Raw genomic sequence first — 255583 nt, forward strand, 5'->3', positions numbered from 1 at the left:
CTATTACTTATTCCTGCCTACTTCATGTAACAAATTGAAAGTGGGGTGACAAAGCCTTCTACAACTGTTCTGTTCATATCTTTTGCATTTATAAGTTTTTGCTTACATTTTAATACTACGCATTTAGAATGTAAAGAATTTAACTGTTATATTTTCACTGTGATATATTCCTTTTGTCAAATGTAGAACATTTGTTTCACATAAAAAGAGTATTTATGGGAATTCCCTGGTGGTGCAGTGGTTAGGCTCTGTGTTCTCACTGCTGAGAGCCTGGGTTCAATCTCTGGTCAGGGAACTAAAATCCCACAAGCCTCACGGCACGACAACAACAAAAAGTGTATTTATGACAATTATTGATGTATATCTTTTCATCTAACTTGTTTTCAGTTTTACTTCTAGTCCTTTCCACCTATGATTTCCTCATTCTTGTTCTAATTTTATTTCTCATTTTCCTGGCAAATGTCTTTAAATACCATATTCAGGGAGGTATCAGGTGTCAGGGTTTCCAAATCTTTGCCCATATATGAATGTTCCCTAATTCTTTCCAAGTTCAATGGCCTAGGAAAACACATCAGAGTCTCCAAACCTCAGGTCTCTCTGAAAATTCCAACATGAGGCTTTGGGGTCATGTTCCTCACCCCTCAGCTGAGCATCTCTGCTAAGGCAGTGCTGTGTGCCTACATGGTGCACACCCATCAGCTCTATCCCTGGTGTGCCTGGAACTGGTAAAGGTTTGAGAGCCAGTCTTTTAGAATTTAGTGTCCCTGACAAGTCTGAGGCTTACTAAGTTGTGCTTCTCTATGAGCAACCCGACCTTCTGTCCTGTGGTACCCGGAGGGCCTGGGCCAGGGCCATCCCTGTGGCTGGTGCCGGATGGCAATGGGATTGGCAGCCCCTCCAGAGAGAGCCACATGAGCTGGGAGAGGGAGTTCTCTAAACAAACAGCAGTGCTGTTTCTAGAAGTGGGGGCAGGGAGGCCAAGCAGCCAGAAGCCACACGAGTCCACCTCAGGCAAGCTGACAGGAAGGAGATTTCACGAAACCGAGTGTGGACCCTCTGTGGGATGTCTTCTCAGGATCCCAGCAAGAGTTTCTAGCTTCTGTGACTTAAATTTCATGGACTAAAATGAGGTAACTGTCTTGCTCTTGTGCCTCATTTCTCTTTCTAATGTGTACTATTTACTTAGCTTGGATAATATCTATCAGTTGTACGGAACATGGATGTGATATTCTTTTGCGAAAGGACTTGGGTAATTGGAACTGTAGAAGATTATATTCACTTATACATTCATGTTGTCACATGGAGCAGACTTTATCCTGAGGCTGGGGGTAGTGGGGAATTTGGAATTCCTTTAACATCTCTTGAGTGTCTTCTCATTGCTATTTTTGTCGTGGTCCGAGCGCAGGTTGGAAAAGAATTTCCAGACACAAGGCAGAATGTAAGGACGATAGAGTTTATTAAAGAGAAGAGTCACTGCAAGAACAGCAGGCTGACTTCCTGGTGGCCAGGGAAAGTCGACACTGAGCATGGGTTGCTTGTCTGTTTTTACAGCCAGGGAACCTGCAAGTCATCTGCTGACTGGGCAGAGTATGTATACTTTCAGTGTGCTGAGCGGGAGAAAAACGGGGCAAATGTCTTTCCTTATATGGGATGGGAAAGGGACAGGGCATGCTGCTTGGGAGGGCTCTGGGACATTGCAATGGTCACATTGTGACAGAGTGATAGAAGTCCTGTAACTCTTTGTTCAGGCAGTATTGGCCCTTTGAGTTTATCTTGTTATTTATCCTTGGAGCACACCACAATTTTCTTATTTTCACAATATGGAACAATTCATTTCATGTAAAAAAAAAATTTTCTTTAAGACAATTGTTTAGCTGTATATGCACTTCTTGCGCCGTAGACCGAGTTTAGCATGAACTGTAACTTCTTTATTTTGGAAGGGAAGGGGGCATTTACTGGTGGGCATTGCAGGGCTAACTGGAGAAGGGAAACAGAGTTAAAGAAAATAAAATTAAAATAAGGGAAAATTCTTACAACAACAAACGAATTTTTAAAATAGTATTAAAAAGATACCAATGGCAATAAAACAAGTAACTTCAACTGAAATCATAAATAATATCAACTAAAAAAAAATAAGTCCAACTAAACCAAATATGTTCAAATAGAACCCGTTATCGGCCCAGACGTGGATGACCAGCACACATTCCCTGCTCTGCTGGACTGACCATGCGAGCACAGGGCTCCCGAGGGAAGGCCAAAGCCAAGGTCCATACTCAGTTTTGGCGTCTTCAACTCAGAATGTCCTGAACCATAAGCCAGATGGATACCCTAAATCTTTTCCAAACTTATTGCTGACAAGTACATCTTTTCCCATTCTATACTGTTCAGGTGTTTCTATTCATAAACCAAGGACAGGGCTTTGTTTTTACCCCTAACAAAAGCTTAGTTTATTTTAGCCACTGCTCTCCAGAATCTGTTACAAAGTGCCTTCTTTACTTTACTCCAAGTCTCTGGCAATCTACAAATGTCACTTTCCATATCCTCCTCCAAACATCTGATAAAAATAAACAGGACACAACTTTTTAAACTGTAGTTTTAAAGTAATATATACATTTGCAATCATAAAAAAATGTCCATTTTTTCCAGTGTTTATAGAGAAAGGAAAACACTACATGACCCTATTTCTCTGATTTTTGTCGGGGTGTGTGTGTGGGGGATCTTTCAGCTGGAACTGGTGAGAAGAGCTCTTCTTGGGTGTATGGGAGGGAAGGCAGGGATGAGAGCACCCCCTCTGAGGGCAGGGCCGGAGCGTGAGGGCTTCTGCAAAGGGGTCCCTGAGGCTGTTGTCTACACTATGGTGAAGGGTGGGAAAGGCCTAGTCAGATACAAGAGGCCCTGACAAAGTCCCCAGCAAGGAGGCTTCCTCCTTATGTCGCTATTCATGCTGTTTTTCTTTTCAGCTACATATTAATATAAAGGACATGGAAAAAAATATTTGTTTTGCAACATCGTGGCCAAAAAAACCAAAAAACTGCAGCAAAAGCTTGATGATTTTATAACAAAAGACAGGCTCAGGCTGTCCACGTCCCAGAAAAAGAAAGAGCGGAAGCAAAGATGATCCTTCCTGCCTCACCACGCTCTGGAGAAAAGGTGAGCATGCCCCTCAGTAGACCACCTTGTTGGGACAAGTGGGAAGAACAAAGAAAAACATTCCAGAAGTTTCATCAACATACAACTGTCTGAGCCATAAAGAATGAAACCAAATACAATAAAGTTGAAAAATCAGCATTTCTAAACATTTCACTTTCATTCAGATGGAATTAACAAGTTACGTCACTCTTTTACTCTGCCACAAGAATTCTTTTTACTAAGGGCAAAAACAAAGACAGTCTCATTTTGGCTTTATTGAATAGTAACCCACATCCAATATTTACAGACGTAATTAAATGGAATTTATAAGCCTACCATGCAGAATATTTTTAAAAATTAATCTGAAATAACTCTTAATGGAAGTTATCAATTCATATGTGTGAATACAATACTTAATTCATCATTTTCCAGCCAATATCCAAGTCGGTTCATTTCATAAAAACTCTATTTTCAAGAAGAGGAAATATTTAAAAATTCAGAAAAATATTTCCGTATCTAGTCCTAATCTTCAGGTTTTTCTGTAAAAGAAGTCAATAACGATTATAGACACTCTGGCCACTGTGAATTAAATACAGATTTTCTCAACTGCATGACTACTTTCTTTAACACCATATGTAACTTTTAGCATAGAGGAGTTACTCTTCTTTTATCGTATTTTCATGAGAGGTCTAAATTTGTTCTTTTTAGGTTCAAAAAGAAATACATATCCAAATTTAAAACCAGCACCTAAAGATTACTTTAAAAATAGCAACAGGGGCTTCCCTGGTGGCGCAGTGGTTGAGAGTCCGCCTGCCGATGCAGGGGACACCGGTTCGTGCCCTGGTCCAGGAAGATCTCACATGCCATGGAGCAGCTGGGCCCGTGAGCCATGGCCGCTGAGCCTGCGCGTCCAGAGCCTGTGCTCTGCAACGGGACAGGCCACAGCAGTGAGAGGCCCACGTACTGCAAAAAAAAAAAAAAGCAACAAGGACACGGCCACAGAGTATTACCTTGTCTTTCCATTATGGATGGTCCATGCAAGGAACAAGATGGACATAAAAGTGAGGAAGTCCTCCAACCAGGCTTAAGTGAGACTGTAGAAGCTAGCTGCTCTCACAGACATTAAGAGGTCATCAGAAATACAGTGGTACCTCTGCATGTCTGAGAGAATACTGGGGCATGTAGACTAATGGCCCTACTAATGCCTATGACAATATCCTCAGAATAGAGGATAGAATAGAACCACAAAAAGGTGGGGATCATAGGTGGTGGACGGAGGGCATTATTTTCTCTACATGCCCAAATGTAAAGGTATATCTCTCTTTGGATTGAGGTGAGCTGGCTTTACTACCGATACACAGAATTCAAGAATCATAGTATTTCCTAATCTTTAAAAAGTATGGGCTATGTTATTATATAAAGCCTATTCTTCCCTTTCCTTTCAAAGATCATGGTTCTTCAAAATGTATTATTATTATTTTGGACAACCTAGATATTAAAATGTAAAGCACTTAATCCCTATCTACGCATTTTGAACCATTTCAAAAATGCCAAAGGTAAAATAAATCAGTGTATTGGTGATAGCATCTTCTATATTAAAGCCCTGAAAACTAACTTAACAGTCTTTAAACGGTATTCATTTTTGCTAGAATAACACTGCCAGAGGGACAGAAAAGCATGACCTAGAAAATCACAATGAATAAATGTCACTTACTAGCCATAATTTTAAAACATTCACCTGCCAAGAAAGGTTCTGGGAATGGTAGCGGTGCTGGATTTTTTTTTAAGTAACAGTTTCCCTTATACATAATAAATAGGTTTCCTGTTCAACAAATGTATCTTTCAAGATAACATGAAGGCAAGTTTCAGAACGCTATGGATCATCATATAGTTTAAATCACTGGCGTCCAATTTAACGGTGCCTGAAGGGCCATCTTTAAATAACAGAAATTAACCCTATTCATGAACGGTTTAAATTGCAGATAAAAATATATAGAAATGAGGATAAAGTTGGAACAACAGGGTAGGGTATATTTGCAATCATGGCAGACGGCATCTTCATCTAGTGATTATTCAATGTTAACATGTGCATGTATTTGTTTTATAGAAATCAGATAATGCATATGCTTGATATACTTCTATTAAATGTAAACATACTACTATAAATTCACATTTTTTTTTTCTGAAATCCACACTTTGTTCTGGAAGTTGCCATTTATGAAAAGACAACAACACACTGATGACGGTTGTTCCTTGATCAACAGGACGTTAATGTGAGGAACACTCAGTAGTTTTCTCAAAACGCAGGGCAGACTTACCTGTGGTCAATAGTTGATCATTTTTCGAAGGGCGTCATAGCACTTCCATTTGTCTGGGATGTAGAACGGCTCAAAAATGTGAGGGAACGGCGTGTCGTACCCACATACCCTCGATATAGGAGCCTCCAGGTTCAGGAAACATTCTTCCTGCAGAGAAGAATCCAGATGGTTAGCTTCAAAAATATTTTATTCACAGAAATGAAACATTTCACTTTCAAATACAATGGCATCCAGGGGCATTATAATTTTTTCACATTATAATAATATTATAATGTGAAACAAGCAGGTAACAAATAGCATGTTTGGCCTGATCCGAGTTTTACTTAAGATATGTTTTCATATATGTATATGCATTTTATGCCTACATACATATCTGTTGCTTAAGGCAAAGTGGAATTATACCAAACAGGCTGTGTACAAATGACAAAATCATGACAAATGTTCACAGTAAACTCTGCAGCTTGAAATTAGTGACAGTATATGTTTTCTCTTGTTTCTTGAATTTTTCAAATTTTATATAGGACAAACATGTATTACTTTCACAATAAATATTTATAATTACTCTATGTAACCAGACTGAACTACCAGTTACTTGCCTATGTTCAGGTCTCTCTCACAGCCAGGTTTTGCAGACACTGACAGTCCCCTGGCTACTCACACCCCAAGCCCACTACCACTCTTTGCCCAACTGATGTGCGAACATCTCTCACCTATCACCTTGGGAGTCACCTCCACCAGGAAGCCTTCCTTGACAGCACCTCCTCAACTCTGCACCACTGATGAGGGAGAGGCTTCTGCCCTGAACTCCCACAGCACTGAACTCAGCACAATCCATTGTTTTTGCCCAATTATCTATCTTCCCTGAGAGACTATGAACTCCAGGAGGCTAGAGATCTGGTTCAAAAAAATGTAAGATCCCTAAGAATATATACATATGTATAACTGAATCACTTTGCTGTAACCTAAAACTACTAACACTACATAGTAAATCAACTGTGCTTCAATAAAAAATTAATTAATTAAAAAAAGTAAGATCCTGACCACAGGAGACCCTGTAGAAAGTTATCTTCAGGAAAAAAAAAGAAATGTTATTCAAGTGACAAATTCAAATTTGAAAATAAAATTTTTAGAGAGTTAAAAGAAATCTCAAAAGAGAGATGTGATTAAACTATTCTTAGGAAAATGATATTACCATTCACAGCTATTACCTGAAATCACATCTTTGAGTTTACACATCCACTTTCTCCATTGCTTTGTGTCACAAATGCTCTGGAAAGGTCCACATTTTCTTACATATTTTACTAACTGTATTTTTGCATTTCATTTGAGCAGAAATTTTTAAAGGAATGCTGATGCTCAGTCCCTATCTTCTGTATATATTTCTCCCAGTGACAAGTGTATCAGGGCAGAACGGGCCTGGGAATAGAAGAGTCAGCGACAAAGGGAAGCAGCTGGCCATTTGCACACTCTTCCTGCCCCCAAAATAACTACTGCGACGTACAGTATCAAACACCAAGTAGTGCTGGTTTTCCCAGCAACAAGAAATCTTCATCAATAACTTGAGAACCTTGCAGACATAAGGTTTAAAGAGTCACCTAAAAAATTCCACTACTAATAAGCTCAAAAGAGATGACAGATTGGGTAGACTGTTTCTTGATTGAAACAAGTTATTTTGAAGGGATTTAAATTGTCAATTTAGGATTAACTCAGTTTTATTACTTTAGTTGACACGAGCTGTTTTTCCGCCTCCCTTGAATACTGCATCCTTCATACACAAACTTTCCACGGGCACTGCAAAATACAGAAAAGCCAGGGGAAAATATTTCCCTTAAATACCTTTGATTTTACACCTGGTATAAAATATTATTCTTTCAAACTAGTTCCCTGGAAAGCTGGCCTATGACAAAATGATGTTTCAGTGTTTGTGAAAATCACTCCTTTTAGCAGAATGACCAACATCACGAAACTAAAATTTATTTTTAAACAGCAATGTTTCTAATTTCTCAAGAATGTGAGAATCACCCTACAGGAATGCATCTACATGTTTGCAGGAGCATAGAAAAATGTCTGTGAGGTCACACTTGAACTGTCAACAGAGGCCACCCTTGGAGGCTGGGAGTGACAAGGAAGTGACAAACGACTCTACTTGTACCTTATATGTATTGTTGGAGCTTTTGTGACACAGTATTACTTTTGTAATTAATTGGCACTGATATAAAAGTAAAGAGTAAAAAGAAGAATCATCTTATGTGGATAAAAGTTCCTATTTTGTGTTAACACAAGTTTGTGATTTTATATATAGCATTTTCTTAATTTGAAAACAATTACTGTAAGGTATATGGAATTATATTATTATAAATTACTTTATATAAATATATAAAAAGTAATTCTAAAAATCATGGAAGATAATTCAAGAATATATGATTCAGTTTTATAAGGATATACCCTAACCTATGGAAACAGTCTGAAATTTTAACCCTTTGCTATCTAAAGTATATTAAAGAGACAAGTTATTCTTTCCACGGACTTGTGTTAAAACTTCTTTTAAAGCAGCTGGAAATAAGATGTTTGGGTCAAGCAGCTGTACAGAGTTACTTCCCACTGAACTGGTTCACATATGAATGATTTATGTGTGACTACATGTTTCTTTGGGCAACCATTAAAACTGGCATCCTTGTTCAAGCTCAGTTTTTTTCATATAGAAGCTGTACATACACACACACAGAAAAAGGAATATTTGAAACTCATTGGCAGATGTATAGATCAACGTACCAGAGTAATGCTGCACAAAGTATCTCTCTTCGTTATATACCACATTTTGACACCATAACTATAGCAACCATATGCCCTGAATTTTCAAAACAATCCAGATTCATCATATTCTTCTTTTCCATTGGTCACATAAGTACACTTATTTTTTTTAACTGGGATGATTTTTGATTCAGAAATATTAATCTGCATAAAATTTGGAATAAATAGTTACCTAACCCACAGGGTTGTCATGAGGATTGCAGGTAGTCTCCAGCACAGGGGCTAAGATGAGAAGTACCAGTTTCTGGTCTCTCTTCCTGGGGAGCTTGTACGTGGACGGGCTCAATCCACACGGAACAATGACAGATGGGACGGTGAGGTTAGAAAGCAAATCACAGTGGAACATGTAACCAGGGGCAACAGAAGAGAACCCAGCCAGGTGCCAGGAGAAACTTCCTTCCAGCTATTCATGGTCCAAAGTTTCACCTTGGATCCAATGAGAAGAACTGAAAGTAAACCTTAAACCAATCAGGTAGTAACACCTACATATACCGTGCTTGTGGTATAAATAATCAGATGCTTTGAGAAAAACAGATATTCCTTCCAAAAGACCCTTGCACGAAACTCTAATATAGGGTATTTGAATTTACTTCTGAATATGTCTTTTTGTAAGTATGAGAATTTTCTTTCCAAAATATGTTAATAATAATAATAGTAATCCGTACTTATGATGCAGCAGGTGTGGTGCTAAATGAATTGTATTTTATCTCATTTAAACATTTTAACGAATCTATGAGGTAGGTATTATATTCCAGTTCACAGATGAAGAAACCAGGGTGAAGGAACTTGCCCAAGGTTGACAAGCTACGTACAGAGCCAAGTTAAGACTCAAGCCTGACTACATTCATTCTGCAAATTTTGAAGCACAACTACTGAGAATAGCAATAACAAGAACAAATAAAAATAAAATGGAAGGCAAGCTGGGATTAAGGCTTTTACAACAGAGCCTCAAAAGGGTTAAATTCGGTCTAAGAAGCCTTTCCCATTGTATATAAGGAAGGTAGATGTTAAGACGTGGAAAAGCTGAAAGCACACACTTAAGCATGACGGTAACACATAGAGCAATAAACAGATGGTCCTGGGTATCAGGAAACTCCTAGGCTATCCTAAATAATTTAAAGAAGCATAACTCAAACTGTTTATGTATGAACCATCTGGGTTGCTATGCACGTTATAACCAGAAAAGGAAGCAAACAATGTGAAATGACAATTTCAAATCAAAAAATCATAGACCCGGGCGAAAGAAAAATTCTCTATTTGCTGATTTTCTGTAACAAAACAAAATAAAATTTTAAGTATCTTGGAGAAATTGCGGACGACAGAGATCCTGGAAATTTTCTAGCAGATGAAAATAAAAATAAATAAAACTTAATAAAATAGGATCCATGATTAAGACAAAATATTACTGATAGGCTTTAAAAGTTAAGTGTACTTAATATCAACTGAAGTTAATAACACTGTATTGCAAATTTGCGAGCTGCTAAGAGAGTAGATTGTAACAGTCTTCATCACACAAAAAACCAAGTATTGCATTTATCCGTATGTTTTGGTGAATGTAATACAGGTTATATGTTATTACATGTGTATGTAAATGTATATAAGTTAGGGCTTTCACGGGATCGCTCAAGACGTCTCAAAACTTAGCCTCATTTCCCCACGAAAGTTTTAAGGATGTCAGCCGTAAATTCTCCTGTCACCGTGTCAAAGGATTCACATCACTGAAATCAGCCTCCAGCATTCCGCAGTGTGGCTATGGTCACTCTCAACAAATCTTTTTCTTGTTTTTATGGCAAGGCTGTATAATATAATTGATACAGCATGGAATTTGGAATTCTATCTGAAAGGAATCTTTGTTCTACTAGGCTTTAACCTCTCCAAGGCTCTGTTTAGTCAACAGCAAAAGAGAAGTATTACAAGTTCTGTCCTTGTGCCTTTTCTCACCTTCTGAGATGGCCCACGCTCTGTCTGTGGAGTGTGTTTCTCTCTAAATAAATCCACTTCTAACCTATCTGTCCTTGTGATATTCTATTGTTCTGTGACTCTGTTGTTACCTTGCCTTTTTGCATCTCTAGCTTGGGCAGCAGCCTATGAGAAGTACCTGCTTTCATGCCTGACATACCACAGTGCTCAATAATTGCAGGGGTTTTTTTCTTCCAGTTTTACTGAGATGTAATTGACATACAGCACTGTATAAGTTTAAGGTGTACAGCATAAGGATTTGACTCACACACATCATAAAATGATTATCACCATAGGTTTAGTGAACATCTATCATCTCATATAGATACAAAATTAACAAAATAGAAAAATAATTTTTCCTTGTGAGGAGAACTTTCATACATAACAAATAGCAGTGTTAATTATATTTATCATGTTATACAGTGAATCCCTAGAACTATTTATTTTATAACTGGAAGTTTGTATATTTTGACCACCTTCATCCAATTCCCTCTCCCCCCAACCCCTGTCTCTGGTAACCACAAATCTGATCTCATTTTCTACGAGTTTGTTTGTTTGTTTTTGAAGTATAATTGACCTAATAATTGCTAGGTCTTTGTTTTCCTCTTAAGATTTTTCAGGTTCTAATAAACACAAGGTATCTGAAATGATAGCCCAAAACATCATTGAAGACAAGATCCTGGTATACAGAACAGTCCACACTGAGAAGTAATATCCATTGTAACACAGTGCCTGACAGCTACCATTTATTGGACAGTTACTGAGCCTTAAAAAATGCAAGAAAATACCAAAACAAGTTTAAGTGCTGTATGAGGAAGGAGGGTGGAGACCACTGAAGCTACTGAAGGAGCCAGGCTGCATCCAGTGAAAGGCAGGATCTGATGCTGCCCCCTGGTGAGAAGCAGGGAGCCTACACACTTACTGCCAGTTCCTGGGCCTAGAATGACAGGTTAATAAGTGTGGCCAGATCAGGAAGTCAGAAGCTCCAGAAATGGTTAAAAAATCCACCCCACCCCACCCCCATTCCCCCGGAAAGAACTTAATTTCCAAGCATTGCTACTATAGAAAAGTAGCCTGTCAGTCAGTTACAGGAAGATTCCAAGTAAAAGAGCCCAACAGATAACTGAACATAATCGAGGCACACACACTTCAAAAAAGTCAAGAATAAAGCCCATAAAATATCATTTGATTTATTTTTAAAGCAGTCGCTTGTTTTTTTAATTCAAGGCAATTTCAGACTCAGATTTCTTTCTAAGAACAATTTTGGAATAATTTTTTTCAGTCCTTCTAATGACAGAAAGTTGGATACAGCCCATTGCATAAGACTACATAGCACCCCGAGTTGGAAAATTGTGAAGCTTAAAGTGAGATAAGAAAATTTAGGTCCTTCATATATGTTCTTACTTTCTTATAGTTGATACAGGATGATGAATCCCTTTCACTTTCCTGAAAAACTATTCAACTAATTTTCCTAAACATTTAATGGAAAGTCAGAAATGCAGGTCACTGCAATGAGAAACACATCAAAGTCAAAATACATTGTCTATCGGATTATCTGATAAATCCAGATTTCATGTTCCTTCTTGGAATAATGAGAAACATCAATCCACAGCTTAATTTCAAAGTAGTAACTCAGAAAACTGTTTTTTAAATTACTTGGCAAACAAAAAGGTCCGGGTTATATCACATAATAATTATTACGCCACCATAATGCATTTAAACTAGGAGAATACATTTTGTTTCTAAGAGGGCGCTGGGAGTGAGGGTGAATTAAACTATAAATGTAACAAGCACTGAACAAGACACACAGATCACACAGTTATCATTTCTTCTCTAGGAAGAACATTAAGAAATAGCTTTAAGTGATTTGTGAAGTTTTAAACCTAAACTCCAATTCCATTTAGTCCTTGTTAGTTATTATTTAACAATAAACAACAGGTTTTGCTTCTGAATGCAATTTTTTGTCTAGGGATCTTAATGCGCAGAGCAAGAGTTAACCCAAAATATTATGAGAAAAACTAAATTAATATACCAAAATGATGCATGTTTGATAGCTTTAAAGTCCATGAACTTAGAGACTTACATTTTGATTTTAAGTTGATTAGCCCTAGTTATTTACGCAAGGTTAGACATCACCCAGTTTCCAAATATTATCAGAGAAAATTTGTATTAAATCTACCATGAACACTTACTTGCCCACAGCCAGAACATGCTTCAGCAGATGAGGAAAAAACGATGCTGGTGTCTTGAATGACAAATGAGTCACAGAAACCTGTGAAGGCACTGTGCCAGCAACTCTAAATTAATTTCATTGCTGAATTAAATAAATACAACTTTACTAATGTAAAATAAAAGGTTTCATTTAAGCTAATGGTTTAAACAGAATGTATCGTGGTTTTAAAACAGAGCTTAAAATATACATTTTACGTCTGTAGCAATTTTGTATACAGCACAGACCTATGAAATTTATTCTTCAGACAGCGGAGTCCCTAATCTACCTCCAAACTAACAGGATGCTTCCCCCATCATTACAGCTATGTTTTTTATTTTTCTAACACCATGCACATGAGATGCAAACACTTGTTGATATGAGGTCTCTCACTTTTAAGACACAGTTGAAACAACATAACTAAATAAGACAGTATATGAATAATATCATTTCATCCAGATTTGTATAGCACCTAAAACATTATAGTCAATCCCAATTATTTCAGCAAAGCTTTCATTTAAAATCATAATCTTGACTAAATTAAAAGCTAAGATCTCTATTACTTAACTTCACTAGAATATCTTCCATGGCTGCTGACTTAAAAGTAAAAAGTCCAATTCTTCCTCTTTAATGCAAATTACTGGCAATTTGGTACAATTTTTGTTTTCCAAGATTTCTTTCAGCTAGTTAAAGGATGGAACTGAATTCTCAGTTAGGATAGTCATTTAAATTCAAACTCCATTTTTAAAATGGAAGCCTCTTTTCTGAAGTTAGACAGAAATATTATTTCTGATCTAGATGGCTTTCCCTGGATACAGTCTAGCTACCTAACACAAAGTTGGAGAATGATATTAAAATACACATAGAAATGATTCATGGTTCAAATTCAACAGCGGTGTCAGAATATACAAAATCTTAATACAAAATTATCTATGAATCTCTATACATTAATTCTACAGTACTGTAGAAACTGAGGTAGAACAAATTTTAAAATCCAAATTTAACATTAAAGTCAATAATTTATTATATAAATAAATTTCACTATTTTAAAATCAGAAATAAGTGAAAGCAAGTGACAACTTCTTTCTATAATTTATAATCTTATCAGAAATCACTTTTTAAAAAAGTACACAGTGCTCATTTTGGCCCAGGGACTGTACTAAATATTTTACGAATATTAACTCATTTTAATTTTCCATAAACACTAAATTAGTAATCACAAAGTTAAAACTAGCACCCCATCCAAACCACTTTGGTTTGGTTCTGTTTTCAAACTTTCCCCCAGATACAGTCTTGGGCTATGACCTGAAGCAGCCTCACCATTTTCAACTGAAAGCCAAAAAAAAAACCATTTCTTTATTAAATCTTCCCATAACACATCCTGTTGATTTGCTGCTATCAGTCTCCAAAGATATCCTGAGGTTTAAAAAGTTAAAAGTCTAAATTCTTTTGAGATACACTATGTGTGAATTTGGACATTTAATATGTACTGTGGCTACAATGCTTTTGTTAAAACACTTTACATTCAATAGAGAGGAAAAAAAAAGGCAACGCTCTCAAATTTCCACAGATGCTGAAGCTGGTCAAATTTTATAGTTCAAAATTCTTTCTATAGAAGAAAGCATCCACACGGCAGCAAAGTTTGAAAGTGGAATTTCCGTAGAATGTGAATGCATAATGATAAACATAAGTGAGTAGCAGCACTTGGTCGTCTCATGAACAAATCGCTCTCTGTAAGGTAGGATTTTTGCTTTGCTTGGCACTAGGCAATTTAAAATGCTCCTGTAAAGCAACTTTTGATGATCCTACAAAGCATTCGATTTTTCTGCTTGTTCTGCAACAAAATTCTTTGTATAGTATTCTCGCAACACCAAATGGTGCTCAGAAGGCAGAAATCTATTCTAGCTAAAGCGACCTGATGATTCCTTTGTTTCATGGCATAGAAAATATATTCTTTTAGAGTCGGGGGGATTGAACCTGCACTCAGAAAACTTCTAGTAGGATTTGTCACTGTCCCAATTTTGCAACCTATTTTTTTAAGTTTCAAGACTGATTATAAAATGAAACTACTGGAATAGAGTGATTTCCCCCATCTGGCACCATCTTTCTAAAAAATTTAAGAAGCTGGATAAAAAGAAAAAAATTTAAAAAGAGGGCTAAAATATTTACTATTTTACAAATGATACTCTTTTGTTACAGTGTAATGGGTTTTTCTTTACTGTTTTCTCTTACTCTTTAAATATGTTAAATTTCTAGTTTATGTTTAAAAGAATGCTAAAACAACTTCCTAAATGTAAAATAAAAATCAAGGAAAAGGGAAAAATCAACTTTATTTTATCTACATAATGCCAAAAGAAATGTGTCAATGTTTTTACTGAAATTAAGCATACTTTTTTTTTTTAAGTTAATCTTGGGTGTCACAGCAACACAGCCTTTAAGCTTGGTTTTGCTGAATGAATCAATCAGACCAAGCTATTTTTCAGCAGTTTAATTCTGTTCACCAGATCACTGCAATTTTAATAAGAAAAGCACGGAAATAAATGTTTTAGCCTACCATCAACTATTAGGGAGGTTTATTCCCAAACTTGTTAAGTAGATCCCAGTAGTAGTAGCATTCTCAAAGTTTAATAATTGAACAAATTAACAAAGCAAACAAGCTTCTGGCAGGAAATCTCTGACTGAGTAAAGAAAAGACCTATAAGAGCTCTCATTATTTATTTGCAGATAACTTTTACTAATATGATGAGTTTAACCTATTCCTTAAAACAAATCTAGCCATTGTAATTATGGTCTGCATCCAAAAAAAATATAATACAGAATCCAAAATATATTTTCTTCTTTACTGTAGTTACATATGTATGTTTCTACCTTTACGGTTGGTTAATATTTCTTGCAAAGAAGCTTTTCAGGTTGAATGTCTATACATTCGCATACACACATTTTCATGTTGAAATTTCAAAAATCCAGATATTTGAGAATTAGGGGGATAATGCACATCCCCTTTTCTACTTCCAACTTTGTATAAACTGTAGGCCGATGAGATGAACCCAGTCCTGCACATATTCTCACAAGGTCTGTATCGTATGCTCAGTGTGGACAAATTTCTAATAAGCCTGATTAAACCACAGATACACTAATGAAGGTGTAGTTAGTAACTGAGACCTGGTTCTGGTTACTTTTATAGTTAAGTACAAAAATTTAATATTAGAAATGCCCAGAGATACTGTTCATTAATACATTTTGATGAACTACATTTATATAGTTTCTATAAAGAGGTGATGTTCACATATTTTATTTGAATGGACCAGAGCATTTACTTACTATTTTTTAATCTCCTTACTTGGAGCTGAACTATATAAAAATTTAATCAGGTCCCTCAATCAGGCACCAGGCTAAGACACATAGCACTGATCCCCCAAAGAGATCACATGAGATTCCCTATTTGTCATATATCACAGACAACGATGTGCACAAGCACACACGGACACAGAAGAATAATTTTGTCTTTAAGCAACGCGTGATGAATATCCTAAGAAACAACGCGGAAGCTACAGGAAAAAAAATGGGTTTGTCCTTATGCCTATAGGTTCAGGAAAAGGAGTATATACGTGTAGACAGAGAACAGAAAAGCCAGAGATTCACTAAATGGTAACCAAGAGATGTTCTTTTTTAATAATAAACAAGTATAATTATGTACATCATCTCACTTAATCCTTTCAGCTAGCCTAGGCGGTGGCAGCAAGTGAGGCGCCAAGGCTGACGAAGGTTAAGTGAGGTGACCGAGGTCACAGAGGTAGATGCAGCCCTGGCGGTATTTGAACCAGCCGGCCTGGTTGCCCTTGAGTGTGCTGCAAGACTTTCAAAGTGGGCAAAGAGTCTTGCTTGGGTACAAGGCAAAGCTTGTGTCCTGGGCTACCATTATACCCGGGAAAGAGAAACTGGTGAAACTGTCTGCTTGTTTACGTCAATTCCAACCAAGATTTTTTTTCTTCAATTTTAATAAGAAGCTTAGCGGTTTAGTGCCTTGGAGGGGGCGGGGAGGAATAGATAGGTCTGTTTAATTAGAGCTACAGGAGGTTAAGCTCGGATGGATATATTTTGCATCTTTTATGTACTCACTGGGGAGACACTGAGGGGAAGGTGTAGCAGACAAGATTGGAACTTGTTTCTGGTTAATTACCAGCAACTTGCTTGAGTGCAGAGCAGAAGCTGCCACTTGGGGGTTCTGAATTTTCAGGAAAAACTGGATGTTCAATCTATGGTAGGCTGTAGGTTTAAAGTTTCTTCTTCTAAAAGTTAAAAAAAAAAAATCATTCAAGTGCTTCACCAGGAAATTAAATTTGCTTGCTTTCATTTATTTCCCTATCGCTGATAACATCTAGATGAACTTAGGCGGCTAAGTCATTTGATAAAGAATGTGACGGCTTTTTGATAGATTAGAAAAATCGTTTCGATAAACATAGGTTACAGATTGTATCCTAGCCTTAACTTAAATTGGAATACGAAATGCAATCCTCTCCTCACAGTAAATATTTTATGGCTCTTCTCCACGATTAAGTCACTTTGCAGAATCCAAAGTACAGAAGAAAATTTCTGGAGCATTTAAAGAAATGCCTTTTGGGAAGAAAATTAAGTTCTTTTCCTGCAATGAAAACAACAGACGATACATTGCAATGAAGTTCACCTTAAAGTTAAAATGTAAATTTAAGTGTGGTATGAGGTCTGCCAACTTCAATTAGTGGTTACCGGCACAGCCTGCCCAGCTGGCCCTGGGGTGTCTATTAAATAGCCGTGAGCTCTCACTACAGGTGTAAAGCTCATTGCCCACACACACATGCCATCAAGTGGACTTGGCCGTGTGCAGAGGAGTCCATCCCTGTGCCTGGAAGCAGAGAGGTCCCGGTGGTCTGAGACAAGCATTTCGGTCATCCCTGGGAAAGTATCACTTTGACAGCTGGATTAAAAAATGATTTATGTAGATAATATATCTGGGTTATGAGGCATTAGAATTTCACCTTTTTCAATTTCCAGTCCTCTCAATAAGCGTGCTTCTATTTGACCTAACCAATCACCAACCCACAAGGATTTTCCTTAGGTTTCCTCAAATGCTAATGATGTAGCAAATCTAATTAAGTTCATATGATTCACCTCGGCAGTAGGTATTTCAGTGACTCCAGAACTGCCAAAAGGAAATCCGAAGCGTCTATTCTCTCTCCAAAACAATCATGCCGCGTGCCAAACTGATAACCATTAAACACAGCCGCAGAGCAAATGTAGTGGGGTTTTGGTCCTGTAAATACAGTGTTCACATGTCAATCTGCCCTGCGAGCAATTCTGGAGGCAGACCCACCGACTGCCGGTTTCTGTTACATGAGGATTAGATGAGAATATTAAGTCACTTGTTTCACTCGGCACAGCTTGAGCAGATTTCTACACGCCATGAGTTTCCTCCACCTAAGAACACTCACTGAATGCCCCGAATATTGATAAAAACCTTCGATCAGCATCTTGTTGAAATGGCTTTCAAGCTCTGTAGCTCACGTGAAAAAAGAATAAAGGTGGCTTTGGGTGTTTGAGAGCCTATTTAGGGAATAATGAACATGCAATAGATTGAACCTCATTCCTGAAGAAAATCCCATATACTGTGTTCATTATAAATGTTTTTTTCTTAAGGTTTGTAAAATAACATTTATTTCTTAAAAGTTAACATGTGCAAAACAAAAGAAGCAAAAAACAAAGTCATCCATAGTCACAAGCAGTTTACCGTTTGATGTGTCCTTCTAGGTCTCATTTGTGTATGTACACAACTAATAAATGCTTTGCTTTTCATTACAGTAAGTGTGCAACACGAACCTACGGACACATCTGAGCTACAGAAATTCAACTCTTTTTATTTCAGTAATTCGATTTCCATGAAAGGAAATTCTTTTCAGAGGGGCTCTCCAAACTGGGTGGGTTGCCGGATGCTTAAGGCCATGACCACATTCCCTCCAGAGGCTGTTAGGTTGCTATGGCAACTGCCCTTCCCCTATCAATAAGCAACAGCTCTGAACCCTACTATTCTGAAAAACAAACAAACAAAAAAAAAACGGTTTCCCTTTCTGTGGTGATAACAACATGAACTAGTTTCAAGACTGAAATGACCACTTTTTGTGCAAAACAAATATCTTTGCTGACTGAATTATTTCCCTAGAATGCAGCTTTGTAAATAAATGCAAAAAATAGTGAAATCAGCCATTGTACTCCAGTTCAGTTTCAAAACACAGTAAAATCTGTGGCATAAGTAATCTAAGGATGTTACAGCTGGAACACGTTATAGTGTGGGGGTCCAGGCAGAAGAAGAAAGTCAGGTTTCCAGAGAGCAAATGACATGTCGAAAGCAAAACTGACAGCAAGAATACAACAGAGGCTTCCATGCAGCTCTTGGAAGTTTCTTAAAAGAAGCACATATTTCAATAGTTCTGTTTCTTATCTGTGGTTGTCTCCAGATATGTAATTATTACTGTGCAAGGTAATGCATATATTGATTACATTTATTAAGTTACATACATCTCCCTCCTATTTAAGGAGGTAAGAAGTTGTCTTCACTGGCTCAGGCACCAATAGCTAAATCTTTAAGATGTGTCTCATTTTACCTTGGGAAAACCACCACTGAAAAGTATCCTGTACACCGGTTTTCACAGCCCACAGTATTAGAGGTACAATGCCTGACACAGGGTAGGCATCTGTAAATATCTGCTAACGCAACCATTCCAGTTTTTACTTCTATTCTCTTTCACTCTGGGGTGTCACGGAGCTTAGTCACTGATGAGGCAAAAAAATCAACAAGACAGGAAGTGGGGTGCAGAGAGTTTTACTCCTTGGCGATTAAAACTGAACCCTCTTACTCATGTACCAGACCCCACACTGCTGCCATTGTGATGAGGTCCCTCCCCTGGTTAGAAGCTTTTGCTGGCTCCCCAGAGCTTATACTTTATCACCATTTCCCTCCCAGCTCAGTAGAGACACACACAGGCCCACCTCCATTCCTAAACTTACTATTTTTTTTTTTTTTTCCCTTTTGGCTGCGCTGGGCAGCATGCAGGATGTGGGATCTTAGTTCTCGGCCCAGGGATGGAACTCATGCCCCCTGCAGTGGAAGTGCAGAGTCCTAGCCACTGGACAGTAGGGAAGTCCCAAAACTTACTATTTTATAACGCCACCTTCACACAAACCTCTCTCGTCGAAAACGCTCTGATTTTTCTATCCCCTGCTGTCTTCACATAGATCACTTTTTTTAAAATTAATTTTTATCGGGGTATAGTTGCTTTACAATGTAGTGTTAGTTTCTACTGTACATATACCCAGAGAAAACCATAATTCAAAAAGACATGCACCCCAATGTTCATAGCAGCACTATTTACAATAGCCAGGACATGGAAGCAACCTAAATGTCCATCAACAGAGGAATGGATAAAGAAGATACGGTACAGATATACAATGGAATATTACTCAGCCATAAAAAGGAATAAAATTGGGTCAGTTGTAGAGACGTGGATGGACCTAGAGAGTGTCACGCAAGGTGAAGTAAGTCAGAAAGAGAAAAACAAATATCGTATATTAACATACATATGTGGAATCTAGAAAAATGGTATAGATGATCTTATTTGCAAAGATCACTTTTCAAATTCAGCTCAAGTACCCATTTCCAAGAAGCCTTTGGGACCTAGAGATTGTCATAATGAGTGAAGTAAGTCAAACAGAGAAAAACAAATATCACATGATATCGCTTATATGTGGAATCTAAAAAAAAGCTACAAATGAACTTATCTACAAAACAGAAATAGAGTTACAGATGTAGAAAATAAACTTATGGTTACTAGGGGCAAGGAGGGCAGGGATAAACTGGGAGATTGGGATTGACACATACACACTACTATATACAAAAAACATAACTATTAAGGACCTACCGTATGGCACAGGGAACTCATTACTCTGCAATGGTCTATATGGGAAAAGAATCTAAAGAGTGGCTATATGTACGTGTATAACTGATTCACTTTGCTGTATGCCTGAAACTAATACAACATTGTAAATCAACTATATTCCAACAGAAATTTTAAAAATTCATGTATCCCATCATTCATCAATCAAATATTTCAGAGCCCAGTGTGTCCCCACCTCCAGAGAGTTTTATATTCTAGTGGGAGAAACAGGTATGAGGAAGTGTTAGAAAGGGAACAGGCAGAGGTCTGTGATAGACAGTAAGTTTCATGTGCTCAGGGAGGGGTTCCCTAAGGAGGCAGCATCTGAAAACCATGAGGGTCCAGGAGCATCCCTGGCAGGTCATACAACAAGCATGGAGGCAGGAAAGAGCTCGTGTGACCCAGAGACGGAGAGAAGGCCCCTGGGACCACGGCCTGGGGGTGGGGGAGTACACACGCAAAGAGGGACAACAGAGGAACGAGGAGGGAAGGGGGCACCAGATGGCCAACAGACCAGCCCTGGCAGGAAGACAGTGACAGATGGTTCCGATATTTTACGTATATGTAGCCTTCAGAGAACACACAAGAGTAGCCATGTAGAGTTACAAGATTCTCCAGGTAAACTCAGGGCTCATTTACAGGAAATAAGAAATAGCATTAGAGATGAAAGCTACAGTTGCTGATAATCTGAGTGAGACACAAAACACTACAGAGATGAGGGCAGTGATTCAAAGTACACAAAGAGAAACAGATCACTTTTTGTGTGTCATTTGGAGGAAATCGCCATTTCATTTGGTAGGAAAACTTTTTAAGGAGCCACACAGAACTGCCCACTTCTGAGGAAGTTAGGAAAATAAAAATAGGAGGTTTTAGAATTGAAAATATTTTACTGGAGTTTGTGGCTAAATGGAACGCTGTCTTGGCTAGGATTCAAACGTCTTTTCTAGTCACATACTTATTACCATATCCAGTGTCTTAATGACAATATCAATTTCCCATTTATTCACACTACTGATTTCCTCTCCCTATCTCGTATCTCTATATCTCTCTCAGTGGCTTTTTATGATTATGTACTGTAAAGAGAAAGGCTCCAAATTGAGTAACCTAGCAACGTGTACAGAGATCATACTTTGGACACAGTATCTACTGTTCCTTTGGCGAGAGAAGTAGGAATCCACTGCAGATAGAAACAGATTTTCATACACTTTATCTGGGGGCAGTCGAGAGAAACCTTTCCCCCTCATTCATGTCCCCCCTGGATTTTCTGTCACCAAAGCTGATTCCAATATAGCAAATTCTGAACTAGCCCCATAATAATTTTGCTAACTAGCAGCTTGTGGTGATTGTGAGATAATCTAAAAATGAAGGCAAAATATAACTAGAAAGTTTTCTGGGTATCCAATTAGCCAATGTTTAGAAGGGTATATTTGTTTTTCCTTAGCATTTATTTTAATTGATTGTTTAGAAATTCTATTATTTGGAATCTCTTAGAAAGTTTCAGTAAATTCTAATTAGCTATCTTTTTGTGTTGTGAAGAAAATGTTTTCCAATGACAAAACATCATGACTTCTTTGGGCTTTAGACTAATACTGTTCTGAAGAGTAGAAGACTTGGGTCCTTGTCCTGAATCTGGTACCAGCTAGGTAAGTGGCAAGCCAGTGTGGCTCTAGCTTTTCTCCTCCATCATTCACACTGCGGGTAGACATTGATCAGCAAGATGATAAAGGAAATCAAACTCCAGTTGCTGAAAGAACAAATGCCTTTCTTGAATCTTTTTAATAGAAATCATCCTAGCATGCAATGTCTGGCACATGGCAGGTACGCACTAATTAGAGGTTCACCTGAAAAATTCCGGTTTTCACTTATCTTCACATCTCTCCAGCTGGAGAAAGGCAAGGGCTTCAGAGCTGCTAGCCCTTCAATACTGATAACAGAGGCAGCAGATTTTGAGCAAAAATGACTTCTCCCTAAATTCTTGACAAAGCTTAGACTCAGTTGATTGTCTCCGATGACAATTTTGACACTTAAATGGCAAAAAGCGACAATAAAATACAGATGGCCACACAGCCAAAACAAAACAAAGAAGACAAAAGAAACCCCTAGGACCTTATGAAGTTACAAAATGTTTTTGTTTAAGGTATTATTCTGAATAAATACTGAAAGGAGCTAGCTTCACAGTAACAAAATCAAAAAGCACATGAGTGCTGGCCATACTGGTGAAAATAATCTCATCACCATAAACAAAATGGGTGAGGGGCTTCCCTGATGGCGCAGTGGTTGAGAGTCCGCCTGCCGATGCAGGGGACACGGGTTCGTGCCCCGGTCCGGGAAGATCCCACATGCCGCGGAGCGGCTGGGCCCGTGAGCCATGGCCGCTGAGCCTGCGCTCCGCAGCGGGAGAGGCCACAGCAGCGAGAGGCCCGTGAACCAAAAAATAAATGAAAAAGAAAAAGAAATGGTCCAATTTGAAAGTGGGCAAGTGACAGGAACAGCAGACATTTCATTAAAAAGGTAGATAGATAAATAAGTACATTAAAAGGTGCTCCACATATTAGCTATTGGGGAAATGAAAATTATAACCACAATGATGTATCACTACACACCTATTTGAACAGAAAAATAAAGACAGTGATAACGCCCAACACTAGTGAGGATGAGGAGATCTCGAATACACGGGTAGTGGGGATACAAAATGGTGCAGCCACTCTGGAAGACAGTTTGGCAGTTTTTATGAAACTAAACTTACCATCTGACCCAGCAGTGGCACCCTTGAGCCTTTATCCCACAGAAGTGAAAACTTATATCCACACGAAAAATGTGTACACAAATATTCACAACAGCTTTTTCACAGTGGCAAAAACTGAAAACAACTCAAGTGTCCTTCAGTGGAGGAATGGTTACAAAACTGTGGTAGAGTCAAAGCTACCATGAAAAACTACTCAGTAATAAATAGGAATGAACTATTGACAGATACAACAACAGGGATGGAGTTCAAGGGCATGATCCTAAACAAAAAAAGTCCGGTCTCAAAACATTCCACTTTTTATAAACCTTCTTGCAATGACCAAACTAGAGAGATGGAGAAAAGGTTGGTGGTTGCCAGTAAACTGGAGATGGGGGAGAGTGTAAATATAAAAGGGTATCATGATGGTGGTGTCTATCCAAGTCTATATATGGGGTAAAACTGCACAGAACTACATACACACACAGACACGCACACACACACAAGTATAGATATTTGTGTGGATAAATGGTGAAAAGTTCTAGTTAACACTCTAGTATTTTCTGTATGCCATTCAAAATGTCCCCATAAAAAGGTATCAATGGCGTTCATACGTAAAGTAATTCATCACACTGAATCCCTGTGACTTCTATGTACGCAGTGGGCAGTACTGGCTGTCTACCAGCACCCATTCCCATCTTTTCCTCTCCTCATAGTATCCAGATTCCCTTTACGGTTCCATTCTTCTTCCTCTAGTCTCCCATGAATTTGGAGGGAAGCTGACACTTCCCCCAGCTCAGGGTTGGGCCTCCACTGACTTAGCAAATGGGCATATTCTACTCCTCTGACTTCAGTCACTGGTTCAGGAAGGATGACCTCTATGGTCTAGTTGGGCTGAATCTAGAACTCTTGCTTGGAGCTGTTATAAATCTATGGCCACCGTGAGGGAAGTCAGCTCTGACATCAAGCAGCTGATACTCAGACCCCTCCCACTTGATTTACAAGGAAAAGGACAAGGGAGCCACATGTGGGAGGCGGGGAGAGAAGGATGGGGAGAAAAAGGAGGGGAATGCAGAAAGTACAGATGTATCAAAATCACCTAGAAGGTTTTGCAGACTACAGGTTCACCCCCAACCCCTAAATGGTTGATTCCCCACCCTAAGGGAGTGGCTGAGCCTCACTGCTATATATGCAAACACACACATGCTAGTTCCTGATATGTGGATGCTGTATTTATTGCTGGAGTTCCTTGAAGTACAGGCTCATCTCTCTTTTTCCCTTTCCCACCAAAACATATCAACGTGGCAGTCCACATTTCTTGTCTGATTTCCTCCCCACCACTTGTTCCTGCAATGACTCCAATCTACTCGGGCCTTACAGAACCCTCTCCTAGAGTAGGACTCACTTGGCCGCACATTAAAATCACTTGAAGAGCTTTATTTTATTTAAAAAAAATTTTTTTTTTTTTTTTTTTTTTTGGCTGTGTCGGGTCTTAGTTGCCACATGTGGGTTCTTTGTTGCGGTGTCCGGGCTTGTCTCTAGTTGTGGCATGTGGGTTCTCTCTCTAGTTGTGGCGTGCAGGCTCCAGAGCGTGCGGACTCTGTAGTTTGCAGCACGCGGGCTCTCTAGTTGAGGCAGGCGGACTCAGTAGTTGCCCTGCGGCTTGTGGGGTCTCATTTCCCCGACCAGGGATCAAACCCACATCCTCTGCACTAGAAGGCAGATTCTTTACCACTGGACCACCAGGGAAGTCCCTGAGAGCTTTAAAAATAGATGTCTCCGTCCCACTCCTGCCTGCAAAGCTCTGATTTAATTATTCTGGGATCAGGATTTTTTAAAACCCTAGGAGATTCCAATGTACAGCCAGGATTAAGAACCAGTACACTGCTAAACGGCTGCTACAAATGACCTCTGAATCATTGAAGTCAAGGCTTGTTTCTCGGCTGTCTCTACCTTAAGCTGAACAAGTAGGGAAAATAGTCACCAAATAGGAGAAATAGTATTTTTCTTAAAAACAATTCCATAGAGTTGGAAAAAGAGGATTAGCAAAATCAATGTGCAGGAAAGAACTCTAGGAATGTAGAAGTGAGAATGATGGCTAAAGTGTGAGAATTTAAAGGGAAAACAATACCATTTGAGAAAGTACACTTTAGGGGAATGCTGACAGGGAGAGAGGAGAATTCACTGCAGACAAAATTGTCGACAAATTTCTCTCTACTGCAAAACAGTTTGAAATGGGTCTCTATACTCGAGTGTAAACCCACTTGTTAAACTCTGATTGAGAAAAGCTCCTTAAGGTGTTTTAGTGTCTTAAAATTTGTTTGTGTTGGGAGGTAGTGTGTGTGTTAAAAGAAAATATGGGATAACAGAATTTATCATTTTTTTGTGCAGAGATAAAAGTGATCACTCTAAAAAAAAAAGGTCAATTTGTATTATGTGTTCACAAGTAATACGATAACTCAAGAGGCATTACTAGCAGAAAACAAATTAAGAAGCTGTTTTTCTGTAGCTGAAATAACACTAATAGTATTATTACAAATATTATGAGCACATACCCGGAGCTGGCTAAGCATGTGACCTGCATTACCTCATTAATCCTCAAGAACCCTATGAGTGGGAAGAAGCTTCATTATCCCCATTTTAGAGATGAGGAAACTGAGGTTTAGAAAGGCAGGTGAGTGGTCCAAGTTCGCAAGTGGCAGAAACAATATTTGAAATCAGCTCTGTCCAGTTCCAGAGCCTGCGTTCTTTTTTTTTTTTTAATTTAATTTAATTTATTTCTTTATACAGCAGGTTCTTATTACTCATCTATTTTATACACATCAGCGTATCCATGTCATTCCCAATCTCCCAATTCATCCCACCACCACCACCCCCGACCCCCGCTGCTTTCCCCACCTTGGTGTCCATACGTTTTTTTCTCTATTTCTGTGTCTCAATTTCTGCTCTGCAAACCGGTTCAGCTGTACCATTTTGTAGGTTCCACATATATGCGTTAATATACGATTTTTGTTTTTCTCTTTCTGACTTACTTCACTCTGTATGACAGTCTCTAGATGCATCCATGTCAGAGCCTGTGTTCTTAATTGTCATGCTCTTTTTATAAATTCTTATGGATTCACCAAAATTAGTTAAAAAAAATTTTTTAAACCCACAGTCACGCTAGGCTATATTTTTAAAAAGTCATCGGCAAATTAACAAAGAACATTTGGGGCAATTATGGGACAGCAAGAACAGAAGGCAAAGGCAAGTTTAACCTAAGATATAAAATCCGGAACCAGTCACTCTGGGGAGTCTCCATAAATGCTTACTGGTAATGATGAAGAAATTATGATTTTATACTATTCATGATTCATGCTATTTTTGCAATTTTAAAGTCCTCCGTTTGTGAATATACTTCCCAATAACTCTGCTTTTCATTTCCACACAACCACAAGTCACTAAGCCAGTCTTCTCTAGCTAAAGGTGGCTGGGCAGATCCCAATTCCTAATGGCTCCATTTCTGTTTAGAACACACACACCATGGACTGCCTCCCATGGACTTGAAAATGGTAGCTTTGTAGTAAATAAAGGAGAAATGATGGCGGTATTTTGCATAAGTACTCACCTCACAGCTGCTAAATAATGTACATATACCTGCTTTAGATAGTGGTGATCCAAACTGGAGCACCTCTTCTCTTAAATGAATGCTCCTCCAAGGCAGGTACCCTGTTCTATCCATCATTGCTTCTCTATTGCCCACCACACGTGGTCCACTCCATGTAAATATCTGCTGAGCTTATTTAAAGTTTGATGTTTACCAAAATACTACAATACATATATGAGGTGAGAAGACACATTTGATTTTACGATTGTACTTTTCCTACTGGAACTTCCAGGTGTAATTGTTTATATTTTACAAACTGTGATCAGTAGGAGAGAGGAACAGAAAATCAGGAGAGGAACGTTTTATGTTTTGATTACTAGTGAATATTTTACAGCTCTCAGGGACATTAGACATTAGTTTCCTATTTCACATCAGTTGAGATACATTAAAGATGATAATCCGTCAAGGTAAAGAACTATTCTTCATTTCAGTATAATTCCTTCTTTAAAATTTAGGCAAGCTGATTTCTCTGGAAGTTTCTCAGGATTCAGTAAATTATGGTCATGCTAATGAAACATATAAACATTTTTAGGTTTGAAAAGAGCATATTAGGAATCTAACATCATTCTCATGACCACATGGATGGCCACTCATTTATTTCCAGGTAGATTAAATTACCATGACCATTCATTCCCCAGGCGTCCTGTTCAGTGCATCTTCCTTGAGGAATGATATGACCACAGAAGCACGGTTTTCCAGGAAAGGTTATCCAACAGAATTGGGGAAAGATCCCAAGTTACAAATCAGAAGATTAGAGGGCAACAGTTCTCCACGGCCCTTCCCACACAGTCATTTAAAGATGGAAAACATGAGGGCTTCCCTGGTGGCGCAGTGGTTGAGAGTCCGCCTGCCGATGCAGGGGACACGGGTTCGTGCCCCGGTCCGGGAAGATCCCACATGCCGCGGAGCGGCTGGGCCCGTGAGCCACGGCCGCTGAGCCTGCGCGTCCGGAGCCTGTGCTCCGTAACGGGAGAGGCCACAACAGTGAGAGGCCCGCGTACCGCAAAAAAAAAAAAAAAAAACATGAGCCACTCCTCCTCCAGGGCCGACAGTCCACACCCGCAGTGCATGTCACTAACGGATGCTGGCGCCCATCTTCTCTGAGCCCAGGAGCCTTCTCAGCACACACTCTAGGTAGCTCCTACCAAGAGTGATGGGGATTGCACGTGTGGTGAAAGCTGCCTGACCTAGACTAACTATAGCTGACCCTTGAACAACAGGGGTGTGAACTGCGTGGGTCCACTTAGAAGCACATCGTTTTAAATAATAAATACGAGGTACTACACATCCCCAGATGTGGACCCACAGATACAGTTACGTGTGGAGGGTCAGCGCCCCTAAGCCCCACATCGTTCAAGGGTCAATACTGTCTAATTTTTTATCTGTTAAAAATGTCACCACTTTCATAATGTAAACTTGCTTTAGGTCAGGATATTTGTGTGCGTGCCTCGGTATTTTTATTAGATTTTTATTCATTACATACTTTTTTGGGGGACCATATCCCAGATACAGTGCGAAAATATCTCATTTTTGTGAGAGTATGGAAGGTTTAATTGAATCAGTGGCCAAAAAACTGTCTCTAAGAAGGTATTATTTTCTATTAACATTTCATGAACCATAAATACGAGAAAGGCTGGCCCATATCAAGAGATTTCTTCCATACGATTATGGCAGGTAAGTGAGGAGTAATTCAAGAGAGACCATGATGATAAATGGTGACATAAATACATTACAATGACATTATTGAATGTTTTCTGCATGCTGTATGCCATTCTGAAGCTTAACATTATTAACTCATTCAAATATGGCAATGTGGTGAGATGGGTACCACAAGAGGGAAAACAGGGAAAAAAATTGTGCAAGTCCACACTCTTGGCAAGGTGTCAGCCAGTATTCTGGTTACTACTGGTTCCCTTTAAAAACAAGGGGTGAGAGAGAGAAGAAAAATGCCGGTTGCAACTTGTAATTCTTTTCCACATTGACAATTCCACAAGCATAGCTCTTTCCGTAAAGACTGAGGGAAAGCAGAAGACTTCTCTTGTCAGGATGGTCCTGCTATCGGCTACCCAAACCCAGCGTCCTCTGAACAACGTTCCCTGAATCCCCCAGGGAGACCTGAGGTATTACCTTTCCTGAGCTCCTGTTATAACACACACACAAACACGTGTTACATATATATACACAAATGTACACACATCCATCCCGTACACAGCACATCTCTCTATTAGACTATTAGCTTCTTGAGGTCAGGGACCACACCTCTTACCCGATTACCCTTACACCCTGCACATTTGAATGATTAAATGATTAAATTTCTCATCTGGTTTTAGAAACCCTGAACTGCTCTTTAAAGAGCAAAGCTGCAGTGAGAAGGAGTAGGGGTTGGTTGAAAACCTGATGTAAAATGAGAAAAAAATAACCAGTTCATATCTGAGTTTCATTGAATACTTTGTCTCATAAGGATACAGAACTAGCATTACTTTTATAAACAAATTAAATTATTATGATTCAAGGAAACTCTAAGACAAGTATAGCTTAAGTTCTTAAGATGACTGGACTCAATTAAAAAAGAGCTCACTGAGGTTTGTAAATGTTTTAACATCTGTTTTATGATTTAACTGTCAAACTAAATTATCCTCAACTCAAGACTGTACTACCTAGAGAAGCCTACCAGTTACTTTCACTGTTTCAGAACCTTGAAATTACAGAATATGTAGGAAACCTTAGAAGTCACTCTAGTCCAGCAACTTGCCTGATGGGAGCGACATCCCAAACAGATATTTTCACTTTTTAAAAGGCTCCAATTACACTCTAAAGCAATTATACTCCAATAAAGATGTAAAAATTTAAAAAACAAAAAACATTAGTAGACTGCTGAGTCCAGATTGTAAGAAGCTTGGAAGCTGCCACTCCATTATAACAATAACTAAAAAGCTGAATAATTTTAATTATTGAGACATAATTGACATATAGTATTACATTAGTTTCAGGTGTACAACATAATGATTCAATATTTCTACGTATTGTGAATTATCACTGCATTAAATCTAGTTAACATCCATCCCCACACATAGTTATAATTTTTTTCTCTTGTAATGTGTGGAGCTACGTCTTTATGTTACCACATTTTTTCTTTTACACCTTTAATCTTTCAATAACTATTTAATCAATCACCTTCGTTAAATTATCATCATTAAAATAACAAAAACAAAAACAAAAATAAAAGGCTCCAATTGATAGAGGATTTTTCCATATAGACTCTTCTACAGACCAGCTGACAGTCAAACTTATGGTACAGATAGAAAGGAAAGAGAATGAAGTGGTCATTTCTTCTGGGCCTACGACATGTCAGATATTGGTACTTTACACATTTTTAAAGAATTTACTCTTCACATCATCCCAATGAAACACTATGAGCTACATCTTATAAATGAAAAAACGACAAGCTAAAATACAGGATACTACTACCTCCTCTCTAACTAAAAATAACTAAAAGTCAATGCTATACAACAAGTAAATATTTCAAAGCAAATAATTTCATAAAATTAATGAGGCTACAGAAGGTACATGACAAAAATAGTAGGTAAAATGCATTCTTGCTTTTCAGATTCAATGATCCATATTTTTAAGAGTAGACCAGAAAATAACCAATAGGTTTATTATAAAGGAATATTTTAACAAGTAATAAAATCATATTATGACAAATAATAGCAGGTACACAACAGATTATATTATTTACTTTGAGGAAAACCATAAAAGTCATGTGAGTGTGCATATGTGCATGTATAATACATATATGAATGGCAAGCTAAATTAGTAAATAACAAAATCTACCTATTTTTCTCATTTCATCTGAAGAGTACTGTTTAACAATTATAAGGTGTTGAACCTTATTACTGAAATATAATGTAATGATCAAATTTAGTAAACTCTGGTGTATATAGTAGAAAATATATTTGAATACACTCTATGTTCAAAATCAACATTAGTGAAATTTTGCTCTTTCATTTCTGCTGAGGCTTGAAGTGGTGAATAGACAAACTAAATGGTCAACAATAGAAGGTTTAAACTTCTCTTACATAATGGAATACTTGATAGCCATTAAATAATATTTTTGAACATAATTAAGGATATAGGACATCATGATATAATGCCAAATGAAAACAAAACAGGAAACAAAAGACACACACATACACACACACACACACACACACGACACTGCCAAGAGTGTAAAAACAAAACAATATATACACGTGTATTTAGGTACACAGAGACAAATATGATAAGGAATAGTCACTGCTTCGTGGACCTTAAGAGTTCAGTGTAATCTTTTCTGTTTCTCCAAGTTTGCTCATTTTATTCTATTCTATATTATAATTAATTTGTATGTTTTATTTCTCATTAGACTGTAAGCTTTTGGGGGCCAAGGACCATCCCTTAATTGCAATTGTAAAGACATTTGCAGGTTTTTTTTTTTTTTCTTTTTTGCGGTACACGGGTCTCTCACTGCTGCGGCCTCTCCAGACGCGCAGGCCCAGCGGCCATGGCTCACGGGCCCAGCCGCTCCGCGACACGCGGGATCCTCCCGGACCCGGTCACGAACCTGCGTCGGCAGGCGGACTCTCAACCACTGCGCCACCAGAGAAGCCCTGCAGTATTTTGTATTCACAACATTTTGCTGAATTAAACTGAATGAAGAGTAAGGTAGTCTATGGTTTTACTTTAAGAAGAGTTTCTATATCTTTTAAAGTTTCTTTTATTTGAAGACACATTTACAGCAGTAAGTAGTCCAAAGCACATCTGGACACAATTCCATCTGAATGGATTATCTTCTGAATAATCTACAATCTCAGTAAATTTTTTCTCTTTAAATGGGTTTATATCCTAATTAAAAAAAAAATTTCTCCTTCATTGGGGTGTGTGAAATTCACATTCTGCTAAAAAGAATGAGACATGAATTAATCAATGTCAATTTTAGACATTTAGGTCATGCTCCATATTAAAATTAAATATGACTAAAGTGAACACAAATAACATACATTTTCTAAAATGTCTATATATCTTGCAGTTTGTTACCCTTTTAGTGTGATATTAATATTTTTCACTATAAGGTATTCTTGTAGTCTTTACTAGACACCTCTGGAGGCTTTTAAAAGTTTCAATTTACTGAAATTTTTTTTTTTTTATTTTGCGGTACGCAGGCCTCTCACTGCTGTGGCCACTCCCGTCGCCGAGCACAGGCTCCGGACGCGCAGGCTCAGCGGCCATGGCTCACGGGCCCAGCCGCTCCGCGGCATGTGGGATCTTCCCAGACCGGGGCACGAACCCGTGTCCCCTGCATCGGCAGGCGGACTCTCAACCACTGCACCACCAGGGAAGCCCAATTTACTGAAATTTTAAAAGCGAGGCATACTTTCACAGGGGATGTGTGTGCAAAAAATGTAACAGAAAAATCACTAGCACTGTAAAGCACAGAAAACTGACAGGGGCTGGGGGAGACATTTAAAAGTTGTTACAGTCCAATCTTAGAATATGGAAAAAAGAGAAAGTATAAACAACTTACTGTGTTCCTATGATGTATTTGGCAATGCACTTTGCATACATTATCTCATGTCATCCCTGTATGTTGGATTGATCATCCCCATTTCTCAGATAAGAAAACTGAGATTTAGAAAAGAAAATAACTTTCTATTGTGAGGTAGATTCTAACCCGAGTCAGTCTAATTAAATAAAGCCTTTTTCTCTGATGTCATTATACCCCTCTGGAAGGATAAGTTGGTGATGAAGACCAGCTGAAGGGATGAGCAGCAAGTTGCAGATAAGCTGCTGGTTACGTCACTTAAATGACAGGAGAGGCCTGAGGACCAAGGTTCTGCTTCAAGAGTAGAGAAGGAGTTTCATGAACAGATCTAGATGGACTGGCGCTTGGCCTGATGGGGAATGCTTCTTGAAAGTGACCTTCACCTCACTCAGCCTCACAGTAAACAGTCAGAAACGTGCTGTGGTTTACCAGTGCCAGCCACTAGCTCTCAGGTAGCAGGCCAACCTGGAGCCGGTTTCCAGAAGAATCTCCCGGAGGCAGGGAGCCAACTCCCAGGAGGAAGCTGGGGTCAGGAGGAAGGCAAAGGGGGTCTGTGTCAATCCACAGTGGCACGACTCCAGGGGAAAATGCAAAGCCATACCTCCAAGTGAGAGCATGCCATGTCATCAGCTGACTCATTCGTTTCCTTAAGTCCCTCTATCATTTTCCATTAATGAAACTAAATTCTTTACCTGTGTCTGATGGTGTCTTTCCATCAACACACATCCTGTTGCCCCAACCTTGTAAAGGTCATTAAACACCTACTTCCTATGAATGGAATTCTGGTCATATCCACCCCAGCTTATCTGCTTACATGCCCAGGACAATTTCCCTCATTGTTCAAATCTCAGAGAAAATCCTACATTCTTCAGGACTGATTTTCTTAGGTTCCTTCAGGCACCTTTTCTCTGTATTTAGGTTGTATTGTGTACACATTCCCATTGTCCTGGTGTCTCACTGACAAATGTCTCTCCCCACTAAACTGATCTTTGGCCTGACAGTTTTTTAAACCCCAGCTTTTAAAGAAGGTTTTGTATTCATTTGTTAAACCCACTAGTCATTGTTTTTAATTGCTTAAGGAACATATTGTTTGAACACCGGCAATCTAACATTGAATTAAACCTAGCAAAATAGTGTCAAAAGATGACAAACTGACGAAAGCATTTTGAGAAAAAGAATAACAGTGTAAAGAAATAAAAACAGTAATAGCTAATACTTCCTGAGTACCGTGTACCAGATAATGTTCTGCTAGTTTTACCGCATTCGTTCACTTACTCTTTACAGTGACATTATGCAAGAAGTTCTGTTATTTCCCCCATTTTCCAGATGAGAAAACTGAAGCAGAGGAAGATTAAATAACCATCAGATCATACAGCAAATAGGGGGTGGAGCTGGGATTTGAATCCAGGCAGTCTGGCTCTGGAGTCCTTGCTCTGAACCACTGACAGTCAAAGCCCTCCCTGTTGGTGATTTATAGATTCCTTTCCATTTAATCCCTGGAAGCAGTCTGTAAGATGGGAGGAACATGCTAGGAGGAGAAGTCAAGTGGAACCTACTTGATATAGTCCCATGGCTCTGCAGGTGAGTGGCAGGGCAGGTGCCATCAGGGCTGTGTGTCTGAGCGCCTTGTGAGCAACACAGACATGAATGGTGCCGACATTATCCACAGATGGGCTGTTCCTTCACATCAATAGGTAGCAGATATTATCCCTCGCCTAGTTCTACCTGTTTGGAGTATTGGGGGCTCTAATTCTTCCATGATATTTTAGAATCAACTTGTCAAGTTTCGAGGAAAAAACCTACTTGGATTTTGTTTGAAGTTGGACTGAACCTATAGATCAATTAGACAATAACTTACTGTTATAATGAATCTCCCTATCTGTGAACACAATCTTTTAAAAAAAATCATTTGCAATTGTTCTTCTGAGTTTAAGTTTTATAATTATTCCATAAAGGTCTCAACTGATTTTTTAAAGATTATTCCTACACATCTATAATTACTACCGTAGATACTGATGTTTGTGTTTGATGTTTACCTGTAACAACATGTTCAACTCTCCAATTCATTCTAATAAGTGATATACAGATTAAATTTGGGTTTTCTATGTAGAAAATCATACCCTTTGTTAATAAATGACATTTTTCTTTCTCTTCTCCTGTTCTTACAAATTTTTAATTCTTATTCTCATCTTACTGCACTGGCTCGGACACCCAGTACAACAATAAACATAATTAGTCACAGTGGGTTTCCTGGTTTCCAACACAAAAGTAATGCTTCCAGCACTTAGCATTAAATACAATGTTTGTGACAGGTGTTTTGGGTAGATAACCCTTATCAGGTAAAGGAAGTTATTAATTTGCTAAGAATTTTATTTTCTTCTTTCCATTATTATCAGGTGCTAAAAAATTTTGAAGATGAGATTCACTGAGATGATTATGTAGTTTTTCTTCTTTTAGTCAGCTAGTGTAATGAATTATATTAATAGATTGTGTACTGTTAAACCAATCTGCCATTCCTGGAATAAATTCAACTTGGTCTTGAATATTTCTGGCTTCAGTTTGCTATAAAAACTTTTCATCTAAGTTTATGAGTAAGAATGGTCTACAGTTTTCTCCTGTTGAATTGTCCTTGTCTGGCTTTAAAGTTATACTAACTTCATAAGATGAGAGGGATCAGGTTCTTTCTTCTATTAAATATTTTCTCAAAGAGTTTGTCTATAAAACTGAACTCTGGTAGAACTTACCTATAAAATCAATTGGGCCTGACGCTATCTTTAAGGGAAGATGAACTATTGGCTCAATCTCTTTCATACTACAAGAATATATGAGTTTTCTTTTTCTTCTTAGGTCAATTTTGATAATTTCTACTTTTCTAGGAAAATCAGAAGTACACAATTAATTGACATTCACAAACATCAAATTCAGAAGTTTTGGGGGGCATTAGAGAACAAATTAAAATGTATAGCAAATTCACTAAATCAGATCCCCAAATCCAAAATCCAAAATGCAGCGATGGTGAAAGATGATCAACTGACCTCTACCCCACCAAAGATAACAGTGACAATCAGATCTGCCAAAAGCCCCTCATAAGTAAAGAACCAATGAAAGTACCAAAACATTGATAACGTGTCTATTTTCTTATACTTTTTTGACATTTTCACAAATGTATTTAGAGTGCTTGATCTTTGGAGGGTAACGACTTTTGAATTAATCACTTATTGTTACCATAGCCTTCCTTATCTTCAGCAAATTATAGATTAACTTCTAAACTTTGTTTTTTTTCAACATTCCTTTCTGTTTATAGGAAACAATCTTCAGTTTGGTTCCATTTTTTTACTTTTGTCCCATTAAATTAGTAGCCCAACTTCAGGAAGATGTTGGTCAAATTGCATAAAACTATGACAGCAAGTAAAGTCATGCCTCACTCTTAACTAAAATCAAACATTAGGTTTTCATGTATGTCGATCAGAAAAAAAAGATTATAAATCCATATATGTATGTGACAGATGTGCTTCGGCAACCTATCTTTTCTTCCTTTGAATTTCTGAAAAGAGAGGTGAGGTAGAGCAAATAGATTAAGGAACTTGTAAGTTAAAAATTTACACAGGGGACTTCCCTCGTGGTCCAGTGGGTAAGACTCCACACTCCCCATGCAGGGGGCCTGGGTTCGATCCCTGGTCGGGGAACTAGATCCCGCATGCATACTGCAACTAAGAGTCCACATGCCGCAACTAAGAGTCTGCATGCTGCAACTAAGACCCGGCACAGCCTAAATAAATAAATATTTTTTAAAAAAATGTACACAGCATCGCTTCATGACACCTCCAATTAACTCCCCCTCCAGTCAAAGCCTCACACTAGAGAACTGTTGTTACTTTAAGGAGTACTTTAAAATCTTGGAAGAAAAAAATTACTGCCTGCTACATTTTCTAAAACACCATAAGGGATCTGGAATATAAAAGTTATATTTTCTACAAGCCTTCTAAAAAGTACTCAAGTTAACATTTTCAGACAACAATAGCTGTCTTAAGAGAAGTGACACCTGTTTGTCTTCAAGACCAAGATAAATTCAATCAGTAGTCACACTGAGCTCCCAAACTGCTACCAAGCAACTCAATAATCAACTGAAAGGAATTTTCAACGTCAACTAAGAAGCCCCCAGAAGGACACTTAAATGGCCTATAAAATATTTTTTTAAGGCATATGAAAGAAAGAGTAAATGTCAAGAAGGTGTAATGTGAGGAAAGTACTGTTTAGAAAGAGAGTGAGAAAGGAAGTGGGGGAGGAATTCATTAATTGAGAAGAACAAGGAGGAATACTAAAGAAAGAATATGTGACAGTCTCAAAAGCATTCACAGATGGTTTTCAACTGCATCCAATTTTCCCTGAGCTGTTAAGAGGTCATGTCCAATTTTTTCACTCTGACATTTTACAAGTTCCTGCAACCTCCATCATCATGGCATCGGTAGAAACAGAGTTAGCCAATTTCCCTAAAATATCAGCCCAGGCAAACAAACTAATCTAAGAACCACTATGTCTACCATTTCTTCTCCCCACTGAAATAGACACATTTAACAGAAAATATAAAGATGGTACAATAAGGAGAAGGTTAGGACAACAGGAAGTTGAAAACAAAGCTGAGTAAAAACAGACCTGAAGTAAGGAGCTCACTCCCTTCTCCCTTGCCTAGAGGGAAACTTATAGCTTAAGGATGTAACAGCATCCGATCCTGAGGCCTGAGTTATAAGCCCTGCTTAACCGGCAAACAACGCACCATCTCAAAGTGCTCCGAACACAGTAAGATACAATTTTCCTCAAGGTTTTGTGAATACTTCAAATGTTTAAATACTTCAAATCACATAATGAGTCCAAGGAAACCAGTTAGTGGGGATTTCCCTGGTGGCCCAGTGGTAAAGAATCCGCCTTCCAATGCAGGGGACGCGGGTTCGATCCCTGGTGGGGCACTAAGAGCCCACATGCCGCAGAGCAACTAAGCCAGTGTGCCACAACTAAGACCCGATGCAGCCAAATAAATAAATAAATAAATAAATAAAATAAAGAAACCAGTTAGGGACTAGAAAGTACTTGGCACAGAATAGTCAGTTGTGCTTTCTTCATGCTGTTATTTTTAACTGAGTACTTTTAATTGAGTCAACTACGTGACAAAAATTTAAAAAACCTATACTCTGTTCCAAAGTATATCATCACAATGAATCTTAATTATCTAGTAGCTTTCTGTTCACGTTTGTTGAGAATGTAAAAGCAATTTTTTTTAAAAAAGAGACAGTATACAATGAACTTGCTATATATTTCACTCCTTTTATAGTTAGTGTTAATTTAAAAATTATTGCTTTTCCATTCTTCCAGAACATAGCAAAATAAAAGATTTAAAGGATATTAAAAATAGAAGAGATTCCTTGAGTTTCGCTTCTATGTTTTAGGTGAGGATCTGGTTATCTTACAGAAGAAGATTATTAACCAATGCTAAGAAATAACATTACAAGGTGAACATGAAATTAATGATCAAACTCTTCATACTCAGAACTCACAGCATACAGATATACCATCTAACAATTAGTTATCTATACTGCCTTTGAAGGACTGGAAACTAGGCCAGAAAGTCTGCTAGCCAAATTTCTCCTATCAGTAATACGGAAGTTTATTGGTATTTGAAAACTTAGATTACCTACAGCCTTTTAAAAAGATAATGAAATCTTCTAGTTCTTAAAGGAAAAAAATATATATATCACAAACATGATGCTATAAATAATGCCTACTTGTGTAAAAAAAAACTGGCCAAAATTTATGATGATATCAGCTGTTGTATAATTTGATAATTTTATAATGCTTACCCACAAAAAGGATTATTAAACTAGGAATTCTTTATAATATTTTTTCTATCAATAAAACTTCTATCAGTCACATATTAAAACAGACTAAAAAGTCATTGTACAACTAATTCCAGGGGTCCAAATTCTTCATAAACATGCTCACGAATATTTAATATAAGTGCTTTTCAACTTTTAGCAAAGATACAGCACCTGGTTTTCTGTCAGAGACAGATTTTAGGGAAGTTTAGCAATATGGAATCAGGTGGCCAATGTTCAACGCTACCCACTCGCTGTGCAATCTTGATCAAGCAGCTAAACTTCTCTGTGTCTCAGTCCCTTCATCTGTAAAAATGGAAACGACAGTGGTTCCTATTTTATAGCGTTGGTTTTTGTTATAGTTTTGGGTTAATAGTATTGTAAATGAAATAACCCAGGTGCAGAGTTTAGAATAGCGCCTGGCATAATAAATGTTGGCCAAACATCCTTTGCTACATTTTCACTTTTCATGGTTCCCATTTTCCCTAAACAGACTACCCTACCAGCAACTCAACAATAAATGGTTTAAAATGAACTACAGGGAAAAAAAAAAAAAACCCTTTAGAAAAAAAGTGTATCTCTTTCAAATTAATTACCTAGTTTGGACTTCAATGGCCCAATATTACCTGTAATTGAATTCTTATGACTTAGCTCCAACATTTTTAAAAACTTGAAATGTGTAAGATTTTTAAAAAATTACTAAAAATCTTGAACATTCCTGGAACACTCCTTTTAGGACAGGCTGTTCCTGTTAATTATTTTCTTGGAGAGTCACCTAAGTGGACCTCTTAGTTGTGTAATAAAAAGCAAAGACAAAATAGAGACATAGCTATAATGAGCTAAAATGTCTGCATGATAATGAAAAAATTGGTCTATAGCACTATTTTATGAATTGACACAATTTCCTAAACAAAAACAAAGAAAGAAATGGGCAATGGACATCTCATTGAATTGTTGACAAAGACATGAAAACAAAAGCCAATTAACGTCATCAACTGATAAGAGAAAAATGTATGTAACACAAATAAAAGATGAACGAAATCACAGGATGAAGAACTGACCTTCCAAAGGAAGCATGTGGATATCTGAAGAGTTTTTATTTCCATAAGAGAGAGGAGGAGGTACGGCGGGCGGGGTGGGGGGGCAGAGGGAGGGGGAAGGGGAGACAGAGACAACACTCTGATTGTTCTTGTTTATCACGGACTAGTTTTTTGAAAGAGCGATCTTGGCACAGGCAGAGTTGACTCTCTGTAGATTCTCCTCCTAACTTGCTCTAGACCTGAAGACCCTTCCTGATTTTTATGCAGATGCCTGTCTGTCCCACATGTACTTTTCTGGAGGCAGACTTATGGGCATGCAAAGAAATTACAAGGGGATCAAGAGAGATCAGAGCAGAGGTGGGAAGTTGAGTTGGACATTCTCTAAGATTTTTTTTTTTATTTCATATGTTCTACCCTAATTATTAGTTACAACTCATAAGTGGATTTAGCCAGTTTTGAAAAATACTTTCTTTTCTCCATGATTTATTACAGTAGCCCTACCTCAACACTAGAGGATCTTGACATAGGATTATGTAAATCTCACTAACTGAAGCCATAAGATACAAGAGAATTATCCTTTGAGTTCAGGTAATAGCATAGTGAAGACTTTTCCCTGTATGATTTTATTTTACTTCCTAGTTTTAGTAAAATAAAGTCCTATCCCCACTGGAAATTCTGCCCTCTTTTTTTTTTTCTTCCAATTTTATTTAGATGTAATTGACATATATCACTGTATAAGTTTAAGGTGTACAGCATAACGATTTGACTTACATACATCGTGAAACGATTATCATAAGTTTAGTAAACATCATCTCAAATAAATACAAAATTAAAGAAACAAAAAATTGTTTTCCTTGTGATAAGAACTCTTAGGATTTACTCTCTTAACTTTCATATATAACATACAGCACTGTTAATTATATTTATCATGTTGTACATTACATCCCTAGCAATTATCTTTTAACTGGAAGTTTGTACCTTTCGACTACCTTCATCCAATTCCCCTCCCCACGACGTCTCTAGTAACCACCAACATGATCTCTTTTTCTATATTTGTTTGTTTTTGAAGTATAATTGATCTACAACACTATGTTAGTTCCTGTTACACAACACAGTGATTTGTACTACTATACATTTCAAAATAATCACCATGATAAATCCAGTTAACGATATGTTACATATTATATGTATAGATATTATACAGATACAGATATTATATAGTTATTGACTATACTCCCCACACTGTATATTTCATACCTGTGTCTCATTTATTTTGCAACTGGAAGTTTACACCTCTTAATCTCTTTCACCATTTCTTTCTTCCACCCATACCCCTCCCCTCCGGCAACTGCCTGCTTGTTCTCTGTATCTCTAACTCTGTTTCTGTTTTATGTTTGTTCATTTGTTTTGTTTTTTTAGATTCCACATGTAAGTGAAACCATACAGTATTTGCATTTCTCTGTCTGACTTATTTCACTTGGCCTAATACCCTCTAGGTCCATCCATGTTGTCGCAGATGGCAAGATTTCATTCTTTGTTATGGCTGGGTAATATTTCATTGTACATATGTACCACATCTTCTTAATCCATTCATCTATTGATAGGCACTTGGGTTACTTCCATATCTTAACTATTGTGAATAATGCTGCAATAAACATAGGGTGCATGTATCTTTTCTAATTAGTATTTTTGTTTTCTTCGGATAAATACCTGGGAGTGGAATTGCAGAATCATAGTTCTATTTTTAATTTTTTGAGGAATCTCCATACTGTTTTTTTTATAGTGGCTGCACCAATTTATATTCCCACCAACAGTGCTTGAAGGTTCCTTTTTCTCCACATTCTGCCCTCTTTTCCTTTTAAAGCATCATCATCTCATTTAAGCTAGTGCTGCTATTTGTGAATCTCAAACATAAGTAGAGCTGTCACATCACAGATCTGAGTTTTCCAATAAATGCTGCTTCATTCCATATGTTCACACTGCAATGTTTGTTTCACAGCAGAGCTCATATTTCACTTTGTTTCAGAATTTTGTTTCAGCACAACTGCATGTAATATTTTTCCTTTTCCCTTTAAAATGTAACAAGAAAACAACGAACCCAAAATATAGTTTAGAGCGAAACAAAAATAAAAGTGCAGTTAATGGTAGAACTGGTGGTTGTTTTCAAAGGCTGACCAGCTAGAAAATTCAAATTCCTTTGGATTACACTGACACATAACAAGCATACCTTGAGCTAGCTGTATCAAAAAATGCTTCTATCACGTACTTGACAACATACGGCTTTGCCAGAAAAGTTGGCATTTCACACACCCAGTCCTCCAATATGTTTCACACTGATTATATCAAGATCACAGAACTATACGTTTTGCAAAATCAAAAGGTGTGTAATATGCTTTTGGCATTCACACAAGAGATCATTTACAAAACTCGTAAGAAACGCTATGGTTTGTTCTAAAAAATAATTTGGTATAATAGTTTTAATTATGTAATTAACATGAAATATATTTCAATACATGCAAAGATACTTTTCTCCTAGAGTTTTCAACATGAGCTCCACATGCATTTCTGAGATGGATCACTGAACCACTATTAATTCATCTCCTAATAAATGCTTCAATACTATAAGCTTAATCAGACCGTAAAAGAATACCTACAAAAATGTGTTCCATTTTTCCTTTCATTATTTTAAAATATGCCTCCAAATATTTTGCATTCTACTTGCCAGATTCAATGGGGAAAAGAGCCATTAAAAAAGAGCCTCCTTTTTCTAATATATCAGATAAAAAAGAGTTGCAAACAGCTTAATTGCCATTTTCTGATGACAGTTCCTAGAAGAAAACAAAAGAAAATCTATTTTTCAGAGTGCTATTACTCCTCCGTTATAAGATGAACATTTAAATTACTAAAATGATGTTCACGTCCATGCTGCGAGGTGAGGGCTGAGGGGGCACTTTCATTTTTACGGCAAAAGAAAAGTTTTCCTAACATTCAATTTATTTTGTAACAACCTTCAGCTTAATTTAAATGGATTTTATTGCACAAATAGAGAAAATGGGTGTTGAGAATCCTAAACTTGACCAATTATATTTTGGATTAAATAAATAAACAAGAAGAAACAACATGGTCATCCGAAATCTGAGTAACACCCCACACAGGAAATCCAGTTTCATGTGCCCCCTTAGCTTTGTACTTCGTTTCCTGAGATTAACTATTGCTATATTCACAACACATTAAAGGAGTCAAGGGAGCTTATGGGCCCTGGAGACAGATGTGCTGTGGTTTCCCGTTCCTTCGCTTGCCTGCTATCTAGGCTTGGGCAAAATAAGTCACCTTCTTGAGCCTAAATCTAATCTGTAAAAAAGAGGATAACAGATACTTCATTAAAAGGGTGAGAGGATTAAATAAAAGAAGGCGTGTAAATTCCCCACAGAGCAACGAGCACATAGTAGGTGCTGGAAGAGTTATCTCTCCTACCCCACCCCTCCCAAGCTCTGCTCCTAGGCCTTCCACCACTGTTAGAGCACCCAGGCAAAGGAATGTCCAGTACATAAAGTCAACCGATTTTGGATTCCCTCACATCTCCTAGATGCTTATTAGGTCTGTAATGATACTCCTACTTTCATTCCTGATACTGGTGATTTTTGTTTTCTCTCTCCTTTTGTTGATCAGTCTTTCTACGGGGTTATCAACTTTATTAATCTTTCCTAAAAACCAATTTTCTCTTTCTTTTTTCTTTGGTTTTTTAATTCCTCCGTTGTTTTTTTTTTTTTTTTTTTTTTCGCGGTACGCGGGCCTCTCACTGCTCTGGCCTCTCCCGTTGCGGAGCACAGGATCCGGACGCGCAGGCTCAGCGGCCATGGTTCACGGGCCCAGCCGCTCCGCGGCATGTGGGATCTTCTCAGACCGGGGCACGAACCCATGTCCCCTGCATCGGCAGGCAGACTCTCAACCACTGAGCCACCAGGGAAGCCCTGTTGTCTTTTTTCTATTCTATTGATTTCTGTTCTTATCTTTATTATTTTCTTCCTTCTACTTACTATAGGTACATTTTGCTTTTCTTTCCTTACCTGAAGGTGGAAACTTTGCACATTGCTTTAAGGTTTTTTTTTTTCTTCTTTCTAATATGAGCATTTATAGTTATGCATCTTCCTCTAAGCACTGTTTTAGCTGCTCTGCACAAATTTTATTTTGTGTGTTGACTATTATTCATTTCACAAGATTTTATAATTTCTCGTTATTTCTTCTTTGACCTATCATTACTTAGAATTGTATTTCTAATTTCCAAATATTTGTTTATTTTCTAGGTCTTTCATGCTACTAACGTCTAATTTAATTTCGTTGTGGTCAGACAACATATTATGAACAATTTGAAATGCTTAAATCTTATTAAAAGCTGTTTATGGCACAACATATGGTCTACCTTGGCAAACATTCTATGTGCACTAAAAGAATGTATATTCGACAGTTTTTAGTTATAGATTTGAGCTACCATCTGGTAGTGTTCCTTTCAACCCGAAGAATTTCCTTTAGTATTTCTTGCAGAACAGATCTGACAGCAGTGAATTCTCTCATTTTTAGTTTATCTGAAAATTTTTTATTTTTCCTCTATTTTGAAGGATAGTTTGACTGAATACAGGTTTCCAGGCTGTTAGCGTTTTTTTTTTTTTTTAACATAATGTACTCCTTTTTATTTTATTTTATTTATTTTTGGCTGTGTTGGGTCTTTATTGCTGCATGTGGGCTTGCTCTGGTTGCAGCAAGCAGGGGCTACTCTTCGTTGCAGTGCATGGGCTTCTCGTTGTAGTGGCTTCTCTTTTGTGGAGCATGGGGTCTAGGCGCGCAGGCTTCCGTAGTTGCAGCACGCAGGCTCAGTAGTTGTGGCTCACGGGCTCTAGAGCACAGGCTCAGTAGTTGAGGGCACACGGGCTTAGTTGCTCTGTGGCATGTGGGATCTTCCCGGACCAGGGCTCAAACCTGTGTCCCCTGCACTGGCAGGTGGATTCTCAACCACTGCACCACCAGGGAAGCCCTGTTAGGTTTTTTTTTTTAATTCCAGTCCTTTAAAAATGTCATTCATTGGCTTTCATTGTTTCTGATTAGAAATAAGTCACCATTTGTAGTGTAATCCCCTGTATGTGATGTTTTAGTGTTTTTCTCTGGCTGTACTGTCTTTATCTATAGATTGTATCTATGTCTTTGGATTTCCTAGCTTTCTCCTCTCCTTCAATTACAACATAACCTTTGCAACGGTATTAATATAATGTAATTGAGGACCACTCTCATCATCATTTGAAAGAGATAAAAGCCAATATAGAACAATTAAAAAGAAAATCATATACTGAATTTCTGTTGAATGATTACTGAGTTAGTTATTAAAATTACAGGAAAATTTTAATCATATGCCACCAAATGTAACAGTTATCTATGAAACTAAAAGAGAATTTTTTCCTAGCTACTTTCATAATTACATAAATCAGCGTAGCTATATTTATATCACAAGTTCTAAATGTTATTCAAATATGATATTAAGAGGAAGATAAAAAAAATAACACCACCACCATAAGGAACTGCAGTCACTTATCCAGGGCATTTTTGTCCTATCTGGACCAATTTTTCTATTTTTGTTTGCTCTGTAAGATATTCTGAAGCTATGGTCAGAAGTACATGATTTTAGCCTCATGTTTTTTTGACCACAATTACATTCATTCAAGGAACAAGAAGGTCCCTGAGGATAGAGAAGAATGAAGGGGGCAAAGAGGGTTAGAAAATAAGGAGTTAGGGTTTCACTGTAAGGATGACGGGACACCATGGGGACAAGGAATTGCCATGATCTCATCTGCACTATGAAAAGGCCATTCCAGCTACTCTGTAGGAAGCACTTATGAAAGGAAAGTGATAGTTCAGAGAAGAAAGGTGGTGGTTTTGACTGAGGTAGCAGAGGTACCAAGTTAAATGGTCGGGTCAGAGACTTGTTTTTAGAGTCGTGCTCCTCCTGGTGTAATGAATACAGGGTGTAAGAGAAAGTCAGGCATTTATGAGGCTTCCCAGGCTTTTGTCCTGAGGTAGGGAACACTGAGAAAACAGTAGTGGGTTTGAACTTTTTTTTTTTCCCCTCTGAGACACTTACTCGACAGCCCGATTGAGATGGGAAGTAAGCAGTTGGAAATTTTGGAAAATGGAGAAAAGGATAAAGGAGAAAATGAAAATCAGTCATAATATATTCCCTCTACCAGAAATAAAAAAACATCTGTTAATATTTTAGAATATTTCTTTTGAACCTTACTAAATGGATTTGAAACGTAACCTTCTTTAAATGACTTTACCAAAGAGTGACTATAAAAAGCAAATATATATACACTACTATGTATAAAATAGATAGCTAATGAGAACCTACCGTTCTTCCTTGAGTAGCACAAGGAAGTCTACTCAATGCTCTGTGGTGACCTAAATGGGAAGGAAACCCAAAAAGGAGGGGATATATGTATACGTATAGCTGATTCATTTTGCTGTACAGTATAAACTAACACAACATTGTAAAGCAACTATACTCCAATAAAAAAATAGGCAAATATAATTACAGTGTACAGCAGAAGTCCCTTTTGATGATAGTTATTTAGCATCCAATGGTTTCCCTGAAAAATCCCAAAAGAATTATCCATCAATAAAAGTAGTAATATGTGGAATAGTATGCCATCCCTAAAAATAGTCAGGTAATCTTTCTACTACAGCAAAACAAGATGCTGTATGAACTGACCAACTATACCAAGTGACAAATTATTTGTTAGCTATTTATCACTTAAGATTACAAATGATCACTATTTGACAAAACTTATTATTATCACCATGTTTTGTTCACTCCTTGATCTTTCTTGCAATTAATCAGTGCAATTTGATGATCACTTCACCTGCTGATATAACGGCAGGCTTACCTTTTTAACGAAGGGACAAATTCAACATTGTACTGTATACAACCCTTAAAGGGCTGTATGGAATCAATGAAAAGATGACTGTTTTCAGCTAATATTTTAGACTACACAATGAAATTTAAAATGCAACCATATTATTTAAAATGCCTTACTAGAGTCATTAAGAAAAACAAAACAACACTCCAAGAAACTCCCCTCCCTCACAAAAAAAAAAAAGGGAGGGGGTTTGAAAATTTTAGAAATATACATATCGGCCATTCAATAATTCCTTAGCAACGAGGATTTATACCTAGTTTATGCCTTCTGTCCAAGTTAGGAAGATAAAGTGTATGACCATCTTTTTTCCACTACCACCTCAAGTCTTCTCTGTTTCTATGACAAGCTTCCTATCCAGACAATAGGAAGTGAGAATTGGTGGAAATGAGAACAACTATTTTAACAGTTGGGCTATTAGACCAACAGGCGTGGGTCTAATTTCCCATCTCCCTACCAGTTCACCTCTCCTTAGCCTGACATGGAAGCTGGAACTCTATGGTCACTTACTGTACATACTGAACATTTCTTTAGATAAACGTACCCTAATACAAACATCTGCTCTATTTGATGTACAGGTGACCAAGGGCTTCATGAAAACCAGTGGAAATATGAAATCGCACTTAAAATGCTTGACTCGCATACAGCATGAAAAGGTCAATATTATTACGGGTGATAATACTCCACTCCTGTGACACCAAAAAACACAATAAACTTTCACTAATAAAAGCCTTCACTAATAACAAAGGACTTTAGATTTTATCTATGAAACAGTTATCAATTTAAAATGTTATAGACAACAGAAAGACTGTTGGCTTCACATCTGTTAGGCAAAGGACTTTCAACAAACTAGTAGTCACCTGATAAGCCCACCAAGCCTTCCCAGTATCTCAAGGGAAGCATCTCTATTTGTATAACATGGAATTCTATCCTCTCAGAAAACATTGTTTTAAGGCTGTTTGTCCCCGAGGAAAACATATTCATTAGCCAGGTAGCAAGTGAGCCAAGCCATCCTTCTAAAAGAACCTTTTTAATAGCAGTAACACAATGATGTTAGTAATAACTCTGCTTTACATTCTTAGTTAAAAGGTGCTACATCGGTGAACAGCAAAGTTTTGTCCTAATTTTCAGCAACAAGGCAAGCAGCAAGAAAAGTCATACTACATGAACTTTTCAAGTACTTAGCAAATTTCTTCAAATGGCATAATCAACATTTCAAGATGGGATTTTTTTTTTCCCCCTCAGGACATTTGTTCTGAAGGAAAAAAATGAAAACCCGGCTTATTCTTAGGAGAAATCATTTTAAAATGTTTTATGGACCCCACTTGTTTTTTTTCTTCACTTGATATTTGGAAAAGAATGTCTTTCTTAATTATGTGTCAAAATGATCCCCCTCATTTCAACTTTAGCAAATTATCCTCTAACAGCATCATTAAAACTACTGTTAGCTATGCTATCCTTGGAGGAAATTAACAACATAGGCAGAAGTTTCATATATAACACCCTATTCCATGATACCGTTTTAAAAAACCATTGGTAGAAAAGTTAATTCATATATCCTTTGGTGAGACGCCCACACGCAATTTGTACTGATAGATGATCCACTTTAAAAATGCTTTTCAAAGGGTATTAAGTAATTCCATAATTTTAAAAAATATCACTTTTGATCAACCATGTGAAAAGAAAATATATGCCTACATCCAACCTTATTCTTTCACCTTCTTCCAGTATTACAGGGTACTTCTGATTCTTGCCGACTAGGATGGAGAAGGCTTTCGTAAGCACACACTACCTAGAACGATGCTTAGTTAGCCCCTGGTGAGAGCAGAATCATAGCTTTGCTGCAAAGATCGATGGGTTTGGCGAGACCAGCATGGAGAATACTAGAGAATACTATCAGGAAAAGCAAATAGGAAGAAAGAAAGGGAGGGAGGGAGGCAAGAAGGAAGGAAAGGAGAGAAAAAAGATTCTGTGGTTCTCTGAAGGGCTAAGAAGGCATCCAGGTGGCATCCTCACCAACAGGAGGATTTAGCTTCACCTGTGGCTTCCATGACTCAATGTCAATCAACACCCTAGTTTTGTAAAGTACATGGGTTTTATTAAAATGAATACTGTATTTAACTTATTAGGTAAATTGACAGCTGCATACATAATAAAACATTCCATCATATTAAAAGACTATTTTATCAACATTTGTATAGTACTTCATTATTTCTAAGGTGCCTGAACTATGTTTTTGGAACTGCCACAGGAAAGCTGGTTTTAATAAAGCATAGGACTGTGTGATGTTGGAATATTATTCACAAAATACATTCAGCTGGGTCTGCTGCGCACACTTCGGTAGAAATCTATGCCCAGAAAAGTTCATGGTTAAAAAAATGAAGCATAAATTTATTATCAGAGTGCAGAGGCTGGAGATTCTTCCATAATGAGCTGTAAAGGTAAGACTACATTTCAATTTTCTTAACTGCTAATATAGAAATAACCATTGGTACTATTTTTAAAAGACAAGCAGAATAAAGGAGAAAAATGGTGCTAGAACATTTAAAAATACAAGCCATCTCAGGGAGAACTGAGATTGACTGGTCCAGAAAGCATTCAATAATACAGGCATAGCAAGTATTTTATACTATCTGTATTCTAAGCTCTGAATGTAAAATTGGACCAGGACAGAAATGCAGAAATGTAGTTATTATGAGGTTAAACTAATCCTATCAAAAGAGAAAATAATCAGAACTTGTTTTAAACAATAGTACATTGTGGATGTTATAAACATGAATTGTGAAATGTTAGTCATCTCAATGCACTTCTTAAAACACAAATATTTAGATGCTCCTAAAAGTATACTCATGAATTATCATTTTCGCCTAATAATTTTGATAAAGACAAATTGATTCTTGGTGCCATCTGCAATATAAAACTATGATCCTTTCAAGGATTAAAAACAGAAAGGTATGCCTCTTCAAACGGATCAAGAATTAAAAATAAAGTCCCTTCTTCAACATGACTTTAAAGAAAATAATTAAATATTCAACACTTCCCCAATCAAATGCAGTTTTTTCAGACATTTCTGCAAATTAAAACAACCTCTTGAACACTTTCATTAACAATGATAGATTTTTAGAATCAAAACGTTTTAAACTAGATGATTTCTGCTTATAGCTTTCATTTTCAACTGCTTGTTTGGGTGGTTAAGTGCTGATTGTAACTTGTCTTAATTTTCACAAGTGTTTAGATTCAAATTGAGCAGAAAATTCATAAGCAGTAGTTAATTTCTATTTTCATGTCTATTTTCAACTCAACTGTGTTTTGGCGAGCTATGAACTCATTCATGGAAAGAGGTGATGGGCCTTTTAACAGCACGTACACTAACTGGAGCTATAAATTTAATTACTTGAGATTACCAAAATAAAATGAGTTTTCAACAGCAGCAACTTTACTGTACACCAAGAGGCACGACAAAGTAGCTGAGAAATTTAGTTCTATCTCCAGGAGGCCAACCAGCCCCTTATTGATAGTGAACACAATGCTGATAAAACCTGCCTAAAATTTCTTGCCTGACTTAATATGCTTCTCCATATTTGCCTAGGACGTTGTACAAGGTGGCCAAAAGGACTGGCCACATCATGGATACAGGCTCTGCTGTCTCTCATTTACAAAATTTTAAATAACCTTATTGTAGTTTGAAAAATATTAAGACAAGGTCGTACATTACAAAATGATTTTTTTAAATACGAGAAACTGTTTCACACCAAATAAGGAAATGAAATATTTTAAATCAATTATAATTTTCTTTGGGAATACAACCAGATATTAAAGAATTACTGCTTCAAAAGGCAACTACAACTCTTTAGGTGCTGAAACACAATTTAAAGGTACCATATCATAGAAATCACTAACTTTAAAAAAAAATTTTTATTTTATATTGGAGTATAGTTGAGTAACAATGTTATGTTAGTTTCAGGTGTACAGCAAAGTGTTTCAGCTATACATATACATGTATCTGTTCCTTTTCAAATTCTTTTCCCATTTAGGTTATTATGGAGTATTGAGCAGAGTTCCCTGTGCTATACAGTAGGTCCTTGTTGGTTATCTATTTTAAATATAGTAGTGTGTACATGTCAATCCCCAAACTAACTTTTAAAAGAAAGTAATGCTTTCCTTCTGAGAACCTATTTTACTTGTTGAACAGTCTGTTCATGCCATGAAACTTCATTGGTAACTATTTAAATGTAAATGTCTTCTATAGCCTCACTAGACAATTATGGGGAGGAAAAAAGCAACACTAGATTATTCAAAAGAAATAACACTTTGCCGAAAGGACGCGAAATAGAAATTTGAAAGACAAAGGCACATAATATCAGTGCTCCTTTCGGAGGTTAACTCAACAAATACAAAGCAAATTATTCTGGTGGGGTTCGGGGACAACAAATTGGAGTGGTGATATACAAAAGGCCAACAGTCCAGTCTAGCAGGTTTTGTAACTAGGAAATTCTGTATACAACGTAAGGCAGCAAGAAGGTCACTCTTCAAAGAAACTGCTAACAACAGTGATGCCTGGGGGCAAACAATTCATTTAAATTATTTATCAAGTGCCGGCTTAGTGCCAGGCAGGGATCTTAGGCACCAGGCTTACAGGAGCGGACATGAAGCTTGCCTTCTATCGAGGCAAGAAGGACACTAAATAAATCAAGGAGAAACCTGCAGACATTTCAAGGGCTATGAGGACAGGAAGACAAAATAATGTGATGGAGGAAACCTCTGCATTATGGAGCTACTGCAGATGCAGCATCGGGGACCCTCGGTGGAGGGGCTATTTCCAAACTGAGGTTACTGGAGAACCCACATACTCCTTTAAATAACATCTACCTCGTGACTTAGGACTACACTTTTATAACATAACCTTTCAGTTGAGCACATTTACTTTTAAACATTCCAGCAGAGTTAATTTTTTCCATCCAACTGGCAGATCCGTTGGTCTTAAGAGGGATGGACAGGAGTGATCTTGGGACACCACCAAAAGGACACAACAAAACACTAACCAGAGGTTACAAAACAGGGAGAAAAAAGTGCAGGAGGTCTGGTATGAATGCACCTTTGAATTCAAAGGGGACTACTTCTGACTGGAAAAATAATGACTGTGTGAGAGAAACTGAGCACTTTATCATTACCCAAAGAGATGGAATGCAGTTGATCTTTTTTCTGACTAGCTTATGTCCAGAAAGATTTCAAAAGGAATGATAACGATCCATCGTAAAGCTAATACCAAAAGGAGGGAAGAAAAATAAGCAGGGGACCCAATGTTAGTATCATGACATACTAGTAACGTTAGTCTCAGTATCATTGACCGTTTAACACAGCAAAATGAAATAATCTGAATATCCCAACATTATGGTGCTTTCACTTTTATAATGAGAGCAATGAATCAAATACACCATGCACGTGGGGATAGAACTAACCTGCAGAACTGCCCAATCTATGCAGTGGGGTTTCTCTGGTTTTAAAACTATCCCACATCAGGAACCTGAGTATTACCACTATGAATGACAATGCCCAAAACTCAAACGTCCATGATTAAGAAACACGCCAACGTGAAATATGAAATTTTAAAAAAGGAACTCAATGAGCAAAATGAGCTTTCTTATTTAAAACAATTTAGGAAGAACTCGAAGACTTACCATGCCATGTGGGGGAGACATCTAACTGTAAGAAAGCTCTTAATTACTATAAATTATGATATACGTACGTAGGAAATAAGAAATTATGAGGAAGAAAATCAACAGAAGTCTTGTTTTGAAGATTTTTTTCCTATGCCTATATATCAATGTATAATTTTTTTTTCTTTTCACACAGTTGGGCAAGTAAAACACCTGCAGGCTTGCCTAGTGAGTTTTTCATTTAGTATTACATCCATGCAAATGTTACAATGTTGTTAACTATTCTTTTAATGATTTTAACAAATCCACAATGTTCATTGTAATTTATTCAACTATATTCCTGTTGTAACTGATATTGCTTCCAATATTTTATTAATCAATTGAATGGCACGGAGGAGAATGCCCTTATCCATTCTTGTAACTCCAAAGTGAGTAACTCCAAAAGCAGAGCTTTGATACACATTACCAAACTGATTTTCTGGGAAGATGAATCAATTTCCACATTTATCCTGCACCATCTCCACACTAAAATTTTTAAGCAGTGCGACTCTTATGAGTAACAAAGAAGACTGATATCCCATTCTGAAATTTGCATTTTTAAAACTATTTTAATTTTAAAATAGTTTTAAAACTAAACATGAAACTTGAATAGTTTTATGTTTACTAGCCATTAATAGTTCTAAAAACAATCCGCCTCTGACCTTTAAATACAGGGGCTACTAATTTCCTTATTGACATTTAGGAATGTTTAATACAGGACACATATCAATTTTTTGTCACATGTTCCAACACTTTCCCAGTTGTCATTCTCCTTTCAGTTGTGCCTGTTTTTTGTCACACAAATATTTTTCACTTTAGGCAAATACATTAATCTGTGATAATATGATTGATCCTGTTGCTTTTTAATTTTTTGCTCAAAAATTGCTTGCCCATCTCAATATCAGTTATTGTCTACATTTTTCCTTTAGATTTTGTGGTTTGGTTTTCTTTTCTTTTTCTTTTCTTCTTTTTTTTTTCTGGTTCATTTAGAGTTTATTAGGGGAATAGAAAGCAAAGGGCAGATCTGAGAGAGACTGAAAACCTGATTGCTAGATGGGATGGAGGTGGAAGGGAGAGGATGGGCACGGGGGGAGGAGGTGAAGGGAGCGGGGGAGTTAAGGAGACTGCCAGAGAGGGCTTCAAACTGAGAAAGTGGCATTTCAAGCTGAGCAAATAACACTGAGAGATTGAGCCCATTTCCAACTACTTTATTCTCCTCTCCCTTTCGTTAAAAGTCACGTTTCTTGAAATAGTGGTCTACGTTTCTTGCTTTAGTTCTTCGCCATTCACTCACCAGCCCCAATATAACGGGGGCCGCATTTGCTTTCACCAAAGTCACCAGTGTCTTCCGGTTGCTATACTCAAGGTACAACCATCAGTCTAGCTGACAAACGTGGATGCATTTAATATTGTTGGCCACCTATTCCATGGTAAAAGTCTCCCTGCTAGTCTTCTGTAATGGCTCTCTCTTCCTCCCTTCCTTCTCTCTGGACATTCCAACTCACCCTCCTTTATAGCTCTCCCTCTCAATGTGGGTGAGGACTCCTTCTTCAGCAAGTTCCCTTCTTAAGACTATCCTTTTCCTGTGTGATCACACCCATATCCATGACCTCAGCCATCACTATAAGATGATGATTCCTTAATCTTTTCCTATACCTTAGAATCTCCCCGGAGCTGCAGAGACACATTTTCCATCCCCACCTCAAATTCTACAAGTCTAAAATTAATTCATCATCTTCCATAGACGATGTGCTTAAACCCGTTTTCCAATGATAGTCCCCAACTCAGTGAAAGGGTACCTCCATTCAAAATTCACCCAACCTAGAAATCAAGCTAAGCCTTCCCTGCCCGACTCCTACTTAATCAGTCAGCAAGTCTTTCTTTCATACTCTTTCTTCTCTCTCTAAAATTCACCTTTCTCTCCAACCCCACTCCTGTGTCCTTGGCTCAGAAGACCCTTAAATTACTCAAATAGTTTCTTAATTAATCTCTGTGACTTCCTGCCTCACCCCTCCCAATGCATCCTTAACATAAATGCCAGAGGTCTTTCTAAATTGTAAATCTTTCTATGTTAATCTCCTGCTTAAAATCCTTTAGTTACACCCCTTTGCCTTAAATAATGATAATTGTGACCATCGTTTTTTGAGTTCGTATTACTACCTTTTTACTAGGAAGTTTGTAAGGTGTATTTTAAATACATAAATAATGTATTTAAACTGGAATTTATATCTATGCGAGCTGGCTTTACCCTGTCCTGTCAGTTTCCTCTACACAAAAATGAATTACTTGCTATTACATGTAAGATTCTTTAGAATCGAATTCTCACCTACCTGTTGATGCTTACCTCATGCTACAAACCTCACATACTACTCTTCAACCATACCAAATCCATTGTAACCCCTAGAATATCATATATTTTTTTCTGCCTCCTTATTTATATTGTTCCCTCTGCCTGAATCCTCACCCACCTTCACTCCTCCAAGAGTTAACTCAACCATCACATCTGAGTTAGGTGATCAGGTATTTAATAATCCCATAGTCTTCTGAATATTTCTCTATCCTAGTATGTACCACAGTATAACTATCTGTTTAGCATCTATTTCTTCTACTGAACTCTTAAGTGTCTATGAAACAAGAGCTCTATTTCTTGAATGAAAGGCCCAAATTAAGGCTATGCCCAGAGTATTCAATAAAGGCTGGCGGTACAAATTAATTATCATTCAGGAAATGTCTAGTAGGCCAGTGTGATCGCTGTGATACTAGAATCATAAAAGGATCTGAAAAATACATTGGAAACATCGGTTTGGGCAGCTGAGGATCTTGACCTAAAGATCTTATTACTCCAGAGAAGATCTATTGGAGGTTTTCGAACAGATGATGGACAACATTTGATGTGTCCTGTAAGAAAATAATGGATAGTAAAGTGGTAAGACGTTAGAGGCCAAGAAAAGAAGACAATTTAAGAAGCCCAGAAAGATGTGAGGAGAAACAGAATTCATTTTGAGATAAGCTGATTTCCAGAAACTGGCAGATATCCAGGTGCTGATGTCTACCTTTTCTCCCCGTTTCATGTTAAAATCCTTCCACATAAACCATTTTATTATACAAATTTCTTTTTTTTTAAGGATATAGAGTTACAGTTTTATTATTTTTATTTATTTATTTAATTTTTGGCTGCGTTGGGTCTTCATTGTTGCATGTGGGCTTTCTCTAGTTGCGGCGAGTGGGGGCTACTCTTTGTTGTGGTGCGTGGGCTTAGTTGCTCTGCGGCATGTGGGATCTTCCCGAACGAACCATGGCTTGAACCTGCCATTGGCAGGCAGATTCTTAACCACTGTGCCCCCAGCGAAGTCCACAAATTTCTTATCCTTACCAAAACTAGCATGAAATTGGAATCCTGAGTCTGAGGCCCAACAGGCAGAGCCAATCTTGAAGGTTTCAGATTTGAAGACTAGCCGGGCAAATGGTTGAGACTGCCCAGGAGAGAATGGGGAGAGGAAGAAGAGTGCTGATGGGAGAAGCCTGGCCACCTGTACACTAGTGAGCAAAGGAGAGAGAGACATTGAGGGAGACACGGTGGGGTCAGGGCAAGGGGGAGGACCCACAGAGTGAAACATGGGCTTAACCACAAACAGTGATACAGCACATCTATCCATGATGCATCCCCGGAAAGATTTAGTCTTCGGTTCATATTTATGGCCATGGAAGCTGTTTACTGAACACTTGACAGGCTTCAGGGCAAAATTCCATTTTAAAAAGGTCATCGTGTATCTGAATGCTCTATGTTGAACTGCTTTTCTGATGCTTTGGCTCCATCTAGATAGATGATAGTACACAAGTATGCATTTCCTGATTGCTATTTTCGTTGTTGGCAAATGCTTTGAATCACTAGTAAAATTTAAAAAAAATTTTTAAATAGTAATAATATTATTAAATTGCAGTAAACTATTCACCAAATTACTGCCCTTATAGCTTCCTCTGATGACTCTTACTTTATCAACATGGTAATTTTATTTAAACATATTTTCCACAGTGTAAAAATCTCAAGACAATTTAGGACCTTATCCCTCTTCTTCAGATTGACGTTTGTAAACAGAGTGCTGGTAAATTTGGTGGTAATAATAAGTTTATAAGAAAAAAATCCTTCTGCATAGTCCTTTCTAACATGAAAGAGTGAGAAAAGCAAAATTCCTTTACTTGAAAATTAGGAAAGTTTCCTTTTACGCGATGATTAATGTAAACCCTATAAAACCCACTCAAACTTTTAGAATATGATTACCTTAAAAATATATGTCTGTATGCACAATTTCTGAGTTCTTATCCTAGGAATAGAGACTGCACAGAAAGGATGGAACAATGGTATGGAAATTTACCATACTCTCCAATTGGACTCTTTATTGCAGACTTATTGCTTCCATGTGTTAAAAAAAAAAAAAAAAATTCAAACCTTTAAGCCAACCCCAATCCCTAAAATTTTTGGCACTCTTATTAAGCACTGAATCCAGAAAGGAAAAAAAAAAAACAACAAACATTTTTTGTATTATTATCCCAAGCTTATCAGAGTCAAGATTTAGTTCATCATTATGGGAATGTATTAGAAATTAAAAATAAAGATTGGTTTCTACAAGGCTTAAAGAAAGTACACTGATTAAAGTTACTAAAATGCCAGGAATTATTTGGTCTTAATATTCATAAATAATGCTTATTTTGAATACTTCATTGGAGAATATATAATATAAATTAATTTGGGCAAAATATTTAAATGGATGAGGTTAACATATTCTCTTTTGCACAGTAAAATTTTTGTTTTTTTTTTAAGCTATGGTTACATAAAGCTGAGGAATACAAACATCACATCAAACTAAGTCATATAATTTTCCAAAACAACGAAATCTTTGCTCAAACTCCACAGTGAGGTCAATGAATTAGCTAAACTCTGTTGTCTCTGCACTTTTCCACAAATCAAGTTCTTCTCCAAGTTTCGGTATGTGTCAAAGGAAAGAAGGAAAAAGTTCCCTCACCCCAAAGTGAGAACAGATGGGAATGTAAAATTAGATGGGAAGAGACAAGTGAAGCTTTGGATGACTGACCAAGAAATCTTCCCCAGAGGAGAGCCAGATACAACAGACCTCACTCAGCTTGTTCCACCTCCCAGTTTGCTTCCAAATTAATCCAATAGGAATGCAAAGCAGTTCTCAGATTCAGTGGATTGGTTTTGATTTTTCTAAGCACTTTATATAAATTTTATGAAGAAGCTATTGATCAATATAAGTTTACAATGTTATGTGTAATTAATATAAAATAGTCTCCTAATCACTTTTGTGATTTTCACTTACTTCAAACTGAGACTAACAATAATATTTTTTGAAATAATAAAATAAATGGCTTTATGAAAAAGAGGCAACGGGCATGAAAATACTTGTGTACACTGAACTCCTTTTATGACAGAAGAGCCATCTGCTATAAATTGAAAAGTTATATAAATAAAATATGAACATATTTTATATTCATTCTTCTCATATTTTATCTGTCTAACTAAAATTAATAAATAGTAAAGCCAGCAATACTTCCCATAGCTAGCAAAAAAAAAAAGTTCCTTTACTTGATATTCATTTTATAGAGCATGATATAATTTTTCTATCTAAAAATATCAATTATAAACTTAAAGAAATACTGTCTAAAATGCTGTATTCTCTTCAGGATTTTTAATATGGGAAATAATTTAAAATTTGAGCAAAACAGAAAATGGTACTCTCAGTTTTTAATGTATTAAAACAGCAGTTTTATTGTTAATAATCATTCTCTTAAAATATTGTAATATTAAGAGCAATGTTGTAAGATTAACCATGAGCTTTCAAAGAGCTATCAAATACCTTCCACAAAACGATGGTTTTGGAGCAGATTGTTTTTGCGTGTGCTTACTTTCACATAAAATTTACATTTGTTGATACAATGAGAGTAACTCAGCATTTTAATCCATAGTGCTCAAACGTATAGATCATTCTCACCCCTAATTTCAAACTTCTTTAGGACAACAATGAAAAGTTCTCTATGCACCATTTCCCTGCCCTTCCAGAAAACTGCTTTCAAAATCTTAACCCTGCTTTATCTTTTTCAACGTTACAAAGTATACACAACCAAAAAGAATTACAGAAACATGAACCGTTCCAAGTGGTGAAAGCAGCTGCACCTCACACTTAAGTGATTTCAGTTTAAAGAAGCCCAGGCACTTGGATAATTTGATACAGGCTTCACTTACAATAGGGAATGAGGCCTTCCGTAAAGAAGGTGCTCAATACAGTATGCTGCATTTATTGGAATATGTGCATGAAACAATTACTGAAAAGTAGATTGCATTATTCAGATTACCCTATATTGTATGCAAACATTATCACCAAAAAAGCAAACAAACCAACCAAAAACACAAAACAAAACACAAACAAGGTGTCTAGCTTTTTTTTTCCTTCCTTGTCAATACATAAAAGCCACACAGGCAAACATTTGGAAATCCAATGTTGATGATATTTTGTTAAAATTCATTTTCCACACTTTCCATTTGTACAAGTAAAATCAGAATTAAGCAAAATCAACTGTGAGCATTTTGTAATTCTTCCTCAGATGAATAAATCTAAATTCTAATTCCTCAAAATATCAAACTAAGACCTCTCTACAAATTTTATATTATTTCCTTAATTTATTTTGTGGATAGTTGGTTGAAAGATTTAAACATGGAAAACAGAGAACATCTTATAACGAATCCAACTTCTATCTTCCTCATGGGGTGGGGGTACTTTGAATAAAGAATGCATATGTACATACTCAACATTTACTCAAGACTCCTGTCCTAGTCCCAAATCTTCCACTTAATTTTAAAATGAGGTCAACCACAAGCACTTTGAATGAGAAACACTCATCTGTTAAAGGAATCCAGTTGGTTTGGGTCAGGATTTCTCAGACCTCAGACACCCAGGATCAGTGGGCATATTTTGGGAGTCTGAGTATTATAAGATGTGGTCTTTGTTTTGGTGTCTTCATATTATGAAAAAAAAATGACCATATTCTGTATAATCTCTTTCACAACCTTAACCACTGATTACTATCATATAATTTCAGGATCTGCTTTTGATACAGTGTTTATGATCTTGATGGTGTAAGCTTTTTATTGTGACTATATTTAACTCGTGATATGACGTTCCTCAAACTGGAATTCACAAATGTATTCTTGGAGCCCGAGAGACAATTTTCCTTTGACACGAATCCACATATTATTCAAGACAAGTAGACACTAGGCTAGATAATCTTTCTAATTCTTTTCCAAGCCAAAAAATATGTTACATTCTATGCAGCTTATAGTAATCAATGGAATTCAAATTTTAAAAGCATGTCTAGAGAAAGTGGACTTTAGTTATAATTTCTAATTCCATGTTTATTTATTTTCCTTTTACATTTAAATGCAAGTGAAAGTTTTGAGATAACAGTAAGATGACATTCAGTGGGCAAAATGAAACAAAGCCGTCAGATAAAGTTCCATTAGCAACAGCCAGATGGGTTTAGTGGACCACATATTAACTAGGAATCAGAAAATCCCAGTTTCTCTTTACAGTTTGCCTTTGACTTGAAATACCATCTTGGTGTTAGTGATTCATTCTTGCAAGCCCCCCCTTTTTTTTCTTTACAGGGATACTACATTAGGCTACTCAATGAATAAAATGCACGGTAAATACCAGGTATTTATGTTACACAATGATAAGCAATAATGTTTCAAATTGTAGTCTCTATAATAAGGAAGACAACAAATCTACAAAACTCAAGTATTTTCTTAATTTTGTCAGTGAAAAATGTATACCACATGTAAAAATAACAGCATAATTTTTTATCATAATTACGAATTCTTTTGATCTAGTTTTTTAAATATTTATGTTTAAATTTGATTCATCTAATTTTAAAATATTTATAACATTGTCAGTTCATACTTAAAGATATTTTATTGGTAGAAATCATTAGTGCTCATATATCATAATTTTATATCAAGTTTTTAACCATATACTCTTAAAGGAATTTTCAATTTATATGTATCTTAACAATAAAATCATCTCACCACCAGTAAAGAGGAGTAAAATGTTTGCTAGCTGCAAAGATACTCTGAATTTAAAATACATACAAACTTTCCATTTAAAATATAGTTATTTAATTTTTAATTTAAAAAGTTGGGAAAAATGAAACATTTAAGTCATCTTATTCCCATCTATGATATAAATGTGAATGAAAGTTTTAAGTAAAAATCCTCCATAAAGAGGTTTGTAGAATTTTTTCCTGATATGCAGCATCTTAACTGAACCCTTTTTTAAAAGAAATGATTTTAAACCATTCCTAAAGTGTTGCCAATAGCACATGATTAATCAGATTAATGCATTAAATTATTGATTGTGAAATTTGTTACTGAATTTAAATTACTGACTTTTGACAGATTCATTTTTTCTAAGGTGAAGGCTGTTAAAATCAATTTTATAAATCAAACGTTTCATGACAAGATTCATCATGATAAGTTTTATTAAAAGAGAAATATCCCATTCAAATTTAAGAGTTTTCTTTTCCGCTTATCCTAGCAAACATAACTGACATTAGTTTACTAAGATTATTTCAAACTTCCTTCTTCCTATTAAGGAATTTTCAGCTTTTAAGATTTCTTTTCTAGAAGATGTAATTAGACCATTATCTAAAGGACAGTGAGGTGGAGCCAGATGGGAAAATGTACTTTTCTAAACAGTGCATGCTTTTATATATTGTGATAAGTAATTTTGTTCTTGGAGTAGACACATGTAGATGCACAAACGCATAGACACATGCAAATGCACAAACGCTCACATCAGTGCCAAAAAGTTACTCTACCTGAACCGTCGAGCTGATCTCAGAGGCAAAGCCGCCCGTCAAGGGAGCCTCGTGACTAACTAGCAGCCGCCCTGTTTTGATCACAGACTGAAAGAGAAAAGGAAAGTCTGATGTTGAAGAGAATACATATTTTCAAGTATATGATGGTAGTTTTGATTAAGTAATAAAAATAAATTATTTAAATCCAATAAATAATTAAAAATTAGCAATTCAATTTTATGCCAAATAAGTTGTAACTCCCTTTCAGCTGGACTGTTCTTTGATTTTTGCACTGTTAAAAAAGTTTTCAGTAGCTAATCCTAGTGCAAAAGAAAAATGAGATTTGTAATTCTATGTATGTCATTAAAAATGCCTTCTATTATATTTTTGTGTTATAAACTGAATGTATTTCACATTTTTGTATCTGAATATCATTTTTTTCCTCATATAGCTCTAAGAATGAAAGTGCCTTTTTGTTCCTTTGGGAGTATATTTGCATATAGATAAATAGTCTTAGGACATTTTTTGCGTGGAGAAGGAAAACACAAAAATAGAGTGTAAAAACTGTAGCAAAGGAAAAGCTCAAGCCACTAGACATTCAAGGAAACCGAGCGTGAAGAAATCACCGGGAAAGTAAAAGGGTTACAACTCTCTTCGTTCAAGTGTATTAAAATATGGTTAACGACTACAACTCCATTTTAAACTAGAAAATGTCACAGAAAATAAGGATGTATTCTCGACACTGGCTTGGTGTGGTTGTTCCCACTGTGCCTGACACACTCTGTACAATAATAAATCAAAAAGTATAGCTATGATATCATAGCAGGATGCCAGTGTGGAGGAAGGTAAAAAATATTAAAACCAACAGCAAGTTACTGCTTAAAATATGTTACCCAGTTACCATATTATTACAAAGGAGAAGTCGTAATTTCTCCTCTACATTTCTAATAATTTTGTATCACCTCCCTTAAATTCTACATTACTCTTTTAGGAAAATGAAATTAAAATCTTCCAAACAGAAAACTTACAGGCAGACCTGGTTTTACTGCCCTTCACTTTACTGTGCTTTGCACATAACTGCAGTTTTTACAAACTGAAGCCTGCATTGTAAGATGATGGTTAGCATTTTTTTAGCAATAAAGTATTTTTTAAATTAAGATATGTACATTTTTTTAGACATAATGCTATTACACAGACCACAGTATAGTATAAGCATAACTTTCATATGCACTCGGAAGCCAAAAAATTTGTGTGACTCACTTTATTGCAATATTCACTTTATTTTGGAGGTCTGGAACCGAACCCTCAATATTTCCAAGGTATGCCTGTATATAAATTAAAATATTGCTTTCATTCTAGGCAATTAGGGTTTAGAATTTCAAAAGCGTGTAGTAGTTTCAGCCATCAGATGTTACACTCCAAGATATGGCCAGTAGCCATGACAAAAATAAGTTACCGTATCTACAAAGTAAATAGTGACTTAAGAATATGAAATTTTATGAACACCTTAATGAATGCCATCCCCGCCAATGAAATATTAACCTTGGAATATGTTGGTATTTGAATTTATGACTGTGGTTAATTATGCCAATGTGAAAGTCACAAATTAAATTTCAGTGCACCTGGTTAGAAATATAAAGAGACAAAAATATTCTACAATCATGAAAAAAACAAATGTATTCTCAAAGTATTCCCTAAAAAGATGTCCTGACTTTAAGGACTGCCGATTAAAGAAACAGATTTGACAATCAGAACTTTCTTATAGCTCTGAATCCCAGAACTCTGCCAACATAAGAGCATCTAGGAATGATATAGCCAAAATCCATCCCAGCTAGACGGTACAACCCAGCTAGAAGGGAGAAATGAGAAACAGCTATAAAAATGCTGCTGTTCCCCTCAAACCCCACACAACAGAGTTGGTGCTTTTTATCTGAACTGAGGCCAATCCAAGATCAAATGACAATCCAATAAGCAACCAAGGCAAATGTTCTAGGCTTCCTCTAGCCTGCAGAATGTAGTGGGGAAACTAAGCACAGATGTACCCAGGACAAAAGCTACCAACCCCTGGAGTCCATGCAACATGATGTGTAAGCAGATAAAATCTGTCAGCAGGAGAAAAGCTAAATAAACCAAGATACATCAATACAGCAGAGTATTATACAGCCATGAAAAAGACCGAGGCCATGGAACAGTGCCCATGACAAGTTAATTAGTAAATTAAGCAAATTGCAGAATAATATGATCTCATTTTTGTGAAAAACGGACACCAGTAAACATAGCTATATATATTGAGCCAACATGTGTAAATAATCTGGAAGGATTCATTCCAAACTATTAAAACTTGCTTCTCCTGAAGATTGACAGTGAAGGAATTGTAGGGAAAGAACTTTTGGTTTTGTTTTACTTTAAATGAAAAGTATTTTTATATTATTGAAAATATTCTCAATAAGTCTAAAATAAATAAAAATAAAGGGAAAGCCCTTTTAAGTTAATGCTGAAGGTAACAAATGCATGTGACATTGCAGTCATAATCTCAAAAAATGTAATTTTTTTATGGTATCTTAGGACTAGCTTCAGATACAAGGGAACCCTGAGGTCCCAAACCCCAGCAGCAAAGAGGCACAGTGAAAACATAGGGAATCAGCCACCCCCCCATGCCAGGCTCTGTATGACAGCTGTATGTCGAGATCATATCCAGCTCATCTCTTGACCTTCAAGCTGTTGGACCCCAGACAAAATGGGAAATCAGCTATTGGTATCAAAGAAGGGCAAGTTCTTCAACAGCTCTGCAAGTGTGTTAGGTAAACATGCGAGTTCTTGGATCAGGAACTGTATGCTGACAGTTCTGGAAGGAATTCTGGAAATTTCTAAAATACCAAGAGCTGAAGGGCAGACACAAGATGAGAAGTAATAATGCTATGAGGCTCTAGAAACTGTCAAAGCAAGCAAACCAGTGAGAGAGAGAGGGGACAGCAACACAAGAGGAGACAGAAATAATGATCAAAATCATAAACAACTGCATGTCACAGGAGCTGCTGTGTGTTAGGCTCTGAGTATTTTACTTTACTTCACTGAATTGTGAAAGCACCTAAATCTCATTTCTGCTTCTTAAAATCATCTCGTACCTGAAAAGTATTAAACTATATAAAATAAAATTACAGCAAAATTCTGAAAAATGCCTATAGACATAACACTGACAGTTTCAAAGAATTAGCATACATCGTGAAAGGCTGAGACTATGATAGAATCCCATGATTTTGTAAGGTATAATACAAATTCAACTTGGTATGTGCTTTTTATCATTCACAATTTCAGTTTACTAAAATTTCTGAAGATAGCTTCTTTTCTATTTTGGAAATTGTTCACACTTTGTTAATATTATGATAATGAGATCACTGCAAATATACACAGTTGAGGAGAGTGTTACCCTTTCCATGCTTTGTGATTCAACTAGACATTCTGATTAATCTACGTCTTTTGTCAACTTTAACAGGCATTTCATTTTCATACATTCAGGCACAATCACGTCCAACTGCCGGGAAATTTTTCTAGCCAAATTTAGCATTTTGACCTCCTTAGAGAGTAAAAATATGGTGCCTTTCAATGGAGATAGCCATTAACCTTTTAAAAATAAATCACTACAGATATAAACGCTAATAAGGGTTTAAAATTCCTTTTCTTTAGAAAAAAAGTGATATATCAAGTTTCAAGTTTTCTTCTGCGATAAATGTAATTCACCACTTGAAAAAAAATTTTAAGAGTTTAAACAACTTTTCAATATGAAAGCTAAACCTATCACAGCCAGGAAAGATCACATAAGGCTGGATTTTCCAGTATCTGCCTCTTCAACTTCTTGCCACTAAGATCTGCTCCAGGATTCTGGACTTACCCAGAGGGAGTAGCGGTGAGTTAGAGCAGCTAATGGCACCAGGGAAAGCTGAACCAGTTCAAGATGAGGACCCATCTCTGAAACAAAACAGCTTTGTTCCCTACAAGGCCTTGAGAAATTTGTCAAGAAAACTTAAAAAACAATTCTGAAAGGCAAGGAGTGAAACAGCCTACGGCTGTTAAGCTGGTGAGCACTGGTCTGCCCTGGATTTCTCCCAGAGAGTCTCACTTTCTCACTCTTTCTGTCATCCCCTCCCCAAGGGCATCAGCAACACCTGATTCAAGAGGAGGCATCAAATCTTAATGCTGAACACACGATGACATTGCCAACAACCAACAGATTGCGACACCCCCGTTCGGATGGAAACTTTTAAGATACCTTGTTCCTGCTCTGGCCACTCATGACTTTTCCCCTTAGTCCGTCTTCTGCCCAGACTTCATTACTAATGGCCATAACATCAAGTTATCTATGAGGGATACCTAGCCCAATGCTCAGACCATGGTAGCCACTCAAGAAAAGTTAACTAGATAAAAATCTATTAATATAATTTAACTATATTAAACACGCCCTTCTTTAATGTCCTGAAGCTACTACTTTCTTAGCAAAGTCCTTTTTTTTAATTGAAGTATAGTTGATATACAATGTTGTGTTAGTTTCAGGTGTACAGCAGAGTGGTTCAGTTATATATACATATATTCAGTTATATATATGTATGTGTGTGTGTGTGTGTGTGTGTATATATATAAATTCTTTTTCAGATTCTTTTCCCTTAGATGTTATTAAAAAACACTGTGCAAAATCCATTTTTAAACATAGTGCAAAAGCGTACTTCAGCGCATCCCAGAACAATGTAAATATGAAATAACAGACTCCAAATTAAGGACATTTTAATGGGGCTTTAGCAATAAGATATCTGTGGTAATAGCAGAGTTGCTAAGTTAAACTCCATCAAAACGATTGCACAGATTTTGGCTGCCCAAACATGGGACACATGTTTTAGTGAATGTAGCCTCTAAAGATTTTAACACAATCCAACCAGGAAAACTGTTAAGTTGTCATTCCAGGAGAAAATGATACGGAAAGGCAGACCATTAAGCTGGCATATGCCTGAAAGTGCAACACATTCAAAAAGCAGAAGCGTAGTTTTTATCGCTTACTCAAAACCTATGGCAAGATTTTCTTCCTACAAAGTAATTCAACCTGACCAACACCAAGTTCAGTGGCCTATCCTGATGGCTGATAAGATAAAGTAGGAAAGGCAACACTTTGGATAGGCAATTTACAGCCCTTTTAACATTTTCTATCTGAATAAAAGCTAATGAAAAGCAAAAGAAACATCAAAGCTGGCCTTTACCAGTTCCTTTTGAAATCCAATCTGCTTATAAATACATATGAGCGGAAGTAATAGTAAAGTCGTACACCTTTGTTTCATCAATCAAGAGCGTGTTCATAACAATTATATAATGTAGAAGCATTAAGGACATGATTTTAATTAGCCTCAAATATTTCTGCAGATAAATTAAGTTTCTGAAATGTTCTCTTGTTTAGTAGCCAAATGCATTTGACACGTTAGCTAGAAAAACTTCACAATTAACCACAAGCTAACAATGTGTTAGAATGTGCCTAGCAACTATGATTAGTCAGCATGAGCGTCACACACAATCAGGTCACTGGCTGATATTCCTCTGGAGAAACACCAACGCTAAAAGAGAAGGAAGAGTCATGAACCCCACAGATGGTTCGGAAAAGTCCATTTTGGCAAGGCTCTTAGTGATGGGGTTACAAAGAGTTTGGTACCGTAGGAAATTGGTGTAAATGGAGAAAGAGTAAATCCTCAGAGCTTTCTCACCCACGTGGAAAAAGTAGTTAAGGGAGCAAGCAGAACATAAAGAGAACTGAATAAAGTCAACAGAAGAAGAACGAGCAAATCACTCTAACAAAAGCATGAAGTGTTTGGGAAAATTTCAGACATCCTCCCTGGTTCCCTCTTGACTGAATTATTGGTATAATCAGAGCTGACGAGCCTAGGAAAAACCGCTTTTGCAAAAACTAAAAGCAGACATCTTTCTGAAAGCTACTTCAAAACATGTCAGACAGGGGCTTCTCTGGTGGCGCAGTGGTTGAGAGTCCGCCTGCCGATGCAGGGGACACGGGTTCGTGCCCCGGTCCGGGAAGATCCCACATGCCGCGGAGCGGCTGGGCCCGTGAGCCATGGCCGCTGGGCCTGCGCGTCCGGAGCCTGTGCTCTGCAACGGGAGAGGCCACAACAGTGAGAGGCCCACGTACCGCTAAAAAAAAAAAAAAAAAGCATCTAGACACAGTGATTTAAATGAATCACTAACAAGCTTCCAATTTTCTGATGCCTTGAAGCTGTTAGGAGGGACCAATCATGCTATAAAAAGGGAGTCCTATAAACTAAGCTCTAATCATCATTCTAGTTCTAACAGAGGACTACCCTGGGCCAGCTCTTTCCATCTATTTATCCTACTCTAGATTGATTTTAGAATAAGAAGTTAGCAGTACTAAACATGTTTCTGTTTTTATGTAGATCTTTTGTAAATGCATGGCTGTAATAAACACACAGAACATTTCCTTTCCTTGGTACTGAACATAAATTTCCTTTCCTTTTGACAAGAGTTCATGTTGCCATGGTAATAAAGGTATTGTACTGGTAGATGTTTATTAGATATGTAGTGAAACATGGGAAAATATGTAAATAAATATGTCTTAAAAGTTTTTCATTTTCCGCATTAGCTTAAACATCATGCAAAGCATAACCACCTACAGGAATCAACATTATTTTTCTGTGTGCCAAAGCAGATTCTCAAAGATTGAGGTAGCCATTTCCCAAGTTGTTTTCTGATCTTCATTTTTACCACTGCCCTACCATTTCTCAGCAGGACTTAAAATATTTCCATTAACTTGTCTCCACTTCAACTCTTACCCATTTCTTTTTATGAAAAGGAGAAATTATAACATGTCATTTGGATATTAATATTATTGACTTCCATGTTGTAGAATTTTATAAAATTGTTGACAAGGACAATTAAAAAGCCAAGCTGTACTTTTGACAATCAGGGTGGTGTATCTCCTACAGCTTCTATTCTTAGAACCATCCTGAGCTCTTCCAGGCTTCTTCTCTGAAGTTTGCAACAGCAGGAAACATTCAGAAGTACCACGTAATTTAACCTTACTATAAATATGCTTATATTTCTATAATAAATGAGAAAGTGGTAGTACAACTGCTACACACTACTTGGCAAATCTAGAACTTGACCTAGTAGTAAAGACCCTTGGCGGGGCCATTTCACTACATTTATTATTTATTGATTTAGGCAGCTTACCTTCATTCAAGTATTATTCTTTTGTTACCATGATACTATATATATATTGCATGTTGTGGGAAGAGGCTGATAATTCACAGATAACTCATGTACCTAGTTTAGCACCTAGGTTACAATTATGGGCTGAATGAAAATGCCATATACAGAATTTTAGTTGTTTCACCATTTTAATCATTTTTAACTACAGTTCTGTGGCATTAAGCACATTGACATGGTAGTATGACCATCACCACCATACAATGCCAGCACTTTTTCATCTTCCCCAACGGAAACTCTGTACCTGTTCAACAGTAACTCCCCATTCTTCCCCTCCCCCAGGGCCTGGCAATCACTATTCTACTTCCGTCTCCATGAATTTGTCTCTATCGTAGGAACCTCATCTAAGCACAATCACACAATACTGTCCTTTTGTGACTGGCTTATTTCACTTAGCATAATGCCTGGGTCATCCGTGTTATAACGTGTTAAAATTTCCCTCCTTAAAGCTGAATACTATCCCACTGTATTTATAAACCATACTTTATCTATTCAGGCTCTCGGGCACTTGGATTATTTCTGTCTTTCGGCTATTGGGAATAATGCTCCTATGAACACGGGTGTACAAATACCTGTTTGAGTCACTGCTTTCATTTATTTTAGGTGTGTGTGTATATATATATATATATATATATATATATATATACACCCAGAAGTGGAACTGCTGATCACACTGTAATACTATGTTTAATTTTTTAAGGAATGGCCATACTAGTTTTCATAGCAGTTGTACCATTTTACATTCCCACAACCAATGCACAGGGGTTCCAATTTCTCTACATCCTCATCAACACTTGTTTTTTCAAGTTTTTTTGATAGTAGCCATCCTAATGGGTATGGGGTGTTATCTCATTGTGGTTTTGATTTACATTTCCCTAATGATTAGTGGTGTTTATCACTAATTTATAAAATCTTTTCCTTTTTAATTTTTTTAATCAGGCTGTTTGGTTTTTATTGTTGATACAAATAGTGTTTTCAAAGTGCTTAATGCATCGGATTCCTTAAATTGGTCCCTCTGGGGACCGGAAATAAAATCTTCTCAGAATATGATATACCCTATGAAAAAATATATCATCAAACTCAACTGTTCACTATGTCTTCTTTTCTGAAAAAGCATTACATCTGGTTTCTTCACCATCCTCCATTTTGAAACAGACACAAGGACATTTTTTTCTAAGATGACTTATGTCACATAGATCCTTTGCCCAACTGATTATGCAAGACAGCACTCCTCTATCAAAAAATCTTCAATGGTAAATCAGCTAATTGGAATCACAAAGATAACTTGTAATCAGTAACAGCACCAGTAATCCACCGTCCAAAGGAACAACCGAATCTATTTACATACTATAGAACCTTGGAGTCATCTCTTTGCTCCATACTCTGCCAATAACTAGAAGATAGACTAATGCCAACTAAGACAGTTTGAAACATTGGTACAAACCAGACAATCACCATCATCATCTTATTTGAGTATTACATGCAATTTCTCAATTAGCTTTTAATCTTATATAAGTTCCAAAGGTCACTGGTTCACGTCAAAAACGATTTACTGAGCCACTCACATGTGCCAATACTGGGGAAACACAGATGAGTTAACCCAGGTACCTAAAGGACTGTAATATGGGTTGCCACAATGTCCTAGGGCAAGACATACTCAAGAAAGAAAGAAATTAATTTAAAGATTGCTAAGGCAGAATACGGGAATTTAAAATCAAGTTATATTTGGTAAAAACAATTTTTTTATTTTAAATTTCAACACCTAAGGTCTTCTTAAAAATAACATTGAAAAACTGAATTTTTATCTCTTAGAAGAAACAATTACTAATACTCTTTCCCATTCTATTCATAAGTCTCCATTTGGCAAATTTTTCTCAAGTGTTGACGACAGAGGAAAATACTATGTTTGGCCATCATAAGAGTCTTAAGGGTACAAACTGACATCATCTCCTGTGTTCCCAGAATACCGTGAATAAAAAAGTGACCCCAACCAAAACCAAGACTGTCAGCCAGTTACATTTTAAACTGCTGTTTTAAGCATGTATCTGGGGTACGATTTTCTCTGAGGCCAGATGGTTGTCTACCAAGGCAACACTTCTCTAAGGAATGATCAAAAGCATAAACACTGCTACACTTCTGCATCACCATGGATAAATGCTTTTATTTTCTAAAACCTGGTCCAAATCTGTTGGAGTTAATGGAGTTTTAATTCATTACAAAACAAAAATCATGTGTAGTTCATAATACGTGTAGTTCATAATAACCAAAGCTTAAAATCTTCTGGTACTTTTTTATGACTCAAAAAAGTGGTAAAGTAGGGCTTCCCTGGTGGTGCAGTGGTTGACAGTCCGCCTGCCGATGCAGGGGACACGGGTTCGTGCCCCGGTCCGGGAAGATCCCACATGCCGCGGAGCAGCTGGGCCCGTGAGCCTTGGCCGCTAGGCCTGCGCGTCCGGAGCCTGTGCTCCGCAACGGGAGAGGCCACAACAGTGAGAGGCCCGCGTACCAGGAAAAAAAAAAAAAAAAAAAGTGGTAGAGTAAAACTCATAGGATGTTTCAGCAAAAGTTACACATATATTTTTCAGTATATATAACTAAGATGGTGCAGACAGACATAAAGTACATAAATGTCATACTTCCATTAAAACCAAGATGATGGGGAGAAATTGTTTATATGACAGGTGGATTCAGGAAAAGAATTCCTTTAGCTGAAATAATATTTGTCTATAAAACATTCATTGATTACTTGATAGAATAGGAGAGAGGCAGAAAGGCATAGAAATCTCTGGGTCAAGAATTATAGTATCAAACTTCATTACTAATGGAATATTCATGAGAAGTTAAGATGCAATAATAATAGTTACCCAGAAATATAATTCAATATTTAAAAATTAATTTAAACTTAATTTTTTTTCAGGGAAAAAACTTTGAAAGTTTCTTTACTTGTAAACTACAAAAATATTAAGAATCCACTCCTGTTTGATTTACAATTTTCTATTCTGCAACTTTTTTATTGACAAGAACTCATAAAACAGAGTAAGATGATCATGGCCATTATACCACAGATAGTGAGACATACCTATAATAACCTAGGTTGTAAATGATAAGAGCATTTTTTTGAAGAGTAATCCGAGAAGATTTTATGCTTGTTGACTTACTTTACCGTAAACTGGTCATTTTGCTATATCCTCCAACATCGCTAATCACCAGGGAAATGTAAATCAAAACCACAATGAGATATCACCCACACCTGTCAGAATGACTATCGTCAAAAAGAACACAAATAACAAATGTTGAGGAGGATGTGGGAATGTAAAGTGGTGCAGTCACTGTGGAAAACAGTATGCAGGTTTCTCAAAAAGCTAAAAATAGAACTATCATATGACCCAGCAATTTCACTCTTGGATATATATCCAAAAAACACTAATTTGAAAAGATACATGCACCCCAATGTTCATAGCAGCACTATTTACAATTGCCAAGGTATGGATGCAACCTAAGTGTCCATGAACAGATAAATGGATTTAAAAAGCTGTTTTATACATAAACACACACACACACACACACACACACACACACACACATGTACATACACATATACATACTATGGAATACTACTCAGCCATAAAAAAGAACAAAATTTTGTCGTTTGCAGCAGCATGGATGAACTTGGAGAGCATTTTGCTAAGTGAAGTAAGTCAGACAAAGACAAACACTGTAAGATATCACTTATACGTGGAATCTAAAAATACAACAAACTGGTGAATATAACAAAAAAGAAGAAGACTTGCAGATATAGAGAGCAAATTAGTGGTTAGCAAGCAGGAGGGGGGCAATATAGGGACAGGGGAAGGAGGTACAAACTACTGGTTGTAAGATAGGCTACAAGGATGTATTGCACAACATGGGGAATATAGCTAATATTTTGTAATAACTTTATATGGACTGCAACCTTTAAAAATTATATATAAAAAATAGCAAATAAAAGATCAAAAGAAAAAAGAAAAATATTGAAACACTATGTTGTACACCTGAAACTAATACTGTAAATCAACTATACTTCAATTAAAAAAACTGTAGTATACCCATATAATTAAATACTACTCTACAATAAAAAAGAACTATTGAGTTACACAATAACTTGACTGAATCTCAAAGGCATTAGGCTAAATGAAAGAAACTAATCTCAAAATATTACATAATGTATGATTCCTTTTATATGACGTTCTCAGGAACTCAAAGTTACAGTGACCATGAACAGGTTGGTGGTTTCCACAGATTAGTAGTAGATGTGGCTACAAATTGATAGTCCAAGGACATTTTCTGAAGTGATGGAACTGTTCTGTATCATAAAAATATTGGTGATTACAGGAATCAATACATGTGCTAAAATTCATAAAACTATGCACTAAGACTATATTCACAAAATGGTTACATAATTAAAAATAAAAGTAAAAAGGAACCAAAGAGCAACAAAGATTATTATAAAAGAGAATATCATTACTAACCAATGAAAATGTTCCAGTGTTCTAATAATTTTTTAAAATAAGTTTAAAAATAAAAATAAAATGGCACCTCATCCATTAAAGTCACAAAATAATTTAAATTTTAATTCTGGCAAGGCTATAGTAAAATCTTTCTTACATTGCCTGGCATAAACCTTTTGAGGGACATTTTGGGAATACATTTATCAAAAGCTAATAATTGTTCAGATTCCTAGAATAAGCAATGTCAGCTCTAGATTTATCTTCAAAAAAGAATACAAAAGATGTAAAATACTGGACATCTGGTTTAAAATGATCATGTGTACAGCCAGTAGACAAGAAAAAGAAATAAAAGAAATCCAATATGCAAAGAAAGTAGTAAAACTGTTGCAATTTGCAGATGACGTGGCACTGTATATGGAAAATCCCAAAGATGCCACCAAAAAACTATTAGAACGAAAAAAAAAAAAAAACTATCAGAACTAATAAATGGATTCAGTAAAATTGTAGGATACTAAAGTAAAATATAGAAATCTGTTGTGTTTTTATACACTAACAATAAACTACCAGAAAGAGAAACTAAAAGAATCTGATTTACAACTACATCAAAAAGAATAAAATATCTAGGAATAAATCTAACCAAGGAGGAAAAAGAACTGTACTCAGAAAACTATAAGAACTGATGAAGGAAACTGAAGACAGCACAAACAAAGGGAAAGATATACATGCTCATGGATTGGAAGAAGTAATATTGTTAAAATGACCATATTACCCAGGGCAAGCTACAGAGTCAATGCAATCCCTATCAAAATACCAATGGCATTTTTCACAGACCTAAAACAAAGAATTTAAAATTTGTATAGAAACACAAATGACCCTGAATAGACAAAACAATCTTGAGAAAAAATAACAAAGCCAGAAGTATCACAATCCCTGATTTCAAATTATACCACAAAACTCCACTAATCAAAACAGCATAGTACTGGCACAAAAACAGACACACAGATAAATGAAACAGAATAGAGAGCCCAGAAATAAACCCGTATTATAGATTAATATATAGTCAATTCATCTATGAAAAAGGAGGCAAGAATATTCAATGGAGAAAAGACAGTCTCTTCAGTAAGTGGTACTGGGAAAACTGGACATCTACATGTAAAAGAAACTGGACTACTCTCTCACGCCATATACAAAAATAAACTCAATACGTAAAACTCCTAGAAGAAAATATAGGTAGTATGCTCTTTGACACTGGTCCTAGCAATATTTTTTTGGATATGTCTTCTCAGGCAAGAGAAACAAAAAGCAAAGATCAACAAAATGGTACTACCTCAAACTAAAAAGCTTTTGCACAGCAAAGGAAACTATCAACAGAACAAAAATGCAGCCTACTGAACAGAAGAAGAAACTGGCAAACAATATATCTGATAAGGAGTTGATATTTAAAATAGACAAAGAAAACATATACAACTCAACATCAAAAAAAACAAACAACCCAATTTAAGAATGGGACTTGAATAGACATTTTTCCAAACAAGACATACAGATGACCAACAGGCACATGAAAAGAGGCTTAACATCACTAATCATCAGAGAAATGCAAATCAAAAATCACAATGAGATATCACTTCACACCTGTCAGAATCACTGTTATGTCAAAAAGACAAGACATAAGTGTTGGCAAGGGTGTGGAGGAAAGGTAATTCTCTTGCAGTGTTGGTGGGAATATAAATCTGTACAGCCACTATGGAACAATATGGAGGTTCCTCAAAAAATTTAAAATGTCAATATCATATGACCCAGTAATTCCACTTCTGGGTATTTTTCCAAAGAAAACAAAAACATTAATTCAAAAATATATATGCCTTCCTACGTCTGTTGCACTATTATTTACAATAGCCAAGATATAGAAGCAACCCAAGTGTCCATCAATAGATGAATGGACAAAGAAGACATGATTAGATAGATAGATAGATAAAATGAAATATTATGCAGCCGTAAGAAAAGAATAAAATCTTGCCACCTGTGACAACATGGGTGGACCTGGAGACGTTATGCTAAGTGAAAAAGTCAGACAGAGAAAGAGCAGGATTTCACTTATATGTGGAATCTATAAAACAAAACAAATGAGCAAACATAACAACACAGAATCAGACTCATAGATACAGAGAATAAACAAGTGGCTGCCAGAGAGGAGGGGGTGGGGGCAGCTGAGTGAAATAGGTGAGGGAGATTAAGATGTACAAACTTCCAGTTACAAAATAAATGAGTCGTGAGGATTTGAAATGTACACCATGGGGAATATAGTCAACAATATTGTAATAACTTTGTATGGTGACAGATGGTAACTAGAGTTATGGTGATTATTTTGAAAAGTACAGAAATATCAAATCACCATGTTGTATACCTGGAACTAACATAGTGTGGTAGGTCAATTGTACTTCGATAAAAAATTAACAGATAGATACATACATAAATAAATAAAAAATTAAAATAAACCTAAAAAAAAAAACAAACTGGAAACAACCCAAATGTCCATCAACAGGTGAATGAATTAGCAAATTACAGTCCATCCATATAATGGACTACTACTCAGCAACAAAGAAGAATGAAGTGTATGTTGATACATAAAATAAAATGAATATCTAAATAATTATATTGAGTTTAAAAAGCCAGAAAAAATAAATAAGAGTACCTGGTGCATGATTTCATTTATACAAAATTCTAGAAAATGCAAACTCATCTATAGTGACACAAACAGGTTGCCTGGAGATTGGGGGGTGAAAGGGAAGAGTGATGCACATGCTCACTATCTTGATTGTGGTGATGGTTTCACAGATGTCTACCTGTCAAAACTTATCAGACTGCACACCTTAACACGTGCCATTCCTCCTATGCCAATTATCCTTCAGTAAAGCTGTGAGTAAAAAAGAAAACCAAAATGTGAAATAAAATTAAATTTTAAAATATTAAGTAAATACAAACTAAAATAAAAGATAATCTTGTGTATTGTTTGTATGTACTGGGTCAAAAAAGTTACTTCTGTTTAAAAGGGCAAAGCACTTCAGAAATATTCCATTTAAATGCCTTCCACAGCTATTATACAGTGCATACTGTCTAAAACCAGGGACTTCAATAATTTTGTTTCATCTGCCTAACTTCTTCAGGCCCCTGAGTTGATGGCCCCTAGTTCGGAGCGGCAGGGAAGCAGGTAGAGGGCTGACAGCGTAGGAGAAGCTCTTCCCCGTAAGCAGAGCTCCGGTCCTGAAAGACCAGGCTGGGAGCTGCCACGGCCTGCCCTTCGGCTTGGAAATTTGAGAAAGGGAATCTCCCAGGGAACAGAGAACAGAATCATCGGAGTGAAGCCCCACATTCTGCTTATTGGCAAAGGAGTCTGGACAAAATGAATATCACCCTATTCAAAGATGAATAAAGGAAGCAAAACATAGAGTAAACCATAGAGCCTATTGGAAAAAAAAAGTTGGAAATTATCCTGATCATTCAAAGGAAAAGCATGCCTCTGAAAATGATCTACTTGAGATCCAGAAGAACATGTTAACTATTGTGCATTCAAGAGAACACAGACCTAAAGGAAAGGGGATATATGTATACGTATAACTGATTCACTCTTCTGTATGTCTGAAACTAACACAACACTGTAAATCGCCTATGTTCCAATTAAAAAAAAAAGAGAGAGACTACCAGATCTAACCTCCAAGAGACAGGAATAAAAATTCTGAGGAGAGCATAAGGCTACAGATGAGACCTGAATGTCTCACATGGGAACTAAAACCACACTAGTAAAACTAAAGCATGCAGGGGTGGTAGATCTGGGTACCTGGGTATCTGCCCTCTGCTAGCCCGATATAGTGTTCCCCCACTCAGTGGAATTCAAAACTACCTGTGGAATGAATGAGTATGGATAAACTGGCCTCCTGAAAGTGTCAAAAAAAAAAAATACAGGGGCAAGAGGTAAGCAGACAGGATGGCAAGGTAACAGGGGTTGTCTATGTCTCCTTTCCTGGCCTTGGCACAGAAGTGAGGAACCTTCCCTGGGTTCCCCGCATCCCCTCGAACACATGAGGACCACAGCTGAAGAAGCCGGGACAGGCCTTCTGCCCCTCCTCCCTCCATTCCCCAGTTCCTCGAAGAGTCTGCTTTTGCCTGAACTGGAGCCAAGAGGAGCAGGGAACAGGAAGCGGAAGGGAGGATCCTCTTCCCAGTCTGACCACAACTTAAAGGGTAAATCAGAGACTGACTACAAAGAGCTTTCCTTTAGCAAGTGACACAGAACCAGCGTCTCAGGACCCTGGGAAGTGAGGTGAATATCGGAGTCAGTAACAAGTAGCGGGTAGTGTGGACAACCAGAGAACACCGTCTCTGGCTTAGATGGTTGAGCTCTTTTTTTTTTTTCCAACACATGAAAGCCAAGCAAAATATGTCTCCAAGCCGGATTCTGCCCAAGCATTTGCAACCTATACTTAAAGGAAACATCTTTCCGGCGAAACGACCCTTCTTTTCAAACGCCAGGATGTACTCTCTGCCATGTTATCTTTACCCACAAAATTATACACTGAATTAGGCAGCCTTCCATTCTGGCCTTCCCAAACATTTTGCGGATACTGACCCATGTAAACATCCATTTCGTTGAACGTGACATTTAGCAGAGCAGACCCAGTGTTTCAAAAGAAGGCCATTTGAGCCCTTTCTTCATCACATGTTTCCAAAACCCAGAAAAACAATAAGCTATCCAAGATAATGTGTAAGTTTAAGCTTTCAGGAGTCCTCCTGTATGTTCCAAAATGACATCGTAAGTGGACAATTACAGCATCTGAAATTTTCAATCTGCAGGAAAAAAGTACCTACAGCTCTGAAACTCTTCCCCACAATGCACTTGGTAACCTTGCACCTGAAGCATTTATAGCATCCTTCAAGGCCTTATCAGGGGACCTCCAGTGTGTGTACATGCTAGTGAAAGAATAAAGTCAGTTTGCTCACTAATTTTCATCCCTAAAGGACTAATTTTAGTCCTTTTAGGAGAAATACTGCACCAAGAATGTCTACAACAGGTGAGATGCATTTTTGTTTATTAAGTTTTAATAATTCTATCAAAATATAGTTTTCTAGAAAATTTTATTACAGAAAAGGGAATCTATACAATTCTTTTGTATTACCCCCACCTACACACATACCCACCACCACCACCACCAGAACCGGTCTTTTAAAACGTAAATTGCTAAACTTGGCCATCAGTATTGGGAGCTGGGCCAGGTTAACAGCAATGAGATGAAGACCGGAGCTGGTATGTGTGTCTCAGCCACAAGGAACAGGTATGAAGAGGAAGCACAGACGCCATGGCCAACATTTTAAAGTAATGGAAGAGAATGAAGGGGCCACCATGAAAATAATCAGATTTATTCAAGACCCACACAGGAAAAGGACTGGAAAATCCAAAGATCAAAATGATGAGGATAAGATTATGGGTTCTCCTCAGAGGGTCATGATGTGGGCTCAGGATCACAGGTTTTTATCACTTCAGCATCACGGCCGCCCACTATTCTCCCGGAGGTTACCAACCCCCTACCTGGCACATCTTAACTAGACTCAAAAACAATGCTCAGATTGGATCTTGGCCTTTACTAATCATAAATTCATTTCTTAAGTAGCTAAACTGACGTTTCTGAATCTGTGAGACACTGCTCCTTCAGTTCTGACAGTGATTCACGTTATGATTACTTCCAATAAATTAAGGGAAACATACGAGTGTTTTGTTATTCTTGTGACTATCCACAGTCCTAAAGAACTTAAATCACTTCTAAATCTCTGTCTTAAAGAAAAATAATCATTTCTCACATCTACTGTAGAAAAAAAAATGTATGACATATAAAATATGTGTGTTTGTATTTACATATGCACACCTTTTTTCACATTTTTTTATCTACACAATTTGAAGTTCACATATTTTAAACCTCAGCCCTAGTGGAACCAGGAAAACTCCATGACGATGGCATATTAGTGTAACCTTCTGCTCCCTGATCCTACAGTTTCATGATGCTGGGGTGGATCACTTTACACCAGGACAGACAACCATCATTCTGAAATCAGAACATAGCTGGCTCTGAATGACTGACACTGCAACCATAATATTGAAGCTGGCCTGCAGCAGTGAGTTATCCCTGCTCATTGAGCAAGGCAGTGGGGCTGGGAGAAGACATTCGAGACATAAATCTGCAAATTCTCAATAAGCTGCATTGATTAAGAGCCAGTATCCAATCTGAAAAAAATGTCAAAGGCCATTTCTCTGAATCAAATTAAGTGGTGAGATTGGTAATATTAATAAACATGTACGTACTACCTTCGATACTAAACTGTTTTGGCGCTACTTTTTCAAACCACAGGATAAGAAGGCAACCAGAAAACAAGAAAAGGGAGCTGGCGTCTAGTCTGAATTCATCATTTTTATTTTTAATTTATTTATTTTATTTATTTTATTTTTGGCTGCTTTGGGTCTTTGTTGCTGTGTGCGGGCTTTCTCTAGTTGCAGCGAGCTGGGGCCACTCTTCCTTGCAGTGCGCGGGCCTCTCATTGCAGTGGCTTCTCTTGTTGTGGAGCACAGGCTCTAGGTGCGCGGGTTTCAGTAGTTGTGGCACGTGGGCTCAGTAGTTGTGGCTCGCAGACTCTAGAGCGCAGGCTCAGTAGCTGTGGCACACGGGCTTAGTTGCTCTGCAGGATGTGGGATCTTCCCAGACCAGGGCTTGAACCCGCGTCCCCTGCGTTGGCAGGCGGATTCTTAACCACTGGGCCACCAAGGAAGTCCCTGAAATCATCATTTTTAAACAAAGAACTCTAAAGAGAGGTGCCATTCTCAAATAGCAGTCCCTAGCATACATCCCCATCTTTTAAAAAACGTACATTTAGTTTTGAAATATAGACAATAAAAACAGTGAAATGTACATTGGCAGGAAGGGATGGGGGCAGAAAGACTGGATTTACAAATAAAATCTAGCTTCTCTATTTACTAACTGTGTGGCTTAAGGTAAGTAAATTCACTTCTCTGAGCCTTAGTTTTCATCTGTAAAATGGGGATGGTACTGCCTACTTCCAAGAGTGCTGTGAAACCAATAATTCCATACATGACATGCCTGGCATGCAGAAGACACTCACTATATGGTAGCTGTTGACATTATTATCATTATTACGATCATCATCACCACCAAATTATCCTATTATAAACTTAAAGATTGGGAAATTGGTCTTAAAAGGATGGCCTTAGCAATACAAACGTTGAGAGTCAAATAAAAATTATTATGCCAAATCAAATTTGAACCTCATTTGAATTAAGTGATTTCTAAGGTGACCTTTGGGCTCTAGTAGGTTCCAAGCCCTCACTGAATGCAGAGGGTATAACTGCAGAACCCAATTCATAATTGTCTCTATCCTAGGAACCTCATCTAAGTGCAATCACACAATACTGTCCTTTTGTGACTGGCTTATTTCACTTAGCATAATGCCTGCAACAGTCTACCAGAGAGAGGAGAGTTTGCTTCCCCAGGGCCGATCCTCCAAGCCAATACTGTGCAACCTGCACTCACAGAGGCCCTGGTCCAACATTTCTCAACTTGAATAAAGTTCTGATAAAACACCCCTCTAGAAGAAAACTTTTCGAAACTAATTTATAAATTTAAATTACTCTTACAAAACATAAATGTGCACAAAATAAAAATATGAACTCCTTATGCCAACAGCTCTTATAAAACCCTAAAGGAAATTTCAAACAACATATTTAAAAAAGCAATAAAATGTATAACAATAATATTAACTTAATGCCACATCCTGAGTCTTAGTCCCTGAGGTACACTCAAAACAAGGAGGTAATGGCAGAACGACTTTGCTTTGGGACCTCCCTGGTGGCGCAGTGGTTAAGAATCTGCCTGCCAATGCAGGGTACACGGGTTTGAGCCCTGGTCCAGGAAGATCCCACATGCTGCAGAACAACTAAGTCCACGTGCCACAACACTGAGGCTGCGCTCTAGAGCCTGCGAGCCACAACTACTGAGCCCGAGTGCCACAACGACTGAAGCCCTCGTGCCAAGAGCCCATGCTCTGCAACAAGAGAAGACACTGCAATGAGAAGCCCACGCCCCGCAATGAAGAGTAGCCCCCACTCGGCGCAACTAGAGAAAGCCTGCGTGCAGCAATGAAGACCCAATGCAGCCAAAAATAAATACATAAATTATTTTTTTAAAAAAGAACTACATTGCTTTAACTACTGTGTTTTCATATACACAGTATATGAATCATATTCTTTATGCTCAAGAGGCCACGAGAGAAAGGCTGTCAAGAACATGGACAGGATCTGACCTAAAAGAAGTTAAAGATCTTGGTCCACATAATAACACGAGGCATTCTCCATTCCTAGAGCCCCAGGCATAGGATCCCACCCCCTAGGACTTCTTACAGTAATGGCCCTCTATTGAGAAAAACACACATGCAAATAACGTAAACCATAATTAGAGGCATAAAGACATCCACTCTAATTAGCTCCAGCTTGGGAGAAAGTTCTAGGGAGGAGATTGGGAGAGCATTACAAACCAAAGACTTCCAGTATAAATGTGAAGCACGTGGCTTATGCTTTTGTGTGTTAACTTGAGCTTCAGTCATAGAAATGTACTGTGGCTGCTAAACTTGTTGCTTTTTCTGCTGATTTTGTCTTCATGGAATACATGCTCACACTACCCTGCATTGTCTATTCTTGTCAGGATCACTGGGGAGGAGACAGCCTCCAGACCAGGAACCTTGGGCTGGGAAAAGGCAGTTCCTTACTCTCCTGGTGCTTGGGTGAGACTCAGAGCCATATAGGTAGCTATCCTCTTTTTTTTTTAACTTTTTATTATTATTATATAAGTCTCAGGTGTGCAGTATTATCATTCAACATCTGTACACAGTACAGAGTGATCACGACCAACAGTTGACCCCCTTCAACCACCACCCCCCATCCCTTCCCCTCTAGTAACTACTAAATTGTTCTCTGTATCTCTGAGGGGTTTTTTTGTTTTAGATTCCACACATGAGTGAAATCATAAGGTATTTGTCTTTCCCCATCTGATTTATTTCACTTAGCATAATACATTCAAGGTCCATCCAGATTGTTCCAAATGGCAGGATTTCATTCTTTTTCAAATTATTTATTTTTACTTTGTATTTTTAAATTTTCATTTTTTTTGAATTTTTGAATTTATTTTTCTACACAGCAGGTTCTTATTAGTCATCAATTTTATACACATCGGTGTTCACATGTCAATCCCAATCTCCCAATTCATCACACCACCACCACCACCCTCCACCGCTTTCCCCCCTTGGTGTCCATATGTTTGTTCTCTATATCTGTGTCTCAATTTCTGCCCTGCAAACCAGTTCATCTGTACCATTTTTCTAGGTTCCACATATATGCATTAATACACGATATTTTTCTCTTTCTGACTTACTTCACTGTGTGACAGTCTCTAGATCCATCCACGCCTTTACAAATGACCCAATTTCCTTCCACTTTATGGCTAATATTCCATTGTATATATATACCACATCTTCTTTATCCATTCATCTATTGATGGGCATTTAGATTGCTTCCATTACCTGTCTATTGTAAATAGTGCTGCAATGAATATTGGGGTGCATGTGCCTTTTTAAATTACGGTTTTCTCTGGGTATATGCCCAGTAGTGGGATTGCTGGGTCATATGGAAATTCTATTTTTAGTTTTTTAAGGAACCTCCATACTGTTCTCCATAGTGGCTGTATCAATGTATATTCCCACCAACAGTGCAAGAGGGTTCCCTTTTCTCCATACCCTCTCCAGCATTGGTTGTTTGTAGATTTTCTAAAGATGCCCATTCTAACTGGTGTGAGGTGATAGCTCATTATAGTTTTGATTTGCATTTCTCTAATAATTAGTGATGTTGAGCAGCTTTTCATCTGCTTCTTGGCCATCTGTATGTCTTCTTTGAAGAAATGTCTATTTAGGTCTGCCCATTTTCGGATTAGTTTTTTTTTTAATATTGAGCTGCATCAGCTGTTTATATATTTTGGAGATTAATCCTTTGTCCACTGATGCACTTGCAAATATTTTCTAAAACTCTGAGGGCTGTCTTTTAATCTTGTTTATGGTTTCTTTTGCTGTGCAAAAGCTTTGAAGTTTCATTAGGTCCCATTTGTTTATTTTTGTTTTTATTTCCATTACTCTAGGAGGTGGATCAAAACAGATCTTGATCTGTTTTGCTGTGATCTTGATCTTGATCTTGCTGTGATTTATGTCAGAGTGTTCTTCCTATGTTTTCCTTTAAGAGTTTTATAGTACCTGGTCTTACATTTAGGTCTCTAATCCATTTTGAGTTTATTTTTGTGTATGGTGTTAGGGAGTGTTCTAATTTCACTCTTTTACATGTAGCTGTCCAGTTTTCCCAGCACCACTTATTGAAGAGACTGTCTTTTCTCCATTGTATATCCTTGCCTACTCTGTCACAGGTTAGTTGACCATAGGTGTGTGGGTTTATCTCTGGGCTATCTATCTTATTCCATTAAAATATATTTCTGTTTTTGTGCCAGTACCATATTGTCTTGATTACTGTAGCTTTGTAGTATAGTCTGAAGTCAGGTACTCTGATTCCTCCAGCTCCATTTTTTTCCCTCAAGACTGTTTGGCTATTCGGGGTCTTTTTGTGTGGTCTTTTGTGTGGCTATTTGTGTCTCCATACATATTTTAAGATTTTTTGTTCTAGTTCTGTAAGAAATGCCGCTGGTAATTTGATAGAGATTGCATTGAATCTGTAGATTGCTTTGGGTAGTATAGTCATTTTCACAATATTGATTCTTCCAGTCCAAGAATATGGTATATCTCTCCATCTGTTGGTATCATCTTTAATTTCTTTCATCAGTGTCTTATAGCTTTCTGCATACAGGTCTTTTATCTTGCTAGGTAGGTTTATTCCTAGGTATTTTATTCTTTATGTTGCAGTAGTAAATGGGAGTGTTTCCTTAATTACTCTTTCAGATTTTTGATCATTAGTGTATAGGAATGCAAGAGATTTCTGTGCATTAATTTTGTATCCTCTAACTTTACCAAAATCATTGATTAGCTCTAGTAGTTTTCTGCTGGCATCTTTAGGATTCTCTATGTATAGTATAATGTAATCTGCAAACAGTGACAGTCTTATTTCTTTTCCAATTTGTGCTCCTTTTATTTCTTTTTCTTCTCTGATTGCTGTGGCTAGGACTTCAAATACTATGTTGAATTATAGTGGAGAGAGTGGACATCCTTGTCTTGTTCCTGATCTTAGAGGAAATTCTTTCAGCTTTTCACCATTGAGAATGATGTTTGCTGTGGGTTTGTCATATACGGCCTTTATTACGTTGAGGTAGGTTCCCTCTATGCCCGCTTTCGGGAGAGTTTTTATCACAAATGGGTGTTGAATTTTGTCTAAAGCTTTTTATGCATCTATTAAGATGATCATATGGTTTCTATTCTTCATTTTGTTAATATGGTGTATCACATTGATTGATTTGCGCATATTAAAGAATCTTTGCATCTCTGGGATAAATCCCACTTGATCATGGTGTATGATCCTTTTAATGCGTTGTTGGATTCTGTTTGCTAGTATTTTGTTGAGGATTTTTGCATCTATATCTATCAGTGATATTGGTCTGTAGTTTTCTTTTTTTGTAGTATCTTTGTCTGGCTTTGGTATCAGGGTGATGGTGGCCTCGTAGCATTAGTTTGGGAGTGTTCCTTCCTCTGCAATTTTTTGGAAGAGTTTGAGAAGGATGGGTGTTAGCTCTTCTCTAAATGTTTGATAGAATTCATCTGTGAAGCCATCTGGTCCTGAACTTTTGTTTGTTGGAAGATTTTTAATCACAGTTTTAATTTCATTACTTCAGATTGGTCTGTTCATATTTCTATTTCTTCCTGGCTCAGTCTTGGAAGGTTATACTTTTCTAAGCATTTGTCCATTTCTTCCAGGTTGTCCATTTTATTGGCATAGAGTTGCTTGTAGTAGTCTCTTAGCATGCATTGTATTTCTGCGGTGTCTGTTGTAACTTCTCCTTTTTCATTTCTAATTTTATTGATTTGAGTGCTCTCCCTCTTTTTCTTGATGAGTCTGGCTAATGGTTTATCAATTTTGTTTATTTCTCAAAGAACCAGCTTTTAGTTTTACTGAGCTTTGCTATTCTTTTCTTTGTTTCTATTTCATTTATTTCTGCTGTGATCTTTATGATTTCCTTCCTTCTAACTGGGTTTTGTTTGTTCTTCCTTCTCTAGTTCCTTTAGGTGCAAGGTTAGATTGTTTATTTGAGATTTTTCTTGTTTCTTGAGGTAGGCTTGTATAGCTATAAACTTCCCTCTTAGAACTGCTTTTGCTGCATCCCATAGGTTTTGGATCGTTGTGTTTTCATTGTCATTTGTCTCTAGGTATTCTCTGATTTCCTCTTTGATTTCTTCAGTGATCTCTTGGTTATTTAGTAACTTATTGTTTAGTCTCCGTGTGTTTGTGTTTTTTTCCCTGTAATTGATTTCTCATCTCATAGCATTGTGGTCAAAAATGATACTTGATATGATTTCAATTTTCTTAAATTTACCGAGGCTTTATTTATGACCCAAGATGTGATCTATCCTGGAGAATGTTCTATGCACACTTGAGAAGAAAGTGTAATCTGCTGTTTTCGGATGCAATGTCCCATAAATATCAATTAAATCTATCTGGTCTATTGTGTCATTTAAAACTTGTTTTCCTTATTAATTTTCTGTTTGGATGATCTATCCATTAGTGTAAGTGAGGAGTTATAAAGTCCCCCACTATTATTGTGTTACTGTCAATTTCCTCTCTTAGAGCTGTTAGCAGTTGCCTTATGTATTGAGGTGCTCCTATGTTGGGTGCATATATATTCATAATTGTTATATCTTCTTCTTGGATTGATCCCTTGATCATTATGTAGTGTCCTTCCTTGTCTCTTGTAACATTCTTTATTTTTAAGTCTATTTTATCTGATATGAGTATTGGTACTCCAGCTTTCTTTTGATTTCCATTTGCATGGAATATCTTATTCCATCCCCTCACTTTCAGTCTGTTTGTGTCTCTAGGTCTGAAGTGGGTCTCTTGTAGACAGCATGTATATGGGTCTTGTTTTTGTATCCATTCAGCAAGCCTATGTCTTTTGGTTGGAGCATTTAATCCATTCACGTTTAAGGTAATCATTGGTATGTATGTTCCTATGACCATTTTCTTAATTGTTTTCGGTTTGTTTTTGTAGGTCCTTTTCTTCTCTTGTGTTTCCCACTTAGAGAAGTTCCTTTAGCATTTGTTGTAGAGCTGGTTTGGTGGTGCTGAATTCTCTTAGCTTTTGCTTGTCTGTAAAGCTTTTGATTTCTCCATTGAATCTGAATGAGATCCTTGCTGGGTAGAGTAATCTTGGATGTAGGTTCTTCCCTTTCATCACTTTAAGTATGTCATGCCACTCCCTTCTGGCTTGTAGAGTTTCTGCTGAGAAATCAGCTGTTAACCTTATGGGAGTTCCTTTGTATGTTATTTGTCATTTTTCCCTTGCTGCTTTCAGTAATTTTTCTTTGTCTTTAATTTTTGCCAGTTTGATTACTATGTGTCTCGGCGTGTTTCTCCTTGAGTTTATCGTGTATGGGACTCTCTGCGCTTCCTGGACTTGGGTGGCTATCTCCTTTCCCATGTTAGGGAAGTTTTCGACTATAATCTCTTCAAAATTTTTCTTGCGTCCTTTCTCTTTCTCTTCTCTTTCTGGGACCCCTATAATGTGAATGTTGCTGTGTTTAATGCTGTCCCAGAGGTCTCTTAGGCTGTCTTCTTTTCTTTTCATTCTTTTTTCTTTATTCTATTCCACAGCAGTGAATTCCACCATTCTGTCTTCCAGGTCACTTATCCATTCTTCCGCCTCAGTTATTCTATTGATTCCATGTAGTGTAGTTTTCATTTCAGTTATTGTATTGTTCATCTCTGTTTGTTTCTTCTTTAATTCTTCTAGGTCTTTGTTAGACATTTCTTGCATCTTCTCGATCTTTGCCCCCTTTATTTTTCCGAGGTCCTGGATCATCTTCACTATCATTATTCTGAATTCTTTTTCTGGACGGTTGCCTATCTCCATTTCATTTAGTTGTTTTTCTGGGATTTTATCTTGTTCCTTCATCTGGTACATAGCCCTCTGCCTTTTCATGTTGTCTTTCTTTTTGTGAATGTGTTTTTTGCCACATTCTTCTGTCTGCCCTCTGGTGGATGAGCCTATCTAAGAGGCTTGTACAAGTTTCTTGATGGGAGGGACTGGTGGTGGGTAGAGCTGGGTGTTGCTCTGGTGGGCAGAGCTCAGTAAAACTTTAATCCACTTGTCTGCTGATGGGTGGGGCTGGTTTCCCTCCCTGTTGGTTGTTTGGCCTGAGGTGACCCAACACTGGAGCCTACTTGGGCTCTTTGGTGGGGCTAATGGTGGAATCTGGGAGGGCTCACACCAAGGAGTGCTTCCTAGAACTTCTGCTGCCAGTGTCCTTGTCCTCATGGTGAGACACAGCCACCCCCTGCCTCTGCAGGAGACCCTCCAACACTAGCAGGTAGGTCTGGTTCAGTCCCCCCTGGGGTCACTGCTCCTTCCCCTTGGTCCCGATGCACACACTACTTTGTGTGTGCCCTCCAAGAGTGGAGTCTCTGTTTCCCCCAGTCCTGTTGAAGTCCTGCAATCAAATCCCGCTAGCCTTCAAAGTCTGATTCTCTAGGAATTCCTCCTCCCGTTGCTGGGCACCCAGGCTAGGAAACCTGACATGGGGCTCAGAACCTTCAGTCCAGTAGGTGGACTTCTGTGGTATAAGTGTTCTCCAGTCTGTGAGTCACCCACCCAGCAGTTATGGGATTTGATTTTACTGTGCTTCCGCCCCTCCTACCATCTCATTATGGCTTCTCCCTTGTCTTTGGATGTGGGGTGTCTTTTTTGGTGAGTTCCAGGGTCTTCCCGTCAATGACTGTTCAACAGTTAGTTGTGATTCCGGTGTTCTCGCAGGAGGGAGTGAGAGCACGTCCTTCTACTCCACCATCTTGAACCAAGCCTCATTCTTTTTTAAGGCTGAGTAATAATCCATTGTGTGTGTGTGTGTGTGTGTGTGTGTGTGTGTGTGTACACACCATGTCTTGTTTATCCATTCATCCATCAATGGACACAGGTTGCTTTCCTATCTTGGCTATTGTAGATAAAGCTGCAATGAACATAGGGGTGCATATATTTTTTTAATCTTTATTGGAGCATAGTTTGATTTACAATATTGTGTTAGTTTCAGGTGTACAGCAAAGCAATCTGCTATAGATATACATGTATCCACTCTTTTAGATTTTTTTCCCATATAGGCTATCTCAGAGTATTGAGTGGATTTCCCTGTGACACATATCTTTTTGAATTAGTGTTTTCATGTTCCTCAGGTAAATACCCAGAAGTGGAATACCTGGATCATATTGTAGTTCGATTTTTAATTTTTCAGGGAACCTCCATACTGTTGTCCATAGTGGCTGCACCAATTTACATTCCCACCAACAGTGTAGGAGGGTTTCCTTTCTCCACATCCTTAGCAACAACTTATTATTTCTTGGCTTTTCAGTAATAGCCATTCCAACAGGTGTAAAGTGATATCTGATTGTGGTTTTGCTTTGCAATTCCCTAGTAATCAGTGATGTTGAACATCTTTTCACATGCCTGTTGGCTATGTGTATGTCTTCTTTGGAAAAATGTCTATTCAGATCCTCTGCCCATTTTTTAATCAGTTGTCTGGTTTTCTGTTGTTGAGTTGTAGGAGTTCTTTATATCTTGGATATTAACCCCTTATCAGATATATCATTTGCAAATATCTTCTCCCATTTAATAGGTTGCCTTTTTGTTTTGATGATGGTTTCCTTCATTGTGCAGAAGCTTTTTAGTTTGATGTAGTCCTATTTGTTCATTTTTGCTTTTGTTTCCCTTGCCTTTGGAGTCAGATCCACCAAAACATCACTAAGACTGATGTCAATGAGGTTACTGCCTGTGCTTAGCCTGCCCCTTCTTTTTAAGCCCAATGCATCAATTCTACCACAAGAGCAAAGTAGAACAAGTTACAACACGCACAAAAGGCAGGAAAGGGAGGGTCAGCAGTCATTGTTTGCGGCTTCAGAATTCCATAGGACTATAGGCTAGTGATGAAAAGATAAAAGATGTTTACAAGGTTGAATTTTTTTAAGTAAAGATAAAATTTGTTGAAGATTTTCTCTGGTATCCTTCTAAACAAAGAAAGGGGTATCTTAACCCACTGCCATGTCCTCTATTTATGATCAGAGTTCTACCTGATTTTTCTGAGTGAGATTAAACAACTGTCAAAGTCCCTTCAAGATCCAAAAGCCCCTGAAAACATGAATCCTTAGCTCAGTTTGGTGACTTTTTCTCCTTATGCACGTACACTATGAAAAACTGACCAGAAGCTGGGGAAAACAGAACCTGTCCCTGATCTTTGAACATCCTGGACTTTTAGACAGAAACAGTACAACTTCACCAGTCACTATGTTTTGCTTTGTTTCAGTCAAACAAGGAAAAGGACAAAGTCTGTAAACAAATTCATGTGGAAGACAGACATATTACAGAGCCAGAACATTAAGTAGAAAATTTGGGATACAAAACAGGGAATATTTAAAGGCAGAATTCAAATTCTTAAAGTATGTATTATAGTTATACATAATTAATTCCCTGATTTCTAGGTTTTAATACAAAAACAGAAAAATAAATGTATGGGTTGCCCCACACAGGATATTTACACGGTTACATTATATACTGTCACATATAATGTAACAGTATATATATGTACATAGATAGTATCATATGTATAATGCATGCATATGTATGTATATATTGGGGGGATGGGTATGCAGGTGTGGGTGGACAGAGAGAGAGTGACATTAAGACAAGAAAAACTAGGATTTTACATCAAAAGGAGTCAACCAGCGCAATGTAAGTATATAAGCCCCATGACAGAAGGGACTTTGTTTTTTTACTGCCAGGCCTTGAAGCCTCAGTACATAGTAGCTGCTCAATAAACTCATTTGTTAAAGGACTAAACATTATTATTTTTTTCCTTTTAAAAAGTTGTCTCATTAATAACATTGAAGAAATTATAACTATAACCCTCCTACACTGTTGGTGGGAGTGTAAATTGGTGCAGCAACTATGAAAAACAGTATGGAAGTTCCTTAAAGAACTAAAGTTTGAGCTACCGTATGATCCAGCAATCCCACTCCTGGGCATATATCTGAAAAAGATGAAAACTCTAATTCAGAAAGACACATGTACCCCAATGTTCACAGCAGCACTATGTACAATAGCCAAGATATGGAAGCAACCCAAGTGTCCATCAACAGATGATTGGTTTAAGAAATGTGAGTGTGTGTGTGTGTGTGTGTGTGTAATGGAATATTACTCAGCCATAAAATAATTAATTAATTATCGCCATTTGCAGCAACATGGATGGACCTAGAGAATACCATACTAAGTGAAGTAAGTCAGACAAAGACAAATATTATATACCACTTATATGTGGAATCTAAAAAATAATACAAATGAATCTACTACAAAACAGAACAGACTCAGAGACATAGAAGAACTTATGGTTACCGAAGTGGAAAGGGAGAAGGAAGGGATAAATTAGGAGGTTAGAATTAACAGATACACACTACTATACATAAAATAGATAATCAACAAGGATGTATACACAGGAAACTATATTCAGTACCTTGTAATAACCTACAGTGGAAAGTAATCTGAAAAAATATATATATGTAATACTGAATCACTATTCTATACACCAGAAACTCACACAATATTGTAAATCAACTATTCTTCAATTTAAACAAAAGAAAAAAAAAAGAAACTATAACACTAATGGATAGACGTTATTTTTCCCCCAGCTTTCTTGAGATATAGTTGATATATAACACTGTTTAAGATGTGCAAAATCATGATGAGATATATATCTCAAAATGTTGCAAAGCAATTACCACAATTAGTTTTAGTTAACACATCCATCACCTCACATAGTTACAATTGTGTGTGTGTGTGTGTGTGTGTGTGTGGTGAGAACCTTGAAGATCTACTCTCTTAGCAACTTTCAAGTATACAATATGGTTTATTAACTACAGTCACCATGCTGCACACTACATCCCTAGAATTTATTCATCTTTTAACTAGAGGTTTGTACCCTTTGACCACCTTCACCTATTTCCCCAAACCCCTACTTCCTTCCACCGCAACAACCATCAGCCTGTTCTCTTTCCATGAGTTTGGGCTTTTTTAGATTCCCATACAAGTAAGATCATATGGTGTTTGTCTTTCTCTATATGAAATTTATTCTTAATAATGTAGGTATTCACATTTGTAAGCAACTTTAGAAATTATAAAATTACATCAGGAAACTACTAGATTTTAGAGTAAAACCATCCACCACCAGGACACAAATTTGAAAACATCCTCTCCTGTTACCCAATAATTGTCTAATTACAAGTCTCTGTTTTGAATCATATTGTTGTCCCCAAAAAATGTACTATGAGAAAACTACATTTATCATGACTAAATATTATTAACAATTTTATCTCTTGCCTGCAAAGCTAAGCCATCAGAAGGTGTCAATCACAGTGTATTTAATTTATAAAGTGTGGCTGAAGCCTAAAATAAGGGGCTAGCTGATTTCACCAGCACAGAGGAAAGTGCTATTCAGCTGAACCTAGGAAGAACTACCATGAAACTGTTGTCTTTCCAAATAAAAACTAAACTGTAAAAAGCTTTATAAAAGTTGGTGCCTTGCAGCACTATTTACAATAGCCAGGTCATGGAAGCAACCTAAACGCCCATCGACAGACAAATGGATAAAGAAGATGTGGCACATATGTACAATGGAATGTTACTCAGCCATACAAAGGAACGAAATTGGGTCATTTGTAGAGATGTGGATGGACCTAGAGACTGTCATATAGAGTGAAGAAAGTCAGAAGGAGAAAAACAAATATCATATATTAACGTATATATGTGGAATCTAGAAAAATGGTACAGGTGAACCGGTCTGCAAGGCAGAAACAGACACAGATGTAGAGAACAAACGTATGGACACCATGGGGGGAAAGTGGGGGGATGGGGGTGAGATGAACTGGGAGATTGGGACTGACATGTATACACTAATTTGTATAAAATAACTAATAAGAACCTGCTGTATAAAAAATAAATTAATTTAAATGAAATGGTGCCTTTGTGAATTTAAATCAAAGTTTCCTTAGATAATCATACAACTTTACATATATACAACTCACACTCATATATATAAGTACATATACACACATATATACATACACACATGCATATACATAGATTATATTAAAACATAAAAATGTGACATTAAAGGAAGAGGAAGTTAAATAATGGGCCATTTTTGCCAACTTTGAATTTTCTTGACTTAAACTTATTATTTGTTGCCAACCTAGAGACCCAAAGAGAAATGAATGGCTTCTCAATTCAAAGACAAGCATATTATAGAACTTCCAACCTTTGGGGGTGTGAATTTTTAGCATTTCTACAGACAACAGAAAATATATATTGGTCTCTGCCCCCAGTTCCTGGCACAGAGTTCCTGAAACCCTGTAATTTTCTAGGGGATAGGAGTGTCTTTTTTTCTAATGAGGCAACCCTGGGTGGCCTCTGTTTGGTTACTGGATAGGGGCTGGTCACCTCAAAAACTAGGACATGATTAGAAGCTTGGAATTTTCAACCCCGGCTGCCCACTCTCTTGAGAAGGGAGAAGGGCTGAAAATGGAGTTAATGATCGATCACGCCAATGTGGTGAAGCCTCCATAAGAGTCCCAGGAGTATGGGGTTCTGAGAGCTTCCAGGTGGGAGAACACATCCGTGTACTAGGAGGGTGACACTCCAACTCCACAGAGACAGAGGCTCCTGAGCTCAGGACACCCCCAGACCTCTCCCTACGTATGTCTTCATCTGGCTCTTTGTTCATCTGTATCCCTCATCACATCCTTTAATAAACTGGTAAACCTAAGTGAGTGTTTCTCTGAGCTCTGTGAGCTGCTCTAGCAAATTAATGGCACCCAAGGAAGGGGTTGTGGGAACCTCCTATTTATAGCCAAGTCAGACAAAAGCTGTAGGTAACCTGGAGACCTGCTACTCGCAGTTGGCATCTGAAGTGGGGTGAAAGCAGTCATGTGGGACTGGTCCCTTATTCTATGGGATCTTACACTATTTCCAGGTAGACAGTATCAGAATTGAGTTAAATTTTAGGACACCCATCTGGTGTCAAGGAATTGCTTGGTGTCAGGAAATAACCCCACACATTCGGTGACCGGAAGTGTCAGAAGTGTTGTGAATGTGGTAGTAGTGAGAAAGTAAAGGAGACACCCAGGGGAAGGAAAGACTGAGGCTTTTCTAATACGGGGGAAATGAACAGAGGCACATAGCATCAGGGTACAGATACACTTCCCTGATGGCAGAGTCATGCTACCAAAACCCCAAAGTCAAATCTCTGCATCTGGCTTATTGTCTTATCAGTTGTCCATAAATAAATTTAGTGAGTGACTAGGATAATATATTTAAGATTTTTATATCCTTTACATTTTCTCTAATAAGAATAAGAAACGTCACACACAGTAAATGAGGCATAGTCTTTATGCTCTGGAGGCTAAGACATATTCCATGGAAAATTACACAACACAATTCGATTTGGAAAACTAAATTTCCATTGTTCTCTAATCACATGGAGCCAAACCCATTCCTTGCATCACTATACACTGAAAGACGGTGGTAAAATCCTTCTAGTTTTATGATCCTATAACATGGAAAACTGTTTTCTCCATATTCAGTTTCTCCTTGCTACATGCTATACAGTAATGTCAGGTTCCTTAGTGATAAACTGTGGTGATCTGAATTTTTATCCTTCTATTTTTTGTAAATCAAAGTATTTGAGAAATTAATACCATAGCAGTTTTTAAATACAGAAAAACAGAGGCCACTATTAGTGGAGAGAAAGGAACGGTATATGAAAACTCTCATGTGGAAGATTCACGTTGGGAAAACTGTAGAAGGATGGCTATTTTTAATTGAACTTGAAAAAAATTATAATGACTACTGTGTTATAATTCTCACAAAGGATTATATATGGCACTTATCTCTTTTCCATACTGCAGTTTGTAGAGTGCAATGTGCAATCAACAAAAATCAATAAAGTACAAAATCAAAACAAATAACCCTTGGGCTTGGCCTTCAAGGAGCTGACAATCTAGAAGTTTGTTGAATACATTTTTTTTAAGTATATAGAAAAAGCAAGTATAACCTGTAATGATAATATAATCAGACTCATTTTTAAACAAACAATGAATACTGTTCTTCAAAATACTTACCCAAAGACACTGCTATTCTAACCATAAAGCTTTTGCAGAATATTTTGGAACTTTTCTTTCAGAATTATCTTTAAAATTTGTTTATGAACAATTAAAAAGATCACTAACATTACTTTACAATCATACTTCATAATGCAGAAGTTGGAGAGGAAAACCACATCTCAAAAAGAATCCGATGAAAAAAATATGACATGTGAGGAAAAAACAACAGGTACACTAAAAGAGAGGGGGACAGAGTTAGGATAAAACAGTAGCAGACATGAAGTACTAATACTATATTAGGATACTAAGAAATCAGAGGAGAAATTATTGCCTTTTTAGATTTGATTATGAAAAGGGAAAAGGTGGTTCTATGGCCCATCCTGCTGACCCTACACGCACAGTGCATAAGTCTGAATCAAACGTAGCTACTATCATTGATACAACATCCCAGGCAGTTATTTTGTAATAATAAAGTAATGGCCATGATCATTTCAGCAAAGAAATAATTACTTATGAAATGCTGCCTAAAGACAATTTAAGTCAAATTCTGAAGATTTTTTAAAACATAGTTCCATTTTCATAATAATTAAATTTTAGAACCTTGACAGGAATTAGTGATCTATAAAAGCTAAAATGACCTCTACCTTCTCTTTTAGAATTAAAAACAAGTTATGGTTGAAAATCTTCTTTCTCCAAGATTTACTGTGAAAACCACATAATATTCAGAAAACACTATATATGTCGCCATGAATTTTGGGCCAAATATCATCTGTGATTAACATATTAAGAGAAATATTATTTTTACGCACGATAAAGTGATATGGCACAACATGACATGTTACTATTTTCTCTGACTACCATTCATGTCCTCTCTCCTTTAGGTGACGTTCCTTTTGGAAGTTTATCCCCCTCCATAAGATGACATATTGGAAGGGCTATCAACCAAAGCACCCAACATTCTCTGGACCAAGGAATGGACGCATGGCCCCAAAGTAAGGTTCTTTCCTGGAAGCCGACTGTATGAGTAAACAGCATGTTTGCACAAGGATCAAAATCTCATTGACCCCAAAGGTCAAAACCTGAAAAGACCATCCACTACCTTCCTTCAATCTTCCTTCATTTCTAGATCTGCTCTGTCTTCTGTTCTAAGATACTTTCCAGCCATTTTTAAGTCTTAGCATACGTAAAAATTTAACATCTACATGGCACACTGGGATGAGAGGGCTAGACTGCTCACAGGCTAGAAGTTAACGGTCCCAGGACCCAGCCAGCTGACCTTAGACTGAGGAACCAATATCTACTCTCTCACCTGTAGCCCATTCCAAGCACATCCGTGTGCCCTGGCTCCAAGCTCCAAGGGACTTGATTCTTCAGCTTGTACTCAAACTACAAATTACAAGATATCCTTCCAAATAGACTGCTCCTTTGATTAATTAAGCCTGAGTGGGATTCTGTTGCTTGCAATTTAAGTACTGATATAGATATTAGGAGGCAATTGATGGAGAGGATGGTGATAGAGATGATGGCAATGATCAAGATCACGATACTGATAAGAGGAAAGGGTGGAGAAAGAGAAGGAAGAGCAAGAAAGTTTACAACGTAAGGGACTTTACAAACAAGTGTATTTAAATGGCTTTGGTTTAAATTGTGTGACAATAGGCTTTAGCTGTCTAATTACTTTTTTAATGCCTAATATATATCTGTTACTTTTAGTATCTGTTATTCTTTTAGTATCTCTTAGATTTATATATAATCATTCTTTGCAGAAATTTCAATGTTAAGAAATTAGATTTAGATTGCTTTAAATATTAGACATTATATTTTCATGGATAAGTAACCATCTAAGATGGTGGCCACAGAGCACCCTAGTTTTATCCAGAGTACATCACTTTATTGTTTTCAGTTCATTTGATGCTTTTGAAAAACAATTTTAGGAAATTCCCTGGCGGTCCAGTGGTTAAGGCTCGGCGCTTTCACTACCGTGGGCCCAGTTCAATCTCTGGTCGGGGAATGAAGATCCCACAAGCTGCGCACTGCGGCCAGAAAAAAAAAACTATTTTAAAAGTTTCTCAGTTTCTACTAACTTCAGAAAATCTAAGTTTGGAAAGTCTGTTAAAATAACTTGCGACCAATAATCTTGTCAAATTGTGGTTTTACAACTGAGATGCCAGTGAGTGGAGGACTAAGGTACTTTCCTAATTCGTCTATAACCATGTCTAGTTCATGACACAGTCTTATTTATCAAATGCTAGTGACAAAAATAATCTGAATGACCTCAGCAATAACATTGTTTGGACTTGAATTTCTCCAGAAATCACTCAATTTGCCACTTCATTTGATATAAACAAAAATAAGTCTCAGGGTTGGATGAGGGAAATTTGGGAAATTGGATCTTAAAAACAACTTCATCACGGGCTTTGGACTTGGACAGCTTGGATCAACCCTCAGCCCTATTGCTCACTAGTTGTGTGAACATGGGCAAGTTTCTTAACCCGAGTCTCAGTTTCTTGGTCTATAAAATGGATGGGATATTAACACCTACCTAGAAGCACTGTCGGGATGCTTAAAGCTCTTAACGCAATGCCTGCAACCACAGTAATCATTCTATAATGTGAGCTATTATGAGGGCGTAAAATTGAGTTTTTGTTCTGTGTCAATTCATATTCTCTTTGTCTATGTTAGGTTTTAAATACTTACATGATAAAGTCCCCACTTTTATTTAGTAGCAGCAAAGTCCAATAAGCTAATACCTCAATCAAAAATCTGCATACAGCTAACGCTGAAAGTATTTTTGTGGGTTAGATTTGAGGCTTAATAACTTAACTCCCTATCATTATCTTTAAAAATATTATATATGAGGGAATCCACCATCTGTTGATGTTGCTTGCTGCACACACTATAACAAACAGAAATACATAAAAGAAAAAGCTGGTCTTTAAGACCCTAAGAGTAGTTTTCCGTGAGAAGAGAGAGTATGAGAGATACTTGAAAACTGAGGCCTGGAGTGAGAGTTGTTGTCTCCTAACGATACGTACTCTCCTTGGTTTATACAATAAACATATGTCAGACAGAGAAAAAAATCTAAACGCAGAAGAAGGACACATAACCCCCTACCCTACCCCCGCTGCAGCCACAGATGGCTTGGAAATGAAAAGCATTTGGTTACATATATCAATCACTTCATAGAATTTTGCCTTTGTCACATATTCCTGTGATAGGCTGAGTGTTCTGGAGACATTTTAAATAAGTTTATATCATCCTCTAACCTTAAAAAGGATCCTTTAATACATAATTAAGTGGTAAAATACCAGTTAAGCAATTTGTTCTGTTTGTATATACTTATCTAGAAAAATGATAAGTTTATTTGTAAAAGGCTTAACAATTGCCATGGCTACTTAACCTAGCAGGTGAGTCAAACTCCAATTAGTTAATAGATGTATTTTTTTAACAAAAAGAGGTCTAGGTTTTTAAAGAGCAAAACAAAATAAAATTTCAGAGCTTAGAAAATGAAAGGTCATCAATTTATTTATTTTTTTTATTTTTTTTGGCCTTGCCGCACAGCTTGCGGGATCTTAGTCCCCCCCCCCGAAGGTGGATGGATCCCAGGTCCCCTCCCGCAGTGAGAGCACCGAGTCCTAACCACTGGACTGGAAAGGTCATCAATTTTTACAGTTTTGAATACTACAAGAAATGCAGGGTCCACAAAATTAAATGATTTAGCCAAGGATACTACCTAGTTAGTGGTGAAGCCAAAATAAGAATCCAAATCTTGAACAATCAGAGAACAATTCTTAAACAGTTATCACATAATTCCTGAGCAAATAAACTAAATATGCACCATCTAGACTATAAAAACTGCTGCTACAACTACTAAGTGCTTTACACAATGACTACATTAAATCCTCACAACCCTGAGTGGGCTTTACAGATCAGGAGTCAGGACCAGAGACATTAAGTAACTTGACCAAGTACACACAGGGAGTTAGGATAAGCACGCTCTCTCCACGGCACCATGTAGCCTCTCCTGCGATAAGACTCTTGGTTACCATACTATCTTCACTCCATCTTCCTTGTACTGTATAAGACTAGATGAGCCCAAATCCAATTCCACCTTAAACAATTAAAATATAGCTGCTGGTTCCAACGTGGCCTTAGTCATTCCAATCAAATGACAGCAGAAGTAGCACAGAGAAAAGGCCCCCACCTTCCCCAGCTGTCCTACTCTTCCCATCTTTAAGATGAAAAGCAGTAGGAAGACCTCCAAATTCTGGTATTCCCTCCCTTTGCCCCCTTCCCTCCTACTTCTACCAATCAAGGGATGTGATCAAATGTTGAGAGGGTAGGTATGGGTCTCTGAGTGCGGGCTCAGTACATGTTGCGAAGGCTAGAACCCATTTTATTCTTTCTTCCTCTATTTGGTAGAAGAAGATTAAGATGGGAGCTAGAAGTCTATAGCCACAATCCTATGAGGCATATAAGATGCTCAGCAGCTACCATTTTATGTGAGCCTAGGAAGAAATGCTGGAAGATCTGTGAGAAGAGGTGATGTACCATGATCTAAACCCCTTCCCTCAGCTCCTTCCCCAAACGGAGTGTCAGGAACACCAGGCTGTGAGGCAGGGGGCAGGGGGCAGGGAAGAAACAGAGCCAAACAAGATGCTAGCCGTTCTCAGAGGCTGCCAAGCAGTACCATTTCCGAGCAACACATATACAGGCACGTGCTTGCAATCAATGTACCCTATCAATGTTTCTGTAAACTTGAGTAACTTTAGGAGGAGGGTTTCAAGCTATAAGTTAATTCAGCTACCAAGACAGGTAATTTACTAAGTGACTTTCTTATATTCTTTTTCTTGATGAACTACAAAAGAACGTAAGTTTAAAAAGATTAAGTTCTAGTCCTTGTGTTTAAATTTTTTTACATTCAAATTATTAGAACAAGGTTTGCTTCACTTGAACCCCAAACCCTCTTACCTCCATCCCCAAGAGAACTCTCTAGTAACCCTTTTAGACGGTCTGCCTTAAAATCCTTGATAATAAGAAACTGACAGCAAGTCCTGTGAAACGGTTGCGTCATCACCACAAGCTATTTCACTGTTTAGAATACAGCATCTCCTTCATTTCTATATTGATACACACATACAGAAAAACAGGATTTGATTTGAAACTAACACTATCAGTGCTTTTCTGTGCAGGAGATGATTTAAAAACAAAAACAAAAAAACCCTATACAATGACTTAATTCATCCTCCAGGATGAGTAAGCTGTTTCCTAATGGGGTCAGAATAATTGCAGAAGTGAACTCATTTTTCAGCTTTTTTGGAACAGAAGAGCTAATGGAGCTTCTCCCAAAATTCTTGACGTAAACTCAGAGAAGAACCTGCTGAGGTGGCATCATCTAGCCCGTGGGACGGTTAGCAATGTCTGCAGACAGTTCTGGTTGTCACAGCTGGGGGTGGGAGGGGCAGGAAATGGAATGCCACCACCACCCAGGGGGTCGAGACCAGGGATGCTGCGAAGCACCCTACAGTGTACACCACGGCCCCGTACAACAAGGAATTATCTGAAACACCACGCAAACAGGGCCAAGGCTGAGAAGCTCTGTCCTAAGGTTGTCCTGGATTTTCAAAACTGTAGTTTCCAGAAAGCCTGTCAATGACACCCAGCACATAAATACCTCAACATCGCTCTAGCTATTTTGAGGGGTTCTCCCCTACCAGGATATCTGCTTACGGAAGAATAACCATGGCAAGTCTGGTAGTTATTCAACAGGGAATTCATTTTCTTTCATTCATTCCCTTGGCTTCAAGCACAGTCTTGATGCTAATAACTCCCAGCTCTGCCACTTGGAGTCAAAGCCTTTCCCACGTTTCACACACTGGACACCTCCAGCTTCCCCCATATCCAAAGCTAACAGCGCTGTCTCTCTACTCCCACCACCCCCCCACACACCCTGACTGTGCCCCAAGCCTCCCCTCCTTCTCCGCTTCACCTCTGTATTCCCAGGCTTAGCAAGCAGCACCACTCCTGGCCGAGGGGAAAGCCTGGGCCCCCAGGCTCACCCCCCTCCCCAGAACAATCACAACACTTTGCACATACTTGGCATTTGACCCGCATGTTGAATATGAATTAATCTTTCAAACCAGTTGGTAAGTGATAAGCCCAAAGACTGGAGAAAAAATAAATAAAACAAAACCAGGCAGCCGAGAATGGAGTTCAGCATAAAACAGCAGCACATTTGGAAATGTATCCCATGCTCAAAACACACAGCATCACAGACCCGAAAAGAACCAAAGAGGTCCCAGGGCATGGCTCAAAAGGTGGAAAAGATACAGATGACACTGACCAGCTAGGGTGCTGACTCTGAAAGAAGGCGACTTTCTTTAAAATTCAAGCTTAATAGGCATGACTATCCCAAAGCATTGAAAAGAAAGAGGAATAGATGAAGGGAAAAAAGAATACAGTAGTAGAGTTAGTAAAAATAATAACAATCACCTAACACTTGCACAAAGTTGAAGTTTGCAATGTTCACATATATTATGTTATTCTTTGAAAAACTCTGAGGCAAGCAGGTCTTATAATTACTGGGCAGTGAGACTTAAGACCCTGAGGTTTTGAATAGCAATTTAGAAAGAACCATGGATCATTCTGAATGTTAAGTAGTAGAAAGTATCAAACCACCCTGACACAGTCAGTGTTCAAGTGGTCCTTATCACCCCAGAGACTTCCGGTAAAAGCCATCAGCAGCAGTTCACAATGGTGATTATCCAAGGAGCTGCTATTTCAGGAACTACACGGGGGTCATTTCAAGAACCATTTCTACTCATGTTACGTCTCTGATAATAGAATTTGGTTGGTTGGTGACAGCCTTCCATCATCTCCAGAAGTACCAACAGTACGCTTTATCATCGTAAGTGAGTCATTATGTCTCTTTTAGAGATAAGATTCCAGACGGTTTCAATAAATTGTAAAGACATCCAAGTGAATCAGAGAGGAGAATTTAAACTTTGACCAACAGTTTCCCCTCTGTATCTAACATTAGCTCATCTGTAATACATCATGACAAACTAACACTTGGGTTTATAAATATGCATGGATTGCAGCCTGACTCATCATCACAAAGTTAGGGCTATAAATGATTGAGTATTCCCCTCGTGTGGGATAACAATTCAGAGGGAGGCAATAAGATTTAACAGGTGAGGTGGGTTTGGTTTTTTGGGTTTCTTTTAATATCATCTGATTTGTTTTTCATTCTTACTGATTTTGTTGTTCTACCCAGTAAAGCTGAGACAGCTTCAGCTTAGAGGGACAGGCACATACAGCCAAGAACAAAGACATAGTTGTTCAATTCTAACTTTCAAGATAGAATTATTTAAATGAGATCAGCAAAAGCAACTGTCTTGAACCCACACTTTCTACTGTGAGAGCTTGAAAGAAAAGTGGTACGTTTGATGTTCCAAAAGCATTTGGCTTGGAACATGGAGAACTGAGAGTTCATATGAAAGATACCGAAAGAGCATGGCAATAGCACAACACGGTATTAGAGCAGTTTTCCTGGCTCTAGGAAAAGGGACAAAAGTTTGATGGGCTGGCAGTCTCTAACTGAAGTTTAAACACCATCAAGGTCCTCAAAGGTGTGTGTATGCAAGTGTGTGTCTTGCAGGGGGCTGAACAGGAGATGGGGTGGTAAGATGGTAAAAAAAATTCAGATTGACTGAGGGTATCCACAAACATCAGAGGCTTTGCCCAGCTTCCTATCTGAATCCCTTTGGGGGAACAATTTTTTTTTTTTTTTTTCCGTACGCAGGTCTCTCACTGCTGTGGCCTCTCCCGCTGCGGAGCACAGGCTCCGGACGCGCAGGCCCAGTGGTCATGGCTCACGGGCCCAGCCGCTCCGCGGCATGTGGGATCTTCCCGGACCGGGGCACGAACCCGCGTCCCCTGCATCGGCAGGCGGACTCTCAACCACTGCGCCACCAGGGGAGCCCTGGGGGAACAATTGTGATGCATCCTCCCACTCAGTGTTGGTAAGATACGTCACAGCAGCAATGGTGGCGAAGTATAGCAGGGCAGGATGGGATTGAGAGCTCTAAGTCTCCCTGTCTTACTGGCTGCAGTGGACTGTCAGAGATCCAGAATCATTCCCAAGGCCCCTTCAAGGGAGGCCTGGCAGAGCTTTTGCTGCAGCACTCGGGGTAGGGAGTGAGGATTCTGAGCATGGAGAACCATGGAGTCGGCCAATGAATCAGCAAGCAGTCATCATGGTTTTATCTTAACCTAAAAATCAACCGGAAGATGCCCCAGCTTCTGACATAGCAACAGGGAATAACATGAAGACAAAGGCCAAAGGCCAAGCACGATGAGACACACAACAAAGGCCATGGGACCATGGATTGGATGGACACCTTCCTCCCCCCAGTGCTTCCCTGCCACTAAGACTCCATCTGGAGTTTGCTGCAGTTGGGGTGAAGGCGGGGGTGGGAGAAGAATGGGAACAGCAGCCCTAAGAATGACTGAGAATTTTGCAGACTGCATCACATCTTAAATTTGACTGAATAGTTACCCCCAAGGGCATTATAAAGAGATACCAACTTGAAGCCGCAATATTACATGTTTTCCCACTAATGGCAGAAAAAGAGCTTCCAGAACTACATTGGGTGCAGTTACAGAGAAATATTTCCCATTTCTGCACATCCACAAATGTGCAAAAACTTTACACTGCTGAACAGCTCACCGTTTTCACAGGTTAGAGAATCACAAATTATTACAACACCCAGACTATCCTAAAGCATCACTCCCACACATTGGTCTTAAAAACGTCTTCCTCTCTCTCTTTTCTTTTTCACAATACTCACCTCTCTTCTTCTTCGTTCATTAGAGCTGACACAGAGTAGAAGAGAAGATCCATGACATAAAAATGCTCGTCATTCTTCATGGCGTTATTCTAACCCAACCCAGAAGTCAGTAATTACCCAGCAGTCCAGAGAACCAGGCTGAGGATGGTTATTTGTTATTCCAGTTATCACAGTGCCATTACACTCAAGTAGACTCTAAGAGCGCAAATGAACTTAGAACTTAAAACCGTCTCCGTCATGGTTCTACCAAGTGTCTACACAGTGGCCAGAGGCAGCGATGGGCCCAGCAAGGAAGGAAGTTCAAAAAGCTGCGAACGAATGATTCTCAGCCTACGGTTTCGTCTACTTTTTGTTTCTGGGACTTTTCGGAGGAATTTTTTTTTCCTTCCCTACAGAAAATCTGTCTTGAGTTTCACTCCAGAAAACTATTCCCCTAAGCCTGCTGTTTGTTCCACCTCAGGGCCCACAGCAGCTTTTGACAAATGTTTTCTTGTCTCCATCAGAAAATGCTGAAATTGTGGGGTCGCTTACCTGGCTTACCTGTCTCTCTCACAAAGACAGTGCGAGTATCTTTAAATTCCCAGTCTCTAATTCAGTTGACTTTGTGTGTCAAAGCGGCAAGCACAGGTCTGAATACTTTATACATAATCAAAATTCAGTTCCTCGTCAAAATAATTATAGAAGGTAAGTACTACTCTTATCCTCTCGATTTTACAGATGAGGAAATGGCTGCACAGAGAGGTAGAATAATAAAGTCGAGAATCAAACTCAGGCTGTCTGGCTCCAGAGTGGACGCTCAATAAAAGTTTGTTGAATTCTATTAAACCCAAACTGGAAAAACTGATTTAGAAATCCAAAGTTCCTTTCTTCCAGATAGTGCCTTTGGTCAGCATATTTTAAACCAATAGGCCATGAGAATCCAATTAAAGAAACACTGTATCTTTTGTTTCAATAATTTGTCTGTTGCATTACAGATGTCTTTCTTTCATTGCCACACTCCTTCACTTTTTCCAAGTTATCATTATTTTCTTGAGCCAAAAATCATAATAATGACTTTTGTCAGCTTCCACAAGGCTAGCGTTTTGGTAGAGAAGAAAGTAAGTCTTCCCATGAGTTGTAAAAAGACATTATCTGCTACTCTACGGTAGACGCACACATACAAAAGTACAAACCTCACAAACAAAACACCTGTTACCCATTTTTCCCTCGAAACAAAGACATTTCTCTATCTAGATAATAACAACAAGATAAAAAGATGTATGCCTAATTCTTTCAATGGTAATTTTAACAGAGCTAATTTTTTTTATAATTATCTTGGAACCCCTCAAGATTTGACTTAGAAGCCATGCCTTTCAGCATTTCTACGGGATATTACCTCAAAAGGACACTTAATTTTCCAACAGGTTTCTTTAAACCACCCTTTGCCTAGCTATTAGTTCTACCACAACACATACCTCTAGTTATGCTATTTTATGGTTCCAGAAACACACACAGAATAATCTCAAAACTTCCCTCTCCACACCTCACCAGCCCTCACCTCCGTCTGTCACCAGACACTTCAGCCCTCTCCAAATATCACTACTTAACATGTGTTTCCCAATTACAGTTTCCCAGCATAAAAGCCCAGTAGCTTCTGTCATTTTATAAACTCATGTTTACAGGACGAGGCATCAGGAAATAGTGTTGTTGTTTCTTTCATAGACACTTTGTTTATATTTAGAGCTTGTGACACTGTCAGAGTTGACCGAAAGAAAAAGTGAGCTGTTCATTCATCATTATATAAATTTATTAAAATAGGCAGATATAAACATAGCCTCCATAATTCTAAGGCCCTATACTTACACGGAAACCGATCCAAAGTGGGATTTTTTCAAATATAGATAACTTGAGGACTTTTCTCAGTAATTCTTAGCTGCTGTCAAACAATGTTTAATTTAATTTGGTTTTATCCAGATATGAGTTTAGAATTCTATCCACCCAGAATCTTCCTATACCAGATATATACTTATTTCAGCTCACCAAGGAGCAAAGTTTATCAAAAAGCATGGGGCTCCCTACTCCCTATTCTTTTCCCCAGATTGGGATACTCCTACCTTTGGATTTATACTCACCGACATTCCAGTCTTCAAGTTGGTGCTGAAGAATAAATCATAATAAGTAAGCTATTATGTATGGAATGGATAAACAACAAGGTCCTACTGTATAGCAGAGCACTATATTTAGTATCTTATGATAAACCATAATGGAAAAGAATATTTAAAAAATTGTGCCTGTGTGTGTATGAAACTGAATCACTTTGCTGTACAGGAGAAATTAACACAACATTTTAAATCAACTATACTTCGAATTAATTAATTAATTAATCCAGCATAATAAGCTTTTGCCTGGGAATAAGCCCGCTCAGTATAATTTTCCTAATATACCTGTACTTGAGTCTCACTGCTAGGTCATGCTCCCTTTTGCTTTGTCACTTCATAGCTAAATTTGATCCTGTTGTCCAGTCTTTTAGTGACTAGATCCTGCCCAGTGAGTCTGTGACTGGAATATGGTACCAGAGCCGTGATGTTCCATGCCTGAGTCCTGTCCCCTTAACCCTTGATCCAGAGAAAAATCCCTCTGCCTGATAAAGACGTGCCAGTTTCAACCACCTGTCAAACCATTCTCTCTTCTGACCCCCATCTGAATACTCAGACTATGGATCTACCTTTACCTCTGCTAGATTTAGGTCTCTGGACACCTATCTACATGCCGTACTCTATCTGCTCCCTTCCATTAGCATGAGACCCTATCCCCAGTGGAGTGTCTCTGGACACCTCACAGATTCTTCAAGGCTACCATTACTATACCCTACACGGAGCAGAGATGTTACTCAGTACCACCCTCCCCAGCCTAGTTACCAATCAGCACCACACTCCTGTCCCACAATTCCTGCTTTCGGAATAAGTAGTCATGTTGTACAGCTCCAGAGACTAATGAGTAGTATAACCAAATAATGTACTGTCCAAACCAAGACAGTTTTGAAGGTGTTATGAATAACTGTTCTGTATATAAAATAGATAACCAACAAGGACCTACTCTACAGCACAAGGAACTATACTCTATATTTTGTAATAACCTATAAGGGAAAAGTATCTGAAAAAACTAGTTATATATGTATGTAGAACTGAATCACAGAAGCTAACACAACATTGTAAATCAACTATACTTCAATTTTAAAACACTGAGAAAAAAATAATAATTGCTCTGGAACAATAATTATGCTGGGCAAACTGGGATGTGCAGTCATCCTACAAAGGACTAAACCAATGGTGAGCACTAGACCAAAAACAAACAAACAAACCGAAGGAAAAACAGCCAATCTGTGGGCTAGCCAGCAACCTGGGAGGCTGGTTACAAAGATGATTGGGCCAACATCACAGTTTGCAATTTAAAATAAGATGTGTAGGAAAATTGCCAGTTGGTGGGTGTTGGCATTGAAAGGTTGAATCAGAGCTGAAGAAGCCAGGATGATGAAGAAGCTGGTACATGGAAAGTGGAGAATCAAATGAACATCAGTAAGAATCAAAACCCACCTGACAAAGACACCTAAGATCCAGATGGATTGCCAGTTCCTGCAGCTGGACTCATCCCAGGCACCCCTTTGACCCACACAGTGCTGTCCGTACTGTTCCTAAACTAACACTCATGAATTCTAGTTTTTACAATCAAAGGGGCTTGACTCAAATGAACTTTCAACTATCCCTCTTCAAAACTTCCTCTTATGCACCCAATCTCATTCAGCATTCGCTTATTATCATGTCCCCCAGTCTCTATTCCTTCACTTTCCCCAGTCACCTGGCTTGCCTGCCTCAGACAGCTATGGAACCCTCTTCTCCATTCTCACTGATGCTATGTGGTTCATACCTCAGTATGGTCTCTCCATTCTAGGAGCCACTGCCTCCTCCAAATCGCCCTTTCCATAACTAATCCACTCAAGACCCATATAACTCAGGATTCAATGATAAATAATGTTCCTCTGGACCAGTAGTAGGAAAAGAGAATGTAATAGGAACAATAGATCATATTCATCACAACAATTAAATCTCTAAGGTATCCAGAAATAAATCTAACCAAACATGAGCAAGAAGTGTGTGGGGAAATATACAAAAGATTGAAAGGCTTGAATGAATGGAGAAATAAAACATATTCATAGAAAGGAAGAATCAATTTTATCAAAATGTCATATTCCCCAAATTATCTATAAATAAATGCAATTCTCATCAAAATTCCAACAGGTTGTGTGTGGGGGGTGGGGGGAGCTTGACAAATTAATCTTCAAATTTCTATAAAAAACACAAGGACCAAAACTAGCCAAGAAAAAGTAGGAAGAGCAGGTTGGAGAAACTTGCTCTACCAGATACCTAGATTTATTACAAAGCTATATTATTAAGACAGTGACGTGTTGGTGGAAGGCTCTAAAAAGAAGCAAAGAAACACACCAGAGATCCCACAAACAAACCCATGCATACGTGACAATTAGTTACTGGCAGAAGATGCATCACATATCATGGAAAAGGACAGACTAGTCAATAAATAGGGGGAGTCCAAAACAAAACAGGATTCCTACCTTAAACCACACTGAAAACATCAAGTGTGATTAAAAGTGATCAAAGACCTAAGTTTGAAAGGTAAAACTTTACAACTATTCAAAGAAATATAAAAGAATATTTTTATAATCTTGGGATGAGGAAGGATTTAAGTAAGACAGAAGAAGCTCAAACTATAGATGGAAAGATAATAAATGTGACTACAACAAAACATAAAACTTCTGTACATCAAAAGATAACCTTAAAAGAGTAAAAATGCAAGCCACAGACTGAAAAAAATACATAGGGATAGATAGACAGGTAGATAGATACATAGATAGAGATGTGGATATAGATATAGATATATATCATCACATGTAGAAAATATAAAGAACTCCACAAATCATTAAGAAAAATTTTTCCCAGTAGAAAAATAGGACAGAATTTATATTGAGGAACCAGAATGGCCAATACACTTAAAAAAAGACATTCAACCTCACAGTAGTTACAGAAATGCAGAACTGAGCCCAGCAGGTTACCATTTTCACACAACTGGATTTATCACAACAAAACATCTCATATATCGCTGGTGAGCATGTAAATGGTACAACCACACTGTAGAACACTTTGACAACATCTACTAAAGTTGAAAATACAGATAAAGTATGACCTAGAAGTTCCATTTTCAGGTATTTACAAGAGAGAAATATTGCATACACATACAAGAAAACATAAAAATATTCCCTAAAGCATTATATACAATAGAGAAAACCAGAAAACAACTTAAATCTCCATTAAGGAGAGAAAAGATAAATCAATGTTAAGATATTCATACAAAAGAACACTAGCAGAATAAATTAGAAAAAATGTAGGCATATATATAATAACTCAAAACTGTGCTCTTACTGGATCATTCCCATCATGTTCTTATTTATCCCACCTCTTTAAAATAAAGAAAATAACAACATTCTCTTGCGCCTACTTCCGTCATCCTATACCATCCTCCTTTGCTTCCCCTTCTGCCAAAAAACTCCTTGACAATTTTCTGCATTAGCAGTTTTCAATTCCTCTCTTTTTATTTGTCTTAAACACACAGCAGTTAGATTTTTTTCCCTAACAGTTCACCAAAATTGTTCTCAACCACTGGATTGAATGAGCATGAGTTCCACTAGCAATCACTTACATAGAACTTTTCTAGGTTGGTGAGGTGTGTAATAAGAGTAAAGTAATAAAGCAGAATCCCTTCTGTCTACGTTGTTAGAATCACTGAATTTCAGGTTTAGAAGGAACTTCATATCTGGTCACCAAGTACAATTATTCAATCAGCCAAATGCTTGATTATTCTCAGTGGAGTCCCTGTTTCCATCCTATTTTTGATCATTCTGGTAAGACAAAGCTCATTATTTTCTAAGTCAGTCCATCCATGCAGAAGGTTCCACCTTATACTGAGCAAAAAGCTGTTTCTCTAAAGCATCTACCAAGTGGTCCTAAATTTCTCTGCCCAAACTATAAAGAACTGAGCTAAACTCTCCACCAACTGCTACCTTTACATATTTGAAAGACACTTTCAATTCCTTTATAAAACAGTCTTAAAATGAAATCTCGACAATGTTTCCTATGATAACGTGACTTGAATTTCCTTACTCTTCTGTTGGTTCCCTTCCAAACTCATTCCAAGTCATCTAAATTCCTCTTAAAGAAAATCTACATGAAAAACAATTATTTTACTTCCTGTTAAAAGTTGACCTTAGGAAAACAGAGTTTTTTCTGCAAAATATTATATATTTTCCAGAAAGTGATAACGCAGTCCATTACAAAATATCAAAGAACATCTCTTTCAATCTCTTTCTCTTTCTGGATATAGACTTACATACACACATGCACCATATACAAATCAATGAGGCAGCATAGAGCACTGGTTAAGAGCACAGACTCTGGAGCTGTACTGCCCAGTCTCAAATCCTAGCTCAAGCCTTGTTGGTATGTGGCTTGGGCTAAGTCACTTGACTTCTCCATACCTCAGTATTTTCACTGCAGCCACCTCATGCTGAGGTGGTAAGAAATAAATCAGTTACTATATGTAAAATGCTTGAAACAGCCATAGAGTGATGGCTTTAACCTTTTTTCCATATAAATAATAGAGAGCCTGGGGCTATATATGGAAATATATGACCATAAGACCTAAAATTACATTTATATTCATAGATAAAATTTTCATTTTTCCAGCTAAACTGACACCTGTAGTTTGGGTTAAATTTAAGCAAATGCGTATGTACATCCTGAACAACAAAGACAAAACACTGACATTGACTTTACCATTCAAATCGGTTCAACGCTAACTCATCACCTAAAAGTCTGTCACCTGTTAGAGCACAAAACTGTATAAGACAGCCCTTTTTCAAACAGTCCTCGGCAAAGCTGGGAATATGCATGTAAACAAATTACCATAATATGGATAACGCATTAGTTGTATGGATAAAGTACTGGGGGAATACAACAAGACAACAATAAAAGTATGAGACAACAATTAATTCATGGCCTTATATTTTATTTAAAAATAACAGAACATCTAAATGGCTGGAGAAGAACAAGTGTTTTTGAATCATATTTTGAATAAACTAGTATTAATAAATTAGCTTTATATTTCACATCTAAACCTGAAGGGGTACAAAACCAACCCATCCACATGCCTGGCTGACAACAGCAGCCTCATCTTACTGGCAATTGGCCACTGAGGCTCAGGTTCCATAGCTAAACAGTCATTCCCATCAACATGGCATGACTAAGCAGTGGTTCCCAATGCCAGGGCTCACAGAAGCATCAATTTCCAACACTGTTTCTCTGTGCCTTAGAGGAATCAGACTGACTGCTGTTCTGTCGCCATCTGATGCTATATTAAGCTCAAAGGTAACATGATAAGACTTTTCAAGAAGCAGGATGTGACCCTAAGTTATCCTATCCCCTACTCTACAAGGAAGTAAAAGGAGAATTGACAGGACCTAACTTTTTTATTCCATATAATTATTTCCACAGAATCTACTAACTGCCGTTGGCCTTTGGGCAGAATTAATGTGGCAATCAAATGAGAAGAAACAGACCTTGAAGATCAACAACATACACAGGCTTTGGTATCAAGTCTCAGCTCAGACACTAATTCAAAAATAATCTCTTCTACTTGGTAGAAGAAATAGCTTTTGTATTTTCAACAATTAACCAAAGGTCAGTTACTCAACTCATCTAAGCATCTGTTCCTCAAAAGTAAAAAGGAAATGAGGAAAAAATATATATATACATATATAAAACATATATATATAAAGGAATCACTGTGCTGTACACCTGAAACTAATACAATATTGTAAATCAACTATACTTCAATAAATAAATTAATAAATACATTGTTTTAAAAAAGGAAATGATAACAGCATCTATCCCTTTAAGGTTGGAAGGATTAAAACAGGAGTGAGTGTAATGTGCTCAGCCAATGCCCAACACTGGAAGTATTAGCTATTGTTATTGCTGTTGCCAAAATCTGTTCTGAAAACTAAAGAACAATAAAATTTTAAGATATTATTTATTATCAAGCTACTAATCTACTCAAAACCTTCCCCGGAACACTGAATTTACGTACACATATAAACTCCTGCCCCTCCAGCTGAAGCACACGATTCCATCTCTGATCACAGCCAACAATATCCAACTAAATAGCCACAATGCTCTTTTTTGTTTTGTTTTTTTTTTTGCGGTACGCGGGCCTCTCACTGTTGTGGCCTCTCCCGTTGCGGAGCACAGGCTCCGGACGCGCAGGCTGAGCGGCCATGGCTCACGGGCCCAGCCGCTCCGCGGCACGTGGGATCCTCCCGGGCCGGGACACGAACCCGTGTCCCCTGCATCGGCAGGCGGACTCTCAACCACTGCGCCACCAGAGAAGCCCCACAATGCACTTTTAAAACTATTTTCTTGGTTTCTTCGTGGAATAATAAAAAAGGCGCAAGGTGGTGGTGACTGACTCTATGTGCTCTATACAACTGTTGCTTTTTATGTTCTGCTTGACTTACTGGAGTTTAGAATTTCAGTAAATACAAGGTATAACCTCTTTTAGAGGCCTCTGAATAAAACCTGATGCACATTCAGAATATCAAGAAAGAGGAGGAGGTCTAATGAGAAACCAAATATTGAAAAGTGTACTGGAAGAAGGCAGTGTACTGTATGTCTGTTTTTAGAATATTCTGCATCAAGATAGTGATTCCTAAATGTAGAATGTTTCAGCATCACATAAAAACACGTCAAAGGATTTTTGCCCTACCATTTTACAAAACTGAAGTCATACTTTCTATATTTCTCTAAAACCTGCATTTCTCCTACACAATACATCATAAAACACTTTCTAAACTTATATGGATATCATTTAAAATAGTTATTTTAAATAACTTCATAAAATTCCATAGTAAGGATACATAATTTATTGTAAAAATCTATAATGGAACAGAATCTGAAATCTGAATCACTTTGCGGTATAACCTGAAGCTAACACAATATTGTAAATTAACTATACTTCAGTTAATTTCCATTAGTTTGTTTACAGCTATTCCCAACTACAGACAAAACAGCATAACTATCCTTTATCAGCAATCCTTGCCTACTTGTGCTTTTATTTCTACAGGGTAACACACTAACATTTGTGGAGCACATCTTATGTGCCAAGCACTTTAATACCTTATTTGTATTATTTGATTGAATCCTTCAAACAATACTATAAGGCAGGTACTATAATTATCCCATTTTACAGCTTCTAGTGACGACTGAGCATCTTTTCCTGTAGCCACTGGCCACTAGTTTTCTTTTCAAGAACTGCCCCCTTTACACTTTTTTTTTTTTTTTTTACTGAGTTAATTGTAGAGGCACTTTGCATGTTATGGACATTAGCCCTTTTCTTCACATGTGTTACAAATATTTTTCATAGGCTGCCATTTTATTTCTTTGTTTATAGATTATATGTTATCATATTTTGTTTATAAGTCAAATTTTATAACTTTGCCACAAACAAAATTTCATTTATATGTAGTCAAATGTTTCTCTCCTTTCTTTACAGCTTCTCTATTTGCTGACTTGTTTAAAAATACAACCTCCAGTCCCAGATCATACAATATTCTCTTACATTTTCTTATATCCTTTTTTGCTTTTGCGGTACGCAGGCCTCTCACTGTTGCGGCCTCTCCCACTGCGGAGCACAGGCTCCGGACGCGCAGGCCCAGCGGCCATGGCTCACGGGCCCAGCCGCTCCGCGGCACGCGGGATCTTCCCAGACCGGGGCACGAACCCGTGTCCCTTGCATCGGCAGGCGGACCCCCAACCACTGCGCCACCAGGGAAGCCCCTTATATCCTTTTATTGTTTAGTTTTTATATTTAAATCTTTATATACCAAGAATTTATTTTTACATTTTAGGAATTTAAGTTTAGTTTTTTCAGATTAATATAAACTTTGTCAGCACCACTTACTAAACAAACTCTCTTTTCCAAATGACTTGTAAATATCACCTTTGTCACATATTTTGCTATCTGCTTGTGAGCACTACTTTGTTGTAAGATCTATATCACGAATTGGCAAACCGCAGTTTGAAAACTAAATCCAGTCACACCCATATAACTGCTTTCATGCTATAAAGGCAGAGCTGAGCTAGACAAGAGACTACATGGCCCACAAAGTTAAAAATATTTGCTATTTGGCCCTTTACAGAAAAAGTTTGCTAACCCCTGACCTATCTGTTAATTACTAGCCATAGATTGTTCACATGGCTTTGCAGTTAGTTTTAATTTCAGCTAATAGAAAATCCCCTTTGCTCTTCTTTCTTAGCTATTTTGGGGCATTTATTCTTCTATATAAAGTTTCATATAATTTTAGGCAGTTTTTAAAAAAAACTAAAAAATTCCATTAGGATTGGAATTGGGGTTGTATTAAATGGTGTTTATTAATTTGCCATCCAAGAACATAGTACGTTCAAGTCTTGTTTTAAGACCTCTCCTAAGATTTTATTATTATTTTCTACATACATTCACCAGCTCTTTTGTAAAATGTATTCACACTATAGTTTGTTTTTGTTATGAATAGGGTCTTTTGGCCATTTTTCCGTTTCTAGCTATTGATCCCAAATTTTCCTGTAGAAGGTCACTTTAAATTTATTCCTCTCCTTTTGAAGATTACATCTGGCTGGGGAAAACGTCTTACATACTTCCGTTATTATAAGTTATTTGGAAGGCTTTTGCTGTTTGTTCAGAGAGTACCTCAATGTCATTCCGAACAGCCTGATCACCACATATGGTGGTTGGAAAAAGCAACCACTCTGTCATGCCACAACCCTAAGAAAGAATATTTCCAACCCCCTACAGTGGGTTCTTTCTATGGTTCACGGAAAAGAAAAAGCCAGGGAACTACAGTGAGTCACAGACTCTCATTAGTTGACAGTTCTACCGTTTGTAGAGTGCTTTATAACTTTCAAAACCTTCTCACATCAGACATTAGCCTCACTGTTACCTCAAGTACAACAGTTTTAGATCCACAAACAGAGGAGTCTCATTAAGGAGCTTTATGATCATAAACCTCAGAGCAGACTGCAGCTTAGGTTACTGAAGTCTATAGGTCCACAGGGCACCCAATTATAAGAAATGGAGTGTTAATGAGCTAATAGGACCATAAAGGCAAAACAGACTTCTGGGATACAAAAACTGGAATTAAGTTTATCCTTTTCCAGGCTAAGCATGAGTCATTTATTTTTAAACAGATCAAAATTAAATTAAAAAGTGAGAGCCCTAAAGAGATATAATAATCCTGCTGCAATTTTAAAATTTGGTTAACTAGATGATTTTGGAGGGTCCACATGAATCAACTGGACTCCCTGAAGGGACTTTAAGGCTTTTTTTTTTTTTTTTTTTGCGGTACGCAGGCCTCTCACTGTTGTGGCCTCTCCCGTTGCGGAGCAACAGGCTCCAGACGCGCAGGCTCGGCGACCACGGCTCACGTGCACAGCCGCTCCGTGGCATGTGGGATCTTCCCGGACCGGGGCACGAACCCATGTCCCCTGCATCGGCAGGCAGACCTCAACCACTGCGCCACCAGGGAAGTCCGGGACTTTAAGGCTTTAAGTGACTAAACAATCCTTCAGTGTCCCCTGAAGTTCTTCAATGTTCTAATATAACTTACATGGACAACATAAGTAACTACATTGCTTTTTCTCGTAAAGAGACTGAAATGGTTTCTACAAATTAGACCAGACTCACACTTTTTATTTAACATAGACAATCTGGAATATATATTGAACCCATTTGGGGCATTTTGTTTAACTTATTCTAGTAATCTGAAAAGTCACCCTATCTATATATAGCTAAAGTATCCAGATTGATGTTAACTCACTCAAGAAACTTATCTTTTATTTAGTTATTGTAAACATTTTTTTTAAGAGTAGGAGAAAAAGAAAGTCTTAATTTTATAAATTAGGAGAGGAAATAGAGCAGAGGTTGATTCACTTGCCCAAGGTCATCAGCAACTAGGGCCTGAGTTCCTTCTCGCATGAGAAGAGCCCAAAGCTCTGTGAACTACCCAGACAGTGCAGCCGGCCTTACAGCTTGGGGGACCTACAGAAACCAAGATGGGATACTTCACGGTAGCAAAAAAAAAAAAACAGAAAAAAAAGAAAAGGAGGAGGGTATCAGATTATCCTCACAAAAGGCTAAAGCAGGGGCCTGCTGTAGAAAAATACTGATAGATCAAGCTGGAAGCCCCTTTTCACCCATTCTCCAAAAAAAGTTAAGTGATCCAAGCAAATCCAACTTCTTACTGTACATTTCTGGGGAGTGACTTTGAGGAGACTGTTGGTAAAACCAAGAAATGGGAAATCTTCATGACACACACCTGCATTTACTTGTCAAAGGACCCAATATGCCATCCATGTACTCCTACCATCTTCACTTTGATTAATGGGCCCAAAAGGGATGCAAATTAACCCTACTTTCATAGCCCTGGCTTGGTAAGATGGCTAGAGGATTCAGTCCAACCAGACCATGTATGCTCTCTCTCAAGATTAGCAGTCATGGAAGTTTCAAGGAGCCTCCCTTTCCTGAGGGTGGAACTGTTATAGACCACAGTTTGCTTGAGAGATTTTGGGTTTTCAACATCCTCGCCTTGTAACACAAGAGCCCTCTCACTGAGTGTCCTTATATGCAACATTATTGGACTAAATATCTCACAACAGCCACACATTTAAAAAACTACATGGTAAAAAGATAAGACCCTATACACTACAGGGTAATGTTGTTAACAGAGTCACTAAAGAATTACTTATCTCAAAAGAGACACCACAAAAACTCTCACTGCAATAATTTGGCAAAATCTATCAGCTACACAGTCACAAATTTATAGTAAGGTCAATACATATTTCAATAATTTGACTTTAGAATTAAGAGTAAACAATATTCCATTTACAAAAATGTCACTGATAAATGGTTCAGATCATCTAACAAAGCACAGTTAACATTATCCTCGAAAAAGAAATGGGTGAATAGTTGGTAATAAACAAAACAATGCTAATAACAATGTTGATTAAGGGTTTTTTTTAAGATTGTAACAACCTATTTGTATTGCCCTAAATGCTGACTCTATAAAGAACTAAGTAAAACAATGTGGGCAAATGTGGACAAAACTAAAGCGCTATATGTTGACAGGAAGGGAAAATATCAATGAAATTTTTGTGAACTAAAGGTTTTTTGACAAAAGATGCTGCCTTTCACAGGTGCAAAATATCCCTCCAAGTTGATTCGGTGATTGGTCAAAGAACAAAAGCATCTAAGTGATATAATATTATCACTTCTAAGAGAAGAATATTTCCAAGTATTATTCCCAATATTATGCACTCTAATATGCCCCCTTTTTTTTTTTTTGGTGGAAAAAGAAAAGTGCTTTATTCAGGAAGGCTGCAACCTGGGAAGATGGTAGACTAGCAACCCCCAAACCATCTCCTAACATGCCCTATATTTTAGAGTTGGTATTTCATAAAGGTGTTTTTAAAAATAGACATTTTAAATTATTTTTTCAAGGACACTACACTCTGAACATGCTTTCTCTTTGTTCTTATCTATAACTTCCCTGACATCACATGTATCTGCTTAACATATCCAATGACATGGAACTCACTTCTTTTCAGGTATTCCAAAACAGAAACATAAAAATCAGGGCTTCCCTGGTGGCACAGTGGTTGAGAGTCCGCCTGCCGATGCAAGGGACACGGGTTCGTGCCCCGGTCCGGGAGGATCACACATGCCGCGGAGCGGCTGGGCCCATGCGCCATGGCCACTGAGCCTGCGCGTCCAGAGCCTGTGCTCCACAACGGGAGAGTCCACAACAGTGAGAGGCCCGCGTACCGCAAAAAAAAAAAAAAAAAAAAAAAAAAAATCATAAGTCTCCCTCTAGGTTATGATAGAGGTCAGGTCTCAGGAGAAAATAAGTCCTTCTAGGCATTCAGCTAGACAGACAATATCTCAAGTATCATCTGTAAGCCACCTTAAGTTAAAAGGGTCATAGGACACTGAGAGTATGTCCAGAGAAGAGCAGTCAGTACTGTGAGGAATCTGGAAACCAAAAGGTGGAAATAATGGTGGAATGGGATGGACAGAACATTTAGTCTAGAGATGAGAAGACTATGAGGAGGCTTGGAAGTTGCCCAAATATTCAAAGACAAGTCGTGTAGAAGTAGGTGCACACATGGTCTTATGAGAGAGATGAATAAGAGTCAATAGGTGATACAATGGAATATGACTCAGCCATAAAAAGAAACAAAATGGAGTTATTTGTAGTGAGGTGGATGGACCTAGAGTCTGTCATACAGATTGAAGTAAGTCAGAAAGAGAAAAACAATTACCGTATGCTAACACCTATGTATGGAATCTAAAAAAAAAATGGTTCTGAAGAACCTAGGGGCAGGACAGGAATAAAGACATAGAGAATGGACTTGAGGACACGGGGAGGGGGAAGGGTAAGCTGGGACAAAGTGAGAGAGTGGCATGGACATATATACACTACCAAATGTAAAATAGACAGCTAGTGGGAAGCAGCTGCATAGCACAGGGAGATCAGCTCGGTGCTTTGTGACCCCCCCTAGAGAGGTGGGATAGGGAGAGTGGGAGGCAGACGCAAGAGGGTGGGAATATGGGGATATAAGTATACATATAGCTGATTCACTTTATTATACAGCAGAAACTAACACAACATTGTAAAATAATTATACTCCAATAAAGATGTTAAAAAAAAAAGTCAATAGGTGGAAGTTAGAGAAAAGCAAATTTCAGCTGAAGTCTTTCTAACAAAGAGAGCTGTGGGACAAGAAAACTGGTCACCTCATTTTTATGGGAAGAGTCTAGAAGGAGCTTGAGGACCGTCATCAGGGTGTTAGTTTGCACAGTGAGCCAGGCTGTTAACTTTTGGCTACTTCTCTATTTTCCTCCAGCATCTTAGGCAAAACAACCAATCTCTCTACCTCTCAAGTTGTAAAACTGTGGTAATGCGGAAGATAATTTTACGGTGGTATATATAAGAGAGGAGGAAAATACCTTTCTCGTAGAGATGATGAAGCACTAGACAGCTCTGTGCCTGTGGGAGACATCAGCTGACCTGATATAATGCATAAATACGGGATGCAGTAGTGAAGACCTTTATAATGCATGTGATGAGAGCCCTGTGAGAGTCTTCGGAATCGTTGGGGAGGCAGGAGCATGAAAGTCCCAAGGGATTAACATACACACACCACTATACATAGAATAGATAACCAACAAGGACCTACTGTACAGCACAGGGAACTCTGCTCAATACTCTAATAACCTATATGGGTAAAGAACCTGAAAAAGAATGAATCTATGTATATGTATAATGAATCACTTTGCTGTACACCTGAAACTAATACAACACTGTAAATCAACTCTACTCCAATAAAAATTGTTTTAAATGTCCCAAGGGAACCGCTGTAAACCCAGAGCAGAGGGACAGGTTCTGCGTGAGTCTCACTCCCAGTGGAAAGTCCGGCTCTTCCTCCTACTTGTGAAAGCTTTTTCAGCTGCCAAAATGTTTCAGTCACATGGAAATTGGGGTTGTCAGGCTTCCTTAAAATTCCAGTCTTCAAAAATAAGCCTCTCATCCCTAGAGAGACTAATTAAAAACAAAATAAAATCCATATTTCCAACCATCAACCCTTTTGGTCAGAAATACTAATGAGAAACTAGACTCTCAGATAAAAGGCTACTTAACAGATTAGCCAACCTGCCTCCGCCCTTTGGCACCACCAGCCCAGCCTCCCCTGGAGGAGTTTAACCACACCAGGAGACAGAAGAATCATGCCTCAAGTGAGTCACGCCAAGGAGATGAATAGCCCCAAGCCCCAGCACAGGGACTTGCAGTACTATTACTGCACATGGTACCTGTCACACATCAATATCTCAATCTACAAACATGAAGATTTAATCTCCCCCTTCTTTCTTCCCCACCAATCCAGTCAAAGCAAAGTCTGGAAAATGTTGGAGGAAATTAATACAAATAGTATCAAAATTAATAACATACTGAGGTTTCTGCCATCAAAAATTCATAAGCAGTTCCATGATTGAAAGAACTAAAAAAAAAAAAGAAAAGAAGAGCCAAGAGAAAGGGGTCATTTTATTATTTTCCAAGTGTGACATGAGAAATCAGAAACTAATAGAAAAATGCCCTAACAGAAGATCGCTACATAACATTACTAGTAATGTGATTATAACCAAAGGGAAATGAATGATTAGAAGCAAAGCACCAGTCACCCTGCAGCGTTTAGAAGGAAACTCAGCAAGAACTCATTTATCCAGCGCTGTAGGGAGCTGAGTTATTCAACATATTTGAGAGTTCACCCCACTCATACCTTTAAGCAATAAGATTGTATTTCAAACAAAGTGTGGAGAGCAGCAATTAATCTCTTCATCATGGCAGGTAGAATTTGGAACATCAAATATAATACATTGCAATCAAGGCAGATGTCTACCTTGTCTCTACATTAAAAAACTACAAACTACTATGACTTTTTTTTCAATATTCTACGTACTTTTAATTGTTTTTTTTCTTTTCCCATAGAGTGCCTTGTTTTCAGGCTACTAGTATGTCGGCTTTAGTCTTGTCAACATCCTTACCTTTGTCAACGTAACTTTTCCCCACCTTCGAATGTGTTGCTTCTACATCTTCTAATATGTTGCTTCTAATCTAATGTGAGCTACGACACTAAGTAAACAAGTTTGTTAGAATTCTATGTAAAGTAAAAGTTGAAGGGATATGATTAAGGACCTCATAGAATCAGTGTGTGTGTGCTTTTATGCATAGGTTTTATGGCAACCGACCATAAGCTACTTAGAATTCTTTTTCTACCTACTTAGCCACATCATGGAAAAAAGATTCTAAGAAACCTAACCTCTGGATAAGTGGAGAGTTCATATATCATGGGACAAGAGATGAACTTTGATTTCACACCTGCTATATGATGCCACTCATAGCAATAGCTGTGAAAGATAGATAAAATGCAGAGTCTAATGGGAATGAGATGAGGACATTAAAAACAACACAAAGGGGGCTTTCCTGGTGGCGCAGTGGTTGAGAGTCCGCCTGCTGATGCAGGGGACACGGGTTCATGCCCCAGTCCAGGAAGATCCCACATGCCGCGGAGCGGCTAGGCCCGTGAGCCATGGCCGCTGAGCCTGCGCGTCCGGAGCCTGTGCTCCACAACGGGAGAGGCCACAACAGTGAGAGGCCTGTGTACTGAAAGAAGAAAAAACACAAAGGGAAACCTGCTCTCAGAGATGGAAGGAAAGACTTAAAGGACAATGAGAAAACAGGTCCAGAAAAGCTTCCTGGAGGAGAAAACATGTAAACTGAGTGCTGAAAGGCTCATCAGACCTCAGATCCATCTAGGGAAGGAGATGCAGAGGAAACAACAGGTGCTAATGGGCTGCAGCCACAAAGAGCAGGATGTTTTCAGGGAACTATAGTCAACTTGGTAGAGCTAGGCTATCACACGTGTGTGCAGAAAACAGCAGAAGATGATATAAGATAGCACACCAGGGACAGAGAATGGAGGAGCCATATGTCATAATACGTTGTCGTGAAGGCGATCCCAAACCACTGACAGAACTGAACTACAGGAGTAGGGATTCATGCGGTTTTTCAGTTTAGAAAACTTACCCTGGCCAAAAGTGTGAGCTTTAAAGGAGCAAGACGACACTATGTCCTAGAGAAAAATCATGATGGCTTGAGTAAGGCACTGAGAACGGAAGGAACAAACAGTTCAAGAGATACTGCAGGTGGGCTTCCCTGGTGGAGCAGTGGTTAAGAATCCGGCTGCCAGCGCAGGGGGACACGGGTTCCATCCCTGGTCCGGGAAGATCCCACATGTCGCAGAGCAACTAAGCCCATGCACCACAACTACTGAGCCTGCGCTCTAGACCCCGCGAGCTACAACTACTGAGGCCCATGTGCCACAACTACTGAAACCCGTGCACCTAGCGCCTGTGCCTCGCAACAAGAGAAGCCACCGCAATGAGAAGCCCGCGCACCTCAACAAAGAGTAGCTGCTGCTGTCAGCAAGTAGAGAAAACCCGCATGCAGCAGCAAAGACCCAATGTAGCCAAAAATTAAATAAATTAATAAATAAATTTATTTTAAAAAAAAGAGATACTGCAGGTGGTCCAGTCTAAGTCAAAGTGGGTTACCCTGGGGGGAGAGGGGGAGTGAGGTGGTGGGGGGAAAGCAGCTGTGGAAAGTTAAAAAGGCAACTGCCAGAGATTTATAATAAAATCACTATAAAACTTGGTGAGTGGATCTCAGTTCCACTCAGAACTGGAGAAATAACTGACCACTCGATTATGGTAAAAAGACGATAACGTTAGCAACAGAAAAGTCTAAGGGGGACTTCCCTGGCGGTCCAGTGGTTAGGACTCCACGCTTCCACTGCAGGGGGCACTGGTTTGATCCCCGGTTGGGGAACTAAGATCCCGCATGCCACACGGTGCGGCCACAACAAAATTAATTAAAATAAAATGACATGAAATCATTTTTTGAAAAAAGGAAAGTCTAAGGACACAAGGCATTTTACTAGAAATGAGAGAAATCCTGTCTAAAACATAAAAGGTAAATGGAGAACTTCTTATAATATCTGTATTATTTTATTGCATTACTTAATACTGAGATATTGGGCTGGCCAAAAAGTTCGTTCGTTTTTTCTGTCTGCTGCTACAGGAAACCTGAACGAACTTTTTGGCCAACCCAATATTTTTTATATTCAAAAATGCTAAAGGATGGTTCTTCATTTCACACAACACTCCCCAATTCTTCTCTTAACGTTTCTGCCAGATGATCATCAAGTTTCTCCCATCAATGAGGGTCTCACAACCACAAGGGGCACTCGTTTTGACAGTTCCAAATGATTTATAGTCCCTTTACGGATAAAAGTGATACACAGTCTCTTCGACATAAAACTGCTTCCCCACAACTTCCTCCTGGCATTTCCAAATACTATACTCTGGATTTTCACATCATGAATCGGTTTTAATATCTACAAGGCAATTCCTAAAGCACCTTTAAAAAATAAAAATAAATCAAGCAGTTAATTTCTTCTACATGATAACCCAAAACCAGATCTTTTTGTCCTTGCAATGACCCACTGTTTAGCTGTCAATCAGGGAGGCCATACTTATTACATGTCGGCATCTCTCCAGTTATGGTTGTTTCACTAGGTCTTTATTGGCTTTGGGGAAGAAGATCCATTATAGCTGCTAGTTAATCTTATTTTGCTTGATTTACTGTCAAGAAATAATATTCATTTTGCTGCCCAATGATGATTTACCACCTTTGTCATCTAAAATTTGCTAAACCCTATTGGAAGGATTATTTTAGAAAGCTAACTTTCCCTTCTTTCCCATCGCCAATTTTGCAATTGGGGTTATTGGCAAAAGAAGTATAAGAGGTACTCAGGCTGTAAATGCCAAATCCATTAAATGCCAAATCCATTCACTCAAAAACACTACCTGTGCGGGAGATTTCTGATACCTTCTCAGTAAGCCAGAAATCTATATAATGAAGATACTCTCATGGTCTACTTAACGATTCAATCCATTCAAGATCAGGCTTTAGAAACATCACGTTCAACGTGCGCCATCATGGCTGACATTCCACATTGTTCAGCAGTTCTGGCCAAATGAGAAAAAAATGAGTATATAGACTAAAAAAGAGGAGACAAAATTGGTCTTACTTGCAGGATAAGATTACCAACCAAGAAAATCAGACAAAATCAACTAAGAAACTATTGAAATGAGTAAGATTTTGGTGAAATTATATATAGACTAAGACAGACAAATCATCGGGGTTTCTGTTAAAAAATGATAAAAAAAAAAAACATAATAGAGAAGCTTTCCAACCCAAGATGACTGACTGAATGTACGCTTTTGTCTTCCTTCTCTCCTAAGGCAGGAAATGAACACAAAGGGGGAAAAAACCTGTAACAGCCAAAACAACAAAGTGGGGGAGCGGTAGTGATAATTAGGCAAAGGAGACTGAAACAAGTCTCTGGTGGATGTGGGATGGAATGTAGACTAAGGGCAGAGGAAGCTAAAGCCCAGACCCATGGGGGTGCAGAGGGGGTGGACAGGAGCAGAGGAAGTTAAGGTCCCCAGAGACCCCAGATGGGCTCATGAGCAGGTCTGGAAGGTGGGTGTAAGAATTGGGAATGAAAACAGGGGAATCATATAAAGCAGCTGTACCAGCTGCCCCATATCCCCAATAAAACACATCTCTCCAACCCCGGCCCCAGAGACAATCCCGGCAAAGAAGCCAGTCTCTCACAAAACCATTCAAATTGCCTGCAAAGACAGGCCTCTAATGGAAGGGTTGATGTCCAAGAGTTAATCCTAGCTCTACTGTACAACTAGAGGCATGCCGTCCTGCCCATTCACTCACCCTAAATAGCAAAGTCTCACCCTTGTGCACTCTCTCCATGGAAGAGACACCTGCTGAGGAGAGAGACTTATGGGAAAACTGTACCAGTCTGCTCTCCAGAACAATCGACAGGGAGAAAAAAATACATATTACCAGAAAAACCAAAACTACTGAAGAAACAGAGATAATGTATAGAACAGAACTGTAAAAACTATTGTTATTTTATAATATATATAAATGGAATTTATATTATATTCGTATACCCAGAACAAGAGAAGAAGATATGGCATAAAACAACACAAACGGCATGCTTCAAAAAGAACCGAGCATAAGGAAAAAAATTCTGATTGCTGAAATTAAAATAGGCAAAGTAAGAATTAAAAGATAAATAGAGGAAATGTCCCAAATACTGCAAGAACATAATGGGACAAAAACTAGGACAGAGAAGACGAGAGACACAGAGAATCAATCGAGAAGGTCTAGTCACCAACTGGTAAGAGATTTTTGAAAAGCAAATGTACAAAAGATATAATTATTTTTAAATAAGTAATAAATCCCCAGAGGAAAGTCATGAGAGGCAAAACAAGATGAACGGAACAGACATGCATTTAGAAACAGACCTATGGTATTTCAGTATAAAAGTACAAAAAAAAAATCTTAAACGTTTCCAGAAAAACAAACACACAGAGAGATCATTTACAAAAGAATGAAAATCAGGCAGGCATGAAACTTTTTTACCCCAATAGGATACAAGTATATAATGAAGCACCCTCAAAGTCCTAAGTGAAAGTTTTTGTGAACACAGAATTCTACACACACAATTTGCACAGTCAAGTATCAATCAAGTGTGAGTCCAAAATAAATACAAGTCTCCCTTGTCCATACACTTTTTGCTTGAAGAAGTTAATTATGTACTTCCCTCAGCAAAATGAGGGAGAAAACCGCGGAAGAAGAAAGACCCATAAAACAATGTCTGTAAGAGTGAAATGGATAAACATCTCCAAAGACTGTCGTGTAGCAGATTTAGAGAATGGCAGTCAAGCCTAGAACTGGAGACCAGAGGACTCCCTGGAGAAGCAGAAAGTAGAGTAGATTCCAAGACACAGTATTGCTCTGCAAGATATAGGCTAGTTACGCCTTCTCAAGAAGAAAAGGAAAGGTAATTCGAAACTCTAAAAAATCCAAAATGATCTTAAAGAATGCCAATGGCCCAAATACGAAGCATCTAAAATGTAGCAAGATTTTGTATAATTTATGCACTCTAAGTAAAGGCAAACCATTTGATCTGGACGCCAAGAACATCTCCTTTGAGGGGCCCGAGGGCAGAGAACACTTGGCCTGATGTAAAAAAACAGAATCTTATTCCCTTGGTCAACTCAGTGGTGAAAAACATTTATGTTACCATAATAATATCAAGAGTATTATTTGCTGGTTTTTAACTTTTAGAATCAATGTATAGACAAAGATTGGAAGATTTAATTGCAGTTACAGAACAGAATTTAATGTTATCCGTCTTGGCAACATAAAAATAAATAGCTGATAGAAAGTGGAAACTGGAAGGGAAGAAAGAGGTGGAGAGGTGAGACAGAGGACATTAATGTCACCTTCTTACACAGTAAAAGGTCAACAGATAATGAGAAGAGTTAATAGAACACAAAAATAGAGATTTAAAGAAATAATTGAAAATCAAAAGGCAAACAGTAGAAGAAATAAAATGCTATAACTCAAAACTGCAGAGATGATGAGGTGAAGCTAGAGGTAATGCAAGCACACTGCATCTTCATGTGTCAGAGTGGGGAAAAATAACGTTTAAAATTGATGAATGAAGATCTAAGTTCATGGATATACATGTGTGTGAATATACATATGCACGTATGTGTGTGTTGGACCTTATACCTGATAACCCAAAACTTTTGAACACACTCTCCACTTTTGACAGTTTCCCTAACTATTACTCCCACTTTCTCAAGGTAGAATGTAAGAAACTAATTTCCAGTCACCATCACAGCTAAGATAAAGATGTGACCTAGGCTCTGTCAACCAAGTCTAATTCATCAGTGAGCCACATGAGGGACGGGGCAAGGGGAGTCCAATTTTCAGGCACAAGGCGTGGAACATGTTTTGGGGCCAGAGGCAGCAGCAACTAACCTAGGCATGCTGGCACACATGAAATTTGCCCCAGCACATTAATGTTTCATGCCACTAAGAAACACGGTAAAAGGCAAAGCATAACCACAGAGCTGAGAGCCTCAGAGAAAGACAGGTCCATACACAATGGCTCTTGGCTCAGGCTGGCCCATCTGCTCTGTTTCAGAAGTGTTTACCTCATGGTTTTCCCTGACTTCAATGCATTTTGCCCTTAACTCCATAATTCAGCAGGTTCAATCTTTCCTGCCTCTAGTTACAAACCTTTCCTTGCTCCAGTTACAAAGTGACAGGTTTTAAGTGGTCTGCCCAACCTATTTTTTCCATTAATCCTGTTATTTTTAGTGAGTACTTCTGTAGAAATGTACAATGTATTACTTAGAGATATGGAAGTAGCCATCAGAAGAACAAAACAGAGAAATGGTTAAAAGTGGCTGTGTTTACAATCCCACTCCTGGGCATATATCCAGACAAATCTCTAATTCAAAAAGATACATGCACCCCTATGTTCATAGCAGCACTATTCACAACAGCCAAAACATGGAAACAACCTGAATGTCCATCAACAGATGAATGGATAAAGAAGATGTGGTACATATATAAATGGAATATTACTACACAAAGAAGAATGAAATAATGCCATTTACAGCAACATGGATGCAACTTGAGATTATCATACTAAGTGAAATAAGCCAGACAGAAAAAGACAAATACCATATGATATCACTTATATGTGGAATCTAAAATATGACACAAATGAATCTATCTATGAAACAGAAACAGACTCATAGACATAGAGAACAGACTTGTGCTTACCAAGGGGGAGGGGCTTGGGGGAGAGTTGGAGTGGGAGGCTGGGATTAGCAGGTGCAAGCTATCGTATATGGAATGGATAAACTACAAGGTCCTATTGTACAGCACAGAGAACTATATTCAGTAGCCTATGATAAACCATAATGGAAAAGAATATAGAAAAAGAATGTATATATATGTATAACTGAATCACTTTGCTGTACAGCAGAAACTAAAACATTGTAAATCAACTATACTTCAATAATAAAAAAAACAAAGTGGCTGTGTTTGGGGGGGTGGGTCTAGGGACAGGGATGGAAAACACTGTTTTGCGTAACAAGCTCTGTTGTACTGTATGTTTGGTTACCATGTTAATGTATTACTTTATCTTAATCTCTTCTACTGTCACACTCAAAAAAAAAAGGGAGGGTGAAAAAGGGAAAACTGTAATAATGGTGATACTATTCATAATATCAACAGAAATAAAATACTAAAAAATAAACTTAAGGGACTTCCCTGGCAATCCAGTGGTTAAGACTCCACGTTTCCACTGCAGGGGGCGTGGGCTCGATCCCTGGTCAGGGAACTAAGATCTTACATGCTGCATGGCATGGTCAATAAATAAATAAATAAATAAATAAATTTTAAAAATAAAATAAACAAAATGTGGAACAGCTATGTAAGAAACTATATAGCTTAATTAAAGATATAAAAGAAAATATAAACAAGTAGAGAGAAAAACCAAGCTCCTGGAAGAAAAATCAAGAGAAGTGTATGACAGGAAGTGTAGGTGTGTGGAAGGGTTGACTGCCCATGATTGATAATAGCAGCTTCCATTCTGAAGTAGATAAATTAAACAGGGAAGTGGCATACATCCTAATTTTATTTTTTAAAACCTTTATAGACCATAGTTTCAATAATTTTTAAGTTAAATTTTAACTGCAAAACTGGGGTGTTTAGAAAGGCAAGAAAATCTTACAGATTATAGCATAAATACTATAATTTCATCAAGTGTTAAGTACCAGTTTAATGGGAAAGTAAGTTAAACGGACATCAAAGAGAAAAACAGAAAGTCAACAAATGTAGATTTTTTTTTTTACGTTACACCTCAAATGTTAAACTCAGAACCCAATGTACCTATGATCTTTGTTCACCAGGAAATGAGGTGATGAATTTCTTTCTTTTCATGCTGTTCTTAAAAGCAAAAGCAGATAGTTTAAATGAAGTGAAAATCTTGAGTGGAACTCAAATAATTTAAGTGTACAGGCATACCTCAGAGATATTGTGGGTTGGGTTCCAGACCACTGCAAGAAAGTGAGTATCACAATAAAGTGATTCACAAGAAAGTGTTTGGTTTCCCAGTGCATATAAAAGTTATCCTTATACTATACTGTAGTCTACTAAGTGTGCAATAGCATTATGTCTAAAAATACAATGTAAAGAAACAATGTACATGGGCTTCCCTGGTGGTTCAGTGGTTAAGAACCCGCCTGCCAATGCAGGGGACACGGGTTCAAGTCCCGGTCTGGGAAGATTCCACATGCCGCGGAGCAACTAACCCCATGCGCCACAACTACTGAGACTGCGCTCTAGAGCCCGCGAGCCACAACTACTGAAGCCCACGTGCCTAGAGCGTGTGCTCCGCAACAAGAGAAGCCACTGCAATGAGAAGCCCGCGCACTGCAACGAAGAGTAGACCCTGCCCGCCGCAACTAGAGAAAGCCCACGCGCAGCAACAAAGACCCAACGCAGCCAAAAATAATAAATTAAAATAATAAATTTTTAAAAATGTACAGACCTTAATTTTAAAAGACTTTATTGTTCAAAAAATGGTAACCATCATCTGAGCCTTCATCAAGTCATTATCTTTTTGCTGGTGGAGGGTCCTGCCTCAGTGCTGATGGCTGCTGACTTGATCAGGGTGGTGTTTGCCGAAGGCTGGGCTGGTTGCGGCAGTTTCTTAAAATAAGACAATGAAGTTTGCCAATTCAATTGACTCTTCCTTTCACAAATGATTTCTCTGTAGCATGCAGTGCTGTCTGATGGCATTTTACCCATAGAACTTCTTTCAAAATTGGAGTCAACCTTCTCAAACCCTGCTGCTGCTTTATCAAGTTTATCCCATATTATAAATCTTTTGTTGTCATGTCAACAATCTTCACAGCATCCTCACCAGGAGTAGATTCCATCTCAAGAAACCACTTTTTTTTTTTTTTTTGCGGTACGCGGGCCTCTCACTGTTGTGGCCTCTCCCGTTGTGGAGCACAGGTTCCGGACGCGCAGGCGCAGTGGCCATGGCTCACGGGCGCAGCCGCTCCGCGGCATGTGGGATCTTCCCGGACCGGGGCACAAACCCGCGTCCCCTGAATCGGCAGGCGGACTCCCAACCACTGCGCCACCAGGGAAGCCCAAGAAACCACTTTCTTTGCTCAGCCGTAAGAGCAATTCCTCATCCATTTAAGTTTCATCATCAAGTTGCAGCAATTCAGTCACATCTTCAGGCTCCATTCTGAATTCTAGTTCTCTTGCTAAGTCCACCACACATGCAATTACTTCCTCCACTGAAGTCTTGAACCCCTCAAAGTCATCCATGAGGGTTGAAATCAACTTCTTCCAAACTCGTGTTAATGTTAATATTCTGACCTCTTTCCATGAATCACAAATGCTCCAATGGCATCTAGAATGGTGAAACCTTTCGAGAAGGCTTTCAACTGACTTTGCCCAGATCCATAAGAGGAATCACTGTCTATGGCAGCTGTAGCCTTATGAACTGTGTTTCTTAAAGACTTAAAAGTCAAAATTACTCCTTGGTCCGTGGGCTGAAGAATGGATGTTATATTAGCAGGCATGAATACATCATTAACCTTATTGTACATCTCCACCAGAGCTCTTGGGTGACCAGGTGCATTGTCAATGAGCAGTAATATTTTGAAGAAAATCTTTTTTTTTTTGAGCAGTGTATCTGAACAGTGGGCTAAAATTACTCAGTAAACCATGTTGTCAACAGATGTGCTGTCATCCAGGCATTGCTGCTCCGTTTACAGAGCACAGGCAGAGTAGACCCAGCATAAGTCTTCAGGACCCTGGGATTTTCAGAATGATAAATGAGCATTGTCTTCAACTTCAAGTCACCAGCTGCACTGGCCCCTAACAAGAGAGTCAATCTCTCCTTTGAAGCCAGGTGTTGACTTCTCTCTAGCTATAAGAGCCCTAGAAGCATCTTCTTACAACAGAAGGCTGTTTTGTCTACATTGAAAATCTGTCATTTGGTGTAGCCACCTTCATTAATTTTCTCATCTAGATCTTCTGGATAACTTGCTGTAGCTCCTACACCAGCACTTGCTGCTTTATCTTCCACTTTGATGTTATGGAAATAGCTTTTTTTAAAACCTCACACACCAACCTCTGCTAGATTCAAACTTTTCTCTGCAGCTTCCCCACCTCTCTCAGCCTTCACAGAATTGAAGAGAGTTACGGTCTTGCTCTGGATTAGGCTTTGGCTTAAGGGAATGTTGTGGCTGGTTTGATCTTCTATCCAGACCACAAAAACTTTCTCCATATCAGCAATAAGGCTGCTTTGCTTTCTTATCACTCATGTGTTTACTAGACTAGCTCTTTTATTAATCTCCTTCAAGAACTTCTCTTCTGCGGGAATTCCCTGGCAGTCCAGTGGTTAGGTCTCTGCGCTTTCACTGCCGAGGGCCCAGGATTGGGGAACTAAGATCCTGCAAGCCACGCAGCCAAGGAAAAAATTTAAAAAAGAACTCCTCTGCCTTCGCAACTTGGCTGTTTGGCACAGGAGGGCTAGCTTTCCTGTCTCAGCTTTGGACGTGCCCTCCGCACTAAGCTACATCATTTCTAGCATTTCTGAAGTGAGAGACGTGCGACACTTCCTCTCACTTGAACACTCAGAGGTCACTGTAAGATTATTAATGGGCCTAATTTCAATATTGCTGTGTCTCAGGGAAGAGAGAGGCCTGAGAAGAGGGTGAGAGACAGGAAGAGCTGGTCAGTGGAGCAATCAGGACACACACATTTGTGGATTAGGTTCACCAGCTATATGGGCTCAGGTCCTCATGTCCCAAAACGATCACAATAATAACATCAGAGATCACTGGTCACAGACCATCAGATCAAATATAACAATAATGAAAAAGTTTGAAATACTGCAAGAATTACCAAAATGTGACAGTGAGACACAAAGTGAGCAAATGTTGCTGGAAAAATGGCATCAGGAGACTTGCTTGATGCAGGGTTGCCACAAACCTTCAATCTTTAAAAACACCATATAGTGGGAAGCACAATGACGTGAGGGATGCCTGTATAAGAGGACACGTCAAAAAGGATTAGAAATAGAAAAATATAATTATGTAGTTTAATCTTGCTCTCTCTCCAGTTCCGTATAGAAGGAGAAAAACAATGCCAAACAAAATGAAATATGATAGTATGATTTACAAGGTTTATACGGTATGTAAAAATGTCATATTTTTAAAAGCATTATACAGGTGGGCAAATGTAAAAGAAAATTAGAGATGTTGCATGCTCAAATGTAGAAGCCTTTCATCAGCAAAACTCAAATGATACTTTTTAAAGTATGAAGTTAGTTAACTGTAAAATAACTACTCTAACAGGAGGCACTGTTTTACTACAAAACAGGGTTCAAGAATTTAAGACCTCTGGGAATTCCCTGGCAGTCCAGTGGTTAGGACTCCATGGCTTTCACTGCCGAGGTTGTGGATTCAATCCCACATCGGGGAACTAAGATCCCACAAGCCACGCAGCACGGCCAAAAAAAAAATCCCTGTTTTGTAGAGTAAAGGGAACCCTCCTACACTGTTAGTGGGAATGTAAGTTAGTGCAGCCACTATGGAGAACAGTATGGGGGTTCCTCAGAAAACTAAAAACAGAATTCCCATAGGATCCAGCAATCCTACTCCTGGGAATATACCCAGACAAAAGGCACAAATGAACCTATCTACAAAATAGAAACAGACTCACAGACATAGAGAACAGACTTGTGGTTGCCAAAGGGAAGGAGGAAGGGAGAGGGATGGACTGGGAGTTTGGGGTTGGTAGATGCGAACTGTTATCTATAGAATGGATAAACAACATGATCCTACTGTATAGCACAGGGAACTATGTCCAATATCCTGGGATAAACCATAATAGAAAAGAATATAAAAAAGAATGTCTGTATGCCATAACTGAGTCACTTTGCTGTACAGCAGAGATCGCCACAACATTGGAAATCAACTATACTTCAATTAAAAAAAAAAAAAAAAGAATTTAAGACCTGAGATTGAACTGTAGTTCTGCCACTTATTAGCAGAAAGGCTAAGGGACGTTTCTAATCTGAGACTCAGTTTTCTCATCTCTAAAATGAGAGTGATAATTCTTAGCATATAGGACAACTGAAAGGATTAAATCAGATTACACAGAGTCCTGACAGAAAGCCCACATGAAATAAACATGGGCGAAAAAGTACTACCCCTCTCCGGAAATACATTTCTATTGCCAGTATCTTTTATACTTCCAAGTTACGTCACAAATCACAGTTATTTCATCACATCTTGAAAAATATTTATAAAATTCTGCTCAAACTCTGTTTGAAAAGCTGCATGCTGTTAAAAAGAAAAAAAACAAGAAAAGAAAAAAAGGGAAAGGCCCTTGAGTCCAGCAACGTGGGTGGAGCCCCAACTCTGCCCTTCATCAGCTGTGTTGGCTGGAGCAGGTTCATCTACCTTTTCTGAACCTCAGTTTCCTCACCTGTAAAATAATGACCCTCATGCCTAATTAGAAGAACTGTTATGAATACTAAAGGAGACATGGTAAAACACATCATTTTAACTTCCTTTATTTACCAATTACCAGACACTATGTTAAGACTCATTATATAAACTATATAACACAAAATTAGATCAGAGATCATTTTTTATTTTAATCTTCTTCAAAACATAAGTCATACCAAAAATTTGCCAGGTGGCAGGAGTGATACTCTCCACATACCTTTTCCTACAGGAATTACAAGTTTCTCCTTTAACTGCTTTCACTGAATAACCGAATTATTATTACACATTACATGTCATTTTTTGCAATTCAATATGATCATTCAAGAAAAATTGACTGCAGATCTTTTATATACTAGACACTCTTCAAGATCCTTAGGGATACAGCAATAAGCAAAATACACAAAACTCCCTGCCCTCATGGAACTCAGAGTAATTGGCCAAAGGCCACCACACAGGGAGATAAATATATTAGTCACATCCCAAATATAGCATCCAACAACCTAGAACTTGTTCTGTTCAGTACAACAACTAACTAGTCGTGGTCACAACAAAGAAAATCCAACAGGAACAAGAACTCAGAAGGTGGAACTAAGTTCCAAACTGTCAGCCTCTCTATTTTGGAACAGAACAACCATTCTCATCAGACAAGATGACCTTGCCCTGCCTGCCTGCTTTCTCGGTGAGGTCAACCTACACCCAGAATAATTCCAAACTAAAAGCTGAGAATATCTGTATTACTCTTAAAGGAATTTAAGAGTAATACAGATTAAATTAAAGGAATTTAATTTTACCACAGATAATATTAAGTCTAAAAAAGATTTTTGAATCATTTCTTTAGGAGGTTTTTGATATTAGAAGCTGCTTATACTCACAAAAGAAATACATGTAATTTTTAGCATATAACTTAAAATAACCTTATAGTCTACCAACAGAAAACTATAAACGCTCTCAGTGATTAAACTCATGTTAATTAAATCAGTAATAATCTTAAACCTAAATAGCCTTGCACCGCCGGGGAGACATATAATTTTCATCTGGCCATATTCTTTGATTACATGTTGTCACTAAAAAGCTTATTTAGAGACTGAAAGTGAAGAGCAGAGAAACATTCCTAATTTGTTTTCAATCTAATAGATCATAGTTGTTCTAATATATACTTTATAGAAACCACTTGGGCTGCATTATAATATATGCTCTAGAATAAAAGTACTGTCATACTACTTATGTAGAACGATAACATAAAATATGCTTAATTTACAACGACAGAGCCAGGCCCCACTATGAAAACCTGGTGCTATTAACCATGAAATTTGGTTTAAGAGGGGCCTCTAGTGGTGATGGAAGGTACTAGCTCCCCTTCCCACCCACCCCCAACCCCACCCTTGGTAACGTCTTGTTCTCATTCATTCTCATATTCTCCCCTCTCCCTCACAAATGTAAAGCCTCAAGCAAAACAGCTAGTATTCAATCACCGAACTACTCAATCAAGTCCAAGAAATCAACTAAAAAGATGTACATAACTGGTAGTATTGCACCGTTGTGATTTCTCTAAGGGCAAATTCTCCAACTTTCCCATAAAACCAATTTAGAGCCATTCAGTGCAGAGTATAGACCTTAACATTACCTTGCTCGTGTTAGCCATCTTAATAAAAATGAAATCTATGGTAGTCTAAACCAACCTCATGACGATGAAAACAAACAAACACAGAATTAAGTAAGAATTAAAGTCATAAAATATACATTTTATGTTTATCTTCAGTGGTACTATGGATCTTCTAAACGTTTTGCACTATTCACAGTTACACTAATTAACGCCAGGTGCATACAAAGACTAAGCAAACTTGGTTCTTTATATATAAATTACTCACGTCCAAGTGACCAACATTTAACTCCTTCCCAGTTTCACTCCTACAATATCCCTTTCCTTTTTTATGGAAGGACCCTCTGCTCCCAAAACCCCTCCACACCCACTCCTCCCTGCCAGCCTTCCTACTGCCTTACCTTAATGAAGGGTCCCAATGAAGTCTTTTGAAGTAAGAATGGAAACAGTTAGGGTGAAAGGGTAGGAGGAAAGGATGGTAAATCTAGGGACCCTGAGCCCTCCCTCCTAACTATGGTCCCTCCCTCGTGCCCCAGCCGAATTACTTCTAGCTTCTATCTCACATTGTAGTAACACTGAGGCCCTGCCCTGCTCCTATGATAGCCTAACCCCCAAATACTCTGAGACTACAATTGCCTCAATATGTAGCCTAAGAACAACCATTTGTATCTCTGGGCACATCATCATCTTTTGCTACGTAATTTAGGTTTAAAAGAGAAAGGAGGGGGCTTCCCTGGTGGCGCAGTGGTTGAGAGTCCACCTACCGATGCAGGGGACACGGGTTCGTGCCCCGGTCCAGGAGGATCCCACGTGCCGTGGAGCAGCTGGGCCCGTGAGCCATGGCCACTGAGCCTGCGCGTCTGGAGCCTGTGCTCCGCAACAGGAGAGGCCACAACAGTAAGAGGCCCGCGTACCGCAAAAAAAAAAAAGAGAGAGAGAGAGAAAGGAGGGGTGAAAGCAAAAGAGAGAGAGGTGGAGAAAAGAGTGGAAGGGGTAGAGAAGAAGATTCTTTTTATATCAGGTCCTAACTTTGTTAAAAAAATTTTTTTTTAATTAAAAAAAAAGAACACCTCCCAAATAGATTATACTCAAAAAATTAGGTTATACTTGGGGGTAAGGGGAAGGCTTTGAGACACTTTCTTGTACCACAGTGCGTTTGAACAGAGAAAACTCCTGATCAGAAGCTGTGCCTAAGAGCTGGATGCAGAAGTCACAGGTCACTCCTGGGACCAGCAGGAAGGCCAAAGGGAACAGGCCCAGAATGACCTCTTCCAGCTCTAAATTCCATGACCATGACCCACCTGCAATGCGGACAAGGAAATGAGAAGAGAAGGCTTCTAGAAGAGCCCAAATTGATATCATAAGGTTTGAAGAGTGAAGCATGTGTTCTCAATTCATGAGAAAACTTTACAGGCCTTCCCTGGCCAATGTACATGTCTCGGTTACAAAGTCTGGTCATCTGGATCCCATGCACAGCTGCTGATAATGTGACAGCAAAAAATAGGATAAAAGAAAACTTAAATTTAAAAACCATAAAAATTAAGCACAAAAACATATCAATGAAATAAATAGCTAAATACCTCAATAAATGTAAATGTCAATATAGTATGACATCCAAGTTAAACTGGACTAAGTTTTTGTTTTGTTTTGTTTTCGTTTTCAGCTTTAATATTTTTTTAATTGAAGTATAGTTGATTTACACTGCTGTGTTAATTTCTGCTGTACAGCAAAGTGATTCAGTTATACATATATATATATATATATATATACATTCTTTTTTATATTCTTTTCCATTATGGTTTATTACAGGGTATTGAATATAGTTCCCTGTGCTCTACAGTAGGACCTTGTTGTTTATCCATTCTATATATACTAGCTTGCATCTGCTGACCCCAAACTCCCAATTCATCCCTCCCCCACTCCCTCCCCCTTGGCAACCACCAGTCTGTTCTCTATTGGACTAAGCTATTTTTAAAAGATGAAATTATATACATTATACTTTCCTTGAGAAAATATAAGTGAAAAAGCTTTAGAAATTTTGACATCCAAAAGGTTAAGAAGTTTTAAAAATGGCTACACAGAATAGTTTTCACCTATGTAGAAAAATTAATTACTGTAAGGACTCATTTCTCGGACACTACAGACGGCTGACGTTTACTGTAGTCAATTTCACTTTGACTTTTAGAATAGGTATATTGGTCCTACTTTAATAGAATTCAAATGAGTAATTTCTGTACACCATCAGGAAAAAAATTTATTAAAAAAATAAAACACAAGGTCAAACTAAAACTTAAGACTTAAAACAATGTTTCAACTTAGAATAAATTTGTGGATTTATTCATAGAGCAATACTCTAGGGTCACTTTTGAACTTTCGTATAAAGCATCAAGAGTAAGAAAAAGGCACCAAATTCAAAACATTTCAATATTACAACCATTTTCACAGCATATTGTCAAACTTTCTCTTGCTGATATTCCTAATAATTTTTCAACAAATTTTTATCGAACACCAAGCCTCCAGCTAGGCATTGTTTCAGGGACTAAGAATTCAACAGATAAAATCCCTGCCCTCACAAAATTTACCTTCTAATGGGGGAAGATCAACAATACAAAAATTACATAATATGTTAGATCGTGTTCATCTTTTTAGAGAAAAAGAAAGAAGAGGTGAAAAGGAGTCTTGGCAGGAAGGATGGGACTCAGTATTTATTATATAAGCTGGTCAGGGGAAGCCTTCAGGAGAAAATGATACTTGAGTGGTGACCTAACAGAATCACTTGGTTGAGAGTCAGCCAGGAGCATTTCCTGAAGGCTGGATGGGCAGAGGGGTGTGGAATGTGGTGAGATCCGGTGAATGCCTGTAGACCTTGGTTAGAAATTTGACTTTTCCACTGAGTTGAATGGGAAGCCATTGAGGCCTTTTGAGACTAGAAGGGATATTATGTGACTCATGTTTCAAAGGATCATCTCTGCCTATGGCAAGGATAGGACAGAAGCAGAGACAGTGGTTAGGAGGCTACAGCCAAAACCCAGGTGAGAAAGGCTAGTGGTTTGGACCAGGATCAAGGGTAATAGCAGTAGAAGTGGTGGTCAAATTTTGGACATATTGTGTAGACAAAGCCAGGAGGATCTGCTTTGGAATTGAATGTGGGAAAGCGGAGCAGGAGAGAGAGAGAAATCAAAGCCGCCAGGATGTAAAGGCAAAGAGCAAAGCCTTACTTATTTCAATAATTAGCATAATTTAATCTTCAATTAAAGTGTAAGAATGTCAAAATTAGGTGTCAATTTTCTCTTCTCTATCACCCACACCTTGTAAATGGTCGTTTCTTTCTTTTTTGCAGTGTTGAACGTAGCGTTCTAAGTTGAATGACAATATGATTCTTGAAATCTCGAGTTTCCTGCAAAGCCTGTCATTCTCTGGCCAAAATCAAGTTTTGTTTTGTTTTTTGTGGGCAGCTTCTCTGAATTTCCACTCATTAAAAAAGAATCTTCATCTCAAGCTGGACAGCAGCTCAAGGACTGTGCCTGGCCACTGCTTTGTTAGCTTGCAGTTCACTTCTAAATGCATTTTGAATGTGGTCTGTATCTCAGCAGGAAAGACCGTTCAAACCCACAACACTTAACCACTGTTCTTACCCCTGGGAAGGCTTGGGAAGAGCAGCTCTACCGCTCTTGGGATGAGAGGCCCTGCTTCTCCTCAGTGTGACAGCTGAGCTTTGTTAGGACAGCCCTGAATAACAAAAGAAACTCCCCCCCGGCCAGAGCTCACCAAGGCTCTCTCCCTGAGTCTACAGAAAGGTCCATTACAATACAAATTCAAGAAACTAATCAATGGGAACACAGTGCTTTTTTTTGTTATTTCATTCTTTTCTTTTTTTACTTTCTGTTGAAGATTAACATACACAAAAAAGCACACAAAATGAGTGTTCTGTTCAGTTTTCAAAAATTGAATCTGTATAACCAGCACTCAGAACAAGGAACTGTTACCAGCATCCCATACCCTTCAGGCCCCCTTCCAATTTATTAACCACCATATGACAATCACCTGACTCCTAACACCACAGATGGGTTTTGTCTATCTTTGTATGTTATATAAATAGAATCATACAGTATGTACTCGTTCGGGCCTAGCTTTTTTAAGTCACATTGTTTGTGAGGTGAATACACAGTGTTCCATTCAATTTGTAAGTCATTTATTGTCATTGCTGAAAATATCCTTATTATGTTTCATCCTCTGGCTGGTGTACATTTAGGTAGTTTACAGTGTGAGGCTATTAGAAATAGTGCTTCTATGAACATTCTTGAACTTATCTTTTGTACATTTCTGTTGGGTATATACACAGGAGTGGATTGCTGGGTAATAGGGTTCAGCCAGATAATGTCAAACAATTTTTTTTAATGGTTGTACCAATTTATATTCCCAATAGTAGTATATGAGAGATGGATTGTTCCACATCCTTGGCAACACTTGGTTCTGAGGGATATTTTTCATTTTAGCCAGAATGCTGTGTCTTTAGTGGTATCTCATTGTGGGAGATTTTTTTTTTTTTTTTTGCATGTCCTGATGTCTAAAGAAATTGAATAATTTGCCATATGTTTATCAGTCATTTGGATATATTCTTTCATGAAGTGCCTTTTCAGGACTTTTGCCCATATTTCTATTGGATGTCTGTTTTTTCCTTTTGATTGTAACAGTACTTTATATTTCTGAATACAAATTTCCATGAGTTTCTCCACATGTGTCGATTTAGTCTCTTACTGAGGCATTTTGTTGAGTAAATTCTTATTTTAATGAAGTCCAGTTTTATCAGGTTTTTTTTTAATGTTAACATTTCTGAGTTTTTGTTTTGTTTTTTCTAATTAAGAAATCTTTGACTGCACAGGATCATAAAGATATTCACCTATTCTCCTAAGAGCTTTTTCATTTTCTCTCTTACAATTAGATCTGCAATCCTCCTGGAACTGACATGTGTTTTACGGGTTAACATTATTTTCTGTGGTACCCAACTAAAACAGCATCATTTATGGAAAAGTCCATCTTGTCGTCTCTGAATTACAAAGTCACCTTTGTCCTGAATCAAATGACCAACAGATATATTTCTGTACTTTTTATTCTGCTCCATTGGTCTATATGTCCATTTTTATACCAATACAATGTTCTAATTCCTACAGCCCTGTGACACATCTTGCCTGTAACACATGTGATAATTAAGTCCTCTAGCTTTATTCATCTTCAAGACTGTAAGGCCAAGAAGAGCCAAGGCAATCAATTAACATGGTATGTGCTTCTATTTGTTTGGATCTTCTTTAATTTCTCTAAATATTTTGTTATTTTTCTGAATAAAGTTTCTCAACACACATCACTCCATTTCTTCCTAGGTGTTTGATTTTTTTGATGCTTTTTAAAATATTAACAATTTCTGAATTAATAATATTTCAAATATTATTTCCATTATTATCAATTTCAATTATTATCAATTTCTGTGGCTGGTATATAAAAATACAGTTGATTATTGTATACTGACCTTGTTTCCAGGGGCCTTGGTAAACTCATTTAATTCTAATAATCTGCCTGTAGATTCTACTGATCTTTCTTATATACACGTCATGCTATCTACGGATAAGTTTATTTCTTCCTTTTGAATCCATATGATTGTCATGTCTCTTGCCTTTAAGTATGAGAGCATCCTGGAGACTTCCCTGGTGGTCCAGTGGGTAAGACTCTGCACTTCCAAGGCAGGGGGCAGGGGTTCCATCCCTGGTTGGGGAACTAAGATCCCACATGCCGCACAGCACAGCCCAAAAAATTTTAAAAAAAACAAAAGCAGTCCTGATCTCAAGGGGAAAACTGTCAAAATTTCACTGGGAAATATTTCAGCCACAGGCTTTCTGTAGCTACTCAGAACTACAAGATAACCTATTCTTTATCAGATTAAATCTTGTTTATAAAACAAGATAAACGTACTCTTTATCAAGTTAATAGAATTCCCTTTCATTTCTAGGTTGCTAAGAAATTTTAACCATGAACGGATACTGACTTTTAACAAACGTTTTTATTAAAATAATAAGATAAGATTGCTTTTGCCATTTTCTGTTCAAGTAGGGAATTGTAGCAACCCCTTTGTGAACGTTTGTGATCATCGAACACCCCTTGCATATTTGGAATAAACCCTCATGTTGGCCTTTTCATATTGCTGGGTTTGACTTTCCAATATTTTGTTTCTGATTCTCCCATCTTTGTTCATAAGAAAAATGTGTCTATAATTTTGCTTTATGTACAATCCTAAACGGGTATGATATGAAGATTATGCTGGCCATATAAAAAGAATTTAGAAGTTTTCCCTCTGGTTCTACTGTCTGTGAAAGTTTGCTTAAGAATTGTGTTTTACAACATTGTAAATCAACTATACTTCAATCAAAAAACAAAAACAAAAAAAAACCGTGTTTAAAGAATTCATTAGTAAAGCCATATGGGCCTAGGGCTTGCCCCATACATGCTTGATAAAAATGGATTAAATTTCTTTGATCGCTGACAACTCTGGTTTCCGAATTCCTCTTTTAATAATTTTGAAAAATTTGTATTTTCCTAGGAATTTGTCCATTTCACCCAAAACTTAATTGTAAAATTATTCATAATGCCCTCTTATTACCTTTCTAATGTCTGTACACTCTGCTGTGATTTCCCCTTCTTTAGGGGGATAATTGTCATTTGTGTTTGACCTATTTTTTTCATTAGTCTTGTTAAAGATTTACCAAATGTATTACTCAAATAGTCTTGTTAAAAGTTTATCAAGTATGTTAATCTTTTCAAAGATCTAAAATTTACTTTATTAAATATCTCTATTACATATTTTCTGTTCACTGATTTCCACTCTTTATTACTTCATTTCTTTTATTTTTCTCTAGGTTTGATCTTCTTTCTGGAGATGGAAACTCAGATTGTTAATTTTTTTGTTATTATTTTTGTTTCCTAAATAAATGTATTTACAGCTATAAAGTTCCCTCTAAGCGTGACTTTAGCTAAATCCTTACACTTTATTTTTTTTAATCCTTACACTTTTTTTTTTTTTTAGAATATTTATTTATTTATTTATGGCTGTGTTGGGTCTTCATTTCTGTGCAAGGGCTTTCTCCAGTTGTGGCAAGCGGGGGCCACTCTTCATCGCGGTGGGCGGGCCTCTGACTATTGCGGCCTCTCTTGTTGTGGAGCACAGGCTCCAGACGCACAGGCTCACTAGTTGTGGCTCACGGGCCTAGTTGCTCCGCGGCATGTGGGATCTTCCCAGACCAGGCTCGAACCTGTGTCCCTTGCATTGGCAGGCAGATTCTCAATCACTGCGCCACCTGGGAAGCCCTAATCCTTACACTTTTCATAGGTAGTATCTTCATAACTATTCAGTTCAGTATCTTCTCTAATTTCTGTTGCAATTTCTTTTACAACCCATGGTTATTTAAACACAAATTATTTGGTTTGTAGGAAATTGGGGCTTTTCTGGTTGTCTTTTTTTTTTTTTTTTCCCTCAATTTCTAACTGAATTCTACTGTTGTCAGAGAACACTCTCTAAATGATTTCAAACTCTGAAATTTGTTAAGGTTATATTTATGTCCCAGCATCTGGTCAATTTTGACAAATGTTCTATATTCAAATGAAAAGAATGATTTCTTGAATAGCTGGGTGTACAGTCAGCACAAGTTTACTGACTCTTCGGATGTTGTCTTCTTGCTTGATCAGTCTTTAAGAGGGGTGTCAAAGTCTCCCACTCTGATTGTGGATATGTGTATCTCCTTTAAGTTTTGTGTTTTGCTTGTTTTGCTTTATGCATTTTGAAGATATGCTATTAAGGACATACAGATTTAAGGTTGTGACATCTTCATGATAGACTAATCCCTTTAGCATTATGAAATGTTTCTCTTTATTTCTAGTAATGCTCCTTGCCTTAAAGCTGTATTTGAAATTACTGATAGTATAACTATACCAACTTTATTTTTCCACCCCTTTCTAACTTTTCCGTGTCCTTATATTTAAAGTATGTCTCTTTTAATCTGCATGTTTGTCAGTATCATTTTTTAATGAAGTCTGACAATCTTAGGCTTTTACTAGGATTATTTAATTAACCTGTATTCAATCTAATTACATATATACCTGGATTTTTATCTGTCATCTCACTATCTGTTTTCTACTGACACACCTGTTTTTTGTACATACTTTTCTTTCTTTCTTTTGGTCTAACCAAATATTTCTATTAATCTACAGTTCCCTTTTTAACTTGCTAGATATATACTTTCACTATTATTTCAGCTGTCACTCTAGAGATTAGAACATGCATCCTTGACTTATTATAATCTAATACAAACTTTACACTAACAATCCTAGAACAACAGAATGTTTTAACTCCATGTAAGCCTATCCTGACTTTCTCCTAGGATCATTTTCCCCTCTGCGTAAAGAATTCCCTTGTAGTATTTCTTTTAGTGAAAATACATTGGTGGTAAATTCTCTCAATTTCCATTTGCCTAAAGTATTTACTTCACTTTAATTTTAAAAGGATGTCTTCTCTAGGTATAGAATTCTAGGTTGGCATCTCCGGCAATTTAAGATGCCATTCCATTGTGTGCGTAGGTGTGGTTTTCTTTGAATATATCCTTCTCAGAGGTCCACAAAGCATTCTGAATATAAGAGTTGGTTCTGAAATTTTCATGAGAAATATTTTTAGATATTGTTTCTGACCAATTCATTCTTTCTCCTCCTTCTATATTCAAATCGTATATAGGACAGCTCCTTTGACCAGATCCCAAATGTTTTTCATGCTCTTTTCTGTTTTAGTCTATTTTTTTCTTCCTTGTGCTTCAGTTTGGACATATTAACTTGCCTTCTAGTTCATTAATCATATCATCTACTAAGGCTAATATGTTTTTAAAAACAGCCATTGAGTTCTTATTGTAAAAAAAATGTTTGCTTCCACGTTTGATACACACACACACACACACACACACACACACTCCAATTCTCTAGAATAATTCTCCACCTTCTTACCACTTTTGTCCCTTTTTTCTCTATGTTCCTAAACATAATAATCTTAAAGTCCTTGTCTGCTAACTCCGATATCTGGATCACCTGAGTTTCTGCTTTCATTGGTTTGTTTTCTCTTGTTTTTGGTCAAATGGTCCTGTCTCTTTATATACTTAGTAACTTTTTTACTGAATGCTGATTGATAAGAGGTTCCTTGCCCTGCTGGTTGGATAGAGCAGAAGGTAAATTACATTAATTCCATAAGGAACTGAGAGGGGTAGAGGCTGCATGTGGGTTTGGGAAGATGTAATCTATTCTGATTTGCCTCTAATCAAAGACCTGACTCCACAGATCTCAACTGAGAGTATGATTGGGCTTTGTCATTTCAGCCTCAAGTGATGGCTTGGCTTTTCAGATATGTTCTGCTTAGCTCCCATCATACACAGCTTTAGAATTTGGCAAATATTGATATTTTGAGAGAGAGAGACCAACTGTGTGTTTAAGACCCTTCAAGTTTCCAATTCTGTGCTTCCAGCCCCATGAAACCAGGGTTCTATACACCTGGATTCTCAGCTTCTAGTGGAGACTCACTGGTGTCCCCAAGTAAAGAGTAGCTGCAGGTAAGTGTAAATTTACCACTCATTTCAGGCCTTTCCACTCTCATCACTGGTGTTCTTAAGCCACTCCACCCCTACCCACACCCCCAGGCCCCAGGGTAGTTCTCTGTCTCCTAAGCACCTTAAAACTCGAGAATTTCTGTTCTACTTTCCAGTGGCTTCCAGCCAGCTTAGGTCTTTAATATCGGGTTCAGAACTGAGTAGATAAACTGACTACGGGTTTTAGGCCCGTAGGTCTCCAATTTTGTAGCTCCCCTGAGCAATGATCAAAAACCCTGCTGCTTGGATGGACATGGATGGTATTATACTTAGTGAAATAAATCAGATAGAGAAAGACAAATACTGTATGGTATCACTTACATGTGGAATCTAGAAAATACAACAAACTAGTGAATATAACAAAAAAGAAACAGATTCACAGATATAGAGAACAAACTAGTGGTTACCAACAGGGAGAGGGAAGGAGGGAAGGGCAAGATAGGGGTGAAGGATTAAGAAGTACAAACTACTATGTATAAAATAAATAAGCTACAAGGATATATTGTACAGCACAGGGAATATAGCCAATATTTTATAACTTTAAATGGTATATGAACAATAAAATTTTGAATCACTGTGTTGTATACCTGCAACTAATATAATATTGTAAATCAACTATACCTCAATAAAAAAATAATTGGAATAAAAACCACTGCTGCTCTCTCTGTCCCCAAGCAACTGTTCAGGCTTATAACTTTCAAACAATGCTTCAAAGCTTAAGAAAAAGTACGACTATATTCCACAGTCCTTTTACTATGCACAGTATGCTAATACATATGTTAAATAAATTATTTTTAACTTTTTTTTTTTAAGAAGATGTTGGGGGTAGGAGTTTATTTATTTATTTATGCTGTGTTGGGTCTTCATTTCTGTGCGAGGGCTTTCTCTAGTTGTGGCAAGCGGGGGCCACTCTTCATCGCGGTGCGTGGGCCTCTCACTATCGCGGCCTCTCTTGTTGCGGAACACAGGCTCCAGACGCGCACGGGCCTAGTTGCTCCGCGGCATGTGGGATCCTCCCAGGCCAGGGCCCGAACCCGTGTCCCCTGCATTAGCAGGCAGATTCTCAACCACTGCACCACCAGGGAAGCCCTATTTTTACCTTTAATAGGCTTTTCATGATTAGGTATTCCAAAAGATGCATTTTGGTGTTGAGTTTAACATGTAATGAATAAAGCTGAGGGATCTAATTTTGTCATAAGACAAAAATAACCAATAAAACACAGCACTAACTGAAAGAGATAATAAACATAAATCTTGAATACTATAGAATTCAAGAAGATAAAGAAAAGCTGAATCATAGTTAAACAAACAAACAAAAAATCCCATTTTTAATATCAGTGTTTGCCTATAGGGCCCTAGAAGATGCCAAGTATCAAAAATGTTCTCTTTTGATACATGAAAAGAAAACCAAAGATGTACCATGATCAACAATGAAGAGAGGCACAAATATACCCAAAGTAATCAAGAAATGACAAACTGGCTTTCACTGACATAACTGGAGGGTCATCAGCTAGAAAAATAACATGATGAAAGCACCCCAACAGGAAACTAAACTAGTGATGCAAACAAGTCAGAGGTTTGCTGCATCACTTTCTCATTCAGGAGAGGCTTTTGGTCTCCTCTTTCATCTTCACCAGTCATACAGAGCCCTAAGGAACAGGGTCTACATTCCAGGATCATATAAAGATGCTACCAGTAGATTTAATAAAGGGTGAGGGCAGGCAGGTGCCCATAGAAACAAACTGATATAAATACAAGTAATTTCCCACTTCCTTCTTCCTCTACTTCTCCTCACTTTACTTTCATGGTTACCAACTGCAGTATTATTATATTTGTGTTTTACCATAAGCTGCTACAAATTTTTTTGAATGTATAATGTATATAAATACGAGTACTTGTCCTGACCATACATCAGTACCCTCCACTGCACCATGACAAAGCATCGTATCCTCACGCAAAAGCACAATTCACATTATGAATACGAACCCCAAGTAGGGGAGACATGGTGCAGACAAGAAACCTGCTCTGGGGCAAAGGCTATCAGTCCCAGTTTAACCATAATTTGGAACATCTGGCTATTGGAAAGGAAACGCAATGTCTGACTTGATTTGAAAATGCCTGCAAAAAGCGTTATTTCATGCAGTTATAAATAGTTCAACCTGAAACACTGCTCTTAATTATGGAAACTACGAACATAAGGACTTAGAATATTGTTGAAACCATTTGTAACCATCTCAAGCGTTTAGACAGTGTCCAGTAAGTCTACAGAACATTTACTATAACAAATCTTAAATCTTCCTCTAAATTATGAGGATCTTTACCTAAAACACCCTATGCTACACAGCAGAAACTGCAGGTTATTTTTATGTAATAACCTAAGAAACAGCCTGTAAAAGCTACAAAAATGCCAAAGCTCTTGAAGATAATAAATGTGCAATACTCTAGGTCTTATGGCTCATTTGCTGTAAAAATAGATCAAGGAAAAGTACATGCAATGTTACCTAAACTTTAGTAGATAAGACCATCACATACACAAAAAAGAACTTAACTTTCCTTATGTACCAATTTGGTAATAGATGCACTTCAATTTACCTAGACACTAATATGAAAGGTATCAGCTATAGCCAAGTAAATGAGAACTAAACTATATTCTTGAGAGGGGACTATGTGAATCCTATTAATAGTAAGAAAAAGACCAATCTAAACAGGCCAAAGTTCAAGAGACGATTTAGATAGAAAACTGTAAATCAGAGCAGCCAGAATCCCCCAACGTAACATGAAACTGTGATTCACAGTATTTTTAAAAAAACAATCCATCTCCATCTCTTTTGGAGAAGGGACAAATGAGAATTCAGCCTAATTATTTAGCTGGCTATATTCAACCTAGCTTATTGAACCATAACCAATAAGAAGTTTAAAAACACAGGTGATTTCAACATCCCTGATATACTCTCATCTCCACTGGTGCATTATTCACACAAGTCAACGTGAGCTGGCTGCATGAAGGACAGAGAGTTGTAATATTTTAAACAGAGAACTATGGGAGGAAAAAAACCTGAAGTGATTTGTTTCCTTGAGCATTAAGCTCATACATTTCTTTCAGGGTGTAAATTTTAAAGTTTTAATATCAGTGGAAAAGCCTAATGAAGCTCACAATCTTATAACAATTCTTTGCAAAGAGCCAACAAATTTGGCCCCAGATTTTGAGGAAGTGACACTATCAACACTATATTCATACCTTGCAAACTGTATCCACATCCCAAGGTATTATAGTCCTCAGATCAATGACCTCACAAGACACTCCAAGCTTCTCGTGAGCCATGGAAGCCACCTCTCGGATCACATGAACCTGAAATAAAAAGGGAAATATGCAGAGGATGACTAAAGAAAAAAAGTTAGTTGAATTCTGACATCCTTAATAGAGACGGTGTTTAAAGTTAGAGGAACTGATTTGCAAGAAGAATTTCTTTTAGACATGTTGAACACCATATTCCAACCAAATAATCAAATATAGATGTCTAGAAAACAGCTGGAAAGAGGTTCTTTGAGAAAAGGAGAGCAGTCATTGCCAGAGATACTGATTCCAAAGATATCAACACATAGAAGGTTAATAAAGTCACAGGAGTAGGTTGAGTTTCTAGAAAAAGTATACAGAAGGAGAAGTAAAGGGCAAAAATCTTGGGACCCTGTACATGACCAACATTTAAGAGGAAAGTAGAGGAAGAGGAGCTGAAGAAAAAGAGGAAGAGGGAGAGAAGGAGGAGGAAGAGGAAGAGAGAGAAGGAGAAGGAGTAGGAGGGAGGGGTAGGGTGAGGCGGGAGGAGAAGAAGAGGAGGAAGGGGAAGAAGAAGAAGGAGGAGAAGAAGAAGAAGCAGAAGAAGGAGAAGAAGAAGGAGAAGGAGAAGAAGAAGAAGAAGAAGAGGAGGAGGAAGAGGAAGAAGAAGGAGGAGGAGGAGGAGAAGAAGAAGAGGAAGAGGAAGAGGAAGAAGAAGGAGAAGAAGAGGAGGAAGAGGAAGGAAAAGGAGAAGAAGAAGAAGAAGAGGAAGAGGAAGAAGAAGGAGAAGAATAAAAGGAAGAAGAGGAGGAAGAAGAAGATGAAGAAGAAGGAGAAGGAAAAGGAGAAGAAGAGGAATAGGAAGAGGAAGAAGAAGAAGAGGAAGAAGAAGGAGGAGAAGAAGAAGAAGGAGAAGGAGAACAGTTAAAAGAAACAGAAAGAAAATCAGAAGACAATATATCCAGAAGCTAAAGAAAGGTTTCATAGAGATAGTAGCCAGCCAGTGTCACATACCATAACAATATGAGGTAAGGACTGGATTTAGCAATTAGAAGGTTAGCAATGTTAGCAGAAATAGTTTTAACTACTGGGAACAGAACTCATAAGGTAAATGAGTTAAAAAAATAATAATAATAACATAAGGAAGTGAAGGAATTAAATACAGGTAGTAGGAAATAGTTGTTTAAGTTTAGTGATAAAAGAAAGGAGGGAGATACACTTATTTAAGGGGAAAGTAGGATAGAGAAAAGGTATTTTTAAAATAGATAAGAGAGACACACTTTTTTATTTTATTTTTTTAACATCTTTATTGGAATATAATTGCTTTACAATGTTATGTTAGTTTCTGCTGTATAACAAAGTGAATCAGCTATATGTATACATACATTGCCATATCCCCTCCCTGTTGTGTCTCCCTCCCACCCTCCCTATCCCAGCCCTCTAGGTGGTCGGTCACAAAGCACCGAGCTGATCTCCCTGTGTGAAGCAGCTGCTTCCCACTAGCTATCTATTTTACATTTGGTAGGACACACTTTTTTAAATAAGTAAGAGGGACATGGAAAGGAGAAACTGTAGATGCAGGAGAGAGGGACCAGCTAATGAATCACAGTCCTGGAGAAGAAGAAATGGAATACATTCTGAAACAGATTTGGAGAAGTAACTGTGAATAACAGACACTTCTTGGAAGACAAAAGGGCTAGAGGCAAGGATTGGCAGCAGAAGTGGTAAGTGTGAAGGAAAAGCGAGCTGGGGGAATTAGTGTCTAATACACTCTAACTTCCCTATTAAAAAGGAAGACAAGGACACATGCTGAGAGTGGGACACATGCTGAGCCTTTTTTTTCTTCCTTTAAAAATTTTTATTGGAATATAGTTTATTTGAGAGTGGGCTTTTTAAAAGGGACTCAAGGAGAGCAGAAAAGTTTTGCAAAAACCACCGTGGGCACCATCATCGGATGTGACTCTCCAGGCAGTATGATTATCCCACTGGAGGTGAGAAACTGCAAAGACTACAGATCTCCAAGCCAAAAATCAAATGGAGAAGAGTGTAGGAGGTTGTGGGATTGCAAATGATTTTCATTATCTTCTTTATATTATGTGGTGTTAAATTTTCTAAAATAAGCAAGTATTTCTTTTACACAGAAAAAAGAAAAACTGACCATTTCTTTAAAAGAAGGAGAGATAGAAGTCTATGGCTAGAGAAAGAGTCCTGAGCTTAAAAGTCTGAAAGCAGAGTGATATGATAATAAGCTCTGGGGAAAACTGAAATAGATCTTCAGTTCAATTGATAAGATAAAGGTATGGAATAGTGAGGCTAGACCACTGGTGGGTCCATGTAGCCAGCAAAGTAATCATGAGAGATGGCAGCAGAGGGGATGAAAAACATCATTAATCATTGGGGAAATGCAAATCAAAACCACAGTGAGATACTACCTCACACCTGTCAGCATGGCTATCACCAAAAAGAGCACAAATAACAAATGTTGGCAAGGATGTGGAGAAAAGGAATCCTCCTACACTGTTGGTGGGAGTGTAAATAGGTGCAGCCACTGTGGAAAACAATATGGAGGCTTTGTAAAAGACTAAAAATAGAGCTACCACATGACCCAGCAATTCCACTCCTGGGTATATGTCCAAAAACAGAAACAAAAACACTAACTGGAAAAGATACATGCACCCCAACGTTCATAGCAGCATTATTTACAAGTGCCAAGGTATGGAAGCAAACTAAGTGTCCATCAACAGATGAATGGATAAAGAATATGTGGTGTATACATACACACACACACACACACACACACACACACACACACACACACACACAATGGAATACTACTCAGCCATAAAAAAGAATGAAACTTTGCCATGTGCAGCAACATGGATAGACTTGGAGGGCATTGTGCAAAGTGAAATAAGTCAGACAGAAAAAGACAAATACTGTAGGATATCACGTATATGTGGAATCTAAAAAATACAACAAACCAGTGAACAAAACAAAAAGGAAGAAGACTCACAGATACAGAGAACAAACTAGTGGTTACCAGTGGGGAAAGGGAAGGGAAGAGGGGCAATAAAAGGATGGGGGATAAATAAAGGAGGGGTTATAATGGGATTATATGAAATCATGTGTGTGAAAGTTTTGTAAACTGTAAAAGCACTACAGAATGTAAAGAATCTTCCATTCAGTAAAACAATAACAATGGCAAAAAAAAAAAATAAGAAGATGGTATGTCAAAAGCAGCAACAAGTAGTGAGAATACGTAATGTGTGCTTCAAAAGAACGTGTCCTTAATACGTTTTTGTAAACTCTCTACATATTTTTAATGGCTTCACCATATGCATGGAAATTTTAATACGACTGAAAAGGCATCTCAACTTCAGTCAGAAATCAGTACCAGATACAGATGTAGCATCAAACAAGACTTAAATTCGAGATATAAGGAAGACATTTTCTATGCTTCATAGAATCAGAATTAAAACTGAGGGCTTCCAAACACAAGATGGACATTACCAGTTGCTATAACGGTTACTGACCTGAGTGCCCCAGGCAACTAGAGTGACATCACTCCCTTCTTGGATGACTTCGGCCTGGGACAGTGGGATGTTGTATGGTTCTATGGGAACCTGCTCCACTGAATACAAAACAAGGAAAAAAATGCAAGGTTAATTATTTTTTCACATGTGACATTTGTGCATAAAAGAATATAAGAACCTCATTGTGGCAAAGCTTTATTGTGTTTATTCTTCCCCCAAATTCCATAAGTTATTTTTAAAAGAAATAGCATTCATTATATGACATTACTACACAGATGAAAAACTACCATCAAATCAGCTATCTTGGAACAGAAAAAGGACTTCAGGAAAAAACTAAGAAAATCTTAATAATCTTGGGCATTAGACAATAATAATGTAACAACACTGGTTCATTAACTGTAACAAGTGTACCATACTAACATAAGACGTTAATAAAAGAGGTTCTTATAGTACCATAGTATTTACTATCGAAGAAAACTGGGGTATAATGGACCTGTGCAATTCAAACATAGACATATGTAAATCTTGTTTTCTTTCCACAAACATAATCACGCTGCACACATTATTTAGAACCTTCTATAATCTCCTTTCTCCACTTAGCAATACATCTTGGTCATGTTTTCATATCAAAAGTATAGTTTTTTAAACCATATTTGTAAGTAAAAACTATCACATTTAATGGTGCTGTTATCAGTGATATGGTAGAAAATTTTATTCCTTGTATTTTTGTGTATTTCCAATCCAATGACCTTTCTATAACCAGTGCCAGCGGGAGATGAATAAGCTTTAAGTCATGTATATGTTTAAATAAAATAAAATTAATTAAGTAACAAAATGGTAAAACCTATAAAACTACTTTTGTGGGTAAACCTAAACACAGATGACAATTAAGCCAAGAAACCTGACACATAGCTGTTAGAAAACATATAAGGGGCTTCCCTGGTGGTCCAGTGGAAACAACAACAAAAACAAAAATGTACAGTCTAACCTCAAGAAAACATTAAAAGCATTTTTTTTAAGTTTTTTCGTGCAGCACACAAACTATGTTGACTCAGATACTTCCAACTATCTAAACCAGGAGTGGGCAAGTCAACTTTTGTAAACAATGTTTTATTGGCATACAACCTCATCCATTCATTTACATATTATCTGTGGCTGTCCTTGCCCTTCAACAGCAGAGCTGAGTAGTTGTAAGAGACAGCATAGCCTATAAACCTAAAATATTTACTATCTGTCCCTTTACAGAAAATGTTTCCCAACCTCAATTCTAAACAGTGCATTCAGAGGTTAATTCCAGCCCGTTCACTGATGGCTGAAATCCAGTATTAGATGGATGGATGGATGGACCAATAGATATATGGATGGATGGACAAAGGAACTGACAAATAGGAAGACAGACATATTCAACTGGAATAACACATTTTACTTAGCAGTTCTCAGCTGCTAAACCAAAGTGATGGTCAAGAACAACGCTGATAGCAAGCATGCCAAATGTAGCACGCATGCTCTTTGCAAGTCTTTCTCCAAGCAGCAAGATCTGCACACTGAAAGACAAGGCTTGAAGCCGGTACACACTCCGCCTTGCTTGTGAGTCAGTGGCCACCATTCAGGAGGCTTGTCGTTCCTGCCTTGTGTTATAAATCAGTTGCCAGCTGGTAATTAGCAAACCCCTGGAACACATCGCTCTAAGGGCTGGCGCACCAAAAGAAATGGCTTGGCATCTTGGCCCACATCCTTTGAAAAACTGTCAGTGAGTGAGTAACTGCTTCATTGTATTCAATAAATTACCCAGAATAAGAAGACGTCACTACCTTAATAATTAATTAAGGGACAACATGGCCAACAAAGCTAGTCCTCCACAAAAAAAAAAAAAAAAAAAAAAAAGCATGCCAAGAACGAGATTCAAGAAGAGTCTTATATTTAAACGAAACCAAAAAATCACCCCGTAGCTTTGCATAAATTTAATCCTGAGAGGAGGAAAATAAAAGTACCATTTTATGGATTAACGACCTAAACGTAAGACTGGAAAACATAAAGCTTCCAGAAGAGAACATAGGCCAAACACTCTTTGACATAAATCAGAATATTTTCTTGGATCTGTCTCCTCAGGCAAAAGAAATAAAAGCAAAAATAAACAGATGAGACCTAATTAAATTAAAAGCTTTTGCACAGCAGAGGAAACCACTGACAAAATGAAAAGAAAATTTACTAAATGGAAGAAAATATTTGCAAATAATATGACCAATAAGGGGTTAATATCCAAAATATATAAACAGCTCATACAACTCAATAACAAAAGAAAACCAACTGATTAAAAAATGGGCAGAAGACCTGAATAGACATGTTTCCAAAGAAGATATACAGATGGGCAACAGGCACATGAAAAGATGCCCAACATTGCTAATCATCAGGGATATACAAGTCAAAACCACAATGAGATATCACCACACACCTGTCAGAATAGCTATCGTCAAAAAGAACACAAATAACAAATACTGGCAAGGATGTGGAGAGAAGGGAACCCTTCTACACTGTTGGTGGGAATGTAAACTGGTACAGCCACTATGGAAAACAGTATGGAGGTTTTGCAAAAGACTAAAAATAGAACTACCATATGACCCAGCAATTCCACTCCTGGGTCTATATCCAAAAACACCCAAACAAACAAAAACACTAATTTGAAAAGACAGAAGAGATACATGCACCCCAATGTTCATAGCAGAATTATTTATAATTGCCAAGATATGGAAGTAACTTAAGACTTCATCAACAGATGAATGGATAAAAAATACTATGGTATATATATACACAATGGAATACTACTCAGCCATAAAAAATAATGAAATTTTGCCATTTGTAGCAACATGGATAGACTTGGAGGGCATTGTGCTAAGTGAAATAAGTCAGACAGAGAAAGGCAAATACTGTAGGATATTACTTATATGTGGAATCTAAAAAATACAATAAACTAGTGGATAAAAAAAAAGAAGCAGACTCACCAATAGAGGACAAACTAGTGGTTATCAGGGGGGAGAGGGGCAATACGGGGGAAGGGGAAAAAGGGTTATTATGGGATTATATGAAATCGTGTGTGTGAAACTTCTGAAATGTGTAAAGCATTACAGAATTTAAAATAACTTTCATTCAGTTAAAAAAGTTTAAATAAAAGTCTACAAATAACAAATGCTGGTGAGGGTGTGGAGAAAAGGGAACCCTTGTGCAGTGTTGGTGGGAACGTAAATTAGTGCAGCCACTATGGAAAACAGTACAGAGGCTCCTCAAAAAACTAAAAACAGAACTACCATATAATCCAGCAATTCCATTCCTGGGTTTATATTCAAAGAAAATGAAAAGACTAATTTGGAAAGATACATGCACCCCTATGTTCAGAGCAGCATTTTAATATATGCATTTATTTAAACTTGGCAAACAGGCCACCTAGGGAGCAAGCTCTAATTCCCAGGTACATTTTTGTTTTGTTAACTTAAAAGATATTTATTCCAAGAGCAGCTTATTATCAAATAGTCATTCCTACATCATGTATAATGTTTTATGAAAGAGAGCAGGTAAAAGGAGTTACATAATGAAACTTCAGGAGCTGAAGGGCCTCTGTGCAGTCATAGTACGGATTCCTGTTTTCACAGCAGTGGGGCTCACTGAGCCACTCCATTTTACCACATGCTGATTACATTCTAATCTTAGCACTAATGAGCATCCCATAGAGAAACTCTTCAGCATCAGCGACGTTGAAAAAAATGTGTGGCTTTAAAGAGAGAGAGCTTTCCAAGGCCAAAATAAAAAAGATGTAATTTTTTGCTCAAAAATCAGACAAGATAGATTTTTAAATATATATATTGTAAGTTCCACAGATATGCTTCCTTTGTAATTGCAAGTGCACTTATATTCATATTACATAGACACTGACAGACTCATGGCATGAATTAGCTCATGCTTGGCCCCTTTTATTTCCCATTCTCTTCCTCTTTTTCCTTCCAATTCTCTTCTAATTTGTTGTACTGCTTACAAGTCATCTGAAACACATTTTGAAAATACAGCAGAGTGTATAAATTATATATATTTATAATATCAATATATATGTATAATATGTACTATGTATAATATATATTATTCATTTAATAGTCACTGTGTACCCGGCATATGCAGACATCATGCAAGAGGCTAGACTATGAAATGAAAAAGGCAGTTCCTGCCCTTAAGAAGCACACACTCAACTGGGAGTTAAAAAGATGGAAAGATGATCAGCAAACAAATAAAAACATGATGTAGCAGTGAGGACGAACCGTTCTAGGAAAGACAGAGGGAAGCAACAACCTGACTGTAAGATCGAGATGTCTTCACCACCAACAAGGGAACAACTGGTAGGGGTCTTAGAGATGAAGAAGTACTTAACACAAGAGAAAATAAAGGAGGTCTTTCATGTAGAAAGAAGAGGTGTGTACAAAGAAATGGGGGTGTGAAATTTGTGTGTGTGTGTGTATGTATCTGTGTGTACACATCTATAAACATGTGTAAACACAGATCTATATGATGTTTCAGGTCAAGGTGAATACTGAAACCTTTGAATTATATTCCCAAGCCCCTTGAAAGAACTTTCCAATGCCTTCTGATTTAATATACTAGTAACTGGTGTAGAAAGAATCAGCTAGAGAATAACAACTCACTCTTGATGATTTAAGTTTCCCTGTGAGGCACAGTACTACCGTTACAGAGATAATAGGGTCATTTCTCTGCCCTGGCACTAATCCAAAGTAATGCTCGTTTCCTCATAGATGTCAAGCTCAGTAGGGCTTTATCATGTTTCATTATACATGATGCTGTGATAAAGCATAAATGTTCTTTTTAAAAAGAAAGTGTATTTCTAAATTACTTCACGCTGCTTTATTACTAAGAGCAGATTCCACACCTGAGGAAGCCTTGCTCATTGGCCAGAATTTACAGTCTAATGGGGCGGGGTGGGCAAATTCACCCACGGAAGAGCCCAGTCCCAGCCCTGTCTCTGCATCTAATTTGCTGATCTCCGACATCATATTACTTCTGTGCCCCAGGCTCCCACTTGTAAACTGTGGAAAGCAGCCTGTGTCTACCTGCCAAATTACAGGAGCAGACGGAGGACACATTAAGTTCATTGCTATAGATGTTCTTTCAGTCCTTAGGAAGAAAACAGGTTTACAGTTTAAAATAATTCAATGGTTCAGTCATTAAGACTATAAATGTTCACTTCAGGAACATTCTTATTCCTATTACCATTTCCTGTATTTAACCATAAATTAATCTCTATGTTACAATGGTTATTTTACTGAATACTCCTTTCAACTTTGAAGGTACTAACTATGGTCATACTTTTGGGTAATTTTCACTTCTATGCTAACAATTACTTTTAACACTGATGTTAGAGATAAGAATATATGAACAAGAAAACTTAATGCAGTTTCTTCTAGAAATCACTTTAAAATTACTCGCCAAGGAGAGCTTCAAGATGGCGGAAGAGTAAGACATGGATATCGTCTTCCTCCCCACAGATACACCAGAAATACAACTACACGTGGAACAACTCCTACAGAACACCTACTGAACGCTGGCAGAAGACCTCAGACCTCCCAAAAGGCAAGAAACCCCCCCACGTACCTGGGTAGGGCAAAAGAAAAAAGAATAAACAGAGACAAAAGAATAGGGACCGTACCTGCACCAGTGGGAGGGAGCCGTAAAGGAGGAAAGGTTTCCACACGCTAGGAAGCCCCTTCGAGGGCGGAGACTGCGGGTGGCGGAGGGGGCAAGCTTCGGGGCGGCGGCGGAGAGCACAGCAACAGCGGTGCGGAGGGAAAAGCAGAGAGATTGCTGCACAGAGGATCGGTGCCGACCGGCACTCACCAGCCCGAGAGGCTTGTCTGCTCACCCGCCGGGGCGGGCGGGGCTGGGAGCTGAGGCTCAGGCTTCGGTCAGAGCGCAGGGAGAGGACTGGGGTTGGCGGCGTGAACACAGCCTGAAGGGAGTTAGTGCACCACGGCTGGCCGGGAGGGAGTCCAGGGAAAAGTCTGGACCTGCCAAAGAGGCAAGAGACTTTTTCTTCCCTCTTTGTTTCCTGGTGCGCGAGGAGAGGGGATTAAGAACGCTGCTTAAAGGAGTTCCAGAGACGGGCGCGAGCCGCGGCTAAAAGCGCGGACCCCAGAGACGGGCACGAGACGCTAAGGCTGCTGCTGCCGCCGCCAAGAAGCCTGTGTGCGAGCACAGGTCACTATCCACACCTCCCCTCCCGGGAGCCTGTGCAGCCCGCCACTGCCAGGGTCCCGGGATCCAGGGACAACTTCCCCGGGAGAACGCACGACGTGCCTCAGGCTGGTGCAACGTCACGCTGGCCTCTGCCGCCGCAGGCCCGCCCCGCACGCCGTGCCCCTCCCTCCCCCCGGACTGACTGAGCCAGAGCCCCCGAATCAGCGGCTCCTTTAGCCCCGTTCTGTCTGAGTGGGGAACAGATGCCCTCAGGTGACCTACACTCAAAGGCGGGGCCAAATCCAAAGCTGAACCCCGGGAGCTGTGCGAACAATGAAGAGAAAGGGAAATCACTCCCAGCAGCCTCAGGAGCAGCGGATTAAAGCTCCACAATCAACTTGATGTACCCTGCATCTGTGGAATACCTGAATAGACAACAAATCATCCCAAATTGAGGAGTGGACTTTGGGAGCAATGCTATATATTTTTTTTTCCTTTTTCTCTTTTTGTGAGTGTGTATGTGTATGCTTCTGTGTGTGATTTTGTCTGTATAGCTTTGCTTTTAATTTGTCCTAGGGTTCTCTCTGTCCGTTTTCTTTTTATTCAAAAAATTTTTTTCTTAATAATTTTTATTTTTTATTTTAATAACTTTATTTTCTTTTATTTTCTTTTGTTTTATTTTATCTTATCTTTTGCTTTCTTTCTTTCTCTTTTTCTCCCTTTTATTCTGAGCTGTGTGGATGAAAGGCTCTTGGTGCTCCAGCCAGGCGTCAGGGCTGTGCCACTGAGGTGGGAAGGCAAGTTTACGACACCGGACCACAAGAGACCTCCCAGCTCCACGTAATATCAAACAGTGAAAATCTCCCAGAGATCTCCATCTCAACACCAAGACCCAGCTTCACTCAACGACCAGCAAGCTACAGTGCGGGACACCCTATGCCAAACAACTAGCAAGACAGGAACAAAAGCCCATCCATTACCACAGAGGCTGCCTAAAATCATAAGGCCACAGACAACCCAAAACAGACCACCAGACATGGACCTGCCCAACAGAAAGACAAGATCCAGCCTCATCCCCCAGAACACAGGCACTAGTCCCCTCCACTAGGAAGCCTACACAACCCACTGAACCAACCTTAGTCACTGGGGACAGACACCCAAAACAACGGAAACTACAAACCTGCAGCCTGCGAAAAGGAGACCCAAACACAGTAAGTTAAGCAAAATGAGAAGACAGAGAAACACACAGCAGATGAAGGAGAAAGATAAAAACCCACCAGACTTAACAAATGAAGAGGAAACAGGCAGTCTACCTGAAAAAGAATTCAAAATAATGATCCAAAATCTTGGACATAGAATGGAGAAAATACAAGAAACGTTTAAGGACCTAGAAGAACTAAAGAGCAAACAAACAACGATGAACAACACAATAAATGAAATTTTAAATTCTCTAGAAGGGATCAATAGCAGAATAACTGAGGCAGAAGAACTTGGAACTGGAAGATAAAATAGTGGAAATAACTACTGCAGAGCAGAATAAAGAAAAAAGAATGAAAAGAATTGAGGACAGTCTCAGAGACGCCTGGCACAACATTAAACACACCAACATTCGAATTATAGGGGTCCCAGAAGAAGAAGAGAAAAAGAAAGGGACTGAGAAAATATTTGAAGACTTTATAGTTGAAAACTTACCTAATATGGGAAAGGAAATAGTTAATCAAGTCCAGGAAGCACAGAGAGATCCATACAGGATAAATCCAAGGAGAAACATGCCAAGACACACATTAATCAAACTATCAAAAATTAAATACAAAGAACAAATGTTAAAAGCAGCAAGGGAAAAACAAATAACACACAAGGGAATCCCCATAAGGTTAACAGCTGATCTTTCAGCAGAAACTCTGCAAGCCAGAAGGGACTGGCAGGATATATTTTAACTGATTAAGGAGAAAAATCTACAACCAAGCTTACACTACCCAGCAAGGATCTCATTCAGATTTGACAGAGAAATTAAAATATTTACAGACAAGCAAAAGCTAAGAGAATTCAGCACCACCAAACCAGCTTTACAACAAATGTAAAGGAACTTCTCTAGGCAGGAAACACAAGAGAAGGAAAAGACCTACAATAATAAACCCAAAACAATTAAGAAAATGGTAATAGGAACATACATATTGATAATTAATGTAAATGGATTAAATGCTCCAACCGAAAGACATAGATTGGCTGAATGGATACAAAAACAAGACCTGTATATATGTTGTCTACAAGCGACCCACTTCAGACCTAGGGACACATACAGATTGAAAGTGAGGGGATGGAAAAAGATATTTCATGCAAATGGAAATCAAAAGAAAGGTGGAGTAGCAATTCTCATATCAGACAAAACAGACTTTAAAACAAAGACTATTACAAGAGACAAAGAAGGACACTACATAATGATCAAGGGATCAATCCAAGAAGAAGATACAATCGTAAATATTTATGCACCCAACATACGAGCGCCTCAATACATAAGGCAAATACTAACAGCCATAAAAGGGGAAATCGACAGTAACACAATCATAGTAGGGGGCTTTAACACCCCACTTTCACCAATGGACAGATCATCCAAAATGAAAATAAATAAGGAAACACAAGCTTTAAATGATACATTAAACAACATGGACTTAATTGATATTTATAGGACATTCCATCCAAAAAGAACAGAATACACATTCTTCTCAAGTGCTCATGAAACCTTCTCCAGGATAGATCATATATTCGGTCACAAATCAAGCCTTGGTAAATTTAAGAAAGTTGAAATTGTATCAAGTATCTTTTCTGACCACAACGCTATGAGACTAGATATCAATTACAGGAAAAAATTGTAAGAAATACAAACACACGGAGGCTAAACAACACACTACTTAATAACCAAGAGATCACTGAAGAAATCAAAGAGGAAATCAAAAAATACCTAGAAACAAATGACAATGAAAACACGACAACCCAAAACCTATGGGATGCAGCAAAAGCAGTTCTAAGAGCGAAGTTTATAGCAATACAATCCTACCTTAAGAAACAAGAAACATTTTAAATAAACAACATAACCTTACACCTAAAGCAATTAGAGAAAGAAGAACCAAAAGAAAACCCAAAGTTAGCAGAAGGAAAGAAATCATAAAGATCAGATCAGAAATAAATGAAAAAGAAATGAAGGAAACGATAGCAAAGATCAATAAAACTAAAAGCTGGTTCTTTGAGAAGATACAAAAAATTGATACACCATTAGCCAGAGTTATCAAGAAAAAAAGGGAGAAGACTCAAATCAATAGAATTAGAAATGGAAAAGTAACAACTGACACTGCAAAAATACAAAGGATCATGAGAGATTACTACAAGCAACTGTATGCCGATAAAATGGACAACCTGGAAGAAATGGACAAATTCTTAGAAATGCACAACCTTCCGTGACTGAACCAGGAAGAAATAGAAAATATGAACAGACCAATCACAATCACTAAAATTGAAACTGTGATTTAAAATCTTCCAAAAAAAAAAAAAAAAAAAATCTTCCAACAAACAACAGCCCAGGACCAGACGGCTTCACAGGCGAACTCTATGAAACATTTAGAGAAGAGCTAACACCTATCCTTCTCAAACTCTTCCAAAATATAGCAGAGGAAGGAACACTCCCAAACTCATTCTATGAGGCCACCATCACTCTGATACCAAAACCAGACAAAGATGTCACAAAGAAAAAAACTACAGGCCAATATCACTGATGAACATAGACGCAAAAATCCTCAACAAAATACTAGCAAACAGAATCCGACAGCACATTAAAAGGATCATACACCATGATCAAGTGGGATTTATCCCAGGAGTGCAAGGATTCTTCAATATACGCAAATCAATCAACGCGATATACCATATTAACAAATTGAAGGAGAAAAACCATATGATCATCTCAATAGATGCAGAGAAAGCTTTCAACAAAATTCAACACCCATTTATGGTAAAACCCTCCAGAAAGTAGGCACAGAGGGAACTTTCCTCAAGATAATAAAGGCCATATATGACAAACCCACAGCCAACATCATCCTCAATGGTGAAAAACTGAAACTACCTGCACTAAGATCAGGAACAAGACAAGGTTGCCCACTCTCACCACTCTTATTCAACATAGGTTTGGAAGTTTTAGCCACAGCAATCAGAGAAGAAAAAGAAATAAAAGGAATCCAAAATGGAAAAGAAGAAGTAAAGCTGTCACTGTTTGCAGATGACATGATACTATACATAAAGAATCCTAAAGATGCTACCAGAAAACTACTAGAGGTAATCAATGAATTTGGTAAAGTAGCAGGATACAAAATTAATGCACAGAAATCTCTTGCATTCCTATACACTAATGATGAAAAATCTGAAAGTGAAATTAAGAAAATACTCCCATTTACCATTGCAACAAAAAGAATAAAATATATAGGAATAAACCTACCTAAGGAGACAAAAGGCCTGTATGCAGAAAACTATAACACGCTGATGAAAGAAATTAAAGATGATACAAATAGATGGAGAGATATACCATGTGCTTGATTGGAAGAATCAACATTGTGAAAATGACTCTACTACCCAAAGCAATCTACAGATTCAATGCAATCCCTATGAAACTACCAATGGCATTTTTCACAGAACTAGAACAAATCATTTCACAATTTGTATGGAAACACAAAAGACCCAGAATAGCCAAAGCAATCTTGAGAAAGAAAAACAAAGCTGGAGGAATCAGACTCCCTTCAGACTATACTACAAAGCTACAGTAATCAAGACAGTATGGTACTGTCACAGAAACAGAAATATAGATCAATGGAACAGGATAGAAAGCCCAGAGATAAACCATGCACATGCTCACCTTATGTTTGATAAAGGAGGCAAGAATATACAATGGAGAAAAGACAGCCTCTTCAATAAGTGGTGCTGCGAAAACTGGACAGCTACATGTAAAAGAATGAAATTAGAACACTCCCTAACACCATACACAAAAATAAACTCAAAATGGATTAAAGACCTAAATGTAAGGGCAGATACCATCAAACTCTTAGAGGAAAACATAGGCAGAACACTCTATGACATAAATCACAGCAAGATCCTTTTTGACCCACCTCCTAGAGAAACAGAAATAAAAACAAAAATAAATAAATGGGACCTAATGAAACTTCAAAGCTTTTTCACAGCAAAGGAAACCATAAACAAGGCACAGAGACAACCTTCAGAATTGGAGAAAATATTTGCAAATGAAGCAACTGACAAAGGATTAATCTGCAAAATTTACAAGCAGCTCATGCAGCTCAACATTAAAAAAACAAACAACCCAATCCAAAAATGGGCAGAAGACCTAAATAGACATTTCTCCAAAGAAGATATACAGATTGCTAACAGACACATGAAAGAATGCTCAACATCATTTATCATTAGAGAAATGCAAATCAAAACTACAATAAGATATCATCTCACACTGGTCAGAATGGCCATCATCAAAAAATCTAGAAACAATAAATGCTGGAGAGGGTGTGGAGAAAAGGGAACCCTCTTGCACTGTTGGGGGGAATGTAAATTGATACAGCCACTATGGAGAACAGTATGGATGTTCCTTAAAAAACTAAAAATAGAACTACCATACGACCCAGCAATCCCACTACTGGGCATATATCCTGAGAAAACCATAATTCAGAAAGAGTCACGTACCAAAATGTTTATTGCAGCTCTATTTATAATAGCCAGGACATGGAAGCAACCAAAGTGTCCATCAACAGATGAATGGATAAAGAAGATGTGGCACATATATACAATGGAATATTACTCGGCCATAAAAAGGAACAAAACTGAGTTATTTGTAGTGAGGTAGATGGACCTAGAGACTGTCATACAGAGTGAAGTAAGTCAGAAAGAGAAAAACAAATACCATATGCTAACACATATATATGGAATCTTAAAAAAAAAAAAAAGTTCATGAAGAACCTAGGGGCAAGATGGGAATAAAGATGCAGACCTACTAGAGAATGGACTTGAGGATACAGGGAGGGGGAAGGGTAAGCTGGGACAAAGTGAGAGAGTGGCATGGACATATATACACTTCCAAACGTAAAATAGATAGCTAGCGGGAAGCAGCCGCATAGCACAGGGAGAGCAGCTCGGTGCTTTGTGACCACCTAGAGGGGTGGGATAGGGAGGGTGGGAGGGAGGGAGACGCAAGAGGGAAGACATATGGGAACATATGTATATGTATAACTGATTCACTTTGTTATAAAGCAGAAACTAACACACCATTGTAAAACAATTATACTCTAATAAAGATGTTTAAAAAAATTAAAAAATACGATTACTCGTTAAATACTGTTGTACCCAACCTTCCCCTGACCTCTGCCCCTCAAATTACTGAAGATCTAAAGATTAACAGTCTACATTATAAAGTCAATATACTATTATAATATTGGTTTATAATATTTGTCTATATTTGTCAATATATTTGTTATAATATTAATATAATATTACTATCTAAGTAGAAGATAAAATTAACTTTCCATAAATAAAATTAGGTGCTAAACTTTGATATTATTGAAGCCATGGTTATTATTGGGAGCATGTGTGGACAGCATAAATGGGTATAATAAGTCCCAATACCACAAGGGAGTAATCAGAGAGGTGTCCTGGGAGCCACAGTGGTTGAAGGTCACAGACAGATGATAACCTCGGCCTTAAGGCAAAAAGGATTGCAGAAAAGTGAGAAAGCAGATGAACTGGAGCAAATAGAGAAAACCACAAGAAAAGGTAGGTCCTGAAAAATGAATTTAATTAGATGCACAGAGGCAAAAAGTTGGCATTCTAAGCAGTGGTGTACCATGTATGACTGATGGAAAAGTCAACACGAGTAAGCAAAGAACACCATGTGCACTGAGGAGGCACTGAGAGGGCACAGCATCACTTGTATGGATTCCTGACAAAATACCGGCATAACCTGAATTTAATCATGGAGAAAGACACTCTACAAGAGTGTGAACTAAATATAGAGATCATGACAGACAAAAAGAGAAAGTATCTGTCCCAAAATAAAGGAGACTAGGGAAAGGTAACAATAAGTGGAGATTCTGTATGGGTCCCTGATCCATAAAATAACATAAGTAGGGACTTCCCTGCTGGTCCAGTGGTTAAGACTCTATGCTTCCACTGCAGGGGGTGCGGGTTCAATCCCTGGTCGGAGGACTAAGGTCCCGCATGCCATGTGGTGCGACCAGACCAAAAAAAAAGAAAAGAAAAACAATGTAAGTGGGACTATTAATGAAATTTGAATTATGTGTGTAGCAGAGTTAACAGTATTGTATCTGCTAATTTCCTAGTTTTGACCATTACTGCTGTGGTTACGCATGAGGTTAATAACCAGGGAAGCTGAGAGAGGGGTACATAGGAATTCTTTGTACAATTTCTGCAACCTTTCTACTTGGACATATTTCAAAATGAAACATTTAATGAAATTTTTAATATTAAATTTGTTAAAAGGAGCTGGCCCACCTTAGCAAGCCTCACATAGATTTGGGGAAATTAAAGCGTGATACGTTGGACAGGTACACCAAATTAGAAACGTCCCTGAAAACCAACTATGGGAAACTGAGCTTATACAAGCCATAATAGAGGCACTGTAGATTGACAGTGCCTTGTAAAACAAGCTGTGTGTGTGGAAATGTTAGTACAAATAGAGAAAATGAGGATATTAATAAAGCTATACAGCTATAAAAGAAGTGCAGCTGCATTTGGTGTTGTTTTTGTGACCTCCTGATCTATCTGGATGAATTGAAGCGAGTTCTGACTATCCAATGACATGAAGATGTGAAGACACAAATTTAGTATCTGTGTTTGCATGCCCATCAGCTTTTTGCTAGAGACTCTTAACCACTGAATAAAAACCAATAACGCATCAAACTATCTAAATATAAATACACCATCAAGTTAGAATCAGCAAATATCTTACATGTGTCCCGGAGACTTCTCACACTAACTTTTACAGATAAGATATGATTTTAAGATGTCAAATGTTTTTATAAGTGTAATTGTTTCAGATCGTGTTGTCTTATCACTGAAAAGTAAAAAAAAAAAAAAAAATTTAACCAATATTTTTAAGTGAATAGCTATACTAGGGTGATACAAAAATTCCTGGACCCATTGCAACTCAAATGCATGCTAATTCTTTTTCTTTGATAATTAGTTATTTTAAAAATCCCACATTTCCAGTACTTGGACACAATGAGACAAATTAGATTTCTTCTCAAAATCATTTGCAAACATATAGCACAAAAGCAAAGACATGATAAAGCAACCATCATATTCCTTACACCAGGGGTCCCCAACCCCTGGGCCACGGACCAGTACCAGTCCATGGCCTGTTATGAACCAGGCTGCACAGCAGGAGGTGAGCGGCAGGCAAGTGAGCAAAGCATTGCTCGCATTACCTCCTGAACCATCTCCATCCTCCTCCACCCCCACGCCCCCCCACCCCCGGTCCGTGGAAAAACTGTCTTCCACGAAACTGGTCCCTGGTACCAAAAAGGTTGGGGACTACTGCCTTACACAATTTCGATGTTAGCCTCATTACATTTTCCTGTCTCATTTAATGTAACAGAAAATCTTTTAGGAGATGGGTATCATTTCACAATGTGCATCAGTATACTTAGTGTATATGCTAAAATTCAACCACACTTGTAACATACCTTGTGTAATCTCTGCAATTACTCTTCAGGGTTATTTTTCCTCATGTACTCTCTACTGTGCAGCATTGACTTAGCAAAAGTTCTCCCATCAACCATTTCACTAGCAATTGTCCATTTTTCATGTTTAAGATACTAGAATTCCTTTAGTAAATAGTTTCCAATAGATTTTCTATATGGCAAGGAGACACGAATGAACTTCATTTATATAGATTCTAACAAGATAAACTGGCAAAATGGCAAAGAAATAATGGAATGCTTAGTTAAGGGGCATTATTTTAAAGCCGTTCTCCATCAGCATGTCGAGAATTTAAAAGAGGAAAAAAAGAATCACCCAACAAAAACAATTATGTGTAAGTAGAAAAAGAACATATTAGTTTTCACAGTCAACTGTAAAATCACCATTATTTTATGAACCACTGAGAAAGAAAAAACTGCCAATTAAACTGACAGAACATTTAGAACTTTTATTTCATTCTTATTGAAAGAAAAATTTTAGATTTAATCAGATGTGGATATTATATATCACCTTTATATATACATTATAACAAAATGTAAGCAAAATTAGTTAAGCAATTCCTCAAACTCTTTTACTTTCAGCATCTAATTCTGCCCGCTCACTTTTTGACTTAAAATTATCAGTGTACATGTTCTCTACAGAATATCATTTTCCGTGTCACCAAGCACATCAGTGATGCAGCACTTTTTCAATGAATCCATTAAGAAATTAAAAGATAGGTATGGGCTTTCAAGCTACCTTGATATTGATTTAATAGCTCCTCACGGGTAACACTGTATCTATGGAAACTGAGGGACTAAAGATACAAAAATGTGATGTAGAAAATACCTATAATAATACTTTAATGTTTTAAAGTCACTGACTCAATATAAGGTACTGTATTTCATTGATTCTAATACGTCCTCTACCCCTCACATTTTAACATCTCTGAAACTGGAATGTGGCTTAAAAATCAATAGCATCTTACAATCATCTTATCCAGTGGCCACTATTACCTACTCATGCACAAATCTCCAAATAGTCAACTAGTACCAGTACCTACAGAATGGATATTCACAGCTTAGAATAAAATTTCAGAGATGCCAGAGAACTACTCTTTTAACAATTAGGTTCTAAGTGGTTGTGTTTGGGTAGAAGGGTGGAGAAAGTGGAGAATCATAATTCAGTGATCTTTTAGAAGCAGGAATCAAAAACAGGCTGCTTTAAATACTGAGTTAGCTCATTCACAGCAGCACTATTTATAATAGCCAAGACATGGAAGCAACCTAAATGTCCATCAGCAGATGAATGGATAAAAAAACTATGGTATATATATACAATGGAATATTCCTCAGTCACAAAAAAGAATGAAATAATGTCATTTGCAGCAGCTTGGATAGACCTAGAGATTATCAAACTAAGTGAAGTAAGCTAGACAGAGATAAATATCATATGATATTGCTTATATGAGGAATCTAATCAAAACAAAAAGATACAAATGAACTTATTTCCAAAACAGAAAGAGACTCACAGACATAGAAAACAGACTTATGGTTACCAAAGTGAAAAGGGGAGTGGGGGGAGGGATAAATTAGGAGTTTGGGATTAACATGTACACACTACTATATATAAAATAGATAACCAACAAGGACCTACTGTATAGCACAGGAAACTATACTCAATATTTTGTAATAACCTATAAGGGAAGCGAATCTGAAGAATATATATTTATATACACTTAATATAACGTAATATAATATATAAAACTGAATCACTGTGCTGTACACCTGAAACTACCATGATATTGTAAATTAACTATACGTCAATAAATAAATAAATAAATATCAATACAATTCCCAAACATTAGCTCGTATCCACTGACTTCCTAAATGCAAAGAATGGACAGAAAAAAAATCACTGGAACACACCAACAGAAAACAATACTTCTAAGAATAAGAAAGACACATTGGAACTATGTGATACATCTATCAGACTGCAAGATTCACCCTTGCGTATGTAACGCTGAAGAGTAGCTACTGACTTTGAACCACGATCCAATCAGGAAAACAAACTTATTTAGAGGAATTTAATTCAGGGACTCTGTTAGGAAGATGTTGGAAATGCTGCTGTAGCAAATGGTGAAATAATGCAACTCAGAGATCAGGAAACAGATACCACCTCTGGGCTGGACCCAGTCACCCACAAGAGCCACTAACGGTGCTGGAACCACCCTGTGCTGCTGCTGAGCAGGACAGTCCCCACAAAAGGCCCGTCAAGGCTGCCGACATCAAGGCTGCAGAACGGGAACAGAGTCTCGTCAATGCCACGACTGGAGACGCCTCCAAAACTACAATGGCCTCCTTCCTCTCCACCTTCATCCCACCTTCTAAACAAGCGCACGTACTGTCCATTGACAGACTCTCGCTGAAACTCAGATCGCCAGGACGTCAAGAAAATACAGTTTACTAATTTCCAACCCCTTTCCAAGTACTACAGAGGAGAACAGAGAAGGACGAGTATGGAGATGAGAGCCATCTGATAAATATGCAACAGACTTACCTTATAAATAGTATTAAGAGAAGAAAAAGTCACCTTTGATAAGAAATAAAGGAAACCACAATATAGTAATAACAACCAAAACAGCTACTATTTATCAAGCCCTTTCTACAAACCAGACACTGTTTCAAGCATCTTTTTTTTGGCTGCAACATGCGACATGCGGAATCGAACCATGCCCCCTGCAGTGGAAGCACGGAGTCTTAACCACTGGACCACCAGGGAAGTCCCTGTTTCAAGCATCTTAAATGTATCATCTCCTTTCATCCTCACAATCAACATGATTGATATTAGATTTATCCCAATTCTACAGATAAGAAAACTGAGGCACAGAGATATTAAGTAACTTGGTAAAGTTATAAAATAATAAGTGGTAACTTTGGGACCCAAGCTGACAACCACTATGTTACACTGTGCGGAAATCTGCCCAAAGTGGATTTCCATAGAAATACTAAATTTGAACACGTATCAAGCTTGAGCTTCACCATAAGCCTTAAAAATCATAGCAACAACTACATATTTTAAGAAAGAGGATGTTATGTTTGCCATATTTTTCAAAAATTGACAATGAAATCCTAAGAATAAATAAATGCTGTTTTTCCTGAGACCAATCAACTATTAAATCTAGAATTCTCTCACTCACCTGCAGCAAATCACTCCCATTTTCTCAAATTTATACACTAACTGGGCTTTTTATTCGATAAATCAAATATTCTTTAAAATCTCCACATACATATCAACCCAGTACCTGCCTCTGTGAATGACTGTATGTCACCCCTCTGTTAGAAATCTATATTTTTCTTTTACATAAATTCCTTTATATCAAATCATGGATTAAAACTACCAAATTACTAAGGATGCTGGGCATACATACTTATACAGGCGGAAACTATGATTTGTAGTCCAGCGATTTAAGAAAGACAAATATCATTTATTTAATAATCATTTCATACCCCAAGACATACTCCGTGCTTGACATAAAGATAAATTAGGTAGAATCCATAAATTCAAGCACAACACTGAAAGATGCTGAAAGAATAAAGAAAATATTAATGGATGTTTCAAATTGAGAAAAATTCCCCAACTGTAACTTTTACAAACCTGACAACTCTATTTCTATCTGTGAAAAGTGAATATATACAAAAATTCCTAAATAACCTAATGGCCTTAAGAGTTTAACGTTTCCTACTTATCTAACCTATTAGCATGGGCAGACCTCAGTTTACACAGCTTCAACTTTTGCTCAACACACACTTATATATATTGAAAATGAAAAACCTGGGAATTCCCTGGTGGTCCAGTGGTTAGGACTCTGTACTTTCACTGCCGAGGGCCCGGGTTCAATCCCCTGGTCGGAGAACTAAGACCTCATAAGCCACGTGGCGTGGCCAAAAAAAAAGAAAAATGAAAAACCCAGAAGGGCTTTTTGTGTGCCTTTAACTCCAAATTTGAAATTCTGTAGATCAACTATGAAAACGTCAGCTCAAAACATCCCTATATGTTAGTCAATAGTTTTGACAATGTTAATAATATCATTAATAATATCGTGACAGTGGATAGCAATGTTTCTATACTACTATTATATTTGCCCTCAATATTTTGTAAGTCAAAAACAGAAAGACAAACACATTGATGCCACTGATGCACATTGTGAAATGATATCCACCTCCTAAAAGAAAATACTGTAAAACCGAGATCAACAAAGAAATCATTTGGTACACTGCACACACATTTTTCACCTCGCTTGGATGCTTGATGCATTTAAGTCACCTGAATTGTTCAATTCAGAAAGAAAAAAAAACTGAAAGAGACATATATATAATGCTGGTAACTATGTCACTGACAGCTATATCTAAAAGGTGAGGTTCAAACTGGAATTTTTATATTTCCTCTCTGATAAAGAACTCTATTAAATGCAAGTCAATCTTTGACTTTCAGACATCTGATTTGGTTCACATTTTGAGAAACACATTAGGAACTACCTGTAATTAAGAAGTAGAGGACTCTGGCTTGGTTTAACATGATACGATGTGCATCCAAATATGCTGGGATATGTTATAAATCCTAAATAATCTTTGTAAGAATCCCTGACAGGCTAAAAACATTCCACAGTGGCCCTCAGGTTACCATGTACCTAGCAACTATTCCTTCTCACCTTCTTATAAAATCTGAATTGTCCAACCAACAGATACAAAAATCACAAGAATGATTCCTCTCCCTTCTGGAAACCATTTTGGACCAATTATTCCTGAAACTGGTTGCTCGTTGGCTGCCCTCTCTTGCTAAATCTCTAAGAAATCCTATACCCCACTCTCTCTCCTGAATTAGAACACTCTTTCTGAGTGTGCTCGTGGCTCAACATTCTAAATAAAGGCTTAGGCTTATGGTGTTCATATTAAAATAAATTATTGAAGCTTTATAAATAATAACTATAGAAACATCTCTTCATATGCTACTATCATTTATTAAGCATTTGTTATGTGTCAGGCATTATTCTAAATATTTTATAGGTTTTTAAATATTTAATCAAATGATACTGCAAAGAAAAGTTTATGCTACTAAATTTGAAAATCCAGAGAGAATATATGATATTACAAAAAGATACAGATGACCAATATTTACTCAAGAATAGAATAGATAGTAGACCAACAACCAGAAACGATACTGAAAAGGAAGTAAAAGATGTCCCACACCAGAAACAGACAGTTTTATAAGCAAATTATCTTAAACCTTATAAAACAGATAATATCTAGTTATTCAATCTGGTCTGAAGCACAGAAAATAAAGCAGCCCAGTTCATTCTACAAGGAAGGATAAACTACAGACCAATATTACATATAAATATATATTCATGTTCACACATACAAGAAAGAAAACTATCGTCTAACTTTATTTATGAACATAAAGGTCTTTTTTAGAATCTTCTAATTGAATCCAGCAATAAGTTGAAAGAGTAATGCATCATGATCAAGTAGAATTTATCCCAGGAATACAAGAATTACTCAACATTAGGAAATATGTTAAAGAAATTCACATCATCAAGACATGAAAGAAGAAAGATCACATAATCCTCTCATCAGACAGCTAAAAAGAATTTGATAAAATTTAACACCTTGGGAGAAATGGAAGGAAGGGGCCCGTGACTTAGAAATAAAGAGTACCGAATGGGTTCCAAGTTAAGAAAGGATGAGACATTTAAGAAGTACAAACTATTATGTATAAAATAAGCTGCAAGGATATATTGCACGGCACAGGGAATATAGCCAATATTTTATAACTTTAAATGGAGTATAACCTTTAGACTGTGAATCACTATACTGTACATCTGTAACTTATATAATATTGTATATCAACTATACTTCAATAAAATTTTTTAAAAGGATGAGACAGTTCTAATAAAGAAAAAAGAAATGTCTCATCAATTATTGGGAAAAAAAAGAACTATAACTATCATTAGCTATAGAGGATAAGATTTTCTGCCTAGAACATCTAAGATAACTAACTGAAATATCATTAGAGAATTGAGTAAGGTCTCCAAATGCCAATACTAACATACAAAATCAATAGCTTTCTATATACCAGTAATAACCAATTAGAAATATGTAATGGAAAAATATCCTATCCGTAATAGCAAAAAAAAAAAAAAAATATATATATATATATATATATATATATATGAAAAACCTAGTAATAACCCTAACAACAAAATGTGCCAAACCTAATGGAAATATCTACACAATTTATTCATGAACATAAAAAGTGTGAATAAATGGAGACAACCATGTTCTTGGAAAAGAAGAATCATTAGAGTTAAGATGTAAAGAATAGGGAAAAAATGTTCTAATGTTTTCTGCCCACTTAAGAAAAAAAAACTTTAGGGACTTCCCTGGTGGCACAGTGGTTAGGGATCCGCCTACCAATGCAGGGGACCTGGGTTCGAGCCCTGGTCTGGGAAGATCCCAGATGCCGCAGAGCAGCTAAGCCCATGCGCCACAACTACTGAGCCTGTGCACTAGAGCACTAGAGGCCGTTCTCTGCAACAAGAGAAGCCACCGCAATGAGAAGCCTGTGCACCACAACTAAGAGTTGTCCCCACTCGCCACAACTACAAAAAGCCCACACAGCAATGAAGACCCAACACAGCCAAAAATAAATAAATTTATTTTAAAAAATTTTTTAAACTATGTATATTTTTCCAAATAATTTATCTTTGGAAACAAACATAAATATTTCCAAATAAGAGGATAAATGCTGCTCTCAATGACAACCAGCCTATGGGTATAGATGTAATTGTGACATTTACCAAAAGGTAACATTAAACTGTTGAGATCCAGTTCTTTCAAGGGGGGCTTCTAATAAACAGACTAAAAAGACATTTTTTATAACAGAATACAGAAAATAAGTTTGAAAAATATAAGAATAGGCAAAATTCTGATACACAAGAGAATAAAAATGCAAGGCTTTTATTCTTAGTATCCCCAACTTAAATGTCTTACAAAAATTTCAGCTTTCAGGCTATAAATAGTTATATATTGAATCTTGTCTCCCCACAATATCTGTGTCAGTAATACTCGATCCTTCTAATTTTTCACTAGCTGCCATTTGGAGACTTGCAGTGTCTGCCTTAATCAATTATTTATCACTTGGAGCTTAATCAAAGAATATAAGAGGCTTACAGAAAATCAGAATAAAATTAAGAAATATAGGTTTTAAAGTTTATACTACAAAAAACAGAGGCTTATAATTTTCTCCTTCCACATGCCCAAATATATATATATAGGGATGTTTACCTCAACACTGTTTAGAATGGGCAGAAATTTAGAGACAACTTGACAATCCATAGTAGGAAAAAAAATAAATTATGGTACACCCCAAGAAACTTTATAAGGTAAAAATCAGCTAAATTTTTGTGAACTGACACTGAAAATGTATCCAAAATAAATTGGTAAGAAAAGCAAGTTACAGAATGGTTATAACATGCTTATTTTTATTATTTGTGTATATATGTTCGGTATATCCACATATTTGTATAAATGTAAATGCATGGAAAAAGATTTGCAAAGTTGCAGAACAATGTTTATAGTATGATCTTACATAACTCTGTTTATATGTAAGTGTGTTCTATACATTCACATATATATAAAGATAAATGCATAGAAAAAGGTCTGAGGAAGGGAGTTGGGTAGTTGGGTAGGGAAAAAGGAACTTTCACTTTTTATTCTATACACATTCTATAGCTTTGTGATAATTGAACTTTTTACAAAGAGTGCATGATTCATGATATTAAATTTTATTAAACACAACCAAAAAAATACATCACTCTTTATCATGTAGTATAAACTCAGGCATTAAGAATATATCCAGTTGGACTAAGCCAATGATGAAAAATAGACATCTGTTTAATGTCCAAAATTATCCTGAAAAGTGAATGAACAGGGCTTCCCTAGTGGCGCAGTCGTTAACAATCTGCCTGTCAATGCAGGGGACACAGGTTCGAGCCCTGGTCCAGGAAGATCCCACATGCCACGGAGCAACTAAGCCCGTGCGCCGCAACTACTGAGCCTGTGCTCTAGAGCCCGCGAGCCACAACTACTGAACCCGTGTGCCACAACTACTGAAGCCCACGTGCCTAGAGCCTGTGCTCCACAACAAGAGAAGCCACCGCAATGATAAGCCTGTGCACCTCAATGAAGAGTAGCCCCCGCTTGCTGCAATTAGAGAAAGCCCATGCGCAGCAACGAAGACCCAACACAACCAAAAATAAATAAATTAAATAAATAAATTTTAAAAAAGAAGTGAATTAACAATATAAAGAATGTGCCAAAGTATAAGAAAATTCCATAGGGTTCTATTCCATGAATATTTCAACTTATCAGGTCAATCACAGAAGATACATAAACAAATTCAAAGGTAATCTTGCACTTCAAGTTGCAAACCTTCTGATTCTTCCTGCTACTCAATACTAGATCAAGGCCTTCTCACCACAAAATAGAATAATAATCTATTCACTGCATTCCATGCTCATTTTAAATTTACAATAAGTGCTGCTCCAGAAGGTTAAGACTGAAGTCTATGTGAACAATTCATACAGTAGAAACAAATATGAAATTAAAAAACATGAAAGGTAAAAGGTCACTTATAATCAAATAAATGAAAACTGAAATAAATTGACAGTAATAAAATGTTTAAACTTGTAGATTAAAGTCTAGCAGTATGTAAAACAAAAAGTCAACAGGAGTCAGGGGATGGATTTATGAGCTCCTTCCATCATCGCTTTTGTACTTTTCAGGAGTTTCAACAAACACATATGAAAGCTTGAAAAATAGCCATAATCCTTTAACCTGTATCCACACCCTTTGCACTGTGACTTTGCAGTTGTTCCCATGAAGAGATGGAATCTCTTTGCCCTCCTTCTGAACTTGGGCTGGTGTTGTGACTTGCTTCAGCCAACACACTCTAGCAGAAGAGGCTGTGTGCCAGCTCCTAGCCTATGACTCAAGAGCCTCACATGCTTGTGCTTGGTCCCTTGTGACATGTGCTTCTACCGTGTGAACAAGTCCAAGCTAACCTGCTGGAGGATGAGAGACAGGAAGACCAAAGATCACCCACCACAGCTCCAGATACATGAGATAGCCCAACTAAGAGCAGCAAATCCAACCCACACTTGACTTGCAACTCATGGCAGACCTATGATGGAGCCCAGGTGAAACCTGAACTATCCAGGTGAGTTCAGCCTGTATCACTGGCCTGTACGTGAGCTGTACAGAAAGTTGATTTAAGCCAGTAAGTGGCTTGTTATGCATCAAAGCTTGCCAGTAGAGCATGCAATACCTTTATAATGAGAAAAATTAATCTTTTTTAAGAAAGTAATGTGAGGCATTGCTAACCACTTAACTATAATGTTGTTTACACTGAAATATTAAAATATCTTATTTTCAATAGGTATATATCTTTTTAATTGAAAAAAAAGAAGAAAACTAAAGTACCTCAACAGGGTAATTAAATTCCTTTTTTTCAATAGGTGTATATCTTTTTAATTGAAAAAAAAAGAAAACTAAAGTACCTCAACAGGGTAATTAAATTCCTTTGGAGTTCCAAGTTGCATTTAGCAAACCTTAATGCTGCCGTCATATATACAGTTAAATAGCTGATATAAAAATAGATATTTTCATCACATGTTAAAGAAATGATAGAACTAAGTTATCCTTGGAAGGCACATCAACCACCAGGAGCACTGACTGAGAACTTTCACTGTGCCAGTATCGTTACATCTACTCATTTCATCTTTAAGTCAACTTGATAAGATAGGTATTATCATTCTCATTGTACAGCTGAGAAAACTAAAACAGAGAGGTTGAGCAGCTTGCCAAAAGTCACCTAACTAGTAAGTAGTGGAGTCAGTACTTCAAACTCAGTCAGACTGCTTCCAAAATCTACAATCTTAACCACTTTAATTGACGGCCCCAAGAGTCGACAGTCTGGGAAAAAGAGAAACCAGACTGACCACCTAATGTGTCTGAACATAAAGAAAACACAAGATTACGTTGAGGAGATTAAGAACTATATTAGTAACGGAAACATGAGCAATCAAGCAAATGAAAAGAGAAGGAAGAGAAAAAAAGCATTTCAGAGAAAACAGAGTTGTATACCAAAGTGGAAATAAAAGAATGCATTTTTTTTGGCTCAGTTGTGAATCACACCAATGGAACCGCTAAGTAACGATCTGACCCAAAATTACACTATAACTCTATAGAGATATTTTTTAAAGTTTGGATATTGTGAGAGGAGGAATGGCACATGCTGGGGGAAAGAAGTTTAATTAAAAATAGCTAAATTCTAGTAAGAAGTTAAAATAATAATGCCTAAAATTGTAAAAAGCAGTGTAAGCAAATTAGTTATAAATATGATGATATATTATAAGAAACTACTAGAAATGATTGCCTGTGGGGAGAGAAGCATGAATTTGGTAAAGGCTGAGGTACGGAACTATTATTTTTGGTTACATTATTTGCTTTTTCAGGTTCTGTGTATCATTTTAATTTAAAAGCTAGCAAATCTAACATGAATTTTTTCTCCTTACTGGATGGAACTTAATTCTCATCAGTGAGCATGCCGTTCTAGCTCGCACAAAAATAATGCATTAATGATGCCCACCCAAAAAAATTTAAAATAGAAAATACGAAATCGTTTTCTGTGTACACTGATATTTGGCAAAAATATTTTTAAAGTCTTCTACCACTCAAAAACTACTTAAAGCAATTTTCTTCTCTTCAGAATGTATGAATTCATATATAATTCATGTATTTGCTAAAAAAAATAAAACAGAACGAAAAAACCCTCAATATCCTTATGACCTATTTTTGCCTAAAAGAGTAGAGTAAATTCAGGAAATAAGGCAGCAAAGGCTTTTAGTCTTACTTCTCACTAGAAGAACCACAGATGAAAGCCATATTTACTTCAGTATCACTGAAGTCCTGAATCATTCAATTATAAAATCAAAAAGTTCAAAAGACATACAGGAACAGCTTCTCCACAAGACGCCTACATCTGATAATGTCACTGACTCATTCTTTTTGAATCATAACTAGTTTGTACATTTTTGACACTGTCTAGATTGCTCTTCCTTATCTACCTTTTCTAAATATCCCTCTGCCACTTTTAAAAAGTTTAATTGCATTTACTTATTTATTTATTTTTATATTTTATTTATTTTTGGCTGCATTGGGTCTTCGCCGCTGTGCGGGCTTTCTCTAGTCGCAGCTAGTGGGGGCTACTCTTCACTGCTGTGCGCAGGCCTCTCACTGCAGTGGCCTCTCCCGTTGCGAAGCACGGGCTCTAGGCACACGGGCCTCAGTAGTTGTGGCACGCGGGCTCGGTAGTTGTGGCTCGCGGGTTCCAGAGCGCAGGCTCAGCAGCTGTGGCACACGGGCCCAGTCGCTCCACAGCATGTGGGATCCTCCTGGACCAGGGCTCGAACCCGTGTCCTCTGCATTGGCAGGCGGATTCCCAACCACTGAGCCACCAGGGAAGTCCCTAATTGCATTTAAATGTCATCATTAGAATAAGCGATCCAGAAGTAGTATTTAGTTACTTTATCTTTCTAAATTTAGAAGGTACAAGTTATATATCTATTGTATATTTGAGGTAAGCAGAAACGAAATTTGAGAAAATTGCTGTGTAAAGAATGGATGATTGACCTCTTTTTACTTTCATCTTTGTAGTTTGTAAAGTGAATGGCTGAACTGAAGAAATCCTTTCTAAATGTTGTAGACTAGACAAAGAGGAGAGTGCCCACAGCACAGATATTTGAACATAGAACAGTATATGGGGACCAGGTCCAAAAATGAGGGGTCAGATAGGTCGAGAAGAGCTGTGACAGGGACAAATGATTTCACCCTCTCTCTCTGAAATGCAGATAGACTACATTTCTCAGCTGCCGTTGCCTCTAGCTGGGGACATAAGACTAAGTCCCTTAATGATAGCACAGAGCAAAGGCTCCCAAACCCCACCTGTGGCCACAATGTACTGTGTCATGTGGTTTTTATACCTTTCTAAGAAGAAAATTAATCCTATGCCAATGGAGAAGTTAACGCAGTCAGTACATGGTCAAACTTTGGACTATATACTACAGGAGGGATTCACTGCCTTAATGAATGGCTATTGATAGCATGTATTTCCACTCAATTACAAAATGGATCATTTTAATTCTGCAGGATTTTTTTTTTTAAGTAGCATATTTCTTGGCATGAAACTAGGACACTGGAGCAAATTGTTTCATTGATGCCCTCCACTCAACAGTGTTTAAATAGGATGCAAAATAGGGTAACCTTAGAAAGAAGGCTGCCTCTGGGGTCAGAACATCTTGGTTTAAAACCTAACTCTATCACTCATTCCTCTGTGAGCACGTTTCTTAAACTGTCTCAACTTCAGTTTCAGGATAATACCACCTGGCAGAGGTTTTGTGACAATTAAATGGAACCACCTGTGCCATACATACCCAATACCTGACTCTAGACTGTCTGGGTTTGAATCCTGTTTGTGTGGATTTGGGCAAGTTGTTTAACTTCTCTAATCCTCAGGTTCCTCATGGATAAAGTAGCGATAGTAACAGAATTCCTGGCAAGGCTGTTGTATTGAATGAAATAGTCCATTGGCCTATACAATATAGTGCTGTGTCTAGTACAGAAGCGTTAAAAAAAAGTGCAAGGCTTCCCTGGTGGCTCAGTGGTTGAGAGTCTGCCTGCTGATGCTGGGGACACGGGTTCGTGCCCCGGTCCGGGAAGATCCCACATGAGCCATGGCCGCTGAGCCTGCGCGTCCGGAGCCTGTGCTCCGAAACGGGAGAGGCCACAACAGTGAGAGGCCCGATCATACCGCAAAAAAAAAAAAAAATGTGCATGAACACTAGGCAAATACACACATGGATTATCTCACTTAATCCTCTCAACTTTATGAAGTAATAAGTACTATTATAAACACATGGGCATCCTGCTTTAGCATTAGGACAAAAGTAGCATTTATATCAAGCTACGAAAGGCTGCCATTTATTTTGCTAATCCAACAGGGGAACAAGATGACAGATTAGATTCGTCAAGGTTACCTGTTTTATCAGCGAAAGACAGAAGACTGAAACACAAAGGAGGTTCAACTTATAATGAGATTAAAGAGAAGGACCTGGGGGAAACTCCTTAGTCAAATTAAGATTCAAGAAATAAGGAACCGGGCTTCCCTGGTGGCACAGTGGTTAAGAATCCGCCTGCTAATGCAGGGGACACAGGCTTGAGACCTGGTCCGGGAAGATCCCACACGCCGCGGAGCAACTAAGCCCATGCGCCACAACTACTGAGCCTGCGTGACACAACTACTGAAGCCCATGTGCCTAGAGCCTGTGCTCCGCAACAAGAGAAGCCACCGCAATGAGAAGCCTGCCCACCACGAGGAAGAGTAGCCCCTGCTGGCCACAACTAGAGAAATCCCACACGCAACAACAAAGAGCCAACGCAGCCAAAAATAAATAAAAGAAATAAAAAAAAAAAAAAAAGAAAGAAAGAAGGAACCCAGAGAACCTTAGGAACTAAGGTTAGGAACTAAGAATGGGAATGGCGAGGATTTCCACTTTGGGTGTCTATTTCTCTCCTTTCCTCTCGTCCACAGCGAACATGTATGCTTGACCTTGCAGCTAGCGGGGGCTACTTCTCTTCTACTAGAGACCATCGTTTACCAAGTGGCAGGGGACGTGGCTGCAGTCCCATGTCACCCCAGACAAACCGCCCGCAGAAAGTGCAGCCTTGTCTCCACATAGAAAGTCCCAGAAAAGAAGTCAGAATAGCTGGGCTGGAGCCACAGAGCCGTTCCCCGAGATGATGGAGGTCAGATAAGACAGCTGGCAGCCCCTTCAGAACCAAATGGAGTGGACTCAGAACAGTGCCCATGGGAGGACTGTGCCCCACAAAGAAAATAAAGGACTTATAGTAGATGCTGAAAAATTAACTACTGGGAGAGAGCTGTGCACACAACCTCAAGCTAAAGCCTTGGGTAACTGTGACTATAACGGAACCAGTCTTGAACAGGATTTAGTGATATAAACGATATAGGTAAAAATTATACGTTAGGAGAAAATTCACCTTTGAGTTAGCAAGTTACCTTTTTTTGGATGCCTAATACTTTAGCTTCCTAAGGAACTCCTTACCTAGTATCCTTTAAATACTTTACTGCAGGAATCAAGGAGAGAATACAATTCCAGACTTGGGAAAATACCATCTTAATGAGGTTGCTGGAGGGGAAAATAGGTAATAGCTGAGGCTTCCCTGAAATATTTCCAACTGCATCAATCTAGTTCTGATTGTAAAGAGTGGCAACTGCTAGGGAATTACTTTTCTGTCAGTAAAATTCTATTAAGGAGCATTATTAGGAATCGAGCTCAACTCTGTTCCTTAGATATATTTACACTTTCTCACTGTCCCTTCATACTGAACATCTTTCCTATTTTCCTACTCTTCGTTTCTCTAGACTACATTCTGGTAAATTTTTTTGACCTTGTCTTCTAGTTTACCAGTTCTTCCTTTCTCTGTTTATAATTTCTGGTTAAACCAGAGATTTTTTTTCTTTCATTTATTATTTCTCTTTACTAAACACTCCATTCTGTTCTTCAGGTTTGCTTGTCTACTGCTTATATTCTCAAGCGCCTCCTTTTTTGATGTGACGCCTACTTTTCTGCAGTGTCTATATGCTGGTTCTAATATCCGAAGTCTTGAGGGGCCTGTATCTTCCTTTCCTTGTCCTTACTCAAGGGGACTCTATCTTTTTTGTGGAACTCTACCTGTAGGACTATTCTGAGGCCTGACTTGAAGTGACTCCAGAGAGGATTTTGTTACCTCCTGACAGCTCTCTTGGGCTCCAACAACCTGGAACCACTTAAATTAAATTACCTGCTTAAGAGTTTTCACACCACACTTATGGCCACATATTGAAATTGTAATCCTGTGTAAGGGTCATATTGTGATCGGAATTCTTAGAGATTTCTTCTTTTCTCTCCACCAGCATAAAGTCAAGACAGGTAATATTTCTTCCTGCCACTTCTGTACTTCACACCGTGGATGTGACACGTGGAGTCCCACCTTTAAGCAAGGGCTCCTAGTACATTCTCTACCTAAAGTAGGTCCTGGACTTTGTCTCCTGTCCCCACTGTTCCATGGAGTCATCAGAGCAAAAGCTCAATGTTTCCAGGACCAGGCAAATACCTTTTGGAAGATTTGGGCATTCACTTCTATCCCAGGGTTCTGAGGTTCACTTATTTCAAGACTCCAGAGTCCTAACTTCCAAGCCAGCTCCATACACATTTAAAATAAACAAACAGGGGTGGGATGAATTAGGAGATGGGAATTGACATATATACACTACTATGTATAAAAGAGATAACTAATGAGAACCTACTGTATAGCACAGAGAACTCTACTCAATGTTCTGTGGTGACCTAAATGGGAAGGAAACACGAAAAAGAGGGTCTATATGTATACGTAGAGCTGATTCACTTTGCTGTACAGCAGAAAGTAACACAACATTGTAAAGCAACTATACTCCAATAAAAATTAATAAACACACACACACACACACACACACACACACACACACACACACGTACACACCTTTTATTGCAGGGTATCTACCACTCCTCCATTACTACCAGACAAAGAAATCTTACTCTACACTTACTCTTGACCCCTCCCTCTTCTTTCCCCTTCTTAAATTTACTTAGACATAAATATTTCATACAATCTAACAAATTTCTAACCCATCTTTGTCTGCTAATTAAGCCCCCACCATTTCTTGGACAGGCTGTTCAAACAGCCTCCTAGCTGTTTGAAGCATCTCCTATCAAAGCAATCTTTTTCTCACACTAAGCCTTGGCGGTGGTGAGAGATGGACGGAAGTTCCAGACTGCCCCCTGGGCTCTAATCCATCCAAGCAGGTTCTAGTTTGTCCTGGCTCTACCTTGCTTCATGTCCATCTTCCCTTCCCAACAGTCTGTCCTGCAAACTTCAAGACACAGCACCAAACACAGAAACAACAACCTTTCATGGACTATTTAGCTTCTACAACTGCATATATTGTATATAAATATAATACCTTCTAGTGTTTTGCTTCTGATCAAACCCTGACTGACAGAGCAGTATACAGAGATCTGTCTCACTTCTTTAAAGACCTGCAGCGTAATCCATCAAAAGAATGTAGTTTAATTTACTCAACCAAGCCCAAATCCCCTAGTGATGGACGAATGGGTTATTTCCAGTCCTTGTTCTTAAAAACAGTGCCATAATGAACAGTAACATTTTCTCAGACTTTTTTCAGTGTATCTCTGAAATAGATTCCTAGAAGTAGACTATGAGCCAAACCATATTATTCCTAAGAGTTCTATCCCCTCCTTAAAATGTGTAACTTCTGGGCTTCCCTGGTGGCGCAGTGGTTGAGAGTCCGCCTGCCGATGCAGGGGACGCGGGTTCGTGCCCTGGTCCGGGAAGATCCCACATGCCGCCGAGCGGTTGGGCCCGTGAGCCATGGTTGCTGAACCTGCACGTCCGGAGCCTGTGCTCCGCAACGGGAGAGGCCACAACAGTGAGAGGCCTGCGTACCTCAAAAAAAACATAAAATAATTTAAAAAATAAAAAATATATAAAAATTTTAAAATGTGTAACTTCTTTTGGAAACCACGCAAGCAACTGTGACAGAGATTGGTAGTTGTCAATATGTGTCTCCCATCACTGTGTAACAATAAAATTTTTAGTCTTTAGCCTAGTACCCAACTACTTTTTTTTTTTTTTTTAAGATGTTGGAGGTAGGAGTTTTACTAATTTTTTATTTTTGCTGTGTTGGGTCTTCGTTTCTGTGTGAGGGCTTTCTCTAGTTGTGGCAAGCGGGGGCCACTCTTCATTGCGTTGCGCGGGCCTCTCACTATCGCGGCCTCACTTGTTGTGGAGCACAGGCTCCAGACGCGCAGGCTCGGTAGCTGTGGCTCACGGGCCTAGTTGCTCCGCAGCATGTGGGATCCTCCCAGACCAGGGCTCAAACCTGTGTCCCCTGCATTAGCAGGCAGATTCTCAACCACTGCGCCACCAGGGAAGCCCCCAACTACTTTTTCAGCCTCCCTTGTGGCGAGGTGTGGCCCTGTGATTAAGTTCTGGCCAATGAGATGTAAGTAGATTTAATATGTGCAACTTCCAAGTCATTCTTTAAAGAGAAGATGACTCCCTTTCCCCTTCCACCTCCCTTTCCCCTTCCACCTCCCTCACCCCTTCCTGGTGGCTGGAATGTATATGTGATGTTGGGAGTGGAGCATCCATCTGGGACCATGTTGAAGACAACAGAGAAACCAGACAGAAGGTCCCTGGTACCTTAATGACTAAGGCACCACTGCATTGCCAACCAGGATGTTTATGTGAGAGAAAGATAAATTTCCATTGCACTTAAGGTCTTATAATGGGTTTTATTGTTAGCCTAGTTTTTTGAAATTGGATAACTCATGACTATATCTATGTATTTAAGATACTATTCCATAAATAAAATGAGGACTTAAATGCATAGATTTTATAAACATTGCCTTAGGCTACTTAAAAGTTAGCTTTTATGGCCTTCCTTATACTTGACCATGTTGCATTTAGTTAAGATTACTGGATAATTAACCTAAATGAGCTATTATGCAATAAACACAACTCCCATTTTTACAAGTAATTATCAGCATCGTGTTTGTAATATAAGAATATACATCTATATTTATTACTCTGTGAATTTTCCCAACATGAACTTTTAAAAAAAAATTTAAATGTAAAGGTTCACATCTTTAGTCTCCTCTGTTTTGACTATTCCCAAATGTATGCTAGAAATTCAAGATGAATGAATGTCAGAAAAAAAGTCAGTCTATTTGAATGGATAAAGAAAATGTGGTACATATACACAATGTAATATTACGCAGCCATAAAAAGGAACGAAATTGGGTCATTTGTAGAGACGTGGATGGACCTAGAGACTGTTACACAGAGTGAAGTAAGTCACAAAGAGAAAAAGCAAATAACGTTCATTAATGCATATATGTGGAATCTAGAAAAATGATACAGATGAACCGGTTTGCAAGGCAGAAATAGAGACACAGATGTAGAGAACACATGTATGGACAGCAAGGGGGAAAGGGGGGCATGGGATGAATTGGGATTGACATATATACACTAATATGTATAAAATAGATAACTAATGAGAACCTGCTGTATAGCACAGGGAACTCCACTTCACTGTACAATAGAAACTAACACAACATTGTAAAACAACTATACCCCAATTAAAAAAAATTAAAGTCAGTCTGTTAAGTTAGTGTTTATGGATACAAGTCTTCCTATTATTACCACTTAGAAATTATCAGGCTACTCCGATCTTTTAAATGAATCTAAAGCACCTTCTTTTATTTATTGGACTCTGTCAATACAGAAACGTCTTCCACAAAGCACAATAATCCAGATTATTGAATCAAAATACGCCGTTCCATTTTACATCATTCCAAACAACTTTAATTTTGGAGTTTCCTCCACCAGTGCAAAGCAGATCTGAGAGATGAACAGACAGAGCTAGAGAAAAGGGGGCTGCATGTAGGCAGCAACTAACTGCAGAATCAGCGTGAGGACGTTCAGAGCCCCTGTTCACATCCCCGTCCCCACAAAAGAGCAGAAACCAAAATATGGTCAGCTGCAAGATACGGATTTGAACCAGAGGCCAAGGCTACGAAAACTATGGGTTAAAAGAAGATGTGGCACATATATACAATGGAATATGACTCAGCCATAAAAAGAAACGAAATTGAGCTATTTGTAATGAGGTGGATAGACCTAGAGTCTGTCATACAGAGTGAAGCAAGTCAGAAAGAGAAAGACAGATACCGTATGCTAACACATATATATGGAATTTAAGAAAATAAAATGTCATGAAGAACCTACGGGTGAGACAGGAATAAAGACACAGACCTACCAGAGAATGGACTTGAGGATATGGAGAGGGGGAAGGGTAAGCTGTGACAAAGTGAGTGGCATGGACATACCTACGCTACCAGATGTAAAATAGATAGCTAGTGGGAAGCAGCCGCATAGCACAGGTAGATCAGCTCGGTGCTTTGTGACCGCTTGGAGGAGTGGGATGGAAGGGTGAGAGGGAGGGAGAGGCAAGAGGGAAGAGATATGGGAACATATGTATAACTGATTCACTTTGTTATAAAGCAGAAACTAACATACCATTGTATAGCAATTATGCTCCAATAAAAAAAAAAAAGCATCCTGAATTCTACATAAGAACCAAGAATTATAAAAAATAAATGGAGATAGTTATTGCTTTAGAACTGACGTTATGCACTGGTTCTCAAAAGTTAGTATGAGTCAGAAGCACCTGGAAGGCTGTGAAGACAGAATGAGCTGAGCCGTCCCCAGGGGTTCTGATTCAGTAGGTCTTGAACTGACTGAGGCCTGACAGCCTGCATTTCTCATAAGCTCCCACAGTGCTTCTGCTGCTGGCACAGGGATCAAGCTTGATAACCACCTGGAGAACACTCCTATAAAGATTTCAGTGGCTAACTCTTTTCCAAGCCTACTTTCTTCGGCAGAGAAATTCTCTAGCTATGAAATAAACTCTTTTTTAGTCTTTACTGGGACAAGAAAAGATTCAGTTAAGAATCCCTGAAATGACACATAAACAATCACAGGGAAAAAGCTGAAAAACTTTTGAGCCTCGATCCTCATCAGGGTCTTTCATAATCTCTCCCAGGGTCAAACCTACAACAAATTTCTCAAGCTCATTCTCTTAGCAGGAATTCTATAACATTAAACATTTCCCTCACTAATCCTGATATCAAAATCCAGAGCAAAGTGAATAGTACTTTTCCAAATGTTACTTAGTCTCCATTTATTAAAAGCTGGGGGAAAAAAAAAAACTGTATTAATTGATTAGCTTGAATTGGTTGGCCTTACAAAGATAATACTTATAGGGTATTCATAGTAATTAGAAATCAAATAGCTACTCAGTATATAACATTGGTGTTTTCCTTTTCACCTCAAGATTATAAATTCTTTTGTTATTTTTTATTCCATAATGGGATATAGATAACTATAGAGTTCCCCCAAAACGTAGAGATTCAATTTAAAGTATGCTTAAATGAAGAGCAACTGGAACTCTGATAAATTTCCCGCAGAAATGCAAAATGGCGTAACCACTTAGAAAAAGTGTTCAGTAGATTCTTATAACATTCAATCTGCTCTGACACATCACTTCTATTCCTGGATGTTTATCGCCAAAAAAAAAAAGAAAGAAAGAAAGAAACAGTATGTTCACAAAAACACTCGTGTAAGAATGTCTCTAGCAGCCTTGTACAAAATAGGCAAAAACTGAAAACAATGATGATCATTTGTCCATCAACAGGGAAAGGGATAAACTGTGATATATTCACACAATGGAAATGCTACTCAGCAATGAAAAAGGAATAAACCACTGATACAAGCAACAATATGAATGAATCTTAAAACCATTAGGCTGAGCAAAAGAAGGCAAACACAAAAGAATATATACAGCGCTGTATGACTTATATGAGGGCCCAAAGCATATGCAACTACTCCATGCTGAAAGCAATCAGAAAGTGGCTAAGTTTGGGGGAGGAAGAATGGATTGGCAGAGAAGAGGCAGGAAGGAGCTTCCTGGAGCAATGAAAGTTTTCCAGTCTTGTTTTACATAGTAGTTACGTGGATGTAGAGGACTGTCAAATCTATCCAACTGAACACTTACAATCTCTGCATATGTATTTAAATGTACGTAATTCACATCACAATAAAACAAAATGTTTTAAGCCTAACTATTCGAGGAAAAGAATGGTTTGCCAAAGCACCCTGAATTTGAAATAAAATACACTTTAGGCAGAATAAACAGTTTGATGTTTAAAAGACCATTATGGCTGATAAAGAAGCAATGATAGATGAGTGTTTACAGAATTATGATTCTGAGCTAGAAAGAGGGTGATCAAACATTTCAGTTTGCCTTAGACACTCATCCCAGTGTAGACCTGATGTTACAAAACTAATAGTGCTCCCTTCACTATCAAAGGAATCCTAATTTAGATGAAGACCTACAAGGACACTTTAGCTAAAAGGACATTTGATATTATTTAGTACCTTTTCCACTCAACCCACATCTACTTAGCATCTACTATGTAGCCAAACATAATCCCTACTTTCTTGCTACCACTCACATTGCTTCCCTGTTTCCAAAATTAAAATTTAAATAGCTAGATGGATTTTCTCTAAAGTTAACTTAAAATATACAGCTGAGGACAAACTAAATATAGAAGACAACAGAATTTTTTTTTCTACAGGGAAATATAAATCAAGCTTATGAAAGAAAAATTACAATTTTGAGCTATGCAAAACAAAATGTATAAAGATGTTCATAAATATAAAATAAAGGAAAAATTTACCTGCTGCCCTGTAAAGTATTTTAGGTTCAAAAAATATACAAGGATTTTTATCCTCTATGCATGACAAAAGAAGTCCCTTGGCCTGGAAAGGGCTTCTGGGTATAACCACCTGCAAAAACAGATTTTTTTTTAAGACAAGTTCAGTGAAAATGAATCCCAGTAAACTCACATATAAGGGTTGATACTTAAATAACCAATTGTTACTAATTAAATATAGAAATCTTGTATTTTTAGACTAATTACCATTTGTCATAAAATTCACATATTGTCCAAAATGATCCCATTTGTTCCACAAACATTTATCAGATGCCCACCATATTCTGGTAATTAAGATACTGCTATTCTCTCAAGGAGTTAAACTGGCATATACATAAAAAATAAAAGGAAACCACAAAGAGCACTCATCGAAACAAAAAAGTAAATTTGTCAATATCTTCCTGTATTTACTTATAAAGAAATCTTTTCTACTAATATCCAACTGGTACTTTTCAAAGGCACGCAACTCTCTTCTCCAATTTTAAGATGCCAAAATCTCCTCCTTTCCCATGAAAAAATCTGGCCTTCATTTTCTAAGTGGAAAAATAATCCACTGAACTTTATGATCCAGGTAATATAATGTGCAGTTACTGCAAAGCTAAAAGAAAAGTGTGGACGTTGCACATTTCCAGTTGGGGAAAGGGCTCAGGACCTTCTTGAGAATGAGACTGATAATGAGGAAGATGATGGTAATAACAGCAGGTAGCATACGTGTTAACTGTTGATTAATCCACTATGTGGATTAATTCATGTTCATAGCAACCCCACGAAGTAGCAATTATTATTTTCCCCAATTTAGAACTAGAGACTGAGGCTTAAAGAGAGACAAGCAGCCTGCCCAAGGTTACCTCGATTGCTAAAGCAAGGATTCTTGCCTGTTCTGACTGACCAAGCTCTTAATTTCTACACCATTTTGCCTCAAATCACAAACTCTTGTCCAGTTTAATGACTGTTAAATAACTACATAAAGATGTTATTACATAGGAAGAGTTATCATTAAAATAAACCTGAATGTATCACAAAGACTCAAATAAGATTCCTTGAAGCAAACTATATTTGGCTTTCAAAATCATTTTTATACCATTTTATTGAAGAAGTTTTATTTAAAAAATAAAATAACACAAATCTCACTATTTTCCGAAAAGAGACTGTTAAATACATTGCTCATCACAGCACACAATGTCTTTATCTTATGTTCCTATTTTAGATTTTATTCATCTGCTTTCTTCATGTATTTATTTTTAGCCTTTTGTACTATATGTATATTCTCATTTGGGATAAAATAAAAGAGAAAGCATGGGGGGAGAGAGGTAGGGGTGAGAGAAAAGAACTGCTCTTAAAAATACTGGGTAACATCATAAATATTAAATGTGAATCAATCTTCAGCTCAAGCACAAAAATAACTTGCCTCAAATGTGGTTTTTGTCCCAACCTACCATTTCTAGCTTACATTGAAAAATTATGCAACTACTTAACTACAAAATTTTACAACTTTGATCTGGTAGAAAAAACAATAAAACATAGACATATTTACAAATGACTCATGTTATCAAAAACCAGACATAAAGCTCTGGGTAGAAATATCTATGAGTTTTTATATTGATTCCCTGGAAGGCTCTTCAGAAAATAGAAAAGAAGATAATGTAAAAAATTAAGACATAAAATAAGCAAAAAATATATATTTTTTAAATCAAAAGATCCAAGCTGTTGTGGAAGACCTAAGATTATTGTGGAAGGCTGCAAAAGGGAGATGCTTCAAAATGAATTGCTTGAGCAAGTATTACGTTACCCTGGACTGGAAAACATACCTAGGTAACCAAGTCTTCTGTCGGTCTATTTAAAAGTAAGAAATAGACTAAAAGCAAAATTTTATTCCTGTGACTTTGAGGTAAATATGCACTAAGCAGTAGATTTATTAAAATTACTCCAGAATCAACTGTTAAGTGAGAAAGCCCCATGAGAAAGAAACCAAGCTTCCTGCTCAAATGGAATTTGCAAGTAAGGCCTTTTTGCTGAACAAATCTGTGAAACTTGCCAAAGACTGATAGGAATGTATAACTTGACAAATGTAGGAATGTATAACTTGATTGATAGGAATGTATAACTGTCAGTTTCATTTTTCATGTCTTGGTAATATATGTTATTTTGATAAATAAAGATGATTTCTATCACAAAAAAAAAAAACAAAAAGAAAGAAAGAAGGAGAGCTTTGAAAGAGATGGAAGATAAACTATGTTCTCGGTTTTATTATTTGAAGTCTATGAAATTCACATTGGGGTAAAGCCAGTGCTGCTTCAAGGAAAATATTCTATAAACCTGGATGTTGGCTGCTTAATCTAAATGAAATAAAAGCTCTCTTTCTTAAAAACAATTAAGTTCACATAAATTCCAAAAATCCTGATTGCTTTTCTCTAGATAACCATATGAGTTAATATTAATCGAATGAACCAAAACAGAAACATCAAATGGAGAGCAAATAAAGTACATAAGTGAGAATACCTTGATTCCTGGGCAGTGGGCAAAAAAAGCTTCAGGACTCTGGGAATGGTAGAGAGCCCCATGGCCGACACAGCCCCAAGGGGACCGGATGGTGAGGCTTCCACAATTAAAAAGATCCCCAGAGCGATAGCGATACTTAGCGGCTTCATTAACAATCTGAGGGGGAAAGAGAGAACGGACATGTCACAATGAGTCCCTTTTTCCCATCCATTTTCATAAGTCATTTTATTTGATCTTTAAATATATGTCCATAACAAAATAGCTCAAAGGTAACAAAAAGTTCCTAAGATAGGGGTTGGGAGAGTGGAGATAATTCTTTAATACTTCATTGACTTCCCTTAGAAAGGCTCGATTATGGTAAAATGCAATCTTCTTACCTGATCAAAAGCAGGGAAAATATAATCTGCAAACTGAATTTCCGCAATGGCGGTAGCACCAGTGACTGCAATTCCAATTCCAAATCCAACAATTCCTTGTTCACACAATGGGGTGTTAAAAACTCTATCTTTACCTACAAAAGAAATGAAAGTCATCTTAATGTGACAAAAGAGAGTAATGTAATGCACAATACAACTGAAAATTCACTGAGTTAATAATGGTGAAGTAGAAGAAAAAAGCATAGAATATATGGATGAAACAGAAAAGAAATAGTACGATGGTTGGTTTCAATGCAAACATAGTAATTATATTAACTCTAAATAATCTAAATATCCTAATTAAAAGAAAGATTGTAACACTGGGATACAAGAAACCAAAACCTAACTACTGAAAAAAAAAGAAAAAACACTCAAAAGATAAATGTAAAGAAAAGGAAGGAAAAAACACACAATGGAAAACCTAACCAAAAGAAGTTGATGTCACTACGTTAATAGCAGACAAAGTAGACTTTAAGGGAAAAGGCATTACCAGAGATAAAGAGGGAAAATTCATACTGTTAAAGGGTTCAATTCATAAGGAGGATATAATTCCAAATTTATAGTCATCTAATAACACAAGCTCCAAATAAAGAGAAAAAATTAACAGAATTAAGAGGATAAATAGATAAAATTCCCAATATAGTAGGAGATTTTCATGTACCAGTCTCACTGACAGGAAAAGCACACCAAAATAAAAAGTTAAGGGCTTCCCTGGTGGCGCAGTGGTTGAGAGTCCGCCTGCCGTTACAGGGGACACGGGTTCGTGCCCCGGTCCAGGAGGATCCCACGTGCCGTGGAGCGGCTGGGCCCGTGAGCCATGGCCGCTAAGCCTGCGCGGCCGGAGCCTGTGCTCCGCAACAGGAGAGGCCACAGCAGTGAGAGGCCCGTGTACCGCAAAAGATAAATAAATAAATAAATAAAAAGTTTAAAACTATTGAACATTTGAACATGATTAACAAACATAACCTAATTGACATACTACACCCAAGAACTAAGAATACAAATTCTTTTCAAGTAAACAGAGAACACTGACACTAATGACCACAGAGTGGGCTATACATCCAACCAACAACTTCCAAACGATTAAAATCCTACATAGTATATTCCCAGACCATGGTGGAATTAAGCTAGAAATCAATAGTAAAGTTTTAAAAAAATATCTGCACCCCCACGTTCACTGCAGCATTATTTACAACAGCCAAGATATGGAGGAAGCAACTTGAGTGTCCATCAATGGATGAATGGATAAAGAAGATGTGATAGATACATGGATAGATAGAGAGAGAGATAGACACACATACACACACACACACACACACACACACACACACACACACACACACACACAAAATGGAATATTACTCAGCCATAACAAAGAATGAAATCTTGCCATTTGCAACATGGATGGACCTAAAGGGTATTATGCTAGGTGAAATAAGTCAGACAGAGAAAGACAAATACCGTGTGATTTTACTCATATGTATAATCTGAAAAAAAAAAAGAAAGAAATAAAACCAAAACACCAGGCTCATAGGTACGGAGAACAGGTTGCTGGTTGCCAGAAGTGGGTAGGAGGGTTGGGGAATGAGTGAAGGTGGTCAAAAGCTACAAACTTCCAGTTATAAAACAAATCAGTCATGTAATGTACAGCATGGTGGCTATGGTTAATAATACTGTATTGCATAGTTGAAAGTTTCTAAGAGAGTAGATCTGAAAAGTTCTCATCACAAGAAAAAATTTTTTAACTACGTGAGGTGACAGAGGTTAACTAGACTTATAGTGGTGATCATTTCACAAAGTATATAAATACCCACTTATGTTGTACACCTAAAACTAATATGTCAGTTATGCCTCAAAAAAATTGTTTTAAGCCTTGTGTTAGGAAAGAAAACTTTAAATATACGTCTAAGTAACCCATGTCTCAGAGAAGAAATTATAATGGAAATTAGAAAGTATCTTGCACTGAATGATAATGAAAAAACTATGTGTCACAACTTATTGAAGTTCCCATTTCAGTAATGGCAGAGTAGCTTTTGTCACACTAGCCCTCCCACATCTAATGATTACAAATCTGGACAGAATATAACAACTACTTAAAGGTGTCAGAGAACCGAAAAGCAGGTCTGAACAGAAGGAGACTTGACCCTTGAAAGAAAGGAAGCACATGCAGGACGGGCCCCACCTTTATTAGGCTTGTTCCCAGTGGGGGACTCCCCAGGCTGACATGAGACAGCTAGAACTCAGACACACAGACTCAGTCCTGTTGACCTGAGGTGTCAGGGAATGGAGTCTGGGGCTGCCAGTGGCTGGAACCTGAGACACTAAGTCCCTCAAAACAGGGCACTCCATGGGGGCCCCCCAAAACCTGTGCATACACTCTGCTCAAACCCTCGGCTGACCCCGTGCCTGCCGCAGATGACAAGAGCTGGGACCCACCGGGCTGATCAGAGATGTCAGCCGTACCCACTGAAGACTTTTAGACACTCTTCCAATGAAAGCGTCTTGATAAACACCTTAGGTTTTCCATTAATTCGCAGGATATGTTATTAGCATACAACTCAATTCTCACTTGAAATTTTACCACCTCTCAACCAGTATCAGCATTTCATGAAAAATTCTCATTTCAGGGAGCTGGATGGACACAAGCAGTGGCCACAGTCTGGCCAGGGGATGAAAAGTATGGGGACCAATCAGGATTCGTGTTTAGTTTGTCATCATGATCTGGGACTACCTTCTGAAATTGTGACCCCCATCCCTCATCGGTTTCCTATCTGACTGCAAGTAGCTTGATAACTGCTGAAGATCTACACTTCCATTAGACCAAGAACAATTCACTGGTAGAAAATGAACACAGATTCCAGCTGCCACCTGTGGAATCCACATCCCTGAATACCGCAAGCACCGTAACCAGATGAGCAGGGTTCCTATCTATTCTTTGCTACATCAAGTGCCCGGATTCAGATATTTTTCATCTCAATAAACATAGCCTTTTTTGCTGCTAGAAGGCAAAAGTTGAGTTTCTCAGAACTCTTACTCCAAAACAATAAAAATCTGTTTCTTAAAAAAATTAAAACAAATAAAAAAACAAAAAGAAGAAAAGCAAGTATAAAATTTTTTAAAATCTGTTTCTATTTTCTCCCAAACAGGTCATGATTGAGGGTAAGAGTACAAATAAAATGCACAATACTGATAACTTCCTTTACTTTAGAATGCAATTAACCTAACATAAAGTTCATACACATAGTATCCCAATGGGTGGATAAATACATACAGGGATTACGCTATGAGTTAAGACAGATCTGGGTTTAAGTGCTATCACCTCAAGTTACTAAACTCCCTGTGGCTCAGTTTCATATCTGTAACAGACCAATCATGATACTGAAAAGACAAAAATAATTCATACATGTATTCAAATGTTTACAAAGTACCTAATATTGCCTAGATGCTATTCTAGATGCAGAGGATACAGCAGCAAAGAAAGCCCAAAAAAATCCTATCCTCATGGAACTTAGATTCTGGTCGGGGAAAACAGACAATAAAAACAAAATAAATGAGTAAAATACATAGCGTATTAGATGATGACAAGAGCTGCAGAGAACAGTAACACAGGGAGTAAGTGATCAGGGGAGAGGAAGTGGAACTCCTGTGGCTTTAAACAGGGAGATAGGGGAGGCACCACTGAGAGGTGACATTTAAAGGAAAAGTTGAAGGAAGTGAGGAAATGTACCGTGAGTACATCCCAGGGCATCAGTGTTCTGGACAGAGGGACCAGCAAGTGCAAAAGTCCTGGGGTATAAATATGTTTAGCACTTCAGAGGAAAGGTACAAAGACCAGAGTGCCTGGTATGGAGTAAGAGAAATAGTGGTAAGAGATGAAGCTGAAGAGTTAAAAGGATGGGCTGGGGCAGTGGCACAGGTCAGACGAGGCCTCGGGGGGATCACTGTAAACAGTCTGACTTTGACTGTGAGAATGAGTGAGTCAGTAAGTAGGTGAGTGAGACAGGAAGCCATGGAGCAAAGTCACACCATCCTCCAAGCTGCATTTCAGCAGGATCCCTCTGGCTGGTATTTGGTGAACAGCCTGTAAATAGGCAAATGTGGACACAGCAAGACTGATGACAGGATGCTGCAATCATCCCAGTAAGAGATGTTAAGAGCCTCCAGATATAGTCTAAAGATAGCGTCAGAAGGATTTACCGAGGAAAGGGAAAGGGATGTGGAGTATGAGTCAGAGAAACGCTAAGGATGATTCAGTGGCTTTTGGCTTGAGTAGCCTGAGGAGAGAGTTACCACTGCCCAAGGAAGGGAAAACTAGGAAGCAGCATGTTGGAATGAGAAACCAGGAGCCCGGTTGTGGAGATGTTACATTTGAGATGCCTTCAGACATTAAGGTAAAGCCACTCATTAGACTGTTGGATATATGAGTTGAAAGTCTTCAGCATGAAGATTGCATTAAAAAAACGTGATTGGATGAGATTCCCAAGTACATTTAAGTGGGTACCTAGAGAAAGGAGAGACCCAGTGTTAAAAAGACATGAAAGATAATCAGCAAAGTTGAGAACGAAAAAAAGCCAGAGTTCGGAGGAAAAATAGTAGAATGTGCTGGCCTAGAAGTCAAATGAAGCAAGTGATTCTAAGACCAACCTGTTCCCATTGAAAGTGAGATGAGGCCTGAGGGTTTTCTAACTGGTGACCCAGACATAACAGTGTCTGCCAAGTGGGAGAGAGGGAGAAAACAAATGCTTAATTCAAGAGGGATGGGAGAAGAGAAATTGGAGACAAGAAATAATGACAATTACTTGGAGAAATTTAGCTGTAAAGGAAAGAAGAGAAAAGGAACAACAACTAGCTGGAGAGGAATATGGAATAGAGGGATTATTTTAAGATGGAAGAAATAACAGGATATTGGCAGGCTGATAGAAATGATCAATAGAGAGGGGGACACTGATGATTGAGAAGATTAATGAAATGGAGAGAAGGAAGAACGATTGGAACCATGTGTTTGCGATGATGACAGAGGCAGGGGTCTGGTATGGAGAGGTGACAAGAACCCTGACGTTCATTCAGAGTGCAGGAGGAAAGCATTTGCGGGCACTGATGCTGGTACACAGAAAGATGCAGTGGAAAGAGCCTGCCAAAGTTCTATGTTCACTGCATCTATCTTAGTAAAATCTGAAACTAGATTATTAGCTAAGAGTAAGGACAGGGGAGCAGTGTTGAGAAAAGAGTGTATGAAATAGTCATCTGGGAAAATGGAAGAGTGAATGCAACAGGAACACGCAGCATGAGTGGGCTGTGGAGATCACTAGTCTTGAATGGAAAGTGAGGTCAGTTGGCAAGATGACATGTTTTGTTCCAGCAATATTCAGCCCAGGATTTAGGATTTAGACAGAGATGGATTTAACTGGCATTGGATTTTGCCAAGCAAATCATGGCATGGAATTTAAACTGGGTGTAAAGAGAAGAAAAGTCATCGGGGGAGTAAGAGTCAGTGACAGGGTGGTGGGATTCGTGGATTTTAAGAATCAATAAGGTCAAAGGACCGTTGGAGTCAAAGCACTAGAGGCAGTGAGCTGGGCAGGTTCAAGGTAGACATCAGAGCTGGGGAGGCTTCCAACTGAGATGATGGTGGGACTGCAGTTACTAAAAGTTCTTCAATGACCAACAGCGTTGACTGGGTCAGAAAAGAATAAATAACACCTGAATTACTTCTTTCTGAATTTAAGACAACTGAGTAAAATTAACATTTCAGATAAACTTATGGCTATTGATAATACAGATAATAAGAATAGGAGATATTCATTTGCAGCAACATGGATGGACCTAGAGATTATCATACTAAGTGAGGTAAGTCAGAAAGAGAAAGACAAATACTATATGATATCATTTATATGTGGAATCTAAACTAAGACACAAATGAACTTAACTACAAAACAGAAACAGACTCACAGACATAGAGAACAGACTTGTGGTTGCCAAGTGGGGGGAGGGGGAGGGTTGGATTCAGAATTTGGGCTTAGCAGATACAAACTATTATATAGAGAATGGAGAAGCAACAAGGTCCTACTGTATAGCACAGGGAACTATATTCAATATCCTGTAATAAATCATAATGGAAAAGAATATATATATACATGTAACTGAATCACTTTGACCTACACTAGAAACCAACACAACTTTGTAAATCAACTATACTTCAATTTAAAAAATAAAAAAGTTTTAATAATAAAAATAAAAGATATTCATAGAAGATGCCACTTTCTTATATTTTGGTAACTTTCCTTAACTTTTGGGCTAATATCTTTGTGTAACTCCATGATCCCCTGAGTCAATAAAAATATGTGTAGAATGCACAAGTGTAGATGGCTGATCATTTAAATAGCTGACTCCAACTTCTCATTTGTTGAAGATTAAGTATAAAGTCATACCACCACTTTCTAGCAGCTTTTCTTTTGTAAAGGGAACGTGATAAGAAGTTTGACACCAAAGATGCTACCAGAAAACTACTAGAGCTAATCAATGAATTTGGTAAAGTAGCAGGATACAAAATTAATGCACAGAAATCTCTGGCATTCCTATATACTAATGATGAAAAATCTGAAAGTGAAATCAAGAAAACACTCCCATTTACCATTGCAACAAAAAGAATAAAATATCTAGGAATAAACCTACCTAAGGATACGAAAGACCTGTATGCAGAAAATTATAAGACACTGATGAAAGAAATTAAAGGTGATACAAATAGATGGAGAGATATACCATGTTCTTGGATGGGAAGAATCAACATTGTGAAAGTGACTCTACTACCCAAAGCAATCTACAGATTCAATGCAATCCCTATCAAACTATCACTGGCATTTTTCACAGAACTAGAACAAATAATTTCGCAATTTGTATGGAAACACAAAGGACCCCGAATAGCCAAAGCAATCTTGAGAACGAAAAAAGGAGCTGGAGGAATCAGGCTCCCTGACTTCAGACTATACTACAAAGCTACAGTAATCAAGACAGTATGGTACTGGCACAAAAACAGAAAGATAGATCAATGGAACAGGATAGAAAGCCCAGAGATAAACCCACGCACATATGGACACCTTATCTTTGATAAAGGAGGCAGGAATGTACAGTGGAGAAAGGACAGCCTCTTCAATAAATGGTGCTGGGAAAACTGGACAGGTACATGTAAAAGTATGAGATTAGATCACTCCCTAACACCATACACAAAAATAAGCTCAAAATGGATTAAAGACCTAAATGTAAGGCCAGAAACTATCAAACTCTTAGAGGAAAACATAGGAAGAACACTCTATGACATAAATCACAGCAAGATCCTTTCTGACCCACCTTCCTAGAGTAATGGAAATAAAAACAAAAATAAACAAATGGGACCTAATGAAACTTCAAAGCTTTTGCACAGCAAAGGAAACCATAATCAAGACCAAAAGACAACCCTCAGAATGGGAGAAAATATTTGCAAATGAAGCAACTGACAAAGGATTAATCTCCAAAATTTACAAGCAGCACATGCAGCTCAATAACAAAAAAACAAACAACCCCATCCAAAAATGGGCAGAAGACCTAAATAGACATTTCTCCAAAGAAGATATACAGACTGCCAACAAACACATGAAAGAATGCTCAACATCATTAATCATTAGAGAAATGCAAATCAAAACTACAATGAGATATCATCTCACACCAGTCAGAATGGCCATCATCAAAAAATCTACAAACAATAAATGCTGGAGAGGGTGTGGAGAAAAGGGAACACTCTTGCACTGCTGGTGGGAATGTGAATTGGTTCAGCCACTATGGAGAACAGTATGGAGGTTCCTTAAAAAACTACAAATAGAATTACCATATGACCCAGCAATCCCACTACTGGGCATATACCCTGAGAAAACCAAAATTCAAAAAGAGTCATGTACCAAAATGTTCATTGCAGCTCTATTTACAATAGCCCGGAGATGGAAACAACCTAAGCGCCCATCATCGGATGAATGGATAAAGAAGATGTGGCACATATACACAATGGAATATTACTCAGCCTTAAAAAGAAATGAAATTGAGCTATTTGTAATGAGATGGATAGACCTACAGTCTGTCATACACAGTGAAGTAAGTCAGAAAGAGAAAGACAAATACCATATGCTAACACATATATATGGAATTTAAGGGAAAAAAAATGTCATGAAGAACCTAGGGGTAAGACAGGAATAAAGACGCAGACCTACTGGAGAACGGACTTGAGGATATGGGGAGGGGGAAGGGTGAGCTTTGACAGGGCGAGAGAGAGAGTCATGGACATATACACACTAACAAACGTAGTAAGGTAGATAGCTAGGGGGAAGCAGCCGCAAGGCACAGGGATATTAGCTCGGTGCTTTGTGACAGCCTGGAGGGGTGGGATAGGGAGAGTGGGAGGGAGGGAGACGCAAGAGGGAAGACATATGGGAACATATGTATATGTATAACTGATTCACTTTGTTATAAAGCAGAAACTAACACACCATTGTAAAGCAATTATACCCCAATAAAGATGTTTAAAAAAAAAAAAAAGAAGTTTGACAGCACTGGCAGTGTACTATCTGTTAAAGTTATCATCCACTAAATGATGCCAAACATCACCAGCAGTTGACTTCTCTGGCCAAAGAATCACAGATGGGCAAACTGAATCCACCAGTGAACCCCGTTCCCTATGACAACATCTAGGCCACAACTGTGGACCAGAAACAGTAAAAAGAGTGCAAAGAAACAACACTTAGGAAAAAGCGGCAGCATGGCTTAAGGTGACAACCAATTACCTCCTGGTAGGTTAAGAAAATTGAAGATCTCAGTATCTTTAATGCCTAGACATTGTTTGGAACGCATAGCGAGTTTTAAATCAGAGTTTTTCTTGTGAATAAAGTGGTCCTGTAAGTTATTAAATCCACCTAGGGTAAAATTAAGTTTTTCCCAATAAAAAATTCTGAAAAGGCAGCTCTAAAACTGGCCACCTCTATCTAAGGAACTAGGATTTCCTTAGGACACAAATCTGAATAGGTCAGAACATCCTTCCAGAAAAAAGATCAACTCCATCAGAGAAAGCGCTCAAGTCCCAGATTCCTTGAGCAGAAAGATAAACAAGGACGTAAACATTTGTGACTAAGATACAAAACACGGGAAATAAATGTCATTATAGACACAATTTTAACAGGGCAGGTAATATATCCCAGTAGTTTTAGTCACACACTTTCTGGAATATGTTGTGATATAAAGTTTGCTGGTGAAGAATTTAATAAAGATGAAAAGCATTTGTTTGAGGGTCAAATAAAGCAAAAATACAAAGTTAATCCAGATCACTTCTATTCTTAAAATAAGAGGTAGAAAAGAACAGAACATTGCATTCATTAGATAAACAGGCCAGATAGACATTTAGAAGATAAACATGCAAATAAATGTTTCTAAACATACTAGGTAAGACGAGCATACAAGTTATCTTCCAAACTGAAATATGTCTGGGAGTACTGGGATACCAAAAATAATTAACAGATGTTAGCTGATCAACAGGCCTAAACCGAGCAGTCCCAGGGAAACAGGACTGTCCTCAGTAAACCAAGACTTATTATTGGAGGTAAGGAATGTTAATACTTAGGTGGAAAGTATATAAAGTGTATAACGTAATAGGGGAAATATAAACCACCTTGGCCATAACTAATCTGCCATATGCTAGCATACTAAATTTGGCTACTCATGACCCATAACTGGAAAAACGAAAAAGTGAGTTGAATAGGCACTCCTACCATCAAGGTAGCGGTCATGGTCTACTGCCTGCGGTGGGCACTGATGCATGCAGCCCAGCTCCCCAGTCCATGAAGAACTGGTAGCCCCAGTTGCTGAGAGTACTCTCAGCCTCAACTACACTGACCTCCAAGCTCAGGGTCATGCTTGGCGGCCAACATCCAATGATTAGTCAGCGTGAGAGTATAAAGGCCTGGTCATTTCAGCCCACCTACGGACAACTCAAAAGGGTCTGCAGACTGCAGACATCCCACAGGTTGGCCAAGGCCATCCTTGGACCTGCATCACTCTGGACAGTCTGATTAATTAATCCTGTAAATTAACAGTAAAATGGGAATATCGATGATTAATAATCAGCCCCTATCTTCTGATTAACCCTGCTTTCCCTGGAAAGCAGCACTATATTTATGGTTCCAGAAGATGCCAGTTCCAAGGCCTCCAGATTGAGTAAGTTTACCTCTGCTTACAATGAGCTTACAGTAACATTCTCCAAACTGTAGCCTCCGGCAACAATAGCTAGAAAGTGCTGTTTGTGAGTTTGTGAGTTTTGTTCTATAGATTCTACATTTATTATTCTGAATACTCCTAGGAAAGAGATCTGGGTTATTAAAATAGATAAGACAGAAAAATTAAAAAGGATAAAAATCAACCAGGAGCAAATGTGCTTAGTAAATGTTTATTGAATGAATGGATAGATGAAATGCAGAAGGTCCCACTGTAACCAATGAGCCTACAACTCTAGGTGCAGAACCAACAATGTCCAGATCCAGCAAAGCCCAAATCAGTTCCGAGGATTCAATGACCGGATTAGAATTTGTGAGCTCCTCTACTGAGAATACAGATTATTATCTCACTCATCTTTGAACACTCAATAGTACCTAGCACAATGTCTTGAATTTAGTGGGCATTCAATAGTTTTACTTGAATGAACAGGCTTAAAAGGCCCATCAAGCTTGGGCTGAAAAGGCACTTAGTCTATGACAATCAGGATGTAGTAATGTCCCACCAAGTGCTCAAAACATATAGATATGACAGCAAGGCAGATAGTAGTTTACTTGAAAATGTAGTAATACATACATGACATTTTTCATTTAAAGAATGGGAAAATGTGACAGTGAAGAGAGACCAGGCATAGAGAGGGGAATTATCTTCAATCATCTCTAGTGCCTTAAATAGTCCTTGACATACAATATTTTTTAAATATCTGTTCAACAGATGAATGAATGAAAAAAACAAATGACCAAAATAACATTAAAGTAAGAAATGATAGCCAAAATCAGAGGAAATTATAAAATCATCTAATAGAAACTGAAATAGGAAACATCTGGTTGGGGTTAGCCACTATAATTATGATACAATAATGTTCAATATCATAGACCAGGACTTCTCAAACCAAGTATTAGATGGACAACTTTTAAAGGAAAAATATACTCTGCATTCCTAATGTCAACTTAAATCAATTTTAATATATTTTAATTTATACAAAATTAAACTCCGCATTTATTACCCTGATAAGAAGATAAAGGCAAAGCAAACTTTTAAATACGAAAAAAAATACTGCATAACGAATTCAACTCAAGTTAACAGCAAAAATGGAGTATAACAGATAATGGTTTTCTGCTGTAGCAACGTAGCTTCAGACAGGATTCTATCTATAATCTTTCTGATTTTTTTTTTACTTAATCATTCTAATGAAAAAAAAATGCCTTTTCACTTAAATTCACTGCACAAAATAGTATACGTAACCTCATGGCTTTCTTTGACAATTGAGGAAAATCAGACCTCACACTAAAAAAAATACCCATGGCATTCCTTGAATGCTAATTTTAAGGAAGTTACTTCCAGATAAAGTTGGTATCACAACCATGTTGAAATCCTCATTAAATGTGTATCTATTCAATTATCGCTGGAATCAGGTATAGAAAATTCTTCAGTGTGTACTTACGGATATACTGACTATTAATGAATGGTTGAAAGTTAAATGGAATCTATTAAATTCATCTGTCTGTAACTTGAACATGTTATTGCTATAATGCTGGTTCCTCTGGGTATGGCATGCAGGGATGCTATTAGAACAGTTATTTGAAGTTCAGTGAATGCTTCATATACTTCAGACACTGTGAAGTAGCTGGCCTTCACACAGCACAAACACCCATTTATCACATGGCAATATTTGATTACATGGCAAGTGATCCAGATGATATGCTTATATTATTTTTTTAAGATTATCACTGATATTAAAACCCTCAAATTTTAAATCTCACTGAAAATGTGAAAACTCCCAGAATAGTTAGCTCACACAAGTTAGAGAAAGAATATCCTAGGAAGGGACTTCCCTGGTGGTCCAGTGGTAAAGAATCTACCTTACAGTGCAGGGGACGCGGGTTCGATCCCTGGTCAGGGAACTAAGATCCCACATGCTGTGGGGTGGCTGGGCCCATGTGCCACGACTACTGAGTTTGCACGCCTCAACTAGAGCCCGCCTGCCGCAAACTACACGCTCTGGAACCCACACACCACAACTGCAGAGGCCATGTGCCCTGGAGCCTGTGCACCACAACTAGAGAGAGAAAACCCACATGCTGCAACGAGAGAGAAGCCCGCACACCACGACGAAGAGCCAGCGTGCCTCAGCGAAGATCCCCCACGTGCCGCAACTAAGACCCGATGCAGCCAAAAATAAAAATAAAATAGATAAATAAATAATCTTAAAATCTTAAAAAAAAATCTTAGGAAAATATCAAATAAAATAATTCCGCTGTTCAATTTTAGAAGAACAATTCTACTTAGGAATACATTGAAAAAAACGATGGTTTTTAAAATAAATTACCCAAGGAGAGTACGGCAATTGTTTAAAAGCACTATCATTAGAAAACAACTTATCATGGGGTAAATTAATCTTTAATTTAGAAATCTTCATTTAAATGGAAGGGCATATAGGAACACTCCTATTATCTACTGGAGGAAAAAAGTTCAAAGTTATACCTATAAGGGATTCCACAGGGGGAAAATATGTTCTTTAAATCAAAAGGGAAAACTAGGTGGAGAATCTGTGAAATAACTTAAGGATCATGTAACAATTATGGTTGGGTATGAAAGGACAGCAAGCAGAAAAACAAATTACAGAAGCACAAAATCCTAGTACTACTGAAGATCTTCCCACCAGCCCCACATCTTCAAATAAGGAAACTGAGTTTTGATTTGAGTGTGGCCTTGTCTCCTTTATCAAGACTTGCTCCATTCTATTGGAGAAGTTTCTTTCCTAAATTGACTACTGCAAACTACTCAACTCATCAATGCTAAAATATATCTAATTAGACCTTAATTATCTGGCAACACAGTCACGGATGCAAAATAATTCTGAACATTTAATCTGAATGTAAAAATCTTTATGAACAGTGTCCTGAAATTCCCTCAGATATTTCTCCAAAAACTAAAGCAAATAAGATGGTTGGTTTAAGCCTTCACAGTATATAATCTACTTACCAACAACAAAGTAAAATTAGAAGCATCTTTAAAACAGTGATTTTAAAAATGGTCAAGAAAACACTTGAGAATTTCCTTAAAAGAACTTTTAAAAGAGGTGCTTCAGGGACTTCCCTGGCAGTCCAGTGGTTAAGACTTAGCCTTCCAATGCAGGGGGCAAGGGTTCGATCCCTGGTCCGGGAGGTAAGATCCCACATGCCTCTCCGCCAAAAAACCAAAACATAGAACAGAAGCAATATTGTAACTAATTCAATAAAGACTTTAAAAATGGTTCACATCAAAAAAAAATCTTAAAAAAAAAAGTGCTTCAAACGTTGATTCAATAATTAATTCCATTGCAGTATAGTACTATTACTCTGCATAAATGTATACATGTTTCTATCCTGAAAAGGCAGTATAAAATCTCCAAACTTGTGCATAAAACTAAGATGTTACTAATAGTAAAGTGTCAAGTAGTCTTTACATCATCCATCTTATAGGAAAAGGGGTGGAGAGAAAGGGAAGCTATTAGATATAAGGGAAATTTCGAGTAAAGTCCTCACATCAGTTCAGATTCAACCGAGTATCTCCAAATGACTATCTCAACTTCACAGTTCACATGATCATAATTATGATAGAGTTATTCAAAAAAATTCAATATTTCCTGCTTGCTACACTCTTAGAAGTTGGGCATAAATTTTAAAGAGATTTTTTTTACTTTTAATGAATTATAAAGAAATCTTAAAGGGTAAAATAAAATTACTTGGGAACTTAGAAGTTGGATCTTCTTTTGTTTGCCAAGAAATGCAATTACTCTTAGCAATTATCAGATTGAAGGTTACTAAAAATATGAAACATTGGAATGAGATGTTAAGATAAACCATAATGGAAAAGAATATTTTAAAAAAGAATATATATATATGTGTGTGTGTGTGTAACAATCACTTTGCTGTACAGCAGTAATTAACACAACATTGTAAATCAACTATACTTCAATTAAAAAAAATTTTTTAAAAGATAAATGAAGTGCTCAATTTGTTGCCACTTAGATAAGATCTTTAACAAATGAGTTGTATCCTAAGATGTAGGATAAACTGAGGATATATTAAGAGAGTGAGATATCTCAAGTATACCTTTCTTTTTTTTTTTCTTAACATCTTTGTTGGAGTATAATTGCTTTACAATGGTGTGTTAGTTTCTGCTGTATAACAAAATGAATCAGCTATACGTATACATAAATCCCCGTATCTCCTCCCTCTTGCACCTCCCTCCCACCCTCCCTTTCTCACCCCTCTAAGCTTATTAGATGGATGTAGCAAGAAATAATATCAAGCCCTGCATCCTTTTGACACCATCAGGGCTTTAACTCTGACCCAGTGAAAAATATTGTTTGATATAATTTTTTTTACCCAGTGGAATAAATATTTACCCAATATGTACGTGACCATATACAAGGCACTGTAGTTGGATGCTACAAATGACAGAGATAATATACCATTTAAACAATGTTACACTTTTAAATATTCAAACAACTTACAATGTAATAAGGAGATAAGTCAAATATAAATAACTATGATACAAGAAAGCGATGTAAAAATAAAATGCTATTAGAGGAGGGGGAAGTAGAGATTCTTTCAGGCTTGGAGGAATCACACAAAGTTTCATGAAGGAGAACACACTGGAACTGGACCCTGAAAAAATGGGCAGAATTTCAATAGGCACAGATAGAAGAAGGAATGGTGTGACCAAAGGCACAGAAGCAAGAAATAAAGTGCAAATTCAGAGTTGGGAAGTGAATCAAGGCAGCTGAAGTACAAATGGATTAGAAAGAGTAGTGGGAGATAAAGATGGGAAGTCTGGAGTATATACACTAGTTAGCATGATGGTTAAAACTGTGGACTCCAAGTCAGAACTCATGGGTTCAGATGTGGTTCCACCACTTTCGATCTGTATGATCTTGGATTGGGCTTCAGTTTCTTCATTCATAAAATTAGGATAAAAATAACTAACCTGGACTTCCCTGGTGGTGCAGTGGTGAAGAATCCACCTGCCAATGCAGGGGACCCGGGTTCGATCCCTGGTCCGGGAAGATCCCACATGCCACAAAGCAACTAAGCCCGTGCGCCACAACTACTGAGCCTGCAAGCCACAACTACTGAGCCTGCGTGCCACAACTACTGAAGCCCACACATCCTAGAGACTGCATGCCGCAACTACTGAGCCCATGTGCTGCAACTACTGAAGCCCGCACGCCTAGAGCCCATGCTCTGCAACAGGAGAAGCCACCAAAATGAGAAGCCCACGCACCGCAATGAAGAGTAGCGCCTGCTCACCGTAACTAGAGAAAGCCCGCAGACAACAACGAAGACCCAATGCAGCCAAAAGAGTAAATAAAATTATTTTTAAAAATAATAATAACTAACCTGCCTACCAACCAGGATCAAGTAAGATAAGGCATATATAAGTGCTTTGCAAATCATAAGGTATTATAAGAATGTAAAGTATTATAAGGATAGTGGTAATGAAAATAAAATGAAGAAAGGGTTTGAGCGACACTACAGAATCAAAGGGATTTAAGTGTTGTTAGTTGAGAAGCCCTGAGGGTTGGCACTGAGAGGTACTGGGGCCCATAAGCAGTCTTCAAGACCCCCGACCATCTGGAGGAGCCCACTCAGCGCAGCAGCCCAGCTAGCAGATGTCAAGGGCAGGTTGAGTCACTCCACAACGAGTACTCTCTCCACCCGGGGTGAAGGCTGGCGGGGGACAGGGAAGCAAGGTCAGTCATGGCGGCAGGGTCGTGACAAGCAATTCTCAACAATGAACCAAAATCTTGTTACATTAGTAGGACCACGGACAGGCACAGCTGGAGGCTAGCACACACCTTCATGCAAAGATTGAGGTTTACCACTGGGTGGAGGAGGGCTACACATGCCCAGCCACTGCTAACCTTCCGTCAGAGACAGCCCAGGAGTACAGATGGTCACTAGGCCTGTCGTGTTGATCGTTGCATAACGCACGCAACTGTCAAATCGCTATGTAGTACAACTGAAACTAACGTAATATCGTATTATATCAACTACATTTCAATTAAAAAATAACAGCAACAACACAAAAGATATCCCAGGAGTGAGAATGAAGGGTTGACAATCAAGGGCAACTCCTGGATTGAGGAACAAATGCTCTATGGCTGCAGCTGTGTATGTGCAGAGGCCTGGAGATGGTGCAGGGCAGGGACTGAGCCCGAGGGGCCCACAGCCTTCCAACGCACTGCTTGGGAACGAGGGCCAGCTGATTCTAACGGATTGCAGTGCTATTTAAGCAGACCTCCACTCGGAAGCCGTGGCTCCACGCCACCCCACGGACGGGATGTGAGCAAACCGACGTCTGGTCCTGAACTATGTGCTGTTCACCAGGCATCTGAGTAAGACCCTTACACACAATGATCCACAAAGGTAACCGTATGACCCTGGCAGAACGGGACCAACTCGGCACCGCAGAGCCCCGGGCATCTGCAGGAATCGCCCAGCACTGACTCTGATGGGGGCTACGGGCCCACAGGAGACCACATATAACTAGTAATATATCAACCACTGGTATTTTAACACTTGTGCGTAACCTGAAATTTTGTTTCTGAGCATTATCAATGCGACTTAAGGAGGCAGAATTCCCACTTACAAAATCACCTTGTCTTACACAAAACTGAATTTAAACAAATGTAATCTGAATGCTTGGGTTTTAGGGGATATGTACTATACAACTTTCTAAGCTTAAGTAAGACGGTCCTTTAAGTGACACTTGGAAAGAAAAACACAAAAACTCATTCCAGTCAAACTGATAGTTTACTATGTCTCAAAAGAAGAACCACAGTTTCATCATGTAAGAGAGAAGATGACCTATTTGGTTCTACCTTTTATTATAGTCAAATCGACACATTTACTGATGAAACTATACAGATTTATTAAGTGAAGCTACTTAAAATTTATTGAGAGTCTAGAGTGTTATTTAGAGAAATACACACTGAAAAGTGTATTAATTTTTTCAAATAAACATACACATAGCCGATGCTGGAATAAACAGATTCCAATGAATGAATACAATAAGTATTTCGGAATAAACCTGTGATGACTTCACTGGGCTTGAATACAACCAAAGCTGTTTTTCCAGATCGTCAAAAGAAATATTTTCATCATCTTTGTGATACCAGCTGGAATTTCAGGGCAAGCCATCTAAAAAAAAATTTTTTTTAATCTTCTTTCATTTATATGGAAATGAGATGTTTCCTAAAACATATGCGTACCCAGCACCTACGTCAACACCAGAGCTCAAAGCACACAAATTCCTCCAGCTGATTCCTGCCTAGAAGGGCACACAGCACGCGACATCATCCATGTGCGTCATTCACGGAGGAGGACATTACCGAGCTTTCAATCTCAATTAACCTGCCTTGCTTTATAAATAGCCTAAAGGTCCCTATCTAAATAGGTTGGTGCCCTTTTCTCAGAAGCAAAGGGAACAGCATGACAAAGAAGCACAAAAAAATAAATGAACTTTCCCCTTTGTAAATAGGAGAAAGTCGACATTAAACCAATTCTAAGTCCGAACTGAAGAGCTATTAATAGAATAAAGCTCAAGAGAATGAAGGACCAGTTTTAACCAGAAAATAAACAACATTCACAAACTCTATTAGCTCTTTTTAAAGTATCCGTGAGTCACAGGGCTAGAGAAATAATTCAAGGTCCACATACACGCAGAGCTAAACACAGATACCATAATTACAATCCTTAATATGGCCCCAAAAATAATACAGTTTAAAAGCCCCAGGTGATTGATGTTCAGCCAAAAAGAAGTTAGTTTTGAAGATTCAATGATATCATTCTCTTCTAAATCTGAAATGTTTAATAATTTTTATAACCAATAGCGTTATCATTTCTTTTGCTAGCTCTAGATATTTCTTCCTCTAAAATCAATGATTATGAACAAAACCTGCACATCACTTCTACAGTCTAAGTACTTGCGTACAGCACTTTTCTAGTTCATACTTCAACGATAATAAAGCAGAATCAGTAAACATCAATGGAATTTATCAAAAAGTAGAAAATAACTGGTATAGATCATTAAGCAGTGTAGTGAGCCCATGAATCCATCTAATAACCACGGTGCGGGAAAACAGATGTTCCCCATATTAATCTCAGGTGAAATAGACATTCATGTATATGTGCCACACATATACGTACACACGTGTCATCCGGGCAATACTTTATAAGCTTGCCATAGTGACATCCCACATGCAATCAGGGTAGCGGCCGGCTCCCTGATATATCTAGGACACAATCAAAAACTAAGAATTAAGTTAAATAAAAAAGATTTCTGATTGAAAAGAGGTCCGACAAAGTTGACAGACGATCCTTCAAGAGGTCCCTAAGCCCTCACTCACAGCAGCTTTAAAAAAGAATCCCAGGGGCTTCCCTGGTGGTGCAGTGGTTGAGAATCCGCCTGCCGATGCAGGGGACACGGGTTCGAGCCCTGGTCCAGGAAGATCCCACCTGCCGCGGAGCAACTAAGCCTGTGTGCCACAACTACTGAGCCTGCGCTCTAGAGCCTGCGACCCACAACTACCGACCCTGAGTGCCACAGCTACTGAAGCCCACATGCCTAGAGCCCGTGCTTGGCAGCAAGAGAAGCCCGCACACCACAACGAAGACCTAACACAGCCCAAAATAAAAATAAAAAAAATTAAAAAAAAAAAGAATCCCATCAGAAGTCTTTCCTGATATGTAATACTCTCGCTGTGGCAGTTAAGTGAATCATCACTTTATCTGCACTAAGACAACCGGCTGCCCACTCCTCCAGTCATTCGACCAATTTCCATGCTTGGCACTATTCTGGGCCTCGTGGGAGATAGGAAGATGAATTGTAAATATAAGTAAAACATGGGACAAAGTAACTCAAAGTATATGAGTTACCGATGCGGTGCTAGATGGAAACAGACAGAGAAATTACTTCTAGGTGGTAAAGGCTGAGCAAGAGGCGTTGTGGGGGATGGCACAGGTCAGATGGGAAGCAGAGGAGGAGCTTCTGAGGGGCAGAAACAGCATCACATAGGCAGAGAGGCAGCTGGGAGCAGTGTGGGACGCAGCCAATAGTATGGGGGGAAAAACTAAAGTTGGGAAGAAAATTCAAAGCCAGGCCATTTATGATCTTAAACACAAGCTAAGGAAACTGGATTTTACCATTCAACACGGGGAAGATTTTAAGCAAGAAAGTATTGTGATCAGAGCTGTACTCTGGAAAAGCTAATCTCACAGATGTATATAACACGAACTCGAGGAGGGAAGAGAGTTAGAACAGACTCGTGACAAAGATTATAATCACTCAGATCAGAAGTAAGGAGGGCATATAAAAAAGGAAATCATGCCATCTGCAGCAGCATGGATGGATCCAGAGATTATCAGACTAAGTGAAGCAAGTCAGACAGAGAAAGACAAATGCCATATATCACTTACATGTGGAATCTAAAATATGACACAAATGAACTTATCTACAAAACAGAAACAGACTCACAGACATAGCGAACAGATTTATGATTGCCAAGGGGGAGGGGGTGGGGAGGGATGGATTGGGAGTTTGGGATGAGCAGATGCAAACTTTTATATAGAGAATGGATAAACAATGAGGCCCTACTGTAGAGCACAGGGAACTACATTCAGTATCCTGTGATAAACCATAATGGAAAAGAATATTAAAAAGAATGTGTATTTTTATATAACTGAGTCGCCTTGTTGTACGCCAGAAACTAGCACATGATAAGTCAACTATACTTCAATTAAAAAAATTTTTTTTTAAAAAGAAGTAAGGAGGGAGTGAACTCTGCCAATCACAGTAGAAACAGTAGTGAGAGAAACCCCAAGATAGAACCATCAGAACTCGATAGCTCTGAAGTTTTCAATCTGGCTTCTTTCCAGAATCCATAGCGGGATCCAAGAGGCAGCTTGAAAGTCACCAAATGTAATGAAATGAAAGGGAAACAGTTGCTCCCTGATTTAAAACCAATGTGCATACATTCAGAAGGATGAGTTTCACTTGAAATAAACCGGATTAATACTTTGTAAATGGCAGATCCATTTTGAAACAAAAGGTCAGGGGAAAGCCAGGAAGTATCACGATGTGTAACAGGATGAAGGCTTTAGTTTGGTCCAAACCAGCTGGCCAGCTAAAACGAGCAATGGTACAGAGTACAATCCAATGTTTCAGAATTAAAGAAATCTATATTCTACATGCTCTTACAGGATAATCATACCTCCTCAAAGCTTTAGTCTTCTAATCTATTTCTTACCTCACTTTTCCATGAAAATTGCTTTTATTTTTTTAGGTCACAAGTCACCGATGGCCTTCTAGGTGCATACCCAATGGAAACTTTGCAGTCAATATTTCAATATTTAACCCCTGACAATTGCTCTAAATCCTTTACTCTCCATCTGCCTCTACCTGCAAAGAACCCCAAGTCCTATCAAGTGTCCCTGATTAATTCTTCACTGACTCCATCTTTCCTCCACTGCCACGGCTTAGACTCTCATTACCTCTCAGATAGACGCAGTGGTTCTCAAACTGTGGTCCTCGGACCAGCAGCAGCAGCATCTGGAAACTCACTAGAAGTAAAATTGCTTGGGCCACACCTGAGAGCTACTGAATCAGAAACGCTGGGGATAGCACCTGGTAACCTGTGACGGGGCAAGCCTTCCAGGTGACTCTGATGTGTACTAAAATTTAAGAACCTCTGTAATCAACAATCATCCCACTCCTGGTCTCCCTGCCCTTAGTCTCCCAGCTCCCCAAGGCTGTGGCCACAGTTAGGTCCTAAATGACCAATTTGATTACATCATTTACCAGCTTCTACAACAGGATTCAAAATATGTGAACCCTTTTTAAACAAAACATAGACGTCAAATGTTAACTTAAATTTGCATTCTAATGTTAGTTGAATTTGTATACACATGGAAGTTTCATAAAACTAGCAATATCCCTTCTACTTCTCAAGCATAGATATTAGAATAATTTCTTTCACAGAGAACACAAAACCAGTATATTCAACAACATTAATTTGAAATCAAATTTTCCTGAAGCTTTATCACAATGTCAGCTTTCTTCACGGGAAGATGAGGTCTCAGGCCTGGTTCTTCAAGGTTCTGGAACCTTGAAGAAGTGACTTAACCTCTCTGGGCCTCAGTGTCTACATCTGCAAAATGGGATAACAGCAGAACGAATTTCACAGAATTGTGAGGACTAAGTGAACTAATATATGTAAAGTTCCTAGAACAGGGTTAGGCACATAGAAAACATGGTTAAGAGTTTGTAGCTACTGCTATCACCATCATCATTATCATTACTAATAATATTAAACTTACGGAGCATAGGAGTACTACGTATGTATAGGCATAGTACTGACCACAAGTTATTCCCCAATATTCATTCTCTCTTTCTTCTACAGTAACAGAACCCCGGAGTTTTAGCCAAGCACATATCCACACACTTTAAAGACTACATTTCCCAGCCTCCCTACATCTAGCTGGTCAACATCTACCCTCTCCATGGATCATTAACCTCCAGGATTCTGCCAGGTGCTGAAGGGATGCTGGAGATCTGAGGGCTTCTTTAAAAGACTTTCAACCAATTCTCCTTATTCTGGAGCACCACCTCCCTTCACTCCTATTCCCAGAGGTGTTGGTGTTGCCAATTCCCGAGCCTTTGCGTAACTCTGTGACGTAAGTGAGGCTGGTTCTTCGCTGCCCCACTGCCCATACCAGATTCTGTTTTTCCAAGCTTATTAGACCCTTGACCTTCCAGCTTCCAACATTTTGTTCATGTTGTCGTCTCCAATCCCATTCTCCCCATCCTTACGGATTTAGGCCTTTACAAAAGAAGATCCTTAGACCTTTCAGTGGGAGTTCGAAAGGAAACAAATATCGCTATCTGCGTCCAATTGTCTCTTTTCCCAGAGGTCTTAGCCACCATTTTCCACCAAAATTCTCAGCACACAGTTTCATTCACCCTGTCATTTACATTCTGGACTAAACAGAAGAAAGTCGCTGGGCACGGCTTCCATCACTTCACATTTTTATTTCACTCTTAAACTGTTGCTTTACCCCCCATGGGAGGATGCGTTGGTCTACCCCGTGTACTGGATGTTCTTACAGGTAGGAACTATATGTTAAAATTTTTACTATCTTCTCGAACAGTAGTTCTCAAACTCGACTGCACAGTTGAATCACCTGGGGACCTTTGAAAACTCCAACACCCCGGCCACACCCCAGACCAGCAACCCAGAATCTCTGGGCTGAAACGGAAGCATCAGTCTTGTAAGCTACAGGCACGGCTGAGCAGCAGTGCGGGGCAGTGAATAGTGTTGTTGTCTGCAGACCTATGTCAGACACTTACCCCACATACGTACACACACAACTGAAAGGCACCGGCCCTCCTATGGTGGCGTCTTCAACAAACTCTGGGGCCTAATACATTGGTCTCTGAACCCAGGAAAATAACCTGCGTAATCTGAGGAAATACTAAAGAAGTGCCTCAGCCTAAGACAAAGTTGGGGGCTGTTTTTTCTACTTGTCGGATGACACATTAATATTAACCATCTGCTTCCTGTGTCCATTAGTCAACGTGGCAATGGTAACAGTCAATGCCAGCCTTTCTCCACTGACTGTAATTCAGCCCATCACTGCCTTCGTTATTCGTTACTTGCAAACGGCTGGCCTAGCAATCATACCACATGCTTGAACTGACCCAGGGCTATTTTGAGTGGCAACCTTCCATTTCTGCAGAAATCATAAAACTGACCCAAAGAAACTGATGAAGTTGCCAGGCAACAGAGGCTCCAGAATATCTACATAGGAGGAGCATAGGAGAAGCATTCAGTTAGAGACTAAAGGCAGATGACTTGTCTTGATCTTTCACTTTCATAGCTAGCCCATCATTTTTACTTAGACTGTATGTACGCATGAGGTGGCTGGGAGAATTGGTAAAGGTTAAAGTTGCCTCAAGCACCACTGATACCACCATGTTAGCGAAGTCAGGGACCACAGATCCATGTCACTGCACCATCAACAGAACCTCTTCATTTCCTTCCTTTGGCTGTTCTCCAGAGGTTGGACACCAGTCCACTTATGGCTGCGCACAGAGAAGAGGACAGGCAAGGCAATACAGTTACTAACTGCTAAATAAAGCCTCCACCAGAGGGACCCACAAGAGGAAAAAAGAAAATAACACCAAAGCCTAACAGCTGGGCCTGATCCCTTAGCGGTCCTGCAGAAATGAGGGAGGAAAGCATCCTGCTGTTGAACAAAGACCTCCCAACATGAGTCCACAAATAGACACAAATCATACCAGAAAGGGACCTGCACCAATAAAACTGGGCAAGGAGATCCTGGTATGTTAGACTCTTCTCCCACTGAAAGCCAAGTACCTATCTACAGCTCTTCCAAGGAACCATGTCTATTCTCTGATCCTATAATTCCCTGGACCACAGAGATTTTTCTGAGAGAAAGGGAAGTGGGGTGGAAATAAGTGACAGCAGTAGCACTCCATGGCCATCAGGAAATTTAAACCAGGAAAGAGTTTTCAGTAACGTGGCTATTGCTCCCTTAGTAAAATAAATCACCTAAGGATCGCCCAGCCTGGAAACACTGGGAACACATTTCACTGAAATTTTACTTGACCGAAATCCTTAAGTATAGTGGGAGCTAAAGTTGACTGGTGAGCCGCCTTCTGCCTGCAGAAAGAAATAGCAGGAACTAGGTAAGAAAGCGAATAAAGGTAATTTGGCAAGAACTGAGTGAGTGCAATGCTTCATTGAGTCTATACGGCTCAAATTCCGCTTCTAAGTATCTGAGATAGATCAGGAGAGACTGTGTAGGTTAGAGGTTCCTGGTTCCCCACCTGAGTCACTATCAACAGATTGTGGGATAAAGGAAGCCATTTAAAAGAACACAACTAGTGCAATAATTGGATGTCACAATATCTAACTTTTTCCTCTTTTTGTATAAAGGTTAAATACTGCGAGCAGAGTTGTAACCTTGATATATATGTACAGAATAATTAAAAGCTAGGAGGTCCTTGGGCAGAAACTCTGTAGAATATTTAACAAAGGAAAAGTTGCCTTCTTCAGGCAAATGACTCAGCTGGACTTAGGAATTTGTTCAGAACGCTGTGGAACTTTTTAGTGTCTATCGGTGTTTAATTTAGACCTGAAGTGATATAATGGGTTTATACCAGTTCATATGTTCCTTTCTCCATCTGATTAATGAACTAACACGTTCCTAAAGTGATATAAAAGGTTCCTTTTGAGTTTTGAGGAACCTTCCCTTTTTAAAGAACAAAATGCTCAAGTTCAGAGTCTACAGATTCTCGATTAATTAAGAATGTAATATTGTGTTCGCGTGTGTTCCCTTTTGGCTTAGAAACAAGTTTCTTTGTTTCTGCTGGACTCCAAGCTGGCAGCAACCAGAAGAGAAAAAGACGAGGATTAAAAGGAACAGCCTGCCCAGAAACAGAGATAAGGAGAAATCTCTTATTACCAACTCTGCTTAAGTGTCCAGAAGCCAAAGCTACAGAAAAAGAATCTATTGGCTAATTTTAAGGCTGGCCCCATGCCACCACTTCTGGCTGGTGGCCAGAGGCCCTCAGGGGGAGAGGGCTGACAGGATGCCCCTAGAGAAGGTCAGGCATTTCATTGCTGAAGCTGCCTTTGGATGTAGCTGCTCAGTGGGAAACCAAAACCTTTTTGTGCAACAGGTTTCCCAAGTGATTCCTTAGCACGTGACACTCACCAACATTTACCTAACTGATCCCCCATCCCCTCTGCCAATCTAAGCAACTGAGAACCCTCCACTCAACAGGAACAGAAAACAAAGCACTGGGCTCCCACCTCTATGGCTTGACATAGGAGGCCTCGCTCCACAAGGATCTCGCAAATGGCAATGAATGCTGTCCTCCACGCGGGGCTGTTTCTACTGGCTACTCCCAGCTTGACTAGAAAATCATTGCTCCTCGTGAATCTAATACTCTGTGACTTTATAACTGCATGCAAGGCGCTAACCAGTGGAAGTCCAAGTTAGAATCGAAGCACAGGCTGCCTAGCTATGTAATAACCTACACATTTGGCCTCAAACCTCCTGAGACAGGTAAGCAGCAACAACAGCTCGATACCCAAGCCTGTAAAAGTTAAGCTGCCATATAGCTGCCGTGCCACCAGCCACACTACTTTTAGAAGAAAGGGCAGTTCTTTCTCAGTTGTGATTTAATGCGTTTGTGATCTGTTTCCTTAAGATGAACAAAAGAGAGTGGGAGAATCCAGGGATTCCCAGATATTGAGCAATCTGAACTGCCCACGTGAAAATGGTTATACTGGCTCCCTTCTGCCCCTGATCATTTCTGGGATCTAAAAAGAAAAGGCTTATAATTCAAAAGTCAGACTTGAATCAAATGAGCAACAATTCTGAACCCATGAAAAGTAAAGTTAAAAAAAAAATCGCTTGCTTCAATGTGTAAATATTAGAAAGTGAGCTGTCCCAACTAAAACAATTAAAAATGTCCAGTGCCTCCAAATCCAGGAAATACTGAATGCTGAAGAAAAAAGTTTGTGTTTTTCCCTCTGTTAAAAGTACCGGTCTAGGGCTTCCCCGGAGGCGCAGTGGTTGAGAGTCCGCCTGCTGATGCAGGGGACACGGGTTCGAGCCCTGGTCCGGGAAGATCCCACATGCCGTGGAGCAACTAAGCCCGTGCGCCACAACTACTGAGCCTGCGCTCTAGAGCCCGCGAGCCACAACTACTGAGCCCACGTGCCACAACTACTGAAGCCCATGTGCCTAGAGCCCATGCTCCGCAACAAGAGAAGCCACCGCAATGAGAAGCCCGTGCACCGCGACAAAGAGTAGCCCCTGCTTGCCACAACTAGAGAAAGCCCGCACACAGCAGCGAAGACCCAACACAGCCAAAAATAAATAAATTAAATAATATAAATAATATATAAATATATAAATATAAATAATATAAATAATAAATTTTTTTTTAAAAAAAGTACCGGTCTAGAAGAGGATTTTTTTATGCCCCAGCACCAGATTTTGGATGCTAACATAGAGATAACATCCCTAATATCAAATGGACAGATGAGATATATCATACTTGACAGTGAAAATATAAAATAAGAGACCTTTTACTCTCTCTTAATCTATGTTGCTCTTGATATAGTTTCATTTTTCAAATTCTTAATTATGATGTTTAAAAAGATACATGAATCAATTTTATACTTTCTGACAAGAATGGTCTATATTCCTATTTCTCCTGGTCTACTTTAGCCCAAGCCCATCTCCTAAGCCCCTGCTGGTGCTCACATCTGATCATTTTAAATGCCTGCCATTGCCAAATAAGGTTGAGAAAAACTGGCTTAAGGTCATTACACTCTGATGCTTAAAATGTCAAAGAGAACACCTGTTGGCAGCTCTAACATTTATTATTTAATCAACTAAGGAAAAAAAAAAAGTCAAAGCACCAGCTGCCACCTCAGAACAACTTAATGCACTAATCAAAAACCTTGTTCACAAGAGTCACAAAAGGAATCATTAAAAACTTTTTAATATGGGTTATCGATGACTAGCTGCTTTTACCTCATGAATAATCAAGACCCCTGAGCTTTGTTTATTAAAATTCCTTATACATTCCTTATATTTCTCATGTTTTTATATCAATGAGTTACTCATTTATAAAATAAGAAGGAAAAACAATGTAGTACCAAAAGCTTAGAATTGGCTTCTGGGTCTGGCTCACCTACTTGCCGCTGGGCAACTTGATAACATCTAACCTCTCAGAACTTCAGTTTCTACATTATGTGGAGAAGAAGTAGATCAAGGCTTCTCAACCTCAGAGCTATTGACATTTGGGGTCAGATCATTCTTTGTTTGGAGGGTTGCCCTCTGTACCAAAGGATAGTTATCAGCATCTCTGACCTCTACCCACTGCGTACCAGTGGCAACCCCCCGTTGTGACAACCAGAAACGGCTCTAGACGTGGCCAAATGCCCCCAGAAGAGCAAAACCACCCCTAGTTGAGAATTGCTGGACTAGATATATACTCAATTTCTCTCCAGCCCTGATACCCTACAAAATAAATACCTTACTCTCTTAAATGTAATTTTTAAGCCACTCGTCAACATGCCTACTGTGAGGATACTCAGTTTGATTTTTAAAGAAATTGAAATACAGTGACTGTCTGTACCAATTCTAATTTTAGCAGATTCTAAAACTGGTTTTTTTTTTTGCAGTGAAAATTCACAAAAGGACATTAAAGCAACATATAAGGGAAACTAATATAAAGTATATGCCAATAATATCTCCATCCCATTTTTGAGGGTAACTCCTTCAACTGGATGGAAAGAAAGGCATTTTAACATGTTCTTTAACTAGTTTTCCCACATGTGTACTTTCAGTAAACAAAGGGGACTTATAATAACAGGAGTAATTTAAAGTGACTGACTTTTAAGAAGAAAGAAAAACACAGCTACTCTCAAGCCTTTTAAAATACTTTTTAAGCATATTAGAAAAAAAGTTTACACCATTTTATGAATTCCTGTTTTTACTCCAAATTCATGGAAGAGTTAGGTATCTTACAATCTATATCTGGTATTCAATTTGCCCTGAAGTCATAAATGTATATACTTCCATAGGGGAAATAAACCTATTCCTGAAGAACTATCATTAGTTTACCAAGTTTATTTGTTGTGGTGGTTTTTTTTTCACTAAAATTAGTTTCAACTGCCCAGAGGCCAAACCCCATCTCACACGTTACCATTATTCAGTGGAACCTGACAGAAAATACAAGAGTATGTTTATTACTCAAGTAACCCTTTCTTTGTTGGAGGAACATATAATGCAAGGTCACTTTTTCTGTTGAAGATGTTCATTTCCTAATTCTGGTGAAAGTATAAGACTTGTCAAAAGATTTTGCCTTCAGCCTCCACATTTAAAACTTATCATACTGGAAAAGGGATTTCTTAAGAGAAAATTAAGAAACACTCTACTATATATTAAAATAGATAGCCAATAAGGACCTACTGTATAGCACAGGGAACTCTACTCAATATTCTGTAATAACCTATATGGGAAAAGAATCTGAAAAACAATGAATATATGTATATGTATAACTGAATCACCGTACACCTGAAACTAACACAACACTGTAAATCAACTATACTCCAATAAAATTGAAAAACAAAAGAGAGAGAAAATTAAGTGCCTAATGTAGCCCATGGTTCTAAGATGACATAACAAATGTTATATTCATAAAACCTCTAAATGTAAAGGAAATTAAAGCATAAAGCAAATGTGCTCCTCTTTTTTAAAAAGATAAAAGCATAAAGAATACCTAAACGTGTACTTTCACTTTACTGATAAGGATACTGGGGCCCAAAGTCAACTCCCAAATATTGGCACATTACAGACAAAAACTCGCCTTCTCCACATGCTTGTCCTAGTTTTCCTTCCTGAATTCAGAGTCTTAAAGTATCTGGTTTTACAATTTCTCTGATGTTTACATAAGAAAACAAGTAAGTGGTTATATTCGTTTTCCCAAGCTGCTACGACAGGTCACAGTCGTTGTGGACAGGAATGAAGAGAGTAATGGAAAAACATCAAATCCCATGAAAAGGCAGACGTTTAGGCCTGTAGATTAATTCAGCAAAGCCTCTGCTGTTCCTTTTCTCACCTGAGTTTCCTCCAATAAGTGGAACAAAATACCGCCTTGGGGACCACAGCCCAGCCACATTCCCTGCAGTACAGGGTAGTGTTAAATAAAAACGTGCCCTGAACCTGACACACCAAAGTCTTACGTGAATAAAACGTACACAAACACTGCCTCATACAGAGAATGACAATAATGAGGGCAGATTTTGTACATGACGTGCAGACTCCGTCTCAGTGACTTACATAAATGAAAGGATGTGTGGAATTCAACATAAAATCACACCCTACCCTCAAAATCAACTGCCGTTAATGGCCCTCCCCCATCCCCTGCTCCCCTAGAACTACCTCCAGTCCCCACCATTGCTCCTGACCAAGGGATCCCCTCCCCTAAAAAGGTTAAAAATGCCATGTGTTTATGCGGTTACGCTCTTCTACTTTCAATTTCCCAGCACTCTCTTTACTTTGTTCTGTCAAAGGACAAGGAAGGAGAAACGCAGTTCGGTGACGCTAAACTCAGCTCATCTGTATTACCTGGGGTACAAAAGGGGTCTACCTCCCCTACTTTTTTTTTAATAGAATTGTCCCTAACGAGTCAGTTCCTTCTTTTTAATATTAAGTAGTATTCAGCGTCACAATATTATGTCAGTAACCTGCAATCCTTCAAATTCTCCCTTCTGGTGGAATTTAAAACCCTTCTCTCTGCAGTTCCAGAGTACTGATACAAGGCCAACCGAGACAGTCTCATTTCAAAGTGTAGGCTGCCACCTACTGGCTGAGCGCTTCTCAACATCCAGCTCTCCCCAGAAAGTGAATCAATCGCTCACAAGAGGTTTGCTTGCTATGTCATTCAGTGCAATGTATTCAACTATATCAGCATAATCTTTTTCATTCTTTTCAATACAAAGTCTTTAAACAACAAGGATTTACTGTATAGCACAGGGAACTATACTGAATATCTTTTAATAAACTATAATGAAAAAGAATCAAAAAAATAGATTTGTACATATAAATATGTACAACGGAACCACTCTGCTGTACACCTGAAACTAACACAATATTGTAAATCAGCTATACTTCAACTTTTTTAAGTTAAGTAAATACAAATTTTTTTAACTTCAAAAAGAGACTACCAAGCCAAGCATGCTTGTGCATAGCTTAAAATTCCCAGCCTATACTCGAAAGAGCAGAGCATTATTTTTAAAAGATGTGTTATTTCTTAAATATACAAAAAGTTCTGTTTGGATAGATTTCTCTTCAGCATTTCCTTGATTCTTCACTCCTGAAAACGGAAGCTCATTTCCTCTTAGAGAAAGTGGTGGTGATTTCATTGTTCGTACTGATCATCCTGGAATTATTCAAAATTTGAATTCATAGTCCTAAAGCTAGTGTAAAAATTCTCAACAGCTGCTGACAATAAAGCTAAGAATTAATCAGCTGTTAATTAGCCCAACCCTTTGTCATGCAGACATAAATCTTCCAGCACCTTCTATGAGCAGTGGACTTTTTCTAGTGAGAGCTAGTTTCTCCCTGTTTTAAGCTCTTTTTAAAGAAAATCAGACCAACTAAAAATCACTAAAGGGAGATAAGGAAACCCCCTTTCAGAGGCAGCAGCCACTGTGCTGGTGACAGAGTGAGGGGTAAATACACTCAACAACATTCACTCAATAAGTACTGCATGATGCTCTATTAGGAGCTAGGGATGAACCCACGATTTAAATGTCTATTTCCTTTGAGAAGTTGTCTGGTACAGAGATCTCGTGGGAAGACAATTACAACATAATTTGCAATATGTAAAAGATGTAAAATCTGGACAGTGATAAAGTAGTGACTGAAGGTAAAATAGGAGTTTCCCAGGGAATCAGATGGGGAAGAGAGATCCAAATAGCATGTGCAAAGGAAGAGAGATGAAAAACACAAGGGCTTAGGGAAAACGTCCCCTAATTCAATATTAATGAATAAAGTGAATGAGGCCAGGTATGTAGGGAGGGAGCAGATCTCAAAGTCCTTTGCATATTCTGCCAAGAAATGTGCATTTCAGCATGATCACACTGGCAACAGGCAGTGACTGAAGGGAGGGCGATTACTAAGAAAAGCAGTGAAACTGTCCGAGCAGGGATGATTAGGGATCTGAAAGGAAACTCCAGGGCAGTGAGAACGGAAAGGAGAGGCCATATTAAAGACAAACTCTACACAGGGAGCTATACTCAATATTTTGTAATAACTTGTAAGGGAAAAGAATCTGAAAAAGAATCTGAAAAGAATATATATATTTTTTACACATATATATATGTGTAACTGAATCAGTTTGCTGTACACCTGAAACTAACACAACATTGTAGGTCAACTATACTTCAATAAAAAAATAATAAAGTAAAAAATAAATTTTTAAAAGTAACATTCTAGGAACTTTGCTGGTAGTGCAGTGGTTAAGAATCCACCTGCCAATGCAGGAGACACGGGTTCAAGCCCTGGTCCGGGAAGACCCCACATGCCTCAGAGCAACTAAGCCCGTGCGCCACAACTACTGAGCCTGCACTCTAGAGCCCGTGCTCTGCAACAATGAGAAACCACCACAATGAGAAGCCCACGCACTGCAACAAAGAGTAGCCCCTGCTCGCCGCAACTAGAGAAAGCCCGCACATAGCAATGAAGACCCAACACAGCCAAATAATAAATAAATACATTCATTTTTTTAAAAAATGTAAAAGTAACATTCTAAATTGAAAAAGAAAAAAAGACAAACTCTGAAGATAAAATTGTAGGACCTGACTGGACATGGAGAATGAGAAAGAGAGAAGTGAATGGTGGTATACTCACCAAGATAGGAAATGTAGTAGGAGGCATGGATTTGCTGGAGGATATAATAAATTCAGCTGAGTTTGAAAAGTTTGGAAACGCTGAGCCTGAAAGGACTCGAACACCGAGGAGAAGACTGTGGAGGGGTGGGGGACTGAATCCACAGAGATGAAGCTCAGGGCAGAGGTCCAGACCAGAGATAGAAACTCGGAAGTCGCTAGTGTGTGAGCACAGGTGACAGGAATGAAATGTCGTGGATGAGAACCTGGGCAGAAGCCAACAGAAGACCTGCCAGCTTTGTAAAGCACGTGGCATGCCACCATGCTGGCTCAGGCAGGGCAAAACAGTGAGGGCTAGAAACTGCTCAGCGTAGATACAGATAAGAATAGTTACAAAAGTGTAATCTGGGACTTCCCTGGTGGCTCAGTGGTTAAGACTGCACCTGCCAATGCAGGGGACATGGGTTCAAGCCCTGCTCCAGGAAGATCCCACGTGCTGTGCAGCAACTAAGCCCATGTGCCACAACTACTGAGCTTGTGCTCTAGAGCCAGCTAGCCACAACTACTGAGCCCGCATGCCACAACTATGGAGGCCTGTGCACCTAGAGCCCATATTCCACAACAAGAGAAGCCACCGCAATGAGAAGCCCGTGCAACGAAGAGTAGCCCCCGCTCGCTGCAAGTAGAGAAAGCCTGTGCGCGGCAATGAAGACCCAATGCAGACACAATTAATTAATTATTTTTTAAAAAGTGTAATCCAACTTTTGGTTTCCAGTCCCACATGTAAGGAGCTTGGCAGTCGCCACTCCATCCTAACAAGTAAAAAGCTCAACAGACTAAAATCGACAACTCTTCTTGGATCCTTAGAAGTGAGGACATAGGGCAAACCACTGCCCCCAAGACTGGAGAGACGGATGGGTGAATACAGGGAATCTCAACTTTCCAGAGCTGGGGCAGGAAACCTGGGCTGTAACTGATGAATTGCTGGAGGTTCTGTGTGGACAAGCCTGAGAGTTAAAACCTCCAGGGACCAAGTCACAGGGGCTCCCCACAATTCTGTGAGGCTTACCTCCAGGAGCTCAATCAGGTTTCCACAGTAAATGTCGGAGAAAATCCCCTCGTGCTTCCAGCAACGGAAGTGAACAAGCAACCATTCTGAAATATGCCAGAGCACTCCCTCCTTAAGTAATAGTCATATAAAACTAGTTAACCAGAGCCCAACCTACTGGGTATCATCAGAACCTAACTGACCTGGGGGAAGGGAAACACCCAACTCCAGCTCACTCTAGCCACCCTGTCCTACCTGAGGCAGGGAGAAAAAACTGAGAAATGTTTGTGAAGTTCACAGTCCAGGGGCACAGGCTCACTAAAGACAAACCTCATCCTAGGATTATAGAACACTTGCCCTCTCCCCACACCTCACCACCACATCCCTGAAGGCCTATTTACAGCAGTTACCCAGTGCATCACGTCTGGCTATCAAGAAAAAAATTACAAGGCACATCAAAAGGCAAAAGACACATTTGAAGAGATAGCGCAAGCATCATTACCAGACGTGGCAGGGAAGCTGGAATTATCAGACTGGGAATTTAAATGATTAATATGCTAAGGTCTCTAATGGATAGAGTAGACAGCATGCAAGAACAGATGGGCAATGTAAACAGAGATGAAAATCCTAAGAAAAAAAAAGCATAGTTCTATGTTTTAAATATTAGTTAATATATGTAAATACATTCAAATATGTCTAGAAGTGTATACAACACCAAGATACATACAGTGGTTTTCTCTAGGTTACTTCTGGTAGTTTGAGCAACTTTTATTTTCTTCTTTACGCCTTTCTACATCTTCCAAATTTTCTACGATGCATATGCATTTTGAAATCGAATGTATAAAGGTTTTTTTGTTTTGTTTTGTTTTGTTTTGTTTTGTTTCTTTCTTGCGGTGCGCGGGACTCTCACTGTTGTGGCCTCTCCCGTTGCGGAGCGCAGGCTCAGCGGCCATGGCTCACGGGCCCAGCCGCTCCGCGGCATGTGGGATCTTCCTGGACCGGGGAACGAACCCGCGTCCCCTGCATCGGCAGGTGGACTCTCAGCCACTGCGCCACCAGGGAAGCCCAAGGTTTTTAATTTCTTTTTTACGATCTAAAATCTCTAGGAGTCAGAATTAGCTGGAGAGAACTGAGATAGTTTGAGATAGCTGAGACTGGTCCAAGTATCTCAAACTCTAAAGAGCTGTTAAAATAGACAGCTAGGAGAAAGCAGAGGGACAGGACCCAGAAAAATGAAACTGCTGTAAAGGAAGAGAAAAGAACAACCTGAGAGTTCCTGCTAAGTGGGATGGGACACTTGATTTCCCGGATTCAACTATGGTTTCCTGCATGCAAGTATAACCTCAGAGAAGAGTGCAACAAGAAGGAACAACAATTAGAAAAAAAAAAAAATCTTAAGGCCCCTCACTCCTTACTGCACACGGGAGATTTACAGGGTAGCGGCAAAGGTAAGACAGTAGGCAGATGTCAACTCCACCCCAAACTTAACTGCTTTGATTTCCACATTAGATAAAGCTGAGGAAAAAAAAGAAAGGTCAAAGCACCTCAAAGTCACCTCAAAGCACCTCAAAGTCATGGTTTTAAGCCTGAGGCAAATGAAATGAGTGAAAGCAATAGGCGGAAATGGATCACATGCCAGGCAAAAGGCACAGATTGGTGGGGATGAAACATGTGGAAGGATAATGTGATGGTTAATGACAGGTGTCCACTTGGCAAGGTGATGGTGCCTGGCTGTCAGATCCCAGTCTAAGATATCGCTGTGATGGTATTTTTAGATGTGATTAACATTCACATCAGTAGACTTTAAGTAAAGCAGCTCATCCTTCTTAATGTGCATGGGCTTCATCCAATCACCTGAAGGCCTTAGAAGAAAAGACTAAGGTTTCCCAAATGAGAAAACATTTGTCCTAAAGCCTGCCTGGTTTTCCAGTCTGCTGGCTTGCCCTACAGATTTCAGATTTGCAAGCTCCACAATGGTGTAAGCCAGTTCCTTAAAATATAAATCTCTCTTTCTCATTTTCTCTCTCACTTTCTCTCTCTCAATATAGATATAAGTATAGGTATAAATATAGATATAAGTATAAATATAGATACAGATATATAATACATATACACACATATCTATACACACATAGATATATCCTAATGGTTCAATTTCTCTGGAGAATCCTATTGCAGATAATAGAAGATGAAATCTATTAACAGAGACCAATAGGGCAGAACCTTGAACTAGACGCAATGGGACTGAAATGGGCTAAGGTAGGGGACTTCCCTGGCGGTCCAGTGGTTAAGACTCTGTGCTCCCACTGCAGAGGGCATGGGTTCAATCCCTGGTCGAGGAACTAAGGTCCTCCATGCCCCACAGCGTGGCCAAAACAAAAAACAGCAAAAAAGAGTAATCCATGTTCTTGGGGTTGGGGCTTTCCTGGTGGTCCAGTGGCTAAGAATCTGCCTTCCAATGCAGGGTACGTGGGTTTGATCCCCAATCGGGTAACTAAGATTCCACATGCCGCGGGGCAACTAAGCCCATGGGCCGCAACTACTGAGCCCACGTCACAACTAGAGAGAACCCCGCGTGCTGCAATGAAAGATCCCATGTGCCGCAACTAAGACCTGATGCAGCCAACTAAATTTAATTAATTAGTTAATTTTAAAAAAACAAAAGAAATCGGCTAAGGTAGACGGCAATAAGAGGTCAAAGATTCCCAGAGCATGAAGGACATGACAAACAGTGTATTTAATGAAGACTATTTTGGAATCTATAATATGTATAATATGAACTAGATCAGAGGGAAGCTACAGTTAGAACACGCTTGGAGAAATCTAAGCCAAAGGAGTCTGTGGGTGGCCGTGGAAACAAAAGGAACCCATCTGTACAATAAGGATACGGCAAACACTTCAACAGGCAAACTTTGTATTTTCAAGATCTTTAAGTAAAAGTTCTACAGGAATACTGTTCATATATAAAGATACTAACTTACCATACTTGTCTCGCAAGCCAACAGTACATCTAAAGACTCCACCAAAGGCAACATCTTCACCAAATATTACTGAAAAACAATGTTTAAAAAACACATTGTATTTAATAATCCCTAAATGATACTAACAATGAGAAATAAGTAATTCAAATGTTTACATTTTCAATTAGAAAACAGGAATGGACCACAGATCTAAATCAAGGTTTCCCAATTTCGACATCAGGGACACTTTGGACTGGATAATTCTTTTGTCATAGTGGCCTGTCCTGTGCATTGCAGACACAGAGCAGCACCCCGGGTCTCTATCCAGTGGATGACAGTGACCCCACACAGAGCTGTAACAGCCTCAAGTCTGTCTCCAGACATTATTAACTGTGAGGGGAGGAGGGGGGATTAAAATCCCCAGTTGAGAAAGAAACACAGATCTGGAATCTCATCTTGCTTTACCCATGAAGGAAACGAGGCCAGAAAAGTAGTAAAGTAACTTAACAAGTCAGAAAGCAAGAGGCAGACCTGTGACTCACACGCCAGGCTCCTGAGTGCCTGAGCAGCGTTTTTGTTTTTGTTGTTGTCGTTGTTTTTGTTTTAAATACACGACATACAATGAGAGTCAGCAATCGAAGAGCTAAAGAAACAGCATTTCAAGCTGAGAGAACAGTGACAAATAGGAAAGTGGCAGATTGCGTGAAAGAGAAAGGAGGCAAGTATGACGGATGTAAGGAACGAGGCAAAGAAGAGTATAGGTGAAAACTGAGGGGCGCCTCGTAGTAAGGCAAAGAGAACCAAACAACAGGTGTCCACAAAGCTGAATTCTAGTCCCATTAAGGCACCTCATCGGCTTCGCGGACCTCAAGAAAATAACTCACCCTTCTCTACGGGGCTATATCAGTCATTCTCGTTCAAAACAAAGGAAGGTCTAACCAACTACTAGTCCAGCTCTCACTTCCTCCTAAAAATGAACCTGTTTTTCACTTGACCTTAAAACCAGAGATTCCCAAGTGGAAACCCAAGGTACACTAAATATACATATGAAGTCAAGTCAGTCAAATGTAGAAAATACACAGTGGGACAACTGGCTTTATATCAATAACTTAATTTAATAAGATAAAGTTACTTATAAAGTTAATTATAAATATTACAGTTATTTCCCAAAAAATCTTACAAGTTGAATGACAACGTATCCCAAAGGAAAGCACACACAGAATCAAACCTTCATTTTATAAATAGATAGCTGAACGAAGTGGTATTTTCCATTTTTTTCTACATGCTAGAGAAACAGCAGTACATATTCAAAAAACCCAGAAGCTATTAATGTAATATAAGGACCACACATACTGTGGGAGAAAGTTAACTTAATGATGCCAGATATACATGCGAACTAATTCATAATAAGAGGATTAAAAAATGTGTTTGATATCATAATTTGATTATTTAGCCTTAAGCATTTGTTCAGGTCTTTTAAAAATTTCAAGTAGATATAATGTTACCCATTGAGCTCCAGACAACTATTTCTAGCAAATCTTCAGTTCTGATTAACACAACTACCACAGTCAAGCACAAAGGAAGTTTACCTGCAGTAGGGTCTTTGGCCAGTGAGTTATCTAAGGCACTTGTTACTGCCTGGAAGAGATTCATTTTCTGAGTTTGCCCTGTGAAAATTAAAAAAAAAAAAAATTCATGTATTGTAACATATATAAAAAATAACCAGTTTCTTAACTGTTGATTAAAATTTAATTAAAGTCAAGGTAGATGGGACTTCCCTAGTGGCACAGTGGTTAAGAATCCGCCTGCCAATGCAGGGGACACAGGTTCAAGCCCTGGTCCAGGAAGATCCCACATGCCGCACAGCAACTAAGCCCGTGTGCCACAACTACTGAGCCTGTACTCTAAGAGCCAAGCCACAACTACTGAGACCATGTGCCACAACTACTGAGAACATGTGCCACAACTACTGAAGCCCACACGCTCTGGGACCCACGTGCCGCAACTACTGAGCCCGCATGCTGCAATTACTGAAGCCCACGCACCTAGAGCCCATGCTGCCCAACAAGAGAAGCCACCGCAATGAGAAGCCCACGCACTGCAACGAAGAGTAGACCCTGCTCGCTGTAACTAGAGAAAGCCCACACGCAGCGAGACCCAGTGCAGCCAAAAAAATTAAATTTAACTTAATTTAATTTAACAAAATAAATAAAATTTTAAAAAAATAAAGTCAAGGTAGAAAGAAAGGTATAGAATATATTACGCAAATTTACTGAATTATTTACAATGATGCAGGCTCTGTAGAGGATACAAAAGTAATACAAACTTTAAGATACTTGTTGAGGAGGCAAAATTTAAACATATTAAACAATTTTAAAACGAGTATAAAAAAAAGGAGGAAGGAACATGACAAAGTTGAACGAATGTGTGTAGACAATAAATAAAAGCTATGGAAAGTCAGAAAAGGGAAGCAGCCAGAGTGGTAGCGGTCTGGGAAGACGCCCTGGATGAATCTTAGGAACATAAGCCATAACAAATACACGTGACCAATGTCATGTGTTAAATGTGCCAATAAGAACAAATGGTCATGGGCCACAGAACAGTGAGGAAGGCTAAAAAAGCTTCAGTGCCCAGAACTGCTGGTGTATGGAGAATTCTATAACCCCATGCCTAAGCACACCAGCTTGGCCCTTCCTATTTCTTATTGCTCAAGCAGAATCTCTGTGAGCCAATCTCTATCTCCCTAAATGGTGTGCTGAGAGGATTAAATGGAACAATACATGTAAAGCACTTAGAACAGTACATGAGACAGTGAGCATTGAATGAATATTAGCATTAATTGTCAGACTCTGGTCTGTGAATGTGGCCTTCATCTGGACCTTGGCATTATTCTGAATGGTATAAAGCTTTATGTGATAAAGTTCCAAATGTTGGAATTCAGAAATACCGTGATTTTAGGGCTTTGGTTTAAGCCTCGGTGCTGCCCAGTGCCCACAATCGTCCCAGAACTGTAAGGTCAGATCATCCACAAAAGCACTACTCAGAGCAGAAAAGGCTTCTGCCTGAACCTTCTCTGATACACAGGACCCGTCTTCATGTTACTGCCTGATCCATGCACCTTAACCCATAGCCATGCTGATATCAAACCCCTCCAACACCTGCTGCCTACCCTGACTACTGGCCCATCTAACCTCTGTGAACCCCAGTGGCCTGTGCATCCCAAAAGCCAAGGTCTAATTCCCAGGGTGGGTCACAACCATGACTGCTGTTGCCTTCAACCCTGCAGCCAAGACACTGATCAGCCATCCTTTTCCTGGAGGCCCATCCCTGGAGTGCCCTGGCTCCACAGCAGGCTCTGACCTAGGACACCTGCAACCTTCCATCTTCCCCGCCTTCTGATTCTCTATCCAGCTCTGGGCTCCCACCTGTCTCTGATCCCTTCCACACTGTTTAATACCCAGGCTACAGGTCTCGGCGATAGCCGGTCAGATCTGCCCTGCTGCCCTCTGAGCCCAGAATAAAGCCTGGTTCTACTCTTACTTCTGGTGTAGAGAATAGGAATTTATTCAAGAAATCATTGTCATATCACCATCACACCCCATGTCCATTATTACTTCATAATGTATTTTTCTTAAAGGCTAAGCCATTTAATAGATACTTTCCTTAAATCCTTCTCCATTCTATAAAAACTCTTAGAAGTGTTGACTGGTGCCCAGCATAGATGATAATCATTTAGGGTAAACTATTTTCCCAACCACCATGACATTCCCACTCCTTCACCTCTTTCATACATTTCCTAAAGTAAGATTTTTATCTAGGAAAATCTAATGAGGATTTTCATAGCTAAGACTCTAGGGAGGATGAAACTCCCTAAACATCTAAACTGGTACTTATTTCAAGTCTGCTGACCGTTTGAATTAATACTGAATGCCTCTAAGACATCTCATCTCACTGCTGCTTGGCAAGTTTCCAGTAAGGAGAAAGCAAAGACTTTAATAATAAAAATCATACAGAGTGAATCTGAAAAGTATTGCTTGATAACCACAAAGAACTTGTTCATCTTGTATGAAAATAATTTACAAGTAAGGGTATCTAAAGGTTATATTTCCACGTGAACACATAATCTTTCCCTCCTGAATACTTTTTTTTTTCAAACAAAGTCAGAATTTTGGGGTTTGTGATTAACTGCTATTCTACTAGATGCTTTTAAAAGCTTTAAGTGACAATTTTTAGTAGAACAACATCTACTTGTGGTTCTTTTTTAATTTGCAGTGTGATTTTATGGATGGGTCTGGAAGAAATCACAAGTTATTCAGAGGTAACATCATTTAAATATTTATTTTCCTTAGAATTACTTATTTTCCTGGGGGTTACACCAAAAACTATTGATAAAGTATGCCTAAAGTTCCCTCATGATAAGATAAGCACACCTGGAGCATGTCTAACCAAAGCTGTGCCACTGGTAAGACCTTAAAAGGGAAAAAAAAAAAAGGTCTATGAACACCACTACAAAATTATTAAACCCAGTTGCCAAATCACACAGTTACCAGTATCAATAACTGGCTGCAAAATTTCAAAGCCAGACTGACGACTCTTCTTTTCCAGGATAAAAAGTTATAACAAAATGAACATAAATATACACAGCATGCAATTTCCCAAGCCAAGGATGCAAGCTAAAGGGTACCCATTGGTAAAATGGGGTTTTATGGTTGGAACTGAGCTGCTTACTCAAAACGGTCCTAAGTAGAACACTGTGAAAAACCAGGTCACCATCTGGCCAGTAGGCACATGAAAAGATCTCAACTTCGCTAATTATTAGAGAAATGCAAATCAAAACTACAATGCGGTACTACCTCACACCGGTCAGAATGGCCATCATTAAAAAGTCTACAAATAATAAGTGCTGGAGAGGGTGTGGAGAAAAGGGAACCCTCCTACACTGTTGGTGGAAATGTAAACTGGTGCAGCCACTATGGAGAACAGTACAGTGGTTCCTTAAAAAACTAAAAACAGAACTACCATGTGATCCTACAATCCCACTCCTGGGCATACATCCAGAGAAAACTCTAATTTGAAAAGATACAGGCACACCAATGTTCATAGCAGCACTATTTACAACAGCCAAGACATGGAAGCAACCTGAATGCCCATCAACAGAGGAATGGATAAAGAAGATGTGGTACATATATAAAATGGAATAGTACTCAGCCATAAAAAAGAATGAAATAATGCCATTTTCAGCAACATGGATCGGCCTAGAGATTATCATACTAAGTGAAGTCAGTCAGAAAGAGAAAGACAAATATCACATGTTATCAGTTATATGTGGAATCTAAAATATGCTACAAATGAACTTATTTACAAAACAGAAATAGACTCACAAAGAAAACAAACTTATGGTTACCAAAGTGGAGGGGGGGATAAATTAGGAGTAGACAGCAGATACAAACTACTATATATAAAATAGATAAACAACAAGGTCCTACTGTATAGCATAGGGAACAATATCCAATATCCTGTAATAAACCATAATGGAAAAGAATAAATTTTAATTTTAAATAAAAATTTTTAAAAACCAGGTCATCATCATTGCTGCAAAGACAAAGTGGCATGTTACTGGGATGTAAGGGACACAATAGAACATAAGGGGGCAGGGGTTCTTAACTGCCTTTGATCAGAGCTATGTGCTCAGCCCTTACAACAGTATCTGACATGCAATAGGTGCTCAATAAATATTTGTTGAGTGAACAGCTGAACAAATAAACCTATGAGGCTGTTTCTTAAAAATTAAAAAACAGGGCTTCCCTGGTGGTGCAGTGGTTGAGAGTCCGCCTGCCGATGCAGGGGACACGGGTTCGCGCCCCAGTCCGGGAAGATCCCACATGCTGCGGAGCGGCTGGGCCCGTGAGCCATGCTGCGGAGCGGCTGGGCCCGTGAGCCATGGCCGCTGAGCCTGCGCATCCGGAGCCTGTGCTCCGCAATGGGAGAGGCCACAGCAGTGAGAGGCCCACGTACCGCAAAAAAAAAAAAAAAAAAAAAAAAAATTAAAAAACAGACAAAGCAAATTGTTCATCAACCACTTTAAAACAAAGGAATGGGATAGGAAAAAACCTACCAGTGTCACAATTCAAAGACAAATTCCAGGCCAAGGTGAGTGGGGGAGAGGCAGGACTGCAGTACCAGTCTGATGAGCAGTACTCAGTTATTCTGAGTAACCATTCCATATGCAGCATGGGGTAGCACTGAAGGGAGAGAGAGGCCATCAGCAGAGCTAGAGCACCTGAGATTTAATGGGTCACACAGGTGCCCCAGGAGCAGCGTCCAGAAATAACCCCGGTCATCAGCAGCCCATGCTGACAGTAAGTGTATCTACACTTAGACCCCGAACAAATACAAATAAATACACAGCTAAGACGTGGATTAGGGTCTACTTCGGAAAACGAAGCTTCCACCAACACATCCAGCGCTGGTTCTGCTCTGGGCTGCCTGGTCCCTGGTGGAGACCTGTGTATCACAGCCCCTCCTCGTTGTGTGCCTCTTAGAAACCCCCGCGTTGAGCACACTGCCTGACACACACATGACAGGCAGTACACGCCTGTTGAAGCACGACGAATGCGTGATTTCCATGGCATAATCTGGCATGAACCACACTGTAAAATGGGAGGATGCCTAAGAAGCTACCTGTTTCTCCCCAGCAAAACCTCTTCCACCCCTCCGGATACCCTACTCTCCAGGAATCTTTTGCTAGGAGCCACGTATATACCTGTACCCCATTCTAACCCCTATTAAAGGGTGTCCCGACCTCTACCCCATAAAGTAAGTTTCAGGGAGAATCCAAGTAACAGGGACAGAACATTTTATATTGAAATGTAAATGAAGGGTCTCCAAACGCAAATGCCTTTTGAAGGTGCCCGTGTTACTGCATATCCACGAAAAGGAAGAAATTAACAGTTCAGGGTGAGGTGGGCTCATGCTAACATCTGCCAAGGCATGATGCCCATGGTATGACAACCTGCAGCGCTTCCCTTACCTTTGCTGGCCCTAATCTACTCAGTCTCTATGATTCTTAAATCCATCTATTTTGCTGGTTACTCACAAATGGGTCTCTCCAATCCAGACCTCTCCTCTGTGCTCTTGGCTTTTATATCCAACAGCCATCAGTTCTCCACTTGGGTGTCTTGGGCTTTTCTAACTCAACCAGCACAGAACTGAACTCTTGATGTCCACTCCCAAAACCAGTCTTTCCACTTTAAAAACCGCACTAGATGGCACCCAGGTGCCCAAGCCAGAAACCAAGGAGGCATCCTTGAACGTCTTCCTTTTATCCATTCTTCGTATCTAATCCCCTAAATCCTACTTCCAAATATATGACTTCCAAAGTAAAGCTTTAAATCCAGCACGACTGTGTCCTATTTCCAGAACTTCCCAACACTTTCCTGTTCAGGAAACCACCTCCTAGTGGCCTGTCTTAGCTCTGGCTGCTGTAACAAAATGCCATAAAACCATAGTTTGGATGGTTTAAACGACAGAAATTGACTTCTCACCATTCTGGAGGTTGGGAAGTTCAAGATCAAGGTGAGTTCCCAGTGAGGACCCTCTTCCTGGCTTGCATCTTCTGGCTATATCCTCACATGGTGGACAGAGAGAGATAATCTCTCTGCATCTCTTTTTATAAAGGCTTTAATCCTATTCGTGAAGGCTCCGCCCTCATGACCTAATCACCTCCCAATGGCCCCACCTACAAATACCATCACATTGGGGATTGGGGATTTGGGCTTCCACACATGAATTTAGGGTGTGTATGAACATTCAGGCCACAGTACCGCTTCCTCATTTCTACTCTTCACGCCTCCACATCATTCATCAGAGAGCTCTATAATGAGTCCTAAAAGACAAAGCAAGTCACATTATTCCTCTGCTCAAAATCCGTCAGAGGCCTCCGACTGCTCCTGGAATAAAGCCCCCCTCTCACCACGTCCACCAGGTCCTGCTCGATCTTGTCCCTGCCCACCGTGAGTCCCATTCTGCACCACTGTCCCCAAAGTTCAGTGCCACCAACACGGGCTCCCTGCCCCCTCAGGACCTTCACTGTTGATCCCTCTGCCCAGCACCCTCTTCACACCTCCTTGGACGCTCCCTTCTGACCCCTTAGTGCTTCATTAAATGTGACCTCTTCTTAGGACCCTTGTCAGATCTTTGTTTTTCTCTTCCCAGCACCTGAACATTTCCTTCGGGCCATTTATTACAATGGGGGTTGATTTAAATGTGCATTTGCTTGCTACTTTTTGTCCATCTCCTCCATGAGACTTCAGATCCCATGAGGACAAGCCCAGACTCATATCTTTAAGCATGTACCACAGAGTTTGGCATCCGGGAGAAAATTTAAATGCATAGGATAAACGAATAAACAAACCCACAAAATGCCCGAAATCAGGGTCAGGGAGAGGCCCGGATGTGAAGTTCGGGGAGCAACAGTGTAATGAAGGGAGCGAACACACTGCCATAAGGCAGACCTGGCCTGGAATCCGATATGCCACTTACTCCCTATGTGACTTGGAGAAAGTTACTTAACCACCGACATTCAGCTTCCTCCGCTACAAAACAGGGATAATAATATTTAGTGGGTATTATTGATGTCCACTCCCAAAACCACTCTTTCCACTTTAAAAACCACACTAGATGGCACCCAGGTGCCCAAGCCAGAAACCAAGGAGGCATCCTTGAATGTCTTCCTTTTATCCATTCTTCGTATCTAATCCCCTAAATCCTACTTCCATTGGGCTATTGTGAGAATTCAATGAGATAACTACTATCAAATGTCCCAATATTTAGGGAGCATCTACTCTGCACCAGTTACCTTCCCTCTCCCCTAATTAGGGAGACCTTTCTAGCACCATGGGTGTCAGGCACCAGTAACTGTATGGATTATCTTATTGAGTGCCCCCAGCGATGCTCTGAGGCAGTGCAAATGAGGAAAAAAAAGCTTATGAAGACTAATACACATGGCCAATGTCACAATGCTAAGTTGTAAAGTGCGGCTCAAATTCTCTATCACAGCACTGTTACTTGAGGATTAAATGAATCGATACACGCAGGGCACCCAGAATAGCACCTGGCACACGGTGAGCACTGATCAAAGTGTCCGCTCTCATCGTTATCTTCATTCTGTGGGGTACCACGAGAGGTTTAGATAAGCAATGATAAAGTCAGTCAGCACAGGAAACACAGAGTAAGAAGAGAAAAGAGGAAGGACATTCATTGAGGGCAATTCTAAAAAAGATGAGGAAAAGAGACCTGGAGAGAATTCTCTGGCCCCAAGGGTTTCTACCTGTGACGTAGTTGTTTTGGTGCCAGATCAGAACTCAGACCACCCTACCTCACTCATAGTGTTCTATTCCGTCAACACTGCCAATGCTAGAGACTGAATGTTTGTGTCTCCCCAAATGCAGATGTTGAAATTTAATTCCCAATGTGATGGTATTTGGATGTGGGGCCTTTGGGAGGTGAGTATGTCATGAGGGTGGAGCCCTCATGAAGAGGATTAGTGCACTTACAAAAGAGACCCCAGAAAGCTCTCTCACCCCTTCCACTATGTGAGGACACAGTGAGAAGATGGCTAAGAACCAAGAAGCAGACCCTCACCAGACACTGAATCATCTGCCAGTGCTGTGACCTTGGACTTCCAGAACTATAAGAAATAAATTTCTGTTGTTTATAAGCCACCCAGTCTATTGGCATTTTTTTAAATAAATTTATTTATTTTTGGCTGTGTTGGATCTTCGTTTCTGTGCACAGGCTTTCTCTAGTTGCGGCAAGCGGGGGCTACTCTTCATCACGGTACACAGGCTTCTCATTGTTGTGGCTTCTATTGTTGTGGAGCACAGGGTCTAGACGCGCAGGCTCAGTAGCTGTGGCCCACGGGCTTAGTTGCTCCGCAGCATGTGGGATCTTCCCAGACCAGGGCTCGAACCCGTGTCCCCTGCATTGGCAGGCAGATTCTTAACCACTGCGCCACCAGGGAAGCCTTATCAGCATTTCTGTTACAGCAGCCCAAAAGGACTAAGACATCTCAACACATCCAAAATTTAAGTCACCCTCTCCCTCTCTGAAAACGTGCTTCTCCTCTGCCATCCCTCATTTCTATCAGTGCGACCACCACTTGACCATCCTTTCAGCCTCCCAGGTTGAAAATGTCAAGTCACCTTCGATACACCTTCCCCTGACTGAGCCCCCGCATGCAAAACGGTGCCAGAGCCTCCCACACATGCAACCATTTCCACTGACACTCACCAAGTTGAAGCTTCTCATGTGGACAATTACAATATCTCTCGGATGCATGTCTCTGCCTCTTTACCTTCCCTTCACCAATCCATTCTATAAACTTGCCCAGTAATACAACACAAGGACATCTCAGGTCACTTTCTTGCCTAAAAACAGTCAATGGTCCTCCACCGCCCACAGAACCACATTTGAACCTATACATAATGCACTGGCGCGGTGAAAGGCACGTTAGAGATATTCGATCTTTTCTCCTCCCCAACCTTTATTCTAGCTTTAGAGGCCTCCATTTACTTCTCCTAACTTGTTTCCCACCCATTTTCGTTCTCCTCCAAATGAACTCACTACTTCCTGTCCCTCATATAAACTCCATGCTTTCTCACCTCTGTTTGCTAACACTGTTCCCAGCCCTAAAAATTCTACTACTGGCAAGAAGGCCGTCATCCCAGAATACAAAGATTCTTCATTATGCCGTTGATCTCTGAAAGCTGCCTACTGTCCCGTACACAGGACATCCCCGACCACAGTGGCCTTCTCGACTCCTACAGCACATCTCACCCCACCTCAGGGCCCTCACCCTTGCTTGTCCTTGTTTCTTCCTGGAAAACAAACTTCCACTCTGGTCCTTGCAGAGGTGATTCCTTTATCAATCCTCACCGGGCAGCTTAAATGTCACCTTCTCAGAGTTGACCATGACCACCACTCTATTTAAGGAGTCCCTTTCATGTGTCAAAATAACCAAAATAAAAGAATAAAAGTTATCTGTAGCACGCATGAAAGGCAGAGAGACAGTAACATAGAAAGGCAGAGAGAGAATAGGTATCTTCATTAGTATGTACAACAGTACGTGTGGGAGACTTTGGCATTAGACACATCTGGGTTCAAATTCTTGTGCTGCTTTTCAGACTCGGGCAGGCCACCAACATCTCTACGCCTCAATTTTCTCATCTGTAAAATGAGCATAATGTTCTCCAGCTCACAGGTTACTGTGAGAATTACAGACTGATGTCTACCACAACACCTGGAACGCAGCAGCTGCTCAAGAATGGCAGACAGTATTAGCACTGAGAGAAGAAATAACCCCGTGTACAATTTTTAAAATACACAAAATACCCGAGTGTGTGTGTGTGTGTGTGTGTGTGCGCGCGCACGCTGCAGTCACACTCACACGCATGAGCACATACGATTCTGACACCAATTCCAAAGTGCATGTGTCTTTTTAACACATCACCAAGCAAGTCTGCAACACCAGCTGGGTGTCCTATAATTCATCTCAACTCCTACAGATTAAGGGCTCAGCCCTATAAGACCGCCCCTCTCCCAATTCAGATGCCAACACCAAGTGAGGCTGTCACCTGTGCTTCTGACTGACCAGCTTAAGATGGGAGGTTCCCACAGCTCCTCCTTGGGTTTGATTAATTTGCTAGAGCAGTGCACAGAACCCAGAAACATTTTACTTACTAGATCGCTGGTTTATTATAACTATAATAAACTATATATAACTCAGGAGCAGCCAGATGGAAGAGCTGCATAGAGCAAGGTGTGTGGGAGAAGGTGAGGCGCTTCCCTGCTCTCTGAGAATGCCACTCTCTCAGAAGCTGTCTGTTTGGGGCGGGGGGAGGGTTAATTTTTAATTTTTATTGTTTTTGGCCACACTGCGCGGCTTGTGGGATCTTAGTTCCCCAACCAGGGATCAAACCCAGGCCCTTGGCAGTGAAAGCAAGAGTCCTAGCCATGGGACCACCAGGGATTTCCCTCTCCGAAGCCATCTGAACCCTGTCCTTTGAAGTTTTAGAGAGACTTCCCTAGGCATGATTGATTAAATAATTGGCCATTGGCAATCCACTGACCTGGAGGTCCCCCTACCCTCCCCAGAAGTCAGAAGGGTGGGACGGAAAGTTCCAAACCTCTAAGCACATGGGTCACCAGCCCCCATCCTTAGGTGACTTAGGGGCTTACCAAAAGTCAACAGTAACATAACTAAAGACACCTTTATTGCTCTCATCATGGGAATTTTCAAGAGTTCTGTGCCAGGAACAGAACAAAGACCAAATATGTATTTCTTACTACAAATCACAGTACACCTGTGATTTTAGCACGACACCCAGTACTCACACTCTCACACCGCAAATAGAAGTACGAGCTGGTAATCTGAACTATGCATTAAAAATCCATTAAAGTGTTCATATCTTCGAATCAGAAATCTCATCCCTGGGACTTTATCCTAAAGAAATAATCTCAGATACAGTAAAAGATACCTGAAATGTTTCTATCTGCATTATTTACAACACAGCAAAACTGTAACAACAAAAGCATAAAGGTAATTATTAAAAGTTTCCATTTACTTACCGAGTGCTTCTTAGTAGTCAGAGACTGTGTTAAGTACATTATGCACGTTATCCTTATTTAGTCCTCATAACAACCTTCCAAATTAGATATTATTAACTCCTTATAAAGAAATTGAGGTTCATGGAGGCTAAGTGATGAGTTTAAAGTTATAGGTAACAGTGTGAAGATGGAACCTAGCCTAATCTGATTTTAGAGCCAAGATTTTAACCACGGAATTATACAGTGTTTCTGCTTGACGGAACACGTCTTTTTTTTTTTTTTGGCCATGCCACATGGCTTGTGGGATCTTAGTCTCCCAACCAGGGATAGAACCTGGGCACTGGGCAGTGAAAACACGGAGTCCTAACCACTGGACCGCCCAGGGAATTCCCAGAACATGTCTTCTTCCAAAGAAGGTTATAAAAACTATATAACAATATGGGAAAATGCTTCTGATTAAATAATGCAAATCGTATCTGTATTAAAACTACAATTAGGGGAAACTTTTATTTCACTCATTTTATTAGTGGAATACATTAATTCCACTAAACTGAAAGGAAATACTTAAAGGATACACCCCAAAATATTAGCAATATTTACAGTGGTGGGTGGTGAGATTACTTTCTTTTTTTGCTTTTTTCTATTATCCAAAATATCTGTGATATGCTTTTATTATTGTTATAATAAGAACAAATATTTTATTATCATTTTACTCAAGTTTTAGTCATTTCGTAATTATGGAAGGAGGTTAAGAAGACCTATGCTCTATTTCTCAAGTATCGGGCTAAAGTTTCTTTGCTCTGAAGACAGAATTCGAGGTCCATCTTGTTGAATAGAAAAAGTTGCTATTCGCCTTTATGGTGTCTACTATTTCACAAAACCGGAACACCTCTTAGTAAATAGTTTCCACATGCAGTTTAGCACATCGTTTAGAATGGAAGCTCTGGAATCTGAAAAATTAGATTCCAAAGCTGATGCTACCACTAACTTAACTGTGTAATCCAGGACAAACCATCTCAAGACCTCATTTAACTTAACTGAAAAATGGCAATACCAACATTACCTACCTCTTAAGGTTGTCCTAAGCATCAAATGAGAGGATGAATGTAAACTTCTCAGCCCATGCCTGCCTGTGGTAAGTGCTCAATAAATGTTCATTTTTATTACTCACAAGCAAATACTGGCACACTTCCCAAAATGTCAACTCTAGCATGTGAGAAGTTATTAGCCAAGGAAAAGGTAGCTGTTTTCTCATTGTTTCCAATGTTCTGATGATAGACACTGGATCTGTTGGAGATTACAGAAAACTCGCAGAAGAAACCGTAAATGTCATGCAACTGTCATACCGTGAAGCGTGAGAGGTGCTACGTGTCTGCTGCCGTTGGAAGCACTTGAAGGCTTCCTCTGCCCATCACCTACATTGTCACCTACATCGCTTACCCCTCCTTGGCTAAGTGGCAGCCTAGCCCAGCACAAGCTTAGTACTAGGCTCAGATAGGAAGCTGGATGTTTCTCATCTCTAGGAATTAGCTGTTCTGTGACCTTGGGGAAATCAATTCAGTTACTTTAGTCCCTCCGTTTTCTCTTACCTACTAAAGCAAAAAAAGCGGGGGGGGGCGCTTTTTTTTTTTTTTTTTTACATACCGATGCCTGTAGTTTGTGGCCCAGCAATGGGCAAGCTGGGACAACTCTGCGGGGCGGGGGGCACTTGGGAAAGCAAGGATAGAGAGTGGAGAAAGGGAGGCTGTCCCTGGCACAACCCCTCCACCCCCAGGCCCTTGCACACCTGGTGTGCCTTGTCACCCATCTCGAGGGTGCCGAGGGGCTGCCTCTCGAGGGTTGAGCAGTCACAAAAATGGAGCAAGGAAGAAATCACAGTCACACCCTAAGGTAGAACAAGGCTCCGGAGGGCAGGGCAGAGATTATGCCGGGATGCAAGGAGGTCAGCCCGACGGACCCCGCCCAGAACAGGCAGGGCGGCACCCGTTATGACCTCCCGCGGGCGTGGGAGTCTGGGTAGCGCGGGAGCGGACAGGGCAGTCCCTAGCTCACCGTACTCCAGTGGCTCCGGGTCAGGCTGGAAAGTGAAGTGAGCCACCTGCCGCCTCTGGGCCGCATCCCCGTCGGCCGAGGCGGGCTGCAGGAAGCCCCCCGGCAGCCCCGCGCCACGCAGCCGACGCCAGTGTCCCTCGGCCCCGGCCGCGCGGAGCCGCAGTAGCCTGCCAGCCGTGACCGCCGTCGCCGCCATCCCCACACGCCGCCGGGGTTTACAGGCTGCGCCGCGGCCCGCTGCCGGTAGGGAGGGCGGAGCGCCGAGGCGGCTTCCACACTGGGTGGACCGAAGGGGCGGCCCCGTGAAGCGAACCAATCGGAGCTCGGAATTCGGGGGTGGGAAAGGCGACGAGAAGAGCCAGCAGTGTTTGCCCATTGTGCGCATGCGGAAAAGGGGCAGGTGCGCTCCAATGAGATTGTTCATGGAGGCGGAGTCCTCCCAGTGTCTGCTGCCAGGGTCCGGGAGCGCGACGTGGTTCTGCAGAGTTCCACGCTCTACCTGGGTTTGTTCTTTTCCAACGTCATCTGCGTTGTGAGGTTCCGATGGCTTTTCCATTTTAAGACTTATATTTTCTTTTGAAATGTAACCCTTTTTTATCCTCTCCTGTTCTTTACCTTTATTATCCTGTAATTAAGGGATGGAAAGGGTTACCGATTGGCATTGGTTACTGGCTTTGAGTTTCAGAACACTGCGGGAATCGCTGCTCTAAACCTGCGCTCTTTAGTCAAACCCTCCCTGAGTGTTTAATAATTTTGTATAGATTTTTATTGATTTTGTTTTTCAGGATTTAAATGAGAGTGAAAGAGGTAAATTTAGATTTCATCCTGCAAACCCACTTAATACGAATTCGGATGCATTTTTGCCCAGGTACAGTGAAAATACCTGATTAGCTTAGAAACCTGGAGAATTTGAGAATTCATTAATTTACGTTTAAAATAATCAACTTTGTAAATTTTCCTTTTAAAAATTCAGATGTTTAAAAGGATACCTACTCTGCCCATGAATTTACAAATTATAGCAAAATATGATAGAAACAAGAGTGAAAGTGTTTCCATCAGATGAAGGTGGGAAAAGACAGGCCCAAAACAATATGAAGAAGGAAGAGGGGGAAAGATTGTCTCCCTTCTGCTATTCCTGGCCTCCCAATCCATACTTGGTTTTACAAGGAGGCAAAGGACGAGAGAGAAGAAATGGGGTGAAAGGAGAGACAAAGAGATGCACCAGCTGCCTGTTTTCTGATTGGGATTAAGGGACAGGAATTTAAAACTGCCCAAAGGAGAATCAGAATTCTGTCTCCATTATTCCTACTCCCATGTAAGCCCCAAAATTTAACATTTCGGGGATTTTTAATCTTGTCTTTTGTTTTGTTCACCTCTTCTGTTTCATGGTGTGTGTGTGTGCATGTGTACACGTGCGCGTGCATGCGTGCTGTATTATGTCTTTTATTTTTATGTGAGTGAAGGATTTTTTTATTTAATTTTAATGAAGGAGGGGGTAACAAAATTAAATTACATTTACATAGTCAAAATTTAATTTTTAAAAAAGAGGATAAAGGGCTTCCCTGGTGGTGCAGTGGTTAAGAATCCGCCTGCCAATGCAGGGGCACGGGTTCAAGCCCTGGTCCAGGAAGATCCCACATGCTGCGGAGCAACCAAGCCCGTGCACCACAACTACTGAGCCTGATCTCTAGAGCCCGGGAGCCACAACTACTGAACCCACGTGCCACAGCTACTGAAGCCTGTGCGCCTAGAGCCTGTGCTCCGCAACAAGAGAAGCCACTGCAATGAGAAGCCTGTGCACCTCAACAAAGAGTAGCCCCCGCTCGCCACAACTAGAGAAAGCCCGTGCACAGCAACGAAGACCCAACACAGCCACAAATAAATTAATTAAATTAATTAATTTTTTTAAAAAAGAGGATAAAAAGCAAGGATAAAAACCAATCAATCTGCATTTTCTCAGTTTGCTGATAGTCTGGGGAGCTGGGGTGCTGAGATGATGTAGGCCTGGGGGAAAAAAAGAAAAATAATAAAAGGACTGGTGAGAATTTATTGAACCTCTGCTATGTATACCAGCTGGAAACAAGCTGCCATTGAGACAAATATGTTCAAGATATAGTCTTGCCTTTAAGAATGTCCCAGGTGGCAAAGAAAGGAGACAGATTACATGACAAGTATAATCCAATGTGATGGGGCCCTAGGACAATGTAAATAAAATGAAACATACAAAGAGCAATAAACTCTGCTTTTGTTAAGTCAAGAATGCTTCCAGAAGTAACACTGAGGTGCACCCAAAAGATGAGTAGAAGTTACCAGGCAAACTAGGGAGGAGAAGGCATTCCAAACCAAGAAAAAAAATGTGAACAGGTGAAAAAAACATAGTGCCTTCCAGGAAGAGGAAACAACTTGGTACTATCAGACTCAGGGTATAGGGAAAGATACAGGAATTGACAGAAGTAGGGAAAAAAGACTAGAGGGAGATTTTGGAGGTCTTCATATGCTGGTCTAAGAAGTTTGCATTTCCAGCTGTATTCAGTCAGGAGCAACAAAGAGAGCACCTAACAGATGTGTCCGCCAGCAAATCACTTTTGGGGGGGTGGGGGGTGGAATTTCTCCTACCCTCCACCACACTATTTACCCAGTAACCATGGAAATGTCTATGTTATTAAAGTGGGACCCACCCTGGCCACATTTCATTGATACTAAATTGGGAAACTGTTATTTTCTGGGAATTTTGGAAAAGTACTTGAGAAAGAAAGATAGGCTATCTTTCAATGCCACTGGGAGATGCAAAGACAGTTTTCAGCAATCTTGTGGACCAGAAAAGGTGAAGAATGTGACTGTATTTGAGTTCCTAACTCTGTTTGTTCTTGAAGCCTAAACACTTTCCGGTGCGGAAGTTCTGTGAGATGCCGTGATATTCTCAAAATAGATTCTTCTTGCTTAAGCTACTTCCAGTTGCATTTCTGACACTGTAACCTCCCTGGACACATACAGAGCCCTGGGGAGCCAGAGTTCAAAGTTGCTGGCCGTTCTTCAGAATGACTCTTGACTTAATTTCTGTCCCTGAGCTGAACTACTTTGCAGCCTGTACCTGTTTGAACTCAGCATGCTTTTGGACACCCATCATTTATAGCAACATAATATTTCATAGTGATACAGCCTTATATCCTGGCCCCTGCTCCTATTCAAACTCAACCAGAGGCATCAGGGAGGCAAGTAGCCAAGGACTCAAAACTCTTGCTTTAGAATTTTAAAATGGATTGTAATGCTGATGGCCAAAATAATCATTTGAGAAAAGAGTGTGAGTTTTAAAGACTGGTTTCTGAGTATTAAACCTCAAGAACCTGAATGACTTAGGGAACAAAATTTATGACCTAAACAAAAGATTATAAGTAGCCTGCTAATTTAAGAGCCAGTCTTTCCCACCTTCCATGGAGGTAGAGCCATAGAACGCGAAGAACTGTGGATGGCCCTGGAGGAGCATCACACGGTCCTCAAACACCCCTCCAGGGCATGGCATTTGGAATAGCAGAATGTTTCTTCTGTATAGCCAACCCAGATGCAGATATGGTCTAGGGAACTTGAGGAGGCCCAGCAGTCAGAATGATACGGAACTTATATCTGGAATATACTTTTTAAAAATTCTTAACAATAAACTGATAAATTACCCAGCTAAAAAATAGGCAAAGAATTCGCATTCATTGACAGTGGGAATGCAGAATGGTTTGGAAGACAATCGGGCAGTTTGGGGTTTTTTTTTAACTAGACATATTCTTACCATATAATCCAGTAATCACACTCTTTGGTATTTTCCCAAAGGAACTGGAAAATTATGCCCAACAAAAACCTGTCCACAAATTTTCATTGCAGCTTTATTCATAATTGCCAAAGTTTGGATGCAACCAAGATGTCCTTCAGTAGCTTATTGGATAAATAAACTCTGGTACATCCACACAGTGGAATACTATTTAGCACTGAAAATAAATGAGCTATCAAGTCATGAAAAGATATGGAGGAAACTTAAATGCATATTACTAAGTGAAAGAAGCCAATCTGAAAAGGCTACATACTGTATAATTCCGACCATATGACATTCTGGAAAAGGCAAAATTATGGAGGCAATAAAAAGATCTGTGGTTGCCAGGGGTTGGGAGTGGCGGAGGGATGAATAGGCAGAGCACAAAGGATTTTCAGGACAGTGAAACTGTTCTATATGATACTATAACGGGGGTAAATGTCATTATACATTTGTCAAAACCCATTGTACATACCAAGAGTGAACCTTAATGCAAACTATGGACTTTGGGTGATGATGACGTGTGTAGGTTAATCAGACATAACAAAAGCACTACTCTGGTGTGAAGTGTTGATAATGGGGGCACCTGTGTTTGTGTGAGGGCCAGGGGTATATAGAAACTCTGTACTTTCCACTCAATATTGCTGTGAACTTAAGCTGCTCTAAAAATAAAGTCTATTTTTAAAACAGGCAATGGTTTTGAATAGACATTTCTCCAAAGAAGATATACAGATGGCCAATAAACACATCAAAAGATGGTCAACATCATTATTCATTAGGGAAATGCAGACAAAACCATGAGGTTTCACTTCACATCCACTAGAATGGCTAAAATAAGACATCTATAGCAAGTATTGGTAGGATACGGAGCAATTGGAACCCTTTTACATTGATGGAGAGAATGTAACATGTGTAAAATGGTTCAGCTGCTATGGAAAATAGCTTAACCATCCCTCAAAATGTTAAACATGGTTTTATTATATGACCTAGCAATTCCACTCCTAAGAGAAATGAAAACATATGTACACACAAAAACCTGTACACAAATGTTCATAGCATCATTGTTCATAATAGCCAAACAGTGGAAACAATCCAAGTGTCCAGCAACTGATATGGGTAAACAAAGTATCATATATCTAGAGGGCAGAATATTATTTGGCAATAAAAATAAATGAAGTACTGCTACATGGATGAACCTTGAAAACATTATGCTCAGTGAAAGAAGCCAGGCACAGAAGACCACATACTATACAATTTCATTTGTATGAAATGTCGAGAATAGACAAATCAATGGAAAGAGAAAGTTGTGGTTCCAGGGACTGGGGTAAAGGAATAGTGGGGAAGGGCTGCTACTGAATACGGAGTTTCTTTTAGGGGAGATGAAAATGTTCTAAAAGTAAATAACAGTGATAGTTTTTAATTATATCTCAGCAAAGCTGTTGCTTAAAACTCGAATCATAGAAAAATACATTTGTACACCAAAATATGTGGGTTAGGAGATCCATTCCCCTACAGCATGTGTTCGATAACATGTATGTTAGTTCACAGACTGTTTGAAATTTGTTTCGACTCAGGACTGGGCATGCTTAGATGGAAGAGCTCCATGATTTTTCTTGCTTTGCTAGTTACCACAAGGAATGATCCTATTGGGATCAATCTGAAAAGAAAGTCCAAAATATAAAGTCAATGTATTATTTTCCCAAGGCTTCTGTAACAAAGTACCACTCACGGTACAGAATTTTTTTGTGCCACAGTTCTGAGGCTAGAAGTCCAAGATAAAAGTGTTGGCAGGGCCTTCCCTGGTGGTGCAGTGGTTGAGAGTCCGCCTGCCGATGCAGGGGACACGGGTTCGTGCCCCGGTCCGGGAAGATCCCACATGCCGCGGAGCGGCTGGGCCCGTGAGCCATGGCCGCTGAGCCTGCGCGTCCGGAGCCTGTGCTCCGCACCGGGAGAGGCCGCAACGGTAAAAGGCCCGCGTACCACAAAAAAAAAAAAAAAAAAAAAAAGAAGCAGGTCAATAAGAACAAGCAAATGGGGCCATCCACCATGACACTCTTCCTCATACCTATTTGGCTTCTGCCTAGACATACCCGCCTCTGAAACAGTCATCTTAAAGGAAGTAAGGAGTGACATTCATTAGCCCCTTCCCAGCACTCATCTCTCTAGACTGATAGGAAACATTGGACACTCCTGACCAGCCATTTTCCCTCTTTTCGTCTGCCACTTCTCTTTCCCCTACCACTCTGTTACTTCCTTCAGAGGTTCCTCTTCCTCCTTTCACCCTTCTCAGTGTAAGCATCCTTCCCAGTGCTGTCCTTGAGTCCACCTGGGTAGAAGCTGACATCCACTTCTGACACATAGGTTGAAGCCTATTCTGTAATTTGGAGGATTAGTGTACGTTTTTTTCGTGATTCAGAGCGAAACTCAGAGTGGGGTAGCTTCTATAATCATTCATAGAGTTTGGGTTTAATTGGCATTCGTTCATGATTAAATTCAGGTTATGCATTTTCTGGGGCAAGGATGGCCAAGAAATGATATTGTGTCCTGCTCATGGGGGGAGTATCAGAAGTCAAAAAGGGTATGCCCCAGTCAGCTCTCTATTTTCACCAGGAGAAGGAACAGAAGCACACCATTCGCTCAGGAGACATGGCTTCTAGACCAGGTTTTCTACTAGCTTTTGTGACCTTGGAATAGTAACTGAACACACTCCATGTTTCAGAGTCCTCATCTGTGAAAGGTATAATAATTCACTTAGCCTCTCTTAGGAAAATCAAATGAAACTAAACACAGAAGTGCTTTGAATAATATCAAATGCCATACAAATGTAAGGTATTATTATGTCTAACAGAACGCTGAGAAAATTGCCTTCGAGGTTTTTGCGATCTATTGGCAATGAGGCAAATTCCATGGCTCTCAGCGCTCATCCCTGCCAGTAGGATACTCATGTTGACAGTCACATCATCTTACCAAGTAAATCAAACTCTAGCATCCCACAGGACTGTCATTAGCCTGGCTTTAGATGTCCCAATATCTGGGACATATCAAGTCTGCCTCTTTATGGAAACGGCATTCAGAAACATCTCTCAACCCTCCCACTATAGATAATCCCCTCTTTTGCTATTTATTTATATACTTATTTGGACCCTCCAGTGTAGAGAGTTAACCCATACTCATATTCTTGTCCCATTTATGGCACAGGCTCATCGCTAATACGTGTAAATATCTTCCCTTGATTTTTGTATAAGTTGATGCCTTTTTCCTTTCTCCACTACCATTGCCTTTCCCCAAATATGCACCTATTTTAATTTTTGACATGTATCATTTTATTTGTACATTTCCTTATAAAATATGTATTGTTCTGTGTGCCCTTAGTTTTAATTAAATGCTTTTTTGCCCAAGAGTTCTTTCTGTTTCTCACTTTCTTCGCACTGTTTTCAAGATCTGTGCATGGTGGCCCATGGACACCTAGTCTATTGTTGCTGGCATTTACCCCTTTGATTCCATTTCCCCTGTGACAGACACCCAGATTGCCTCCAATTCCTTGCCCATAAGTGTGCTGTCATGAACATCCTTGAATGCTTCTCTGTGAATATTTGTTTAGTCTCACAAGAAGGGGCAAAGTCAAGGAATAGATGCACTATCTAATCATCAGAATCACATGATCTGGGGCAAGAAGCTCATTTGTGTATATTAAAATGCACCCATGACGGGCTTCCCTGGTGGCGCAGTGGTTGAGAGTCCGTCTGCCGATGCAGGGAACGCGGGTTCGTGCCCCGGTCCGGGAGGATCCCACATGCCGCGGAGTGGATGGGCCCGTGAGCCGTGGCCGCTGAGGCTGAGCGTCCGGAGCCTGTGCTCCACAACGGGAGAGGCCACAACAGTGAGGGGCCCGCGTACCGCCAAAAAAAATTAATAATAAACATCAATTAAAAAAAAAATGCACCCACGAGCAGTAAGACTTTGGGTAAGTCTTTGAACAGTTCTGGGCCCCTGTTTCCTCATTTGTACAATGAGAATATCAGTGTGATTATATCTAAATAAATATCTAGTTCTCCACTTCTTCCACTGCCCACTGCTGACTGCCCTCTGTGCTTGAGCTGTCTTCTTCAGCAGTCACAAATAAATTATGGAAAAGTTGTGTATCTACAAATTTTTTTTTTTTTTTTGCGGTACGCAGGCCTCTCACTGTTGTGGCCTCTCCCGTTGCGGAGCACAGGCTCCGGATGCGCAGGCTCAGCGGCCATGGCTCACGGACCCAGCCCCTCCGCGGCATGTGGGATCTTCCCGGACCGGGGCACGAACCCGTGTCCTCTGCATCGGCAGGCGGACTCTCAACCACTGCGCCACCAGGGAAGCCCTAGTTGTGTATCTAGACACAGAGAGAGAGAGCTATTATACATGATGGCATCAAAGGTCTGCTATGTCGTGGGTATTTTATATTCCTTGCTCAACTTAATCCTCAAAATAATGTTGTGAGGTATTATTAACCATATTGTACATAAGAGAAAACAGGAATTTAGAGGTTAAGCAAGTTGCATGAGAACCTGCAGTTAGTAAGTGATGAAGCTGGGACTCAAGTTGATCAGTCCCCAAATCTACACTCTTTACATTAAAACCTACTGCAGACCATGCAAATGAGTGCCAACCGAGGTGTAGAAAGCAAAGGCCAAAATTGTTCTCTTTCCATCCTAAGTACCACCGGCGATATAGTAGTGTCTGTGATTTTCAGGTGGTGTGCTGGAAATTGGGAACACCAAAAATGTATCATGCGGTCTTGCATTTATCGGAAGAGATGGAGACGGAGAGACCAAACTGAGTGGATAAAGGAGTTCAAAGGAGAGGATTGTTATCCGGGCTAGGACATTCACCGAGGCAGTAGAACTTAGAGAAGTGATGAGGTCCAGAGAAAATCTTTGTCTACGCAGAAAAAGGGCATGTATATTACGTCGGATGCTTCCAGCTACATATAACAGACAACATACAACTTGGCTTAAATCTTAAGGAAATTTTATTGTCTTATATAACAATAACTCCCAAAGTGACATGGCTTCAGGGTTAACCTCATGTTCCAGAACATCACCGAGAACCCATGTTTACAACAGTAAATGCAGACATGACTACATCCAGAAGAAGGATAAGTACTGCCCCTTTCCACGAGTTTATTTTTTTAAATCAGGATGTATGTCCTCAAGTCCCCCAGCAGACCTCCCTTCGTGTTTCATTTGCCAGAATTAGGGTATGTGCCCAGGCCTAAAGCAGTCACTAGCAGAACAATGAGACCACCGAGATGGGCTTCAACCAATCAGGATTGATCCCTAGAGTTAGGGATAGAGCCACTCGTCTTCCCTTGGGGGAGGGCTGGACACCTCTGTGGACCCAGAGCCCTGACGCCAGGCAGCAGGGGGAAGATGTGGGAGCCGGCAGTTAGCATGGCTGCAGTATATACACCAGATACGGAGGTGGCTACACTCTAGAAGCTGACCAGCAAGAACTTCACATTAAGTACTAAATGGTGACAGGATTGGATCAGCAGGCAAGCAGACCAGAAGGATTTTCAGGGCTACTTGTAGAAAATACAGAGGGAAGAAAGGAATGGAGAAAAGAACGTATCTTTGGGCAAACAGAAAGATGCTGTATTATTTCCCTTGAGTGCCAACTAAATAGGGTTAATTTCAAGGGAAATAGTTTAGCATAGCTTCTATTCTGTCTAGATCATTAATTTACTTTTTAGTATCTCCGAAAATTTTGGGTTTTTTTTAATTACTCTAAACATCTAACGCATTGTCAGCACTCTTCTTGTTCCTTTACTGTTGACCATTTCTTTCACGCATAATTGGTTATTTTCTGATCACAGAGAAATGTAGGGAATAACAGACATGGGAGGTGTAGGCCATCAGGTGCAAACACTCACATAGAGATAGATGAAAAGGAAAGAGTTTTTCAACTTCAGCCTTGCCAAGAGGAAAAGATCTTTTCGAAGACAGAAAAAATCTCAAGACCAATAAGTATAGGAAGAAATATTTTAATGCCGGCTAATATTTATTGAATATTTATGCTGTACCAAGCACTGTTCTAAGCACTTTTCATAGATTAACTCATTCATTGCCCACAATGACCCTGTGAATTAGGTACAGGGTCTTCATCTGTTAAATGGGGTGTTATAATAACTGTGGCCTGGAACAGTTAAGTAACAAATCCAAGCTCACACAAGCAGTAAGTGCTGGGGCCAAGATTCAGACTCAGGTAGTTGCCTCAGACCCCATTCTCTTTCCATGACTGCGTCTTCGTGAGAAGGTACAGACTGGACTAAAGTTTCATTGCATGTCAATAATAAAAATAACCCATATTTATTAAGCACTTATTAAATGTCTGACATTGTGCTAAGTGCTTTGAAGCATCATGACATTTACTGCTCAGAGCAATCACGCACGGTTTTATGAGTTGCATTTTGTAGGTAGAAAAACCAAGGCTTGCAGAGATTAAACAGCTAGGGGGAAATTACACAGTACATGACACAGCTGGGGTTCAAATTCAGATCTGAATAACTTCAAAGCCAGTGCCCTTAATGATGCAAACAAAGGATATGGAGAAACTTTCAGGTGAGGATCAGAATTATACTTCAAAGTTCAGAAGAACAGACCGGCATTAAAGACCAAGCCTATGCTAGTCAGTGTGACAATTGCTTTTACATCATTATTTCAGTTCATCTCAGTTATTAAACATTTTTGAGAATTAGGTCTCACTTCTGAAAATTTGGGATCAAGTTAGGTATTAATTATTCTCACCTAGATAAAATAAAGATTCATACAATGTAGACTCTTAAAAATTAGTAGTTATTATTTTTTAAAGCTGTAGAGAAAAAATAAGAGGCCTAGGATGGTCGAGTCAGATCTGGATTCTAGTTTCCACTGTGAAAATGAACAGCAGTGCATCAATGGGCAAGTTGTTAACTTTCAGGACTCAGTTTCTTCATCTACAGAGTGACACAGAGTGGCCTGAATGATACCATTCTAAGAAGATGAACTCAGGGAGGGAGCAATTCCCCGGCTCCTGGAGGTTCACGAATGCCAGAATCACTCAGCTTACAAAGTGAGGAGTGAAACAATAGGAGGGAATCAGGAAAGAAATCGGCACGTGGTTGGGATAAGTATGGGAAAAGCAGGGAAAAAGGGAGACAAAACTGTTTAGACTTTCAATCTGTGGACTGAAATGGCAAGGAAAAACAAAAAAAAAAGGAGAATGTTGGACATAGAGCTGTTCTGATTATCAGAAGATAAAAAATCAGTCTTTGTTATAAGCAGTGGCTGCTTGAATTGATCCCTTCCTGCTTGTTCCGTTGCCCCCAGTCATAGATGATTAAGCAGCACGGACCAGCTGATGAGGACAAAATAAACGCAAAGATTTGCAAGAATGCAAGGAAAGTGGTCTGGGCAGTGACCCAGACAGATTGGGTAACCTGTGATTGCTAATGTCTTTCAACCTGACCTGACCCACTTAGCAAGCCAGTCCCTGGCTGAGCCCTACAGCATTGTTTCAAGTGAGTCATTTGTGCAGACTCACACCCAAACCAGAAACTCTTGCCCAGGACCAGAACCAAAACTGCTGTCGCTGCTATGCCACACCGGCCTGGGGGCTGTGAACTTTGACGCACTAAGCCTGGCTTCCAAATTTCTGGGGTGAGCGGCATCCCCGCTCCTACCACAAGGGGGCCCTCTCCAGCCAGCCAAGCGCGTGGAGCAGAGCGAGCCTCAGCCTGGGGTGGGGAGAGCATCTGGGGGTGACAAGCAGTCAGTTCTGGGGAGTCTGCATGTGAGGGAGAGCCAGGGAGCCCCTCAGAGTCGGGGAGGGATGGCCCCCGCCCTCACCTGCTTCCCAGAGCTGTGGGCACACACAGGCTCACTGCTTGCCCCTTGTTTCTGTCAAACTTCCAAGCGTTTGCTCTCCTGTGGCGTCAGCGCGGACTAGAAAGTCAATGCCAGGACATCTGGGCTACAGCAAAAAAAAAAAAAAATTCCCTTTATATCTTAGGAAGAGGAGAAACACAGAAATAAGCACCCAGGGGCAGAGACGTCAGTTTACTTCATTTATCTGAACACAGAAATACTGCATCTGGGACCATGTCCTGTAACGCCTCTGTGGAAAGGCAGATCCTGATTCTGTGTACAATCCTATCAGTCAAGGGCACGCCTGGAAGAAGGGTCTGCCCCTGTGAACATCCTTTGCTCCTCGAATACCGGTGTCGCAAACCAGGTCACGTTGAATAGGTGATCGCCATCAAGGACATCTCATCTTGTCTAGCGCTCTAGGGGTTATTACAGCAGTCTGCTGGGCTAGCCACGGTTTGCTAAAATGGCTCCTATTGTATATCCTCCATAAGAAATGTCTTATAATTCTCCCTTTCCAGGAAGAAAAGCTTTTATTCATGTTTCCAACCAGGATGTATCAAGTGGCAACTACAGGCCAGACACTGTGTTCAGCGCTGGGGATACAGGAGTGAACAAAACCAATAAAAAGGTTTGCATTCTGGGACTGGTATTACAATGGAGGGAGATGAACAGTAAAAAATCAATTATAGAGAATGTCAGAAGGATAAATACTATTATAAGTAATAAAGAAAGTAAGGGGATTATGGAGTACAGGGAACAGGGGGATTATGATTTTAAATATGCTGTTTAAGGAGGGTCTCATTAGCAAACTGACATTTGAACAAAGATGGTGTCACGATGTTTATTTATTTGTGGATTTATATTATTAGTTATGCTTTTGGACAAACATTAACTTCCATTCTTTAAAAACAAAACAGCTTTGTTAAGGTTTATTCTGAATTATTTTACACAAAATAAAAAATAAGGAACTATGTTTGTATATTCACGTGATAGGATATTTCATAGGAATCAAAATTATATTTATGAAAGGTTTAAATGACTTAGGAAAATGCCTATGAGAAAGGTGAAAAAACAGGAGTATAAAGTTATTAACATATTATCTCAATTGTGCAAATATGCCAAATGTTATCAGTAACTAACTCAGGGTGATGGGATTAGGCGTAACTTATGCTTCTTTCTACTTTACTTTTCAACTAGATTAAGATGAGACTATTTTCAAGGAAAAAAAAAAAAAGGAATTCCCTGGCGGTCCAGTGGTTAGGACTCCACGCCCTCAGTGCTGAGGGCCTGGGTTCAATCCCTGGTGGGGGAACTAAGATCCCACAAACTGTGGTACGCCCCCCCCCAAAAAAAAGAGGAGACCTTTTTCCTTTTATAATAACATTAAAAAACACACTAAATGGGGCTTCCCTGGTGGCGCAGTGGTTGAGAGTCCGCCTGCCGATGCAAGGAACACGGGTTCGTGCCTCGGTCCGGGAAGATCCCACATGCCGTGGAGCGGCTGGGCCCGTGAGCCATGGCCGCTGAGCCTGCGCGTCCGGAGCCTGTGCTCCGCAACGGGAGAGGCCACAACAGTGAGAGGCCCGCGTACCGCAAAAAAACAAAACAAAACAAAAAAACACACTAAATGAATAAACTAGATAGTCCACAAGGACCTACTGTAGAGCACAGGGAACTCTACTCAATATAATAACCTCTATGGGAAAGGAATCTGAAAAAGAATAGACGCATGTATACGTATAACTGAATCACTGTGCTGTACACCTGAGACTAACACAGCATTGTAAATCAACTAGACTCCACTATAAACTAAAAATTAAAAAGAAAAACCAACCCACTAAATGACAGATGCACAAGGAAAAGCCTCCATCTATGACTGCTTTCCATTTATCAAAAGAAATGAACTGGAGGAGGCAACGTCCCAGGTTTATTTGGGATGATCGGTCCCACGGAAGAGAAGAGAGGCAGCATGCTCGAGCCTCCCCAGATATGGCTCCTAACCCTTCTCCAAAGAATCTCACTCCTCTCCCTGCTTTCAATACCCCCCACCCAGCCCCACCATCACCACAGACTCCACTAGACTTTTATCCCAGCTAGAGTTAGCTAGCCCACCATTGCTCTGTGACTAGTTACCATTTTTCTTCATTGGCACATGCTTTGAAAAAAGCACGTTGTACCTCCGACATATTAGATATCCTATAAGGACATAACATATAGTAGCCTTAAACTAAGTGGAGACTTTGTAACAGAGTGTGGGCTGGGCGCTGCGCTTCACTTGCTTGAGTGCCAACTGTGTTCTTGCCTTACTTCACTAGTGAAGTTGTAGCCAGAATGTGAACGGCCATCCACAATCACCTCCTCCTTACCCTATCTGTGCCTATAGGGGCCTTTCTGACCTTATTCTCTCAAATGCACTAATTTAGTATATTTCTAATAACACAGCATACAAATTATGTATATATTATATGTATTCTATACATAATTTTTACATTATTATAGCTCTACAAACATTGTAACCCAATAAAGGTTATTTCTTACTTTAACTATTAAGCAACTAAGTAGTGTAATTACTCATACATTTTCCTCTTCGGTACAATACACTTTCTCCAAAGGTAAAAGTGGAGAAGTAGAGGAGAGAGGAAGGAAGGAAGAAAGGAAAGAAGGAAGAGAAAGGAGAAGAATCATGGAGAGCATCCCCAAGTTGTTTGTAACTACTTCGGGAAAGTAGCATAAAATAAAACCCCTCCAAAGTGACGTAAGAAAATAGAATACTTCTATTCTCTTTGTGCCACTCAATACCCAGTGGTCCTGGGAGGCCCTGAACTACAGGGCAGGAACCCTTGATTGAAGCAAAATAAAAGAGTATTGCTATATCTTCTGATAAATTTTAATTGGTGCTGTTCATCATATATTTCTAGCTCTGTTTTTCTTTTTCTTTTGAACACATAGTTATTACATTTAACCATGTAAATTCTTTAGCCAATGAATTGTGAGTGGAAGTAAAGGGTGTCACTTTCAAGGGGTAATTTTAAGAGAGAATGTATAAAAAAATGATAAACCACAACCAAGTGGGATTTATCTCAGATATGCAAGACTGGTTCAACATTCAAAAATCAATTAATGTAATTGCTAGAGGACGGAAGAAATGAAAAGTGCCTACTGAGCTGGAAAGGCATCTTGAGACGGACAAACTGATCCGTACAATCAGCGGATCAGTTTATTTTATGGTAATTTAATCATAGGGTGGGATTGGGATTGGACCGATAATGACCTGGAAGCATTCACAGCTGCACTCGGCACGCCGAGGGGCCACTGGGACAATTTTATAGTTAACTTAGGGTATGGGGGGTAGCTGCTTGGAAACAAGACAGAGTACAATCCTGCGCAGGGTCAGCAGAAGGACAGGAGAAACTAGAAGGGCCCAAGATGGTGTCAGTTATAATAACACACAATAATCCATCACATCAACAGGCTAAGAAAAATCACATGACCATTATTGATCGATGCGGAAAAAGCATTTGACAAAATCCAACACCCATTCATGATAAAAACTTTCAGCAAGCTAGAAACAGAGAACTTTCTTAATTTGATAAAGAATATCTGTAAAAAACATACAGCAAACATCATACTTAATAAAAACTTGAGGTTTTCCCACTAAGACCAAAAACAAGGCAAAGACTTGGCGTCACTCCTTCCAACATCATACTGGAAGTATTACCTACTGTAATAAGAAGAAATAAAAGGTATACAGATTGGGAAGGAAGAAATAAAACTGTCCTGTTTGCAGATGACGTTATCATGTATGTAGAAAATCCAAAAGAATCCATAAAACCACTCCTGGAACAA

General features: G+C 38.7%; 1 protein-coding gene across 1 annotated transcript; it reads right to left on the reverse strand.

Moving 5' to 3' along the window:
* Nucleotides 1–3384: 3384 nt before the first annotated feature.
* On the reverse strand, nucleotides 3385–240259 carry BCKDHB (branched chain keto acid dehydrogenase E1 subunit beta). The gene is made up of 11 exons (XM_065888499.1): nucleotides 240056–240259; nucleotides 226987–227064; nucleotides 225419–225487; nucleotides 189580–189713; nucleotides 189203–189358; nucleotides 186668–186776; nucleotides 150160–150257; nucleotides 146591–146701; nucleotides 60791–60877; nucleotides 5448–5594; nucleotides 3385–3668 (listed from the first exon to the last, which is right to left on the reverse strand). The coding sequence occupies exons 1-10, from the start codon at nucleotides 240249–240251 to the stop codon at nucleotides 5454–5456; spliced, it is 1179 nt and encodes a 392-aa protein (XP_065744571.1). The 5' UTR covers nucleotides 240252–240259; the 3' UTR covers nucleotides 3385–3668; nucleotides 5448–5453.
* Nucleotides 240260–255583: the final 15324 nt, after the last annotated feature.

This window comes from Phocoena phocoena, chromosome 12, assembly GCF_963924675.1.
Source record: "Phocoena phocoena chromosome 12, mPhoPho1.1, whole genome shotgun sequence".
Taxonomy (NCBI): Eukaryota; Metazoa; Chordata; class Mammalia; order Artiodactyla; family Phocoenidae; genus Phocoena; species Phocoena phocoena.

Coding starts and splice junctions, on each gene's coding strand:
- BCKDHB (XM_065888499.1), bottom strand. CDS start 240,251: ATGGCGGCGACGGCGGTCACGGCTGGCAGGCTACTGCGGCTCCGCGCG. Junction 227,065..240,055: donor CCCGGAGCCACTGGAGTACG/GTGAGCTAGGGA, acceptor TAATTTTCACAG/GGCAAACTCAGAAAATGAAT. Junction 146,702..150,159: donor TAGTTGCCTGGGGCACTCAG/GTCAGTAACCGT, acceptor TTTTTATTTCAG/GTTCATGTGATCCGAGAGGT.